At 45.6% G+C, this 239190-nt stretch overlaps 3 protein-coding genes across 11 annotated transcripts; 1 reads left to right on the forward strand and 2 right to left on the reverse strand.

The window, feature by feature from the left end:
* Positions 1–2750: 2750 nt before the first annotated feature.
* On the forward strand, positions 2751–168662 carry POMGNT2 (protein O-linked mannose N-acetylglucosaminyltransferase 2 (beta 1,4-)). Of its 9 annotated transcripts, none has more exons than XR_003998846.1 (5): positions 2751–3002; positions 21666–21748; positions 83583–83719; positions 166711–166827; positions 168625–168662. XR_003998846.1 is itself a non-coding variant. In XM_030551040.1 (3 exons), exon 3 carries the CDS (start codon positions 67037–67039, stop codon positions 68771–68773), a length of 1737 nt encoding a protein of 578 aa, XP_030406900.1. In that variant the 5' UTR covers positions 2751–3002; positions 21666–21748; positions 66945–67036; the 3' UTR covers positions 68774–70540. The 9 variants fall into 9 exon arrangements, 4 of the variants coding, with proteins under 4 accessions (XP_030406900.1, XP_030406901.1, XP_030406903.1 ...); XR_003998847.1 differs by lacking the exons at positions 166711–166827; positions 168625–168662 and adding exons at positions 126543–127417; positions 127525–129133; XR_003998849.1 differs by lacking the exon at positions 21666–21748.
* Positions 135261–153949, reverse strand: GASK1A (golgi associated kinase 1A). The gene is made up of 4 exons (XM_030551039.1): positions 152423–153949; positions 137837–137959; positions 136649–136752; positions 135261–135662 (listed from the first exon to the last, which is right to left on the reverse strand). Exons 1-4 carry the CDS (start codon positions 153947–153949, stop codon positions 135452–135454), a joined length of 1965 nt encoding a protein of 654 aa, XP_030406899.1. The 3' UTR covers positions 135261–135451.
* A 58095-nt stretch (positions 168663–226757) lies between the features above and the next one.
* On the reverse strand, positions 226758–231217 carry RPL14 (ribosomal protein L14). The gene is made up of 6 exons (XM_030551046.1): positions 231127–231217; positions 230192–230293; positions 229101–229195; positions 228123–228222; positions 227603–227656; positions 226758–226859 (listed from the first exon to the last, which is right to left on the reverse strand). The coding sequence occupies exons 1-6, from the start codon at positions 231127–231129 to the stop codon at positions 226797–226799; spliced, it is 417 nt and encodes a 138-aa protein (XP_030406906.1). The 5' UTR covers positions 231130–231217; the 3' UTR covers positions 226758–226796.
* Between the last annotated feature and the right edge of the window lie 7973 nt (positions 231218–239190).

The raw sequence follows: 239190 nt of genomic DNA on the forward strand, positions 1-239190 counted from the left end.
CATCGGCCTGTCCCTCCATCTTCTCCCATGCCCCTGTGGTTCTTCACAAACATACAACCCAGTCATGGTGGGAGACCGCTGCACTGGGTCACTTCTGCTGCTTCCCAGGACCGCTACTCCAATGTCCTGAGGGGAGGGGGAATCTGCCTGCTTCCTGTAGTATCCCTGATTGGTGGCTTTTCTGAGGAGGTGGGAAGGTGGGGAATACAGCAAAGCAAAGGGTATTTCCCCAGGCAGGGATGAAATTCAGGAGAGGTGAGGAGCTTCTGGCTTCACAGGGAGACTAGCTTTAGCCTCCAGGACCAACCAAACTCATGTAACTCCCCAAGAAATCCTGAGAGTTGGCAACATTGGCATGAGAAGCATCCTCAGCTTCCAGTGACTTCTTTTTAAAATAGCAAGATGTACTGGTGAAAGTGAAAGATGTGATGGTGCTTTTGTTTATGCTTAAAATGCAGCCTCTAATCTTCTTTATGTTACACTGTGGGTTCTTGAAATTGGTGAATCTCCTGAGCCTTGTGCTTAGCTTTAGGAAATCTGCAGAAGTCAGGGCCCATCTGCGCAGCTCTCAGCTGAATGGCTTTTGCAGGGAAATGAGAGCTGGCACTTCCCACTTCTAAGCCCCTTCATTCCAGATCCTCTCTTTTTACTTCCACCTACTTTAAAAATGTAATTGGCCCTTAAGCAGTGCCAGTTACAACTAGTAGTGGTTTCATATTTAAGCAAACAAATGAATGCTAATTTTTGTTTGGTAGGAAGGCAGTGAACCCAAAGAACATTAATCCCTGCTGCATGTTGCTTCTATCTAATCTATCTGTGTAAGTGCTTCTATCCTTGTTTTCCATGTCCTGAAGGGTAACCCTGCATTTTGAAGCACTTGGAGGAGAGGAAGGTGATCAGGAACAGTGAACATGGATTCACCAAGGGCAAGTCACGCCTGACCAATCTGATTGCCTTCTATGATGAAATAACTGGCTCTGTGGGATATGGGGAAAGTGGTGGATGTGATATACCTTGACTTTAGCAAAGCTTTTGATATGGACTCCCACAGTATTCTTGCCAGCAGGTTAAAGAAGTATGGATTGGATGAATGGACTATAAGGTGGATGGAAAGCTGGCTAGAACGTCAGGTTCAATGGGTAGTGATCAATGGCTTGATGTCTAGTTGGCAGCCGGTATTAAGCAGAGTGCCCTGGGGTGGGTCCTGGGGCGAGTTTCGTTCAATATCTTCATTAATAATCTGGATGATGGGATGTATCGCAACCTCAGCAAGTTCACAGATGACACTAAGCTGGGGGGAAAGGTAGATAGGGTCCAGAGTAACCTAGACAAATTGGAGGGTTGGGCCAAAAGAAATCTGATGAGGTTCAACAAGGACAAGTGCAGAGTCCAGCACTTAGGATGGAAGAATCCCATGCACTGCTATAGGCTGGGGACTGAGTGGCTAAGTGGCAGTTCTGCAGAAAAGGGCCTGGGGATTACAGTGGACGAGAAGCTAGACAGTGTGCCCTTCTTGCCAAGAGGGCTAACGGCACATAGGGCTCCATTACTAGGAGCATTGCCAGCAGATCAATGGAAGTGATTATTCCCCTCTGTTCGGCAATGGTGAGGCCACATCCGGAGTACTGCATCCAGTTTTGGGCCCCGCACTGCAAGAAGGATGTGGACAGATTGGAGAGAGTCCAGAGAAGGGCAACAAAAATGATTAGGGGGCTGGGGCCCATGACCTATGAGGAGAGGTTGAGGGAACTGGGCTTATTTAGTCTGCAGAAGAGAAAGGGGGGATTTGATAGCAGCCTCAGCTACCTGAAGAGGGGTTCCAAAGAGGATGGAGCTAGGCTGCTCTCGGTGGTGGTAGATGACAGAACAAGGTCTCAAATTGCAGTGAAGGTTTTCTAGGTTGGATATTAGGAAAAACTATTTCACTAGGAGGATGGTGAAGCACTGGAATGGTTACCTAGGGAGGTGGTGGAATCTCCATCCTTGGAGGTTTTTAAGGTCCTGCTTGACAAAGGCCTGGCTGGGATGATTTAGTTGGTGTTGGTCCTACTTTGAGCAGAGGGTTGGACTAGATGACCTCCTGAGGTCTCTTCCAACCCTAATCGTCTATGATTCTATGATTTTAGATTCAGACAATAAGCAGGTAAGTCCAAAGTAAGGTTACAGGACCAATCTCATTTCTGTTGTTCGCATATCTGTTGTGTGAGTCATAAGAAATTATGGTTCATCCATTTAAAAAGAAGAATATTCCCTAGTGGAATGACTATGTGGAAGCCCATATGACATGACTAACAAAACAATTGTTAGAAAGACAAGGTGAGTAAGGTAATATCTTTTATTGGACTAACTTCTGTGGGTGAAAGAGACAAGCTTTTGAGCTCATAGAGAGCTCTTCTTCAGGATCTGGGCCCGATCTTCTCCATACCCTGAGCTCTGTGTAAGCACCAAAGCTTCTCTCTCTCACCCACAGAAGTTGATCCAATAAAATATATTACCTCACTTATCTTGTCTCTTTAACAACCTGGCCCCAACACTGAATAAAATAACCACACCGCATTTAAAGAAACAGAAGATTATTCCTCCTCCTCTTCTCCCTACTCCCCTACACACAGAGACGCTTCCAGGAGAACCAAAAGTAAAGTAGGACTATATTACAAAACTACCATCCCCACAATGCACTTTGGCAGTTCAGGGGCTGGTAGAAAGAAAGTGACCATGCAGGCACTGAGCATGAGCAAGTGGCTGTCTGAGAGCAGTGCTGGGCGCTCAGGGACTGGACGTAAAGAAGAGTGCAAGTGGCGGGGTGGACGCGCTTTCCGCTGCCCTTTTGCAAACACTTTGCGAGAGCCGCTGCCCGGGCCTGAGGCGCTGGTGCTCGCTGCTGCGCGCGCCAGGGGGGTGAAGTTGTGAGGTTCCGCGGTGGGCGGAGACAGAACGCGGAGCCTCTGCTGAAGCGACGGCAGGAGGAGGAGGCGCCCGGGCAGTGGCTGCGGCGGCTGCAGGTGAGGAGTTCGGCGTGAGACCCGGCCAGCGCGGCGGAGCGGTGCAGGGCATAGCTCAACGGGCGGCGCTTGGTTCAGACCTCAGCTTGGTTTCGCGGGAGTGCAGAGGCCCCGCCGTTCTCTCGTGTGCGGACACTGAGGGCTTGTCTACATCAGAAAGTTGCAGCGCTGGTGAGGGAGTTACAGCGCTGCAACTTTGAGAGTGTCCACATCTGCAGGGCATCACCAGCGCTGCAACTCCCTCTTTGCAGCGCTGGCCGTACTCCCGTTTTGTCTCGGGTGTAGAGGATCCAGCGCTGGTGATCCAGCGCTGGTAATGCAATGTAGACACTCACCAGCGCTTTTCTTGACCTCCGTGGAAGGAGGAAGCCTCTGGTAATCAAGCTGGTTTCCTTTCCCGGTTTGCCCTCTCGGTCCCGGAGCCAGCCAGCAAACCGCAGGGAAGGAGACCTGCTTGCTCGGGGTTCCGGGACCGAGAGAGCAAACCGGGAACGCCGCGGTTTGCTCTCTCGGTCCCGGAGCCAGCCAGCAAACCGCGGGGAAGGAGACCTGCTTGCTCGGGGTTCCGGGACCGAGAGAGCAAACCGGGAACGCCGCGGTTTGCTCTCTCGGTCCCGGAGCCAGCCAGCAAACCGCGGGGAAGGAGACCTGCTTGCTCGGGGTTCCGGGACCGAGAGAGCAAACCGGGAAAGGAAACCAGCTTCGCCGCGGTTTGCTCTCTCGGTCCCGGAACCCCCCTTGAAGCCGCCCAACAGCGCTGCAGTGTGGCCACATCTAACACCACTTGCAGCGCTGGTTGCTGTAAGTGTGGCCACTCTGCAGCGCTGGCCCTATACAGCTGTACTAATACAGCTGTAACAACCAGCGCTGCAAAATTTTAGATGTAGACATGGCCTGAGGCATGCTCTGTGTGCTGAGCAGGGACTGTGAAACCAGCCGGGATCTCAAATATCGGCTCGGTTTGGCAGGTCGGGCTCCGCATGTCGTTTCTTGCAACTGCAAGGAGCTTCCGAAGTATAGGCTGAGTCTATAATTTGAGAGGAAAAATAGAAATTCGAAAGGGAAGAGGAACTGGAAACTTTGTGGGATATAGAGATTAGGCATGGGTGATTTGTCCCCATCTGTACATTGGGAATAATGATCCTAGTCGTCTTTTAGATTTCAAAGTGCTTTACAAAGAAGCTAAGTGCTATTTAAGAGTTAGGTGTTGTTATTCCTTTCTCATCACTGTCACGTCTGTCTGTCACTGTCACAACTTAGCGCCTTCCCTCTTGAAAGCACTTTAAGATGCAGGGCCGGCTTTAGGCCAATTCCACCAATTCCCCTGGATCGGGCCCCATGCCCAGTGAGAATCTCTTCTCTGGCTAGAGGCACCTTTTTAATTTTTACTCACCTGGCAGTGCTCCCAGTCTTCAGCAACTCTTCGGTGGTGGGTCCTTCGCTTGCTCTGGGTCTTCGGCAGCGGGTCCTTCAGTACCGTCAAAGACCTGGAGCGAGTGAAGGAGCCGCTGCCAAAGTGCTACCGAAGACTCGGAGCACCGCCTGGTGAGTACAAGCCCTATGTGGTTTTTTACATTCTTTTTTTTTTATATATATAGTCATCCCTGCTGAGGCCCCGTCGAAACTGTTTGAATTGGGCCCCACACTTCCTAAAGCCGGCCCTGTTAAGACGGGGGTAATTGTCAGAATTGGAGCACTGCTCCTGAACTGTCCATGAGGCAGGAGAAGTTGATTACATTATGATACCAAACCATTGCTTAGCTCCCCATTGCAATTTTCATGTCCTAAACATTTAAAGCCCTTGCCCCTCTAGGGTGCCATGCCTGTAAGCTGATCCACATGGACAGCTCTCTGTGTCTGTTCACAGACCTATTAACTTTGAGACTTTTTTTAAAAATCTGGAGGGCAGGGGAAGAAAGCCAGCACTGAACAGAGCAAATCCCGGACCTTGAACCATTAGTACCTCCATAAACCTTTCTCCTTTGACTCCTTGGATGAAAGGTTGACATTGAAGGTTGTTAGTAAAGCTGGTTGGGAATATTTCAGTGAAACGTGCCCCCCTTGAAATGGGTCACTTTCAATGAAGTGTTTATTTGGAAAGTTTTCAGGTCTTGGATGGAATTCCTAGGGTGTGGGTAAGAGATCTGATTAGCCAACAGCATTAGGGTTACAGCACGCACAGGGGATGTGGAAGGCTCCAAGTTCAAGTCCCTGTTCTGCCTGATTCCCATATCCCAGCAAGTGCCCTAACCACTAGGCTGGGGAGTCACTCTCTCTTTATAGGCACTGAGGCAGAAAGAGATGGACTCTGTAGAGTGTTGATTAGGGAAGTTGCCTGGGAATTCAGAGACCCAGGTTGAAGTCCCTACTCTATCTGAATTGGAGTTAAGCACCTAGGTGCTTTTGAAAATCCCATTAGGTGCCTATCGGTGTCTTTAAGTGTAAATATCTTTGTAAATCAGGCCCTCCATGGATATGGAGACTGAATTATCCCATCACTTTAATGGGGTGGCTTTCCATATAACAGGTGATGTGTAAGGACTAAATATTATGGTGAAGTTCATATTGCTGCTGCTACTTCTGTACTTATTTGATAATCCTGGAGAATCAAATCCAGGATTTATCTGTCTGGTACCTTACATGAACACTAAATTCACTACCTTCTTCCCCCCCTCCCCTTCAGTTAACACACACTACTCCACCCATATTTACATTGTTCTATTAATATATAATGGCTGCCATTTAAAAGAAAGCATTTGCCAAAAGACACAATAACAAATGCGTATCTAGTTTCATACACTGGTGCACATAACTGCAGTATCTGAGCATCTGATAATTGCAAGGGATAATGGTGGTATATTAAATACCACAATGGGATTACTACTGACAATGCAATGTACGGTAGTTGGCATTTATCTATTAGTAAAGGGCTAGGAGAGAACATTTAGATATATGCTCTAACTTCTAAGATTTCAGGATGCTATTTTACTTTTCTACCCGATCTTGGTATGTTTGAAAATTAGGGTTTCAGCCTGTGCCCATTGAAGTCACTGGTAAAGCTCCCATTGACTTCAGTGGTGCAAGTGCAATCCCCCACAACCAACATACTGGCAACTAACTTCAGAGACTGGAGAGCTAAAAGCATGAGCTGCTACAGTTGCGCTGTAGAGTCAAAGCTCTCTTGTGGGGACTGAAATAGCTCAGTTTCTCTGTGTATCAAGCACTGTGGAGGACCTATAACATGCACTCACCAATGGGTTACACAAGATTAGCTCCAAACTGTAAATACTTAAGTACATGCCTAGGCCGGTGTGAGTAGTGCCGTGGACTTCAATGGAGCTACTCATATGCTTCAAGTTAAACACATTGTTTGCAGGATTTTGCAGTATCCTCCCCATCATTTTCATTGTGGCATACAAAAAATATTGCTACGGTATCTCAGAAACCAACCTTATCATTTATTGCTGCAAAAGCAAATTCGATGGCTTTATGCCTTCAGGGTGGCAGTTCTACTTGGATCCCCCAGTGCTTGCTTTAATTAGCCATCATTGGGGCCAGAGTTCAACCTCCAACACTTGTAAAGTATGCCATGGACATACAATCTAGTTTCCTGTTTAATGTTTCGGGACTAATTATCTACAGCCATTCTCTGTTAAATAACAGTACTAAATGAGTTGGGTAACTAAAGCGAAGTGTTTTTTTTCCAGTTAAATTGTCTGAGCTGTCAGCTCACTTTGACCTTGAGTTTCTTGCGATTGTACCCCTCACCCCCGCTGCAATTTGCAGCTCCCACCAATATGAAACTATTGTTGTTTTTAAGCTTTCTGAAATACAATTATGCTGGTTGGTGTAGCCAGGACATACATTTGTTCTCAGTGGCAGCAAACTAGACTCAGAGTTTTCACAAATATTAATAACAAAGTTATGCCCTAGTCACACCAGCCAACCTAAGTGTTTGCAGAAACTGCTTTTAAAACCTATGGTGCAGATCCTCAGCTTCTGTAAAATGTTGTAGCTCCGTTGACTTCAATGGCCATGTCTAAAATGGTTTCCTAACATGAGGCATGTGAGTGTTTTTTGGAGCCTAAATCTATTTCAAAATCAGATGCTACAGGTGAGCTGAACTTTCCTAGAAAATGTAAAAATGGCTCATCAGAAAGAGTGGATGCCACTGAGAGTGAATAAACACCAGAATCTTGAAATCAGTGTGGATGAGCTTACACCTAGAGTTTTCAAAGTCAGTTACTGGATGGTGCACCAATCCTGTGCCAGACTGGCTTAACTTTCGTAATTACTCTCTGAGTAGTACTCAATAGCACAGTTCACTGCCTCAGACATCAGGGTCTGTTCTGTCATGTTTTGGGAGGATTTCTTTAATAGTTTCTCTATCAAAGCTGTTTAAATGAACCATTCTACTGTCATAGTGATACCTGCTGGTGCTTTTCTAGCTCAGGATCTTTTTGACTATACTACAGACATACTGGGCAGAAATGATGTGTAACAAAGAGAGGCCACAAAATAACCATCAGAATCTTGTCTAAGCCCCGATCCCACAAAGACATAAACACATGCTTAACTTTTAGCATGAGTAATTCTGCTGAGTTCAGTGGCACTACTCACTTGCATTAAGCATGTGTGTGTTTTGCAGGGTCAGGGCCTTATGGTGATATTGTGAAATGAAAAGTGGAAGGTATAACTCTGTTTTTGCATCGGTCTATTGTAGGAATCTCATTCGTAGCTACTGTTACATAACAAAAGGTGCGATATCACTTACAGACAACAGGTAGGCTAATAATACATTTTTGTCCTAATTATTAGTTCAATAGATTTTAACAGTTTAGGTTGAACTCTTAGTTATTTGAAGAATTTCTTGTATTTATATGCTCTTTCTACAGGGAAAAAGAGCAGTGCAAGGTTTCCCATTCTGCCTCATTAATGAGACTTAGTTTTAAATTTGACTCAGGATTTAATTTTGGGGCCAAACTAAGATTTTCTAACTTGAAAGTTCTAGATGAATGTTGCCACGTTTTTATTTTTAAAATTCCAGTGACAACAGTTACTCTTAAACATGTTAACATTTATCTGTATTGTTTGAAACCCTGTAAATGCAACACAAAGCATCCCAAAGTGAAACGGACTTCATTGATTTGTTTTGTAAAAGAAATTGAAGCAATGAAGAGAGAAAAAACTAATAAGAAATTTGGATTTAAAAATTCTTTCACTTTTAATCATCAAAGGTACAGAATTCTATCTGTTTACAATACATCATTGTTAAGTTGACAGCATCCCTTTAATATGCATCTTCTGTGATCTGGAGGGACTGCTGGATATTTTAGCCTCTGGCCAAATTCTCCCTGATCTACACTAGATGAAGGCCATGTCTACACTTACAGTTTTGCAGCGCTGGTAGTTACAGCTGTGTTCGTACAGCTGTGTAGGGCCAGCGCTGCAGTGTGGCCACACTGACAGCTACCAGCGCTGCAGTGTGGCCACATTTGCAGCACTTTCACCGCTGTTGGGAGTGGTGCATTGTGGCCAGCTATCCCAGCATTCAAGTGGCTGCAACATGCTTTTCAAAAGAGGGGGGTGGGGTGGAATGTGACAGAGAGCGTGGAGGAGACAGACAGAATGGATTTTTGGAGTTGACACTGTTCTCAGCTCCCTGCCTTGCAAGTTCTAAGGACTGGAAGATACACAGTGCCGACCTTCAATCATTTAAAAAGTTCTAACTCCCTTCCCCCACTCCTCTCTCATTCACTAAATGCAAATTATGTACTGCTAAATACCTGTCAGATAAGCAGATAAGCAGCTGCTCAACACGGACTCCCCCCTTCCCCTCTGCCATGTGAGCGTGCTGTTTCTCTCTTCAAGCAAACAGCTGTGAACATTCCAAAGTAATTCCCCTGCCTGCCTCCACTTGCTCAGCAAACAGGAGCTGTGTTTGTTTTTTAAATAAGCAATTTGGCTGAACTCCGAGCTCTCCCTTTCTTCCGGTTTGTTGTGGACAGGAATTCTGGGATACCTCCTTATACCCCGGAGGTCAATAAAAGTGCTGGTGGGCATCCACACTTGCTGACCAGCGCTGGATCACCAGCGTTGGAATTCCTACACCCGAGGCTCGACCGGGTGTACAGCCAGCGCTGCAACCAGGGAGTTTGCTTAGGATGTGGCCACATTTGCAGCACTTGCAGCGCTGTTGGGAGTGGTGCATTGTGGGCAGCTATCCCACAGAGCACCTCGTCCCATTTTGGCGCTGTGGCTTGTGGGAAGGGGAAGGAAGTGTGCGGGTCTTTCCGCTTCCTGTTCCAACACCCCGTGGTGCTTTGCTACTCATTCCGAGCATTTTGCCGGCATTGTGAGTCTGCAGCGCGATTTCTGAAATTTCTGTTACATATGGAGCCTGAGCTGCTGAGGACCTTGTTGATGAATGTTGCCAGCACATCACGCATGGCAGTGGAGCTATTCCTTCAGCTGCAAAGTGACAGTGAGGAGTCAGACGATGATATTGAAACGCCTGACGCTCAAGACACTCAATTGCTTGTGGCAGTAACAGACGTGCTCAGCACCGTGGAAAGGCGCCTTTGGGCTCGGGAAACCAGCACTGAGTGGTGGGATCACATCGTCCTGCAAGCCTGGGATGACGAGCAGTGGCTGCAGAACTTTCGGATGAGAAAAGCCACTTTCATGTCACTGTGTGCTGAGCTCGCCCCTACCCTGTGGCGCAGGGACACGAGATTGAGAGCTGCCCTGCCAGTGGAGAAGCGGGTGGCTATTGCAATTTGGAAGCTGGCAATTCCAGACAGCTACCGATTGGTGGCAAACCAGTTTGGAGTGGGAAAGTCCACCGTTGGAATGGTGGTGATGCAAGTTTGCACAGCCATTAATCGCACCCTGCTAAGAAGAACTGTGACTCTGGGGAACGTGCAGGACATTGTGGAAGGCTTTGCACAAATGGGTTTCCCTAACTGTGGAGGGGCAATAGATGGGACGCATATTCCTATTGTGTCACCACCCCACCTGGCATCAGAGTACGTTAATCGCAAGGTGTATTTCTCCGTGGTTCTGCAAGCGCTTGTGGATCACAATGGGCGTTTCACTGACATTTACTCAGGATGGCCTGGAAAGGTGCACGATGCACGCATCTTTCGGAACAATGCCCTGTTCAGGAAGCTGAGGGCCGGGACTTTTTTCCCAGACCGCAAGATCACAGTAGGGGACGTCGAAATGCCCACTGTGATCCTTGGAGACCCCGCTTATCCCTTAATGCCTTGGCTCATGAAACCGTATGCAGGGAAGCTTGACAGGAGCAAGGACCGGTTCAACTGCAGGCTGAGCCGGTGCAGAATGACTGTGGAGTGTGCTTTTGGCCGTTTGAAAGGCCGCTGGAGGTGTCTTTATGGGAAGCTAGATTTGGGGGAAAGCAGCATCTCCGCTATTATATCCGCATGCTGTACCCTCCATAATATTTGCGAAGGGAAGGGTGAAAGATTCAGTGAGGAATGGACCTCCGAGGTTCGACGCCTAGAGGATGAATTTGCACAGCTGGAGAGCAGGGCTACTAGAGAGGCCCGGGAAAGGGCTTCAAGGATTAGGGATGCCTTAAGGGAGCAATTTGATGCTGAGAGCCAACAGTAATGTTTGGTGCCTTTGCTGTGCTCCTTTCTACCTTGAGGTACAATATTTACCACTTCCTGCAATAATAAAACGTATTGTAAAAGCCATAAAATCCTTTATTCGAAGTACAGTACATAAAAGGCCAGAGGGGTTAGGGTGGTGGACTGTACATTCAGTGGTTTGAATATGTCCTGTTTGGATTGGTGTTCAATGTCTGCTGCACTTCAGGATTACTATGCTGCAGGGTAATGGGAGTGGAGTGCACAGGGTAAGAATTGTAGTTATCAGGGCTGGTAGGTGATCGCACAGGTGTTGGGGACAGCTAGGGGTAATAAGAAACTGGCTGCTGGAGAAAGGTGTTTTGTGCAAATACTGGGGAACAAGACAGAGAGCTTTGGGAGGGATGTGGGTTACCACGGTACAGATCTGCCTGCATGGCTACGAGAGACTTGAAAGAGTCAGTTTGGCGAGCCAGGAGGCTTATCATGTGCTTTGAGGTTTTTTTGGTAGCCAATTCCTTTCTCCTGCTTTGTGTTTGCCTCCACTCATACATTTTCTCCCTCCATTCCTGCATCTTCCTACTTTCTCTGTTGTAGTGATTCATAACTGCTTTGATCAACTCCTCTTTTGATTTTCGTGGATTTTTTCTCAAGTTCTGCAACCGATGTGAGGCTGGTGATCCGGCTGCATTAGTCAAGGTCACTAAAAAAAACATAGATAGAAACATGTAATACACAGAGGCTACATTGTTTATTATCACACAGTGAAGGAGTTTGTAGACTTTTTGTAGCATCATTCCCACATGCCTAACATAACACTGAGAGGCCAGGGAAGCGAAGGCATGGCAAGCAATGGGGTGAGTGTTTCTGCCCCGACTTCACCTGGGAGGGGGAACTGACTGATGGCTCACTGGGGTTTATCTGCACTGGGGAGAGGAGGTAGCTGGTGGCCTGCACAGGGGACAGTAGGGAACATGAAGGTGGCGAGCTGCTGGTGGGGGGGGGCAGTCCGCGGAACTGCCGGCCTGCTGGAAAGGGGGGTGGGGAGACCGGAACGCACCGCGGGGCTGGCTACCTGTTGGAAGGGGGTGGGGAGACCGGAACGCACCGTGGGGCTGGGGGGGGACCGCGAACCTGGCGCCCTACACTCAAGTATCCCTAAATTCTCAGCAGGGTTTCCTACTGCCAGATATATCACTGCTGCGTGTTACCTGGGAAGAGAGGGAGGGTCTTCTACAGCAATGTGGATTCCCTCTGGCCCCTATGCAGCTTGCCTGTGTGCAGCCATGGTCCCCCCACCCCTCGCTGCACAGTGGATCGGACGAGTTAGCCTGACCGGGACAAGGACCACGGTGGCTCTTCCGATAAACTTGAGAAAGCACATTGCCCACACTCTGGCTGCAACTTTTCAAGAGATTACTGAGGCAGATTACAGAGACATGATAGAGCAAATCAATGGGGTATTCCACGTTTAGGCATGCATGCAGGCAGCCATAACCCAAACCCTCCTCTCCCAAAACATAAAAATCTGCTTACCCCGAGCACACTCCGCAGCTTCTTCCTCACCAGCAACTTCCAGCTGTTGCGACTGGCTAGCCTCCTCCTGGCTTGAGAAGAGCTCCTGGCTGCATGCCTCCTGGGACTCCAGGGTGTCTCCCTCCACCACAGTAGCCTGACTCTCGGCTTCCTCTACACCCTCCCCCACTTCTCCCTGCTCTGAACTCTCCATCATGCTTCTAGGATTGGCAGTGGGGTCACACCCAAGTATGGCATCCAGCTCCTTGTAAAAATGGCAGGTTGTGGGGGCAGCTCCTGAGCGGCGATTTCCCTCATGGGCTTTGCAGTAAGCACTGCGCAGCTCCTTAATTATTACCCTGCACTGCAATGCGTCCCGTTCATGGCCCCTTCTCAGCAAGGACTGTGATATCTGCCCATAGATATCATAATTTCTCCGGCTGGAGCGCAGCTGTGCTTGCACAGCTTCCTCACCCCAAACACTGATGAGGTCCTGCAGCTCGGAACTGTTCCATGCTGGGGCTCGTCTGGGGCGTGGAGGCATGGTCGCTGATTGATTGATTGATTGATTGCACTCCACACCTGCCTGAGCAAACAGGAAGGGGATTTTTAAAATTCCTGGGGCATTTAAAGGTGGGGTCAGCTGAGCCCAGGGCAGTGGAGTGTGCCTGATTACCAGAGAGGCTTCTAAGATATGCTGGGATACCTCCTTATACCCCGGAGGTCAATAAAAGCGCTGGTGGGCTTCCACACTTGCTGACCAGCGCTGGATCATCAGTGCTGGAATCCCTACACCCGAGGCTCGACCGGGTGTACAGCCAGCGCTGCAACCAGGGCGTTGCAGCGCAGGCCATGGTTTGCAAGTGTGGCCACATCCTAAGTTGCAGCGCTGTAACCCCCTCACCAGCGCTGCAACTCTCTAGTGTAGCCATGGCCTGAGAGTGGTAGCTGGATTCTGTTCCTTCCTTCACACCATCAGCAGAATTGTTTGTGAAGGTCAGTTTCACCTGTGTGCAGGCATGGAAGGCAATAGGGTTACATTAATCTTGCTGTCGATGCGAGATTTTGGCACTGCTCAGACTATGATTTTTGGCACAGTTTTTTTTTTTAATTTATTTATTTATTTTTAAAAATAAATTTCACAGCAGAGATGCAGGGGAAAGAAAACAGTAAGTCACAGACAGTTGGGGGCAGGGGTTTCACAGTGAGATCACGCCGCTTTATGCCGGGCTGGGCCCAGCTCCTCACTCTGGGAAATACACCTGGCACACATGGTCGCATGGTCGCAGTGCCACTGAGGTTTGGTGAGTCTGCCCCCCAGTTCCATCTATGAAAGGTTGGATGGGCCATACCTAAGTGGCACTGCAACCGTATATGCCAGGTTGTAATGCCTGGAGTAGGGTGCCAGGACCAGCCTCACGGGAGAAGAGCTGCTACTGCCGGTTGAGTGCATGGTGGATTCATCATGGACTTTATTCAGATACGAGTGCGTGATTACCATGAACACCATAACGTTGGTGCCAAAATTGTAGCCTGAGTCATAGCCAATGTAGCTTTGACATGTTTTAGAAGCCTGCATTGCTGTTGACACAATAGTGTTGCAGTTCTTCTGAATTGCTGTGGGAGCCTGCTGGTGACATTCATATGGAAAATAGTGGCAGCTTTAATACATGCATGTATATGAACATATCCAGAGCTGCAGAGCTACCTCTGTTGAACCTGACATCTCAGGCCTGAACACTGCAATGAGTTGTGTGTGGGTGGCCCTAGCACATGTATGGATCCCCACTGATAGGCCCTGATGGGACTCCATGTGGTTGCAGGAGTCTAACTGCAGAGAGATGGCTGTAGAGCTGTGGTCAGGAGTAGTAAAATCTGTGGCTGGGTTGGATAAAGCTAACATTCCACTGTTGCTAGCATCTGTTCAATAGTGTGGCAATTTTCTTAACCTAATATCCTTTTTTTGGGATAGCAGGAGGAAATACACATAGTCGCTAATAAGAACCGAATATGTTGGTGGGGAAGGAGCAGGGGTTAGCATGAGTCTCTCTTATTCTGTCATGGAATCAGGTAAAGAGGAAAACAAAGCGATTCTGATTTAATTTTTTTTCCTCTGCAAAAATTTTGAAGATGGATGGACACCACCCAGTGACCTCTGGCAGAATTTGCAGATGTCACTTTCACTTTTTGATTTATTGTTTGTCAGGCTACATTGTATGTTCAAATAATTTTTTTCATTTGTAACAGCTTCTGACAGCTATGAACTGATCCTAATCTGACATCGGGGCAGTCAGCTTTAAAAACATACTTGTATTTACAGGATTTTATTTATAGTGCCTGAAATTGAGTGCTCGAAGTTGCGTTTTTCTTGTTTAAGATGGTGAGCAGGTGTGTTGTTTTTGTAGGTAGAATTGCTAAAATTTAAGAATAAGGATGCTCTTGTGGTTAAGGAACTGGAGTGGTGCTTAGAAGACCTGGGTTCAATTCTGGCTCTGTCACAAACTTACTTTTTTACCTGGGGCAAGTCACTTAATATTTCTGTGCCTTAGTTCTCCATTTCAAAAATGATTATAATAATATTCCCTTTGTCTACTTAGATTGTAAAGCTGGCAAAAAAAGACCTTGCAGAAAGGGGGCCTCAAGTAGCTACTATAATACCGATTCTAAAAAATAGTAGTAATACTAATTAATAAAACAGGATTATATGTACCAAAGTGATTGGCACCTTAGATATTCTTCTTGCTAGCTTAATAACCAAATAATTAAAGCCAGTTTTGTAGCTATGCAGAAATGTATAGTACAATTCTTAATGCATTCACAAAGCTAAGGCTGTGCTTTGTAAACCTGAAGAAGAGAAACATGCTGCAGACAAGTTAATTTTTTTAGCTGGACATTTTCTGTGCAATAAATTGAAGTTTTATGTGGCAATTATGCCACAATAACTAGATACATTCCAAAACCTATTACTGTTCTTTCTTTTATTGATGAGGTCAACAAGGAAGTAATTGTATTTAAACGTTAATGCTTTTTGCTTTATATAATTCTTGGTAGAGAGTATAATAAGCTTTGTGTGTTGAGGTGGCGGGTGGGGTGTGAGGTGGGGGTATAAATAGAGATGGGCAAATTCAGATCCAGGCTCAAGTCCAGATTTTAAACTCTTTCATGCCTGAACCTCTAACATTTGGTTGTGCAGATCAAAATTGGGCCTGTTGCTTCACAGAATCATAGAATATCAGGGTTGGAAGGGACCTCAGGAGGTCATCTAGTCCAACCCCCTGCTCAAAGCAGAACCAATTCCCAACTAAATCATTGCAGCCAGGGCTTTGTCAAGCCTGACCTTAAAAACCTCTAAGGAAGGAGATTCCACCACCTCCCTAGGTAACCCATTCCAGTGCTTCACCACTCTCCTAGTGAAAAAGATTTTCCTAATATCCAATCTAAACCTCCCCCACTGCAACTTGAAACCATTACTCCTTGTTCTGACATCTGCTACCACTGAGAACAGTCTAGATCCATCCTCTTTGAAATCCCCTTTCAGGTAGTTGAAAGCAGCTATCAAATCCCCCCTCATTCTTCTCTTCTGCAGACTAAACAATCCCAGTTCCCTCAGCCTCTCCTCGTAAGTCATGTTTTCCAGCCCCCTAATCATTTTTGTTGCCCTCCGCTGGACTCTTTCCAATTTTTCCACATCGTTCTTGTAGTGTTGGTCCCAAAACTGGACACAGTACTCCAGATGAGGCCTCACCAATGTCGAATAGAGGAGAATGATCACATCCCTCGATCTGCTGGCAGTGCCCCTACTTATACAGCCCAAAATGCTGTTAGCCTTCTTGGCAACAAGAGCACACTGTTAACTCATCCAGCTTCTTGTCCACTGTAACCCCTTAGTTCTTTTCTGCAGAACTGCTGCCTAGCCGTTCGGTCTCTAGTCTGTAGCAGTGCATGGGATTCTTCCATCATAAGGGCAGGACTCTGCACTTGTCCTTGTTGAACCTCATCAGGTTTCTTTTGGCCCAATCCTCTAATTTGTCTAGGTCCCTCTGTATCCTATACCTACCCTCCACCGTATCTACCATCTGCAAACTTGCTGAGAGTGCAGTCCACACCATCCTCATTAATGAAGATATTGAACAAAACCGGTCCCGGGACTGACCCTTGGGGCACTCCGCTTGATACTAGCTGCCAACTAGACGTGGAGCCATTGATTGCTACCTGTTGAACCCGACGATCTAGCCTTCTTTCTGTCCACCTTGTAGTCCATTCATCCAGCCCATACTTCTTTAACTTGCTGGTAAGAGTACTGTGGGAGACCGTATCAAAAGCTTTGCTAAAGTCAAGGAATAAACGCATCCACTGCTTTCCCCTCATCCATAGACCCAGTTATCTCCTCATAGAAAGCAATTAGGTTAGTCAGGCATGACTTGCTGTTGGTGAATCCATGCTGACTTTTCCTGATCACTTTCCTCTCCTCTAAGTGCTTCAGAATTGATTCCTTGAGGACCTGCTCCATGATTTTTCCAGGGACTAGGGTGAGGCTGACTGGGCTTGTAGTTCCCCAGATCCTCCTCTTTCCCCTTTTTAAAGATGGGCACTACATTAGCCTTTTCCAGTCACCCGGGACCTCCCCCGATCGCCATGAGTTTTCAAAGATAATGGCCAATGGCTCTGCAATCACAGAGCCACAGTAGGATCTGCTTGTTAGATCTTAAACTGTTTTTATGATGCTGGAGGCAGGAGGGCCAAAATCTGACTTGTAATGCAAAGTTGGTAACAGCCTTAATTATGAACTCACTACTATCACTCTAGAATGTATCATGCAAAAGATAAAATTTGAGTTATAGATGCTCTTTATTCGTATTAAAGAAGCTATTGTTTATATTCTGGTGATTTCAGATGATACAAATTTACTTTGTGAATGATTGTGAACTGCCTGCATATTTTGGAAGCAAACTGTTCCTTTCTTAGGTGAATGAGGAAATCTTCTCTGTGGTTCCTAGGGTATTGGATACCGTCAGAGTCAAGATATTAGACTTGTTGGATCATTGTTCTAAGGAAAATACGCAGTCACATACTTCCCTCTGCCCCCAAACTCCTGTCAGCCGTGATGGCAGAGATGAAATGACTCCACAGCAAGGTCCTTGCTGGTCCCAAAGACTGGGGAAACCCTTCTGTGTGGGGAATGTGCTGTTGAGGCTCTGTGGATGCAAAGGGAGGTTCCCAGAGGCAGCCACTGTTTTGGGGACTGCACCTATAGAAATCTATAGGGGTTATGGGTGTAAAATAATGGTGTGGGAGGGCTGAGGTCCATTCAGGTATAGGGATGGGCTCCAGGACCATACTACCATTGAGGCTGGGGAAGGCAAGAACCATCATAAAAGCACAAGGTCTCTTGGTGGATGGCGTTGGCTTGTGCTGGACTGAGAACGTGACCCCTTTTCCTGTTTTGGTTGGGTGCAAAAATTAGCACCTTCAGCAAATGATTTGAAGGAAGTTCTATGAATGCGACTGACGTTGCAGTCTATATAATTTTATAAAAATATGCTAATGAGTGAATATAATGTAACTGGAATATGCTTCATGCAAAAGGTCTCTTGTAAGGTATCATTACAAAGCTTATAATCTACTGAGTGATCATCCTCTTGTATCTGAAACTAGAAATATGAAATATGACTGAGGACCTATTGTAATTATGCCAAGTGTAGGCCATTAATTATGGTTTGGAATCTTGATAACTCCCATTAACCAGGACCATTGTCTGCAGATAGGTGTGTTTTACCTGTAAGTCTTCCTGGATACGTGTGTGCTGGCAAGTGGGCAATGAAGTCTTGCAGTGGCATGTGATCATGTCACCTGAACTGGAATCCATCTTTAACCTGGTGTCTTTCCATTGAGAAGGAGGGCATGGAAACCCAGAGAGGGACAAAGGATTCCCGCCTTATGCAAAAGATATATAAAGGGGTGGAACAGAACAAAGGGGAGAGAGGAACCATCATGAAGAATCCCCTATCTGCCACCTGAACTGGAACAAGAGCTGTACCAGGGGAAATAATTGTGCCCAGGCCTGGAAAGGGTCCAGTCTGAGGAAAAAATTTACTGAAGCATCTCTGAGGGTGACATTATCTGTATTCAGTTTGATTAGACATAGATTTGCGCGTTTTATTTTATTTTGCTTGGTAATTTACTTTGTTCTGTCTGTTACTACTTGGAACCACTTAAATCCTACTTTCTGTATTTAATAAAATCACTTTTTACTTATTAATTAACTCAGAGTGTGTATTAATACCTGGGGGAGCAAACAACTGTGCATATCTCTCTATCAGTGTTATAGAGGGCGAACAAGTTATGAGATTACTCTGTATAAGCTTTATACAGGATAAAATGGATTTATTTGGGTTTAGACCCCATTGGGAGTTGGGCATGAGTGTTAAAAACAGGAACATTTCTGTTAGCTGCTTTCAGGTAAACCTGCAGCTTTGGGGAAAGTACACCACTACCCCGATATAATGCAAATTCAGATATAACACGGTAAAACAGCACTCTGGGGTGGGGGGACTGCGCGCTCCGGCGACTCAAAGCAAGTTCAATATAACATGGTTTCACCTATAATGCAGTAAAATTTTTTGGCTTCCAAGGACAACGTTATATGGCGTAAAGGTGTAATTCAGACCCTGGGTCTGTGTTGGAGCAAACGGGAGTGTCTGGCTCAGCAAGACAGGGTGCTGGGACCCTGAGCTGGCAGGGATAGAAGTAGTCTTGCCACATCAGGTGGCAGCTCCCAGGGGGTTTCTGTGATCCAACCCGTCACAGCGACCTTGCCATGTTTCCTGTCTGCTACCTATGTATTTTCCCTGGAGGGAGGTTGTTAGCTTTCAGTTCATGTAGATCAATAAATTAAACCTTGCCAGAATTAGCGACCTGGGGCAAGATCACATATTGCCTGTCCAGGCACAGGAGGAGATGCTATTTGGGAGGTATAGAATCCCATAGGAAGAATGCCAGCAAAGGAATGAGATAAAGATGCAGTCGACTATAATGCCATCTGTGAAGGGCAGGTTCTGGCATGAGCTCTCCACATGCAGCTGCCTGTTAGGTGGAGTCTGCATCTGTTGCAGCCGAGATGTTTTTAAACCCTAATCAGGGCCATCCTTAGCCATAGGCAGAACAGGCAGCTGCTTGGGGCACCAGTAGGTCTGGGGGCACTGCTCTGCTAGGAGCCCGGACAGGTGGGAAGCAGTGGAACATGTAAGAGCAGGGCTGCTGGGTCCTAGGGAGAGTGAATGCAGCACAGTCTGAGGGAGGGGATTGGCTGCTGGGGTCTTTGGGAAGGGGTGGGGGAAGGAACTCACCTGTAGGGTGACCAGATGTCCCGATTTTATAGGAACAGTTCTGATTTTTGGGTCTTTTTCTTATACAGACTTCTATTCCCTCCCACTCCCATCCTGATTTTTCACATTTGCTGTCTGGTCACCCCAGGTGGGGGTAATTGGTACTATATAAGACACAGCCCCAAATATGAGGACTGGCCCTATAAAATCAGGACATCTGGATCTGGTCACCCTAGCTGAGGAGGGCGTCTCTCTCTCCCCTCTCCCCATCTCATCCGGGGGGAGCTGCACAGGGCAGGATAAGCTGCTGTGGCTCCATGGGTTCCCTGTCCCTGAGATCAGATGCTGTGCTAACTTCACCATGGTCTGTTGGGCTGGCGGTGGTGCCCATTGGCGAGTGATCGGACCTGAGGGTTTGCTGCTGCTGTTGCAACTCTGCACCCCAAGAGGTGGATTTTGGGGTCCTGCAGTTTTCCACTTATCTCCTCCTCTACTGCAGCTGTTGAACCAGCAGGCTGGGGAGTGAGCCAAGCATGAAAGCAGTCCTGCAGTTGCCATTTAGATTGTCATTTAACAAATTTGTTGGCCAAAAATGCTTGCTAACAATCCTGAATTCAATTTCAATATTTTTTTTAAAAAATCAATATCTTAGCCAAAAACAGAAAATTAAGTTGTGGACAATTATTTGTGACAAGTTTGGTATGAGGAAGGGAGTGGGCCATTTTTCATCAGAGAAACAAAAAATGTTGACTGACTTTCCTCTAGCCCTGTTACTGCCAAATAGAGCCCTCCAACAACTGTAATATGCTCATCTCCTTACTAATGTATAGAGCAGGGGTCGGCAACCCGGCACATGTGCCAAAGGTGGCACGCAAGCTGATTTTTGATGGCATGCAGCGGTGAGCTGAGCGGCTCAGCCTCCCACTGCTCTGGGATTCTGGCTGCTGCCCCATTGCCACCCGAGGTCCCGGCCACCGGCCCCATTCAGCACCCACTGCTGGCCTGTGGACCCCTAAGGAACCCCAGGCTGGGAGTGGGCTGAGCAGACCGGAAGCTGATACCCTGGCTGAGCCAATCAACCCGCTGTCGGCCTGGGGTTCCATTCACTCAGCTGGTAGGTGGGCTGAGCAGGACTAAATTCAACGAAATAGGAACACAAGAGCAACTAATGACAAAGTGCAAGAACCTAGAGCAGTGCTCCCCAACCTTTTTCGTCTGGCGATCACCAGATGAAGGACTGTGGCAGTGGACAAGCATCTGCCGAAATGCTGGCAAAATTCGGCGGCATTTCAGCGGTGACATCTCTGAATGACGCTGCTTATCGGCAGCAAGTGGCGTCATCCAGAGGTGTCGCTGCTGAAATGCCGAATTTTGGTGGCATTTTGGCGGATGCTCATCTGCCGGCCAGTATGCAGGTGCACTGGGAGGCCCCTGTGAGCACCATGGCACCCTCGGGCACTGTGTTGGGGACCCCTGACCTAGAGAGCCTCCTGAAGCACAGTGATCGTTTTGATTTAAATGGACTTGAACTGTATGAAGAATTGAGTTGTTGCCACATGTAAAATCGATGATGGACATTGTACAGTTTACTCATACTGGCAAACTTGTTGACATATATCCTAATGTGTACATTGCCACTCGTATTCTACTGACAATTCCTGTAACAGCAGCATCAGGAGAAGGGAGTTTCTCAAAACTAAAGCTCATTAAAAACTATCTCCGCTCTACAGTGAGTCAGGAACACTTGATTGGTCTTGCTATTGTGCAATCAAACAAGACATCACTTTGTCTTTGTCATACAATGACATTATTACTGATTTTGCAGCCCAAAAAGCCAGAAGGATTGCTTTTAATTAAAAACAAATCCTTGTTTCAATACTTCTTCATATAAATTTGCAATAAAATGTTGACAAATTAAAAAAATATTATTTGCATCATTCTGTCAAATCAGAATTTTTTCTACAGTGCTGCTTCTTTAGTGCTAGTCCATCAGCATTACAGTGTGCTTCATTAAGTTAAACTGGTTTTAATAACGTGCATGTGGCAAGTTTTCCAATAGTGTAAGCTTATGTTTGTGTTGCTAAGAGCAAGACAGGCACAGGGGCACCAGTTTAATAATCCCACCTAGGGCACCATAAATCCTAAGGACAGCCCTGACCCTAATGGTAGAGAGTGATCACTACCATGACACGTTCCCTTCTTTATTATAGGTAGTGGCATGTGCTGGAGGGATCTGCAGTGTGATTGACATTCCATGGTGCTTCCTCTTTATTTTCTTCACACAGGAGAAGAGGTGAGTGGGTGGAGGTTACCTGAGATGTCTGGTTGGAGGAAGAACATGATTTATTAGTGTTCCTTTGGCGGAATGGATAAACAGCATATACTATTTAGACATTTGAAAAATAGGGTACTGTTGTATTTTAAAGGCCACAAGCAATCAACTCTGTTGGCATAAAATCTTGGCACATTGATACCTACATCAAGTTTATAATGTGTGTCCTATTTATAGTGCATTTACTATATAGCCAGCTTGTCTAGTACAGATTTAGTAAGATAATGTGTATAAATAGTATTGACATCTAACGGACAGGTATAAAGTTAATGTAGGATTTAACTCTGGATAATATGCGTTCTGTAGACCTACTGGATCAAATTTATGGAATCACGTGGATTTAATCTGGTCTGTTTTTTCTATATCACATTTAATAATGACTACTCATTTCACAGAATATCTATAACTTGCATTAGTACAGTATTTCTAAGTGGTGTGGTGTGTGTATGTGTGTTTGTTTTATTACGTGCATCTTCCCATTTCTGTTCCCCAGAATTGATAATGGTATTCTGCAACTAGACAGTCCAAAAAAAAAAAGTGGATGCTGATTCCTTCAGTCTTGATTCTGTGAAACCTACTTCTTGATTTCTCCACAGTGTAGCAGGAAAGGGGGCTAGCATGGCAGTGCTATACTTCATCACATTGAGGATGAAAAATTGTGTGTCCTAGACAGTTTACAGACATGTAAAAACACAAGTTTATGTCCTGAAGAATTTACAGTCTAAAGCACTGATCCAACAAAGCATTTAAACACAAGTGTAGTCCCATTGACATTGAATGGGACAACTCACATACACCTCTATCCTGCTATAACGTGACCTGCTATAACACGGGTTCACATATAGCACAGTAGCAGCGGGGCTCCGGCGGCGCTTTAAAGAGTCTGGGGCACCGGCTGCTGCGGGGAGCCCTGAGCCCTTTAAATCACCGCTGGAGTCCTGCTGCTGCTACCCCAGGGCTGTGCAGTGGGGCTCGGGCGGCGCTTTAAAGGGTCCGGGGCTTTGGCTGCTGCGGGGAGCCCCGGTCCCTTTAAATCACCGTCGGAGCCCTGCCGCTGCTACCCCGGGGCTGTGGCAGCGGGGTTTGCCGGCTATTTAAAGGGCCTGGGACTCCTCACAGCGGCTGGAGCCTGGAGCTCTTTAAATCACCGCTGGAGCCCTCCCACCCCTACTCCAATATAATGGGGTTTCAGCTATAACGTGGTAGGGATTTTTGGCTCCCTGCTACCGTGTTATAACAGGGTAGAGGTGTATGTAGAATTAAGCACATGTGTAAGTGCTTGCTGGATCAGGGCCTGAGTGGTCAAAGGGAAGATAAGAGGCATGCAAACTGATACTTTTGCAACAGGCTAGAATAGCATCTGCAGAGTGAAGGGGAGTAAGGATCAGCAGCTAGTCTGCTTACCTGCTAGCTTAACCCGCAGGCAGTCTAACAAGCACAGCTGGGCCCCATTTGAGCTCCGTCATTGGCTGAGGGGATTAGCAGATCTGCTCTTAAGATCAGCAGCAGGCTACTGGCTGCTCAAAGCATTTGTCCACATCTGCGCTAGTTCCTGCACCTGCTTGTTTCCAGCCATGCTTGTCTTGGTCCTCGTCCCGGTCCCAGTCCCACTCCTGCCGTGCCTCACTCCAGGTGACCCTGTTCCAAACCTCCACTCTGATTCCTACCTTTGGTTCCAGGATCTGGTGTCTGACTCTGGTCTGACCCTTGACTCTGACTCCAGCTGTGACTCTTGGTTCTGGCACCTGGCTACTGACTCCTGCTCTGCCCAGTAGGCCTGACCATCCACGTCCCAGTCCCTAACAGTTTAAGCAGCCTGCCAAAAGGAACTCATCAGGAGAAAAGGGGCCCCATTCTCTGCTGTCGGAAATAGTATGCCCTGTACAGAACTTGCAGGGTCACGTTGCTGCCCTACAGCTCCAACCCTGAAACAAAGATTCCACTGCCAGATAAATTCAGCGGTGACCATGGCAAATTTTGTGGACTCCTACATCAGGGTCGACTTGCGTTCCTTTTGCAACCACAAGCATTCCTCACTAGCCAAGCCCAACTAGGACTTACTATCATCTTGCTGACTTGGAAGGCCCTGGTCAGGGCTCCCTGATGGAGAAGTCTAGCCCGCTTCTGGGCCTGTTTGAAAACTTGGTACAACTCTGGCGGTAATCTCTGATGACCTGAATTGCACATGCACAGCAAAGGCTGTGCTTGAAGCATCATGTCTGGGGCATGATTATCTGTTGCCAAATTCGCTGCAGAATTTTGACACCTGGTAGTGGACACTTAGTGGAAGGAGGTTGCGCAGCATTATGACTTCTGGCTTGGCCTCAGTGAAGCAATCAAAGAGTAGCTGGTGCAGGTGGTGTCCCCACTTGGCCTGGCTGGTCTAACTGAGCTGTGTATTAAGATCGATAACTGTCTGTCAGAGTGCTGCCGAGAGTGAAACATAGCCTCCTGTGCGTTGCCATTTTCCCAGACCCCAGCTCACCAACTGCTGGCTTTGCCCCCCAGGCTGAGCCCATGTAAATCAGCCCTGGCTTTCTGATGCTGAAAGAAAATGATGCCTGTGTTGTGGAGAACCTGGACACTTTGCATCAGGCCATCTTGCAAAGGCTTGACCTGCGTCCCGGCTGGGAAAACATCAAGTACCAGGCCCATTAGAGGAGACTGAGCTGGGTTGGTATTCTCCTTCTCCTAACTGCAGTATCCAGTTTTGATATTTGTATGCTGGTACTCTGGCGTTGGTTAACCAGAACCCAACACATCTCTGACTTTCCCTCCAACTTCTATACCCCACCATGTATGACTGTATGATTGTATGACTCTCTCAGCATTGTTTTTATCATCATAGTTTCAGTGACTTGTGTTTTTTTAAATATGTGAGACCCCAGATAATGTTTGTTTCATTTATCATCACAATTGTCCTGCAAATTGAGTTTTTTTGAAGATAATACTGTCAGATGGATTTTCTGGGAAGTCTACACTTGCTAGGAAGAATTTCTGGGGAAACCACAATTGTCAGATACATTTTCTGGCAAGGCCCATGCTTGACGGATGTTGCTGGGGAAAAGACTTGCTGTTACATTGCACGTACAGATTGCCTGTTTGAATGCATATATTATATGGATTTTGTTGAATCGCACATGGCATAGCAGAGTAAGGGACGGATGTTTCTCAGGGATCTGAATACAGAAATGGTGAAACCATTTGTTCAGGAAAGGAACATTGCAGTCTTGCTTTGGCTTCTAGGGAAGCAGCATTTTGTGTGCTCAGTATTAACAAATGGGGAAGATATTTCATCTATACCAGAGAACGAGACAGAAAAACACACCAAAATGGTACAAAGCGTGAACACTTTGTATGTTCTGAACATATCATCTGTTTGCTCCATTTGTTCAAAGTAGTGGGCCATTTTAGTGTGTTTGTGCCTTTTTATATTGTTCATAGTTTTAGAGTTCACTTGCTAGTTACTTCAGCCACATCAAGACTAGGAATTTGGTGTCAAGAACTTTCTGGTGGCTGAGCCTGTGCACCTCTGTCAAAAAAAAAAATACAAGATCTTGGAAACTGTGCCCAAACCACAAGCCCATGTTCAACACCATTCTGTCTTCTCCAGCCACTGCTTGTCTCATCTCAGCAATGGGTCACATGTCCATGGACTTCACTGTGGAACTGCCTCACTGTCAGGGGCACACAACAATTTTAGTGGTGGTTGATCTTTTCATTAAGATGGCACACCTTGTCCTGTGCTGCACCATCATTACTGCCCCAGAAATGGCTTGCCTTTTCCTAGAGAACGTTTTTCTTTGTCATAGATTGCTAACACGTGTCATGTCAGACCAGGGCTTTCAGGTTGTCTTCCATTTCTGATGGGAGTTTCTAAGGCTTTTGGGCATAGAATCCCTCATCTCATCTGCATATCATCTGTACACCAGTGGGCATGTGGAACAAGTCACCCAGATCCTTGAGCAGTTCCTTAGTTCAAAAGGCAGTGATGACCAGAAAACTGGGTTTCCCTGCTTCCCTCTGCAGAACTTGTGTATAATAATACTGCACGCGTCTCCAACCTACAAAGCCCCTTCTTTGCCAACTAGGAGTTTCATTCTCAGTTTCACTCTCACATCCCTGAGAAGTCTCTAGTACAGCTGACATCTGCTAAGGAGGCTTACAAGCACCCTGGTGACCAGCGCCACCAGGCCACCCCCAACCTTGTCATAAAGGATGAAGTTTGGCTGTCCACTCAGAATCTTAGGTCAGCGTGCCTGTCAGCTAAGTTAGACCACCAATATCTCTGTCCATTTCAGATTCTGGAATGGGTCAGTCCAATAGCATTCAGATTCCAGTTCCCTGGGTTCCTCAGGATTTAACCAGTGTTCCATGTCTCCCTCCAGAAGCCTTATGCCAAGAATCCTTTTCCACAGGGCCGGTGCAAGGATATTTTGCGCCCTAGGCGAAAATTCCATCTTGCGCCCCTCCCTCCTCCCCCAAAATCACATACATTATACACAACACACGGTCACAGAGTAACGTTATAATTTAGAATTTATGTTTCTGCGCTTTAAGTTTAGCAAATTTAGAAACAAGTTCCTCCAAGTCAATGTTGTGAGCAATGTCATGTTCTATTGACAAGGTAGATAGCCCAACAATTCTTTGTTGCAACATTGATGTTCGCATATATGTTTTTATCAACTTGAGCTTCGAGAAGCTTTGCTCACCACTGGCCACAGAAACTGGGAGAGTCAAGAGGATGCGAAGAGTCAAGAGTGTTAAGGACACTATCTGTCAGCTTATTTTCCCATATGAAGTTCAGTACATCTTGGGGTGATGAACTCCTTTGGATTCGTCTTGCAATAGCTTGCAATTCACTGCACAAGTCAAAGGCATCAATATCCTTGGATTCACCATGTTGCAAAGCTTTCTCCAGATTCAAGCAATGTTCCATAATTTGCTTTGGTGTTTTATTTTGCAAACTCTAAACATCATATATGAAGCCAAATACTGAACTAATTTGCTGCATCAATGTGAATCTTTCTTCAACCGAATGTATTGCTGTGTCAATGACTGCAAAGTAAAAGTTCACTTTGAATTTTTCTTTCGGATCATAAATAGGTTCGTCATCTGCTTCATATGTGAACTGCTTCCTCTTCTTTCTAATACGGATTGGATCTGGTTCAAAAAGTGCCAGTACATCCAACTCCTCTGCAAGTTCACCTGCATCTACCAATGTTTTCTCAAAGGCTGCGTCACTTCTGCGGCCCACAAGAAACTTCTCGGTTTCTCCAAGTTGATTAATGGCATCACATATATCAAATTCTTTTGCCTGAAGTTGTTTGTTAGTTATGTTGATCTCAAACAGTATGTCATACCACAAAACAAGAGAAACAAGAAACTTGAAACTAGAAATGGCTTTTGTAAGAGCCTTTGCATCAACTTGTGATGTATTGCCAGATCATCCTGTCAGAGTATTGTCTTCATAGATGTCTACCAGAGCATCACAGATGTCACCAATGAAAGCAGGATGGAGAAGCTCCCCATGCAGAAGACCTAAGACATGATGGCTGGATACATAAACAGACACCTGTCCCTCACAGGCAACTACCTCATAACATGCCAATTTTGCTCAGGACAGAATATCATAGAGGAATACTATGCATTCAGTGGTCTCTACACTGGCCAAGCAACAGCATGACAACTAACCTAACCAGTCCATCCAACTTTTTTGACTGCTTCTTGGGCACTGGTGAGGGGTAGCTGTGCCAGACTGAGCCCGGTGATGGGTGCACTACAAATCTACAAACTGAGGCAAGGTGCTGGGCCTAGAGTCCTGCTGAGACTGCTGTCCTGCACCAAGTGGAGCACAGCCTCCATGAGGAGAGAACTCAAACAAATATCACGCTTCTTCTGCATGATTCCCCCAAGCACTTCTTCAGGCAGCTGCTATGGGGGTCACTCACAGGCTTAGGCCTGCCTGTTGCAGGCAAAACACAGCAGCAGGGCTTAAAACTCAGACAGGGCCGCCCAGAGGACTCAGGGGGCCTTGGGCAAAGCAAAATGGGGGCCCCTTCCATAAAACATTTGCAATACTATAGTAACATGTATTAGGAAATGTAAAAAATAACTAGTGAAATACATTCAAAAATTAATTTGTAATAATTTGAAAATAAACTAAATACATTATTTAAAAACATTAAAAGCTGTAATGGTCTGTATACATTTGCAATTACATAATGGGCAGTTGCTGGGTGATTGTGATAGTTGGTACCAATGGGCTGTCGTTGCCTAGGGGTGGTGCTGTTGTTGCCCACGGCTGGGTGGGGAGCTGGGCTCTGGGTTCAGAGGTGCCCAGCTCACAGGGGCTGGGCTCAGGGATGTGGGGAGATAGGGTCAGGGTGGTGTCCAGCTCAGAGGGGCTGGGCTCAGAGCTGGGGGTCAGGGCTGTTGGGGGGATGGGGTTGGGGGGTTTCCAGCTCAGAGGGACTGGGCTCGGAGCTGGGGGTCACGGCTGTGGGGGGGATGGGGTCGAGGGGGTTTCCAGCTCAGAGGGACTGGGCTCGGAGCTGGGGGTCACGGCTGTGGGGGGGATGGGGTCGAGGGGGTTTCCAGCTCAGAGGGACTGGGCTCGGAGCTAGGGGTGGGATGAGGTCGAGGGGGTTTCCAGCTCAGAAGGACTAGGCTCGGAGCTGGGGGTCAGGGCTGTGGGGGGGATGGGGCCAGGGGGTGCCTGGGGGCACTGGGGAAGCTCAGCTCTGCAGGCTGCTGTTCTCTCCAGCTGTCCAGGCACAAGGGGAGCAGGAGCAGGGACCAGCTAAGGACCAAGGGGGCAGGAGCACAGGCACCTGAGGCTGACCCATGGGGAGGCACTTGCTTACCTTGCCCAATGCATGAGCGCTAGGGTCCTCTTTTTTCCTCCGCTCCACCAGACCACTGCTGAGGCTCTTTTCTTCTCCGTGCCCCTCGCTGGGGCTGACGTGGAGGCTGAGCCAGGGGGTAGCTGTGGCTTTCCTCCAGAAGCGAAGCCCTGGTGTTGCGCCGCTGTCGCAGGGCCCCTGCCACGTGCCCTAAGCAGAGCTGCTGCAGCTCTGCCCAGCCGCTGATGCCCCCGCTGGGCAACGAGAAAAATTGCATAGGCTGGAGCCCCTGCTCTGGGAGGGAGAGGGATTCTGAGCCTCTGCCTGCAGCTCAGGGATTCCCCTGGGTCAGCGCAGCCGCCGTCAGCTCACACCTCTGTGCTGCCGTGCCGGTGCCCTGACCCTGGGGGGCGCCCTGGGCTGCCGGGCTGCAGCAGCGGCTCCCTGACCCTGGGGGCGCCCTGGGCTGCCGGGCTGCCACCCTGACCCTGGGGGCGCCCTGGGCTGCCGGGCTGCCACCCTGACCCTGGGGGCACCCTGGGCTGCCACGGCTGCGTCCTGACCCCGGAGGCCGCCCCGGGCTGCCGCGGCGGCGCGCTGATCCCGGGGGCGCCCTGGGCTGCCGGGCTGCCGCAGCGGCACACTGATCCCGGGGGCGCCCTGGGCTGCCGGGCTGCCGCAGCGGCGCGCTGATCCTGGGGGCGCCCTGGGCTGCCGGGCTGCTGCAGCGGCTCCCTGACCCGGGGGGCGCCCTAGGCTGTCGGGCTGCCAGTGGCTCCCTGACCCCGGGGGGGCGCCCTAGGCTGTCGGGCTGCCAGTGGCTCCCTGACCCCGGGGGCGCGCTGGGCTGCCAGGCTGCTGCGCCGGCGCCCTGACCCCGGAGGGCGCCCTGGGCTGCCGGGCTGCCACCCTGACCCTGGGGGCACCCTGGGCTGCCGCAGCTGCGTCCTGACCCGGGGGGCCCCCTGGGCTGCCGGGCTGCCGCGGCGGCGCACTGATCCCGGGGGTGCCCTGGGCTGCGGGGCTGCTGCAGCGGCTCCCTGACGGGGGCGCCCCGGGCTGCTGGGCTGCCGCGGCGGCGTGCTGACCCGGGGTCGCCCTGGGCTGCCGGCGGCAGGCAGCTGCTGCCGCGGGCAGCTCAGACTGCCTCTCCAGCAGCAGCGGCTGCTGCAACCATTTAAAAATTTTTTGGAGGGCGCCGCTTTTTGGCGCCCTCAAATCTTGGCGCCCTAGGCAACCGCCTTGTTCGCCTAAATGGTTGCATTGGCCCTGCTTTTCCAGCCCCATCCACCATGTCATCCTTTCCTGTCACTGCCAGGGATCAGGAAGAATATTTATTTCAGCAAATCGTTGGTTCCCAATGTGTTAGAGGAAAACCCCAGTACTTAGTGGCCTGAGAGGGTAATGGTCCGGACAAACTATCCTGGGAACCAGTGGAAAATGTTCATGCCCCGGACCTGCTGCACAAGTTTCTCTAAACCTATTCTGACAAGTCCAGTCCTAGGGCCTCTGGGAGGTGCTCTGGGAGGAGGTGCCTCTGCTTGTGAGTAATCCATCTTGACAAAACAGTAGAGCAGTCTTGGGCATCTTCTTTCTCTGGGTCTTGAGTCTTGATAGTTTTTCAGTTGCTGGACTCTGGACTCCTTTTTTATCTTGCATTTCCCTGCTGTGTTTTTTTTTGCTTTTTGAAATTGCGTGGCATATTTGCATATTTTGTCTGAGACAGTGTATTCTTTGCTTTCTGATTCTAATACTCAGTGACTAGTTACCTTTCATTGTAATCGGGTTGGTGTGAAGTTGTACTTGTTTCCATTTGATGTAGACTTGCATCCTAATTTAGAGAAAAATGTCAGTGCATGAAGAGAGAGACTCTTTCAGATTGTGGAAGGTAGACTGTGATCTCGTGGTGTAAATCAGAAGAAATTCAACTGAAATGAATGTGATTACATTTTTGTACAATTGGGGGAATAGGAGAATCTGGTCCACCATCAAGCCCTATATTTCTATATTTTTCAGCTACTGTATCAATCTCCTATCTCAAATTTATGCAATTTGTTTCTTTTCTCTGGCTCTTTCTTTCTGTTTTTGGATATTGCAAGTTCACCTTTCCTTCACACATTCGGTATTTTGGTGTGGGTTGTACTTCTCTCTTGCTTTCTTCTCTTTTCCTGTGCTTCCCTTTCTCAACCACTTTATTTCAGTCTCATCTCATCCCTTTTTATGCCTGAAATCCCCATTGGTCCTCAGAGTAGAAAATAAAGCTGACAATCTGTCTCAGCCACAAGGTCTTTTTTTTTTTGTTTGTTTTTTTAAAGAAAAACTGTTTACAAGAGGGAAAGTAAAGTGTTCTGAAATTTTTACTCTTCCTTTTTAAAGAGTCTCCCTGTTCACCAGCTAGTAGCTGAAATGTTTTTGCCAACTTTATTTTTTGCCCTGTTTGTGGCTTTGATTACTCTTTGACTCACACACATTCAGAACTTTGCTTGTACCACCACGAAACTGTGTGTAATCTTGATTTCATAACCAATTGATGTTCTTGGTTCTGTCATACAATATTTTGGCTCATTCTTCCAAAACACACTTGGGCCATGGCTACACTGGAGAGTTGCAGCGCTGGTGAGAGGGTTACAGCGCTGCAACTCAGGATGTGGCCACACTTGCAAAGCACGGCCAGCGCTGCAACTCCCTGGTTGCAGCGCTGGCTGTACACCCGGTCGTGCCTCGGGTGTAGCGATTCCAGTGCTGGTGATCCAGCGCTGGTCAGCAAGTGTGGACCCCACCAGCGCTTTTATTGGCCTCCGGGATATAAGGAGGTATCCCACCATACCTTTTAAGCCTCTCTGGTAATCCTGCACACTCCACTGCCCTGGGCTCAGCTGACCCCACCAGCAGGTCGCCAGCACTGCGGTGCGTTCCGGTCTCCGCCCCCCCCCCAGCAGGTCGCCAGCACCATGGTGCGTTCCGGTCTCCCCCCCGCCAGCAGGTAGCCAGCACCGCGGTGCGTTCCGGTCCCCCCCCCCCCCCCGCCAGCAGGTCGCCAGCACCGCGGTGCGCTCTGGTCTCCCCCCGCCAGCAGGTAGCCAGCACCGTGGTGCGTTCCGGTCTCCCCCCCCCCCAGCAGGCCGGCAGTTCCGAGGACTGCTCCCCACCCCAGCAGGTCGCCAGCTTCATGTTCCCTACTGTCCCCTGTGCAGGCCACCAGCTACCTCCTCTATCCAGTGCAGATAAACCCCAATGAGCCATCAGTCAGTTCCCCCTCCCAGGTGAAGTCGGGGCAGAAACACTCACCCCATTGCTCGCCATGCCTTCGCTTCCCTGGCCTCTCTGTGTTATGTTAGGTATGTGGGAAGGATGCTACAAAAAGTCTAAAAACTCCTTTACTGTGTGATAATAAACAATGTAGCCTCTGTGTATTACATGTTTCTATCTATGTTTTTTTTAGTGACCTTGACTAATGCAGCCGGATCACCGGCCTCACGTTGCTTGCAGAACTTGAGAAAAAATCTGCGAAAATCAAAAGAAGAATTGATCAAAGCAGTTATGAATCACTACAACAGAGAAAGTAGGAAGACGCAGGAATGGAGAGAGAAAATGTATGAGTGGAGGCAAACACAAAGCAGGAGAAAGGAATTGGCTATCAAAAAAACCTCAAAGCACATGATAAGCCTCCTGGCTCGCCAAACTGACTCTTTCGAGTCTCTCGTAGCCATGCAGACAGATCTGTACCATGGTAACCCACACCCCTCCCAACGCTCTCTTTCTTGTTCCCCATTATTTGCACAAAACACCTTTCTCCAGCAGCCAGTTTCTTATTACCCCCAGCTGCCCCCAACACCAGTACGATCACCTACCAGCCCTGATAACTACAATTCTTACCCTGTGCACTCCACCCCCATTACTCTGCAGCATAGTAATCCTGAAGTGCAGCAGACATTGAACAGCAATCCAAACAGGACATATTTAAACCTCTGAATGTACAGTCCACACCCTAACCCCCCTGGCCTTTTATGTACTGTACTTTGAATAAAGGATTTTATGGCTTTTACAATACGTTTTATTATTGCAGGAAGTGGTAAATATTGTACCCCAAGGTAGAAAGGAGCACAGCAAAGGCACCAAACATTACTGTTGGCTCTTAGCATCAAATTGCTCCCTTAAGGCATCCCTAGTCCTTGAAGCCCTTTCCCGGGCCTCTCTAGTAGCCCTGCTCTCTGGCTGTGCAAATTCATCCTTTTGGCATCGAACCTCGGAGGTCCATTCCTCACTGAATCTTTCACCCTTCCCTTCACGAATATTATGGAGGGTACAGCACGCGGATATAACAGCGGAGATGCTGCTTTCCCCCAAATCTAGCTTCCCATAAAGACACCTCCAGCGGGCTTTCAAACGGCCAAAAGCACACTCCACAGTCATTCTGCACCGGCTCAGCCTGTAGTTGAACTGGTCCTTGCTCCTGTCAAGCTTCCCTGTATACGGTTTCATGTGCCAAGGCATTAAGGGGTAAGCGGGGTCTCCAAGGATCACAGTGGGCATTTCGACGTCCCCTACTGTGATCTTGCGGTCTGGGAAAAAAGTCCCGGCCCTCAGCTTCCTGAACAGGGCACTGTTCAGAAAGATGCGTGCATCATGCACCTTTCTGGGCCATCCTGAGTAAATGTCAGTGAAACGCCCACGGTGATCCACAAGCGCTTGCCGAACCACGGAGCAATACCCCTTGCGATTAACGTACTCTGATGCCAGGTGGGGTGGTGACAGAATAGGAATATGCGTCCCATCTATTGCCCCTCCACAGTTAGGGAAACCCATTTGTGCAAAGCCATCCACAATATCCTGCACGTTCCCCAGAGTCACGGTTCTTCTTAGCAGGGTGCGATTAATGCTTGTGCAAACTTGCATCAGCACCATTCCAATAGTGGACTTTCCCACTCCAAACTGGTTCGCCACCGATCGGTAGCTGTCTGGAGTTGCCAGCTTCCAGATTGCAATAGCCACCCGCTTCTCCACTGGCAGGACAGCTCTCAATCTCGTGTCCCTGCACCGCAGGGTAGGGGCGAGCTCAGCACACAGTGCCATGAAAGTGGCTTTTCTCATCCAAAAGTTCTGCAGCCACTGCTCGTCATCCCAGACTTCCATGACGATGTGATCCCACCACTCAGTGCTGGTTTCCAGAGCCCAAAAGCGGCATTGTTTGGTGCTGAGCATTTCCGTGAAAGCCAAGAGCAATATCGTGTCTTACGCGTCAGGCGACTCGCAATCATCGTCGGACTCCTCATCCCTTTGGAGCTTAAGGAATAGCTCAACTGCCAAACGTGATGTGCTGGCGACACTCGTCAGCAAAGTCCTCAGCAGTTTGGGCTCCATTTCCCACAGAAATCGCGCTGCACAGAAACGGTTGGGAGAGTCACAATGGCGCCAAACGTGGACGGAGAAACAGGGACTGCTGGGGTGCAAAGCGATGCATCATGAGGTGTTAGGACAGGAATCAGATGACCTACACCCTTCCGTCCCCTTCCTACAACCCACGGCGCCAAAATGGGACAAGGTGCTCTGTGGGATAGCTGCCCATAATGCACCACTCCCAACAGCGCTGCAAATGCTGCAAATGTGGCCACACTGCAGTGCTGGTAGCTGTCTGTGGCCACACTCCAGCACTTTCCTTACACAGCTGTACGAAGACAGCTGTAACTCCCAGCGCTGCAGACCTCCAAGTGTAGCCAAGGCCTCAGTGTTGACTGTGAGGAGGAGTTCAGCGCTCAGTGACTATCTATATCTCTTTTTAAAATTTCACATGACACAGCCAAGGGCTGGGGGAGAGGAAGACACTTACTTACAGTTCTGCAGAGCTGGTAGTTACAGCTGTGTTCGTACAGCTGTGTAGGGCCAGCGCTGCAGTGTGGCCACACTGACAGCTACCAGCGCTGCAGTGTGGCCACATTTGCAGCACTTGCAGCGCTGTTGGGAATGGTGCATTGTGGGCAGCTATCCCACAGAGCACCTCGTCCCATTTTGGCGCTGTGTCTTGTGGGAAGGGGAAGGAAGTGTGCGGGTCTTTCCGCTTCCTGTTCCAACGCCCCGTGGTGCTTTGCTGCACATTCCGAGCAGTTTGGCAGCATTGTGAGTCTGCAGCGCGATCTCTGAGATTTCTGTTACAAATGGAGCCTGAGCTGCTGAGGACCTTGCTGATGAATGTTGCCAGCACATCACGCAAGGCAGTGGAGCTATTCCTTCAGCTGCAAAGTGACAGTGAGGAGTCAGACGATGATATTGAAACACCTGACGCTCAAGACACTCAATTGCTTGTGGCAGTAACAGATGTGCTCAGCACCGTGGAACGGCGCCTTTGGGCTCAGGAAACCCGCACTGAGTGGTGGGATCACATCGTCCTGCAAGTCTGGGATGACGAGCAGTGGCTGCAGAACTTTCGGATAAGAAAAGCCACTTTCATGGCACTGTGTGCTGAGCTCGCCCCTATCCTGCGGTGCAGGGACACGAGATTGAGAGCTGCCCTGCCAGTGGAGAAGCGGGTGGCTATTGCAATCTGGAAGCTGGCAACTCCAGACAGCTACCGATCGGTGGTGAACCAGTTTGGAGTGGGAAAGTCCACTGTTGGAATGGTGCTGATGCAAGTTTGCACAAGCATTAATCGCACCCTGCTAAGAAGAACCGTGACTCTGGGGAACGTGCAGGATATTGTGGATGGCTTTGCACAAATGGGTTTCCCTAACTGTGGAGGGGCAATAGATGGGACGCATATTCCTATTCTGTCACCACCCCACCTGGCATCAGAGTACGTTAATCGCAAGGGGTATTTCTCCGTGGTTCGGCAAGCGCTTATGGATCACCGTGGGCGTTTCACTGACATTTACTCAGGATGGCCCGGAAAGGTGCATGATGCACGCATCTTTCGGAACAGTGCCCTGTTCAGGAAGCTGAGGGCCGGGACTTTTTTCCCAGACCGCAAGATCACAGTAGGGCATGTCGAAATGCCCACTGTGATCCTTGGAGACCCCGCTTACCCCTTAATGCCTTGGCTCATGAAACCGTATACAAGGAAGCTTGACAAGAGCAAGAAATGGTTCAATTACAGGCTGAGCCGGTGCTGAATGACTGTGGAGTGGGCTTTTGGCCATTTTAAAGGGTGCTAGCGATCTCTGTATGGGAAGCTAGACTTGGGGGAAAGCAGCATCCCTGTGGTTATATCCACATGCTGTACCCTCCATAATATTTGTGAAGGGAAGGGTGAAACATTCAGTCAGGCATGGACCTCTGAGGTTCAATGCCTGGAGGCTGAATTTGCACAGCCAGAGAGCAGAGCTACTAGAGAGGCCCAGCACAGGGCTTCAAGGATCAGAGATGCTTTGAGGGAGGAATTTGAGTCTGAAAGCCAACAGTAATGTTTGGTGCCTTGCATGGATGGGAGTGAAGTGCAGTGGTTACAATGTTAGTAGGAATCTGTTTTTCCTAAGCTGATTTGCAGTGCCTGTTTCTTTCCTGTTCTAAGGTATCTTTGACTTTCTGCAATAATCAAGACTGTTTTCAAAGCCAAAGAATTCATTTATTGAAAAGAATATAACTTTATTGACAGACATACAACATTTAGGGAACCTAAAAGGGCGGGGGGGGGGGAGAACTGTACAGTCACAGGTTTGAATATGTCATGTCTGGAGTGCTGTGCAATGACTGCTGCACTTCAGGATGCCTGTACTGCATGGTGATGGGGGCTGAGTGCAGAGGGTAAGGGTCGTAGTTCTCAGGGCTGGTTGGTGAACGTACAGATGTTGGAGGCAGCTGGTGGAGGTAAGAACCTGGATGCTGGGGAAGTGGGTTTGGAGCTGATATTGGAGCACAAGGGAAAGAGCTTTGGGACGGGGGGTGGGGCGGTGCGGTGCGGTAGTGCTCTGCCTGCATGGCTACGAGGCCTGGATAGAGTCCGCTTGGCGCGCCAGGATGCTTATCAGCTGCTTTGTGCTTTTCTTCCTGGCCGCTGCATTTCTCTGGCGGATCCTGCTTTCCCTTCCCCTCCAGTCCTGCAGTTTTTGATTCTCTCTAGCAGAGTGATCCATAACTGTTTGCAGCAGGTCGTCTTTTCTTTTTTGCGGCTTCTTCCGCAGGTTTTTCAGTCTTTGAGCTGCTGTTAACATTTTCCACAGGAGTTAATCCTGGAAGATATTTCGCTGCTGCGGGGAACCTGGGAAGAGCGGGAGGGTCTTCTACAGCAATGCGGATTTTGCCCTGGTCCCTATGCAGCTTGCCTGTGCGCAGCAATGGTCCCCCCACCCCTCACGGCACAGTGGCGCGGACGCGTTAGCCTGACTGGGACAAGGACCACAGTGGCTCTCCCTATAAACTTGTGCAAGCGCATTGCCCACGCTCTGGCTGAAACTTTTGAAGAGATTACCGAGGCCGATTACCGCGACGTGATAGACCACATCAATGGGCTATTCCACATCTAGGCATGCATGCATGCAGCCCTAATCCTCCCTCCTCTCCTGAAACTTTTCCATCCTGAAAATACAAGCCACTTACCGGGAACCTGCTCCTCTGCTTGTCCTTCACCAAGTACCGGCTGCTGTGACTGGCTGCCTTCCTCCTGGCTTGAGAAGAGCTCCTGGCTGCATGCCTCCTGGGACTCCGGGGTGTCTCCCCCAACCCCAGCACCCTCACTCTCAGTTTCCTCCTCCCCCATCTCCTCTGCCTGCACCTCCCCCCCTGCTCTGAAGTGTCCATCATGGTCCTCGGACTGGTGGTGGGGTCACCCCCAAGTATTGCGTCCAGCTCTTTGTAAAAATGGCAGGTCGTGGGGGCAGCGCCGGAGCAGCGGTTTCCCTCACGGGCTTTGCAATAGGCACTCCGCAGCTCCTTCACTTTAATCCTGCACTGCACCGCGTTCCGGTCATGGCCCCTTTCCAGCATGGCCCTTGATATCTGCCCATAGGTATCGTAATTCCTACGGCTGGAGTGCAGCTGGGACTGCACAGCTTCCTCCCCTCAAACACTGATGAGGTCCAGCAATTCGCCATTGCTCCATGCTAGGGCTCATTTGGCGCGTGGAGGCATGGTCACCTGGAAAGATTCACTGATTGCACTCCACACCTGGCTGAGCAAACAGGAAGGGGATTTTTAAAATTCCTGGGGCATTTGAAGGGCGGGTCACCTGAGGCCAGGGCAGTAGAGTTTGAACTGATGAGCAGAGTGGCTGAGCAGGCATTCTGGGATACCTCCGAATACCTCTGGAGGCCAGTAACAACGCTTTTGGTGGCCACACTGGCGGAGCAGTGCTGCATCACCAGCACTGCAGTTGTTATTCCCTAGGCAGAGGAGGAGTACAGCCAGCACTGCATCCAGGGAGATACAGCGCTGTATGTGCCTTGCAAGTGTGGACGGTGAGTAAGTTGCAGCGCTGTAAAGCCGCCACCAGCGCTGCAACTTTCCATTGTAACCAAGGCCTTGAGTGCCTCCTCTTTAGTTGTTAGATGTCTTTAAAGAGTGAAAGGGGCTGGGGGGCATTTTGATGTTAAATAAGGGTTGCTTGGTTCTTTGCATGAAATCAGCATCCATGGAAATAGAGATTAAAGACTGGAGGGAAAAAAGTTCTTTGAAGAAAAAATCATTTTTATTATTTTTAGAGGAGAAAATTTTTGTTGGTTCAAGTTTTTTTTTCTCTCAGCAAATCTCGTGGCCCAAGCGTGTGTGTGCCCCCCCCCCCCGCCAAGCCTGGAACGCTTCCTCCTACCCACCCATGAGGCTCAGGTTGCTGGAACCCTACCCCACCCCGCAAGAGGCTATTGCTGTTTTGCTGCAACTCTGCTTGCCAGCACCCCGCTCCCATGTGAGCCCTTCTCCCCCCCACAAGAGGCTGGCATCTCCACTCGCCCCTCCTGACAAATTCCTCCACACCACACCCCCTTTCTTTTGACAGAAGTGGGCATTTGTTCTGTTTGCTCTTGCCAACTGATCCAGTTGGCAAGAACAAATGGGACCAATGCCCACTTTTGACAAAAAAGTTGCGACAGGGCTTAATAAAAGGACTGTCCCAACCAAAACGGGATATATGGTCACCGTATTCATAGAGGATATTTTTGAGGGTTACTCCTGCGCACCATATTTTAAAATTCTGCAAATGTTATTTGTCAGATAAATGTGGAAGCTCCAGCATGGCATTGGGGAGCACTGGCTACTGGCTGCACAGAGGTGGGAGATCACTGTGCAGCTCCCCTCCCCCCCACCTCCCTGGGACATGGACTCAACAGTGTGGCTGCCCCCAAGCCTGACACAGTGCAAGGGCTGGGCCTGCCCCAGAAACACCCCGGGGCCCTGCCCCTCTGCGCCAGGTATACCAGGTTTTGGTAGGCAGGCTCAGTAAGGCAGGATCCAAGTCTGGGGGGGCTCAGTGTGGGAGGATCCAGGTGTGGGTTGAGAGGGTTCCGTGTGGGGCAGTCTGGGTGTGGGAGGCTCAGTGGGGAATCCGGATGTGGATGCACAGGGGCTTGTTAGGGGGTTCTAGGTGCAACAATAATGGGACTCTCCGGGGTGGGGGGGTCCAAGTGAAGGTGGTTGGAGCTTGGGGGGGGGCGGTTGGGGGAGTCCAGATGCCAGGTGATAGGGCTCAGTGGGGTGGTGATCCAGGTGCAGCTGGTTGGGGCTCAGTAGGGTGTGGGTGGCTCGTCAGGGTGGTCCAGCTGCAGGAGGAGTGGGGCTCGCCGCGGGGGTTTCTGGGTGCGGGGGGACCTGAGGCTCAGCGTGAAGGTCTGGTATGAGGGGATCTGGATGCACATGGGTTGGGTTGATAGGGGAGCAGCTCCCTGTACAACTGAGGAGTGATAGGCGCAGGAAGTGTGGGGAGGGGAGAGTTTGTAGAGCTTCCTACAGCCGGGAAAGAAATCTGTGGGTGGGTCTGACCCAGCCCTGGGTGCCATGCAGGGGAAGAGGAAGTCCCGTCCTCCCCAGCCCAGCCGGGACTAGCAGCTGAGCCCGGCGCAGGGTAGGAGCCACCAGCCAGGTCTTCCCCAGTCCTGCCCCCTGTCCCACCATGAGTTACCTCTCTACTGGATGCCTTAGGCACCTGAAACATACTGCTAGGGAGGGTTGCATGACTGCTGTTGTGGCCTCCCTTTGCTTCCCCGTCAGAGAGTCATTTTTTATTCTGCGCATGCACAGTGGTGCAGAATTTCCCCAGAAGTAAAGAGTGGAGCTTCACTACACTGATCCATCACATATATAACCTAAAGCAGCCCCTAGGCTGCTGTAACTGAGACCAGGGCCATGCTGACACAGGATCAGGGAACTGTAACTGGCTCCCTGATTGCATCCTCCCCAGCCGTTGTATTGAGAGGAGCTTGGGCACAGGAGCAGGGAGCCAATGATCGTTTTTCATAAGGATATATCTAGTTTTGCTTCTTCCTCACCTGGTCATATACTCTGACATCATAATCCTTTACTGATATTTTTTTTAAAAGGCCCCCTTGTGAAGTGGCTTACTCCCAGAGATTAGTTTCCCGGATAGTACTAGAGAGCTCTAGGGCCTGCTTGCCCTCCCTCTTAATAACTTTCCACACTGTAAAATCTTTATGTTTGGGGTGTTTTTGAGATAGGTCTTATCACATTAAAACAGCAATTTAAATATTTTAGAGCTGATTCTGCAACCTGTACACTGAATAACACTTACTTATGTGAAAACCCCCTTAACTTTGATGGGACGGTAGATAGGAGTATGTTCTACTTAGCATAAGGGCTGTAGAATTGGGCACTTAGGCCCTGATTTATTTAAGCCCTTAAACCCATGTTTTGTTTTAAACTATCGATTTTCCTCTGGGTTTTGTACTGCTGCCCATCACTTGTAACATTGGATCACCTTCTGTGTAGAACGGCAATTGCAGAGTCTGTCATGGACTCCTTGGGGTCTCTAGCTCTTCTGTTTTGGGGCTCTAGAAAGCTCTGCTTGGTTTTGGAGGAAGGGGGTTCTTTGTCTCTGAGAGGGAGAAGTTGATGCTATGAATGACTTTCTGGTTATGGTGAAAAAGCTTTATCCAAAGGAAGGCTTGCAGCATTTCCTAAAGGTCTCAGTCTCAGGATTCCAATCTCAGTTTCATTTTAACCTCAAACCATTCTACAGAACAGTCACAGATGAGGCTTTCCATGAACAGGAAAATGTTGGCTATGGATCCTTGCCACTCTGTGTGTTTGCTGGTTGCTCCTGTCAGATCTCTGCTTTGACACTTATCCTTAAGCCCACCCCTGCAATGTCTGTGTGATATGCACTGGGTGATGTCCCAGATGACAGTAAGAAGACTGCCTAAAGGCACATGGTGGAATAGCCCTCCTGCCTGATACACCTGTCTCTGGGTAAGTATATTGATAGTAGCCATCATGGCCAATTAAAAACTGACTGCAAACTGGTTGTCAATTGCAGTGACAACAAGTAGGAGTTCAAAGTCTGTGCAGATTGAAAAATAAGCAGGAATGTCATGGCTTAAAAAACTGGGCACTAAACTACAATGGCTATTTTAGATTTCTCCAGCACTCACCCAAGGGTCTCCATACCATCAGTCCCAGGTCTCTTCTGAAGCTGGGTCTTCCACAGAACAGTCTGTGTCACTGATTTCATTCTGCAGCATTTCCAATGCAGGGAGATGTCCACTTTGAAAAATATATTAACTTGTTTATTTGAGGTAAATCAGATTCGGCCCAGAAATCTTGCTGTTGTGACTGGCAGTATTTTCTCCTGCATCTTTCACAGTGGGAGGGAGGGAGACAAGGGAGAACCAAAACCTAAATAAAATAAAAGCTGCACTAGGATCAATTTTCCTCATAATTTCCTTTTGTGCCCTGCTGAGACGTTGGAAAGGAACACCTGGGAAAAAGATCTGAACCTACAGCACATGCTTTCAACGCATCTCCACATAACTGCCATTCATTACAGAGAGACACTGGCTGTCGTTCCTGAGTGGTTAGGCAGTCATTTTTTCAGCACTAATACTGTTGAGTGAAAGCCTTCATATTGTAGAAGAATGAGAATTCTTTGTTTTTTAATTCTTTCAGTCCTGATGATGCTGGTCCCTTTTTAATGGTTTGTTCTTGTCCCTGCTCCTTGCATCTGGCTTTTTTTGTTCTTCTGAGGCAATTACTCATGTTCATGCAGAGAGCTGAGAATTAATAGGAAATGAAGGTTGCAACTGTTCTCCCCACCGTCTATCCGGTACAGCACATATGTGAGGCTACATCATACTTTGGGTCCCAGGATAGTAACAATCCTCCATATACAAATATAGTTCTGTGCCATGATGTCTACAAGTAAATCTGGAGAGCAAGTTGCAGCGAAGACCCATGCCTGCCAATAATGGGGGGGCAGAGTGAGGGCAGCCAGCTTCAGCGGTATTACTGAGCATGCTCAGTTCACGCCCAGCAGCAAATCTGGGGAGGAGAGGAGTGTGTGACCCCGCATGCTTTCCTGCCCCGCCCCTCCGCCATCCCATGTCACCTCTGGCAAGTTGTTTTATATATTTTATTTCTTTACACTTTTATAAAAGGCGCCAGTTAATCATCTTGCAGTGCGCAAAACTTAAGAGCCATCTTTTCCTTTCTTAATTACAAAATTTGGCACGAGGGCTAACAAAGTTGAGCCGCTATTCAGGAAGGCACTTGAACACCTACTTAACTTTGGACATGTGCCTAAGTGCCAGTGACATCAGTGGGAGTTAAGCACATATTTAGTACTTAAAGTTAAGCACGTGCTTAAGTGCTTTCCTGAATCAGGGCCTTAGTGATGGGGTTTTTATTTCTCATATGGGCACCCAGATACAGTACAGTGATAATGGGCATAGTATATTCTGTATTGCTAGGCGTTTCAGTATAGCCTGTATCACTTTGTAAAATACATCTGCTTTATTCTGTGCCTGACCTCTAACTTGTGCGATTTATTCTTTGTAGACACGTTCTCTGTTAATAATATGTGCCTTCTGAGAGAGGTGCATGGAGAAGTCCTCCATTTGTGGCTGCTAAACCCCCTGTGTGGAAAGAGGGTGGATTACCACCACAATCCCACCCTCCAGAACGCTTCAGAGGGCACACCGTGGTGCTTAGGGCCTGCCAAGGAAAGGCTAAAGTTTGGGTGGGCCAGGGCAGGATGGGGCTGGCTAGGGAAGACACACATTGTTTCCTTCTTAACCCCATGGAATTTGTCCAGCTGGTGTCTGTGCCCCAAGGGCACCTAGGGTAAAGTAAGGTCATAGGGGTCGCTAGTGTACCTCCATTGGATAAGAGGAATCGGGGGTAGGGGATAGCGCTGGGATCCAGAGCTTTAGTGGAGGTACAGAGTCTGAGCACAGATGAGCTTGGCCTCCTGTGAATCCCTACGATCTGCCAAGTTGGGGTATGGATTTTCCACAGGGAACAACCCCATCCCCCTCCTGCCAGGATGATGCAGGGGAATTTCCTCATGGAGTTTCCCTTGTAAAAGGTCCCCTCCCACAGCTCTTACTGCATGCTGGGACAGTGTGGGCCATACACTTATTGATTTAGTTTTTTAAATGCTGTCTTTTCTCTAAGATCACAAGCATTCTGTTTCTGTCCTTGAAGAATTTCCTTTTTTAATTTGGTGCATTTATTTTAACTTTGCCCAGGCTAGAAATTCTGTATGTGTCACAGGAGCCAACTCTGCTGCATCCCACTCCGAGTGGAACGCTCTGATCATTCTGCAAGGCTTTGATAATGGGTCAGCCATCTGACACATGAAGCTGTTGTATTTAAATGAAATACATTGTAGGGCTCACTTGCCTCTGCATTTAGCAACATGGTTATTCTAGTAGGACTGTGTCCTGTGCATTGACAAATTAACTCTGGAGCGGTTGGGATGTACGCTATGACACCTACAATAATACTAACAATGTTCTGACATCAGTTTAATCTGCTTAAGGTAATATTTGCCCATGGCTTTGTGAGTTTCTTTTGTGCTCTGATCCACAGCCTCTAATTACAAATTTGAATAAATAAAGCAAGAAACCTTTAAAAATGTTTTCCCTGGTTGCTTTGCCTTGATGAAATAAGCATAGGTCTGATCGCCATTCCTTGCAATTTTCTGGCTGTCAAGGGTGTAAAAGGGTTCTTGCTGGCTATTGAACTGTAATTCTTGCATATGACACCTAGTGCATTCAGAATGGCATTGTGCAAGTAATTCAGTGTATTCATCACACTTCTCACCATTGTGTGGATCAGTTCACATTGAAGTTGAGAAATATGATTCATATTGCTTTCTTCTCTTCCCCTGTCAATGGCAGCAGGAGCCCTCAGAGCAATGTTTGAAACCGAAAATGCCTGGCCTGCAGCCATGTGCTGGTGTTGCTCTGCTGGGCCCTCTGATGCCTCTGTAATCAGATAAGAGCCAAGGTAGGAATTGTTCTTTTCCACATGGTACATCAGACCACAGCAGTTATGTGCTGAGCAGAGTATTTTAAAGAAATGTCTGAAACGGTTCCTATAGCCTAGTTGGTCCTTCAACCCAAGCCCTGAGTTAATTCTTTTTAACTGTACAGATATTTTGTGGCCAAACATAAGGGCTCAAATTCTCTGCTGCTTTCCACCTTGCATAATGGACCTGTGCAAAATGAGCATAATGCCACCAAACCAGAGTAGTAGTGTATTACACTTATGCTGCACAGGTGTCAATGGTCACACAAGGGTCAAGGCTGTCGGACCCAGACTTTTTTTAAATGTACTAATACCATATGGATGGCAGGTTATGGTGACTTAATCTCTATAAGAGATTGGCTAGCAGAGAGAGCAGTTAGTAATATATGGCCAGGAGCCCCTTTCCAGTTCATAAAGGAATTAAAACACATCTCGGCTACAGTACAGTACAGTCTTTGCTTTTACATGGCTTGAAATGACAATGTCTGTTGTGATGCTGTGCTAGTCACCTGCAAGTATTTTTCATGGAGTGACTTAACAGAAGCATACACCTGGGTTGCTTGGAAATACTACTTTTGATTGGGCTTTCCATACGTTGCTGCTGCCATGACTGCCTCCGCCTGAAAGCTTCTTCCACACTTTCAAATGTTTGAAGTACTAGGACTTTGTTTTGTTTAGGGGAAGCGGAAAACATGTAGTCTCTGAACATAATGGAAAACAGAAGCTTAGTGAGAAGCCAGATGCTACAAACAATCCAGTTATAATCTTGCTGGGAAACAGAGGCATGTTATAATTTGTGCTAAGACTATTATGGTCCCCTTATAAGAGAATGCATAAGCCAGTGAAGACAGTAGAATGCTCCCCATTCCACCTCAAATATTCACATGGTTTTTTTTTTCTTGCTTGAACTGCCTCATTTCATGATCCTATGCTAGATTTCATTTTTGCACTTGCTGAGTTATCCTTTCCATAGGTGTCATTAGGGAGATATATATATTTTAATATCCTGAGAATGACTCTTAATGAGGCTTTAACTTTTCCAAAACCACCTCCAGCTAGTGCAGGCTTCTTCTGTATTACTTCCCTGGTGATGCTGTAGGGATCTCATTTCCCTCCCCTGTTGCAGATGTTTTGGGGCATGTGCTGGAGGAGAGTTTGTGTTTCTTGGCATCTTCCAGGTTGGAACAAGCGATTAGTCCTCCTTGTCACTTCCGTCTTCGGCACATTTAAAATGTACTCTCTTATACTCTGTCTGCTGGCTCCGGCATCTCGGTTGGTCCATGGGGCCAAATTCAGCCTTGATGTATGCAGCGACTTCATGAGAATTACCTGGGAGAATTCCTTTGTTCCTGAGTGTTGCTTGGTGGATAAGGCATCAGTCTTGGAGATAGGGGTTCTGGTCCTGGTCCTGGCTTGGTGTGGCCTGGGCAGGTTTATTTCACTTCTCTGTGCTTCAGTTTCCTTATCTGCAAAATGGGAGCATGTTCTTTTTGTGATGTCATACAAATGGAGGCCTAACATTGCAACTGATGTCTCAGAATTGACCAAGTGAACCTTTTTCTATCCCCGTGTGTCTCAGTTATGTCCACTTCCTTTACTGCCCTGCCAGTTTTTATTACCGTTAGCAGTGCATGGCCTATGCAGCTATGGAAGAGGGAGCTGAATCCTGTCCTGTCTTGTGTGTTAGCCAAATAGTATGTTAAATACTTGCTGCAAAATTGTTACTACCGGTGATGAAATGTGGACCAGAATGAACACAGCCTGACTTTCTGATCCCAGGTTCAGTTAGAAGCATGAGTGCAAAAACCATCTCTCAACTTGTAAAATGAGCAAATGTGATTTGGAAACTACTGAGAGAATAAATGTGAAACCCTTCTGTGTCACTCGTTTCACCATGGCCACAATCTTGCAATATATTGTAGGTAAGTGGACTGCTGCTTCTGTATGGAGCCCCACTGAAATCTGGGGACTCTTTTTCGGTGCAGCAGTCCTTCTGCATGCAACTAATGGTAGGACCAGAGCCAGTGTCACACTTCAGTAAAGTCAATGCAACTCCAAGCAGGGTGAGGAGAGAGATTTAAAATGTGAAAAATTCAGATGGCTAGTATACGCCTCCTCAGCGGATATATTATGGGGGGAGGGATAGCTCAGTGGTTTGAGCATTGGCCTGCTAAACCCCAGGGTTGTGAGTTCAGTCCTTGAGGGGGCCACTTAGGGATCTGGGGCAAAAATCAGTACTTGGTCCTGCTAGTGAAGGCAGGGGACTGGACTCAATGAACTTTCAAGGTCCCTTCCAGTTCTAGGAGATTGGTGTATCTCCAATTATTACATTACTGTGTAATATAGATAGAGAACACAAAGCATGTGCATATTTACATGGGTGTGTGTGTATGTAGGCAACTGTGTGTGTTTGTGTGAATAAACATATCAGTCTAAAATAAATATGTATAATATAAGTATTTATATTTTAGCTGTTTTAGCCAGTGTACTCCCTTACCATGCACTTGTTTGAGGGCCATTTGGAGAAGATGCTCAAAGTGGAATTTTTCATTTGAAGTGTCTTGGGAGAAAATACTATTCCCCCATCAAAATACTTTCCTCTTTGGAATCCAGTTTGTGGTTGAAAGCCCAGCCGTGTTGAAGTCAATGGGAGTTTTCCTGTTAACTTCTATGAAACTAGGTTTTCATCCTAGATGTCCGGAGCCCTGGTTTCAGTACACCAAGTACCATTGTTGCCCTGTCTGAAACCTGACATTTGTCAACAAGACAAGGAAGCTTCTAGAGAGAAATGGTGGGTAAGGTAATATATTTTATTGGACCAACTTCTGTTGGTGAGAGAGACAAGCTTTGGAGCTTACATCGAACTCTTATTGGTCCAATAAAATATATTACCTCACCCACCTTGTCTCTCTAATATCCAGGGACCAATACGGCTTCAACAAAACTGCATACAATGAAGCTTCTAGTAGTTTGACATGTTTTTTTTTGTGTGCTCCCTTTTTAAATGGAGAATTGCTTTTCATTTTAAAACACTGCAGGAAGAACAATTTCTTCTGGAGTGTTCTTCTAGGTCTTTAAATAATAAATGTTATAATTGGGAGTGACGCAGGTTCTCCTGCAATATCTATGTACAAGGCAAAGATTCCATAAACAACACTGTTTCCTTGCTGCTTACCCTCCCTTGGCCTAAAAGAAGGCTATTCAAACCTCTCCTCCAGTCTGTTTATGTGGTAGCACTTTTGGGGGATTCCAAGACGTTCATTGTTTTCTTTACATGGTGCTGTGTTTAAAGGTTGAAACTTTACTATGTGAATTAAATATTTATTGATCTCTTAATGAGGTTTGACTAGCATTCTCCTGGCTCAGGGCCGGTGTTCAGTGGGCAGCTTATTTGACTGCAGTCTGGGGCTGCAACAGTTTGTGTTTTGTATCACACTAGTAACAGATAAATACTGTAGTTACTATTACAGGGGCTTTATAATTAAATTTTATGTTTAAGTAAGTTATCAAGGCTCCGATCCTGGGGGGACCTCCTGTGTCCATGCGGAGCCCCATTCGCTTCAGTGGGACTCTACCAATATGTTTACATAGCTGCTGGGAGGTGTGAGTGCTAGTGCAGACAGACTTGCGCTAGCTCAGCTCAAGCTAGTGCACTAAAAAGAGCAGAGTGGACATTGCAGCACAAGGAATGGCTTGGGGTAGCTGCCCGAGCCCAAGCTAGGGTTGCCAGTTCTGGTTGGCTGTTTCATGGAGGTTTCACTCCATGACATAACCTTTCATTAGAGATTAATCTTTAATTCCTGGAGACTCCAGGACAATCCTGGAGGGTTAGCAACCCTAGTCCAAGCCCACCCAACCCTCTTGGTCCAAGCTTTGGTGGCTAGCCTGAGCTGCTGCCAGTGCTGCAGTGTCCACACTGCTGTTTTTAGCTCACTAGCTTGAGCTGAGATAGTATGAGTCTGTTTATCCCTGCCGGGAATCATACCTCCCCATTGCAGTGCATATGTACCCTACAGTGCAAGGATCTGTCTACACGCAGCTCATGGCAGGGTGAGGGTCACACTGTCATACTGTTTCTGGCTCCAATCCCATGAAGTCCTTTAGCTTGTGCTCCATTTTAAGCGTATGAGTTTACTTCAGTGGGACTGTGTGCTTAAAATTAAGCTTATGCTGAAGTGCTTTACTGGATCAGGGTTCTTGTTGTAAACCTTTAACCTTGGGGTTACATCTTAAAGGGACATTGAGTTTGACAAATGCCAAAATTCCGTTAAATTGTGGGTTATTTTCCCCTGTGTTGGGAGGACATTGAAAATCTAGATACTATCGTAAGATTTACGTATTTTTTTGGAGGCACAACAATCTTGATGGTTCTCCTATGAGTGAGTGTTTTTGCTGTGCATGCACCTTATAGTAGATGCATTACTTTACAATGTGCCATGTGAACCAACTTCCTCTTGACATGATAAGCCACACCTCTTTAAATCCCTAGAAACACCTCCATTGTTATAAAGGGATGTTCTTATTGGTAAATAAAGACCAGTTTGTTTTTCCAAACAAAGTCAATTATCATAGAAAGCAAACATTAGCTAAGATGAAGGGCCTAGTGGTGCAGTCTTTGGAAACCAAAGTTCCCACTGAAATAATTAAGGGGCTGATCTGAAAATCTCTAAAGTCAGTGAAAAGACTCCCATTGACTTCAGTGGGATTTAGATTGGGCCTTGAAAGTCTTGTGAGTGCAAGGACTGTAGAACTGTGGGTCATGTTGACTCCAATAGCGGCAGGCCTGAGATAGACATAGATGTATAGCTGTTTCCATGTGTAGTTAAAACTCTGAAGCTCAGTATGGGCAGACTAAAAGCTCCTATCCTGACCCACAACACACTGCCCTACTTCCCCTGAGCCCTGCATTGCCAGCGTACAGTGAGGTGAGTTAAAGACAGAAGGATGACTCTGTGCAGTCTCTCTCTGTTGTGTTTGCAAGATCCTTTTTGCTTGTTCTGTATGAGAATGTTAAAGCAGAAAAGCAGTGCTCTAGAGCAGCGCATCAGAAGCCATATGTTTTAATCCTGTGCTTCTCTAATGCAAATAACATTACTTTCGGGTCATCTTTTCATCAGACTTACTTTGAAGGTCTTGCTTTGTTAAGATCCTTTGTCAGTTTTACAGAATGCTTAGGTTGGTTGGTGTGTTGTTTTTTTCCCCCTTGCATATTTGGTTTTTATTTGTCTTTTTAATATTACAAAAATTCACTCTCAACCCCCCTAAATTAGAAACAAACTCGGGTCTTAATCCTGCAGATACTTTCACATGTAACTTTACAAATACGAGTAGTCTTTTTAAGTTCAGTTGAACTGTGTAGTAGTATTATGCACACACATAAGAGTTTACAGGATCAAGATCCAAATCAGTACATGTGGTGCTCCTGGAGACAATTATGCTAGAATTGGCCAAATAGCTAATAGATCCAACTGGTATAAATCCAAAGTGTGAAATTACAGTATGACCCAGTGTATATGTAGCATAAATCCATTTAGCTTTCTCCCTAATGATTTATAGTATGAATCAAAAAAGAGACGCTAGCTTGACTGCTCTGGGCTCTTCCTACACTTTTCAAAAAGGGCTCCAGGTAGCATACCGCTACCATTCATAACTGAGAGTTTTTCAAACCGAATGTCCCTTACACAAAATGTGAATAATTAAGGTATGTGGATGGGGCTTTGTACTTTCTCCTTTGAACAGCTAGGATAATTGTTGCCAGGAGCAAGAGAAACCCTGCATCTTGTCAGAGGGCAACCATTTTTATTGTGTTTGTGTGTGTGTGAGAGATTTACTACTGGGACTTTACTATTGGGAGTAATCTCAGTCATTCCATTGGTTGCTGTGAGACTACTCTAAGGCCATGGCTACACTTACAGTTTTGTAGCGCTGGTAGTTACAGCTGTGTTTGTACAGCTGTGTAGGGCCAGTGCTACAGTGTGGCCACACTGACAGCTACCAGCGCTGCAGTGTGGCCACATTTGCAGCACTTGCAGCGCTGTTGGGAGTGGTGCATTGTGGGCAGCTATCCCACAGAGCACCTCATCCCACTTTGGCGCTGTGGCTTGTGGGAAGGGGAAGGAAGTGTGCGGGTCTTTCTGCTTCCTGTTCCAACGCCCCTTGGTTCTTTGCTGCACATTCCGAGCAGTTTGGCGGCATTGTGAGTCTGCAGCGCGATTTCTGAGATTTCTGTTACAAATGGAGCCTGAGCTGCTGAGGACCTTGCTGATGAATGTTGCCAGCACATCACACATGGTAGTGGAGCTATTCCTTCAGCTGCAAAGTGACAGTGAGGAGTCAGACGATGATATTGAAACGCCTGACGCTCAAGACACTCAATTGCTTGTGGCAGTAACAGACGTGCTCAGCACCGTGGAACGGCGCCTTTGGGCTCGGGAAACAAGCACTGAGTGGTGGGATCACATCGTCCTGCAAGTCTGGGATGACGAGCAGTGGCTGCAGAACTTTCGGATGAGAAAAGCCACTTTCATGGCACTGTGTGCTGAGCTCGCCCCTACCCTGCGGTGCAGGGACACGAGATTGAGAGCTGCCCTGCCAGTGGAGAAGCGGGTGGCTATTGCAATCTGGAAGCTAGCAACTCCAGACAGCTACCGATCGGTGGCGAACCAGTTTGGACTGGGAAAGTCCACCGTTGGAATGGTGGTGATGCAAGTTTGCACAGCCATTAATCGCACCCTGCTAAGAAGAACTGTGAGTCTGGGGAACGTGCAGGACATTGTGGATGGCTTTGCAGAAATGGGCTTCCCTAACTGTGGAGGGGCAATAGATGGGACGCATATTCCTATTCTGTCACCACCCCACCTGGCATCAGAGTACGTTAATCGCAAAGGGTATTTCTCCGTGGTTCTGCAAGCGCTTGTGGATCACCGTGGGCGTTTCACTGACATTTACTCAGGATGGCCTGGAAAGGTGCACGATGCACGCATCTTTCGGAACAGTGCCCTGTTCAGGAGGCTGAGGGCCGGGACTTTTTTCCCAGACCGCAAGATCACAGTAGGGGACGTCGAAATGCCCACTGTGATCCTTGGAGACCCCGCTTACCCCTTAATGCCATGGCTCATGAAACCGTATACAGGGAAGCTTGACAGGAGCAAGGACCAGTTCAACTACAGGCTGAGCCGGTGCAGAATGACTGTGGAGTGTGCTTTTGGCCGTTTGAAAGCCCGCTGGAGGTGTCTTTATGGGAAGCTAGATTTGGGGGAAAGCAGCATCTCCGCTATTATATCCGCGTGCTGTACCCTCCATAATATTTGTGAAGGGAAGGGTGAAAGATTCAGTGAGGAATGGACCTCCGAGGTTCGACGTCTAGAGGATGAATTTGCACAGCCAGAGAGCAGGGCTACTAGAGAGGCCCAGGAAAGGGCTTCAAGGATTAGGGATGCCTTAAGGGAGCAATCTGATGCTAAGAGCCAACAGTAATGTTTGGTGCCTTTGCTGTGCTCCTTTCTATCTTGAGGTACAATATTTACCACTTCCTGCAATAATAAAACGTATTGTAAAAGCCATAAAATCCTTTATTCAAAGTACAGTACATAAAAGGCCAGGGGGGTTAGGGTGGTGGACTGTACATTCAGAGGTTTGAATATGTCCTGTTTGGATTACTGTTCAATGTCTGCTGCACTTCAGGATTACTATGCTGCAGGGTAATGGGGGTGGAGTGCACAGGGTAAGAATTGTAGTTATCAGGGCTGGTAGGTGATCGTACAGGTGTTGGAGGCAGCTGAGGGTAATAAGAAACTGGCTGCTGGAGAAAGGTGTTTTGTGCAAATACTGGGGAACAAGAAAGAGAGCTTTGGGAGGGGTGTGGGTTACCGCGGTACAGATCTGCCTGCATGGCTACGAGAGACTCGAAAGAGTCAGTTTGGCGAGCCAGGAGGCTTATCATGTGCTTTGAGGTTTTTTTGGTAGCCAATTCCTTTCTCCTGCTTTGTGTTTGCCTCCACTCATACATTTTCTCTCTCCATTCCTGCGTCTTCCTACTTTCTCTGTTGTTGTGAATCATAACTGCTTTGATCAATTCTTCTTTTGATTTTCGCGGATTTTTTCTCAAGTTCTGCAAGCGACGTGAGGCCGGTGATCCGGCTGCATTAGTCAAGGTCACTAAAAAAAACATAGATAGAAACATGTAATACACAGAGGCTACATTGTTTATTATCACACAGTGAAGGAGTTTTTAGACTTTTTGTAGCATCCTTCCCACATACCTAACATAACACAGAGAGGCCAGGGAAGCGAAGGCATGGCGAGCAATGGGGTGAGTGTTTCTGCCCCGACTGCACCTGGGAGGGGGAATTGACCGATGGGTCACTGGGGTTTATCTGCACTGGGTAGAGGAGGTAGATGGTGTCCTGCACAGGGGACAGTAGTGAACAGGAAGGGGGTGAGCTGTTGGCGGGGGGGGGCGGTCTGCATAACTGTCGGCCTGCTGGTGAGGGGGGGGGGAAACGCACAACTGTGCTGGCTGCCTGCTGGGAAGGGGGGGGGGAAAGACCAGTGGGCATCGCGGGGCTGGCTGCCTGCTGGGAAGGGGGGGAAGACCGGAGGGCACCGTGGGGCTGGCTGCCTGCTGGGAAGGGGGGGAGAGACTGGAGGGCACCGCGGGGCTGGCTACGTGCTGGGCAGGGGGGGGGAAGACCGGAGCACACTGCGGGGCTGGCTACGTGCTGGGAACGGGGGGGGGAGACTGGAGCGTACCGCGGGGCTGGCTACGTGCTGGGAACGGGGGGGGGGAAAGACTGGAGCGCAGCGCGGGGCTGGCTGCCTGCTGGGAAGGGGGGGGGAAGACCGGAGGGCACCGCGGGGCTGGCTGCCTGCTGGGAAGCGGGGGGAAAGAGACCGGAGCGCACCGCGGGGCTGGCTGCCTGCTGGGAAGGAGGGGGAGAGACTGGAGCACACCGCGGGGCTGGCTACGTGCTGGAAGGGTGTGGGGAGACCGGAACACACTGCGGGGTTGGGGGGGGACCGCGAACCTGGCGCCCTGCACTCAAGTATCCCTAAATTCTCAACAGGGTTTCCTACTGCCAGATATATCACTGCTGCGTGTTACCTGGGAAGAGAGGGAGGGTCTTCTACAGCAATGCGGATTCCGCCCTGGCCCCTATGCCGCTTGCCTGTGTGCAGCCATGGTCCCCCCACCCCTCGCTGCACAGTGGATCGGACGAGTTAGCCTGACCGGGACAAGGACCACGGTGGCTCTCCCGATAAACTTGAGAAAGCAAATTGCGCACGCTCTGGCTGCTACTTTTCAAGAGATTACCGAGGCAGATTACAGAGACGTGATAGAGCAAATCAATGGGCTATTCCACATTTAGGCATGCATGCAGGCAACCATAACCCAAACCCTCCTCTCCCAAAACATAAAAATCTGCTTACCCCGAGCACACTCCGCAGCTTCTTCCTCACCAGCAACTTCCAGCTGCTGCGACTGGCTAGCCTCCTCCTGGCTTGAGAAGAGCTCCTGGCTGCATGCCTCCTGGGACTCCGGGGTGTCTCCCTCCATGCCAGTAGCCTCACTGTCGGCTTCCTCTACACCCTCCCCCACTTCTCCCTGCTCTGAACTCTCCATCGTGGTCCTCGGATTGGCAGTGGGGTCACACCCAAGTATGGCATCCAGCTCCTTGTAAAAACGGCAGGTTGTGGGGGCAGCTCCTGAGCGGCGATTTCTCTCACGGGCTTTGCAGTAAGCACTCCTCAACTCTTTTATTTTGACCATGCACTGCAACGCGTCCCGTTCATGGCCCCTTCTCAGCAAGGACTGCAATATCTGCCCATAGGTATCATAATTTCTCCTTCTGGAGCGCAGCTGTGCTTGCACAGCTTCCTCACCCCAAACACTGATGAGGTCCTGCAGCTCGGAATTGTTCCATGCTGGGGCTTGTTTGGGGCGTGGAGGCATGGTCGCTGATTGATTGAATGATTGATTGCACTCCACACCTGGCTGAGCAAACAGGAAGGGGATTTTTAAAATTCCCGGGGCATTTAAAGGTGGGGTCAGCTGAGCCCAGGGCAGTGGAGTGTGAATGATTACCAGAGAAGCTTCTAAGGTATGCTGGGATACCTCCTTATACCCCGGAGGTCAATAAAAGCGCTGGTGGGCGTCCACACTTGCTGACCAGCGCTGGATCACCAGCGCTGGAATCCCTACACCCGAGGCTCGACCGGGTGTACAGCCAGCGCTGCAACCAGGGAGTTGCAGCGCTGGCCGTGCTTTGCAAGTGTGGCCACATCCTAAATTGCAGCGCTGTAACCCCCTCACCAGCACTGCAACTCTCTAGTGTAGCCATGGCCTAAGTCATAAGCATTTTGTTCAGTGGTGTTTGCAGAATTGGGCTCTTGGGCCTGGATCTGAATTCAGGATCAAGGACTTGACAAATGAAAACTGAGCACAAATCTTCTAAACTAGTCTGCTGAACTCAGCAAGTGGGGAAGTGAGTTCTGCAGGCGGATGCTAGGAAAATCACTCTGAACTTGCAACCACCTAGTGGACTGAGAAGCAATTGCTCCGATCTAACTTGGATCTAGTTCAGTGTTTTCATATTAAATACAGTTAAATTTTGTGACTTTCGTTTCCACAAAAACTGTTTTCACAGTAAGAAATAGTTTGTTTAAAAACACGATCCCTTATATTGTGAAGGTGTATGCTTGTAGCATATTCTATACTGAGCCATTCACTGGCCGTCATAGCTAGCAAAGCTTTTACAAGTTGCTGAAGGAATTGCGAAAAGGCATTTACAGTAGCTGTCTCCTTTTCTGGTGATTGGCATTCTTTCTGCCCTCCCTCCTCACCCCCTCCCCCCGCTTTTGTTTCTTTGTGTGGAGCCTTTATTTATTTATTTATGAACCTAAAAGCAAGCTCTGTTTAAAAAAAACAACCAGAAAAACAGCTTTCTGTCTGTCTCCTAGTCATGCTCAGCTGTGTAAAACAGCACCATTGTATTTGTTTCACTGTGGCTGCCTTTGGGGAATTTGCAGGAATACTGCAGCAAATCATCCTGCATGCAGGGCTGACCTCTGGGAGGCTAACAAATTGAGGTGAGCCAGCTGGAGTGATAGGACACTGCTGATAGAGCATGCTCAGAGTCAGAGCTAGGGGAAAAAGATAGCTCAGTCTGCAGATGATGCACTGGTTACTGCTCTGGTAGATATTTTTTTGGGGAGGGGGAGATTGGAGAAAGGGTTTCCCTGCAAGAAATAGATTTAAGATTTTTCTTTTTCTTGTGAAAGAGGGAGGCAGTGGGTAACGTTTCCTTTTATATAGCAGATCAGGTATGCATGCATGTGCTGAAATCCTAATCTGTTAGGGATAGTTTTTTTCCAAGGATTAAGGAGGTTGCAGATGCTCTGAATTAATGTACTGCTGTGGTGAGTGTTAATTGTAATCATTCTCTGTTAGCTGTCGAGCTCACATTCGGCTCTGACTTCAATTTTGGAGGTTGCTCTGTTTGCCCACCTTTTTATAGTGCACTTCTTGGGGTTTTTAATGTGTGTATCAGACCACTGTTCCAATTAATTTGTCTGAATGTTTCCTCCATGATTGGGTGAGTGATCAGTATTTAATTTATAATCCCAGCCTTCACGCATTTTTTTTGTTTGAGTATTTTGGAACAAATGATTTGCAGGGAGGAAATCCTGTTTCGGATATAGACTGAATTCTAGGGCTTCTTAAAAAAAATTCTCCACTGGACGGTTTTAGTGTCTCTACAGAACATGTCACTGTATATAGCCTGTCAGCCTAGGAGGCTTTTTAATGTTCTTATTGGCTATGCTGGGCTGCTAACATTTTAGGCTTCTGCTTAGAATTTCTAGCACGTAAAAACGGTTCCAGAAACCATGCTAAATGGGAAACCTGAATTGCTCAAACTAATGGTTATAAAGACAGTTTTGCACTATCCCTTTACATTTCTATCCAGACAGTACCCAAGCTGTTTCTTTTATGAGGAGGAGGAAGAATATAGAAACAAATGGCTACTAAAACCCAGAGTCACTGAGATTCATATTGCTTGAGTGCATTTTGGGATCAACACTTTCTGGATATTCATATTACTTTTGCAGGATTGATAAATTCTTTTTTTTTTCCCCTTGGAGTTATTTTTTAACTTGTCTATCAGATCTCTTATTAGTGGTTTTCCTGATATGCATTTTTATTGTTAATAAAATACTTGTTGCTTACAAAAAAATAAATGGGAAAGATTCTGCAGCTTTTTTCTGATTGATTAGCATCATTGGCTCCAATATAGTCTGATTCATGTGAGAGGAGCCATTGATTTCAGTGGGATTACTCATGTGAGTAAAGGTTAACAGGTGTGAACTCTTGTTTATTAACAGTTTCCTTCACCTCTCCTCCATCGACTTAGATTGTTTTGGGTTGGTGAGTCTTCAAGTGCTTCGGCTCTCAGGCATGTACGCAGAGAGGCATTGTCAACTCTTCTGACAGTAGTTTTATTTAAAGCTCCAGCTGCTGAAGTCATGTGGTTACATGACCATCTCAGATTTTTGTTATTAGTCAAAGTTTCCAGCCTTTCTGGTTGTGGAGAAAAGCTTTAAAATGGGACCCCTAAAAGCTCGTAAACCAGAACACAAATAAAAAGACTCAATTATTAAAAATTTCTTAATTTTTAAGTCCATCTCCTGATATTTTTTTTTCAGACTCTGACTCTTTCAATATTTGGGGTTGGCAATACTGTATTTTTGACCCTTTTAGAGGTCAGACATTTTGATAAATGAGAACAGTATGAATAAAGGTTATTTCAATGGAATACAGTAGCTTGAAAGTTGCTGTCCAGCTCTGAATGACTATGAAAGAAATTGATTAATGAGGGAAATTTTTTCCAAAGGCACAACTGTAGTTAGATGCATGGGCCAATGGGCATTAGGCACCTAACTGCTATATGTGCCTTTGAAAAAAATCTTTCCCCCTTGTAACATACTTTATTTTCCTTTTCATAGCGAAGCTATATTTGAAATGGAGAGCATTTAACAAAAGGAAATGTTATATGGAGAACCTATCTTCTTGTTTGCCGACCTATAGAGCAAGGTTTTTGATTTAGGTGAAGCCTTAGAATAAAAATAAACTTGTTTTGTTGATGACTGTCAGTTGATACTGAGGTTTCAAAAAAAAATTTAAACATTTTTGATATTATACTTTTCTGTTATTGCCCTATATTTAAAATCCTATTTGAGAATTGTTGTTCTGTTTTATATATTTCTCTTCTAAGGCAGACTTGATTAATGGTATTTGCTACTTCAACTACATGGCTTAATCTCTTCATGATTTTGTAGTTATTCTACAAAACTGCTTTTTTCTTTTTAAAAAATCAGCACATCTGTAGTTTCCTGCTTTTTAGTAAAAAATTTACTTACAAAATATATCAATTACTTAATATACAGCAGTTTCATTGGATGACTCAATGGTTTATGAACATTACTTATTTAAATCACGTTATGATCAATTATGTACAGTTCATAGGAAGATGAAACTGAGGCGCAGAGAGTTTGTGACTTGTGCATAGTCACACAGGAAGTCAGTGTCAGGGCTAGGAATAAAACAAATAACTCTCTTGACTCTGTCCTGTTTTCTCACCAGCCCTTCCAGATATTTCCCTTGTGACGATAAAAGAAGCAGGAATTTACAGCTTTGTCTGTGTGTGTAGAAAAATATCTTCTACTGGAGAAGGGAGAGGGACAAGAAGGCTTGTGAAGTCTACTAGGGACTTTGTTATGCAGATTGAAAGTACCTGGGAAGTACTTAGGCTATGTCTACAATACGCAGCTTTTAACGACACAGCTGTGCTGCTATAGCCATGCTGTTAAAAGGCACACAGTGTAGTTGCTGTTTGTCGGCGGGAGAGAGCTCTCCCGCTGACAAAAAACGTCCACCTCCAATGAGCAGTGGTAGCTTTGTCTGCAGGAGAGCACACCTGCTGACAAAGCGCTGTTCGCAATGGCATTGTCGTCAGCAAAACTTCTGTTGTTTGGGCGGTATGGAGAGGTGGGAGGTTGTTGCGGATTTTTTTGTTTTTTACACCCCAGAATGACAAAAGTTTTGCTGATGAAAGTCCAGTGTAGACAAAGCTTGAGATACCACAGTGATGAGACCTATCAAAGATCCTTGGATGCAAACAGTAAGTTGCCTTTACTTGTATCCAGGAGAAAATCACTCTTAGAAACTTCATTCCCTCTTGATAAAGATCATTTTCCTAATCAGTTTCTCAGAAAGATAATCCTGTTTTTCTGTAGATCCTGTAAGAGTGGTTTGGTGAGGGGTGGGCGTACTGCATTTTTTTATGTTAATTCTGAGATTTTTTTCTTCTTCCAACTTCCTTCCTAGATTATAATAAAAAGGGAAATATTTAAAAATACACAGTCAGTTATATTATCAATTTTCAACTAATGTGGCTGAGGACCTGTGAGAGGGCAATTTAATTTTCTGTTAAGCTTTAGGTGTTGAGGACGATGATAACACTTCTGCAGTGTTTCACTAAGTATCACTATTCCCACTGTTAACAGTTGCATAACTGGGGCTCCTGACTCCCAGTCCTGTGCCTTGTCACTGGACTATATTGCCCTCCTTCCATAAATTTCTGGCAGGCCAGAGGGAAAAAGTCTTCCCCTCTTGTCTGGTGGTAGGGATGGAGTGGTATCCATACAGGCCCAGGTCTTACAGACTCGTGCTTTTGCTTCATTCCGTCCGTGTGAGCAGCCACACTGAAAGCAAACAGTTCTTGGGACCCTCTTCTGGCTTTGAAGTCTCAGTGCTGCCTTTTCCTTCTGTTGAACTTAAAGAGCTGGACATAGAGCTCCCTCTCCACATGCAAACTAGTGGTTACTGACCATTTTACGTGCCGTAAAACATATCTTAAAATTCCCAGTTTCCAAATTAAGACCCATCTGCAAACAGGTATGCACATGACTGACTTCACTGATGGGAGTAGGCCTGAGGCCTTGATCTTGCAAAGGGACCCACTCAAGTGAAACCTTATTTCATCTCATTTATCTCATTCACAGTAATAGAACTGTGTGCAAGTGGGTCCCTTTACAGAAGAATGTCTCAGGGTCCTGATCCTGTCCACCCTCTGTGTGTGGAGTTCCTACTCAGTGTCTGCATTGGGAATGTTCATGTGGAGTGGAGGGCTTGTAACAAAATCTAATCCTGAGTCTGATTCCCAATTCCCTCCTACTCCACCTGTCATAAACAGATAGTTAAGGGTTAATGCCTCTTTTACCTGTAAAGGGTTAAGAAGCTCAGTAAACCTGGCTGACACCTGACCAGAGGACCAATAAGGGGACAAGATACTTTCAAATCTTGGTGGAGGGAAGTGTTTTGTTTGTGCTCTTTGTTTTGGGTGTTGTTCGCTCTTGAGACTAAGAGGGACCAGATGTCAATCCAGGCTCTCTAAATCTTTCTGAATCAGTCTCTCATGTTTCAAACTTGTAAGTAATAGCCAGGCCAGGCTTGTTAGTCTTATTTTTGTTTTTTCAACTTGTAAATGTTCTTTTTTGCTGAGAGGATTTTACCTCTGTTTGCTGTAACTTTGAACCTAAGGCTAGAGGGGGTTCCTCTGGGCTTTATGAATCTGATTACCCTGTAAAGTATTTTCCATCCTGATTTTACAGAGATGATTTTTACCTTTCTTTCTTTAATTAAAAGCTTTCTTTTTAAGAATCTGATTGATTTTTCCTTGTTTTAAGAGCCAAGGGGATTTTATCTGGACTCACTGGGAATTGGTGGCGGAAAGGAGGGAGGGAATGGTTAAATTCTCCTTGTGTTAAGATCCAAAGGGTTTGATCGGTGTTCACCAGGAACTTGGTGAAAAAGCCTCTCAAGGCTGCTCAGGGAGGGGAAGGTTTTGGGGGGACAGGAAGTGATCCAGACACTGAAATTTCTGGATGGTGGCAGTGTTACCAGATCTAAGCTAGTAATTAAGCTTAGACGTGTCCATGCAAGTCCCCACATCTGTACCCTAAAGTTCAGAGTGGGGGAGGAACCTTGACACCACCAAATAAACCCTCAAAGAAAAGGGAGAGTCATGTACCGCAGAAACAATCCAACATCAGGTTTTACAAAACTCAATAGCAATGTAGATGTTTGTTTCCCAAACTTTCAAGTGAATTTTTTTTTTAAATCACCAGCATCCACTGCAAACCTAGAATCTATTCTCACTACACACTACCCATCCCTCTGGGGCATAGGTGGGAGTTGATCACAATTTAAAAATATCAACTTTTAAATAACTCCAGATCATCTTCTTTGGTCTAACTATACAGGATCCCTCATTTCTTTCCTACCATCCCAATCTCCATCAGACATTTTTTCTTTCCTCTATTCCACTTGTACATGAGGTCCTGAGAAAAATCTTCTGTCTTCTTCTTTTGCCTCTGTCTGTGCCACACTCCTCAGCCAAGCCTCCTGTCTCTTCCCTTGATTTTCCCAGTCTGAGGATGGTTGGAGGGCAAGACTGCTACCTCCTCCACTTGGCACTACAGTTTCCTGGCCACTTGGGACACTGTCTGTTCCCCCTCATTTCCTCTTCACCTTGCTCTGCAGTGAGTTGTCAGGAGGAGAAGTCAGGAGTTTGGGAAAAGGTGTCTCGGATGCCATGGTCAGAGCCTGACTAGCTATTGGCAGTGCCTCTTGCTACAGTTCCATCCCTGCTGGTAGGCAAGGTGAAGAACTTTATTCTCTCCTGGTGGCCTGCTAGGGTCATGGAAAGGGAGGCTGGGTAGCTGGGAAAAAAAGGTCCAGATTGCAATGGGAGTTAAGCACCTAAATACCTTAGAGGATCTGGGCTAAAGAGGAAGATATGTTTCTCTGCATTGTTTGCAATCCAAACATTGGAGCATTCTGCTAATGTCTGAGAACCAGAGTGACTGACTTGCAAATTATATTGATACTGTTGAATCTACTTTTTTTTTAATTGTCTAAGCTGAGTGAAATGCAAGAAATAATAATAATAAAAACATAGCAGAAAAAAACCTGCTCTTTAAAATTCTTTCAGTTGAAATAACCTGTGGATGTTATGAATAAGATCTTCTTAAAAATATATTAATTTTGAAAAGCATGTTCCCCTTTAATAACTAGTTTTAGCTGCCTCTCTTATTGAAGCAGACATCAAAGTGTTCCTGAACAAGGCAGCACCCACTGTAAGCAGGCAGGCTTCACACATGAATATATGGTGTTCTGAAATAAGCACCAATTAACAGAGAAAAACTTAGTTACTGTATCAAATCTTACACAATGGTAATGAAAATCCTGCAAGATACTCTAATTGCAGTGTAGACATACCCAAGCATCTGCTTCTGGCCTGTGTCATGTAACTCAGGCTGGTGGGGCTTGGGCTATGCGGTTGGGGTGGAAATGTTCCCGCTCAGGCTGGAACCTGGCTCCGGGACTCTGTGATGAGGGAGGGTCCCAGAGCCTAGATTCCAGCTTGAGCCCGAATGCCCACACCATAATTAAACAGCCCCATAGCCTGAGCCCTGCATTCCCAAGTCATCTGACACTGGCCAGACATAGGTGTTTAATTGCAGTGTAGACAGAGCCTCTGAGTCTATGAAATGTGCTCTTTCTGAGCATACATGAACTGCTGAAGGGTTTACCTGCTTATCAGTTATAAATATTAACTAAAAAGTGATAGTTGAACTATGTTTGAGGATAGGGAGCCATGAACACTAGTTAGCCTAATTGCTAGAGGATGGAAAGGGGAAGCTGCTGGCAGCCCACCTTCCCTTAGGTGCCTCCTCATTGGCCATTTTAATTAAAATTAAAGCAACCAAAGACAAACTGCTGCTTCCTCAAGACTGTGCTTTTCTTCTTACAGTCTCTGTCCACCCCTCTTTCCTATTGGAAACTAGAGAGGCCCCTCCAATTTCCTAATCCTCTGGTGCTGAGTGTGCTGTGTGTCTCGGCTCCATGCCTCAGAGCTTTTTTTCTGCAAATCTGTCTTCTCCCACTTCCTTTGCACCCAGACCTTGCCATCTCAGCCATCACACTGCCAGGTGTCAGCTGCCGCCAGCCATCGTCAAGCTTCCTGCCAGGGCAGTCTGGTGGTTGTGATTCTCTCTCTTTCACTCCTCTCCACTAACCTTTCTGTGTCAGGAATCCTCAAGGGAACCTCCTTTGGGGCACCATAGCCCTTTGAGCTTGGCAGCAAGAAGGTTCCATGTGCTTTTTACAAGCGTTCCTTCTGGCGAGGCTCCAATCTGTGTGCTGTCGTTCCTTCCAGTGCTGCCGAATGAGAGTTCTCGAACATTTCAAGGGACTGTACAAACGTTGATCAATCCTCGCAGGTTCCTTGGTGACTGAGACACACATTTCTGTACAGCAGGGATTCTCGAACAGCGGGTCACGACCCCTCAGAGTGTCATGAGGTGGTTACGTAGGGGTTGTGAGCACGGCCATGCGTGGGGGCTGTCAGCCCTGAGACCCAGTTAAATTAAAATGACCCCCTCCCCATTTTTAATTTATAAGGGGAGGGGTCACACTTAGAGGCTTGGTGTGAAAGGGGTTGCCAATAGAAAAAGTTTAAGAACCACTGCTATAGATTGAGGGCATGGCACTGAAAGATGTCATGGTGGGTGGGCTTGTAGGGAAAGCAGTTCTGAACCACTGTGCTCCCATTTTCCCCTCAAGGTTGAAGAGCTGTTTGAAGAACTGAGGGGGTGAGTGGCATTGAACAATCTGTCTGGCCTGCCTATATAGCGCATTTCACTTGCAAAGCGTTTGCAGATATTAAACTTTCCTCCCAACACACCTTTGATGGAGAGATGCAGAATAACTCTCATGCCGCAGGAAGGGATGTGGAGGCGGAGAGGTTAAGTAACTAAAGTTATTTCCATGGTGAAGGTCTCTCTTACTTGGAAGCTTTTAATAGTTTCAAAATTATATACTTCCCCATGGCAGCTATCCACATCAGAAAACCCCCATGGCAACTGAGAGAAGCTGAGAAACCAGTGGATTTGGAGACTGGCCGGCTGGTCCTCTTTCCCATGGATGTGGTTCGTCCTGACTGTGCAGCTCTAAATGTAGCCATATCCTGAGTAGAGGCACATAAGTGAAACAGCATGGGGCAGCTTGCACTGCCACTGTTTGTGTTGTACCTTTTTGTTAATGAGCAAAAAACTTCAGCCCTTAGGGCTGTCCATCCAGCATCTCCCCTAGCGATGTGTTCATTGTATGTGTAAGAGAAAAGAAAATGAAAGGTACAGTCCTGCAGAAAATGAGTAAACATTCCAGAAAAATCCTAAAACTGCAGAATCCACAATTCAGTTGTGCCAGTGACTTTTCTCTTTCCTCCCTAAATCCTGCGCCTGCCTAGTTTTTCTTTGTTCACCTCCACCAAAAGCAGCCTTCAGCCAAACAGCTTGAACCAGGATTTGTGCATCTCTAGCAACTGGGAACAAGTATGATGATGGATTCCTTCAGCAATGCTGGCTTTTAACATCCATCCCTGAAACTTGGATGGTTAAAGAAAACACACTTGCCTCAGCTTAGTGCAAAGAAGTGAAAGATTTGCTGTAGGGAGGGGAGGAAGGAAATCAGTTTACAGAGGATGTTAAAAAGCGGAATTATTTACTACAGTAATTGTACAGACACTAATGCAACAATGTGTAAAATGACAGATGTTAACCTGTGTATTTGTGAGAGAGATCCATCGGGACCACTTTTCAGAAATAAAGTTAGAAACCAATCGAAACTAGTTCTTATGCTGTCCCTTGAGGGCTGGTAGGATAAAGAAATATTAGAATAGACTTTCTCTAAGGACTGCGTGGCTCTCAGAGTCCTTTGGTGAGAGACACAACCTTCCACCTCGGGGTTTCCAGTTGAGATCTGGATGAGTTTAGGAGTGTTTGAAGATTGTTACCTCAGGTGACTCTCTTTCACATTTTTTTCATGTTAGAGTAAAATAAGTTAAAGGCCTGATTTATTTGTCAGAGATGCAGAGCGCTAGCAGCTCCTGTTGACTTCAGGAGAAGTTTTGGACACTTAGTGGTTCTGAAAAACAGATGTTAAGTTTTGTGCTGCCCTCGGATTGACCCTTATTTTAAGCATTTTAATTTCTTCAGAGCTAAAGGCTTTCTTCCAGATCTGCTATTTATATACTGAGCAGTATGCTTTGAAGGAGGTCACTTGGACTCTATCTTCTTCTTTGTTTGATTGGTATTGCTACTTAAAACAATTTCCATCATGTACTGGACTTACAGCTAAAAAGACAGGTTGTTTACGCAGTGTAATACTATTGCTAGATTATTTACAAGAATGGCAAAGTAGAAAAAAAGAAAAGTGAAACATGCTTTGGAAACAATATACCCAGCACTGAAGTAGAAATGTTGATCAACAAAATAAATTTAGATTGACCTGCAAGTGTAAGATCTTAGCCCTTGGATTATTCCCTCTCCCTAAAACTCAGTGGCCTTTTCTACATTTACAGGGCAGCACCAGTGCAGCTACACCAATTGATGGCTATTAATGGTGGAGCCTGGGCTGTTCCGAGCATAAACAAGGCCTTGGTCAAAGTTTCAACGGTGCTACCATTGGTGACTCATGAAATCAAACGTATCTTTCTTTGCCTTTTGCTATCTGGCACTTACTGAGCTAGATACTCATTCAGTCTACTTGCCGGAGGAGATGGACTTTGTTTCTGTTCCCAACAAAGGCTGATACCAAACTGAAACTGCAGTTTGGATCCCCAAAGATCACCTCTACAATCTGCCTCCTTAACAATGAGCTTAGACTACCTATAACTTCCAAATTCCTCTGTGTGTGTGTGTGTGTGTGTGTGTGTGTGTGTACACGTGTATGTAAAAACATATATATACAAAGTCTGCCTATTACATTATTCTGAGTATGCTGTCAACCTGCCATGCAATTCTTTCCACAGTTCAACAGTGTAGAAATAACAACGCCAATGTACGTCTGACTTAGAATGCAAAGGGATCAATACTAATTTATTGGACTTACCTAAGCATGTGTGAGTTTAAACTTACAGCAAAAATCAGTTTAAACTACTCCCTACAAATAAAATTAGAAACGGTTTGGTCAGACATAGACCAATCAGAAATTGTCCTTCCAATAATTCCCCCTGAGTCTTGGCTACAATTTATTTGCAATCTGATTAACAATGAATTTGAGACATACTGAAAATTGGAGCACAGGAATGCTGCATATGAATTGGTGCATAAATTGAAGTCCTGAAGAATATAACGTAATTGATGCGCAAACATAAACCAATAGCAAACCTAAATGAAAGGAGGCTGGTGCCCTCTCACATGGAAATTGCCAAGACCTCTGCCATTGGAAAAAGGGAACACTGAGTCCCTGCACCAGCACATAGAGATGAATCTAGGGTCAGATTTTCAAAAGTGTGCCGATTTCAATGGGAACAGAGCAAGGCTAATGCTGAATGCCTTTGAAAACGTCACACTTGGAGGTGGGGAATGCCTGGAATGTGTTTCTTTTAGACATATCAAAGGTTACCTGTATTGGGAGAGTCAGCTGCACCCTTGCTGGATGAGGGTGTGTTCATTTTAGTATAGCTGTGACCCCTCAAACAAAGAGCCAAACTCTCTCCTGTGCAGATATTTAGGAGTAGGCAACTCAGACCCATCGATCCTCGGCTTCAACCAAGAAACACAGTATAATTTGAAAGTGTGGAGCCCCATCCCTCCTCCTGGGCTGGCTGAGCTCTGGGCCAGTGTTATGCTGTCATGAGGTAAAGCAGCCTCAAGGATGCACTAAATTACTCTGGCTGTCAATAGTCCCAATCCCCAGCACACTTCCTATGACAGAAGCTGGGAGGGGAATGGAGTAGGAACCACTCCTCTGTGTTGCTGGAGGATCCCCTGGCAATTGACTTGTGGTTGGGTACATTACTGTTTGACTGCTCTGTGTTGGTGGCCTGGCACAATGTGGGCACAGCATAGCTGAAGATCCAGGCCTTTGTTTCCATGCACTCTGTTTCCTGTTTGTTTGGATGAAGTTGGCCCACGCTGTTGTTTACTAATGGATCCAAGAGCCGTGTGACTCTCCACAGGTTCTTTGCATCCACACATCCACCTGCTAACCCCTCTCTTCCAATATCAACATGATTCTTGCATCAGCGGCTGATGTTGCACCTTCCTTCCCACCCCTTTCATGCTGTGAAGTAGCAATCATGTAGGAGAGGTAACCGATAATGATGTGTGAGGCAACATTAAAGTCTGGCCAGATAGCCACATGGGACCATACTTTGGAGAGAGGAGCCAGCTTCATCCACCCCGACCTGTGAGAGCTCAAGCAATGAGAAGCACTGCTGTAGTCGCTTCTCATGGGGTTGTGGAGTCTGCTGTGATGCACCCCCTCCACCTAAAAAACCTTTCAAAAAGGGCCCAAGTGACTTGCCCAAGACCACAGAGGAAGGCCATGGCAAGACAGAGAACTGAACCCAAGTCTCTCAGGCTCTAAACACTGGGCCATTTGTCCTCTCTGCTGATCTCTCCTATTGTAAATAGTTTGAGAAAGTTAGGTTTGAAGCATATTCCTAGTGAAAATAATTGCATAGATTGCCTAATATACATGCACAAAATTAATCTTGACGTTTATTTTACTTAAATAGTAGAGATTAAAAGTAGAGGGGAAGCTGCTTTTCATAGCTTCTCCCAATATTTTTTTCACCCCTTTGAGTTCAGTTTTGGACAGTATCTTACCTTCATCTCTCTCCCATTTCCTGTGTGTGTGTGTATGTGTATGTATGGGGGGGGGGGAAATACTGAGAAATCAAACCTCTTTTGTTTTGTTTTTGGAATACTTAAAATATAATTTATAGTGGGGATGTAAAAATGAGATTCCAATGGCTTCTTTCTTGTTTTGTTTTCTACAGGGCTTTGCTTTCACCATGTCAAAGAGGATTAATGATGTCATCTCTTTCCATTGTGTTCCCCACCTGTCGTCTTGGTAGGGTCTAGCTACAGAATGAACATAGCAGCGGTGTTTAATGCCCTGCTAGTGTCTGCCCTTGCAGCTGTGCTGTGGAAATACATCAAGCTGCGAGAGCACGTCTTCGTGGTTGAAGAAGAGCTGGCCCTCACTCGCCAGTCCCAGGAACTCTCTCAGGTCCAGATTGACTACCATGCGGCTCTTCAGGCCCTGGTGGAGGACGGTACCAGGATGGTGTGCACAGGCAGGATGCACACGGATCGCATCTGCCGCTTTGAGTCCCTCTGTTACTCCACTGAGGCAGAGGAATTTGTCTTCTTTCACAGCAACGCGTCAGTTATGCTTCCCAACCTTGGCTCCAGGAGATTCCAGCCTGCCTTGCTTGATCTCTCCTCGGTGGAGGACCACAACACCCAATATTTCAACTTTGTGGAACTGCCAGTTGCTGCATTGAAATTCATGCCAAAGCCGGTCTTTGTGCCTGATGTGGCGCTCATCGCCAACCGATTCAACCCGGACAACTTGATGCACGTCTTCCATGACGACCTCCTCCCGATCTTCTACACCATGCAGCAGTTCCCAGACTTGGATCTGGAGTCACGACTCTTCTTCATGGAGGGGTGGAGTGAAGGCCTGCACTTCGATCTTTACAAGTTACTGAGTAACAAACAGCCACTCCTCAGAGAGCAGCTTAAAACCTTGGGCAGGCTCCTTTGTTTTACCAAATCTTACGTAGGGCTGTCCAAAATCACCACATGGTACCAATATGGATTTGTTCAGCCACAAGGACCAAAGGCGAACATCTTGGTTTCTGGCAATGAGATCAGGCATTTCTCCAAGTTCATGATGGAGAAGCTGAATGTCAGCTTGGAAGAAAGTGCCAGTGAGGAGTATATTGTAGTATTCAGTCGAACAATCAACAGACTAATCCTAAATGAGGCAGAACTAATCTTGGCGCTTGCCCAGGAGTTTCAGATGAAAACCATTACAGTCTCCATAGAGGACCATTCGTTTTCTCACATTGTACGTCTGATCAGCAATGCATCCATGCTAGTCAGCATGCATGGAGCCCAATTAGTGATGTCTCTCTTCCTGCCAAGAGGGGCCACTGTCGTGGAGCTCTTTCCTTATGCGATCAACCCCGAACACTATACCCCGTACAAAACACTGTCAGCGCTCCCTGGCATGGATCTCCAGTACATTTCCTGGCAGAATACTGATCAGGAAAACACTGTAACCTTTCCTGACAGGCCATGGGACCAGGGAGGAATTGCTCACTTAGACAAGGCAGAGCAAGAACGCATAATGAAGAGCAAGGAGGTTCCACGCCACCTCTGCTGTCGGAACCCGGAATGGCTTTTCCGTGTCTATCAGGATACAAGAGTCGACATCCCTTCCCTTATCCAAGTGATCAGGCAAATGGTGAAATTAAAGCCTGGACCCAAGAAGCAGAAGTGGACTAGTGGTCTGTACCCTGGCAAGGTTAGGGATGCTAAGTGTCAAGCCTCTGTCCAAGGTACTAGTGAAGCGAAGCTCTCTGTGTCTTGGCAGATCCCCTGGAACCTTAAGTACCTGAAGGTCAGGGAGGTGAAATATGAAGTGTGGATACAGGAGCAAGGTGAAAACACTTACATGCCTTATATTTTGTCACACCAGAATCACACCTTTTCAGAAAACATTAAGCCATTCACGATATATCTGGTGTGGATCCGCTGCATCTTCAACAAAAATCTCCTTGGACCTTTTGCAGATGTGCTCTTGTGTAGTACGTAACCCACTCTCTCTCTCTCATGTGTCGAGTCCTTCCTTGCACCCCACCCCATCAGTGGTTTTAAAAACCTGTTGTCCTGTAGTTTTTTTTAGAGGGCTGAAGAGGACCAGACCATGCCAATTCCTAAGTGCCCATTTTATTGTATTTAATGTGTGAATTCTCTAGGTGGCATTTATTTCCATTTGGTGTAAGAGCTCTCTGTTCCTGAAAGTAACCTCCAGAAATGAAATTACAAGCTGAATACCTGTAATTTGAAAAGCAGAATGGAAGTGAATCATGTGTAATTTGCTAGTGATTTGAATCTTTCTGTCGTGCAGTGAGTATTTAAGTGCAACGTTAAACTACAATTATATGGCTAGGTGGACAATTGTCATCGTCTTTCCCCATTATAACTTATTTTTAAAAGCTGTATCTGTAACTCAAGTACAGGATTTGGTACAAGAGTATTCATTAAATTATTGTAAACCCCTTCAAGAGTTCTTTCCTCTTCGTATCTGTCAAAATGATAGTTTTGTAAGAATTATCCAAGTTCATGGTGAAATGTATGTGTGGGTAGCGCTTTCTCTCTCTTTTTCTCTCTTTTTCCTTCCCTCCATATTTTGGCTGGGAGGAATAAGACTGCAGCATCAATTCTGTTTAAAAATCAGGTTTTACTCTACCCCAGTAGCAACACAAAAAACTGTTAAAAGGGAGAAGCAACAGACGGAAGATGAAAAGGGATGCAGTGGGTAAAACAGCTGAGCGTGGGTGGGTAGTGCAAGCAGTAATTATTATGTTTTAAGGTCTGTTTGCATTTTGTAAGCTGTAGACTAGTCTACAGTTCTGTAGGATGGGTGGGGAATGGCGGAGGGAGGGTGATGGGGACAGTTTACTCCAATTTAACAATTTACATAAACCTTTTGTTTTCTGAAGTACAGTATAACCTTGTTCACAACAGCCACCAAGGGACTAATAATTCTATGGACACTTTAACTGGTGGTTGCTTAACTCTGATTAATAGGTGAGCTCTCTTATGGGAACAGAGATTTTTAGTGGCTGTTAGTAGACAAGACTACAGTTAACAAGTAATCACTAGCACGTGTCACTCTATTATACCGAAGAGAAATTGTGTGCTATGGGCCAAATTCTGATATTGGTTACTCCGAAGTCCAGAAGAACTCCACTGAAGTCAGTGGCAAGGGCATCAGAACCTTTTGTAGAGGAGGGAGGGGGACAAGGGCAAAGTGGATTCCAATGTTCCTGCCCCCTCCCGCCCCCGCTTCTGGTGCTGGTGGTCAGTGGCATTATTAAAGATTTACACTGTGGATCAATGTGATCAGGATCTGGTGCTGTGGTTTTATCCTCTTAATTTGATGGATTTCTGGGACTCTAAAAAGGGTCAGATAAGGCTCTATCCTGCAATCATCTAAATGAGTATTTCCAGGATTGGGCCCTTAATTATGTTGCTTTTGAGAGAGAGGTCTGTCTGACTGGGCTGTATTTATGAAGTAAAACCATGTAGGGTCAGAACTCTGGGTGCCTAAATTAGCCTGCTGCAGAGAAATCAAGGGGATTTGGTCTATGCTGTACTTCATATCTTATTGGGTACGGTACTTGAAGAATTTAATTCATAACTAAGGTTAAAGAAACTGGGAAGTGCTCCTTTACACAGCTGCCTGTGCAGAACTGGAGTGGAATGGATTGAGGTCCATTAATGGGATACCACCTGAGAAATGAGAAGTCTCCAGGCAAGATTGTGATATGATATGAAGTGCTAAAAATGTGATGACTAAAAGGAGGGCTGGAAAATAAATAAAATGATGTACAAAGTAGGCCTTGAGGCTGGTACGTATTCTGTGAATGCATTTCCATTAAGTTTGGTTTTGTTTTCAAGCATGGTTTGGAGTTTATTTATGATGAAGTCACATTTTCTTCACAAATGATGAATGATGGATGAATGATGATGATATAGTTGAAAGGGGACTGTTGATATTTCTATCATCCTGTGTCTTCCTAGGACTAGATGAACTACTTGATGAGTAAGGTACTACTCATTGTAATGGTGGCTGTTTCTGGTCCCTAGATCTGCAAGGTCTCCATCTGAAATGGGCCTTCAAAGCGCTGAACCTTGAATTTCTTCTTACAAGTATTGAGAAAAAAAATCTCTTTGGATATTAAGTTCTACGTGTTCTGATAACAAACTCTGCTGATGTGACACATGTACGTGTGTGTGTGTGTTGCTCAGGTGCCGTTTTTTTAACATTCATTTTTAGAATGCTATTTTGCCAGCCCTTTACCCATAATGTGGACTAACCCTTTTTATTTCATTAGTTTTCTATTGTAGCTAACTTCCTAATGTTTGCAAATTGGTTACAGCACATTAACTTATTGTCTTGCCATATCCACAGTGGCATCGTAACGTCTCTAAACATAGTTGTTGTTTTTTTGTTTTTTTTACAGACAATTAACAGCTTACAGTAGATATGGATTTACATTTTTTGAACCATTACATTCTGTTGACTTAACACTTATACAAATGTAAGGTGATGAATTGTGCTAGCACCTTTTTCAAGAAGAAGATCATAGATGTTGGGTTTAGTTTGCGAGTCCGGGGATGGTAGCCTGTGATACACAGGAGGTCAGACTCAGTGATGGTCCTTTCTGGCCTTGAACTTGATTCTGTGCTTTGCAAAAAATGTGTATGTTCAGGTGTTACTTCCCCCACCAGTGTGTTGCATATTTGTGTAAGATAGTAATGAAAACAAAGGGTAAACATTTTTTTCCTCATTACTGAAGTGTAAAAGAAGGGAAGCTAAACTACAGACATCTTGATTGTAACTGTAGAGATCTCACTAACCCTCACCCCAATACAAGAATGTCTGCAATAGGGCTTCACTACCCCATCCTGAGCTCACCTTGTGTCTACCAGGTAGCAGTGAATCCATTCAATGTCAAGGCCCAGACCCTGCCCATAGCTGTTGCGATTCAGCAAAGCTCTATTGACTGCAATGGTACTATGCTGATTTATGCCAGCTGAAGATCTGGCCTGGCGTTTGAGCCTTCTCTCTGTAGTTGATTTATTTATTTATTTATTTATTTTGTATTTCCACCAAAACTGTGAGGTTCCACTCCATTTTCTCTTTTGTCGCCCACAATCCATCTGTTTTACTTCCCATTGTCCTTGACGGCTTATGACACAGCCTCCGTCTTTCAGGTTGAAGAGAACTTGACGGAGCTTGATTCTGTCAATGCTGCTCCTTAATTAAGCCAAACAGGTTGCTTTGCATTTAATAGCAATGCCTTGTAATGAATTTGTATGCTCCAGACAGTTACTGCTAATGTATTTCTAACATTCATAGGTGTTTTTGTTCCAAAACATAGGGTTCTACCAATTAAGCTAAAGGGAAGCGCCTTTCAAAAAGTAGTAGTAGCAGGAGTAAGTCCCTAGTGGGCTGCCGCTACATTGCAACATCGCTCCCTCATGCACACAAAACAAGTACAGTGTAGCCTCTGTGGCACTCTCAAGCCCTGTCTATACTTACTGTGGTAAGTCAACCTAAATTACACTAGTTTAGTTATGTGGCTAACATAACTGAAGTTGACGTAGCTTAGGTCAACTTACTACAGCGTCTGCACTGAGCTATGTCAACAGGAGACACTCTCCTGCTGACTTACCTTACTCTTCTTGGAGAGCTGGAGTACCAGTGTTGACGGAAGAGCGCTCTGCCGGTAAGTGTAGACACTGCTGTCCTGGAGCATGAGAAATGGAAGGCGTTTAAATCCTGGATGCTCTCTTGAGCGTACTGCTTTCAAGCCAGTTTAGAAAATGCCGTTAGGTAAGTGCCTAATTGTCTAGGACAAGGGTTCTCAAACTTCATTGCACCATAACCCCCTTCTGACAACAAAAATTGCTACACAATCCCAGGAGAGGGGGACTGAAGCCTGAGCCCACCCGAGTTTCACTGCCCCAGGCTGGGAGGGGCCAAAGCTTAAGCCCAAGAACATCAGCCCCAGGTGGGAGGCCTGTAACCTGAGCCCTGCCATCCAAGGCTGAAGCCTTTGGGCTTCGGCCTCAGCCCTGGGCAGTGCAGCTCGGGCTTCAGCCCCAGACCCAGCAAGTGTAATGCCAGCCCTGGTGACCCCATTAAAATGGGATTGTGACCCACTTTGGGGTTCTGACCCACAGTTTGAGAACCCCTGGTCTACAATATGAAGAAGAAATATTCTTATTTTAATTGGTGTAAATGCTAGGGCCACAGGACCCCCTTATCTTCCAGTCTCCCAGGAAGAATTGCGTGGAGGAAAAACGGAATGGAATATTTATCAGATTGCATATGAAAAGGGATTGAACTGCCAATATTGTTGTTTATGGATGGGATTTTCAAAAACACATAAGTGACTTAGGTGAGGTCCCAGTGATTTTTTTTTCTTTTAGTGGTGCTTATGTTCCCCAGTTATTTGTATGTTTTTGAAAATTCCACCCTGTAATGAAATGTCCTGCCTTTTCTGTAATCTGACCTGAAGCATGTTTCCTGGGAAGCGTTTGTTACCCAAGCGTTCTTGTTACCTAGTTACAAGAATTTATACATGATTGGAGATGGAGACCTGTGAATGAAGCATATTCAGCAGGCCCCTTCCATAAAGAAGAGCAGTGTGGTCATCTTTTGCTCAATGTGCTTGGAAAAACAGTTGCTGTAGTGGTGAGTTCTCTGAAGAATCTGAGAGGAATTGAAGCAGTTGCACAAGGTAAAGAATAAAAAAAAAAAAAATCAGAGATGCTGTCTCAAGACGAGCCAGAATTGTTTATGATGGGAGGGACTAGTCCCAGGGCAACTTGACTGGATGCTTTTGGGGCGATTGGCAGCTGGAACCTGTGTTTTTTGAGGAAATTACTAGAGTTCTTATTAGTATGACACTGACTAACAGCAGCTTTCCAGGGACCTGGTATATTGGAAAGTATTAACATTTAAAGTTTAATATTTCTGTATTGTTTGATTGTCTTTATAGAATGAAATCATTTGAGCTGTTCTTAATCCTACTGCGTGGTTAGTTGTATTCATTGAATGGCTTTTGAAATCCTTGCTCTGTGTAAGAGACAAGTAGGCTATCGTGTAGAGTTTAAGTGATTTAAAGTTATGTGACTTGGATTGCTCCCACAGCGGCATACGGGATGAAGATAGACCGTTAGGCTATAAATCAAGACCTGTGATATTGGTCTTGGGTGAATGATACTTTTATATTGATGAAATTCGGATTTCACTGAGAGGCTGAAGCTCATATTCTCTGCTGAAGGCAAGCCTGCTGAACCATTTGGACGGATGCTGTGCTGGGGGAGTGAGTTGGTGGCAGTTACTACTGATATTTAGTTATGCCAGCGACTAGCTGTATTGCACTGCCAATAAAACTCTATTGTAGCTTGCCTCAGCACCATTAGTTGTCAAGCTGAAAATACAGAAGGGTAAATCTAATCTGATCAGGCCTGCATCTTCCATCAAATATGAGTTGCTATATCTGTAGCAGATTTATTGTGCTCTTTTTTTATATTGGGCCTACTAACCTATTCACTCTTTTGGCTTCTCTATTTAGCTACCGCACATATATCTTTAAAAAAGTAATGCTGGATAGTAACCCCTTGGTAAAACTAGACTTATGGACTAGCAGTCGGTGGCAAATTTTATGTCTCAAAATGACTAGAGCTTGTCAAAACACTAGAAAAATAATTGTGGTGATATCCAGGTTTTCATTTTGCAGGGTTAAAATAGACCCATATTTTTCTTTCAAAGTTGATTTTTGATTTTTCTTTTCATTTGTTTTTCCTTTATTTTTTCCCAGTCACTTTTGGATTTTGAAAATGACTGGGAGCAGAGGGGAAAAAGGGAAAAGAAGCAAACACTCAAAAAAAATGAAAACATATATTTGAAACATTCCCACTAATGTTGAAAATGAACAATTTTTCATTTTTAACAAAAGCCATTTTTAAATGAGATTTGTCATTCAAAAAATGTTGACTTGCTCTAGAAACGAGCTTTGATCACTTAATTCTCCACATTTCTGCAGGTAATATGTGACTAGGAAGGGGTGTGTGTGTGTGTGTGTGTGTGTGTGTGTGTGTGTGTGTGTGTGTACACATACCCTTTTGAAGTATGTACATTGGGGTGACCTGGACTCCAGTAGCTGTTAGTCCCTACAAAATACCATATATCTGCATGTAAACTGACAGGCCAGAATTTCAGGCCTACTTTTTGGAAGTTGTTTTATTCATGGATTGGAGGGGGCCCTGAATAGGGGCACACACTAGCAAGAGCTTTTTAAGGGTGCCTTACAATCAAATAGGAGAAATAAATGCCACTGGCGCTATGGAGCAGCTAGTCTGGTCAGAGTTGCAAACCCAAGCCAGACCAAAAGTGTAAACATGGAGGCAATGTCCCCACCCAATAGTCAGGGCCATCCTAAGAGGCACCTTTCCTCACCAAGTAATTTCAAGCAAAAGCCTGACTAGCCAAATGGAATTTGCAGTGTTTCCAAAGTTAAACTGGGGCGTTGGCCGCACAGCTGGTAGCCAAATGGGGAGTGGTTAATTTTTTTTTTTTAATTTCATGTCAAAATTTTGACTAGCTCTATTTGTTGGATCAAAAGGGAAAGCAAATTCCAGACTGGGAATCTCTCCCCTGAAAAGGCCATGCTGCTTGCCCAGCCACTGAAAATCTGGGCGCTGTAAATGTGATGTGTGGGGAGTTTGCGTAAGCTGGCATGTGAGTTAACAACATGGTGACCATACTGGTATTAAAAAGCAGAGCTCCCCAGTCATGGCACAAAGCTGCTGCAATAGCAGGGTCCTTCTGCACCCTGGAGAACATCCATCAGACTGTTATTGTGGGAAGAAATTAATGGAGATAACACCTAGATTTAAAAAAAATAGTTAAAAGGTAAATTTTTATTGCAAGATTAAGCACAGGTTGATCAGCATGACTCTAGCAGTTACTGGGTTAAAGTATCTATGATGTTACTGAATTGAGACAGAACATCTCACTTCAGTAGGAAAGATTCAAGTTCACATTTTTTTGATACTTCTATTTGCATATTCTGACACTTTAAAATGCTCTTATTACAGTGTTACCACACACACCCAATGAATGTCAACTACACAAGTACTGCAAAAATGAATGAAGAGGAACTGTTTTAAGGATCTCCAAAGCAGCAACTGACTAGATGAGAAGAATTGAAAGGGACCTTATGTCAGTAGCTAATTGGCATAGCTGAGGTACATGCACTCTCCACAGCATGCCCACTCCCTATACCAAGGTGGGAATGCAGTGACTGCATGCAGGAGCTAGCTCCATCACCTACAGCAGCTTTATGCTAGCAGGGAACTCACTTGCACAAGCAGAATGATGCAAAAAGCCAGAACAGACTGGAGAATCCTGCTCTGTCACTCTGGAGGCAATGATATCTGGTTGGAACTGAGTCCTTCGAGTTGGAAGCCCAGGTTCTGTCCCTGACTCTCGCACTCCCTGACTCTTGTGATCTTGAACAAACCACTAAGGCATACATTTTCAAAAGTTTTCACCAATTTTTTTGTTGACACCCAATTTGAGTCACAGCCTGATTTTTGGAGATGCTCAAAACTCCCAACTTCAGTTGATGTCATCTGAAACAGCTGGTGCTCCGCATCCTTGAAAATTGGGCCGTGGAGTCTCAAGCTGGGTAAGCAAATATAGGAGACACTTCTTTTAAAAAAAAGAAAAGAAAAGTGTGTGTGTGGGTATATATATAATGTGGCCCAAACCTGCTTGCTGTGTTTCATGAGTATACCACTGTGCCTGAGAACAGTCCTATTGACTTCACTTGGGATCGGCAGGGTCAGGGCCTGAGAGCTTAACCTATCTGCCTGAATTTATCCCACCTGTGAAATGGGGAGAATGGCCCATTCCCAGCTTTTTAAAGCCTTTTGATATCTTCAGATGAGAGACTCTAGATAAGCACAATTATTTAATTTATAACAAACAACATGAGGATTTTGAAGGTTTTTTTAAATTAATGTTAACACTCAGCTGTTCAGCTATATAAATAGCAGGTTTTATTTCTAAAATATTTTTGCTTCTGGTAGGTTTGTGCATTGTGAGATTTTGTAAGTTTATGAGATAAAAGAACATTTAATTTTTCCCTGGTGAATTTAGGGTAGAAGCACTCTTGGAAATACTTTCAATGTAATGACTGATAATCCATCTGGGATGTGGGTGGTATGAAAAGCATTGCCAGCTCTGTGTGTATCAGGCATCATTGTGTCAGTGAGATAAATCCCTTCCTCCAGAATGTCTTGTAATGGACTTTGGGCTAGATTCTCAGCAGGGGCAAATTAGTATGGCTCCAATCAAGTCAATTAATCTATGCAAATTTATACCAGCCGAGCATCTGGCCCTGTGTCTTTACCATCTCCAGTTGTCTCCAGCAGAAGTGGTTACTACTAAATTAATTATTGCACATTCAATAGCCAGATAAATTGAGTAATCTGTTTTCTGTCATTTTTAAATTTGTTGCTTTTCAATATAATTGAATAGATAACTGGAAGTGTTGGATTTGCCTTCTCTTTAACATTCATTATTGTATCCCTTCCTCTTTTTCTCCTTGCTGAAGGACATGTCTCTCATATGGAAGGCTTCCTCTGCCTCTGATCATTTGTCGCCTGTCTCTAAACCCCCTGTTTCTGCTGTATCATTTTAGAGCTAGGGTGATGAGAACGGTACTCCAGATGAGGGCATTCCATTGACTCCAATGTGATATCGTCAGTTTGTTTCCTGTCCTATCCCATATGCTTCCAAACATTTGTACGCTTTTTTTCAATTGCTGCCTCGGAGCCAGACACTTTCACTGTGCTTTCCACAATGGGCTTCATCCTGAGTTTATGGCTAATTTAGCAAAGCATCTGAGTGGTTCAGATTATCCAGATATATTGCTTGCCATGGGTGTTGCTTTGCACATGCTGTTGAATTTCATCTGAAGTCCCACATAGCCTTCTGTAGGCTTGTCTAAACTGCACTGGTGTAAATGTATATATATATGTATGTCACTGTGTGTGTGTGTGTGTGTGTGTACACACACGTACCCTTTTACCCCGATATAACACAAATTCAGATATAATGCGGTAAAGCAGTGCTCCAGTGGGGTGCGGGGAGGCTGTGCGCTCCAGCGGATCAAAGCAAGTTTGATATAATATGGTTTCACCTATAACGCGGTAAGATTTTTTGGCTCCCGAGGACAGCAGGGCCGGCGCTTCCATTTAGGCGACCGGGCACCAGGATTTGGGAGGGCGGCAGACTGCTCCGGTGGACCTGCCGCAGGCGTCCCTGCGGAGGGTCCGCTGGTCCTGCGGCTCCGGTGGAGCATCTGCAGGCATGCCTGTGGCAGGTCTACCGGAGCCGCGGGACCAGCGGACCCTCCACAGGGACGCCTGCGGCAGGTCTACCAGAGCGGCGGGACCAGTGGACCGTCCGCAGGGACGCCTGCGGCAGGTCCACCGGAGGCGCGGGACTGGCGAGCCGGCCCTGCGCCAAGGGCACCAAAAACCCTGGTGCCGCTCCTGGAGGACAGTGTCATATCGGGGTAGAGGTGTATAAATAAAAACACAAACACACACACACAACTGGTTTTAATATAAATATTTTAAACAAAACTGGTCCTATCAGGGAAACATTGAGGGAAGCCTTATTAACCTTTAGCCATGCTGAAATTTGACCATTTCTTTTCTTTGTTTCCTTAATAGCTGCTAGTGCAGGATTTGGCAAAGCCTTTTTGAAAATCTAAATAAATTTATATCCAATTTTTCTCCCTTGTCTACTATATAGGTATCCTATTCAAAGAGTATCAGTAGATTAGAAAGGCATGATTTTCCTTACAGAATCTGTGCTGGGTTGTCTCTGTTGTATAATGGTCATCTGGAATAAACTCTTGCCTGTGCCCCAAACAACTGTCTCCAACTGTAGCTTTCTCAAAATATTGCTTTTCATGGATGGTCATGTAGTTAGGCCTAGTGTGCACTGTGGTTTTGCTTTCTTTCAGCTGTTGGGTCATTGGTGCACAGTATTTTTTCATCTGAGGTGTTACCACATACCCACGCAGAGTGGATATTGGATTAGTAGAATGTGTGAGCATTTTCAGGCTGAGATGGTGCTGTAAAAGGAAGCCTTGCTCCTTGCTGAGTGACAGCATCACTTAGCTGCAAGTTCGTCAAGTGGAAAGAGTTCCCCATATCTTACACTGCCTCACAAGAGCATTGTAACAAGATAGGATATATCTATTACCTTAGAAAATGAATGCTTCTGTGAGAAGTCATTTGCAAAGGGTACCCAGGAGGGTTTCTCCATGTCTTGGGTTCAACAGTACATTTGCCTGTTCGCAAGCATTCTGTTTTAGGTAATACCCTGGCTCAGTCATCAATCTGCAATAGACATAAGGCAGGGGATAGCAAGTCAGATGAAATATGCAACAGCTACTTGAAATTAGCAGAGAACATTTAAAGCAGTCAGTCTGCAGACGACTTGGATTGACGGAAGGTAATTATGTGGCTGTTGTAACCACCACAGGATCTGGGGCTCAGCCGCAGGAGTTGGTGCAGTGCACAGAATCCACCAGTGCGTACAGCAGGATCGGAGAAGGGGGATCTGATGGGACCTGCTCCTATCTGATGGTGGCAGCAGATCCTGGGACGGGGTTATTGATAGTGTGCCCTCTCCCTCTATTTTTACAGATTGCACTAGAATTTGGCACACATGTTGCTGCAGAGAACTGAGGGCCTTGATAGGAGGAATATTCATGGCACTTTCATGATTAATTAGTTTCTACTGCTCCTTAAGTAACAATAAAACCCGTCAGTTCCTCATTTATTTTTATAAGTAGCGATTCACACAACAGCTCAAGTCTAATTCAGTTGTTGATATGGACATTTTAACCCAAAGTGCTTTCTAAAATGTTGAATGAAAACCAAAGAGAATTTTTGTTTGGATTTCAACATTCCCCCAACTCCGCCACTTATGTGGTCAGATTCTGCCTCTTTTGCTCTTGCTCAGTAATTCCTTACATCACAATAGTCCCCTGGATTTCCATGGGGCTATTCATGAAGTAAGGTGCTTCTCAGTGGGGGTAAGGGTGGCAGCAGCTGACCCAGAGTGGTTTTGAGCTGGGGTTTTGATTCAGGCCCTTCTCTAAAGGAAATCTTTCCTCTCATACTGTGTTCTATGTTTTGTACTGGTGCCTGGCACAGTGGGTTCCTGGTCTATGACTGGGGTCCCTAGACACCACCACAATACAATCACTCTTTCTGATTTTGTTACATGAACATTTTATTACAACACTACTTTCCATGCGCTGCAGTGGAACAGCCTTTTCCCATTTTACTGTTGCTAATGTGCCCATCACCACAGTAATATTAAGAACTCTGATCCCTGAAAGGGAGCATGTGCAGAGCAATCCCCAAAATGATGGTGCTTTATATAAGTGCCGAGCAGTCATGCTGAGTGGATTGGCACAGGCAATGTATCTTTGACGCCTTCATATTCATCTTCTGGTTAGAGACATACCTGCTCCTTGCTTGATAAAGCTTTTAATATTAGATTTTATTTTCCTCGCCAAGATTTTAGATTTATGGCTCAAAGAAAGACCTTCTGTCATTACACTGCAAGCACTTTACAAGATGTCCTAGTGCTGTGCATGTCTTGTTAGTGACAATGTGTGACAGATCTGGATTAGAAAATAGTGGATGAGGCTGCTGTTAAAACTGCCTAGCAGAGTAGGGGGATTGGCAGACTTCCCGCAAAAGCTTAATGAAATGTCTGTTTTTTATGGGATTCTTAGTGAAAGGGGAATGGGAAAGAAGAGGGGCAGATGGAATGTTGCCATCTGGGATATGTTACCATAATGTGTTGTAGTCTTTTTTTGGATCACAGACTAATACAACATTGTGAATTCAATCCCACCATTTGAACTGGCACACAGGAAGCTTGCATTTTTAAGATTTGCCATTTGTAGAGGCAATCTTCCTGATCTGCCCTCTCTTCAGTATTAAAGGATTTATTCTACCTACTAACTTACCTTTTTATTGGCTCCTTTAAAGAATCCACTTGCTCTTTTGCTTTTAAAGGAAGGCAATTTTGGATGGGCTCTGTAGGAGAGACATATGCCCCGAAAAACATACTCATTTCTGATTTAAATCAAGGAGCCTCTGACAGCGTTGCTTGCTAGTTTGAGTTTTGCTTTGTACGTCCTTATGCAAGAATGGTGCAGTGAGACTGGGTGCATCTGCCACACTAGCGATGCAAGAGGAAATAGTCTTATTATGACAAAGAAGGCCTGCGTCTCGTGCATCTATATTTTACAGATAACTTTTACTATCTATTTTCTTTTGATATTGAAAATAAGTATTGGTTTAATATTCCCCCCTCTCCTGAGGCCTACGTTCTTTTTTGTTTTGGTGGGAGATGGAGGGGGAAGATGCTTTGTCTACCAACCATGCAAGATTGGTTTATCCAAACAGAATGCTCTGCTGTGTATAATTTAAAAGCATGTTATGTCCATAGTAGATTAGACTCTTCAGACAAAAGGAGGAAAAATGAAATATTCATTCCCTCTGGGGCACCTGGCATTGGCCACTGTCAGTAGACAGATACTGGGCTAGATGGACCTTTGGTCTGACCCGGTATGGCCGTTCTTATGTTCTTAAATACAAAACAAATCTGGTCTCATCGTTTTGATCCACTTCATCTGTCTTATACATCTTAGGCTGGCAGCAGATGGTGCAGTATGACTGCTGGCCATCGTTGTCTGCCATTTATGTCCAGGCGCCCCGACCAACCTCACTGAGGCCAGCCAGGAGCAAACACATCTGCCTGGGCACCCCCGACCGACCTCACCGAGGTCGGCTAAAAGAGTACCCAGGAGATGACGACGGCTACCAGTCGTAATGCACCGTCTGCTGCCAAAAGGCAATAAGCTGCTGCTGTATAGCACTGCAGTACCATGCCTGCCAGCAGCACCCAGGAGATGTACGGTGACTGTTAGCTGAACGGGCTCCATGCTTGTCGTGGTATGTCGTCTGCACGGGTAACCCAGGAAAAAAGGTGAGAAACAATTTAAACAATTTATTGCCGTTGCTTTCATGGGGAGGAGGGCGGGGGGTGATGACATTTACCCAGAACCACCCACGACAATGTTTTTGCCCCATCGGGCATTGGGAGTTCAACCCAGAATTCCAATGGGCGGCAGAGACTGTGGGAACTGTGAGATAGCTACCCACAGTGCAATGCTCCAAAAGTCGACACTAGCTTTGGTACTGTGGATGCACACCACTGTCTTAATGGTCTTAAGTGGGGACACACACAATTGACTGTATAAAATTGATTTCTAAAAATCAACTTTATAAATTCAACCTAATTTCGTAGTGTAGACATACCCTGAATGTAAGTGTTCCTGTGAGGCTCTGCCGCTCTTGAGTCCTGCATCGCTTGCAAATCCAGCTACGTGCTTAACAACTCTAGCTGTCTGTGTGGGGCCAGCAGCAGAACAAGTGCCAGTTCATTGCTTGACTCACCCCTTAATTTGTTAGGTCAGCCCTGAGTGAACAATCACTGGACATAAACTAAAACAATTCCAGTTGTTTTTTCCAGCTAGCATATAAATGGTAACCTTTTGAGCAGAAATGAAGTGATAGGTTAAGTCCTAAAGAGGGGCGGTTATTCAATTTTCAGGAAACACAGTAATGGGCTTTAATTTAACATTCTTTGGGCCAGATAAGGTCCCCAGGAATATCCTCAACATTATGTGGTCAACAGTTTCAGAAGCAGCTGATAGATCTAAAAGATTCAACACTGTCAATTGGTGGTCTGATTTTTTCTGTTCTGATCTGGCAGCACTTTTATACTCACTATGCATTGTTGTAAATGACCATATAAGGTGCAGAGCAACAGAGAATCAAGCTTTGAACTTCATCCATCATCAGAAAAACCACCAGCTGCAAGGAGTGTAATTTGTGTGCCATATCCAGGCTTAGAACTAGACTCACTGGGGTCATTGAAATAGTGCCAGAAGCTTATGGAGCTTTTCTATCTCAACAGTTTTCTTTTCTCTCCCCACGATCTCCCAAACCATTTTAGAGAGAAAGAGAGAGAGGTTTATAATCAGGGCCCCATGTATTCTGTGACTCCAAAACTGTAGAATTTGCCATGGAATCCACCCTTCCTACAGAAACTAGGCTTTCACTTAATTTTTTTACCTAGAATTTGTGGTTGCAGAAAGGCATGCATACCAAGTATAGATCGATGCACCACTATCTTCCTGCATCTGCAGAAATGATCTGGGAGACATAAACTGCCCTGTACATCTGAATAGGTTGTTAACACTTAAACCTAAAGATGAACAATTTAAATGGCAGCCATTATATTACTAGTCACTTTAGCAGAAGCATCCAGCTACTGTGCCTCCCCCACAATTCCAGACTGGCTCCCAAATACTAAAAACTCAAAATGTCTCCTGTGGCATGTTGCCAATTCTTATTGATTTTATTTAGAGTTTTTGCGGGGGGGGGGGGGTTAGAGCTCCTGTTGTTGGAATCAAGAGATTGCAAGAGGGGCTCAGCATTCAGTTTTTTAAAAAAAAAGAGATGGGGGACCTGGGGAAATGTCTAGTCCTCATGGTAGAAGAGATAAGCTTGAAAATATCCCCAAGGCTCACAGACCAGAAGGCAAAGAAAAAGGTTCTAAAATTTATTGGTTTTGTTTAGTTTTGAAGCTTAAAAATCGTGAGATTTTAAAAAACCAAAACAACACATGACTTTTTTTTTTTCAGGCCTGACACCTGATGGGTGGGGTTGGCAGTATTGGAATGTGGCGCTGAGAAGAATAGCGGCAAGTGGGATCTGGCAGACTTCACACCTACAGGATTCAAAAAGGCATCGCATTGGAAAACAGGATCTGGTTCAAGAGGTGAATATAGCTGGACTGCTTGGTAACAGTGACCATAATATAATTAAACTTAATATCCCTGTGAGAGGAAAACCACCACAGTGGCCGAACACTGTAGCACTTAATTTCAGAAAGAGGAACTACACAAAAACGTGAAGGTTAGTTAAACAGAAATTAAAGGGTACAGTGCTAAATGTGAAATCTCTGCAAGCTGCATGAAAACTTTTTAAAGACACCATAACAGAGGCTCAACTTAAATGTATCCCCCAAATTTAAAAGCATAATAAGAGAACCAAAAAAGAGCCATCATGGCTAAACAACAAAGTAAAAGAAGCAGTGAGACGCAAAAAGGCATCCTTTAAAAAGTGGAAGTTAAATCCTAGTGAGGAAAATAGAAAGGAGCATAAACTCTGGCAAATGAAGTGTAAAAATACAATTAGGAAGGCAAAAAAGAATTTAAGGAACAGTTAGCCAAAGACTCAAAAAGTAATAGCAATTTTTTTTTAAGTACATCAGAAGCAGGAAGCCTGCTAAACAACCAGTAGGGCCACTGGATTGAGGTGCTAAAGAAGCACTCAAAGACGATAAGACCATTGCTGAGGAACTAAATGAATTATTTGCATCAGTCTTCACGGCTGAGGATGTGAGGGAGATTCCCAAACCTGAGCCATTCTTTTTAGGTGGCAGATCTGAGGAACTGTCCCAGATTGAGGTATCATTAGAGGAGATTTTGGAACAAATGGATAAACAGCAATAAGTCACCAGGACCAGATGGTATTCACCCAAGAGTTCTGAAGGAACTCAAATGTGAAATTGCAGAACTACTAACTGTAGTCTGTAACCTATCATTTAAATCCGCTTCTGTACCAGATGACTGGAGGATAGCTAATGTGATGCCAATTTTTAAAAAGGGATCCAGAGGTGATTCCCGACAATTACAGGCCTGTAAGCCTGACTTCAGTACTGGGCAAACTGGTTAAAACTATAATAAAGAACAGCATTGCCAGACATATAGATGAACATAATTTATTGAGGAAGAGTCAACATGGTTTTAGTAAAGGGAAATCATGCCTCATCAATCTACTAGAATTCTTTGAGGGGATCAACAAGCATGTGGACCATGGGGATCCAGTGGATAGAGTGTACTTAGATTTTCAGAAAGCCTTTGACAAGGTCCCTCACTAAAGGCTCTTAAGCAAAGTAAGCTGCCATGGGATAAGAGGGAAAGTGTTCTCATGGATTGGTAACTGGTTAAAAGATAGGAAACAAAAGGTCAGTTTTCAGAATGGAGAGAAGTAAACAGTGGTGTCCCCCAGGGGTCAGTTCTTGGACGAGTCCTATTCAATATATTCATAAATGATCTGGAAAAAGGGGTAGAGAGTGAGGTGGCAAAATTTGCAGGTGATACAAAATTACTGAGTTAAGACCCAGGCAGACTGTGAAGAGTTACAAAAGGATCTCTCAAAACTGGGTGAGTGGGTAACAAAATGGCAGATGAAATTTCATGTTGATAAATGCAAAGTAATGCACATTGGAAAACATAATCCCAACTATACATATAAAATGATAAATTAGCTGTTACCACTCAAGAAAGAGATCTTGGAGTCACTGTGGATAGTTCTCTGAAAACATCCACTCAATGTGCAGCGGCAGTCAAAAAAGTGAACAGAATGCTGGGAATAATTAAGAAAGGGATAGATAATAGGACAGAAAATATCAAGTTGCAACTATATAAATCCATGGTATGCCCACATCTTGAATCCTGTGGTCGCCCCATCTCAAAAAAGATATATTGGAATTGGAAAAGGTTCAGAAAAGGGCAACAAAAATGATTAGGGGTATGGAACAGCTTCCATATGAGGAGAGATTAATAAGACTGGGACTTTTCATCTTGGAAAAGAGACGAGTAAAGGAAAATGATTGAGGTCTATAAAATCATGACTGGTATAGAGAAAGTAAATAAGGAAGTGTTGTTTACTACTTCTCATAACACAAGAACTAACACACACAAATGAAATTAATAGGCAGCAGATTTAAAACAAATAAAAGGAAGCATTTCTTCACACAACACACAGTCAACCTGTGGAACTTCTTGCCAGAGGATGTTGTGAAGGCCAAGACCATAACAGAGTTCAAAAAAAGGCTAAAAAGAATTTGAGGAACAGTTAGCCAAAAACTCAAAAAGTAATAGCAATTTTTTTTAAGTACATCAGAAGCAGGAAGCCTGCTAAATAATGGCTATTAGCCAGGATGAACAGGAATGGTGTCGCTCGCCTGTTTGACAGAAGCTGGGAATGAGCAACAGGGGAAGGACCACTTGGTGATTACCTGTTCTGTTCATTCCCTCCGGGGCACCTGGCACTGGCCACTGTTGGAAGACAGGATACTGGGTTAGATGAACCTGTGGTCTGACCCAGTAGGGCCGTTCTTATGTTCTTAACTGTAACATTCTAAATACGGACTGAGGGCAAAATCCTGGCTCCAATGGACTTGATGGCAGTTTAACCATTGACTTTAGTGGAGCCAGGATTTTACCCTGAGATTGTAAAAGGAACAGAAAAAGCTATATTGATAAAGAAAGGAATTAGAATAATGTGGGTCATGTTGTGCACCGGTTTATCTTGAGGGAGCCAAGAGCTGATCTTGCAGCTTAACCCAGAATCATTAAGACTTCCTGATAAGCCTGTATCTGTCAACCGGGGGTGTTCAGACCTGGCGTATTCCGACTTATTGTATCTTACTGGTGAACTCTGGAATGGGTCTTGATTAACTTTAATTTGAAGCTTCTTCTCAATTATTAAAATTCTAGTTCGTTGTAGATTGCCTAGTGACTTTTTATTATTCAAAGATATATGAGCACTACTATCAAATCTGAAACTTAGGTTTCCATATAAAATAATTTTTTCCAGTCTTGCTTCATGTATTCACCTTGAATAACAAAATAAGAGGGGTGATACTTAATATATTCTCAAGGATTACCAAGAGACAGTACTAACTCTGGTCTGCTTAAATGAGCTAATCTTACTGTAGTCAGTCAAAGCTAGGAGACGAGCAGATGGTAGTTACTTGGAGGAGTGATTTGGGATCATTAATCTTCAAATTCTGCTTTACAGGGCAGTTTGAACTTTGCTAGTTTGTGCTGCCCTGTATGATGCTGGGACTCAGAAGGACAAAAGTGGCTTTGGTGCATCCATTCTATCTATGCCATTGTTCCAGATGCAGTCTGGGCAGAGCTTGAAGTCATTTGGAAGGCTGGAGCTGGGAAGGGAGCAGATGAGGCATGGTTTAGAGTCTGGTTATTTTTTTTTATCAGGTATTCCTTATGTGGGATGTCTTCCATTGTCTGTTCAAGTCCCTAGGCTCTCTAATCCCTGAAGCATAAGCTATTTTCTACATGGTTAACTCTGCAGATAAGAGCCATGTGACAGCTCTAGCTGGTCCCAAGCCATAGTAATTAATGCCAAGTCTTCCCATTTCTGTCTAGGTTTCAGACTCATGTGTAGGCTTTTGCCAGCATTAATCGTCTTGCTCACTGGAACTGTCAGGCTATGGGAGCAGTACCAACTAGCAAGTAGTCTTACCTTCTAAATTGGAGGGGTTGAGGAAAGGCTGAGTTAATGGAGGAATAAAGGCTAGTTGTCTTTGGCAGGCTAGATGGGGAAAGGGATTTTGGAGAGTGCAGGTACAAAGTAGCATCCCTTTAAAATATTGTGAGTCCTCTAGTGGCACTCACTAAGTTCTGCTTTAGAAGCCATCAGAAACCAGCGAGAGCAGCGGTATGTCTGTAAGTAGGCCTTGCATGTTAATGCATAATTAGTAAACATGGTCATTTTGGGCCCAGCAGTATCCATGTGGTTTCTTCATGTTTTGGTTGTGTAATGAGCCAAAGACACATCAGAGCACAAAACGTTCTATCTGAATAGTTCAAGGATGGAGTTGACTTAATTCCAAATATATGATAAACTGGGCCAAAGGAAAATCAGATTCATCATGCATGCCTGATGACATGTACAGCATCCCTACTGCAGGGCAAAATGACACAAATTATCCTTACTGAACAAAGTGCACAGCCTTCTTCGAACTGTATTTTGGTTCCAAGTTGTTTAACAGTGGTTAGAAGCACTGTACATTATGAACCCTATTTGATACAAGACCAAAGCTTGACTAGAATGACTGAGACAAGATTTGGATATGGTGACGTGCTGCAAGGAATATAGCTTACCTAGTGTGCAAAATTTACTGCAAAGACAGTAGTAGATATGAATTTAAGAATCTTAGGCTATGCCTAAACTATAAGCTAGGGGTGTGATTCCCCTGCTCACATACATATAGTCACACTGCCTCTCATCACGCTAGAGTGAGTACAAACAGCAGTGTAGCCACAATAGCAGCTAAGCTGTATAAACCCACCGGTTTCAGGCAGGTTTGCGCTCCACACAGCTAAGCCAGGCATCCTCTGCCACTACCCCGTGTTACACCGCTAAACTGCTATTTATACTTGCACCAGCTAAGAAGAGCTAGTGCCAGTGTGTATGCACGAGCAGGGGAATCACACCTCTAGCTCGTAGTGTAGACATAGCCTGAGTGTGGTGCAGCAAATACAAATATTTGTGGCTTTACAGCCTTCACTGAATGGTGGGTTGGGAAAGTGAACAGGTTTAGAAAGCTGCAAGTAATAACTAGTGTGTCTGTTGAGAGTAATTCATTCTTTCTCTTAGCCCTTGCTCCCCATCAGGTTAGCCTAGCATTTGAGGACCTCGTACTGTGCCCTCCTCCCAAAAAGAGAAGCTGTAGAGCAGTGAGTCTCAAACTTTTTTACTGGCGACCCTTTCACATCTCAAGCCCCCTGATAAATTAAACACACTGTTTAATATATTAAACACCATTATAAATGCTGGATATAAATGCGAGCAGAGTTTGGGGTGGAAGTTGACAGCTCGCAACCCCCCATGTAATGACCTCGTGACCCCCTGAGGGGTCCTGACCCCCAGTTTGAGAACCCCTGCTGCAGAGCCTTCTGCCACCGCTGATGTTATTGCATAGAAACTGTGCATGTCCCTGAGGGCAGAATGCTTCATAGTTTGTCCGCCACCAGTGTTTTGACACTTCCTTTCTCTTTGCACTTGAGAGAACAGGTTCTCTGGCAGTTGTATTAAATCTCTAGCTCAACCTTTCATCACATCAAAATGGGGAGATGAGTGGTGAGAGAAGGCAAAATATTGTGGCTTGTGTACAGCATTCAAAATTTACAAGCCACATTGCTTGGCATATGTGAAACATAGGGGAAATAGGGCAGGTTGCTACTTCCGCAATTACAATAGCATTTAGTCTGCTCCCCACTGTACCTGGTAGAGCTGATGCACCTGTCATTAATTCCAATTTGGGAAAGAGAGACACCTAGCGCAAGAGTCTAGGAAGCTACCCACACCCCACCCCTTTTTGCCGCTTGGAGGGGACATTTTTACTGTAGCTGAAAAATTCAAACATCTTTTCTTCTGCCAACTGACTTATAAAGGCAGGAACACGTTACGCCATATCTCAGCTAAAGTCAGATGTGGGATTTTGCAGCTTCCGCTTACTATTTTGGAAATGCACTGTCAAAATTTTGAGTGCAAGTAGCCATCTGCTACAAGAGCCATGATGGAGTAATTCTCCTGACTCTTGAGAAATGTTCTGTTTTTATATACCATGTGTCATGGTACAATTCCCCCCTCTGAACCTTAGCGTCCAAAAGATGGGGTACCAGCATGAATTCCTCTAAGCTCAATTACCAGCTTAGAACCTGTAGCGCTGCCACTAACCAGGAATTCCAGTGCCTGGTACACTCTGGTCCCCACAAAACCTTGCCTGGGGACCCCCAAAACCCAGACCCTCTGGATCTTAACACAAGGAAAGTAAACCCTTTCCCCTACCGTTGCCTCTCCCAGGCTTCCCCTGGAAGATCACTGTGATTCAAAACTCCTTGAATCTTTAAACAGAGAGGACAATTCACCTTCCTCCCTCCTTCTCTTTCCCCCTCCCAGACTCTTCCTGAGAGAGAAAGTAATCCTGACACAGAGAGAAATTAGCCTCTCTCTCCCCCTTCCCTCCTTTCTCCCCACCAATTCCCTGGTGAATCCAGACCCAGTCCCCTGGGGTCTCACCAGAATAAAAAAAACAATTAGGTTCTTAAACAAGAAAAGCTTTTAATTAAAGAAAGAAAAAAACAGTAAAAATTATCTTTGTAAATTTAAAATGGAATAGGTACAAGGTCTTTCAGCTACAGACACTGGGAATACCCTCCCAGTCTAAGTATACACGTACAAATTAAAATCTTTTCAGCAAAATGCCAATTTGAACTCCTTCCAACCAAATACACATTTGCAAATAAAGAAAACAAACATAAGCCTAACTTGCTTTATCTACCTAGTACTCACTAGTCTGAACTTATAAGAGCCTGTGTTGGAGAGAAACCTGGTTGCACATCTCATCCCTCTGAGCCCCCAGAGTTAACAACAACCAAAACTAACAGCACAGCACAAAAACTTCCCTCCCTCAAGATTTGAAAGTATCCTGTCCTCTGATTGGTCCTCTGGTCAGGTAACAGCCAGGCTTACTGAACTTGTTAACCCTTTACAGTCAAAGAGATATAAAGTACTTCTGTGCTATTAACTTTTCTTATCTGTTTATGACACGCCCCCCAAATCGCTGACAGTGTGGAAGTACACTGGCAGTGATTTCTCCCTAGAACTATAAAATAAACAGAGCAATAAACACATGCATCCTTACATATGCCACTAATTAAGTAAAACTACAAGATTTTTCACATTGTAAGGACAATTTTTAACCAGTTGATTTTAGGGAACTTTCACAGGAGAGTGCATCAACTTCTTGATCTGTTGCTACTGCAGACCTTTCCCGGTTGTGGAGAGGGTCACTTCTCCCACGCCACCGTTACTTTTCCCTTTATCGTAGACACCATCTGGCCACTCAGCATCATCTCCTCCCTGGGCTGTAAACTGACAAACCTGTAAGTCTCTGGAATAAAAGGGCTTGAGAGAATTAACGTGGTACACTCGGGGCTTTAGGGAGGAATTGGGAAATGCTATGAGGTAGTTAACAGCTCCTAGGCGCTCTTGGACCGTGAATGGCCCTTCCCATGATGCTTCCATTTTATGGGCCTGTTGCGCCTTTAAGACCATAATCTGGTCTCCTACCTTGAAGGAACGCTCTCTGGTATGTCTATCATACCAGGCCTTTTGCTCTTCCTGAGCATCCTTTAGGTTCTCTTTAGCAAGGGCTAAAGAGTGTCGGAGGGTGCTTTGTAGGTTGCTTACAAAGTCCAGAATATTAGTCCCTGGAGAAGGCGTAAACCCCTCCCATTGCTGCTTCACCAACTGTAATGGCCCCTTAACCTCGTGGCCATACACAAGCTCAAACGGTGAGAACCCTAAACTGGGATTTGGTGCAGTCCTGTAAATAAAGAGCAACTACTGCAACACTAGATCCCAGTCATTGGAATGTTCATTCACAAATTTACGTATCACGGCCCCCAAAGTTCCATTAAACCTTTCCACCAGGCCATTGGTTTGATGGTGGTACGGGGTGGCAACTAAGTGATTCATCCCATGAGTTTCCCACAGTTCTTTCATGGTCCCTGTCAGGAAATTAGTTCCTGAATCCGTAAGGATATCGGAGGGCCAACCTACCCTGGCAAAAATGTCTGTTAGGGCCCGGCACACAGTTTTAGCCCTAGTGTTGCCTAGAGCTACTGCTTCTGGCCATCGGGTAGCAAAGTCTACGAAAGTCAATATGTACTGCTTTCCTCTGGGTGTCTTTTTTGAGAAAGGACCCAGAATATCCACAGCTACTTGCTGAAATGGGACCTCTATTATGGGGAGTGGCTGGAGAGGGGCCTTGGCCTGGTCTTGGGGCTTTCCCACTTTTTGGCACACCTCACAAGACCGGACATACTTGGCAACATCCTTGCCCATCCCCTCCCAGTGGAAGGACTTCCCCAACCTGTCTTTGGTTCTGTTCACCCCAGCATGGCCACTGGGATGATCATGGGCCAAGCTTAAGAGCTTCCTTCGGTACTTAGTTGGAACCACCAACTGTTTTTGTGGATGCCAGTCTTCCCGGTGTCCACCAGAAAGAGTCTCCTTATATAAAAGCCCTTGTTCTATAACAAACCAGGATTGGTTAGAAGAGCTGAGAGGCGGTGGGGTGCTCCGTGCCGCCGCCCAAGCTTTCTGAAGGCTGTCATCTGCTTCCTGCTCAGTCTGGAACTGTTTCCTGGAGGCTGTAGACACCAGTTCTTCCTTAGATTGTGGACTTGGGCTTGGTCCTTCGGGAAGTGATGTAGGTGATGAGGTTGTTTTCGTGGCTGGTGAACCGCTCTCCGCTGGTGCACCAGGTGGTATTTCAGGCTCTGGCTGAGCCTCTTGGGTATGGTTGTCTGCTGTTTCTGCCAGTTCAGACTCACTGGCGCCCTCTGGCATTGGGGTTGAAGATGCGTTTGCAAGCGCTGGCATCAGTGCTGGCAATGGTTCTGGTGCTGGTTGCGTTTCCAGGTCCGGGTCTGGGACTGGAAGTACTGTGGCTGTTGCAGTCATTGGCAGGGGATCCGGGTCCACTACCTCTGTCTGAGTCTCTGCTAACACAGACGGGGCCCCTGTGGATGGCTCAGGAACAGGGATGGGTCTGGAAGCTTGCCTGGCTTGGCTGCATGTAACCATTCCCACCCTCTTGGCCCACTTTACCTGGTTGGCCAAGTCTTCCCCTAGTAGCATGGGGATGTGATAATTGTCGTAGACTGCAAATGTCCACATTCCTGACCAGCCTTTGTACTGGACAGGCAGTTTAGCTGTAGGCAAGTTTACCTCTTGGGACATGAAGGGAAAAATTGTCACTTGAGCCTTTGGGTTGATGAATTTGGGGTCCACCAAGGATTGGTGGATAGCTGACACTTGTGCCCCCGTGTCTCTCCACGCGATAACCTTCTTTCCGCCCACTCTCAAAATTTCCCTTCGCTCCAAGGGTATTTGAGAGGCATCTGGGCCTGGGGATCTTTGGAGTGATGGAGATATAATGAACTGCACTCGGTTGGGGTTCTTGGGGCAGTTGGCCTTTATATGTCCCAGTTCATTACACTTGAAGCATCGCCCAGCTGACTGGTCACTGGGCCGAGGTGGGTTACTGGAGATTGGTGAGGTGAGAGAATAGGGTGTCGGCGGCTTTCCTTGGGTTGTAGGTGGGGTCCTGTGTTGCCCTCGGTGATAGGGTTTATTGTCGGTGCACCCTAGGGTAGTCGCTCCCCTTGACAGTAGCTTTTTTCTTTTCTGCCACTTCCATCCATTTGGCTCCAATCTCCCCCACTTAAGTTACCATTTTGGGCTTCCCATCTAGGATGTACCTTTCTATTTCTTCAGGAACACCATCCAAGAACTGCTCCATTTGTATCAGGAGGTGCAGCTCGTCCAGATTGTTAACCTTTGTTCCTGATATCCAGGCTTCATAATTCTTTGCAATGTGGTAGGCATGTCGGGGGAATGACACATCTGGTTTCCATTTTAGGGCTCTGAACCGCCGATGGGCATGTTCAGGTGTTATCCCCATTCTGTATCTGGCCTTGGTTTGAAAAAGTTTATAATGGTTCATTTTCTCCTTAGGCATGTCAGGGACTCTAACCCCGACGGCAAAGTTCGTTGTCTGACCGCGAGAGAGGCAGGCAACACCAGCAAGGTCCAATCAAAAGCTCTTTATTGACAAGTGCACGCCTCAATAGAGAGCAGCTCATCTCCCGAGAGAACCAGCCTGCTCTTTACATCTTAGTATAAGCCTATATAGACAGTTCTGTCGCGTCATAAATTATTCACTGGAGCAACCCACCCCCTTCTTCTAACAACTAGAAACTAGACACCTTTAGTATACATGCATGCCTAAAGTTAAAAATGTAGGGGAGTTAAAAAAACAAAGAACAAAACCAGGGAGTGAAAACAAGGAGGCTGGGAAACTAGGGCTCTTATCAGTTCTTCGAAGGAGCTGCCCGAACACAGCACATCTGGTACTATGCCAAGAATGCAGCTTCTCTCTTATCTTACTTTTTCCCAGCGCTTGTGAGACATGTTGCGGCTTCTCAGTGTTTTCCACTCAGGGATTACCCACAAACCTCTGTTAGCCTGACTTTGGTCAGGTTGGCATACCTGGTTTTGTCTGCTATATCTTTATTCAGGCCTAACAGGCATTTCAGCCGCCACCTCTGCTAAGGGTCCACTGAGCAGTGGCCTCAATTCTACTATGTACTGGTCTTCAGAGATGCTGTACCCAAGGCAGGCTCTTTCAAAATTTTCTAAGAAGGCCTCAGTGTCATCACCTGCCTTGTAGGTGGGAAATTTCTTATGCTGCGGAACAATTATTGGCGAAGGGTTGTTAGGATTGGCTGGGTTCTGTTGCTTAGCCTTTTCTAATTCCAGGGCCTGCCGGTGGGTTTCCCTCAGGAATTCCAACTCTCTCCTGTGGGCAACCTCCTTTTCTCTTTCTCTTAGCTCCATCTCTTTTTGTTTTATTTCTAGTTCTTGTATTTTTTTTTCCATTTCTCATTGGTGGGCTACCTGTTTGATCTGTTCTTCTGTATCCAGTTTTGCCTTGGAAGTCATGGTTCCTGTTTTCTTGTGTTGGGGTGCCTCTGCTGGTTTACTGTCTGAATTACTGTTCCTCTGCTGCCTGCTCTGTTGCTAAGCAACGGAGTCTTTCTAACAAGCTTTCCGAATAAAACTAGAACAAAAGGAAACCTTTCATTTGCAAATGTGTTTTGCTGGTGTATGGTGACTCACAACTGGAGTCTCTTTGTTTAACAAAGATCCTTGTTAAACTCTAATGCCTCTGCCTTCAGGCAGTCTCTCTGCACAACCAGAAAGGAGAAAAGGAAAACAATTTTTGGCTGTTTATTTATTTTTAAAAACCCTCTCTCTTGCTTACAAACAGCTAGCAGAGAGAAAAGAGAGAGAAAAAATCCTACTGGCTTTTGCTTCTAAACCCAAACCTCTCAGTCTGCCTGCAGATAGCTAGCAGGGAGAGAAATAAAAACCTCACTGGCTTTTGAATTCTATCTTATCTATCTATCTATCTATCTATCCCATATGCTGCACACCATGTCATGGTACAATTCCCCACTCTGAACCTTAGCGTCCAAAAGATGGGGTACCAGCATGAATTCCTCTAAGCTCAATTACCAGCCTAGAACCCGTAGTGCTGCCACCAACCAGGAATTCCAGTGCCTGGTACACTCTGGTCCCCACAAAACCTTGCCCGGGGACCCCCAAACCCAGACCCTCTGGATCTTAACACAAGGAAAGTAAACCCTTTCCCTCACCGTTGCCTCTCCCAGGCTTCCCCTCCCTGGGTTACCCTGGAAGATCACTGTAAATCAAAACTCCTTGAATCTTTAAACAGAGAGGACAATTCACCTTACTCCCTCCTTCTCTTTCTCCCTCCCAGACTCTTCCTGAAAGAGAAAGTAATCCTGACACAGAGAGAAATTAGCCTCTCTCTCCCCCTTCCCTCCTTTCTCCCCACCAATTCCCTGGTGAATCCAGACCCAGTTCCCTGGGGTCTCACCAGAATAAAAAAAAACAATTAGGTTCTTAAACAAGAAAAGCTTTTAATTAAAGAAAGAAAAAACAGTAAACATTATCTTTGTAAATTTAAAATGGAATAGGTACAGGGTCTTTCAGCTATAGACACTGGGAATACCCTCCCAGTCTAAGTATACAAGTACAAATTAAAATCTTTTCAGCAAAATGCCAATTTGAACTCCTTTCAGCCAAATGCACCTTTGAACTCCTTCCAACCAAATACACATTTGCAAATAAAGAAAACAAACATAAGCCTAACTCGCTTTATCTACCTAGTACTCACTAGTCTGAACTTATAAGAGCCTGTGTTGGAGAGATTGGAGAGAAACCTGGTTGCACATCTCATCCCTCTGAGGCCCCCAGAGTGAACAACAACCAAAACTAACAGCACAGCACAAAAACTTCCCTCCCTCAAGATTTGAAAGTATCCTGTCCTCTGATTGGTCCTCTGGTCGGGTGACAGCCAGGCTTACTGAACTTGTTAACCCTTTACAGTCAAAGAGATATAAAGTACTTCTGTGCTATTAACTTTTCTTATCTGTTTGACACCATGTAAATGTATTCAAAGAAGAAACACTTGGAAACTTCCCCCATCTGCTAGTCTGAAAAGGTTCTACAGTAAGTAGCAAAGGATATCTGCCAAAGGGCTACGATGTGTGCACATTTTGTTTATATGCAATTTATAAATGACTATGGAATACAAATCCATGTCTAGCATGTAGAGCAAGGATTGGCAACCTTTGGCCACGCGGCCCGTTAAGGAAATCCGCTGGCGAGCCGGGACGGTTTGTTTACCTGCAGCGCCCGCAGGTTTGGCTGATTGCAGCTCCCACTGGCCACGGTTCGCTGTTCCAGGCCAATGGAGGCTGCGGGAAGCCGCGGCCCGCACATCCCTCTGCCCATGCCTCTTCCCACAGCCCCCATTGGCTTGGAACGGCGAACCGCGGTCAGTGGGAGCTGTGATCGGCCGAAACTGCAGATGCTGCAGGTAAACAAACTGGCCCGGCCCGCCAGCAGATTTCCCTGCCGGGCCGCGTGGCTAAAGGTTGCTGATCCTTGATGTAGAGGGAGCTTTTCCAGACATGAGCAACAGCTGGACTTAAAAACTGTTTTACTTTACTACTATTGATAATAGGCCCAATTTTCAACTCTAGGCTCTTTAGCGGGATATGCAAATCCAACATCTGCCACAAAATATTGGCTATTTGCATACTTAATTGCCAATTTGAGCATCAAAATGGATGTAGTCTTAAGATGCTCACATTTAAAAATAAGGTTCAGTGTGTGAATTTAAATTATCCTTTGAGACTGTATTGCAAGTTTTTGTGGTGGTGAGGCATGTATGTGAGTATTTTATTAGCTGCACTATTACCTTTGAAAACCTTTGAAAAACACTGACTGTTCTCAGTAAAATACAAGATGTATCAGCACTGTGTTCGTTATCACTTCCCAATATGAGATTACAGTGAAGGTTTAATCACAAGCTAAGGGTTATCACTAGAGTTGAATACTGCAAAAACGTTTGCCAATGTTAAATTCAGACAAAAAAACTAAATTTAGGTAGCAAAAATCTTGTATATAAGAATGTTCCTAGAAGGTGTTTCAGATACTTGTGCAATTGTGTATAAATACCAGAAGTGCTTGCATGGCCACCTTCATCATCCATATGAATACTTCACAGGCTGAAATACATTCACATAAATTTGTCCAATAATTTTGAATAAACAAATTAGTAAAAAATCAAGATCTTTGCATGGATAATTCACAGATAGAAATAAGTTGTTTTCTGGAAATAGTTCACCCTGCTCTTGTTAGTACAAGTGTCTGCTGAAAGCAGTGTGTAAATTGTATCCACTGTGAAATACATAATATATTCATATCTAGAGAGACCAAAAAGAGAGTGGACGTTAGAGCTGTTTTAAAGGAGAGAGGTTCCAGAGATGCAAAGAATTAAGAACTAAAAAAAGACCCAGTAGGGATTTCTTTAAAAACCTACATTTTTCTCTCTGGTTGATTGTTTTAAATTTTATTTGATATAAGGGAAAAAACATTTTCTACACAGATCCGCAGCCAGGCAATTAATCCCAACTAGAGGCAGAATGTGCAGCCCAGAAATATATTTTCCTACCTGTCAAACCTCCCTCTTCATGTGTAGAAGTGTTGTTTCTGCCCTTCTCACATCAGGTAGTAGATGTAATTTGTGTCTCCGGGGATCTATGATTTTTATTTGTCAGCTATATTTAATTATTAAATTCTCATTCTTTGTAGCTGGAGAATGAAGGGAAAAACAGACATATAAAACTTAAATGCTTTTTAAAAAAATATTGCCGAACAAATTCATCCCTGGTGTAACTCTGTTGGCTTGACTGAAGTTACAGCTGGGATGAATTTGGCCCATGCTTGTCTCTCCTAGAATCAATGTGTGTTTTTAAAGAGAAACTGGGATTATAGCTGTAATGCATAATCTCTCTCCAATTCTGTTTTAGCGAATCCAGCTAGTTCAAGGAGGACAGTCCTCATAATTTTTAAAGTGAGAGCTAACTTTTTTGACCCCTGGCTCCCCTCAGAAACAATTTGTCATCTTATAACTTTAACCAAGAAGTGGAAGCCCTGTAGTGGGCAAATTGATACTTGTGCCCTCTCCAACCTTAAATGACAAGTTTGTTGGCAGTGTAGTTGTAGCCGTGTCGTTCCCAGTATATTAGGAGACAAGGTAGATTATGTAATGTCTTTTATTGGCCCAACTTCTGTTGGTGAGAGAGACAAGCCTTTGAGCTCGAAAGCTTCTCTCTCACCAACAGAAGTTGGGCCAATAAAAGATATTACCTCACCCATCTTGTCTCTGTTTGTTGGCACAAAGCATACCAGTACTTCAGCTAGCCTTGCACTGGTTATTATTAGACTCTGGTGGCCACAGGATCAGTTTCATAGTCATGAAGTGATTCCAGGTGATCTCTAGTTCCAGTCACACGAATTCAATGCACGGCGCACACTCTGGATCTTGTGGAGTGGAGTGGAGATTGAGAGATCATGACCTGACCACTATCTCTTGCAGTTTCAGGGCAGCGCATGCTTTGTTCCCATCACAGTAATGGATCTGTCTGATTGTATATAATAAAATTCCAGAATTGGCAGTCTGTGGGCCACTCTGAAACCTAGAATGTCTGCAGAGTCAGCGTGAAGTGATGGAAATAGCTACAGGCATGGTCGATGGCTCTCTTTGTTCAGAATGTCACCATCATTGGGATTCAGAGTCTGTTACCATTCAATTTTTAAGTTCTCAGCCATTTTGATTTTATGAATTACACCTATATGGTTTATAGCCACAGTAAGACATGTATCTCTGCCACTGTAATATCAGATGTAACTCATCCAATCACCAACCTTACTCTACAGTTAATTTGCATGCAACAATTTCATTGTTTGTATGAGGAAGATGCACAGATGGTGGATCATCTAACTGCCATAGTTCTTCAAAACTACCCACACAATTAGCACACACAATAACCCCCAGACACACATTGTGAATTTTTCAGCTACCTTGTGGGAAAGAGCGATCTGACTTGGTCTGGCTTGACTTTTTCTGTAGAAGCAGATCAGTGTCTGAGGTATATAAATGTGCAGTCTGCTCTGCATGTGTTTTGGCGAGCATTGCTCATTGAGGTGCCAGGTGTGTTTAAGGGAACTGTGGGTGGTGATTGGTGAATTGGACCTTTATCCATACTGGCTGATAAAATCTTTCCATTTCATTAGGGAAATCTATTGAGGAGATTGTCACAAAGTTGGTCTGGAATCCTCTCATTTCCCTGATTCTTTTCAGTCTGCTTTTGGTCTGGGAATGGATATAGCCTGCATTGATCTCTTTAGTAAATGTTCCTTTGGCAATGGACAAAGGCTAGCAGTCCCATGACTGTGCTATTACATATGTCAGCAGCCTTTGATTCATTGACTAACGTTGGTGTGTAGTCCCTGGCAGGGCTAGCTGGTGTTGTGCTTTGTTTTAGTGGGCAGTAGTAGGTGATTGTCCATCTGCCTCAAGGATTGCCTGTGTGGGATACCACAAGTATCTCTTCTATCACGCACACATACCTCTCATTCAACAAATCTACATATCTGCCAGGAGATACAAGTGAGTTGGTTTGGGCTGTAATGCCACCAGTATGTTAATAACTCTTGCTCTGTTGTTCCATGTGACTAAATCTGGATGATGTGGTTATTGGGCTCGGCCAGACACTAGGGAAGTCCAAGTTCTCTGACTTTGAGAGTAAGGGACAAGGCTCACTTGCTAGGCCTTTTTGGAGAACCTGAGTTGAGTAGAAAGGAGGTTGCTGTTTTATGGGGTGATTTTATGATGATGAGGTTAATTGTCACTGTTTTCTGTGACATTTCTGGGATTATTATTGCATTGATGTGCCTAGAGAGTTGTCAACTGTATTAGAATCAAATCAGTATGTTTAGTCATATATTCAGTAATTCCTCAATTATCTAAAGTTATATCTACACTAGGGGGATTGTACCAGTAGAACCCCATAGAATAGACACAATCTAAGCTGATGGAAAGGGGTTTTCCCTCAGTGTAAGAAAACCACCTCCCTGAACATTGGTAGATAGGCCAGTGGAAGCATTCTTCCATTGACCTAGTTGTGTCTACGTTGGAGGTTAGGTTGGCCTAGCTACATCAGTCAGCAATGTTGATTTTTCACACCTTCGACCAACATAACTATATCAATTGTAAGTGTAGACCGTGGCCATCTCTGATCTCCACATCTGGGAGCAAACTTTTGTATCTTTTGCTGTCTAAAGTCTATGTCTATGCTTCAACTAGAATCAAGTTGGGGAGCCAGTTGAAACACAGTTACCAGCCGTTTCTTAGCCAGGAACCTTCACTGTGTGCTTGTAACTAAGTTAGAAGACTGGACAAACGGGTTGTAACCATGTTGCAGCAGGGTGATGGTTATGTAAATGGGGTCCATGAGTAGTCTGTGGACACCCTGAATTTGTAGTTCTTTGAGTGCTTGCTCATGTCCATTCCATATTAGGTGTGTGTGCTCGCCGCATGCACTGGTGCCGGAAGTTTTTCATCAGCAGTATCCATAGGGGACCAGCTATGGTGCTCTCTGGAATGGCACCTGCATGATGTGGTGTATACGGGGTGCCACCAGCCCCCCTCGCCCTCAGTTTCTTCTTGCTGGCAGTGACAGTGCTGAAACGTCTGCTGCTTCAGTTAGCGTTGATTCCTCCTCTGTTCCTGCAAACTTTGAAAACCTGTAAAATAGTTATACATAGTTAGTAGTTTTCTTAGTTACCCTAGTAGTAGTCTCAAACTCTTCATTAGTCCCAAATGGAACCCAGCCGGGGGTCGGGGCATGCCCTGGTCCCCAGGCTTTAAGCCCTGCAATTGCTGCAAATGGCCTATGCCCATCAGCGATCCACATACAAGCTGCCTAAGGTGCTTAGGCAAGGGGCACATAAGTGACAAGTCTGTATCTGCAACTCCTTTAAACCTAGGATGAAGGAGAAGTGTGATATCTGTCTGAAAGTGCTCCTAATGGAGTCTGTTCTCACTCCGGCACTGGAGCAGGGGTCCTACTCTGCACTGCGCACCGTGGCCTCCTTGTACAGTGCTCCCCTGGGGCTGTCCACGAGCCAGCACCGGTCTCCCTCCACGGTTCCAGTCAAGAAGCCGAAAAAGACTGCGAGGAGAAGATCTCCTACCTCCCGCAAGGGAAAGGAGAGGGAAGGGCACGAGCCAACACCTGTGTCAGGCAGCTCAACGTCCCCTTTCAGGAAGTCGGGCCCCAGCTCAATTTAAGCAGTGCAGCCCATCCCATGCCTTGCCTGCGACTCCGGATAGCAGTGCAGGCCCTGGCCAGCTTCAGGTGCCGTCAACGCCCAAAGCGCTTCAAGCAGCTCAGGAGATCCTGACATTCCCAGTGCCGCCCACATCGGCTCCAACGGTACCCCAGTCTCAGGGAAAATCTGCGCTGGGACCTATGCATGTGTCCCCACCTCAGCGGTACCGTTCCCCGTTGAGAGGGATGTCCTGCAGAACTGATAAATGAAATTGTTTTCAATTGTTCACTTCATTAATGTAACTTCTGTTCACCATTCACTACACTTGCCTATACTGTAACTTCTGTTCCATATTGTAATTCAAACCCCATTTTAAAACACTCACTCCATTTTGTAAAAGCTTCCTCCAACCTTCATTTTTGCAAACCATGCTGTAATCTTATTAGTTTAGTTTAGATATGTGAATGAGGTATGTATGAATGATGGAATCAACCTCCAGCCCCAGCCTGTCCTGATGAGATAAAGTTCAAATACCAACGGCTGAAGACCTAGACAACAGCCCTAAACAAAGTAAGAAGCATCCACCCTAAAAAGAAAAGGACAACAGAACAACAGAAGGAAGATCAAAGCCAGGTCCAAGGCTGAAAGTCACGCCTGCAATTGATGGGTGATCAATCTAAACCCAGAGGCAGCGTGACACAGCAAGACCTACAGACTTTGAATCCAAACTAAAAGCCTATAAAAAAGAAGGGTGAGATGAGAGTCTGGGTAACATTCTGCTGCCAACATGGAAGAACATCAGTGCCTGCCCAGCAGAGATCCAGCTGAGCCTTGTGCCCAGCTTTCCTGGCCAGTTAGCTGCCACAAGCTACGAACCCAAGCTGCAAAATCAAGCCATGAACTTAAGCTATCTTCAGGACTGGTAACTATGCAGCAGCTGCAGAACACCTGATAAATGTGTGTGTGTGTGTGTGTGTGTGTGTGTGTGTAGGTATTAGGTATAATGTGAATGTGTGTGTGTGTGTGTGTGTGTGTGTAGGTATTAGGTATAATGTGAATGTGTGTGTGTGTGTATAGGTAATAGGTATAATATGTGTGTATAAGAATTAAGATATTAGTTATTAGTACTGGTAACTATGCAGCAGCTGCAGAACACCTGATGAATGTGGGTGTGTGTGTGTGTGTGTGTGTGTATAGGTATTAGGTATAATGTGTGTGTATAAGAATTAAGATATTAGTTATTAGTCATAAATTGTTATCATAATAAATGTGGCATCTTTGTCTTGTCCCCTTTAATAAGATCCTGCTGGTTTTTACTAGTCTAATATAATTGGTATAACATTTTGGCGGAGAATAGCGAAAGGGGGATTATTGGTATTTTTGCCTCACTTATTGTAAACCAATCTGTGTGCACACAACTGGCTTTACAGAGCATGGTTCTATTCTTGGTTAACCAAAACCTGCTGGCCCCCGTGTGGGTAGCAGGAAAATAAAGAGCTCTTAAAATTGTTAACAAAACCTGCTGGCCTCCGAAGAGGTAGTAGAAAACTTAAAATTGTTAACAAAACCTGCTGGCCTCCGCGTAGGTAGCAGAAAACATAAAATTGTTAACAAAACCTGCTGGCCTCCGCGTAGGTAGCAGGAAAAGAAAGAAAAATCAGGGGCAGCAAGAGGGTCCCAGGGGCCAGCAGTGCTGCTTGCTGAACAAAATTTAAAATGTTTAAGAAAAGGCAAGGGAAAACAGTCTCAGAGGAAGGAATGGAGTCAAAAGTAGCTTCTACCTCACCTTTTATTAAAGAGATAATGCCTTCTAAACAAATCCTGCAGAGATATGGGCACAGTCCTTAGACTGAACAAGCCCTTGCAGATATCTGCACCATTTTGGATCTAGAGGATAGCTCGGCCCAATATATCCTCATATGTAAACCCCAAATGCAACAAAAAGAGACGCTGCAGGGATCTGGCTGCTGTGGGAGGCTTGTAATGACAGCTACCTCCACCTAATAGCCTGTAAAAAGAAAAAAGGGAAAAAAAAAAAAGGAACATTTGAGACCCCAGAAGGGGCAGACTTTTGGGACCCCTCTGGAGAGTGGGAAGGGGGATATTCAGGTAGATTCCTCCTCCCAGGGCCAAAATGCCATTGCAACAGTAACAACAGTGCCTGCTTCTGCCTCAGACCTCCAGGCCATGGCAAAGTGGCTGGAAATTTTAAAATGGAAAAAAAAAAATCTAAAGTCACAAAGAAATAAACCACCTAATTAGCATTTGTGCAGCCCCAAGTACCAAACACACTGTGGCAAAGACTGAACAGGATCTGCCATGTGGGAGCACTGTGCTAATTTGTTTCTAAGCTTCTATTTTTCAGGCTCTAAACCAGAACATCAGAAGAGCTGGTACCAGCTGAAGAGTCATAAAATACCATGGTTATAGTGTCGCGACAAAGTCTGTGTTGCATGTTCTGAGTTGCAAGTTCTGTGTCTGTCTCTAGTGCTGTGTGTTCAGTGTTCTGTGCTGCATGTTCTGTGTCTGTCTCTAGTGGTGTCCTGTGCTAGCATTGGGTCCAAAAAAAAAAAAAAAAAAGAAAAGAAATACTACACTAGACAGGACAAATGTCTTTTCCTCTCTCTACTTCCCCCAAGTCCATCCAACTTAGCAATCACCACTTGTGTCCAAAAAACTTTGGTCCCCAGTGCATCAGGTTTATTTTTTGTTAGGTTCTCTAATAATCATTTTGCTGTTAATTTTTGTTATTGATACATTTGTATTGTTAGTTACATTTGCTTATATTGTTAATTCCACACTTTCCTCTATGCACTCTGGTTCTACTCCCCCAAGCCCTAAAGGGTAGTTCTTGGGCCCCCATAACCTGTAAGACCTTGGCCCATAATTGTAAGGCCCCATCTTTCAGGTCCCCAGAAACCTCTTGAAAACAACTGTTAAAAATAGGGGATTCTGCAACATTTTAGCAACAAAATGTTAGTTTAAGTCCAAATCAGCTTAACCTTGCGTAACAACTGTGGTCCTCCTACAAAATCTTATTTGTTGTGTGTGCTTAAGGAGGTCCTGAACTCAGTAACTTTTATTGTTTAATGGCTATTGCAGCATCAAACTTGGTCCGCATTTTATTTGTCAATGTACCCAATGATTGTAATGGTTTTATTGTATTCCCAATTATTATAACTCCTAACTATTATGTTGGTTCTGCCTTAAAACAATTACATAAAGTGTGACCCATTCAGTGCCCCTGGATTGAAGGGTCAAAAGGGGGACAATGTAGAACTGATAAATGAAATTGTTTTCAATTGTTCACTTTATTAATGTAACTTCTGTTCACCATTCACTACACTTGCCTATACTGTAACTTCTGTTCTATATTGTAATTCAAACCCCATTTTAAAACACTCACTCCATTTTGTAAAAGCTTCCTCCAACCTTCATTTTTGCAAACCATGCTGTAATCTTATTAGTTTAGTTTAGATGTGTGAATGAGGTATGTATGAATGATGGAATCAACCTCCAGCCCCAGCCTGTCCTGATGAGATAAAGTTCAAATACCAACGGCTGAAGACCTAGACAACAGCCCTAAACAAAGTAAGAAGCATCCACCCTAAAAAGAAAAGGACAACAGAACAACAGAAGGAAGATCAAAGCCAGGTCCAAGGCTGAAAGTCACGCCTGCAATTGATGGGTGATCAGTCTAAACCCAGAGGCAGCGTGACACAGCAAGACCTACAGACTTTGAATCCAAACTAAAAGCCTATAAAAAAGAAGGGTGAGATGAGAGACTGGGTAACATTCTGCTGCCAACATGGAAGAACATCGGTGCCTGCCCAACAGAGATCCAGCTAAACCTTGTGCCCAGCTTTCCTGGCCAGTTAGCTGCCACAAGCTACGAACCCAAGCTGCAAAATCAAGCCATGAACTTAAGCTATCTTCAGGACTGGTAACTATGCAGCAGCTGCAGAAAACCTGATGAATGTGGGTGTATGTGTGTGTGAATGTGTGTATGTGTGTGTGTATAGGTATTAGGTATAATGTGTGTGTGTGTATAGGTAATAGGTATAATGTGTGTGTATAAGAATTAAGATATTAGTTATTAGTACTGGTAACTATGCAGCAGCTGCAGAACACCTGATGAATGTGGGTGTATGTGTGTGTGAATGTGTGTATGTGTGTGTGTATAGGTATTAGGTATAATATGTGTGTGTGTGTGTGTATAGGTAATAGGTATAATGTGTGTGTATAAGAATTAAGATATTAGTTATTAGTACTGGTAACTATGCAGCAGCTGCAGAACACCTGATGAATGTGGGTGTATGTGTGTGTGAATGTGTGTATGTGTGTGTGTATAGGTATTAGGTATAATGTGTGTGTGTGTGTGTGTATAGGTAATAGGTATAATGTGTGTGTATAAGAATTAAGATATTAGTTATTAGTACTGGTAACTATGCAGCAGCTGCAGAACACCTGATGAATGTGGGTGTGTGTGTGTGAATGTGTGTCCGTGTGTGTGTGTATAGGTATTAGGTATAATGTGAATGTGTGTGTGTGTATAGGTATTAGGTATAATGTGTGTGTATAAGAATTAAGATATTAGTTATTAGTCATAAATTGTTATCATAATAAATGTGGTATCTTTGTCTTGTCCCCTTTAATAAGATCCTGCTGGTTTTTACTGGTCTAATATAATTGGTATAACAGTCCCACCAGTGTTTGCCCATCCACAGCCCATCTCCAAAAGGAAGGTCGCCCTACTCAGAACAATGCTCCCAGCAACTGGTTCGTAGTAGCTCCTGGTCCTGTTCGATGTCCCAGTACTGGTCAAGTAGTGTGAGGCGTGGGTTGCTGGTATCTGACTTACATTGTCTGCCATGGCAGGCTCCAAATGCGGCCCCAGCAGCAATAGCTGGGGATAGTCTTTTTCAAGTCCAGAGAACCCCTGGAAAATATTGTTACCATTCCCCAGGCAATTCTTACCTCGCTGCAATGGTTGGCTGACTGCAGGACAGCCCTGGAGTGGGTTCCATTCAACAACCCCCCTCACTCCATCGAGTTGCTGTCGGACACCTCAGACCTTGGCTGGGATGTGCATCTCAGCGACCTCCAGACACAGGGGATGTGGTCCCTGGAGGAGGCGAAGTTGCACATAAACATCAAAGAGCTCCAAGCAGTCTGACTGGCGTGTGGAGTCTTCCTGCCCAACCTGTCGCAAGGTAGAATAAGTCCTGATGGACAACACAGCCTCGATGTTCTACATCAACAGCAAGGGGGAGCACGCTCATCGGCCCTCTGTCAGGAGGCTCTCCTTTTATGGGACTTCTGCATCAGCTACAAAATCCACCTGGATGCTTGTCACCTTCCTGGTGTCAAGAATATGCTGGCAGACCAGCTCAGCAGGGACTTCTCCTCTCACCATGAGTGGTCGCTCCGTCCAGAGGTAGCCTGCATAATCTTCCAAAGGTGGCGAACTCCCCAAGTGGACCTGTTTGCTACCAGACAGAACAGGAAATACCACGGTTTTACTCTTGGCAAGGCCTGAGCAAGGGCTCCCTCTCTGATGCCATCCTCCTGTCATGGTCAGGGAGCCTGATGTATACGTTCCCTCCGATTCCACTCATTGGCAGAGTTCTGGCAATGATAGAGAGAGAAAATGCAGGTTGTTATGATCGCCCTAGTGTGGCCCCTGCACGCTCATGAACTTGTCAGTGGCCCCTCTCTGGTCCCTGCCCAACCGACCAGACCTGCTGTCTCGGGACCATGGTTGGCTCCTACACCCCAATCTCGAGTTCCTCCACCTCTCAGCATGGATGCTGCATGGCTGAACCCAGAAGAGTGTGCCTATTCCGAAGGAGTCCAATAGGTCCTCCTGGGGAGTAGGAAGCCCTCAACCAGACTGATTTACTTGGCCAAGTGGATGAGATTTTCCCGCTGGGCGTCTAAAGCGTGGCATCTCTACCTCGCGTTCTTCCATACAGGCTGTACTGGACTACCTGCTCCATTTAAGGAACCAAGCCTTGGCACATTCTTCTATTGGAACGCATCTAGCGGCCACCTCTGCTTTTCACCCACCAATCCAAGGACAGACTGTGTTTTCTCATGACATGATGGTCAGATTCTTGACAGGTCTCGAGAGACTCTTCCAGCAGGTACAGGCTCCTGTCCCACAGTGGGATCTTAACTTGGTCTTCTTTAGGCTCACCGGCCCTCCCCTTGACCTGCTGGGTTCCTGCTCCCTTTCCCACCTGCCATTCCTGCTGGCAGCGACGTTGGCGAGATGAGTCTCTGAAATTAAAGCCTTGACCTCAGAACCTCTGTACACAGTCTCCTACAAAGATAAGGTTAGGTTGCAGCCCCACCCAGTCTTCCTGCCAAAGGTGGTCTCCACCTTCCATATGAACTAGGACATCTTCCTCACGGAGTTTTCTCCCAAATCACACAAGACCAGTGAGGAGAGGCGTCTTCATGCCCTGACCGTCTGGAGGGTCTTGGCTTTTTACTTAGAATGTACCAAGCCTTTCCGAAAATTGACTCAACTCTTCATCGCTACAGCAGATAGGATGAAGGGTCACCCGGTGTCCTCACAGAGGATTTCCAATTGGATCACCTCATGCATAAGGACCTGTTACGACCTGGCAAGGGTTCTGCCGCCACCGATTGTCAGAGCCCACCTGACGAGAGCGCAGGTGTCTTCAGCGGCCTTCCTGTTGCACATCACTATCCAGGACATCTGTAGAGCTACAATGTGGTCATCTGTTCACACATCCACAGCTCATAACACCATCACTCAGCACGCCAGAGACAACACTGGGTTCGGCAGAGCTGTGTTGCAATCTACACGTCCATGAACTCCTACTCACCTGCAGGGGTACTGCTTTGGAGTCACCTAATATGGAATGGACATGAGCAAGCACTCGAAGAAGAAAAGACAATTACTTTTTCTGTAACTGGTGTTCTTCGAGATGTTACTCGTGTCCGTTCCACAGCCCGCCCTCCTTTCCTGCTGTCAGAGTTTTTGGCAAGAAGGAACTGAGGATGGGGGAGCCAGCGGTGCCGGTTATACGGCACCATGTGAGTGCCACTCCAGAGGGCACCAGAGCCGGTCCCCTACAGATACTTCTGAGGGAAAAGCTACTGGTGCATGTGGTGAGAGCACACACCTAATCAAGGCTGCCCAGAGGGTTCAGGGGGCCTGGGGCAAAGCAGGGGAGCTGCGGCGCTTGCACTCACCCGGCGGCAGTCCGGGTCTTTGGTGGCATTTTGGCAGCGGGGGACCCTTCAGTCACTCCGCGGACCCTTCAGTCGCTCCGCGTCTTCGGCAGCACTGAAGGGCTCCCTGCCACTGAAATGCTGCCGAAGACCCAGTCTGCCACCGGGCCAGGGCTTGCGGGGCCCCTACGGGGCCTGAGACAAATTGCCCCACTTGCCACCCCCCTCTGGGCAGCCCTGCACCTAATATGGAATGAGCATGAGCAAAACATCTCGAAGAACATCAGTTATGGAAAAGGTAACTCTTTTACTTTTCAGCCACACTTCTCATGCAGCTAGTGACTCTAATTGGCATTCACCGTTTTTAGAGTGAACTCCATACCAATTCACCATGAGTTAATGTTAATAGTTGCTGACAACTATAACTGTAAAATGTCCAATTTTTTTTTTGGCATACATCAGTTTCATGGTCACTATGTTCTTTCACAGATTAAAAAAAAACGTTAAGGTATGTTAAGGTTTTAATTTTAAATATGCATGTCTACTGATAAGATGAACTGTCAGGGATATTGGGGGCAATAATTTGCCACATTCTGATGGGGTAGGCAGAAAAATCTTTGTTTTCAGTTATCTAATTGTTAGTTTTAAATTTGCCACAGCATCTCAGAGAGCTTAAATTAATTAAAACCATGCAGTTTGTGGGTCCCATGAAAAAGCAATATATTGTGCTCCCCCTGTTGGCTGTATAGCATATACTTCTTTGTTAACACATGATTTTTGAATACACCGTTTTGATACACTTCTGCTCAAAAGCTCCACATCACCCATCTTGTATCAGTCTTCGGGCTATCTTCAGACTTGGACAGGGATCTCACCACAAATGTATTCTGAGGAACTCTTCCATGACTTCCACTGGTGTATATTTTAGAAACGAGTCTTAGGAGGAGGGAAACTTTTAAAAAAAGCGATTCTCTATTAAATAAGTTCTGTTACAAACCATATTCTCTTTGTGCCCTCTACCCCGTCTAGTTAATTTAAGTCTGGCCCAGCTACAAATATTACTGCACAGCAGAGGTGTGAGAATAGAGATATCGTGCAAAATTGACTTTTTTTCTCTTTCTCTTTACAACAGAGGAGGAAACACTGTAGGTGCTGTGTTTGCTTCTGCAAAAGGTGAAAAGATGTTAACATCTTTGTTTTTAAAGTAAAATTTCTGAAATGTAAAATTGTCACCGTATTTTTTAAGTAATGAAATGGATTGAAGTGTTTTACAATTCAAATCCTTCAGTGATTTCTCCTCCGCTGCCCCTCCAAATGCAAATTCTCTGCCTGGCATGTTGTTTTTCTCTATGGCTGGAATTTGGAATGTGATAAGCTGTCAGGATTCTGCATGTATTTGGGGACCTGTATGTGTTTGTGCTAAGATCCCTTTAGGCCCTGTTATGATGATCAACATAAGAAAATAAATTGCTTTTTGCTAAAGCAGTAAGGAATCAGAATCAGCTGTAGCCCAGCTATCATGAGCAATTCTGTATGACAGATTGCTATACGTACCACATGATGGAGGGTAAAGACTGTGGGGAAGAAACTGATTTTTGTTTTCAAACTTCCAGCCTGTGTATGCTTTTGCCTGCACGTGCATGTTATGCAGATCAAAACTTTGGGCATACAAAATTGCGATCAGTTTTAGAGGCCTCGTTATAAGTCCCTTTTGAAGATGAAGCCCATCAAGTCCTTAGTTAAGGTAGCAGTTTGCCTTTGGGTAGATGTAGCTATCAACATTGTCACCGATGATGCACTCTTCTTCTTGGGGAAAATCTTTATACTATTTTAGCATGATGTAATTGTATTGTTTTAATAGAGGTGAGCAGCCTGTAAGCAACCAACAGGTTATTTTATTATAATCATTCATCCCTTATTTAGAAATAGGCAGATTTTCAGCCTCCCAGCAACATTGGTAGCGGAGTTACTGAAGTCCTCAAATCTTGATTTAAAGACTTCAAGTTACAGAAAATCCACCATTTACTCTAGTTCAGACCAGAAAGAGACATGTACCCCATGCTGCATAGGAAGATGAACACCCTCCCACTCTCCTCCCGCCAGAATCTCTGCCAGGGGGTAAATTCCTTCCTGAACCCAAATATGATGATCAGTTAGACCATGAGCATGTGGGTGAGCCCCACCAGCCAGACTCCTGGGAAAGAATTCTCTGTAGTAATTCAGAGCCCTCCCTATCTAGTGTCCCATCACTGGCCATTGGAGATATTTGCTGCTAGTAGTCAAAAATCAGTTACATGCCATTGTAGGCAATATCATCATACCATCCCCTCCATAAACTTATCAAGCTCGGTCTTGAAGCCAGTTAGGGTTTTTTGCCCCCAATGCTCCCCCGGGAAGGCTGTTCCAGAGCTTCACTCCTCTGATGGTTAGAAACCTTCATCTAATTTCAGGCATAAACTTGTTGATGGCCAGTTCATATCCATTTGTTTTTGTGCCAATGTTGGTGCTTAACCGCTCTCTCCCTGGTATTTATCCCTCTAATATATTTATAGAGAGCAATCATATCTCCCCTCAGCTTTCATTTTGTTGGTCTAAATAAGCCCAGCTCCTTAAGTCTTCTCTTGTAAGGTAGGTTCTTCATTCCTCAGATCATTCTGGTAGCCCTTCTTTGCACTTGTTTCAGTTTGAATTCATCTAACTTAAACATGGAGATCGGAATTGCACACAGATGAGGTCTGACCAGTTCCTGGTACAATGTTGTTAATGCTTCCGTATGTCTACTGAAAATACCTCCCTAATGAATCCTAGGATTGCAGTAGTCTATTTTACAGCTGCATCTCATTGGCAGCTATAGTCTGTGATTGATGAATACATCCGGGTCTTTCTCCTCCTCTGTCGCTTCCAATTGGTAAGTCCCCAGCTTTGCACGTGCCTGCTGCCTCACTAAAACCCTGGCCGTCACCTGGGTAGCACACTTCAGGCTTTCCTCCTGCCTGTCAGCATGCTGCTGTTCCAGTCTTTTGTCCCTCTTCTTCTGGTACTGGACATGCTCATCTGTCCTCTTGAGAACATTAACTATAACTAAGGCTAAGATTTTTGTCACAGATATTTTCAGTATAAGTCACGGATAGGTCATGGGCAAAACTGAAAAATTCATGGAAGCCGTGATCTGTCCCTAACTTTTACTAAAAATATCCCTGACAAAATGGGGATCTGCAGGTCCCAACACTACTTCAAGCGGGGCAGCTGCAGGGACTAGGAGCTGCCTATAGCAGGTGGGGGCTACAAGTTACCACTGCCACCTGCAGCTCCAGGTGTCCCCCGCTGTCTCTGGGGGCTGGGAGCTCAGGGGTTCCCTGCCACCCATGGGGGCCAGGAGCTAGGGTTTCTCCACAGCAGCCTGGAGCTTCCTGACACCCTGGCGGCTGGGAGCTCAGGGATTCCCTGCCACTCCTGGTGACCCGGAACTCGGGGGTTCCACCGCAGCGCTGCCTCCGGCAGCAGAGTGCTGGAGGTTCCCTGCCACTGCCTGCCAGGAGCTGGGGGGGTTCTCTGGCAGCAGGAAGTTGTTGGGGCTGCCAGAGGTGGTGGGGGTACCCCACAGCTTCCTGCCCCAGTGGCCAGTGGGGGACCCTACAGCTTCCAACCACTGCAGGTTGCAGTCACGGCGACTGCTGGAAGTCACATATACTGCTATATTCTTCACTAAACGATGAGCTATGTTATCTTCAGCTAGTTCTGGCTCGCGCCATATTTCAACACTATCTAGAGAACTGTATCTGAATTCTAACCCCAGAGTTGATGTAATGCAAGGATAGCGGGGAGGAGGGGTACAGAAAACCCATCACCCTAGATACTGCCTTGCTACTTACAACAAAGTGCATAACAGAAAAAACAAACACATTTAGGTAGGGAGGTGATAGTGTTACAGGCATAAAAATATAGCAAATAGCAATACAAATACCTTGTGATGAATGAGACTAAAGGAAATGTGTGAAAACTGTGACTGGTCCTGGAGCAGAAAGTGTCCCTCCCCCCGCAACAAAAAACAAAACCCTCAGGCTGAGAGGGTTAAAAAAAATTCTGCTTTGCTTTTCCTGCTTTCTTTCCTGTGTAATCAGATGCTTAGATCTTACTAAGCTACTGTGACAGAAAAATACATGGTTTTGTGCTGTGCATATCTTCCTGCGTTCATTGAACTGTGATGCATCATAAAATGTCCATGATCTGCTGAAGCAGAGACAACTTGCATTCACATTATTTGTTACATAGGGTTTCCTGTTTACTTCTAAGCAAAAACACAATGCAACTGACTCTAATATCGTCACCTAATGAACTCTAAGCACTGGTCTATTATTTTATCCTTACTGATTTTCAGCTTCTAATCCCTCCTAAATATATCAGCCATCTGTTCCCTGCTGTCCTCTCTTTATTTCCACAAAAGCCACTGAAAAGGTAAAGATCTGTATGAAAATCCTTGCAGGCTCTGTTGCAGTACACAATGCAATGTAATGAAATGAGGCTGTAGACAGATACTGTGGTAATCAATGGCAATTGTAGCCTTATCTGTAGTTTTAAGTTACTCTTGATTGATTGCCCACCCCAAGTTGTGAGGATCTATGCTATAATGGTCTGGGTAGGTTCAGCCCTCAGATAACCTCTCAGTGGTAGTCTTATTAGGATGACGATCCTGTGGTGCACAAACATGGACACCACAGTTGTATTTGTTTGGTTTGGCTACTATATTCTACAATATAGAAGAGAATTGAAAGATAATGCCATATAACCAATGTTTGTGTTACTTACACAATTGCCTGCAAAGATTGCGACACGCAGTAGGTGGTCGTCAGCACATTGGTCACACCTTTCCCTACTAAGAATTATCCTTTGTAGTTGTGTTGACGGCATCTAAGTGCCTGAGGCCAAGCAACGGCGGGGGGGTCCGTCGCCCCGTGTGCCGCGCCAATAAACACACCAGGGTGGAGAAGCAAACAAAGTTTATTTGAGATCTCAAAGCTGTGCAAGGAGATGAACGCCTCAAATCATGCACACCTGACACAAGCAGTTTCCTCCTTTTATATCCCAGTTGCTTTCTGAGAATTTCTTTTTTTCTTGCTGACTAGCTGATCTCTCACTCCCCCCTCCTTTCCCATCCAGCTGCAGTATCTTTTCTCATTCAATCTTTTGTCTTCCCCCTTCCTCCCCCCTCTCCGCTGCTGAGACATGTATACTGTATCTTAAAATGGCCTTGAGCATGCTTTAGCCTAGCTTCAATGTATTACAGCAGAGAACTGGCTGTTACAACCAAAAACTAACTGCTAACACTATATTTTTGCAGCTATTAGTACATTAGGTTACACTAGGTTACACAAAGTGTTTAACATGGAGGAACATTGGTTCATTGAGACCTGAGCAGGAGGGCTTCATTGGCACTCATGATCTTCCACCCTCCCAAGTTACCTAGGGTTATGCCTAGTGTCACCAACAGTTGGTTATGCTGACGGCTCCTTGATTTCATTCAAATTTATACGTGTGTCACCCTCATTTCCTTATCTAAGCTTGTGCACCCCATGTCTTAGGGAGTTCACGCTGTTAATTTGTTATTTACTTCTTTATCATTATTCTTTGTCAATTAGTTGTATGGTATTTTTGTAGTATTCCTGGAGTTCATGTACAAGTGTCAGTTAAACTTATTTAAATTTATCCTAAAATACCAATAACCTTTACTTTGCAGTTTCATATTTCCTATTAGCTAATTTTCTTATGACTGGCTTAATCTTGTGATTTGCTGTCACCTACCTGTCAGTTCCTCATGTCAAGCTAAACCTAGGCCTTCTTTAGCTATACTAAGCAAACTACCTTTTAGGCCTTGGGCCTGTTGGTTCTCTACTTGCATTACAGCATTAATCAATCTTACCTGTGGATATATGTGAAAGGCTACATATGAAGCTGGAGACCTTCAGCACCAAAGCTCCAGTTCAGCCAGCTATTTAAGCATGTGCCTCACTTTAATTAAGTACATCCCCAGAGGTTTATTCATACGGGTAAAGTGAGGCATGTGCTCAAGTGTCTTGGTGAATTGGGCCCGGAAGGACAGTTATCTAATCACACAAGCTCAAGCAGGGCTTCAGCCATGAGAAACTGTCTGTTAGAGGCTGTCATAACTGCCATCTACATCTAGGTAAAAACTACAGTCCCTTGTCCCCACTAGGATTTCAGATTGATATTTCTCTCTCACTGTAAAAACATACAGTACCTTTTATTGTCAGTGAAAACATAGCCTCGGTCTCTGAGGACAATGAGAAGGAGACATGATCACACGTGCTAAGCTACACTTTTACTGCAGTATTTTCTTCTTAACACCTCTATTCATATAGTGTGTCTTGCTTTTGGTACTGTGTCCTTCCACATTGTTTTTTATAGTCCCTTCAAATGAACATAAAGCAGCAGAGCTTTCTGACCTTCTAATCCTGTGTTTTATTGAAACAGAAAATTGAACAAATGTTGTCTTACTAATCAGATCAAAAGACTTGCATCAAGTTCAGTTCAATTAAAAAATAAAACTCACAGTGGGAGACAACCTCTCTTGGGAATTTAAGTGGGAGGTAAGCAGTGCATACACCTTGTACATCTCCTCTGCACAGGGATGAATTTTATTCAGTGGCCTGTCTTCACTACAATATTAGGTCATTTTAATACACGTCCTTGAGGATTCATTAGCTAACACCATGTTAAACTCAATTTAGCAGGCAGCACAGCCCTCAGGTTTAAATGGTCATGGGCAAACACCACTGGAACGATACGGTTAGTTACCTGATGTTAAATATGACTTCCCCTGCCTGTCTGTAAAGTCATATGTAACATTGTGTTGGTTAACATGACTGCTCATGGTCATGTTCTAACATGACCTAATTTTCTAGTGAAGAGTAGCCCTGTGGGAAGAAGATCCACCTCACCTTCTGCAACAGGAGAAAGCAAGGCCAGTTATGAGGTCTGTGCATATGGCAGAGACCTGCTGTCTTCAGAGTGTGAATGGGCCTTCCGTGGCCTTCTGCCAACTATCTCTGCTATAGCACAGCCTGGAGCTACAATCACATAAGGCAACTTATTATTTGCAATTTCTTATTCTGAAGCTGTTGGATTTGTAGAGTCAATTATTTAGGCCCAGCTGGAGGTAATAACTAATGTTTCTCTTTAAGACCAAAAAATGCAATATATATAGTCTCTTTCAGCTGCTGTGAACTCAACTCCTTGAAGCCTGTAAATTTGTTTGCTCGGAAACATTCACGTTTTATTAGATTTTAACATAAATGATAGTGCTGATAATTCACTGTGGAAGATTTTTGGAAAGCTGTTTCCAAAGGATTAAAACAAAGGCAAAGCTTCTATGCAAGCAAGATGGAATTGTGCCTTTACTACTTTTTCAGCAAGTCAAGCTGAGAAAAGTGATGGCTCACCCATTCCCATTCTTGAGTCAGCAGAAGAGAAAAGCAGCCCTCAGTATGAGTGGGGCTGTGTACCCCTGGCTGAGTGCTGGAACAGAAAGAAGGCTCAAACAGCCTGCCTAAAAATGGCTCCAGAAACAGCAGCTCTAACTATAATAAAAATAGCAACTCATCTGTCCACTGGTGCTAATAGATTTCTTCCAGAAAAATCCATCTTTGAGCTCATATTGAAATTTACTTATGTTAGATTAGAGGTTCTCTTTCCGTAGTGATTCCTGGTTGTAAGGACTATGCAGTACACTGTGTACATACATCTGTCCTCTTTTCCGCCATCATTCCAGAGTCAGATCGGATTAGCTCACCTGCTGGTGTTCTTATAGGCGAAGACTTCCTGAATAACTGGTGTTAGCTTTTTCATTTCATGCCCAGAGTTCTGAGACTAGCATGAGCTGGGAAAAGCACCCTGGAATATGATGTTCAAATCAGTTCATAAAGACTTCCAGTTGGGGTTTACAATTCCTAGAGTCAATAGAGCAAAAACACCAGGTTCTTTTCTAGAGCTTGTTCTATGAACAAACCTTCTTGGCGTTCTGACATTCCTCCAGGTCAGGTTTTGTGTGTTTTTGTCTCAGCAGCACCAGGGGAGAATTAGTATCTTTGGGCACATGCCCCAGCCATGGATAAAGAGAGGGCAGAATACAAATTTGGAATTCTTGCTTTGTGATGACACCACCCTACAGTTCCTGTCTGTTTCAAAATATCAGCATTCCAGATGTGCGTGTGCAGACAAAGGTTGTTTTTTGTCATGAGTCTATGTGCCTGGCCAGAATTACAGAGGACCATTTCTAAATCAAGTTTCTCTTATCAGATCTGTATATAGTATCCCAGCTGCAAGATTCTTCACTATGTGAGTGAATATCCCATCAATATCAATAAGTGTTACATGCATGTAGAGAAGAGCAGGTTAATGGAGTTGCCATCTGCCAGGAATATGTCACCTTCAGCTTTTGTACTTATGTTGACTCTAATAGTTAATTAAAACAGAGGAGCCAGTAACTAGTTTTACAGCAGGTCAGGAAGAGAAAATCATGATCTGATTATGTACATAAACGCCTCGGGACTTGGGCCACTCCTTTTAATCTGAGATCTTTAAGATTCAGCCAGGGTTGTCAATTGCAATTGAACACCTGCATAAATATAGTGACACTTTTAAATAAAAGCTGTGGCATTGCATCCATTATATTAATCCTCTAACAATGCAATGAAAACTCCCTCTCTAGTAAAATTTGGCCAAAAATATTAAAAGAAAAGAAGTGCAAAAAGCAGGATGGGAATTTGGAATTCCACTGTTTTCATTTTGAGTTTATAATGCAGCTGTCAACATTCTTTCGAAGAAAGCTTCAAATGAGAAAGATTGTATCGAAGGATGTAATACACAGTTACATGTTTTTCCAGAAAATTATTTTGTGCAAAATAAGAAAAAGTAAGCTGGGAACTGCAGCAACCCTCCTGTTTCCAAATGATCATCAGGTTCAATGCACCAAGCAGCCCTGGCACTACCACTGTGGATTAAGACATGACCAAATGGACTGAAAATCTGAGCCCTGACTCTGAAGATCTCCCTGCAGGATATATTTTCATTAGGGCTGTCAAACTAATAAAAAAAAAGCCACAATTAGTAGCAGTTTTAATCACACTGTGAATAATAGAATACCATTTATTTAAATATTTTGGATGTTTTCTTTATTTTAAAATAAATTGATTTAAATTACAACACAGACTATAGTGTACAGTGCTCATTTTATTTTTTATTACAGATATTTATACTAGTATTTTTCAATTCACTTCATACAAGTACTGTAATGCAATCTCTTATCTTAAAAGTGCAGTTTATGAATATAGACTTTTTTTTTACATAACTGCACTCAAAAAAATAAAACAATGTAAAACTTTGGAGCCTGCAAATCCACTCAATTCTACTTTTTGTGCAGCCAATCACTAAGACAAACAAGTTTGTTTACATTTACGAGAGAGAATGCTGCCTGCTTCTTATTTACAAGTTCATCCGAAAGAGAGAACAGGTGTTCGCATGGCACTGTTGTAGCTGGCATTGCAAAGTATTTACATGCCAGACATGCTAAACATTCGTATGGCCCTTCGTGCTTAGACCACAATTCCAGAGGACATGTCTTGCAAGTTTCAGCTACTAGCCTGCTTGCAAAAATGCAGATAGAGGAAACCTGATCAAGCCATGGTCATAAAAAGACCAGTAGTCCTTTGTGTAAACAGAAAGTAAATAGGATTTTCTCATTTTTGCAGACCTTCACTTGGGGATCTGGTGTGCACTGGGGAAACAGCTTTACAGGGATGGCTGTCTACAACTATCAGGCACAAGGTGCTGCAGAAGCAACTGTCACAACCACGGCTCCAAAATAAAATGGAGTCTCTTTGCGAGAGCAGATTAGAAATAAGAGAAAAGAGGGGAAGAAGAAGCAGAGGTCAGCAGAATAAGCATTGCTCAGAATGCTGGATGTTATGTCATTTGCAAGTGATGGCCATACACAGCCCCTTTCATCCAGAGGGATCCCAAAGTACTGTACAATGAATGTGCAGTCCTCATTCTGGCGAAGCTCCTGTCCATCTGAATTACTGCCTCGAACACTGAAAGGCAGCCATCTCTGGGGTGGGAGTTTAGCAGCTCCCAGTACCACTGTATAAGGGTTAAGGTCAGGAAATAAAGAAAAATACTTTTCAGATGAAATGCAGGAGTTATTTGTAGCTAAGGGCTTGTCTACATCAGAAAGTTGCAGCGCTGGTGAGGGAGTTACAGCGCTGCAACTTTGAGAGTGTCCACATCTGCAGGGCATCACCAGCGCTGCAACTCCCTCTTTGCAGCGCTGGCCGTACTCCCGTTTTGTCTCGGGTGTAGAGGATCCAGCGCTGGTGATCCAGCGCTGGTAATGCAATGTAGACACTCACCAGCGCTTTTCTTGACCTCCGTGGAAGGAGGAAGCCTCTGGTAATCAAGCTGGTTTCCTTTCCCGGTTTGCCCTCTCGGTCCCGGAGCCAGCCAGCAAACCGCAGGGAAGGAGACCTGCTTGCTCGGGGTTCCGGGACCGAGAGAGCAAACCGGGAACGCCGCGGTTTGCTCTCTCGGTCCCGGAGCCAGCCAGCAAACCGCGGGGAAGGAGACCTGCTTGCTCGGGGTTCCGGGACCGAGAGAGCAAACCGGGAACGCCGCGGTTTGCTCTCTCGGTCCCGGAGCCGGCCAGCAAACCGCGGGGAAGGAGACCTGCTTGCTCGGGGTTCCGGGACCGAGAGAGCAAACCGGGAAAGGAAACCAGCTTCGCCGCGGTTTGCTCTCTCGGTCCCGGAACCCCGAGCAAGCAGGTCTCCTTCCCCGCGGTTTGCTGGCCGGCTCCGGGACCGAGAGAGCAAACCGCGGCGTTCCCGGTTTGCTCTCTCGGTCCCGGAACCCCGAGCAAGCAGGTCTCCTTCCCCGCGGTTTGCTGGCTGGCTCCGGGACCGAGAGAGCAAACCGCGGCGTTCCCGGTTTGCTCTCTCGGTCCCGGAACCCCGAGCAAGCAGGTCTCCTTCCCTGCGGTTTGCTGGCTGGCTCCGGGACCGAGAGAGCAAACCGCGGCGTTCCCGGTTTGCTCTCTCGGTCCCGGAACCCCGAGCAAGCAGGTCTCCTTCCCTGCGGTTTGCTGGCTGGCTCCGGGACCGAGAGAGCAAACCGCGGCGAAGCTGGTTTCCTTTCCCGGTTTGCTCTCTCGGTCCCGGAACCCCCCTTGAAGCCGCCCAACAGCGCTGCAGTGTGGCCACATCTAACACCACTTGCAGCGCTGGTTGCTGTAAGTGTGGCCACTCTGCAGCGCTGGCCCTATACAGCTGTACTAATACAGCTGTAACAACCAGCGCTGCAAAATTTTAGATGTAGACATGGCCAATATAGATTGTAATGATCTAAATTGGAATTTTGCCAGGATAAGAGGTGGGGACAAAATGCAAGCAGCAAACAGTGAAAGGTTAACCCTTTGGAAACTACATACCCCCTTCTAGCCATTTTTCTGGGTGATGGAGTGGACAATGCCTCGCTGCCAATTAATAGAGAGTAATAATTGCATTAGGGTAATAATTCAGAGCGGAGATATTGGGTGTGGCCAGGTTGGCGAAAACATTGTTCCCTGTGATAAATAACATGCAGGTTCAGAACTTGTGACACACAGAGAGAGAGATTGTTTGGTCGCAGGCTAAAAAAAGTAGAGAGGGAAATCTGTGGTCAACATGGCTCTGTTAAAAAGGCTTGCCAGACTCCTGTGTGCATTATGATTCTTCATAAACATCTCCTCTGCATTGTGAACAGCGTCATCTTAATAACACTCTGATGGCTTGGCTGCTAAGGCTTGCTGTCTCGTAGAGAAGAGGTGTGCATGGAATACAGATGGTGCACAGTGACTAGCAGTGCTCTTTCACTATTGAATATAGAAGAGGGGAGAAGAGATGAGCACTAAGAAATACCAATATCTTCTCCCTCTTCTTTATTCCGACCCTGTTCTCTCTGGCCGATTTGAGCACTTTGTCCTGATTTGCCCCAATGTAATAAACCTACTGAAATGGCAGCAGGGCCACTTTCTTCCTAGTTGTCACCTGTCAGCCTGCCCTGTGATATTAGCAGTAGGCTATTGTGGTGCTACATTTCCCTTTCTCCCAGGGCAACCACTGGCCTAATGACTTCTGGGAGTTCCATTGCAGTGCATATGCTGACACAGTGAGGCTTTGAGATTACCAGTGCTGTCAGAGAGCACATTATTAACACCCCAGCTGGCTAAAGGAGACAATGTATTGGTGCAACCCACAGGCTGAGCAACCCCCACTGAGCTTTGTCAGCTTTGAGGTGCCTTGGGCAATTATCGTGTACAAAGAGATGTAGAGCTTGCTGCTTAGATTTGTTTGTTGGAGGACTTTTAGTTGTGCAATCAGGGCTGACGAGAGGCAGGGGGAAGCCAGTACAAATTACTGGGGTCTGGCAGTCTGGAAGGGGGCCTGGGGCCCGGCTTCATCAGCCCTGTTTAGCTGGTCTGCCCTTGCTGGGGGGGCCTGAAAAAATTTTTTCACTGGGACCCAAGCCCACTCAGTGGCCCTGTGTGCGATGCATGCACACAGGCACTTAGCACTCAGGTGAGCTGGGTGGGATGGAAGGTGAAAACCACAGCTTCCCATGGATGCTGCTGAACTGGATGTTAATAATAATTAATTATGTAATTTAATAATCATTAGCTAATGCCAAGATGGGGGTTGTGCCATTTACAGGGTATATTGCTGCTTTGTTGGTCTAAGTCAGATCAGCTCGCTCTAGATTTGGACCTTGTCCTCCAAGTCTGTGGGTGGTGCACAGCAGGGAATACAATGCTGGTGCACGCCAGGGCAAGTGTGATCGGAGGCTACTTGTGAGTGTAATAAGGGGAAGTGGGCGTCATAGCCCTCTGCAGAGAGCAAATCAGAAGTGAGGTGGTGTGTACGCTACGGACCTTACCATAGCACAGCTGTACCACTGCAGCTGTGCTGCTGTAAGGGCTCCTGTGTAGCCGCTCTATGCTGGTGGGAGAGAGCTCTCCGGTGGACATAATTAAACCACCCCCAATGAGCAGCGGTCGCTATGTCAGTGAGAGGAGCTCTCCCAGCAACGTAGCGCTGTGCACAACGGCACTTATGCCAGCTAAAAGTATGTTGCTGGGAGGTGGGGGCGATTTCACACCCTTGAGGGGCATATGTCGGCAAAACTTAAGTGGCAGTGTAGACATGGGCTAACTTGGTGGCCACACAGCAGCACTCTCACTAATGCAGGATCAGGATTCCCTGCACTCTTTACATTCTTCCCCACCAGAGACCTTTAGTGTAGAGTAACCCATAGAGCAGTGGTTCCCAAATGGAGGTTCGTGAACCCCTGGGGGTTCACAAAATGTTACAAGGGGTTCTCGGGGGGAAAAATTCCCTAATGGCGGACCGAGGTGTCCCTAGGGACCCCGGGCAGCATGGGGCCAGCAGCCTGGAGCGTTGGGGATTTCCAAGAGCTAAGCAGATCAAAGCAAGCATATCTATCACACTGAGGAGATTTAAACTTTGAGACTCCTTATATGAAATAGAAAAGGAGGTGGATATCTTTTTTCTGTTTTTAAAATGAAATAGGCAGCTAGTGTTGTTTTTAAAAATTATTATGAAGAACAAGTTTAACCTTTGTTATAACATGCATTGTTAACCTGGACTGCTCAAGACCTGAATGCTTGTGTAGGAGGAACTCTTTGAGTTGGCTTCTTAAATACCTTCCTGCTGTTTCACATCCAATACTGCTTGATGAAACATAGGAACCAGAGGTGCCCCCCACCCCCTGCGTGTCCCTCTTCTTTTTTTCCAGTGGCCCCTGTGGTCCCCCTCACTTTTCCGGCAGTGCCTCCCCTGGCTGTGGGGTGCACAGAAGCTTTGACCTGCACCTCTTTTTTCTACTGGGGCCTCTGATAGGAGCCTTGTCTTATAACAGACTTATTCAAAGTGATGCAAGCTACGAAAGTGAGATCTTGGAAGAGTGTTGCTGTTTTCATGATGTAATAAAAATACTGTAGTGATAAATAAAAATGAAGAAATAGCATGTAATAAGCATGTCACAAAAACAAATGTTATATTTCCAAGATCACTGCTTTGATAATTTATGCTGAGGTAAGGGAGAAAATCTTTGGAAAAATTCATTTTTAGGAGGGGGTTCACAAGACCTGACATTTTAGTGAAAGAAGATCACAGGTTGTTTAAGTTTGGGAACCACTGCCCTTGAGTTCAACAGATAGAAAGAGGAAACCATTCTCTGCTGTCCCCTGCAGGGAGTGAAAGGCTGAGCCAGCATAACTTGAGAAAGGGCTGATCAACTACACAAAGAGGGGAATGGCTGAGTAAAATACGTGGGAAAGAAAGAGAGAGTTGTTAATACAGGATTATTGTCTACATTGCAAAGGTCTCTGAGTTGAGTTAGATTCATTCAATCAAAGTATACTTTAGGTGGCTCTCTGGAGCCCTCCATCAGAGCAGAGGTGGGATCACAGCTTCTGGAAGTGTGAATCTGTATGTTTTAATGCTAATTTAATTTAAAAGGCGCTATCATTTCAAAGTAGCATGCTAGATGGAAGGCCTCAGATGCCAGCATTCACTATGGTTACACCTGAACAGCACCTTTTAAATTTCAGCATTCATTATTTTGCAACAGCGAATGAGCAAACTTTTTGTGATGTCTTTGAGCCAGCTTGTTTCACTCACTCTGTAGCTTGTGGCTCCGGCGTTGGCAGATTAGAGGGCTGAGGGTTGTTCTCAAGTCTATTGACTCATAAGAATTTTAGTGCCATCTACTGTAAATATTCTTCAAAAGTCCTGTCTGAGTCTCTTCAGTATCACTCGACTGCTAGTGTGGGGAGGTGGAGGGGGAAATGCATTGAGAGAATCTGACTGGGCTCATTTATTTTTTAAAATGTTTCACAGATGATAAACTGTTATGCTTGTCTGACTTACAAACATTTTTATAGTAGCTGCCAGTGCCAATTTGAGGGTTGAAACCTACTGAAAAACAGCCTCAGTGACTCTTTATGATACTAAGAGATAATAAGCAATAATAATTATTAGTTGTCACAGTAGTGCCTAGAGACCCCATTGTGCAAGGCATGATACAAACACATAACAAAAGATGGTCCCTGCCCTAAAAAGCTTAAAATCTACATGGAGGAGATGTGGATGGTCAGTCCTGGAGTCTCCAGAGTTTATTCATAGATCAAGTACTGCACACGCAATGTAAGTACCTGCTCTTTCTTACTGCCTGGCCAATGTATCTCAGGCCATGTCTACATCTAAAATTTTGCAGCGCTGGTTGTTACAGCTGTATTAGTACAGCTGTATAGGGCCAGCGCTGCAGAGTGGCCACACTTACAGCAACCAGCGCTGCAAGTGGTGTTAGATGTGGCCACATTGCAGCGCTGTTGGGCGGCTTCAAGGGGGGTTCCGGGAACGAGAGAGCAAACCGGGGAAGGAGACCAGCTTCGCCGCGGTTTGCTCTCGCGTTCCCGGAGCCACCCAGCAAACCGCAGGGAAGGAGACCTGCTTGCTCGGGGTTCCGGGAACCAGAGAGCAAACCGGGGAAGGAGACCAGCTTCGCCGCGGTTTGCTCTCGCGTTCCCGGAGCCACCCAGCAAACCGCAGGGAAGGAGACCTGCTTGCTCGGGGTTCCGGGACCGAGAGAGCAAACCGGGGAAGGAGACCAGCTTCGCCGCGGTTTGCTCTCGCGTTCCCGGAGCCACCCAGCAAACCGCAGGGAAGGAGACCTGCTTGCTCGGGGTTCCGGGACCGAGAGAGCAAACCGGGGAAGGAGACAAGCTTCGCCGCGGTTTGCTCTCGCGTTCCCGGAGCCACCCAGCAAACCGCAGGGAAGGAGACCTGCTTGCTCGGGGTTCCGGGAACGAGAGAGCAAACCGGGGAAGGAGACCAGCTTCGCCGCGGTTTGCTCTCGCGTTCCCGGAGCCACCCAGCAAACCGCAGAGAAGGAGACCTGCTTGCTCGGGGTTCCGGGAACGAGAGAGCAAACCGGGAAAGGAGACCAGCTTGATTACCAGAGGCTTCCTCCTTCCACGGAGGTCAAGAAAAGCGCTGGTAAGTGTTTACATTGGATTACCAGCGCTGGATCACCAGCGCTGGATCCTCTACACCCGAGACAAAACGGGAGTACGGCCAGCGCTGCAAACAGGGAGTTGCAGCGCTGGTGATGCCCTGCAGATGTGTACACCTTCAAAGTTGCAGCGCTGTAACTCCCTCACCAGCGCTGCAACTTTCTGATGTAGACAAGCCCTCAGTTTTATCCTAAGGGTCATCTAGACTGTGAAATGGCAGTTCAGTCTCTGAGGCCAGGTCTATACTGGTTAGGCTTTACTGGTATATACCAGCAGAACGCTGCTAGTGTGGCTGCAGCTTCTACTGGCGAAGCTCTGCTTTTACCAGTACACCTTTTTTGCATACCCTACACACAGTCACCCGAGCGAAACAAGCTGTCCTGGTGACAGCGCAGATTTACTGATAAAACTGCCTCTGTAGGAGGTGATTGCTAGCACAGCTGTATCTGTCACAAATCACACCTCATCACACCCCTGACCAAAATAGCTATGCCAGCAAAAATGTACAGTGTAGACCTGGCCTGAATGTCATGCAGAGTCAAACAAGACTCCTGTCCATTTGAACGGGAGGCTTGCCTAAGTGAAGACTGCTGGATCAGCTCTCCCCCGTCTTTAACTCACTCAGGTTTACCTGTGTACTGGGAGGTTTAGGGTCAGAGCTTCGTGTTATATGTCATACAAATTAATCTGTACTTTTATCTATGTGCTGCTGTCAGCAGGGTGAGCTAAAGAGCTGAGAACCTTAATTCTACTTAAATCTTTAACCTTGTGTTGCCTTTTAAAGTCACAATTCAATTCAGCATAGGATTGTATTTAATTAACTGAAGGCATTCCCTCTTGGAATGAATAGCAGAGTTGTTGGCAGCCAAACTGGTGCCGGTGTTGTTTAACTTTTGACTGACAGACTTCAACTGCTTGGTATAAAGGTGAAGTTACTGCACTGCTGTTTCAACAGTGAGAGTCCCAGTTCCAACACACACTGGTATGTAGATTGCCAAATATCTGCTTAACATCAGAGGTGGTGCTAGCCCGTTGGGGGTCCTAAGCAGGAATAATTTTTTGAAACTTCTTCCCCCAACACATAATAAAAATCGAAGAGGGGGCCCCTTTGAGCTGCTCGGGGCCCTAAGCAATCTGCTTATGCCTAGCGCTGGCTCTGATAGTGAGGAAATCATTCTGTAGCTGGTGTATCTTTCCATACAATAGGCCTTTAGGATTTGGCTTCAATGGACTTTGGAGCTGGGTTTTGATGCATTAATGGAAATATGTCAGTTTCTCACATACCCGTCCCTATCTGCACTAAACGCTTTCTGACAGCGTCGAACCATGACAGCATCAAACCACATCAGCATTAGGCTGGGCTGAGGATAATTCCAGAATGCTTATGGCCTTTGTCCCATTTGTATTTAAGGTAAAACAGGCTCCTAGCAACAGAGCTCCTTCATGCCTGAACCCTCTCCTGCCCTGTCCTAAAGAATTCCAAATAAATTTCTAAACAGTACTTTGCCAGATGACACATTACTCACCTTAGACCTAAATTTACCTCCAGCCCACACCTCTGGGAACTGACAGGTTGAGAAACACATTCCCAAGTCATTTGAAAAGATATTCTTGATTTCCGAATATCAGCTTAGTGTCAGAGGCTCTTGTCGCTCAATGGAAGCGACTCACTTCCATTGAGCAGGAGGGGAGATTACCTTCAGGCACACAAGGATAACTATTTAATCCTATACTGGCGTGATGAAGAAGGCTGAGCCATGTTAAAACTGGCTGCGGAGCAGGGGCGGTAAGATTTTAATCTCTCGGTGAGTGCTCTGCTAGACAAGATACACAATGAAATATTCAAGACAGATGCATACCATATGTTTTCAATGTGCCATGTTTGGTGTCTTTCTTAATGTCTTTGCATCTGTACCTGACGGGGAGCTGATTTGGAGCTTCAATTTCTGAACCTCCGCATAATTTTTGTAGCATATTTTGAACACCTTCTGCCATGTATGTGAAATTTCATTTTCCATTATGGCTGCAAAGTGTCAGTCTAGCTTTGTGATTCTTCTCTCTGTATAATAATTGCTTCCTTTCTTTGTAGGAATGATGTGGCATCAGCAGCCCATGGAGGGGAGATTTTTCTTAGGAGGCTGTCTTTAATTAGCAAAACAGATTAGTGCTTCAGCGACTTTCACTGGGGACAAACGGAATTCTCTCTAGATGTGGGATGCTCCCTTTGCAGCAATCGGAACTCAAAAGCTGCTACTTGTATATTTTGGAAGCAGGAAAACAGAAGACTGGTGACTGCTATAGTTATGTTTACCAAAAGTTATTGACAGGCGCAAGATTCAGATACGAAATTTGAATGCCCTGGCCTAAGCTTTTGGATCTGAGAGGCGCCAGCAGTGGGTATGGATTCTGAACCCACCTAAATTTGGGAAAATATTTGGGTCCAAGTTTTGATTTAAGCACATCCATAGCTGCTGCAGTATTGTATTGCTACCAGCATCCATCCCCCTTCTCTGTGACACTGGCCCTGAACTGTTTGCTTGGGTGACTCGTATAAATCTACATTTTAACTGGGAAGCAAATGACACTGAGGGGGAAGAGTGCATGCGTGTGTAAAGTTCAGCTCTCTGGATTAATCTGCTAGGGAGTTGCTGCACTAACAGCTTGAAATTTGCCTGGGTAATAATATAACTTTTAAGGTGTTCTGGCAAGCCTAGAAAATAATCTCCCTGTTGAACTAATGCCACCTGGTGGAGACAACTGGAGACTAAGATTTATAGCTGCTTTTAAACCAGTGTTTCTCAAACTTCCTTAACCCAAGCTCCTCTTCTACGTATGAAAACATCATGTAGTTGTGCCATTGCCTAGTTCTGTGCTGTGGAGAGTTTGAATTTTCCTCCTGACCCTCAGATGGTTATCCACTTGTGCCGTGGATCTACTAGTCCAGGCTGTTTTGTCTTAGCTACGGTAAATATACAGATTCTGTTCTCATTCATCTATGGGGCTAATCTTTTTAAAAATGTACTAAGCTATTTACTGCAGTAAATTCTTTTCACTCTGGTTCTGCCCCTTAGAGTTTACAGCCATTGTAGATGCTTCTGCTTAAGGAAGTACCGATCCTGAGAGAATTACTTCAAGGAAAGCTGTTGCTGAACCCAGACTGGCTAACACTGGGATGTCCATCTCAAGAGGAGGTAGAATTCAGAAGCACTGATTCCAAGCATGAAATTAAAATAGCCATTCTCCAGTATCCCTCTCCACCAGCTGCCACTCAGAAATTCGGGTTATAACAGCCTCAGGAAGCCAGGGCAGGCCACAAATAGTATAGGTCTCAGGGCCCTGTCGTTATCCAGGTTTGATAGAGATAGGTTATAGAAATATTTAGTTTATTTATATCTATCTGATGAGAAATGTTTTGCATTTTGCCTAGAGAAACCTGGGCTCGGGAAGGCAAGTCCAGTGAGAGAAATCTCTAACTTTTTATTTCCCAAATATAGGTAGATCTGTCCCATCAGTGCCTGTATGCTCTTGAAAAATTACCTTTCAGTTTCTTTTATCGTCCTTTGTGTACAGCATGCCGGCTCTGCTTAGCATCTGAGCAAAGAAAGAGCTATCGTGTGCTTCAGACAGTTCATAGCTGGGATGAAAGTGGGAACTCAATCCAAACCCTCTTGAGAGGAAGAGGGGTTTTTCCTTCGGTATTGTACAATGTGAGAATGATCCTGTTGTTCAGATTTTCTTTGCTTTTCCTTTTAGAGGGAAGGGTGGGTATCCTACGGGGGAGGAGGCCCTTCTCCCTCCTCAGTTCTAGGGATGATTATTACTTTTTATATGGTAGCACCTAGAAGCCCTCCCCCAGGATCAGGTCCCCATAGTGCTAGGCACTCTACAAACACACAGGAGAAGGACTCTGCTTCAAAGAGCTCTGTGGAACAATGTGCAGGGATCTCTTGGCGCCGATGGACCATCATGAGCATCACGAGCAAAGTCCATGCTTGATCTTAATTATTGTTCTCATCACCTACTGGTGAAAATGTTAATGAAGAATGTTAGTTGATTGTAGAAGTTGTGACAGCCGAGCCCTCTAGCAGGGTAACTGAAACCTGAGCGCAGAACAGGTTTCAATTGCAAGCTGAGCAAACAGCTGCATGGGAGAGAGCATGACCTCAAAGGGCTGCAGGCAGAGCCCCTTCTAGGATTGCAAGGAGGGAGTTGATTCACAATTTCCTTTCCTGTGTTTGCTTTATTTGACAGACAATTATCATTCCAGAGGTAATTGCTGGAAGAGCCCTATGGGACTCCTAAATCTCTAATGCTGAAGGTTTTTCAAGTGAATAAAAAAGACACAGTGAAGTTTTATTTATTTTACTTTATTTTGCCATAGTGCCCAGGATCTCCAGATCTAGCTCAGGGTCCTGTTATGCTTGGTTCTGCACGAACACAAAGACAAGGTACCTGCCCTAAAGAACTTGCAATCTAAGCGGTTCTGAACTGGTAAAAAATAATGTTATCACAGCAATTCTCAACCAGGGATCTGGGGAAGGAGGGGGCTGCGAGCACATTTCATGGGGTCCACCAAGCAGGGCTGGCATAGACTTACTGAGGCCCAGGGAAGAAAGCTGAAGCCTGGGGCCCTGAGCCCTGGCATCTGAGGCTGAAGCTGAAGCCTGAGCAACTTACTTTTGTGGAGCCCCCTGTGGCATGGGGCATCAGGCAATTGCCCTGCTTGCCACCCACTAATGCCAGCCCTGGCTTTTATATGCAGAAAAACAGTTGTTGTGGCAGAGGTGGGGCATGAGAACCCCTGAGCTAACAGACTTTAATGAGTGGGTTAAAAAATAAAATGTCCCAATGGTGGGGGAGGGAGAGAAGGGGACCCTTGGCATGTGCATAGCTTCCCCAGCGGGACTTGGAGGAAATGTTCTCTTCTAGATGACAGCTGATATGCAAATGTAGAAGTGATCCAAGTCTGCAACTGGTTCCCACTATAATGCCAAAACATCTTGGCTAAGATCTTGAAATGTAGTTAGAGATTCTGGGTGCCTAACTGAGATACATTAAAGAGATCTGATTTTTCCAAGAGTGCTGAGCACCCACCCTCTGAAAACCAGGCTTCTTTAAGGTATCTCAAGTTGGGCACCCAAAAATTGAGGCACTGGAATCACTTAGTCCCTTTTGAAAACCTTGGTCCTTGTGGTCAAAGGATGTTAGAGCATGTTAGGTTGGTGGAAGCCTGAGTCACATATTGGGCACAGTATTTGATGGGTGCTCCCTCAGAAGGTCAACACAAGGATATTGCAGTTCAGCACCACCTGTAGTTAAACTGACTATAATCTCCTTTTAAAAGAACTGTTTATTGTTACACAAACTGTAAATCCATTCTGCATATTGAAGTCTTCATATTTTGCATGCGTGTGTGTGTGCACAAAAAGGTTATCTAATAAACTGTTTCTTAAGCTCCAACAACTCTGCTACTTATATAATAAATTCGGTGATCTTCCTGTTACTGATCATTAATCTGCTTCATCTCCTGACAATTTTATACCCTTTTGATAAACTGTTTGTCTAACCATTTGAAAGAAACAATGTCAGAAACTCTACTTGAGACATTCTCCAAACTAATGAGGAAAATCCATCACAGGGAGAGTTTCTCTCTTTCTTCATTGGATATAAATAAAATGTCAAACTAATTTACCTTCATAAATCTTAAAAGTTATTGTCACAATAATATTCTCATCTCATCCTTTCTTTTTCAGCATAAATATTTAAACAAGTATCAAAGAACATCAATCAAATTACCTTCTAAAAACTGGATTATTTTGATATCTGGTGATTTAGTGATAAATGTGGATTCATCTGCTAGATTTTGCAGTTCCCAGGGTAGGTATCTGTGCATTCCTGCTCAGGGCATGGGAATGCTTTATGGGCTCATACTGATCCACTACTGACACACAGGCACATATCAACACACAAAAGGCTAAACGTGAGGAGTGATAAACACATTTATTCTTATCCAAACTGCACCATCAAACCTCTTGAGGTTCACAAGTCATTAGTAATGTTTGACTTCTTACTTGCATAACTGTTCTCTTGGTTGCTGCTGCCCGTGGGATATAATTTACCAAGGGCCATCTCACACCATTTGTTTTTAAGCAGTTCTCTACGTTGGTTCCAGTGAGGAGCTCTGCTCTTACTTCTAGGTACGTGGCTATGAATCCATTACTAAAAGTAATGCTTGTTTCATTTAAAGGGGGGAAGCCACTGGCTTACACACAGAGAAGAATTCCAAAATGCATTTTATGAAAGCGCTCAATTTTTATTTCCTGCATTTGGATAGGTGGACAGTGAATTTCTTTGATTACAAGGGGCAGGGTCATGAGTGATTTAGTGAGAAAGATATAAGCCCTGATCCTGCAGTAAGCTGTCTGTGGAACATTAATGTGGCTTCATGCAGGGAACTGCCCATGTGTAGGTTACAGAAAGGTGTGGGCTTAAAACATCTGAGAGAAAATTCTAGGCTTAAAGACTTTCAGGGACATGTCTTTACAGATTTCACGGTTTAGATTGTTAGATTCTATTTGAATGAAAAAAATCAGACTCTAAAGGCAATTATTATAGTTAACTTATTCATTTTTGTTTAGCTTATTTGAGCTAACAGAACTTTTCTGATTAACCAAGTACTGTGGGCTGCTAAATTTCCATCTGTAGAAAGGACAGCAGATAAGCAGAATTCTATCTATCTATCTATCTATCTATCTATCTATCTATCTATCTACTGTTGGCAATTTGTGTGGTTTTAAAATGACTAAAGCTATGATATAGACTGATCCTGTGCCCTATTGAAGGCAATGCAGTACAGTCAATTGGGCGGCACAGGGGTGGATTGGGCCCTTAGCTGACCTGCAGTAGAAAACCATCACTTTAACAACAATTCTGTCTCCGTTTTTCTCCTCTGATTCTTTATTACTAGGAACATTTGTATGAAAATAGGATCTTTCCTGCTGTTCCTGAGGGCTGTTCCCCATCCTAAGTTATCATAAAATTATTTCCATGGCAATCAATTGTGGCTGAAGAAAGGCAGACACATTTGTTGTGAGAGTTTTTAAAGTCTGTAGTGTGTGTCATTTCCCTTTAACTCCTAAGAAGACAGGCAATGAAATGCTGTGCTACAACGGGAGCTACACAGATAATCATGTGGTGTGTGCATCAAGGAGCTGGGTTAAACCATATGATTCAAAAGTACAGTATCCTGAGTAATAAAATAAACACCTGGCAACACTTGATGAACCTGAGTTGGGTACTCATTTAGTCTTTGATTTAAAGCCCACTATTTTTAAGGTTTCTTCCTACATGACATTGCAAAGGCTGCGGCAAATGGTATTTCTAGCCTCAGATTTCCCACCAGTTTCTGTATCAAATGCATTTGGATAAACCTCCAGACTGCTGGATGATGATCAGAACTGCGGTTGTGATCCCTTTCATCCCTGTGATCCTAGTTGTGTTCCCTAGCCTCTGTTTGCCAGAAGCTGGGAATGGGTGATAGCGGATGGATCACTTGATGATTTTATCTGTTCTGTTCCTTCCCTCTGGGGCACCTGGCATTGGCCACTGTCAGAAGACAGGATACTGGGCTGGATGGACCTTTGGTCTGACCCAGTATGGTCGTTCTTATGTGTCTTTTTAAAACCACAGCCTACAGTAGGGAGGGATGCAAAGGCGCACTACGCCAGCAATAGCTCCAGAAACATTGTGCCTCCAGACACTCTGCAGAGCTCACTTGGCAGCTGGCTCAACTCCCCTTTGCTAGGGTGCAGCCGACTGGTGAAGGGGAGAGGCCACCTAGCCCTATACATAGGGCCCTACCAAACTCATGGTCCATTTTGGTCAATTTCAGTCACAAGATTTTTAAAATCATAATTTCATGATTTCAGCTATTTAAATCTGAAATTTCATGGTGGTGTAATTGTAGGGAGCCTGACCCAAAAGGGAGTTGGTTGGGGTTGTGGTATGGTGCGGGCTTCAGAGCTGGGTGCCTGGCTAACAGCCACTACTTTCTGGCCACCCAGCTCTGAAGGCAGCGTAGAAGTAAGGGTGGCAATACTGCAACCCCCCTAAAATAACCTTGTGACCCCCCTACAACTCCGTTTTGGGTCAGGACCCCCAATTTGAGAAATGCTGGTCTCCCCCAGGAAATCTGTATAGTAGAGGGGTAAAAGTGCACAAAAGACCAGATTTCATGGAGGGAGACCATATTTCACAGTCTGTGATGCATTTTTCATGGCCGTGAATTTGGTAGGGGCCTAGCTATATGGTTTTCACTATCATTGTCAGTTCTAGAGTTGCCCTGGTGTTTCCAGTCCCAAAATGCAGCTATCAAGAGGGTGACAATTCCTGCTCAGTGGCACAATAGCAGAGGTGGGACGAAGCCTCCTTGAAATCTCTTTCCTGCCCATCCTTCTCGCACACCCACATAGGGTTCAGTCTAGTCCAGCTCTATAGCTCCTCCTCTTTACTTGCCTGTCTCATCATATCCACAGGGATGTCATTGGCTTCTTGCCAGACCAAAGCTGTGTTTGAGTTATGTGAGCATAGAAAAGTCCCCCGAAGCATCAGATTGTATTGTCTTTTTGCACACATGGAGGCTATAAATGCCCAGTGAAATTTGGTTAAAGAAGGATGCACTCCTGAGACGAGACTTTGTCAGGCTAGAGTGGATTTTTATGATGAAGTTATAAAACCCTAAAATTGGGTTAATGGGAAACCTGACACATCCTTAACTGAAACAGAGTGAAGGACCCTGCCTCCCGGCCCTGCACCGCCCTGATCCCATCTTCAGCCTCAGCATAGCTTGCACCCAGCCAGGTGTCCGGCTGCTGGCCCCCACTGCAGCTCTGCTTCCACCCCCGCGCCCACGTCGGCCGTTGGCCACAGCTCCGTCCTCAGCACCAGACTCACTCCCAGCCTCTCATCCCTTTCTGCATTCTCCCCCACTTCCCCAAGCTGCAGCCCCACTCCTAGCCCTGGCTCCGAAGAACATTGGGGGGCATGGACAGGGAAGGGGGGGGCATGACCCTCGAAAGTTTGGGGACCATTGATTTAAGCTGACCTCCTGCACATCACAGGCCACAGAACCTCACCCACCCACTCCTGTAGTAGGCCCATAACCTCTGACTGAGTTACTGAAATCCTCAAATCTTGACGTAAAGATGCCATGTTACAGAGAATCCCCATTTACTCTAGCTTAAACCAGCATGTGACCCTGTGCCTCACATTGCAGAGGAAAGCAAAAACTCCCCAGGGTCTCTGCCAATGTGACGTGGGGGAATATACCTTCCTGACCCCAAATATGGCGATCAGTTAGCTCCTGAGTTTGTGGGTGAGATCCGCCAGCCAGACACCTGGGAAAGACTTCTGTATAATAACTGAAAGCCCTCCCCAGCTAGTGTCCATTCAGAACACACAGATGTGTACTAATCAGTAGCAAATCTTAGGATTGTTTTTGGGTTTTTTTTTCTCATTTATTACACATACAGAAGTGACATCTACCAAGTTTAACCACCCAACAGAAAGAAAGACACACACACACACACGAAAAATGCAAAAAACTGCATGTTATGCCATGTTAAATTTGAACAGATAAAAACCACATGAAGTCAGGAAATGCAAAGTTTTTGGTTCTAAAAGCAACATTAACTCAACTCCATTGTCCAACATATGTGTTTTGTGGTATTGTTTGACATTAACTTAAATATATCAGCCAGAAAAAACAAGAATGGAACACATCACAGATGGCCAAATGACTGTTGCTGTTAGGACTTTAACTTTTGCAGTACATTTTGTGGATTTAATTATGTAATATTATTGTTCTTCTTCTTATTTATTTATTCATATAACTCTCTAGCTGTGCATGGCATTTCACAGAACAAGCAATGACTTATCCTGTGCTCATAAGGGTTTACAATCGGCAAACACTTACTGCTGAGCGTAGGGCTTACTATTATGAGGCATCCCTGCGATGTCATTGATTTCTTTTGGACTCCGCATGGGCACAGCAGTCCAACTGTGCAGCTCAGTCCCAGAAGCTGATAACCCATGGGGAGGATGGGGAAGGAGTGGGAGAAAGATGAAAGCAATGGAGTAATCCTGCGCTTATTGAAATCAATGATAAAGCGCCCATTGACTTCAGTGGGGCAGGATTTCACACATTAAAATGATGTGGTCACTCTGGAGGCCAATGTAGTGTCTTGGCGGTTACTATTTTTTTTATAGTAATAGCAATTGTTTTGACTTGATGAACATGGCACTAACATAACTTGTATCATTTAATCTTTCTCTTAAAAAGAAATGAAAGAAAAGGAAATTGCTTGTGCAATCAGATGGGTGTTTTTTAAATGATCCCCTTTAGATTTTGAAGCTCACACCTCCCTGAAGCTCACATGCTATTTCATTATTTATATGATTCACTTTGGAGGTGCCACCCTTTTTTCTTATGTCAAACCAAATTGGTCATATTGACTATTTCTGAAGCAGTTAAGGCTTAATCAAAAGCCTACTGAAGTCAATGAAAAGACTCCCATTGACTTCTATGAACTTCGGTCAGTCTCTCAAACTGTTCAGTTAATATTTTGCATGTTGGCCTTAGAATTTTGCCATTAACACTCAAGATAAGATTTTTCAAAGGAACCTCAAGGAGTTAGGTGCCTAAAATCTCAATGAGATTCAACTCCTTTGAAAATGCAAGTTGGAGTCAGTGCTCAATAAATACTTGATTAATGCATTTTCCCAGCCTGTGTGTAATGTGTCAGAAATTTTCTTTCCCCCATCTGTCTCTTCCTCGGATCTATTCTGCTTCTTCAGCATGTGCTGCTGAATTTGATTCTCAAGAACCAAGCACTCAAGATCAGCTTCTGATCATAAAAGCTTTAGAGGACTGAAGTATATCCATGGTTGCAACCTTGCACTTTATGTCAGGCGAGTGTGTCGCTCTTGTAGGGGCATGTTTTAAAATGATGAATCCTTAAAGACTGTCAAATTGTGTTCCTGAATGTACTGCAGTAGGATCTGTCCTCTTCTGTTAATGACTTGAAGCAAGGGTCTAAGGCCTTGGTATCCACCCTGGCTTTCCCAGAATTCCTGATCCATGTACAGTGACTTCAGAAGCATGTTCTGTAAACATCCCGATTTGAGCACAGTCACAGCTGTCTCAGGAAAACTGATGAAGACAATCAGAAGAAGGAAAGAAAAGGAGTTGGAAGGATAAAATCAAAGAACTAAGGGGTTAGGGCAAGAGAATAGTGTTTGCTCCATATCTATCCCCGGAAGTAGTCAGAGTTCTGTTCTGTTCATATTTTATGCAAAGCAGAGATTTTTTTTGGTGCTAACTATTTTTCTTGGATGCAGAGATGTAGAAAGCTATAACAGCTTAATAAGCAAAGAGTGAGAGAGCTGTCCCTTGCCCAAAACATTTGAATCTGGGTTTTCAACCCTTCAGTGTTCATGCAGGGAAAATAATATGCTTTATGTTTCTGAGACAGTCATTAGCCGCCCCCAGAGTGAGAGATAAATATTCACCTCAGTGTGAAATATGTGCACATAGGGCCTGATTCTGATCTCACTCTAATTTTATACCACTGTAACTCCATTAATTTCAGTAGAGCCACTCATGATTTACACGGGTGCATGTTAGCTCGGACTGAGGCCTCATATTTGTGTTTCTGATATCTGCATGTAGGACCTTATCCAAACCCATTGAAGTCAATGGGAGCCTTTCCACTATCTTGAAGGGGACCTGGCTCAGCCCCCATATTGAGACTTGAGCGAAAAGGCAGTACAAGAAACTAAGATATACAAACGTGGGATTGCACATCTTTCAGCAGTGGTGTATGTGGAACAAACATTTTTAGCATCGTCTTGGGGGGGTGGGGCAGGGGTCTAGATATCAGTGAGGTATATGTGAATGTAAAGGACTCAGTCTTTCTATTGGATGTGAGCCCTAAGAATCACTATCTAGAAGAAAACTTCCCAAACACAGGCAAGCCCCATCCAGTCCAATTTATTCTCACCAGAGACACATCTGTTTTTGTTAAAGAATCTTAACTGTTCTGCCTTATATATTCTGAAAGGAAGGGAATGTTCTGGTGGCATGGGCTGTGACCCTCTGGTACCGTTAGCTAGAATCGCTTCTGTTGCCCTTCTTACCCATCTATGCCTTCCAGTAGCCTGAAGTTGAGTTTTGCTTCCGGATGGTAAGGTCTGCCTGCATTGTCAATGAACACCAGGCGAGAAGGCTCACTTCCCCGGATCTGGAGGGAAAAAAGCAAGAAGTTCACATTTTGGGGGTTCTTTGAGCTGACGTTTTGGGAGGAAGGGTTATTTGTATGCAAAAAGTGTTTTTTGAATATTTAGGGTTGGCAGCAATGATAGTCCATAGCAAAGGTGGAACCGGGGACCACGTATTAACTCTTAGAGACAAGCTTCTTGTCTGCAGCCAGGCCAGTGCGACTATGTGCTGTCGTTTACCCTTTACCAAAACCACAATTTAACCCAAAAGTCTTAAGTTGCTGAGCACATGTACTAGCTACACCAAATAAAATGCAGAGGGTCACCATGGCCAGGTCCCTAAAGTTAAATTCATCTTGTCCCCAACGATTAAATTGGTCTGTAGTAGATTTCTAAGATGAAAGTCAGATTGTCATTATCTAACATTACTGAGCAATCTCAATGTCATACTTCATTCTTAACTTCCTATTTTATTTATTCTCATCCAGGAACAATATTTGTAATCAGCACGCTATTTGATTTCGTGGTGAGAAGACATGTAGATTGAATTTCATTTGTTTAATATTCTGGCAGAATAAAATGTGCGTGTTGTTGAAAGAATACAGCCACTGTATGACTGCTATGCCATACTGAAATTTTACTTGAGAAGTGTGTACGCAGCCAGAAGGAGATCATGTCATTCTGTTTTTTTAAGTGCTGCAACTTTAAATGGAGAGAGATCTCCCTGCCTCATGCTGTCACACCCTGCATTTCATTTCAGATGCAGAATGTTACAAAGAGAATCACACACTGTGCTTGCTTCTCACTCACTCTCAGGACCAGATTCAGATACACTTGCACTTACTATGCTTTTACTTACGCTGAGCAGCAAATTACTCCACCAGTTGTCCCATTGACTTAGTTATACATATAAGAATCTAACCTGCAGACATTCTTTATTTTCTCTTACCCTGAAATAAAAGTTATCTAGACATATTTTGCTCTTTGTGGTGGGGGTAAAAACATAACAAGAGTCAATAACAGATAACCAGTCTGGCCTGTTAAAAAAAAGATAGAGGTTAGAAACTGAAAGGATGGAGGCAAACATAATGTTTGGCGATATCATACCAGGATATGGACTAGGACCAGTTCTGCAGGATTCCTACATCTGTCATGAAGCATTTCCTCCATGCAGGGTTCTGCAGGGTCTGGCTGAAATCCACAGCAGTAACGGTCCAGGCGGTCATGAACCTGTGGGTGACATTTGAAGTATTTAGAGGCTTCAGGAATTTCAGGATGGTGATGTTAAGTTGTAGTTTAACAGGGAACTTTTCATGCCTGGAAAAAAAAAGCTTGGTAAACTTTAGAGAAAAATCCAGATTATTCTTTAATGAAAGAGCTGTTTATATAAAAAATTGGTGAGTGTTCAGAGAACCATTAAAAAATGTAGCTGCTTTTCTAAACCATTTTGGTTTGGGAAGTGGACTGCTAAGCTCCCAATAACAGGCTTTCCTGCAAGATTTCAGACTTCCTGCTTGCAGTATTTCAATACTCGATGTTTGCATGGACTGAACAGATTCTGTTTCTATCTGAAACCAAGAGGAGATGCATATAAAAATTAAGGCAAAACAAAAAAAATAAGTTAACTGAATTTTTTTGAACCTCAGAAAGGGATTTTCTGAGGCAAATTCAAATGCTGGATGAAGGTTTAGGTTGGTTCCTGTTTTATATGAACCATTTCATCCTTCCCTAATAATATTCGAAACAATTCTTGATAGAAATGCGACGAATGAACAAGGGAGCGTGGGAAATTGTTCTATGTTTGCTTGGCCCGTTAGTGCATTCTTAACACCTGCATAGTGCGGGAATTGTCCTGCGTGCAGTTTGCAGATCAAGGTGGATACTCCACGTGGGGCGCTGTAACTTGCTTTAGCTGCATCTGTGTTTAGCAATTCATGGGCACTTTTGAACCTGCTCCTCCTCACTCATGACAGCCCAATCAATGAAATGCTGATGCCGTCCCTGAAGCCCTGCCCTGGAGCCTTTACTGGAGTGTGCGTTATACAATCTGGGTTGCAGAAACAACTCTCCTCTTGTGGCTCCTTAAACTAAAATATAGACATTAGATTAACAGCTTTGAATTTAGCCTGATATAGGGATGAAGCTATTTAACTTTGGGTTTATTCACCTGGTTTTCAGTAGTGAATGCCCCAATGTTAGAACCACCACTGCTAGGAAGGAGCCACCTCTGGCAGCAACTGGGTCAAATCCTCCCCTGAGTATATGGTTTGGCACAGGGAAGAAGGAATCATTTCATAGGTTGTTATGGGGTCACTACGTTAGCCCATTGCCCTCCTGCTTATGCTTGCCCCATAGAGGCAATGGCTGGTAGAGCCCCCTCATGGCAGACTGGCTGGTCTAAACCGCTCCCCCCACAACCTGCTCCATTTACTAAACCCAGGCAGAAGGTGTTGGGCTGCACGACACCTAGGTATGCATAGACTTTCTACATGAACATGGGCTCCTGCATTTGTCCCTACCCCACTCCTGAAGAGTGGAACCACCTCACTTGTGCTGCACGCATGACACCCCATATCCTTGGAGGAAGAAATAGGATTTGACTCTCCTTCAAGATTAATGTTATTACTATCAAGTGAAACCCAGAAGCCATAACCCCTTTCTAATTTTTCATGTCCCAATCTGTTAGCTTTGTTACAATAAGCTATTGGCTTTTATGCTGCTTTGTACAAGGCAGATGGTCTGCTGTCTCGGTTATATAATAATCACTCCAGAGGTGTGCAAAAGTGCCATGGCTTATACAGGAGACTGACTCACTGCCTCCTCCGAACAAGGCCTGGCCAGAGCACAGCAGCATAAATCAGCTCCTGCAAACACATCACACTTTCCTGAAACAGGACCAGTGCTGCTGACGCAGGCAGCATTTCCAGAGTACGTAGTGAAACTGACCGATTTCGCATGAGGTTGCCAAGGAATCTGGTTCAAACCAGAGACGTGAATCTATAGCCTGGTTTTGGATTATGAACCTGTAACTCAGGTCACGTTTGCTGAGGTTCATGAACCTTTCGGTCAGGCTGGGCCAAATTTCAAGTGAACCTGAGCTGAGTTTCAGGTGCCAAGCGGGGATTTATGATTTTCAGTGGAAATCATGTGATACTAGGTAATTACCAGTTTCAACTTAACAACTACCAGAAATGTTAGCTGAATTGTGTTTTGTCTGAACCCCAGACTCAAATCAAAGCACAGAGGAATAAAGTGATATAAGGACTGCACAGTTTGATTTGTGTGACCATTATATTCCTAGCCCTCTTCGATCCCAAATTAATTAATTTGATCCCATGCTAGTATTTCTTAACACAGGCCCATCAGCTGATGTTTAATGAGGCACTCCAGGCAGTATTTCTCCTTCAGGGAAACCCTAGAGCTGAAGTATTTTCTGAAACGAAATGCATTTGAACTCAGGAAAATGTCACACTTATTCCATGCACATCCTATGTCTAGGTGCCTGAAAGTGCAGCACTCTGATTTCTCCCACCTTTTATGTCATTTTCCATCACAGAAGAATTAATAGTCTGTGCAGAACATAAAGAAAATCTCAGCTGATTTACAGAGAGAGTCAATGTGCTTGTGCACTAGACAGAAGTTTGACTTGACATACTCACTGGGAGACTATGAACAAAATCATAAGTTGTCATGCATAGGAGGAGACATTGGCCACATTTTCAAAGGTAACTGCATTCTAATTTGGCTGTGTACTTATGTCTGCAAATGCAGTGTTGCAAACTGGGAAATTGCACATAAGAATGGGTAATAACATCATGTGACTTCCACCACTCTTGGGGGGAAGATGGCAGCCAACAGCATGCATGCCAGGGAGACAGAGGGTCAGTTTGGATAGTGAGCATCATGGAAATACTCTTATGAAAAGAGGCCTGGGATACTTAATGTTCATGCAGTTCAGACGAGACCTAGATTTTGCAGGTGTCATCTGAAAAACTCCCACAAAATATGTTACATCAGATGCCTATGTCCTGCCTATATCCTGCCTCAGGAGGGAACAGCCCTTTTAGTAACTACACAAGTTACACAAGTAGTCAACTGAGTCTGCTCAGGTGTCTAGAAACAGTCAAGTCACACTGGGCATTCTCAGAGGCTTGAGACATGCATTAATATCATCCACTCATGGTTCTATTACAGTGGTTCTCAAACTTCATTGCACCACGACCCCCTTCTGACAACAAAAATTGCTACACAATCCCACGTGTGGCTGAAGCTGTAGCCTGAGCCCCGCCGGCCTCGGGGCAGGGGGGGAGCGGAAGCCCTCAGGCTTCAGCTTCAGCCCTGGGTTGCAGAGCTCAGGCTTCAACTTCAGCCCCAGGGCCCAATGTGTCTAATACAGGCCCTGCCAACCTCATTAAAAAGGGGTCATGGCCTGCAGTTTGAGAACTGTTCTATTACTCAGCCCCATCCTATTATATTTAAAGATTTAATTAAGATATTAAAAAAAAAGTGAACAGTACAGAGTTTAAGCACAGAAGTTTCTGGTTATCAGGGAATAACATACAGATTATCAAGGGTGCAAAATTTGGTTTAAGATCAGGTGGCATAAGGAATACATAATCTGTAATATCCCCAATTGGGGGTAAAAGGTTAATGGGTCGAAGTACAGACATTGAGATATGAGGGTATGAAGTTCATAAAGTGGCTATGTTCGGGTGTGGAGTATAATGAGTGGATATGATGATGAGGATGGATTGACCCTCATTTGGTGAGATTTAATGTTCAGGGATTTTATAGTTCCAGTTCATATGATCCAACAGAAAAAGTGTCTTAGTCCCTTTCTTGTAGTCGAAGAACAATGTCATTCTGGCTCACGCCTCCTGGTAATGTCGGTGGCCAGTGATGTGCTCAGTGTAGATGTCCCTGGACCATCAGATGGTGTCTGAGACCATGAGGCGCCGACCGATCCCGCAGGTCCGCAGCACACGCTCATTGCAGGGGTCCCAGGGTCCCAGGGCTCCAACAATCAGGGCATCCATTTGCACCTCGTAGCCCTTTGCTCTCAGGGTGTCAGCCCAGGGGTGGAGGGTAATAATTTTCCAGCTTATGAGCTTGGGCTTCGTGAAATGCCGGGATCCTGTTCTCAAAGGAGACCATGACATCGACGAGGATGATATTTTTCTTGGTCTCGTCGGTGATGATGATGTCAGGTCATAGCTGGCTGTTGGTACTGGAGATGGTGCAGTTCACAGAGATCTCCCCCAGGTGTGGTGCGATGGCTTTCACCAGGCGGTTCTGGATAGTGTTGTGGCGCAGCTGCCAGGCTCTGGAGTGGGGTTTGCAGCTGCACAGGACGTGAGGCAGGGTCTCGTTGGAGTAACTGCACTTCCTGCAACGCTTGTCTCGGTTCCTGAGGCGGACGGCTCCACTGAAAGGGACCCAGTTTAGCCGGGCACAGTGGATGAACCGCCAGTTGGCGAAGCGGGTGAAGCCGCCCCCAGCGAGGAAGTGGTTGCTGGCATCCCACTTGCTGGTCAACTCAAAGGCTTTATCCTGGTCCGGTTTATGATTCAGGGTTTCCACATACAGTGAGTGGATGGCGGACTTCAGAGTCCTCTCCAGCAAGCCCCTGGCACTCGGGGTTATGATGGTGTTGTTGTTGGACCTGATCTGCGGCACCTGGACTCCCAGCTCCTGGCACTCCTCACACCACTCCCAGCGGCAGCCAATGTGCTTCCCCAGGCGACGCATGGCATTTTGAGTGCAGGACCACAGTGAAGCAATGTTGCGCCCATCCTGTCCGAATTCCCCATCCAGAGAGCCACTCAGGAAGGTGGAGATGTCTTGGTTACAGGGGGCTCTGCTGATCCGCTTCTCTGTTGCATCATGCAGGGTGTTCACCATGCTGTTCCTTACCGTGGCGTCAGGACATGTCAGCAGGCAGAACGCGTGGGTGATTGTCGCGACATCGCACAGGTCACTTATGCAGGGGACATTGGCACCACTGTGTCTGTGAGCGATGTAGACCAGCTCGTTGCTGGCTCTCTGGGGAAGGAAGAGCTACTTCTTCACCAGCTGCTGGATGATCTTGTCTTCCCTGTTGAGGGGCACCTTCGCCACTGCAGATCCCCTTAGGGTGAACTAGATCCATGGGATCAGGAAGGTGTTCAGGGCATTTATCTTCTGCCAGCAGGGAGGTATCAATCTTGGCAGTGTCTTGCAAGATCTCCTGGATGGTGTCCTCAGGTGTCTGCCGGACATGGAAACCCATCGGCATGCCAAGGTGCTGGTACACCTGCCCCTCTGCCAGGAATGACGGGCTCACCCTGGGTCTGGAACTCTGTTGCCAGCACCGAGTCTCTTTTGCTGCTGTCAATGTGCAGAGTTGAGCATTTCTTCGCATTAAAGCGGAGCCCCATCCAGTCAGTAGCTCAGCTGGTGGCGTCTAGCATACCTTGGAGGCTCTCTGGGTTGTCCACAGTCAGGACCAGGTCATCCACATAGGCCAGAATGCTGATTTTCTTGCGGTGCAGGTCGAAGCCGTTTGGGCTGCTAGAGATGGCTCAGATGAGCGGTTCTATGGCCAGGTTGAAAATGATGGGGCTAAGGGGGCATCCTTGTTTCACGCCGCAGCGGATGGGGATGGTGTCCGTCTCTCTGTCCATGGTGCTGATGGTGGTGGTGCAGTCCTTGTAGAGGTCCCAGAGGATCTGGATAAAGGTTTCTGGCATCCCGAACTCTCCCAGGGTGGCAAAGATATGATGATGGGGTATGGACCCAAAGGTGTTGGTCAGGTCAAGCCAGGCTACGGCGCACTGCCTCTTGGACCTCCTGGCCTCCTGAATGGCCATCTGAAGGAGGAAGTTGTGCTCGTAGCATCCCGGGCAGGACATGAAACCCTTCTGCACTGAGCTGACAGCGCCCCTGCACACTGACCAGTCCATGATTCTTGCCGCGAGGCAGCTGGCATACAGCTTTTAGATGGTGGAGCAGAGGCAGATGGCCCTCCAGTTGCTGGGGTCGTCTCGTTCACCTTTTTAGTGGATGAGCACAGTCATGGACTTTTTCCAGGAGCGGGGAAGGTGGTGGAACTGCTTGTATTTGTTGAAGATGGCAGCAAGCACCAAGCAGCTGGGGTCTCGCTTCTTCAGCAGGTGGTAGCGGATGCCATCTTTTCCAGGGGCAGTGTTTTTGGTCCTCGTCAGCCTCGTCTGCACCTCCTGGGGGGGAAATCTCACTCCAGGTCCTCTGTGAGGGCGATCTGGGGTAGCGGGAGAAGGCACTCTGGGCGTCGCAAGCTGGTCTGGGCCTCATGATCAAACACATCCTTGAAGAAGGAGTAGAGCCTCTCGGGCTGGATGGCACAGTGGGAGGAGGTCCCGTCAAGGATCTCCCTCATGGCTTTTGCCTGGTTCGTCCTGTATAGTTTCTGAATACGGGATGCAGCCACTGGATTGTAGCGACAGCCGACATCCCCTCTCCTACTTTCTCTGGCAGTGTTGTTATGGCTCGGCACAGGGAATCTGCAAGTGGCCCATGAAGCCTCCTGGGGTTCCCTCCTTCTGGCTGTAATTTCTGCAGATAGTTCTGTGGTCAGTCTGTCCGTCAGAGTGTCAAAGTTCTCGAAGTCCTCAGCCTTTGCCAGCTTGTCCATCCAGGCGGATTGCCATGGCGTGGCGACCGTCGCTTGCGGCCATCGCTCCTCCTGCTGCGTTGTCTCCACAGGTTTGGGTGCTGTGGGGACAGTCTGCGGCCTTGTTGTCCCTCAGACTGGGGGGCGGTCTTCAGGTGGTTTTGGGGGAGGGGGTCCTGATATGGTGGGGAGGGCAGCTGTTGGTGTCTCCGAGGCAGCACTGGATCTTCCAGTGCTGGACTTTGGAGGGGCACGGTCGTGTTTGGAAGCACTGGGGATGGTTCTGGTTCTTCTGTGGGCGGTATCCAGCTGGGGGGTCCTCAGTGGGGCATGGGTTTTTGGCAGTCAGAGGCTCGCTGGGTAATCTTGGAGGAGGTGTTGGATCTCGCGGGGGCGGGGTCCAGCCGTGGGATCTGGCGGCTGTGGGAGGCTCCTCCGCTGGCTGGGTCTCGCCGTGCGGCCTGAGGGGTGGTGCTAGTTGCTCCTATGGCAGGGCGGCATGAGGTTACCTGTGGGGGAGCGCTGCCCCGTCTCATATCCGCGTTGTGCTGGATGGTTTCTATGAGGTCGCTAAGGCATCTGGTGAGGTTGCTGACTTGCGAGGTGGCGGTGATCCCCACCTGGCAAGTCAGCAACCTGTTCTATTACATCATTTTATTAGCATACTCAGACCCATCCTACTATATAATACCTTCCTTTCTATCCCCGCTCCTCCTTTGCTGAAGGCTGACCCCAGCCCACATTGTGTTTTCCTTAAAAAAAACCTCCTTTGTTTGGTACTCATGGTAACTGTTGTGTGCCCATCTGGATATGAATGTATTGCCTCTGTTCCACCCACTAGAATGTGGGAGGCTGTACCTTTTAGCATGTTGCTAGGAGACTGTTTTTAGGAAACCAAGGAATAAATGTATATAGAATAACAGAAGTTATAAGGTACAGGCTGAGTCTGACATCTGACTTAAGCCTCTCTCCAGGAACTGGTTTGGCTAATTGTCCCTGGCTGACGACGTGCACAGTGCAGCGTTGACACACTTTCTCTCGACTGACATCTGCTCCCCTAGACAGTCTGTGTCTTTATTTATGTATAGGCAGAGCTAAGGTATGACCATATTCCACCTAGGCTTTACCTATACAGCTTATTACATCTTGTACATTTCTGTAATAGAAACAGACACACACCATCCATCTAATGATCTCAAATGCTTTCTAAGCATTAATGATTTCAGCCTCTCAACCACCCTATGAAGGAGGTAAGTATCATTATACCACTTGTACAGGTGAGGAAGCTGAAGCAGAGAATTTCAGTGACTTAGCCAAGACACCAGAGACTGTTTAGAGCAGTACCAGGAATAGAATTCAGATCTACCAACTCAAAGGTCTATGATTTAGGGATGAGACTGTGCATTATATCTGGGGTTTGCAAGGGTTCATCCAGCCTGGAAGATTTACCATGTTATAACACTTTGCAGGCTTCATACCAAAAGAACAAAGCACAATCTGGAAAAATTCATGCCCCGGCAAAGACTCAGAAAAAGTTTAAATAAGTTTCAACCCTTCCAAAATGGTGGCAAGTAACTCTCCATGAGCAGTATATGTAGCTTATGACAGTATAGCCAAAAGTACCATTATGGCCATCGTATAGTGTGACTTCCTGCATAACATATCATAACCTTCACTCTGATTCTTGCACTGAGTGGAATGAAGAAAGGTGGGGAGTGGGAACCATGGTGTGAGCAGGGGGAGAGGGGGATGTGAGCAGGATCAGGATGGGGGAGGGTGGGATGGAGAGAAGCAGAGGGAGACAAGGGCAGGCTGGGGGCACAAGGACAGACGAGTCTATAGCCACTACAGCACACACACCTTTATTCTAGCATTTCCTAACTTTGGACGGCTTAGCTATGAAACCTGAATAATGTTCTTTTAATGTAGTTGTTTTTTTGGATGAACTCAACATTTATATTGTGGGAATGCCTAGAAGCTGCCCAGTTCAGGGCCCCAGTCATGATAGGTGTTGTACAAACATATATGGTAGATGACCATCCTTGCCCCAAAGAGCTTGCTATTTAGAAGAAAAGACCCAAAAGGCAAATGATGAAAACAAGTGGGTTGTGGTGGGGAGTGGGAGGGAGATGGGGTAACAGCAATAACAGGGTGGGTGCAATTCTTAGCCAGTCAGGAGCAGTGATCACAGCTCTCCACCTACCTAGCAATCAGCTGATTATAGTTTGCTATCTGTATTACAGAAGAGGTGAACTGTCTCTGCATTTGGACACATAAAGGGCAGCTTGGAAGAAATAACAAAAGAGCATGTCAGAGACATGCTAATAATGGCTGGCACTTGACTCAGTCCCCACCTTCGTCTGACAGACCTGGCATTTGTTGACTTTGAGGATATTCTGAACCCCTTACCTATTTTCTACTTTTGTTGAAGGATGGTGTGTTGAGGGATGAGAGAGGCTCAGATCGAGGCTGGTTATTCTAGAGGTTATTTTATTTTCCCAGACAAGTGCTATATTTTCTCTGGGTTGATGTGTGTGGGCAATTCCTTGTGTGGCTGATTCTTATTTACACTGAGGCTCCTTAACACTGTTCTGGCAAAGTGAAGGGGCCTTAATGAGGGCTCACATTATATATGCATGCACTTTCCAGCCCCTTTACACTGCCAGAGAGGGACAAAGGGGCCTCAGTGTCAATGAGAATCAGACCCCATATATAAAATTTTGGACAAAACGTGGCCAGTTTCTTTCCTGTGACGTCGTCTACATTTTACATGAAAGGTTGCAATGTAAGGTTCAGACATCTCTACCCGCCATGGAGACTTAAATCATGTGGAACTGGGTCATTTGGGCCTAATTCTACCTCCACTGAAGTTAATGGGAGTTTTGCTATTGACATCAAAAGGGACTAGGATTTGGATTAATTTAACCTATTGTATTTTGATGGATTCCTGCCATGTTTACCATACGATCAGTGTTGCCAGTTGAGGCAGGAAAGTGTAGACAAAGGCAGTATTATTGAGCCAAATGAAGAGAGAGATGATATGTGAAGTGATCAGCCAACTCAAAGCTAAAAGTCACTACCTAAGAGATGAATGCTGCAGACATTGCCAAACTGGGAGATAACTGAAACAGAGGTGTTCTAATCCTGCTTTCTAGCAGCAGTGCTCAGCGAGTGAACAGCAGTGTTCACAATACACTGTGTGCTCTCTTCTGGTAATTTTTCTTGGCAGTAAACTTTTTGCCTGTGGAGAGAGGTTCACAGAGGTTCACAGAGAATCATGTTAGTGAGCTACAGTATGAAAAATAGGCGGAGTCTCTGTGAGGTGTTTGTAAAGGATTTTGATCAGTGCAGCTGGCCTTTGGGAGCCAATGTGAAATAACTGTATATTAGAGAGGCTGCAAATAATAGAGGCACTGCCTTACGGGAAAGACCCATAGAACATAATACAGAATGATAATCCTTGCATGGAATTTTTGGATCATCCTATAGAATCCACTACTGAATTCTATTCCTGCTCCAAAATTCTACAGAATGGTTCAGGATTCAAAGGATTTCATTCTCTATTAAATCCTATAAGGTTTTGAGTAATTTCTGAAGAACTTTGTTACATTTCTATAATATCCTTCTGGCTTCATCCTTATTTAGCTTTATAGGACTTTTCCATTAGTGATGATCTCTTTGGAGCTATTGAGAAACTCTGTGGTTTGTTTTTGTCATTTGGTCTGCTTGCACCTTACGTAAAAGTCTCCCTCAAACATCATCCTTTCCATTTAGGGCCCAATCTTCACATTGAATCCAATGAGATTTTTGCTATGGGGCCCAATTTTCCCACAGGAGGCTGGATCAGGCCCTTGAAGTGTTCTGAGTGGCAGGGCAAGGAAGTAGAAAAGGGAAAAAACTTGTCCCGAATCTTCCTCTTCCTGGTATTTTTGAGTCACTGTCTGGTTTCTGTCTGGTATGCCCATGGCCCACTGTAGTCTCCCCATCACTGCTCTGGTTGAATCTGAGATCTACCATATCTCTTCGAAGGAGGAGAGGCAGTAGCTGTTCACATGGTGCCTTGGCAATCAGTCCACAAAGGGGCATTGGTGTTCTCCAGTAAGAGAGTTACTTTCCTAAGCCTCCTGGCCCAGAGATAAATTGCTACTCTGGAGTTGTGGAAAATTATGAATCAAAGAGCAAAGAAGGAATCTATTCTGGACAGCTTTTTCCTGGGGGGAAGGGGGCACCAATAACATTCACTGTCAGGGCCTGACATCACACAAGCGTATGCTCATGGCTGGAGATGGGAAGTGGTGGTATTGGAATGAGGGGGCAGAGAATGAAAAAAACTAAAAATGTATAGGTCCATAGGACCTATACACAGCTGGCGTAAATCAATGTATCTCCACTGACTTCTATGGTGATTTACACCCGCTGAGGATTTGACCATATGGTTTTTAAATAAAAACACCAAGGGTGAAGTCCTGGTCCCATTGAAGTCAAGAGAATTTTCCCACTGATTTCATTAGGGCCAGGATTTCACCCCATAATGCCACCATCTCAAACCCGGATGTGTTTATTAGTAAGTTCTAAAGTAACAGTCCCACACAAAAAAGCCGATCCCAGAATTTCCATTTCTGCTCTTTAAACACTTATTTTATTTCCTGCTAGATTCATTTTAAATATGAATGCTAATAGTTTTAATGTAAAATATTCCAGTCATGACTGGATTTGTTAAATCTAGCCATGATTGACCCCTTCTGCGAGCCATACTTTGAGGTTATAAAGATTAATGGTTAAGCTCTGCCAAGAAAAAAAAAAGGTAATGGAAACACATATTTTAGCAGAGATTTTTTAAAACCTTTCAGATAGTTTTTTTCCCCCAATGCTTGTCCCTACAGTGCTAAGTAATACCCCTGAGGTGTATAAATAAGACTCCATCTCCCATATAAACCATCTCTTCTTCCTCTCAGTTGCCCCTAATAACTCAAATTCTCTGTTCAGAGACACTGTAATAATCCCCCATAGCAGCAGGTTCTGATTTTCCAGATGGAAGATTAAGCACTCTTAATCCACACACAGAAGAGAAGGAAAATCTCCATGATGGGGAAAGGATCCTGGTTAGAGAAAAAAAAGCTGATTTTCAGCAACAAAAAGACACCAGGAACAAAAGAGTCTGGATAACATGAGACTGACATAAGATTCTTTTAAATGAGCATGACCTCACACCAGTGTGAATCAGGAGTAACTCCACCCAAACTGGTGGGGTTACACCAGGATAAAACTAGAATAAGTGAGATCAGGATCAGGTCTGATGTGTCTGAAGCTTGCCTGTGTATCCATGTTCCCCTTCAAGTCCAAAGGGCTTTGCATGCACAAACTATACAAAAGCACAACTTTACACTGAGCTTCCAAACTGCACAGTACATTGAGAAGTGATAAAGCAGCTTTCTCCCCCTTCCACACACATTGATTATTAAATATATTTACTGAAGATTGACAGCTACGCCAAGACTGATTTGTGAAAGTAAAGACATTTTTGTTTAAATGTGCGTTGTAAATGACAAAAAAGGCCTTTTTGTGCTTCTCTCTCTGATACAGAAAGCAGGTTGGAAGGGCTTTTGGTGTTTGAAAATGTGCTTGGGTTATATTTGGTTGGTTGAGGTGGGGAGGTTCAAATTAGAAAATCAGGTCCTGTCTAGGCTTGAAGACACTACAAGTACTAATGAAACGGTGACATCAGGAGGTTAATGAGGACCAAAAGCTCACAGAGTAGGACACTACTGTACATAATAGCAAATGTACAGCTTTGCCAGGACAGTATGGGGTTAATGTTAGAGAGGGACAAGTGTGTATTTTGTAATTAAAAGTTGCTGTTTCTACTAGGCTGCTTTTACCCACTGGTAAGCCAAAGAGTTCTTGACACCTTCTTTTCTAGGAAACCTAATCCTCTGCCCATAACCCTATGCCAACGTTTTTGAGGAAGCCTGGTATACTTCAGGCATCACTGTTTGACTTGGTTGGCGTAATGCTAACCAGGAAATGAGTGGCAAAGACCCAGCAAAACTAGATGAAGCTCCTTGCTTTGCTGCACAATTCTCTACTTGAAGAGTAGTTCATTCTGCAAACAGACTGAGTCTGGTGGTTTAGGAAGTTTGCCACACTTGATCCAGCGACTATGACACTGAAGGTTTGTTCGGAATGGAAAGCTACTGTGTACTGTTTCAGTCTTTTCCAGTGTCAAGTCCCAGACACTCCGAAACCTGAAAAATTCAAACAAATGATAGTGACAGCTTCCCTGGTATAGTGGCAGCAATCCAGCATATCCCTGCTAAAGGCAGAATTCCCTTGGTTTGGTGTCAGTTTCAGGCTTCTGACTGAATCAGTCATCTGTGAGACAATCCTTGTACAGAGGTCTACTGATTGATGATCCAGGCTTCCTGTTCTTTATCTGCGGTTTGAGAATTCAAATAAGATTAGATGATCATGACAAACTGAAAAGTTAATGAAAACATGAATGAGTTCAGACTGCAGGCATTCGGTGGTCCTGCTAGGAATACAGGGTTGTCCTGAGGATGAGTGGAGTCTCATGGTAACAAAGCTTACAGACGGTGAGCTATACTTATGGTGTAAGTCACCACAGCACCTTTTATGTCAATGAATCTACACTGATTTATTCCAGCAAGAGATCTGGCATCAGTATCCAGCCAGCCTCCTTTCCCCCTCCCCCACCTTTGCTCTTCAAGGCTCAATCAGGCAATCTTTCCTCGGGTAAGTAATGCCATTCAGTCCACAGGATGATTATCTGAGCCCTGTGTCACAGGTTGATTATCAAACGGTGTTGTGAACTCCACTAATCTGATTCATAATGACTCACAGCCATGGGGTAGTGGTACAGTGCTCAGCACATGGTGATGACCTCATAAACCTACTTTAACTCAGGGTACAAAATCATCCTAATTAGATGATGCCACTTGAATATGAAAGGACTATTTAAAAAAAACTTCCACTTTTGCACATTTGTCCGGGATCCATTTTAACCACAAATCTGCATGGAAAAAAACACTGTTTCCTACTTTGAAAACAAACAAAGTCAGTGAGTTTTTATTTCAGATGTTAATTTGGGTTCGGAAACCAAACAATCTGGGCCTAAATTCTGCTTTCTCTTTCACCCTTCCATTTGCTTTCACTGCGCCGTGACGAGTTCTGTTCAGCGAGGTGTCTGAAGACGGACTGCATGAGCTTGGATGGAGACACACACCTTTGCCTAGGCTACTTTGACTATTCTGGAAGCCAGGCATCCTTGCGTTTTAATCCTGGCTCGATCACTGATATGCTATGTGACCTGGGGCAAGTCATTTGGCTTTGTGCCTTAGATTCTCCATTCATAAAATCGGAATAATAATGCTTACCTGTCTGCCGTCCAGCAGTTTGTGAGGGTAATTAGTACTTCTAAAGCATTTTGACTATGGAAAGTCTTTTACTAATGCCACGTATAATTATAGAGACACGGTGGGTGAGGTTGAGACTGATGAGAGAGACAAGCATTTGAGCTACACAGAGCTCTTCTTCAGGTGTGGGAAACAAAGTCAGAGTGTCACTGCGAAATACAAAGTGGAACAGATTGTTTAGCACGTTTTAACTACTTACGCTTAATAATCTGTTCCACCTTGTATGAAGCAGTGGCCCTTTGAGTAAGTTTCTCAGACCTGAAGAACTCTGCATAAGCTTGAAAGCTTGACTCTCTCATCAGTGGAAGCTGGTCTAATAAAATATATTACCTCACTCACTTTGGTTTTCTAATATCCTGGGACCAACACTTCCACAACAAACACCGCATACACATATAATTATGAGAGTAATAAGGTGTACTTCTGCTGGCTTTGTTTGACTCTTTTTTTTTTTTTTTGGACACTCCGGAGTTGGAGACCTTCCCAGATTTCCCCTCTCCCTAACTTTGTGAAACAAGACTTTCACTGAAACAAGACTTATAGCTATGCCCAACACACACACACACACACACACACACACACAAAAGAGAAGAAAAAGAAAGACAGGGATTGGTTCACCACCAAGCATACCTGTAGGAGAAAATCAAAGAGCGCCAGTTTGGCCCACTCTGTGTGCAGGACGCTCAAACATGGAGCTATTCCAAGGGCTGCCCTGGAATCTGCCATGCCACACCGCTGCTGCAGCAGAGACTGGTACTGTAGCCATCCCAGTGCAAAAGAGTTCTGGTCATTGTTGGCATCATCTAGGTGCTGGATATCTGGCACCCACCATATGATGGGCCTCGCTGCACCATTGGTGTATTTGTAGGGCAGCAGGGGACTGTCGAATTTGCGGGCCACTGCAGGCAGACTCCTATTCAGCCCCAACACTCTGTCCAAGTGGAAAGCTAGCACCTCATAGAGGTCACTGGGCCGCTTTATTAATCCACAGAGCCCATCAGAACAGTCTCGTTTAGCGTCAGATAGGGAAGTGTCTTGGCTGACCAAAAGACTGACTCTCAGTATTTGTCCATGGGCAGGAATTCTGGTTTTGGTCACCACTTCGCTATTTGCCAGCCATTTCATCTTCTGCACATCGTCTGCAGTAAACCAAGGTGGGATCTTCTCACCAAACCTCAGGTGGCCCTCCCATTTGGCAGAAAGGGCATCTTCTGGAGTTTTCATACACCATTCAGATGTCTGTAACTGCGTGGCCACACTCACCCAGAAATGAGCTCCTGCCTCTCCAGGCCCCTGGGAGTAACTGCCTGTCCCTCTCTGCGTGCCTGCTGTACCTTTGAAGGGCAGCCTGCTATCTACTTCTGAGATAAAGGCTTCAATTGAATCTGAATGTTGCGGCTCAGCACCAGCTGCCTGCACATCTGGTTTGCGTTGGTCCTGTGCCACAGTTGGCTGGCTTGTAAAAGAGTTCTTAAGAAGTAAAACAAACTCCGGCTTTCCTTCCTGAAAACCCCTTTTATTGCTGAGTGAAGGAGAAAAGAAAGGGGCCTCCTCCATTTGTGGTTTCATATCTGCCTTTTTCCCTGTCAGCTTATAGAAATGAACATTGTTCTCTGTATTCTTTAGAGAAAAATGAGTATTAAGCTCCCTTTTCTTCTCACCACTGGTCCTGTGGGGAATGTTTTCATGCTGTAATTTACTGCTGGCTTCAGAGCTTTTCACAACGTTATGTTTCCTAATCTCTCCTTTGTGCTTTCTCTTTGCTTTCAGCAGTGTGTGGTTTTGTCGGCGCAGGCTGCTTAGCTGGTTCTTTGGCTTGCAGGCAGAGTGGGGATAGTGTGAGGATTGCCTTTCCTGATCGGTGCCAGGGGGAGTGGGTTCCCATTCTCTGTGATCAAAACTCCTGGCCTGCCGGGGGACAGAGGCAGTGGTGTTTGTCCACAGACGCCTGGGCTGGATGACTTTCCCATGTGGCTCAGCCAGTGCCAAGAACTGGAAATCGGACTCAGTTGGAAGCAGCAGAGGAAAACTAGTAAATGCCACCACAGAGAAGGCAAGCAAGAAGCAGAATCCAGCCACAGGTGGTCTCTTCAGCATCATTCTTCTCCGTGATCTCTGAGCCTGTGGAGTCAGAAAGGACAGCCTTATTGCCTGCATCACGGGGGATAGCTAGAGCTAGGGCAGAAAGCTGTCTTCATGAAATGTATTGGCCTGCAAGGAGTTGGGTTGACCAATGCAAATGGTATCTGTAGATCATATTGTGTTAGCACTCGCTAAGGCTCCAGTTCAGCTCCCACTAATGCCAGTAGAAAACCCCCAATGACATCAATGGGAACAGAACTGGGCTGTGATGTAACTCCATGGGCTTCACCAAGGCTGAATTTGGCCTGAAGAGTAGAAGAAAATGAAAAAAGCAGAGATTTTAATTAAAAAGGCAGTTGTGCAGCATCCTGGCCATTGCAAAACACGCCTCACTGAATAACCAGCAGACTGATAATGTCTTATTATTGGGGACAGTGGAAGAGCAGGAGAGGTTAAAGGACCATCTGGATTATCAGTATATAAGGAATGTTCCTCAGTGGTGGATTTGCTAATATTGCAGGACTTTGATCTGTATTTACCATATCTCTCTATATCTCTGCCTTGTCTCTGTCTCATTCTAGTTTTGTATAGATTCATACATCCCAAGGCCAGAAGGGACCACGGTGACCACCTAGTTTGACCTCATGTGTAACACAGACCATAGAATTGCCCCCAAAATAATGCCTAGAGCAGATCTTTTTGTGAAACATCCAATCTTGATTTAAAAATTGTCAGAGCTGGAGAATGACCCTTTGTAAGTTGTTCCAATGGTTAATTACTCTCACAATTAAAAACTGGACACCTTATTTCCAGTCTGAATTTGCCTACTTCAACTTTCAGCCACTGAAAGTTTTACCTTTCTCTACTAGATTGAAGAGCCCGTTATTAAATATTTATTCTTCATGTAGATACTTATAGACTGTAATCAAGTTACCCCTTCACCTTGTCTTTGTTATGCTAAGTAGACTGAACTCCTGGAGTCTATCACTCCAAGGCAGGTTTTCTAATCCCTTAATCATTCATGTGGCTCTTCTCTTCTCCCTCTCCAATTTTTCAACATCCTTCTTGAATCGTGGTCACCAGAACTAGACACAGTATTCCAGCAACAGTCGCAGCAGTGCCAAATACAGTGGTAAAATAACCTCTCTACTTCTACTCAAGATCCCCCTGTTTATGCATCCAACAATTGCATTAGCCCCTTTGGCCACAGCATTGCACTGGGAGCTCAAGTTCAGCTGGTTGTCCACCATGATGCTCAAATCTTTTTCAAAGTCCCTGTTTCCCAGGATCTAGCCCCTCATCCTACAAGTATGGCCAGCAGTCTTTGTCCCTAGATATATACATTTACATTTAGCCATATTAAAATGCATTGTTTGCTTGTGTCCAGTTTACCAAGAAATCCAAACCGCTGTGTATCAGTGACCTGTCCTCTTCATTATTTATCCCTCTCCAACTTTTGTGTCATCCGCAAACTTTCAATGATGATTTTATGTTTACTGCCAGGTCATCAGTAAAAATGTTAAATAGTGTAGGGCCATGAACCACTCCCTGTGGGAGCCCACTAGCAACACATCTATTTAACGATAATAACCCATTTACAATTACATTCTGAGACCTGTCAATCAGCCAGCTTTTAATCCATATAATGTGTGCCCTGTTAATTTTATATCTTTCTAGTTTTTTCATCAAAATTTCATGGTGCCCCATGTTCCAGTGCCCACCCTATGTTCTGCTAAGTTGGCTCACCTTCTTCTCCCTGTTACAGCCTTCTCCCACAAGAAGCCTCACACCTTTATTGTTTATGCTGTCTATCACACCTGAACATCCTCTCTGGCCTCTGTCCCTCATAACCTCACCCGCTTCCTTCAAACACCACCTCAAACTACTCTTCTGAGCCTTCCTTTGCTCATCTCCACTCTCATCCTCTCTCCTCAAATTTTAGCATCATTAAATAAATGTAAAATAAATCTGTGTTTGAAAACCTGAATAAAAAGGAATGAATAGGATGGGTATGTAACAAAGAGCATGCCACATTTTTACTTGCCTATGGCATCCTTTAAATAATAAGCAATGGGTGGTGAATTTAAAACCGTTATGTACTGTTAGCCCATAATACTTCTATTATGATTAGTAATATGTTGACACTTAGGAGCCCAGTTGATGACCCGGAGCCCATTGCACTAGGCACTGTACGAACGCAGTACAAACAGACTCAATAAATTGTAAACCGCCTAAATATGTTTGTGTCGGGATAGCAGAAAGTTAACTCAAGCAATTGAACAATTCTACTACTTACTCTCTAGGCAGATTTCTACTGCATTTAACTTTGAGTCTTTTGTGCTGTACCCAGATATTCCCTTCCCCTTACTGAGCAAAGTATCACATCTCCTCAAACTGGTTTCCCTCTGTGAGCTGTGCAGAAAGTTGGCTATAGCAAGTAAGTCCTCAGTGACCTGTGTTTTTTATTCAGCCACGGATTCCTTCAGCCCCCTCCTTAGCAAGCTGGCCCCCCTCTGCTCATCATACCCATACAGTAAATCAGAAGGAAAGCTCACACCCACCAATTTACTTGACAGTGTCTCTCCCTGAGTGCTCTATTCAGTCCTACAGTTTCCCAGATGAAGGGGCAGCATAGCAGGAACCAAACTGTGACTCAGTCACAATTCAGTCTCTGCTTCCCCCTTGCTCCATAAGAGGAGTAAGCTATGGCAGTCCATTTCCTGGAGCAGCTGGGCTGACCACCAGGACGTGTATGAGAGGGGGAGTAGGAGACCCCGGGAGGCTGCTGTTGTGACTCCAGCACCGATAGCCAACACAATAGCGTAAGGGGGTATCTCACACCCCATGCTCGCCTGCATGGATGCAGATCGGGGCCCGTGACAGAGCCCGAAGTTTTGCCAAGCCAACTTCCTATTGTATTTTACTTTTGGCGCAATGGAAATGGACTTACCTGCCAACTGTGTATTGAGGAAGTGACACTAATAACTGTATAGACTCACTCACCGATGGGTTTTGTAAGGTAATGTGTGACAGTTGTAACCCCCTCCTTTGGGACAATGCAACCCAACATCACAATGCAATGCAGAACTGCTGCAGTCCCGATGGGAGGGGGGTTATGTGGAGCAGGAGAGCTCCGCCTGATGTCTCTAAGGCCTGGTCCACACTACGCTGTTAAACCGATTTTAACAGCGTTAAATCGATTTAACGCTGCACCCGTCCACACTACACTGCTCTTTATATCGATTTAAAGGGCTCTTTAAATCGATTTCTGTACTCCTACAAAACGAGAGGAGTAACACTAAAATCGATATTACTATATCGATTTAGGGTTAGTGTGGACACAAATCGACGTTATTGGCCTCATTATTTTACAGTAGCTACCCACAGTGCACCGCTCCAGAAATCGACGCTAGCCTCGGACCACGGACGCACACCACCGAATTAATGTGCCTAGTGTGGACACGCACAATCGACTTTATAATATCTGTTTTATAAAATCGGTTTAAGCTAATTCAAATTTATCCTGTAGTGTAGACATACCCTAAGAACAGGGTCTCCGTCTGCTTAGCAGGTCTGAGCATGTTCCTGTAGCAGGTTTACACTTATCAGAGCTTCATTGTGTTTCTGTATATGCCTGGTTTGGTGAGCAATGCACTCAGCTCCCACTTCCATGTGTTCTTTCAAAAGGTCTAGTTCTGTCACAGCTGGCGGGTTTGCAGCTTTGGGGCCTCCTTCGGCACAAGAAGAATTGCTAAGATTAAAAAATGCTTGCAGTGTGATTTATGTCAAGTGGCTCCTGACAGGCATCCTAAATAAGAATCCAGTCAGAGCAGAAGCTGACCTGTTACAGATTTTCAGGCATTTGTTTAGCCGTATAACTGAAACAAAGGAGAAAAACATTACCGTGGAGGCATTTTTCAAGGTAAATGTGTAGTATTAAAAGCTTAGGCAACAAAAATGAATGATCATTCAAATGAATTTTATTCACCTCACCCTTTTGGTTGAGTCAGTCACAGATGAAATATAAATTCTTTCATTACTTAGTGCTTGTTTACATCTGGCCCTGGTTTCTAGAGACTGTTTTTGGCCCATGTGAAGGGTGATGTTCGCCCAGTTCCCACATCACATTTGACACTAAGGCTCTGTCTGCATTGTGGGCTAGGGCTGTGATTACCCTGTTCAAGTCACATATGCGGGGTAGCTCTCATCGAAGTAGCACGAGTATGAATAGCAGTGTAGCCATGGTAGCACTGATTCCAACAGCAGGGACACAGCTGAGCCATGCAAAGCACATGCCCACTGGTTCCATGAGGGTTTGTGCTCAGCATGGCTCAGACATGCCTCCACTGCCTCTACCTGTGCTACTGTGGCTATGCTACTATTTATACCACAGCTAGCTCGATGGGAATATGTGTACACAAGCAGGGGTGTCACATCCCCAGCTTGTAGTGTAGGCATAGCCTAATAGTAAAAGGGTCCCCTAACTGGCAATCCCAGCCAACAGACCAAGGGCCGAATGGGCATGGAGAATGATCTACCTTCTTTTCCCTAGAGGTAGTTCCCCTATGGGAGGCAGGGCAGCATGGGGAGTTGCATTGCCTCTGTCTGTGCTGTTCCTAGTCTGTGAATAGAGGGCGCCCCACTCCAGGGCTGGAAATCTGGCACAAAATTCACTTAGAAAAGTGGAGACCAATATAAAAAGGATTGAAGACATCATTACCATTAGTCAGTGTTTATAATTGTGCAGTAGATGGATTCTTATATTTTAAAAAAATGGTAAAACAGGTGGTGCCTTGTGTGCCCAGGTTGCAGACATCTGTCTGTCAGTGACCCGGAGAATAAGCTCAGACTGAGGAATGTTAGGTTGGTGGAGGTCCAAGAAAGAACTGAATCAGAAACTGAGAAATTATTCTTATTTTGGCATGATGAGGAAAGCGGTAGAAAGGGCTCCTCTGACTTTCCCTGTGCAATGGAGTGTGATTTGTTGCATTCCACCAGTCAATACTTCTCACTGTTATCCTCTGGCATGGGGTGAAATCCTGCCTCCTCCTCTTCCTCCTCCCCCATCCCGCCTTCAAGCCTGTGAGAGTTTTGCCAGTGACTTTGATGGGGACAGGTTATTCAACAAAAAAGTGACCCTTTTCAGAATAATAGCCCCGTTTCATTTCAATGCCATGCATGTATCTAAGGCCCCGATCAGGCAAACATATATGCACATACTTAACTTTACTGCTGTGAGCAGTCCCATTGATCTCAGTGAGACCATCATTCACAAGAGTAGAGTTAAGCATGCATACATGCCAGCAAGGCTGCACCGAGATCAGTGGTACTGCATTTTGTGCGGCTCCCTTTTGCCACATTATAGATCAACATTAAGACACCCACGCACCACACTCCCCAATACACACACATCGTTCACCCCAAGTTTAACAACAAAGCAGCTGATGATTCTCTGTTCTAATAAGGAAATAACTTATTTCCTTCTGTTGCTGGTGGCATCACCAGGGGAAAATAAGTAAAATAGCTAATGTGTCTTTAAAAGTCAGTTTAATCTGGGATCTCACACTAAAAATTTATAATTTTTATGGTTATTGAATGGTATTACTATGGGGGCAGAATTAAGGATGTCTGGATGCCCTGAATGCCTATGAATTCCTCACTTTATCATGGTTAGATTTCTTTTAAGTGTAACCTTAACTCTGAATTTCCTGGGTGAGTAATGTTTGGCTTAGTGATATTACAACATCCATGTAATGATTTTTATCCTTATCTTACTGATACATACTCTCAACCTTAACACCCTCTTAATATAGATGGGACGATCTCCTGTACATCTTGTTAAATGATAAATACACAGCAGCTGTATGCAGCAGCCTCTCAACTTCTCTGCTTCTAGTTGCCAATTTCTTGTTGTCATTGTGGAAAACATGCCTCCTGTGGTATCAACAGGTGTAGCCAGGGCAATTAATTGATTCATCCAGCCACCTTAACCCCTTCAGGCCTTCTGTGGGGTGGACAACCCATCACAAGTTCCCACTTGCTGAAAACCTGGGCGGTTCCATATAAATTGGTGTGGCTATCGGTAGAAACTCTATATTCCTACTCCTCAATCCACATAAACATGCTTTAGGTTGAGGAAAAGCACCGACTTCCAGTTCTCATGGAACTGGATCCTCATTATGTTTATGACTATTTAGATGAATAAGCACTGGAGGAAATCAGGAAATGGAACAGGGTAAGTAAGCAGAATTCTGGTTTCAGATTTCTGCACATGTATACACAGTAAGCGGTACATTTACATAGAATGCCTGTTGTGTTTGTGGTGAGTAGAGATGCCTGAATACCCTGGGTATGAACACTCTCAAGCGGTGAGGAAGTTTGGATCTGGATCCAAATTTTGTCGATAGCTAATATCTCTGTTACAGGCTTAACTCACAACCAATGTGTGAGCACCCTCAGACCATGAGAAACTGGAGCTGTGCCTCGCTGTTGCCTCTTAAGGTTTGTCCATCGCTAGTTTGTGTTTGAATACTGTTATATATATATAGTTATGCAGCATATACTGCAGGAGCTAGGCAAACAGGAATTTTGCCTAGCATAACTTTCTTGTAAATTCAGTTCTGAAGGAAGGTACATTCGTCTTGGCCCTGGGGGCAATGGTATTCAGATTGCAATCTGAAGCCATGGGGAGGGATTCTCCTTCCACTTTGGCTATTGCACAGAGGGTATAAAAAGTCTGTAAGCTGGCTGGGAGAATTCTTTGGACACTGGCACAGTATAGGACTGCTGAAGCTGACCTGCGTAGGCCCCCTCACAAACTCCAGCCTTGGGGTGTGTCAGGCCAGAGCCAAGGCAGGAAGGGGTGTGTTGGGAGCAGGAGAGCCTACACTGTTACAGAGATTCTCACCTTCATACAGGGTCGGCTCTAACTCCCCCCCCCCAAGCAAAAAAGAGGAGCGCATCCCCGCTGTACCCCTCCCCCGCAAGCGCTGCGCTGTCGAACCCCCCCCAGTGCCATCAAAACCCCCGCCCCGAGAGCTATGCTGCCCAAAGCCCCGCCCCCAAGCACTACCCCCTGAAGCCCCCGTCCCCTCAAAGTGCTACGCCGCACCAAGCCCCCACTCCCCCGAGCACTGCGCTGCGCCCCCGCCCTCCCTCCAAGCGCTGCGCTGCCCCGCACCAAGCCTCCGGCCCCCCGAGCACTGCGCCATGCCCCCGCCCCCCCTGAGCACCGCGCCAGCCCTCACCCTCCCCCCCCAGCACCAAGCCCCGCCCGCCCCGAGCGCCGCGCTGCCGAAGCATGAAAAAAACCCTCTGGTGCTGCCCCGACGAACCAAAAAAAAACCCCAAACAAACAAAAATCCAAGTGCCGCCCTGCCTCAAGGTGCCGCCCCAAGCACGTGCTTGGTCGGCTGGTGCCTGGAGCCGGTCCTGCCTTCACAGAACTGAACAGCCCCGAGATGGGAGGGAGGGACGGCCGGCAGTGCTGCGAAGTAGAGCTGCTCCTATATGCCCTGCTCTATTTAGGGGGCTGCACCCCGGTCTGAACTTTGCTGTACTGGAGCTGCAGCACGGAATCTCATCCTTTGTGTTTACACAGTCAGAGTGTGTCCCGGGCATTAACTGAAGCACTTCTATATGACTTACGGGGTGACAAGAGTATCACCAGATTTTTACTGTGTTAAAACAGTTATCAGGCACTTCTCAGATGATAAAAAGTTGATATTCTGAGGAACAGAATTAGCACTGTAACAATCATTTTACATTTCCTTATTGTTGCCTAGTAGATATGTGAATATATAGCTACAAATAAAATGAAAGATGCCCCTTTCCACCAAGCAAACTGAAAGTCATATCCAGGAGCACATCTCACTTGGCCATTTCTCATGAGTTGAGTCTCACCCATCGCATTCCTACAATGCACTGTTTCTGTTCGCCTCCTAACCTAAAGGCTGCAGAGTTGGCAGGGCTCTCTGCCTAAGCCTACACTACAAGCTGTCTTATGAAAAGCCAAGATGCAGCCAGGGACAGCAACAGTCCCCACAGGGAATGCTGGAGTTCGCTGTATTGCCACGTGTCAGTTATTATGAAGGTATGCACACATGAAAAGCATTTACTGTTGTTTTATTTCACAATATGGTTTTCACTTCTGTGAGTCTGAAAGACACTAACACTTACTTTTCTCCTCTGCCTTAAATCCTTCTTTACAGGGTCTTAAATTCTTTTCCATTCTTTCTTTTCCCCAGCAGACGACCTCTTCCAAATTAGCCCTCTGCTGAATGGGACTATACCCTTAGGGCTGGTCTACACACAATTTACAGGAATAGTCTATACCATCAGAAGTCCTTTTATACCACTTCAGCTGCATTCAAACTAGAGGGTTGCACTGCTTTAATTGTATTAATTTTAAACTAATATAGTTCAAGTAGTACAAAAACTATGTCAACGAGTCCCCTAAGAGGAGAGGAACAGAGATTGGCACGAGGTGTTGATTAAACCATTGGCATTTCCACATTTGAAATATATTTCACAGTTCAGTTTGACTTGGCATGATTTTGATAGAGCTTCTTAGTGGTGCATTGTTTGTTTGGGATATGCAAGAGAAAGACTGGGAATTGATCTGTCTTGTATGTAGGAGGAATTTAAGGCTGATTTACTATATTTGGAGCTTTATCAACAGCAGGGAATTGTGTCTGGAGGGAGACTACTAACTTTTGTTTTATACCTCTTTCTCTACAAAGACTTAGATCTTTTTTCTTTGTAGCCGTGTTTTCTAGGCTCATAAGAGACTGGTAAAAATTGTAAGTTGGAGATGGGAATTTTGTTAGCAGAAGCTATGCACATTTCTCCCCATTGCTTAGCTTATGCAGCTCAGCCTTGGCCTGAAATAACCCCTTTTATTACAGCACTGGGCCTCCTTTATGTATGCTAGCTGTAGGTTTGTCTCATGCTGTTGTGCACAGAAATAGTCACTGGGGACTAAGCTGAGACCATGGTCTCATTTGCATTGGACCTGAACTTTCCTGGTATGAAAGGTTGGTACATTTTATAACTTTCTGTCTCCACTTATCACCATATTTCTCCCTCCTACAGAAATTTCCAAAAGAGAGTTAAGCAAACCCCGCTGAAATTCGTTTGAAAACCTCAACCTATAGGTCCTGGGAACGGTTCAGAAGTGAATTCCAAAATATAATAATAGTCTAAAACACCCCTTGAAATCCATTGAGTACTCACATGAACTGCAGAAATTCTTACAGTTCTACAAAGCCATCATTATGTGGAAATCATGTAAAATAAAACCATATTACTTTGTGTGAAAGAAACCACAGCTGTTAGCTAAACCATATCCATGTGACATACGGAACAGAACTCAAAACTCACTCTTCCAAACATAAACTCTTTCAAACAGGGGATCAATGAGAATTTCTGGTGTTGTTACTAGGAGTAGGGCTAACAATTGGAGCTGGGTGAAACTTTTTTTAATGAAACCTAAAACCAGAAGCAACTCCTTTGGTGTCATGTTTCACTGCAAAGCTGGAACCCTGGTCCATGTTCAGCAAATCTTTTGGCAAACCAAGGTCTACATTTCAAATGAACCTGAGTTAGTGTATGGTTTTGAATGGAGATCATGCAAAACTCAATGGGTCTGCATGAGGACTGCAAAAAACCAGACAAAACACAACAAACGAATCTCGGGGTGCAGGGGGTGGGCGAGTGAGAACATATAGAAAACAACATTTTTTAAATGTTTGCACAGACCCCTGTGACTCAAAACCAGTGTGAATAAATAGCCTTTTTGTAGGCTAGCCACTATACAGCTGGGTACTCAGAGACACTTAAGGCATCTTTGGTTCCAATGAATAGAGGGATGCAATGTACATACAAGCCTGTAGGTAGCATGGCAGTGATTCCAACGCTCTTTAAGCAGGCAGCACTATGAACTGTTCCTAGGGCAGCCATTGAAATCCAGACATTTGAAACAGTCTAATATGTTTAGATGTGTTGTTACAGTAAAATAGAGCCTGACCCAATTTGCCTGGGAAAAGTTAGACAGTTTGAAACAATTGCTATCCTGGAAACAAAATCAACTTTAAAACAAATATGCTTTCGCATGCCCAGCCAAACTTGTCAGATAAATCTGATATTGAAGCCAAGGATCAGCACTCCAGGCAAAGAAATGATATAAGGCCAAATTATTAAGCTTGGGACAAAGAATTCTTACTGTGATGTGACACGGCATAAAATGGATAGAAAATGGGGTTTGGTTGTATTCTGTCTTTGGAACTATTTATTTTGGAAACACAATCCTATCCACGCAAACATAACAGCATGGTAGAGCCAGAGTAGAGATAGGAAATGGTTTATATGAAAAAAAGCTTGCAATCGGAGCTAATAAGCTAAAGGCACTGGAGCCAGCAGCTGGCTCTGCTTCTAGGTGTTCATGTGGCAAAGAGCTGAAATGTTCACATAGAGCTATGTTAAAAGTACTCTCCATTTAGGAAAGCACTCATTTCTGAATTGCAGCCACTTCTGGGGTGGAATAAGGCTGCCATTCTGCACTCGTAACTCCCCAAACTGGACTTTGTTAAGGGTCCTGGGGCTAACATAACCCTACTCGTATGAAAAGTGATGTGGGGGCGTGTCATAAACAGATAGTAGGAGTTGATAGAACAGAAGTACTTTATATCTCTTTTGCTTGTAAAGGGTTAACAAAATCAGTGAGCCTGGCTGTCACCTGACCAGAGGACCAATCAGGGGACAGGATACTTTCAAATCTTGAGGGAGGGAAGTTTTTGTGCTGTGCTGTTAGAATTTGGTTGTTGTTCACTCTGGGGGCTCAGAGGGACCAGATGTGCAACCAGGTTTCTCTCCAATCTCTCCGATACAGGCTCTTATAAGTTCAGACTAGTGAGTACTAGGTGATAAGGCGAGTTCGGCTTATGTTTGTTTTCTTTATTTGCAAATGTGTATTTGGCTGGAAGGAGTTCAAATTTATATTTTGCTGAAAGGATTTTAATTTGTACTTGAATACTTAGGCTGGGAGGGTATTCCCAGTGTCTATAGCTGAAAGACCCTGTAACATATTCCATTTTAAATTTACAAAAATAATTTTTACTGTTTTTTCTTTCTTTAATTAAAAGCTTTTCTTGTTTAAGAACCTGATTGGTTTTTTTTTATTCTGGTGAGACCCCAGGGGACTGGGTCTGGATCCACCAGGAAATTGGTGGGAAGAAAGGAGGGAAGGGGGAGAGAAAGAGAGAAAATTAACCTGTGTTAGGATTGCTTTCTCTCTCAGGGAGAGTCTGGGAGGGGGAGAGAGAAGAAGGGGGAAGGCGGATTTTCCTCTCTGTTTTAAAATTCAAGGAGTTTGAATCACAGTGATCTTCCAGGGTAACCCAGGGAGGGGAAGCCTGGAAGAGGCAACGGTGAGGGAAAGGGTTTACTTTCCTGGTGTTATGATCCAGAGGGTCTGGGTCTTGGGGGTCCCTGGGCAAGGTTTTGGGGGGACCGGAGTGTACCACACACTGGAATTCCTGGTTGGTGGCAGCGCTACAAGTACTAAGCTGGTAATTAAGCTTAGAGGAATTCATGCTGGTACCCCATCTTTTGGACGCTAAGGTTCAGAGTGGGGAATTATACCATGACAGGGCGTCACTGAACATAAGTGCTGAGGCCCTCAGTTTTATGTCATACCCAAAGGACAGCACATCACACTTTCATGCTATCCTAGGGAATGGGAACAGTGCTCACCTCCAGGAGCTATAGAATCACCACCACCACTTCCAGCAGCACCATGAGCTTTTCATGACATCTCCATTCCAAGAACTAGGCAGACTTCCCGCTGCTGACAAGGATTAGGGAGAGCTCAGTTGGAGTGATTAAACCTTAGAGCTCTTACTTAATTGCTTCTCTCAGGGGTGCAATAAGAGGGCCCAGACCATCCTCCTCACTCCCCTCCCCCTTGGCCTACATGTCCAGGGTTTGAACCACCCAGAGCCACGCTCCATAAGAAGCCTGCAGAGAACATCCCCTTTCTCTTCAGCAACCCCCAGTTACTTCCCCAGGTGGGTGGCTGGTGTGCGCGGGATCTACCTCAGCCCAGCATGAAGCCAAAAAGCCAGCCCAACCTGTTGAGCTTCCTCCGTGGCTGCGAGGGTGGCTGAGTCCACAGCATAGAGCTGCTGAAGCAATACAGGTCACTGATCCCGCTTGGGACCACCCGGCCCAAAGTGTGGCCTCTGGTCTGGGTGAGGTGGGAGGAGGCCAGGGCTACGGGGTCTTGAGGAGATGATGTTCCTTAAAAGGGGAAGACCCCATGCCTGTGTGCAATGGAGGAAAGTTCCATCTGTGCCCCTGCGGATGGGGGGTGCCTCTAAGGTGCCATTGAGCTCACCCATCATGTGCTTGGTTCCAGGGAGATAACCCTCCGGACACCGAAAAAAAATCAGCACCTCTTGGTCTCTCTACTTAGGCAAATTTTGGTCATGCTCCTGGCTTCTCGTATAGAAATATCATTTAGTTCAGCAAAAGGTACATGAGAAGCCTGGTTCTTCACTCATTTCCATCAGTCTGATGTAAATGTAGTTCCATTGACTTCAGTCTGATTTCCATCAGTGCAAGTGAGAGGCGAATCAGGCCTACTCTTTAGAAAGAGCCATGCAATTATCAATGAATGATTATTTCCACATACAAACCCATACACAAAGTGGGGCAGAGAGGCCTCCAGGACCCGGCAGGACCTTATGCTATTGGTCCTTCAATCAGAATCCTTCTGGGTTCCCATCTGTAAGTCGTTTACTCAGAGAACAAAGATGAAAAGTAGTGTACTTTTTCAGGAAAGAAGGGAGGAGGCCCAGATCCAAGGCTGCCTTGATGCTATGCCCAAGCCCCACTTTTACAATCACACATGGAAATGATTTGGAACAACGGGAAAATAAAAAAGCCTTTTGAAGGTAAGACCCATCTGTTTTTCTGCTCCACAAATCAGGCTGAATAGAAACAGCTGATTCTTGGTTTTAATGCAGTCCTAGTGTCCAAGTTCTATCTCATAACGCTCCTGCTAGTACACAGAGAAACAGCAACACACACAGCAAACCTGATCCTGTAAGCTGAGTGTGATCAACTCCTAAAGGGAATAGAGACACTCAGCACCCTGCAAAGAGAGGCTCAGCACTTTGCAGGATTGGGCGTACTATATGCATTCCAGAAATTCCTGTCCACCTCTGACTGCAACAACAGGCCCTCAGTCTGAAGGGAACAGGACAAGGAGACAGTTTTAGTGTCTCTCCAGGTGCTTTCTACTAGGAAAAGCAGATGTTGCTTGGTTCCTTTCAGAACCTTCTGAAAAACTTAAACATAAAAATGAAAACACCTGCATTTCTCAGCTCCTTTTGAGCTCCAAACTCAGTTTTTTAAAGTTGCCAGGAACAGGAACAACAACTGCATATGAAAAGAGTTCCTAGACCACACGCAGACCCATTTATCTTTGGGGGTCGTACAGCACTCATCACCTTCATATCTGAAACTTGTTGCAAGCGGGTAAAGTTCCCGTGACCTGAAGGGAGTTGCCTGTGCTCATACCAGATCTGAATATGGGCTATTATTTTTGTTTGAAGTACTAGTTGGGAGGGGGGAGGGGAAAATAAAGGAAAGCAAAGTTGCACCAACTGAGGATCTGGTCCAATAAATCAGCATAGCTCTATTTATTACAATGTAGTGACACCAGTTTACATCAGTTGAGGACTACCTATTGTATGAAAATAAGGGCATTGCTACACATATAGCGGCTCAGTGGCGCAGCTGCAGCATATCTGGTTGAAGACATGAGAGCTCTCCTGTTGACACAAGAAAACCACCTCTGCGGGCGACAGTAGCTATGTTGATGGGAGAAGCTCTCCCACCAACATACAGCTGTGCAAATGAGCGCTTATGTTGGTGTAACTTAGGTCACTCAGGGGGGTGGTTTATTTACAGCCCAGAGCAACATAAGTTCTGCGGACATAAACTGGAGCGCAGACAGAGACAGAGCCTAAGAAGTAAAATGCTTATGACTCACTCATTCCAGAGATGAATCTCTGCCCTGTCCTTTCCAAGAGGAATATGTCTCAGGGGAAGCCATTCCAGAGCTAAGTGCTTTGGAAACTAGAACGTAACGTCCTAGATTACTGACAGCTTCTTGACTGAATTGCCTAAGACTTGGTATTAAAGATCTATATTGTGATGTGAGCACAGTCCGGAGCAAGGAACAATGCATACACTGCCAGAGCCCAGAAGTAGCCCCAGGAGGCAGTATGACTCAAATACACCTCTGTGCTCTGTTCACAGTTCCTGCCCTGCTTCTCTCTTGCTCCAGTGGGGCAGTAATTTTCTGCAGGCCTATACCCACAGCAAATTCGAGCACACACTATGCTGGCTCAGGTGCCCTGGCCATTGGGACAGCAGGGAGGGCAGATGTCATAAACAGATAGTTAAGGGTTAATGTCTCTTTTACCTGTAAAGGGTTAACAAACAGGGACCCAAACACCTGACCAGAGGACCAATCAGGAAACAAGATACTTTCAAATCTGGGTGGAGGGAAGCCTTTGTTTGTGGGTTTTGGGTTTGTGCGTTGTTCTCTCTGGGTCCTGGACGGGACTAGAGGTGCAACCAGGTTTCTGCCAATCTCCCTGCTACAGTCTCTTATCTATTCAGAATAGTGAGTAAGTAAAAAGGCGGTTATAGTCTTTTAACTTGTTTTTCTTTATTTGCAGATTTGTACTTGCTGGAAGTATCTTAAATTGTGTTTCTGCTGGAGAAAGCTTCTTTCTATTGTCTATAAGCTATACAAACCCTGTATATTTACCATCTTGATTACAGAGACAATTTTTATGTTTTTCTTTCTTTATTAAAGTTTTCCTCTTTTTTTTTTTTTAATCTAATTGATTTTTTTGGTTATCTTTTGTAATACTCCAGGGAAGGGAGTCTGCACTCACCAGGAAATTGGTAGGAGAAAGGAAAGGGAGGAGGGAAGGAAAAACCTGCTCTCTGCGTTTATCTCTGTATCTCTCTCCGGAGAAGAAGGGAGGGGGAAGGTAACATTCCTCTCGGGGTGGTGATTCAAGGAGTTGAATCACAGTGGTCTCCTAGTGTACCCAGGGCAGGAAAGAGCTGGGAGGAAGAAAGAAGGGGGAAGGGAAATGGTTTATTCCCCTTTGTTGTGAGACTCAAGGAATCTGGGTCTTGGGGGTCCCCAGGAAAGGGTTTGGGGGAACCAGGCCCTGGAATTCCTGATTGGTGGCAGCATTACAGAATCTAAGCTGGTAATTAAGCTTAGAGGACTTCAGGCTAGTACCCATATCCTGGATGCTAAGGTCCAGAGTTGGGAATTATACTGGCAGTAATTTTCTGCAGGCCTATACCCACAGCACATTAGAACACACTATGCTGGCTCAGGTGCCCTGGCCATTGGGACAGCAGGGAGGGCAGAGCCAAAGCTCTGCCTAGGACCCCCTATCTGGAGCAGGTGGGTGAGAAATGGCCACACAGCACATATTTACTCCCATGCATTGAGACCCAAGGATTGGGTGTCTGCACAGGAGCTTGCAAGTTCTTACTCCCCTATCACAATCTAATCCTTACTAAACTAAGGCTTGGTATTAAGATTCTGATCCCCTCACTCCTGTGGGGTAGCATCTTACTCCACAGACAGTCTCACTGATTTCAGTGGGACTCCTTGTAGTGTAAGGTGCTGCCCAGTGTGAGTACGAGTGTTAGCATCTGGCCCAAACCCCTTACTCAGTCTGTTGAGCAGTTACTCACATGAGTTGTCCCGTGGTACTGACACTGTGAATAGCAGCACACTAGTGGGAGTGAGGGCTTCACAGTCTGGCCCTGTGATCGCAGAAACATCGGTGCAATATTACTGCTGCCCATGCAGTTACTCCTGAGCTATGCTTGTCTAAGTGGGATCAGAATCAGTCCTTAAATCTCAGCTTCCCCACGTGTACTCCTTCAGGTCCCTCCTTAAAACACGCTTCTTCCATGAAACCAGCCATGAACTATTCACCTCCTCAGAGAAAAGACACCCACAAAAACTTGGAACTAACAGGTTTGATGCACGCCAAACTCCGGCACTAATTTATTTCTTTTAATTGTCTCCTTCCCCTGTTCTTTGGGCTCGTCTGTTTATAGTGTTGTCTCTGCAGCAGGGACATGGCCATCTTATGAGTCACTAAAGCAGCCCTGCATCCCTGTTGTATCATTGGCACAGGTGGGCTGAGAATCTGGCTCAGTGCATTTCTTGTCATGCACAGTATTGTAGTTACTTGATTAGTGTTACCAGCCTCGGTCAAGTATAAAAATGCTGTATGTGAAGAGCATAGACAACAAAATCCATGTATCATATGTGTGGCTTTAAAAAGATCTAGCCACGCCATACTTGGTTATTCTCTAAACAGCCTTAGTACTGTCTGAAAAGTTGCATTTCATCTTGGGTAGTAGACCAGCTAGACACAGAAATCCAGAGGGAGCCAGATGGACATAGACTGGAGCCATTTTTTCTCCCTTGAGTTGGTTTACCGACCAAACAGACAGAGCATTGTTCGCTTCCAAAAACCACTTTGTCTTTTATGTCAGCAAGTGCTGGTTTGGGCACTGCACATTCTGGCTTTATTTCACTCCTGCTCTAGGCTCAGAATCATGCGCTGGGAATCAAAACAAGAGTTCTCCCAGTTTCCCTTTCCCAGCTTTAACCGGGGAGTCAAGTTTTCCCTTCCACCTCAACAACAACAGACTGGAAGAAAGTACATTCTTTATGAGAGAGACAAGGTGGGTGAGGTAGTATCTTTTACTGGACCAACTTCTGTTGGTGAGAGAGACAAGTTTTCAAGCTTCTCAGAGCTCTTCTTCAGGTACTCAGAGTGTCACAGCCAAATACACGGTGGAAACGATTGTTTCATTATACTCTTTATGTTATTTCTGGCAGCTGAATATTCCATACTTAACAGGGGATGATAATGATAAATGTAACGCTACAGGAAGAGTGTTGTATTTACAACCTCAATGTAAGTAGTTTTCCAAAGACACTTGCTTCAGGTCCATGCTATAAAACTACTCCAGTTTATGCTATGGCTTCAATTCAGTCTGAAATGAAAACCAAACATACAGCTCTGCTTTGCCAGTTTGACAAACTGGTAGGTACAGTGTGTCCTTCTTGGAAATTAAGTTCAGCTCTCAGCAGGCATGCTAACAACAAAACCAATAAAAGATGTGAATTGTATTGGTTTTTCAAAAGAGGCTTTTATAACCATAAGCCAACACTATGAATTCTCGCTGATCAAATGCAAATATGATAGAACGCGGCTCACACAAAGCATCTTGAAGAGCTGTGGATGCAGTTTGATCACTAGGGTTGCATTTTTTCAAGTGTGGCTCAGAATGTTTATCTTTGAAATTTTACTCCTCGGGGGCTTGAACTTTGACAGAATTCAAAATAAAAAAGAAGTATGTTTTCAATTTCTCTTTTAAAACCAAATTTAACAACTTGGCATTGTTGGTAGTTCAAGAGAGAGAACTCCACAGCTCTGAAGTACAACAAGCAAAAGCCCTAACCAAAAAACATTTCCATGGAAATAAGTGTACAGTTTCCTCCCTGCTCAGAGGACTCCAGTTCGGATGAAGCCCACTGGGTAAACAGATTAGGAGTATAATTCAAATCATAGTGAAAAAACACCCATGCAAAAAGCTCTAGGCAATCTGACAATTAATTTGCCTCACAAAAACACAATAGTGACCACCCAGCAGCATTAAAAATAAATCCTTATGGATAATACCAACTTAGCTCACCAGTAGCATTAGTCAATCATTGATGTTAACAAAGTAACTCAGGTAGCCCATAAAGCAAAACAGCTGAAAAGCTCACTTCCACCTCGTACCATTCTGGGAACATACCCTTAACTTTCCCCAAAGCCTTTTCCAATAAATAGCATTTGCCGCATGGCCAGAAGCCCATCTAGTATTTAAATAACAAAACAAATGTAAAAAAATTAATACAAAATTGTGAAACGAACATGCCGTTTGTAGCCATTGTATTGTTCGCTCTGCTTGTATGTTCTATGCCTTTTCCCTACCCTTTTAATTGTGTTGTCTATTTAGACTGTAAACAATTCAGGGCAGGGACTGTCTCTTATTCTAGGTTTGTACAGGGCCTAGAAAAATGGGCCCCGTCTTCTCAGAAGACTCCCGGGCACAATGGTAATAAATTATAAATGATAACATGGCAGAGTTAATGTTGTGGAAAGAACATACCTCAGCCCAGATCTAGAGCTGTGGCTAAGGAGACCTTAATGCAGCTCAGGAGGACCCATCTTTCTGTTCCCCCAATCCTGGCACTGGGCTGATACCTGAAATACGTTAGAGCAACATCAGGGCTGCTCACAGAGTATATCTTCAAGGAAACACACCCATATTAGCTCTGACCAAGCTAGCATGTTAAAATGTAGTTGTGGAGGTGCAAGGGGCTAACTGCCCCAAGTACACACCTAGCATCTCCAGCAGGATCATATTGGTTACAGCTCCCCTGCGCTGCCTCAACTACCTTTCTATTTTTAGCAGGTTAGCACTGATTGACATAGTGCAGGTATGTCTCCATGAGCTGGGAGTTACACCTTCCAGCTCCAGTGCAGATATCCTGTTAGTTCCAATAGCTGCTGACAGCCCCCAGGGACCATTCCACCAGCTGGGGCATCAGCTGACCTAAGGAAGCCCTGACCATGTTGATTTCTCTCAGCTACACCTCTCATGCTAGGAGCCAAAGTGGGAGTGGGGGTGGGGGGGGGGTGACATGGGACCCACTATAGCAGCTCTACATGACCTGAGGATCCCCAAATGGTGAGGAAATCCTCCAGGGCCTAGGTAAACCAGTTTTAGGGCTGCTTTGCACCAGCAGAGTGCCATTAGACTGCCCTGACACAGGGCAGGATCCAGACTCTCACCTTTTGTCTTTCCTGAATTTTTCCCATACAGCCATAATGTGGCATGTGAATGTCTTTTTCTTTATTTATTTATTTGTTCATTCAGTCATTTTTGCACTAAATTTCCTAGCTTTGTCCCAAGAGAGAGGAATAGAAGAAATGAAGGAGAATACACCATGATGCTCAGTAACAATGGTAACCGGTGTCTATTCAGCATCACAGCGAAGCTTACACTGGCCTAACTCAGAGTCAACAATCAGCAGCTATTACTATGCATTGAAAATCTCATCCTCTTGGAAAAATGCACATCTGCTCAGTGCATCTCTTTAGCAATGGGGACCCTCAAATTTAGTGGTATTTTCTGCTAACACGATGAAGTGTTTAGCTCTTTAGGGCAGAGACTGTCTCTTTACTGCATGCCTAAGGCCCAGATCCTTGAACAGTGCTCTAAGGCGCAGGGATGGGGAAACTGAGATTTGCTACACACAACAAAATGCCCTTTTTTCAAACCTAATGCAATAGCTTTCAGACAAATTCTCTGAGCATGTGTACTGGTGGAAATCATTGGCAGAGTCCATCTTCTGTGAGCCAAGTACTCAGTGTCCTCCTATATCATTCCGCTTTAAAAAGATGGATGACTTGCACAGAGGGAATGTAGTACATCTGGCTATTAAATTAAGACTGCCAGAGTCAAAGGTAGCCCTGCTTGTTTTATGAAGTATTGAATAATACCTTGTTGTCTAGAGTCTGAGTCAGCTTTCACAGGTTCATAGCTTCCAAGGCCAGACGAGACCATTGTGAGCATCTAGTCTGACCACATCTGTAACACAGGCCATAGAACTTCCCCAGAATAATTCCTAAAATACATCTTTTTTACCCTGTATGTAGATTCAGAGATTTTAAGATTAGATGCGAAACTAGACAACATACCCAGTTTCCATTTGTCATGTCCTAGTGAATCATATTTGACAAAAAAAGAAGATAACCATGCAGCTTTTGAACTATATATTAATATTCTCATTTAGTAGGGAATGCTATAGTTAAGGTTCCAAGAAGTTTTTTAATTAATTCTAACTCCTTCTTTTTAGGTGTTACAAATTATCCCCCCAAAACCTCCTTTACTGGAATTATCCATGGGTATACCCCACTCAAAGGTGATTTTTTTTCATTGCTGATGAAAGCTCAAAATACCTTTCAGCTATTTTTGTGATATGTAAAAACAGCTATTCCTCTGATCCTGCAAACACTTAAGCTTGTGTCTGTACATGTGAGGAATCTCACTGAACTCAACAGGGCTACTCAGATGTGTACATTTACTCCCACATGTAAGTGTTTGTAGGACTGAAGCCTTATTCAGGAAGTTTCTGCTTTGAGACATCACTGCAGAATATTCCCAAATCATAGAATCATAGATTATCAGAGTTGGAAGGGACCTCAGAAGGTCATCTAGTCCAACCCCCTGCTCAAAACAGGACCAATTCCCAACTAAATCATCCCAGCCACGGCTTTGTCAAGCCTTACCTTAAAAACCTCTAAGGAAGGAGATTCCACCACCTCCCTAGGTAACCCGTTCCAGTGCTTCACCGCCCTCCTAGTGAAAAAGATTTTCCTAATATCCAGCCTGAACCTCCCCCACTGCAACTTTAGATTATTACTCCTTGTTCTGTCATCTGGTGCCACTGAGAACAGTCTAGATTCATCCTCTTTGAAACCCCCTTTCAGGTAGTTGAAAGCAGCTATCAAATCCCCCCTCAGTATTCTCTTCTGCAGACTAAACGATCCCAGTTCCCTTAGCCTCTCCTAATGAGTCATGTGCTCCAGACCTCCAATCATTTTTGCTGCCCTCCACTGGACTCTTTCCAATTTTTCCACATCCTTCTTGTAGTGTGGGTCCAAAAACTGAATACAGTACTCCAGATGAAGCCTCACTAATGTTGAATAGAAGAGAATGATCACGTCCCTTGATCTGCTGGCAATGCCCCTACTTATACAGCCCAAAATGCCATTAGCCTTCTTGGCAACAAGGGCACACTGTTGACTCATATCCAGCTTCTTGTCCACTGTAACTGCTAGGTCCTTTTCTGCAGAACTGCTACCTAGACATTCGGTCCCTAGTCCGTAGCAGTGCATGGGATTCTTCTGTCCTAAGTGCAGGACTCTGCACTTGTCCTTGTTGAACCTCATCAGATTTCTTTTGGCCCAATCCTCTAATTTGTCTAGGTCCCTCTGTATTCTATCCCTACCCTCCAGCATATCTACCACTCCTCCCAGTTTAGCGTCATCTGCAAACTTGCTGAGGGTGTAGTCCACACCATCCTCTAGATCATTAATGAAGATATTGAACAAAACCAGTCCTGGGACTGACCCTTGGGGCACTCCACTTGATACCAGCTGCCAACTAGACATGTAGCTATTGGTCACTACCTGTTGAGCCCTACGATGTAGCCAGCTTTCTATCCACCTTATAATCCATTCATCCAGCTCATACTTCTTTAACTTGCTGGCAAGTATAGTGTGGGAGACCATAACAAAAGCTTTGCTAAAGTCAAGGTGTAACATGTCCACTACTTTTCCCTCATCCACAGAGCCAGTCATCTCCTCATAGAAGGCAATTAGGTTAGTCAGGCATGACTTGTCCTTGGTGAATCCATGCTGACTGTTCCTGATCACTTTCCTCTCCTCTAAGTGCTTCAGAATTGATTCCTTGAGGAATATATTATTATGATTATTATTTGTAGTGTAGTAGCACCTAGGTGGACCAGGACCCTATTGTGCAAAGCACTGTACAGCTTTTTACTACAGATACATATTGAACACAATCCTCCTCCATCTTTGTTAGAAAGCGACCCCTACCGAGCAACTGATTTTGGTTGGCCACTTGAATAGTCACTTTAGACATGTTTCAGTGTATGAATTATTTGCTAAGCACAAGAAGCTCGGTGGTGCATGTGATATGGACATAGACTTTGCTCCCAAAAGTTTGTAAAATACAGTCACGGTAAAGACAGAATGCCCTAAGAAGCCCAGATGAGGAAGTAACTTGGTATGTAGCCCCATGCTTTATCCCCGCCCCTACAAAGAGAACTTAAGAATGGCTGAACTCTGAAAACTGGCTTGTGATGTTCTTTAATGACTATGACCAATGCAAGCTGGAAAATAGCAAAGTCAAATGGCCCAGCCTACAACTTTCAAATGTTCATCAGTTTGGTTGTTAATTTCAATCCATTTGCAAGGGTCTCATCTCAGGGAGATGGGGTTATCCCACTACTAGTTCTAACAGACAAGGCTTGTTAGGCAAGTTGGTCTTAAATTACTATTTGTTAAGCAATATTTTAACTACAACATAAAAAAATGTTGATATTTGTTGCATAATATATTAATATTGCAGTTAAAAGGCTGGTGTTGAGGTACCTCTATCAACTTCTAAAATAATTCTCCCTTCTCTCCCCAGCCTCCACTTAAACCCTTTCACTCTTTACAATGACTTCTCGAGAGCCTGAAACTGAACTCTGATGCCCTTACTCATGTGCTGAGCTGCTGGCACTGTTTTTTGGGGGGGATTATTTTACTTATTTAATTTTAGAAAATGTCACTGAGACTCCAATTCAGCAAAACACTTCGGTGTGTGCTTGAAGTTAAGTTTATGCTAACATCCCATTGACTTCACTAGGACTTAGGCACGTGCTCAGAATTAAGCATGTGCTGATATGCTTTTTCTGAACTGGGGCCTGTGAGGGGGTGTACCTGCCCCTTCAAGGCCCCCTGCTGGAGGACCTGTGATCCTACCATATCCTGCCCCAAGAAAGGAGCAGTGAAGGTTGGGTCCTCTAGCATTGCCTAGAAAGGCAGCATAGAAACAGCCAATCAGAGCCCAGCAGGATCAGCTAAAAGGAGCTGCTGGGGCTCAGTTCTTGGCTGGGAGCAGAGAAGGGAAGAACCGGAAGATGGGTTCTGTGGCATGTGCATTCAGTGAGGAGGAAGAGGATCTGAGAACTTCAGCCCTGATATAATGGTGAAGAGAAAGGGGCTATATGGGAGAAGGCCCTTTTGGCTTAGATAGTCCTTCTTTTTAAGCAAGAGCAAACAGGACAAATGCCCACTTCTGTGAGAAAAGGGGTGTGCAGGAAGGGGGAGGGGGTAGGGCTATGCCAGCCCCATGCAGAAAGGGAGGCTGGGCTCAAGTGGGGGGCAGACAGGGTTCAAGCAAGCAGCAACAGTACCACCAGCCTCATCTGGGAGGCAGGCAGGGCTTGGGTGAGCAGCGATGCCAGCCCCAGGCTTGTGTGGGGAGAAGGGCTGGGTGAGCAGCTTGGGTCCATTCCCAGGGAGGGGTTTTGGGGGGCCTTGGGTGAGCGGCTCAGGCCAGCCCTGTAGTGGCTGGGGGGGCTTGAGCCAGCCCTGCACAGTGCTCTGTTTTTCTTTTGGGAAATATGGTCACCCTACCCAGGGAATAGCAGCAACTAATTAAAGGAAAGAGTTGTGGCTGCTGTTTATAGGGTACCTGGGTTGGGACCTGGAGCAGTGGGTAGGCCTGCATTCCCACATTGTGAAAGTGGCCTAAGCCCCAAGAAGGGGACAAGGCTCTTTTGGGAAGCCTGAGTGAGAGATGGGATTTAAAGGGCCTAGAAACAGGGCTGAAGACCCTGATAAGGGCTGACAGTTCGTTGAACCCTCTGCTATCCTGGGAAGGGCTTGTCCATTTGACTGTGAGACTTGACTAGAGGGTTGAGCTGCTGAAGATCTCCCTACCAAGGCTGGCAACCTACAGGGGGCTCCAGGAGCAGGAAGAAGAGTGCAGTACCACACCCAGCTGCTAGGAGGCTCTCAAGAGGTGAGTGCCCCCATCCCTACCCTTCCCCCATCACTGGGCCTGAAGTATTTTATTTGTGGGGGGGGGAGAGAAATAAACACATACAAAAAATGACATAGACCTTACAAAATGGTATAAGAAAGAGGAGAAAGGAGCAGCAAATTCTGCGCCTTCTTATCTTGACAGGGTCCTGGTTACTATTAATCTACTATGTCATTGATTTCACATCAGGGTTCTGCTCACCCTGGGTTTTCTGTTTCTGAAGACAGGGAGTCACATTTCTCATGCTCATCGTCACCTCACAGTCACAGGTCCGTCTGCATATTTCCTATGATGTCCCTCCCATACCAGGTACATCATTGCTGAGTTATGGGCTGTATACCGTATGGCACATTCCTTTACTAAGAAGAAAGTTTAAAACAAATCTTCTGCCAAAATCCTAATTTTCCAATGTTAAAAAACTGTTTTATGTCAGCAAGAAAATTCCAGCAATTGTACATAATAACAGGGTTGCCATTGCATTGACTCAAGTATCAGAGGGGTAGCCGTGTTAGTCTGGATCTGTAAAAGCAGCAAAGAGTCCTATGGCACCTTATAGACTAGCAGACTTATTGTAGCATGAGCTTCCGATGAAATGGGTATTCACCCACGAAAGCTCATGCTCCAATACATCTGTTAGTCTATAAGGTGCCACAGGACTCTTTGCTGCTATTGCATTGACTGGTTCTAATTACATTATAAACCAAACAAGTACACCTCAAATGGTTTATGTCATCCAAATTCCATAACAGAATTTCATTATAGGCTTAATATGAACAAATAGTTCATAAGCATGCCAGAGGCTGAAATACACTCTCATTAAACATCAGTTGAATAATTTTGAATGACAAAATTCGTAGATTGACATCTGCTTGCTGATTTCCTAAAAGAAAAAGGGTTAATTGCCTAACAGATGGCGCACCAGGAATAGTTTGTCCTGCTCTGTTCAAGTTGTTTGCATGATTGCTCACCACTCTATGCATTTCTCAAACAAAGCACTGCCTCAACATGGTAGGCATTTTCCTCCCATTGTAGGCCGGTTCAGCAGTCCCTCCCAGTTAAGAAGCTGTTTAATTCCATTGAAGTCGATGGAACTTAAGAATGTGCTTATATTGAGCATGGGAATTGGGACCATAGATCAGTAGAAATCTAAAGAGAAGACACCTTTTTCTCCCAAAGGGTAGCAATTTGGCTATTTATAAACTGCAGCAGGTTGAAGAAACATTCAGTCAGTGACATGAGTAGCTCTATTGTTTCTGTAAAGTCATAAAACACGGTGGGCCAGATCCAAAGTTCATTGAAGTCTGTGTCTTTCCTCTGAGTTCAGTAGACTATGGCTCAGGCCTTCTAGGCCTTCAGATACCATGGTGATGAGCAGAGATACCTAGATATGTTTGCTTGAAAACATCACTTAGGCTGTATTTTAATTATGGAATTGTATAGGGAAACAGATAATGAGAGCATAAATATTAGTCATAAGAGTTCTGTTCAGCTCAAATGCTATAGGTTGCTCCTAGCTAGTGATACTAGAGTGGCCCAACCAGTTAATTTTGTGACTTTGGCTTAGGAAAATAAAGATCTCATAATATTCCCTAACTCTCCTCACCCCTGCTATATAAATCTTTCAGCTTGTAGGGAGTTCATACTGATGCACTTTTCATTCAGATGCTATGTATACTGCAACTTAAACACAGATTTAATCCTGGAAGTCAATATAAATCACTTACAAAAATAAACTGTCTCCTGCACTCCATCCTTTGACATTAATAGCTTTAAGATGCCCTCTCGCACTCTTTCCCAAATGCAGGGTTAGGATCTTTACATGGGCTCTGGAGAATAGCTTTGCTGTCTATTTCACAGAGAGATTATTTTAGGTAAAATGTTACAGCAAATGCTTCATGCAAACAACACTAGGAAGCACTGAATTCACAGGCTATATGGAAAGTAGCAGGATAAGATGCTCTGAAATCTAGGAGTCCTGATTCTAGTGCAGCAGCAGCAGGCTGCAATGCAGAAAAACCCAGGATAAGAAGCCATCTCAGGAATCTTCTCCTTCCTGGGCCCGTACAAGCGAGGTTTGTTTGATAGGTGATGTGCGTGTTTATGTGCAACACAGTTGTCTCCTAGATGGGCTCAGCTATGTGCTTATGTCATCCTCTAGTGACTGGCCTTCAAAGAAGCTATAAGCCATACTACTACTGACAGTGGCAACTAGTGGAGGGTCTCCTTGAGAGCAAAGGGCACAGGCTGCTGATTTTGGATAAGAATGTGCAGGGTTCTATTCCCTGTGCAGTTTAGCAGATGACTATGATGTCTCCGTGCATGTGGCTGTATGGATTCATGACAGGTGACACTTGAGAGCAGTAGTGGAGTTGGATGGGGACAATTTGACTCAGCCAGCAATTTGAGCAACCCAGGCTGACCCATTTGCAGAGGTTGTATCTCCTGGCAGTTTATTTGTGGGTTGCATTCTTCTAAGGGCATAGTAAGCCAACATCTTCTGTTCCAGGATCACATGTGTAATCAGAGTTCCTGGAAGCAGTGGGCTTTCCTTTTCAGTAACCCACCTGGGTTGGGATTTCCCCAGAAACACCAATAGCCGGTCATGAATTGAAACAAATGGGGTGTGAGATCCATGCTTCAGCAGATGATAGTTTTTCCTGTTGAGGGATTTTCAGATGGATATTTAAATCTTGAAGCCTGTCAGTTCCTTAACCAGTGTAAAAGAGCGATCAGATCACATGCCAGGCAGAGGCAGTATTAGCTATTCATTCACATTTGTAAGGTGCCCAATCAATGCTCTACACCAGGGGTCGGCAACCTCTGGCACGCAGCTCGCCAGGGTAAACACCCTGGCAAGCCAGGCCAGTTTGTTTACCTGCCGCATCAGTAGGTTGGGCTGATTGCAGCTCCCACTGGCCGCAGTTCACTGTCCCAGGCCCAATGGGGTGGCGGGAAGCTGCGAATTGCGGCGGCATTTCGGCAGATGCTCTACCACCATCGCGGTCCTTTGTCTGACACCCGCCAGATGAAAAAGGTTGGGGGCCACCGGTCTAGCTGTTCTCAAACTTCAGCAACCTGAGAACCGCCATTTTGATTTCAAAAATTTTGCAGGCCCTCAAGACCCCAACACAGCCCCAAGGCCCCACCCCACCTCTTCCCACCCCGCTCCACCCCTGCCCCTCCTCTTCCCCGCCTCTTTCTGCCCCCTCCCCCAGGTCCCATAACCTGGACACAAACAATTTAGGGCTTTGCAGACCAAGTCAGCACTTCACACTTGTTAGGCATCAACTCATCTAAACATCCCTGAAAGGGTAACTACCAAACTAAAACCATCATCCTGGTGGAAGGAAGGGGATATTCTTGTTCCTCCAGCTCTCACCCCCCATAACCAGCCCAGCCTGGCTGTTCCAGTTGCCCCATAGCCCTTTATGAAAGGCAGAATCTGGAAACTCCTAAAAACAAAGTTTAGAAAAATAGCAGTAGTGTGTGCCTGCCTGGGGACTGTTTTCCTAGACAAGCGTCTTCCAATACTGCAGTGGGGCATGTGACACCTGCATATGTCAGTCCAACTTGTCACTCCAGTGACAGTTACATCCATTATCATTCAGGTTCTCTGCTCTGTTTCTGCTCTGCAGGTCTCTGAATGGTCTTGTTATTCCCCCCACCACTTCCCTGCCTGCCCATTGTGCTTACCTCTAGATGTTTTCAGATCAGCCTTTACATTTGTATGGACGAGGAAGGAATAACAGGCCCCCTCCCCCAAAGAAACATGCTCCTTTTCTTTGTGTAGTATCTGTGTCTCATGCTTTCATTTACATTCAATAATATTCCCCATGTTTGTGATGAATTACATTGAAGGTGCCTGAGGGGAAGAGGAATATTCAGTAGCTCACCAGATTTTGTTTCTAATTCTTCTCAACCTGCCACTAAATGTCTGTTTTTCTTTTGTGAGGATAGGCAGACTTTTCCCACTATACAGGAATCAAGAATCTGTTTCCCTGTTGGTACATTTCAAAGCAAAAGATGGTACCATCCTGACTGATGGGCAGGAACAACTTGACCAATGGACTGAGCATTACAAAGAACTCTACTCAAAGGATGCCATTATCTGTGACACCTCCTTAGCTGCCATTCCCCAGCTTCCAACGATGCAGGAGCTGGAACAAACACTGACTATCGAAGGTGTAGAGAAAGCTATCAAAGAGATTGCATCGGAAAGTAGCAGGCAATTATCAGATCCCTCTGGAGCTCCGAAAGGCAGGGGGGAGAAAGCCTGTGAGAAACATCCACACGCTTCTCTGCACCTGCTGAGAAGAAAGCCACATACCCAGGTCTGAAAAATGCAAACATAATTACTTCATACAAAAATAAAGAGGACAGAGCAGACTGCAACAACTACCCCAGGATAGCTCTGCTCAGCATGGTGGGCAAGGTGCTTGCAAAGGTCCTGCTGAAAAGACTCCAAGTCCTTGCTGAGAGTTTATCCTGAGAGCCAGTGTGGGTTCAGAGCAGGACAGTCTGACTTGTCTATGACCTTCACAGTATGCTTGTTCCAAGAAAAAAGCTGTGAACAACAGGCACCTCTCTATGTATTTGCTGACCTACAAAAGGCCTTTGACATGATTAGCAGGAATGGTATACACAAGATCCTGTCACAAATTGGCTGTCCACAAAAAGTGCTCTCCCTATTTAAGGAGTTCCATGAGGGAATGAAGGCAACTATCCAGTATGAAAATGAAACATTGTCTGAGTTTATTTTAAGGGTGTGTCCTTCTGTCTACTGACTTTGGCATCTTCTTTATTCTTCTTCAGTACGCTCTTGGAAATGACAATCTGACACACTAATTGAATCAAGGACGGACGGCAGCTTGTTCAACATCAGACAATTTCAGAGCAAAAGGCATGTCACCCAGCCACTATTGGGATCTGCTCTTTGCAGATGACGCTGCATTCATCTCTAACTCACCTGATGAACTGCAGATCATGATGAGTAAGTTCGCTGTTTGGCATGGTCATCAGTAGCAAGAAAACAGTTGTCATGTCACAGGGCACCAACATCCCATCTAAAATCTATGTCAGTAACGGAACTCTGGACAACGTGGGTCACTTCTTGCTATCTTGGCTCAGTTTTAACCAGCTCAGTGAGACTTGATAGAGAACTTCATGCAAGAATCAGCAGAGCCTGTCACCTTTGGCAAACTTACCTCACGTGTCTGGAACAAGCTGCTAACCCTGAACACAAAAGTGTCCATTTATCAGGCTTGTGTCTTCAATACCCTCCTTTATGACTGTGACAGCTGGGTCAGGTATTACAAGCAGAAGTGGAGATTGAACAGCTTCCACCTTTGCTGTCCCTTGGAGTCACTTGGGACCCATGGATCACTAACAACAAGATCCTTGAGAGAACCAGCCTACCATCTATGCAGACCATAATGGACGCTCGCAGGCTTCACTGGCTAGGATACATGGAGCGTATGCCTAAAGATTGTCTGTAGAAGGCTGTGCTTTATGGCCAACTCAAGAATTACCTGCAGTGCAGAGGAAGGCCATAGCTCTGATACAGCAACAAGGTCAAGCAAGATCTCAAGAAATTCAGCATTCCCACTGACAGCTGGGAGAAGTCTGGAGAAGCTGGGTCAAGGCAGGTGCCGTCATTGTGGAGAACCATCAGAGAGCCCAGGCTGAGGCCCAAAAGTGAGCCAGAAAGCAGAGTGTGCTCCAACCTCCATCTACCAAGTGGATCTGGTGCCACTGTGGTAAAGTCTGCCACTTGTGCATTGGGTTCTTGTCCCACACCACTGTCAAGCACTATTGATTGACTGACTTTGTTGTGTTTCCTTTCATGTTTCAAGATCTCAAATGGCCACATGACACATTTCCAAGTACAATAGGTGGCATCTCCTCAGTTTTTCCTCAAAAAAACAATCACTGCAGAGGGAACAAAGCCAGGATCCCCAGACCTGGTGAACTAACAGTTTAAGTGGACCTTGGATCCACTCTGGAAAGGTTCCCTTTCTCTCAGCATCTCCCACCCTGAACAGACACTCCCTCTTATACCTTTGTCTTCATCCCACTAAATCTTTGCTCTACATCCTGAGAGAGGCATCCAACTGACAGCCATCAGCTGTGTGTTGCATTGCTGCCTGCTACTCTGACTGTGTGACACAGAGCAAAGCTTCAAAGTAGCAGAAGATCACTGCCTGCACTTTTTGCAAAGCACTTTGGGGTAGACAGAGTGTGAGGGGCACTCCATAAGACCATATCCTGTTTTATATTTTTCCATCGTGATGGGATTACCAGCCTCTGCTATGAATGCCTGAAAAGCTGCTAAGTATCATTTAAGATTTTTGGCACCCAATCCAATGAGGCAGTAGTTGTATTTATTTTTTCTGTGGGGTGCTTTTTTTGTGTGCGTATTTTCAGTTTTAGTTTTTAACCACCAGACTAATAGAAAAAATGTAGAGCAATCATTCAGGATCCAAGAGGGCTTGCAGTACACTCATTGTGACAGAATTCTTGCCTATTGAGGACAGTGTCAGGTTCCCGCAAAGGCAGTTTGGCAAAGATCTCTTCAGTCTCTTCTTCATGGACAACAAGGAAGTACATTCATAGAATTCCCAGGCACCCCAGATGAAAAGGGAGGGAATTAATACAGAAGGCCCTGCATCACAGATGACTTTATTGAAAGCAGACAGAATTGTTTCTACATGGATTTCAGAAAGGTATCCTCCTCCTCAGTTTAAATCACTCCACCAGCCCTCAAAAAAAAAAAAAAGGAAAAAAAATGCCCACTGCTTGGATTTAACTGCCTCCTGAGTCACTGGTGAATTCATAACCAATTACATGGAGAGCCACACAGAGCCGATACTGCAGCACACCTTTCCCATATGAATCCCAGTGGTCAAATGAACCTAGTAAACTCAGAAAGAGCACTGGTGTGGCCCTACTCTGAAGGCCCTTGTTCATAAGGGTAAGAAAAATAACTGCAAACTGGGATTATTTAACCTAGGAAGGAGAGGCGGGGCAGGGTACCAGACTGGTCACACAATTGGTTTGAACTGTCATGGTGGATCCTATGTTCTTATGACCCTGATGAAGCTCACCTTACCATAGCTTCTAAACTGAAATACCAGTAAATGCTTTTTGTGCTGAAAATGGAGGCCAATTTCTATCCCAGCCTCCTGTGGCAGTAATCCCCCACCCCAACAGGCAGCAAAAGGGTTTAGGATATACCCTGAGGTTCCTTAGAACATGTAACCACAGCCTCCAAACCCAGCAGTTCTGGAGCTCTAGGAGAAAGTCGGCATCAATTCAGTGTTCCTGTTCCTTCACAGTGCTGGATTGGCCCCTCACTTTACCCACAGTCATACTGCACCTGTGCAAACCCCCCTCTCCCAAACCTTCCAGCCCCCTGCCATTCACATGAGTGAAGAACACGCAGCAGACCCTTTATCTTTTAGAACCAGGCTCCACTTTTATTAGTCTCAGCCTCAGTTAGGGTGAGTGTCCCCTGGAGCTTCCTACTCCACAATGCTCCCAAATGACTACTCATCAGTGGAGGAGCCATAAATGTGAAAGAAGCTGAGGTCCCAGGAGCATGGTTTCTGCCTGCAAGTCCGTTGTCAGCTCTGACCACCCCCTCATGCAGTTTCCAGCCTACCCATTCCAGAACCCTGCCTTGTCTCAGCAATGTGGCTGGTTGCGTGTCATGGCAAAAAATAGGGGAAAGCATCACTGGGGGGGAAGGCGAGGGGAGTTAATAAAAAGGCAAAGTCAAGGCTCACGGGATTATAATTACTATTATAATTAGCTGTGTGAGAGGTCAAACACCCTTTATTATGATGATCCATACCTAATAGTGTGTAAAAAAACAAAAACAAATAACAGTGCCACACCTATAAAGTACCGTGCAAATTCCTGGGGGAGGCTTGCTTGGTACTGAGTGGTGCAGCAGGACAAAACCAATGCTATTTGACTGAAAACAGAAACTAGAAGTGTTGGTTGTCATGGAGGTCCTGGCTGAAATACACAGCCAGCTTAGTACCCAGTGCTGCTAACACTTACACATAGGGATGACTCTAGTTGTGTGAATCGTCCCATTGAAGTCAGTGAAACTCCCCAGGGGGCCTGCTCTCACCTAACTATACATGAGACTCTGATACAAAAGGAGACAGGTTCCAAAGGTCCAGTGTGCCACTCTCTTAATGTGACTGGGAGGGAGCAGAAGGACATAGGCAAAGGGGCACAGAAGGGGAAGTCTCATTGAAGTCAATGAGACTACTCACATGAGTAAAGTTACTCACTTTTGTAAGGGATGGCAGGATCTGGGCCTCCATCATGAATGATCCAGATGGGAAAATTCTGCATGGTAACACCCACCACCAGCACCTCTGAGATTACAGGGAAGGAGTGGAAACAGACTGATCCAAATTCCTCATGGTGGGGGCGCGGGTTGCTATTTGCTGGCCCTTCCCATGATGCTTCCATCTTATGGGCCTGTTGCGCCTTCAAGACCATAACCTGGTCTCCTACCTTGAAGGAACGTTCTCTGGCATGTCTGTCATACCAGGCCTTTTGCTCTTCTTGAGCATCCTTTAGGTTCTCTCTAGCAAGGGCTAAAGCGTGTCGGAGGGTGCTTTGTAGGTTGCTTACAAAGTCCAGAATGTTAGTTCCTGGAGAAGGCGTAAACCCCTCCCATTGCTGCTTCACCAACTGTAATGGCCCCTTAACCTCGTGACCATACACAAGTTCAAATGGTGAAAACCCTAAACTGGGATGTGGTACAGCCCTGTAGGCAAACAGCAACTGCTGCAACACTAGGTCCCAATTATTGGAGAATTCGTTGATGAATTTTCGTATCATGGCCCCCAAAGTTCCATTGAACCTTTCCACCAGGCCATTGGTTTGATGGTGGTACGGGGTGGCAACCAAGTGATTCACCCCATGAGTTTCCCACTGTTTTTCCATGGTCCCTGCCAGGAAATTAGACCCTGAATCTGTAAGGATGTCAGAGGGCCAACCTACCCTGGCAAAGATGTCTGTTAGGGCCAGGCACACAGTGTTAGCCCTGGTGTTGCCTAGAGCGACTGCTTCTGGCCATCGGGTAGCAAAGTCCACTAAAGTCAGTACGTACTGCTTTCCTCTGGGCGTCTTTTTTGGGAAAGGGCCCAGAATATTCACAGCTACTCGCTGAAATGGGACCTCAATTATGGGGAGTGGCTGGAGAGGGGCCTTGACCTGGTCTTGAGGCTTTCCCACTCTTTGGCATACCTCACAAGACCGGACATACTTGGCAACATCCTTGCCCATCCCCTCCCAGTGGAAGGACTTCCCCAACCGGTCCTTGGTTCTGTTCACCCCAGCATGGCCACTGGGATGATCATGGGCTAAGCTTAAGAGCTTCCCCCGGTACTTAGTTGGAACCACCAACTGTTTTTGCGGCTGCCATTCTTCCCGGTGTCCACCAGAAAGAATTTCCTTGTATAAAAGTCCTTGGTCTATAACAAACCGGGATCGATTAGAAGAGCTGAGAGGCGGTGGGGTGCTCCGTGCCGCCGCCCACGCTTTCTGAAGGCTGTCATCCGCTTCCTGCTCAGCCTGGAACTGTTCCCTTGAGGCTGGGGTCACCAGTTCTTCCTCAGACTGTGGACTTGGGCTTGGTCCCTCTGGAAGCGATGTAGGTGATGGGGTTGTTTCCGTTGCTGGTGAACCGCTCTCCGCTGGTGCACCTGAGGGTATTTCAGGCTCTGGCTGAGCCTTTTGGGTATGGCTGTCTTGTGCTTCTGCCAGTTCTGGCTCGCTGGCGCCCTCTGGCGTTGAGTTTGAAGATGTGGTTGCACTTGCTGGTGCTGGTTGCTGTTCCAGTTCCGGGCCTGGGACTGGAGATGCTGTGGCTGTTTGAGTGGTAGGCATGGAATCCGGGTCCACTACCTCTGTCTGGGTCTCTGGTAACACAGATGGGGCCTCTGTGGACGGCTCAGGAACAGGAATGGGTCTGGAAGCTTGCCTGGTTTGGCTACGTGTAACCATTCCCACTCTCTTGGCCCGCCTCACCTGGTTGGCCAAGTCTTCCCCCAGTAGCATGGGGATAGGATAATTGTCATAGACTGCAAAAGTCCACATTCCTGACCAGCCTTTGTACTGGACAGGCAGTTGAGCTGTAGGCAAGTCTACAGCTTGTGACATGAAGGGGTAAATTGTAACTTTGGCCTTTGGGTTGATGAATTTGGGGTCAACGAAGGATTGGTGGATAGCTGACACTTGTGCCCCCATGTCTCTCCACGCAGTAACCTTCTTTCCGCCCACTCTCAAATTTTCCCTTCGCTTCAAGGGTATTTGAGAGGCATCCGGGCCTGGGGATCTTTGGTGTGATGGTGGTGTAATGAATTGCACTCGCATGGTGTTCTTTGGACAGTTGGCCTTGATATGTCCCAGTTCATTACACTTAAAGCATCTTCCATCTGATGGGTCACTGGGCCGAGGTGAGTTACTGGAGACTGGTGAGGTGGAAGGGTAGGGTGTCTGTGGCTTTACTTGGGTGGTATGTGGGGTCTTTGGCTGTCCTCGGTTGTAGGGTTTATGGTCTGTGTGCCCCCTGGGGTAATCGTTTCCCTTGACAGTAGCTTTCTTGCTTTCTGCCAGTTCCATCCATTTGGCTCCAATCTCCCCCGCCTCAGCGAGATCTTTGGGTTTTCCATCTTGTATGTACCGTGTGATGTCTTCAGGAACACCATCCAAGAACTGCTCCATTTGTATGAGGAGGTGCAGTTCTTCCAAGGTTTGAACGTTGTTTCCTGTTATCCAGGCCTCATAGTTTTTTGCAAGGTAGTAGGCATGTTTGGGAAATGACACCTCTGGTTTCCACTTTTGTGTTCTGAAGCGCCGACGGGCATGATCTGGGGTTATCCCCATTCTGTATCTGGCCTTGGTTTGAAAAAGTTTATAGTCATTCATTTGCTGCTTAGGCATTTCAGCTGCCACCTCTGCTAAAGGTCCACTGAGCTGTGACCTCAATTCTACCATGTACTGGTCTTCGGGGATGTTGTACCCAAGACAGGCTCTTTCAAAATTTTCCAAGAAGGCCTCGGTGTCATCACCTGCCTTGTAGGTGGGAAATTTCCTGTGCTGTGGAGCAATAATTGGCGCCGGGTTGTTAGGGTTGGCTGGCACATGCAGCCCAGCTTTTGCCAAGTCCAGTTCATGTTTTCTCTGTTTTTCCTTCTCTTCATTTTCTTTTTGTTGTTTTTCCATTTCTTTTTGTTGTTTTTCCATTTCTTTTTGTTGTTTTTCCATGTCTCGGCGGTGGGCCGCCTCTTCTTCTTCTTGCTTCCTTCTGTGGGCCAACTCTTCTTCTGCTTGCTTCCTTCGGTGGGCCACCTCTTCTTCTTCTAGTTTTCTTTTGTGTGCTGCCTCTTTGGCTGCCTGTTCTCTTTCGTAGGCTGCCTGTTCTCTTTGGTAGGCTGCCTCTCTGATCTGTTCTTCTCTTTCTTTCATCTCCAGTTGTCGCCTGTGTTCAGCTTCTTTGAATTGCTCTTCGGCCTCAATTTTTGCCTTAGAAGTCATGATTCCTGTTTTCTTGTGTTGGGGTGCCCTCCGGTGTTTATCTTCTGAACTGCAGGTTCTCTGTTGCCTCCTGAAGTCTGCCTAGCAACAGTGCCTTTAGCTAATCTTCAATGTTAAGTAAACCTGAAAACCCGCTTTATTTGCATGTATATAGTGCTGGCATGACTCTCAATGGGAGTGCTATTGTGTGACAAAAGACTCTTAATAGCACCTTAATGGTTTCTTGCTTAAGATGCAAGCTACAAACTGCCAGAGAGAGCAGAAAAAAAAATTCTCTCTGGTTCCCTTTTAAAACCAACTGTTTCTCTCTGCTAAAAGCCCTTAGCAGAGAAAAGAAAAATATAATATTCCTACTGGCTTCTGGATTCTGTCTATATCCCAACCGCTGCTACTCATGTCATAACCTTAGTCCCAGATTTGGACCTTAGCGTCCAAAATATGGGGGTTAGCATGAAAACCTCCAAGCTTAGCTACCAGCTTGGACCTGGTACTTGCTGCCACCACCCAAAAAATTAGAGTATTTTGGGGCACTCTGGTCCCCCTGAAAAGCCTTCCCTGGGGACCCCAAGACCCAAATCCCTTGAGTCTCACAACAAAGGGAAATAATCCTTTTTCCCTTCCCCCCTCCAGGTGCTCCTGGAGAGATACACAGACACAAGCTCTGTGAATCCAAACAGAGTGACTCCCCCTCTCCGTTCCCAGTCCTGGAAACAAAAAGCACTTTCCTCTTCACCCAGAGGAAATGCAAAATCAGGCTAGCAAATCCAACACACACAGATTTCCCCCTGATTTCTTCCTCCCACCAATTCCCTGGTGAGTACAGATTCAATTTCCCTGAAATTTCCCAGAAAAGAAAACTCCAACAGGTCTCAAAAAGAAAGCTTTATATAAAAAGAAAGAAGAAATACATACAAATGGTCTCTCTGTATTAAGGTGACAAAATACAGGGTCAATTGCTTAAAAGAATATTGAATAAACAGCCTTATTCAATAAGAATACAAATCAAAGCACTCCAGCACTTATATTCATGCAAATACCAAAGAAAAGAAACCATATAACTTACTATCTGATCTCTTTGTCCATACACTTAGAAACAGAAGATTAGAAAACAGAAACTACTTCTCCAAAGCTCAGAGAAAGCAGGCAGCCGGAAAAAGACTCAGACACAAACTTCCCTCCACCCAAAGTTGAAAAAATCCGGTTTCCTGATTGGTCCTCTGGTCAGGTGCTTCAGGTGAAAGAGACATTAACCCTTAGCTATCTGTTTATGACAGCTTTATATTAAAAAATAACAACCGTCTAGACTAATGCATAAGACAGGACTGTACTGCCACTGGAGAAATCCTGTTGTTAGGGAAAAGCAGGTTGCCTTTTTTTTTTTCCATTTCAGGTTCCAAAACACAACCCTTAACTGATAAAATAAACAGTTGCGGGTGTATCTGAATATATCACCTGGACAGATCAGTGATATCTGTTCCCACATTGTGCATGAGGCTCCTCTCTTTGGCACACAGCATTTCCAGGGCTGACAATCCTGAACATCTCACTAGTTGAAAAAATGAGAAATCAGTACCCAATCCTGGCTTGTTACCATGCAGAACTTTCCCATCTGGCTCATTCATGATGGCGGGCCTGGTCCTGCCATCCCTCACACAAATGAGTAACTTTACTCATGTGATTTGTCATGGCTAAAAGTGGGACTACTCATATGCCCAAGAGTTTGCAGAATCAGACCTTGAGCATCACCTATTGGGTGCTGAAGATAATAGAACCGGTCAGATTCACAGCTGCGTTTTCTACTACCCAAAAACATTCAGCGACACAGATGATACCACAGCAGTTCCATGCAGCTGCACCATGAACTGTATGGGTTTATTCAGTATGTGCACTTGTCAATACACAACTGGGCAATACTGCACGTTTTTTGAAGACCTATTGTTCTATCACCTTAAAAACACAAAACTCTGCATTCTTGATCTCCAAAAGACTCTTGCATAGCTATTGATTATATTATTCTCTACTCACTGGCTAGCTAGTGCCAGGGTTTTTGAGGCACTCTTACCATCAGCACCATCCTGTGATGCTCTTAAGCTAGTTGGAAATAAATGGTGTTGACTGGCAGAACAGGAACGAAGGGTTTGATTTATAATAGTTTCCAAATCCATGCAGTGGACAGGGAGTCTAAGACTTCGGCAATTAACATGTTCTATCACGTGTGCTGGGCATCTCCACAAGTAGCAGGTTTTACAGGAACCACACATACCTTGACACTTCGCTTTTAACATGAAACCCAATGGGGGGGGGAGAGAAAAGAAACCTGGATTCATTCCACATCAGGCTCACATGTTTGTACTAGTGGGTGACAAAATATTTGCCACAAATCTGAGCTTTTTGATTGTGCAAGTTTAAACCAGTCTGGTTTTCAGGAGATCCTCATGTTAAAACAGGACCATTTGTAGAAAAGTTGGGTTTATTGTGTGACATTTCTCAGTTTTGCACTTTTTATGCAGCCAAATTACCCTTTTTTGTCAAACTATAATGAAAATGGTGTGTCCTGGTTGTGAAAACAGACAAAACACAATGATAGACCATGCCACCACAGGAATTCTGTATTTTAACATGGCTCTAAGTTTGCCCCATCCTTTCAATTAGGCACATCAGATTGGGAGAAAGAAAAAGAGGATCATGAGGGGTTCTGACTGGAAGTCTGGAGAGGGAAAAGCCAGCAAACTAGCTGATTGAGTGACCTTAGGAGTTTCATTTTAGATTTCTTTTCCCACTCCTTTCATCAGTTTGTACAGACTGATGATAATGGTAGCAGAGTTCCACTATTCGCTATCCAGGCTCATTATCCGCCCGCTTTGAGTCTGTGTAGCCAACAATTATTCAGTTCATTATTTATTACTATGTCACTAGAGATTGCATAGTTTATTTCTTTATACACTTTTTTTTTTAAACCCTCTCTGCTCAAATGTTCCCTGTTTCACCTAGCTGACCAGCAGAGCAAACTGGCACAAGCATGCTTCTGAATAACCAGACAGACCAGACTAGCATTATCCACTGACCTCTGGGGAATTGTATTTCAAAGTCTCTTGGCAGTTTCTTGATTGCCCAGTCATAATATTATAAAGAATGAATCTAGACAACACTTATTTAATGGGCAGATGAGCTTCTTGTTTGCCTGCCTGTGCACCAAACCATCTGAACAGGTCTAAGCCCAATTTTCTCAGTACCATCTTGGACAATGAAATGACTGCCAGGTTGATTCTATGACTATCCTGAATGGCTAATGGTTCTTAACAGCCCAAACACCTTTTTACACCACGAGCTTTGCAGTAAAGCATGTAAATCATACCATATCTTTGCAATGCAGGCAGAGGGGCTCTTCCTCTTCTCCCTTAGCCACCTTCTATGTTCATCTCCTGCAGAAGACACTGCACACTGTAGTCTTGTCCTTTTCAGAAACTAAACCCTGTGGTCCTTAGGCGTAGTCCACTTGTAGGGCTTTTGCACTGGGTTTGCAAGAGAAACTACTAAAAAAAAAACAACCAAAAAAAAAAAAACAACAACAACAAACCCTTCAGCTACTAATCAATGTCTCTCCCCATTTTATCTCCTTTTTTAATTACAATCAGATGTTGTCATTCCAGGGTGCCTATCCCAAACAATATGCACGGCTCAGCTGGGGCTCTTTGCAATTTCAGCCTCCTGCTCATTATTCCAAAGGGTGTTTAGTTTTCATAAATCCTTGCTGGTAAGTTGTCATCAAACTTTACAGAAGGGTCCAGTGTGTGCTATTTTTCCTTGCTGGAACTGTTCTTAGCCTTGTGCTGGACGGGTGCACGAGTGTGAAGAGTATAATCTGGTACTATGGGCCCAAATGCACTTCAGCAGCTAGTGCATATCCACAGTGTACAACTGGCAAACTTCAACTGCTAGTTTTAAAGTGTGTAGCAGCCCTGCAGCCCAGACCCACCTCCCTGTGGGGAGGGGAGAAGAGAAGCGTGTGGGGGGAATGCCAGTTAATTTGAAGAGGCTCTTTTCACAATAAAAGCCCTGCCTACTTTCTTAAACATTGAGGGCTGCATTTAGCCACAAAACACAGGTAAAGAAAAGCTAAAAGAAATGAGCTACCCTGGCCTTCTGTGGCCAGACCATAGGAAACACATTGCGGGACTGTATTTATCCTGGATGATCAATAGCAGACTAGTGAAAGCAAATGGTCACTAACTGCAGAGATGCTTGAGAAGAAATCCTTTGCTTTTTATACTATTATTTTTGCTTTCCATTATGACATAACAAAGAGCTGTGTCATATAGTGCCATATCTGCTCAAGCACACTAGGACATTGGGACAAAACTTCTTATACAATCTGATAATAAATTATCAAAAAAAATAATGCTTTGGCCTGGCTACCATAGCGACTTTCATCAGCTCAGGAGCTCAAAGCATTTGATAAACAGTATTTCACTGAGGCCTAGATTCTGCCTCTCTTCCGGAGGGGTAGCTCACCTCACACCCTCTCCAAGGCAGTGCCTGCGCCATATTGGAGGCATTTGCAGGGGTAAACAGCATTTTTTCCCTCAGCCAATTGAAATACCCCTGGCAGCCATATAACTATCAGTGGGCCAACAACTAGTGCTAGTTAGCCCTGTAGGGTAACCCCCAACAGAGTCCCAGTCATTATAGGCTCTGTTGACCGAGGACCAGTGTGGATGCAATGTGCTGGCCCAAAGCGTGGGCTGTGTCAGCTGGAGCAGTTCTTCTCTCTGCTAACTCATTCAGACAGCAAACCTCCTGAGTTCACCAGGTGAGACTGCCCTTTCTGCACTTCAGTATCTCCCTTCCCCCAGAACTCCCACAGTATTTCCCTGCTCTCCAAAAGTGCCCCATCCTCACAGGCTCACACCCTAAACCCCCACCCTGGTGCCCATTATTCCCTCCCATCACCATCCCCAGAAATACCGCTCCCACTCCAGCTCCACAGGTCCTTAGCTGTACTCCCGGACAAAACACTCAATCTCTGCCTCCTTCCCTCCAGCTATAGCCCTCTATAGTATCCCCTCCCCCAGCCACATCCCTCCCCCAGCCCTACAATTGCCCAGCAATGCCCTGGCAGTAGCTCTGATCTGCAACTGAGCAAATGACCAGCCGGGGCAGGAGCAGCAGGAAGGGAGCTGGTGACTGCTGCATTCCTCACCACTCCTGTCTACCAGCACTCCTACCCGTCAAGCTAGGAAGGAGCAGAAGGAGAAGGGAGCTGGTAGTTGAAGGGCCATGAGAAGAACAGCTCCCAGCTCCCTTCCTTCTGCTGCAACCCAACCCCATGAATCACAGATGGTTCATGGAGAGATGACTCCACCACAGTTTGGAGGCTGATATTAGGAAAAACTTTCACTAGGAGGGTGGTGAAGCACTGGAGTTACCTAGGGAGGTGATGGACTCTCCTTCCTTAGAGGTTTTTAAGGTCCGGCTTGACAAAGTCCTGGCTGGGATGATTTAGTTGGGAATTGGTCCTGCTTTGAGCAGGGGGTTGGACTAGATGACCTCCTGAGGTCTATTCCAACCCTGATATTCTATGATTCTATGAATCTCATACCAGTAAACCACCTCTGAGTCCTCAGAGCAGGACTGGTGAACCAGCAGTGATCTATCTGTCGGCTTCAGCATGGGGGTATTAATGGAGGTGGAGGAGCCTGAGGGCATGACCCGAGGGAAGGGGAATACTGTTGCGGGGGAGGGGGAGGAGGTGGGAGGAATATTGTGGAAAGCAGAGTGCAGTCCAGAGTTAGATTATGGAGGGAGGAGTTTGGGGGCTGGCACGGAGGGTATTTCCAAGAGGGAACCCACTGAACTATGAATGCTCCCTTTGGGGACTGCAGCATTGCCAGTTCCATCAGTGGGCCCCCTGTTGTACTCGGAAGTGAAATTCACCAATGTGCAGAGAAACAGGGCCAGGCTCTCAACACTGTTTAAACTCTGCACAGTGGGGAAGAAGGGCCAGCAGACCCAGTGGTCACGCAAGGGTGCCCCCCACACCGCCCCGTTCCCTGTGGGAAGGGTGTCCGGGCCAGCCCTGCATCTCAAGTGAGAAGGCTGCAATGGATACAGTGGCTCAGCACCCCATGCCTCTGGCACAAAGGTGCTACACATAAATTCCAAACTCTTGGGCTTTATGAAGAAGGAGTGGATTTTGCTGCCCAGCAATGAGTCTGTCTCCTATATGGTTGCACTGAGGGAAGGAGGCACCATGGCCTCTCCCCACCCTTTATGTATCCACATAGGGCAGCCATACTTTGGCCTTTTTATGCTGTGTTGGAATATGACTGTATGTTTGGTGCCTCAGACCTCAGTACCTTCACAGGCACCTTATTTTTATTCCATACTACTATCCCAGTGAGCAACCTGTGAAATAGACAAGATCAAGACACATTATTATTTACGTATATTATGGTAGCATCTGAAGACCCCAATTGAGATTGTGTGCAGAGCCAGTCATGAATTTTTTGCTTAAACTTTTTTTTTAACCAAAAGATGCTGATGTGTCAGAACCAAACTTGTTTATGAAATAGTATCAGGTTCAATTACACTCACAAATTGAAACATTTTTGGTTTTAAAAAAAGTTTTGAAAATGTTGAATGGGAAAATTTTGGGGGTATTTTTTAGTCAAAATGACTTTTTGTTTTGAAATGTTAATGAATTTTCACAGATAAACTGGTGGAGGTAGGTTGAAATCAAAATGAACCGTTTTGATTGACCTGAACCAAAAGCCATTTTTGGTTTGCGACATTTGTTTGACATTTTTAATTTAATGTCTCAATTTGGGATGGAAAATTTGGAATATCAAAAATCTCTCATGGGATGAGAAAGTGGTTTCCCACCCAGCCCTATGTGTGTGTGAGGCAGCAGGGGAACCAAAAAGAAACAGAGGTGAAATGACATGGCCAAGGTTACACAATGGGTGAGTGGCAGAGCCACAGCCAGGGTTAAAATCTAGGTTCCCTGAGCCCTAGTCTAGTGCCCGGTTCACTGACCACACTGCCTCATTGGCATGTCTTGTAAAGCTGCACAAAGAGTTAGACAATTGTAAGTAAAGGTCACAATATAATGCTTCTGTCTCACTGCACTTAGTCCTTCCAGGCCTATGGATTTTTAATTCCTTCCTGGCCTCTTGTTTATATATGTATAGATATATCGGCTCCTAACATCCCTCATTGCTATTCAAACGCCAAATAATAGCTAGGACATGAGGTGAATTAAAGGTCAGACACAGAAGAAATGAGTCTGACTTGTGCTCACGCAGCATGATTTATATCCCACACCTTAGCATAAGCCAGCTAGCGAAGTAAATCAGCTAAACCAAATACTGAGCCCTACCAGCTGGTCTCTGAGAACACTCCAGCTCACCTTTTGCCTCTTGGTTTCATTACTGATATGGTAGGAGTTTTATTTTTTACTCGCTCATCACATCATTTTCATTAATTAAATGTTTGAGATGCTTTCGTGGCAATGAGAGCCCCGTATTGCTTGTAATGATGCTTGCCTACACTGCTATCTAGTGGTAAAAGTGTATATTGATATACCCCATTTGTTAAGGCGTTAAAGGGCTGGAACAGCTTCCATTTAAGACAATAGGAATTTTTCCACTTACCTCAGTAGGAGCAGGACTGCGATCTAATTAATTAAACCTTACAACATTCCTGAGGTACAAGTAAATATTTTGATCCCCGCCACGATGTGCTCATTCCCTTAACATTCAGTGGGTTTCCATGCGCTTGCATGTTCAAAAAACTGCATTTGCATGTGCAAAAAGACAACTGTGCATACAAATGCTGAAGTGATCGAACCAGCCTCTAAAACCTACTCATATGGGATCCTTAGCTGGTGTACAGCAGTTCAGGAACAATTTTTATAGTGGGGCTGCTGAGAGCCATTGAACCAAACTGTAAACCTTGGATATAATGGAAACCACTTCAAGCCAGAGGGGATAGGGGAAGGGAGAGCAGCAGCATCCCAGTACCCCTAGTTCTAGCACCTATGCGGGTGTAACTCAGAGTGGCTTCACTGACCAGTGGCATTGCACTGGTTTACACTAGCTTAGGATCTATTCCACAACTTTTATGCACACCTATTTGCATGGGTGGATGGTTTCATATCTGTGTGTCCAAATGAGAGGGTTTGCATGTACAAACACATAAAACTGGATGTGCAAATCAAAGGCTGCCTTAAAAATTGTCCCTAAAAGATAAACAGAGTTTAGTGGCGAGGAGCAGGGTTTATCCTCAATGTAAAGTGAATACAGGAACTGTTTCACCTGCTAATAGCAACTCCACTGTTGCTGGGTAGTGGAGAATTAACCTGTTGGTCAGACTCAAAAGATGTATTTGTAACATATTTCAAAGCGATATCTTACCAATAACCTGTATGATGGTGAAGAAAACAGCTGGAACTATCCCCTTCTAGCACAGCAGTATGAGGCTACCGAGAAAGAATGGTGGGCTGAACACAAGCATATTCTGCCCCCGTTCTATAGCTAGCCATTAACGGATGCCTGCTATGGGGTATTTGTGCAGTCAGCCCTAGGAAGCAGCACCAGTAGTGCTGGAAGAGCTGCATTTAGACCATTCGGGGCGGGGGGGGTGTTAAAATGAAAGTGTTGGCAACAGGTTAGATCTGGTGGCCAGAACAGGGCTGGTGCAACCATTTAGGTGACCTAGGCGGTCACCTAGGGCACTGGCATTTGGGGGGGGCGCCATTTTCTTCAGCAGCGACCACAGCGGCCGGATCTTCAGCTGCCCCAGTAGCCACTAGCATTTGGGCGAAGGGAGCTGGGCAGGGAAGCGTGGGGAGGGCCGCCTGCAGCAAGTAAGGGAGGGGGAGAGTGGCATGCAGGGGAACTCCCCACCCCAGCTCACCCCTGCCCTGCCTCCTCCCCCTAAGCTGATTGGCACCACAGGCCTGGGAGGCAGGAGAAATGAAGCAGTGACGGCGTGCTCAGGGAGGAGGCGAGGCAGGGGTGAGCTGCTTCACTTCTCCCGCCTCCCAGGCTTGTGGCACCAATCAGCTTAGGTGCTGCAAGCCTGGGAGGCAGGAGAAGTGAAGCGGCCATGGCGTGCTCGGGGTGTTTGTGCTTGTGCACGGAGCAGGGGTGAGCTGGCGGGGGTGCCTCATGACGGAGGGTGGGGGATGGGGAGCTGCTGCAAGGGGGGGGTGCCTCAGGGCAGGGGAGGGAGCTGCCGCGGGGGGGCACCTCATGGCGGAGGAGGAGAGCTGCCACGGCCGGGGGGGAGCACCTCAGGGTGGGGGCGCAGGGGTGGGGAGGGCGCAAGGTGGAAGTTTCGCCTATGACGCGAAACATCCTTGCACCGGCCCTGGGCCAGACATCAATATCCACATTGAAAAGTGGGCTAAAGGAGGTACAGTCTGTCAACAGGCACGGCAGGCACAAAGAGGGCATCACGCCCCCCCCCCCAGGAGTGGCCAAGCTTCCAATGATAGTGCATACACATGGCATTCATGGGATCTTTCCTAGGTCACATGGCCCTTGTTGTGATCAGTGACTGTTCAGAATGGCTGGCAGTAGGGTGGATGCTATCTACAGCAGCACATAGTAGGGTAATATCACACTTTGCTTTTTTCTTATTTTTAGCTCTCACCCTTCAAGTAAGAAAATAGCTTAATATTCACTAACATTGTACATGACCTTCAAATGGCTGAGGGCCCCCAGGTTACTAGATGAATTATCCCTTTCAATTGAATTGCCCCTGCAAACATTTTCACATGCTGACAGCTGTAGAAAGGGTCCAGCAGGGGCAGAGGGTAGGGGGGAGAGGAAAAAAGCCCGAACCAGGGATTTGCCGAAACCTAAATTACTCCAGATGTCTGTCTTATCTCCCTATAGTTTATCTACCTGAGAGCTAATAAAGAACAAATATTGGCCCTGATACTCCACTACTTTACCCCTTGTGTAGTCATTGACACCTGTGCAACATGGGCATATGAAGTTACCAAAGCAGGATAGTGCTATTTCACACCAACTTTGCACTCTCTATCAAGAGAAGTAAAACCATGCACAACATGCAAGACAGTAGAAAATCAGGCCCATGGAGTACAGTGCTTAGACACTACTCGGAGGGAGGGAGGGAGGAATGAATGGATAGCAGGGGCACAACCATAATTTCCTAATGAGTGGACCCAGAGTTCTCCCTCAACTGCCCTGCACCCAGCCTCTAGCTCTCTCCCCTTGTACTCAGCCCCACACACTCCTCCCCCTACTGTCCCAGCACCCAGACCCACACTTTCCACCCTGCACCCAGCTCCACACCCACTGCCCCTCTCCCAGCTCTCCCTTCTGCACCCAGCTGAACGATCTCTCTGCCCCACATCCAGCCCCCAGCTCTTACCCAGATAGGTGGTCAGACTGGAGAGCACCTCCCCCACCAAGGTCCACGCAGTTCTGGGAGCCCCAGACCCCATCTTGCTTCTGCAGCTCCATTTCCCCAGGAAGCACCAAAAGCCTGGATCCAATCCTCCCGCCATCCCAGAGGGACCAGGCTTTCCTAGTGCCCCCTGCTCTACTTCTTCCCAGGGCCTGGGGGTGCCCAGCGCCCTTGGGTGCTGGCAACACTGCAAAGGTGGGAGGAGCAAGCAGGTGCATGAGGTCACAACACCACTCAGACTTGGCCCAGCTGTCCCTCTGACAAACTTCCAGCTCCAGTCAGGGGACCCGGGGGTGGGTCTGGGCACTTGGGAAACCCCTGCCCCTCACCATGCCCTAGATAGATAGGTCACTTTTGGGTACCAAAGCCCTGGCTTTTGGGTACCACGGCATCTATACTGAGAGCAGGCAGCTCCACACACTTCTTATCTCGGCGTGGAGGGAGGCAAAAAGAAGTGTATTTGTCTGCAGTGTTATTTTAGCTGAGCTACATCTGTTTGCTTCACCATTCATTTCTTCTTGGACTCATTTCCTTTCCTTTTTCTTCTGAAATGTTTCTATTTATATGCAATTTCCTGTTACAATGATTCTGGCTGGGAGAACGGGGTTATTCGGTGGGGAGGATTGGCATTGTGAATTGTGATTGACATGCCAGGTGATCCATCTCGTCTTTCTGGCTTCCCTCTGCATGCAAATAACCATTTACAATGCATGCCTGACATTTGAAGAATTTGCTGTCAGCACGAGGCACGGACCACTGCTGGAAGCAGGATGGCAGACTTGAGGGATCATTGGGCTGAACTTGTCTGGCAAACCTGATGGTCTGTGCTCCTAATAACAGTCTGTTCCAGTATTTTGAAAGCTTGTGTTGTTTGTGTGGAAGGTTGGACTTGGGTCTGCAGCATAAAAATCAGATAAAATTCAGTGATACAGGAGAATAAAGATTTCTGCAAAGGTGCTACCCAGGGAGGCTCAGAGATTGGGGTCTATGCTGATATATAGGCGCCTGTCGTCCAGCAGCAGCTGGCAGAGCTGCAGATGCAGCACAGTCTAAGACTTTCATTGGAACTTCATCAGAAACTTGATGATAGAACGACTTTCCTTAACCTTGGCCACCCCATGCTCCTTCAGAGAGACGAATTGGCAGATTTGTTCAGACCCAGACCCAGGATGGGAGAACTCTGTTTAATCACAGACTCTAAAGTGAGGAAGGAAGGCATCATACTTCGGTAGTTTATTCACTAGCTTCGCTTGGTGAGTGTATTCACAGGCCATAATTCCATGCATCCATGCTAGTCAGGCCGATTCGTGGTCTGAAATGTTGCAGTTCTGCCCCACATCCACGCAGCTGCAGTTGCTCTGCTCCCACATGAACCTATCCCACAATTCCTAGCACAATTTCCAGCAGGAACAGCTTGTGGGGAACGCCAACAGTGCCTAGAGCATTGTGGGACTGTGGTGACAGAACTATTGAAACCGTTGTTATGCTGTGATGACTCCGTTTACACTACCACTAGAACAATGCTTAACTGTCATTGAGAATTCAACCAGAATCTCCACAGGTTTGGAAATGAATGATGCTGTGTGGAGCAGCCAATCTTCTGCTCTAACCACTGATGTAGCCACCACATTCTGTAACCCCTGAAGTTCACACAGAGGGACTTCTGTAAGATATGGATGGAGAAGGAAGGATTATGCTGCTTGGGCTTCCCTACTCTGCCTGTGAGAGCCTCTCATCCCTTCTGGACAAAAGAGTAACAAGTGGGCGGAATGCAATAGCCCATAGTTATCAAGCCAATTACACAAGGGCTCAGTGCCCATCTCCATTCTTACTTGGTATCATTTCACCATGCCTTTGCACGGTTGTGAATGACTACACAATGTGCCAGGCAACAGAGAATCAGGGCCAAATGAAACTTGCGCTCCTAAGTCACTTAGCAGCTTTTGAAACTCCCACCACTAATGCCAACAGGTCCTATCCTACTCCCACACTCCTGCGGGAACAAGAACAGGCCCCAACTCTTACACAATAGCTTGAAAATGTTATCAGGAACTCCACCTGGAAGCATGTGAACATCAAAGCCTTTGAATTGAAAATTAGGAGGGTAGATATGCATGTTGAGAATGTAGCCAGATACATTCACTTTACAAACCTGAGATGTTCAGAAGTTGTTGCATTGGATATATGTCATAAATCTGCTAGCAGCTCGGAGTACGTGCTGGGTGGATGGAGGGCAAGTCATGTAGAAAACAGTCATTTCCTGACACATACACCCCTCCTCCATTCTTGTTCTGGATACAGTAAATCAGGTTTCTTGACACCTGCAGACCAGCTATCATAGAACTAATTTCTGCTTTCCTCGAGGTAGATTGACTTTGCAGGGATAGTCTCATCTCACACTCACTCTTGAGTGATACGAAAGGGTCGAAGCTATTTCCATGTGCCTAGGCACGCAGAAATGGCACTGTCAGACTAACAGCTTGGAACTGTTAGCAGCTGCTGCTGCTGGCTTCGCAGCAGTGGTTTCACTATTCACTGTGAGCTACATTTGCCTTTAGACACAGCTCTGAGAGAGAGGGGTGGTGCATGAGCTGCAGTCTCCCAGGAGGCACTCTGCCACAGAGAGAGCCCTCTGAGGTGCCATATTCCTCACTCGCTTTCCTTTGGTATGGAGGAAAAATTAGTTATAACAACCCTTGGAAATGGAGCAGTTTACATCACCGCCTTGCATCTAACCAGCAAGCAGGGGAGCTTTCCTTTGCGCCTTTACTAACCTGAGACCCAGGTCACATAACAAGTCTGTGGCAGAGTCAGGAACTAGACCGCAAATATCCTGGGCCTGACTCCCCATTGCCCTGCCCCCTGTGAAGTTGTTAAAAACCAGTGCAAAGAAGGTGTACAATGCTATTTTACACACCCTTTGCACTGATGTAAATGTCTAAACAAGATGTAGGTCAACAGAGAATCAGGCCTCCTGAATCTCACACCTAGGCCCCTGTCATAAACAGATAGTTAAGGGTTAATGTCTCGTTTACCTGTAAAGGGTTAACAAACAGGGACCCAGACACCTGACCAGAGGACGAACCAGGAAACAAGATACTTTCAAATCTGGGTGGAGGGAAGCCTTTGTTTGTGGGGTTTGGGTTTGTGCGTTGTTCTCTCGGGGTCCTGGACGAGACTAGAGGTGCAACCAGGTTTCTGCCAATCTCCCTGCTACAGTCTCTTATCTATTCAGAATAGTTAGTAAGTAAAAAGGCGGTTATAGTCTTTTAACTTGTTTTTCTTATTTGCAGATGTGTACTTGCTGGAAGTAGCTTAAATTGTGTTTCTGCTGGAGAAAGCTTCTTTCTATTGTCTATAAGCTAAAAAACCCTGTATATTTACCATCTTGATTACAGAGACAAATTTTTATGTTTTTTCCTTCTTTATTAAAGTTTTCCTCTTTTTTCTAAAATCTAATTGATTTTTTTCGTTATCTTTTGTAAGACTCCAGGGAAGGGAGTCTGCACTCACCAGGGAATTGGTGGGAGAAAGGAAAGGGAGGAGGGAAGAAAAACCTGCTCTCTGTGTTTATCTCTGTATCTCTCTCCGGGGAAGAAGGGAGGGGGAATGGGTGATTCAAGGAGTTGAATCGTGGTGGTCTCCTAGTGTACCCAGGGCAGGAAAGAGCTGGGAGGAAGAAAAGCGAGAGGGAAGGGAAATGGTTCATTCCCCTTTGTTGTGAGACTCAAGGAATCTGGGTCTTGGGGGTCCCCAGGGAAAGGTTTGGGGAGACCAGAGTTTATCAGGTACTCAGAATCCTGATTGGTGGCAGCCTATCAGATCTAAGCTGGTAATTAAGCTTAGGGGAATTCATGCTAGTACCCATATTTTGGACGCTAAGGTCCAGATTTGGGAATTATACTATGACAGCCCCACTTCCAGGAGAGCCAGCATAGCCATACTGGCAAATTTCTCCTAGGATAGACACAGCTTATATCAGAAAAAAAAACCAACACTTTTGCAAATATAGCTTATACCAGTTTCCTGAACAAAACAGGCTAGCCTGGCAAAGGGACTTTTATGCCAGTGTTTCTGTACTACAGCTTTTGCTGGTATAGCAATATCACCAAAAAATCACTCGTATCCCACGTGGCTATCCTGGAAAAACATCTAGTGTAGACCCAACCCCAGTCTGTCTCGTGCCACAGGCTCATCCCTCCTCTCTGGCACTCAACCTCGCCATAAAGGAAAAGCTATAAAGAAAAGGTAGAAATATATTGTTGATTTTTTCAAACTACACTTTGTTGGTCTGTTTCTTTCACTGTGAAGTTGAATTGGTTAATTGCCTTGGGTAGCTAAGGCAGTTAATGGGTGGCATAGACTTCAAAGAAACCTACAGAGAACAGAGAGTCATTTTTGCTTCTAGGAGAAGAAAAATTGAATTATTCTTTTTCATTTGGAAATACGTGAGGGTATAATGAGTTTGGGGGCCTACAAATGCAGTTTCCCACATCCACCAAGGTAATTATAAGCTTGAATGGATTTTTGAGGCCTGAACCCTACCCACATAAATCACTGCCTATCAGCCACTGCTTACAAATTAGCTGCTTAGAAATTCTTAGAATTTCTCATTTTTGTTAGTTATCTATGACATCTGTCTGTAATGGTCCTAGACTCCTTATTAAATCGTAACTTTTGATGCTGTATGAAAAGCCTCGCTACAACAGCCTTTCTTAGCAGGAAAGAAGGCAAAATAAAGAGAGAAAGATGGAAGGAGTGGAAGAAGCAACACAGTGTTAGAGCTGGGTCTCATTTGCAAATTTAGTTCTGGATTCCAAACAGCCCAGTGTTTTGGCGTGTTCAGTTTCAGAGTTTGATCCATTAGCAAAATTGAGATCTGGATCTTGGTTCAGATTCTGACAACCTCCCCCACATTCCCGCCACCACTACAGTTTAGGGCAACCCCCCTCAGTTGTCCAACAACCTCTCAGACTTTCAGCTCTCCAGCTATTCCCTTTCTTGGGGTACGTCTACACTACAGGGTAATTTCAAATTAACATAAACCGGTTTTATGAAACAGATATTATAAAGTCGATTGCACGCGGCCACACTAGGCACATTACTTCGGCAGTGTGCGTCCATGGTCCAAGGCTAGCATCGATTTCCGGAGCGCTGCACTGTGGGTAGCTATTCCATAGCTATCCATAGTTCCCGCAGTCTCCCCTGCCCCTTGGAATTCTGGGTTGAGATCCCAGTGCCTGATGGGGCAAAAAACATTGTCGCGGGTGGTTCTGGGTACAGCCTCACCCCTCCCTTCCTGAAAGCAGCAGACAACCATTTCGTGCCTTTTTTCCTGGGTGAACTGAAAGCAAACGCCATAGCACAGCAAGCATGGACCCTGCTCAGATCAATAGCGCAATCGTGGACGTTGTAAACACCTTGCGCATTCTCGTGCAGTCTATGATGAACCATGAACTGCAAAGGCAGGCGAGGAGGAGGCAGCTACTGCAGCGCGGCGACGAAAGTGATGAGGACATGGACACTGATTTCTCCCTAACCGCGGGCCCCTGCGCTTTGGAGCTCCTACTGGTAATAGGGGAGGTTCTACCCATTGAACGCCAATTTTGGGCCCAGGAAACAAGCACAGACTGGTGGGACCGCATAGTTTTGCAGGAGTGGGACGATTCACAGTGGCTGCAAAGCTTTCGCACGCGTAAGAGCACTTTCTTTGAACTTTGTGACTTGCTTTCCCCTGCCCTGAAACGCCAGAATACCAAGATGAGAGCAGCCCTCACAGTGGAGAAGCGAGTGGCAATAGCCCTCTGGAAGCTTGCAATGCCAGACAGCTACCGTTCAGTCGGGAATCAATTTAGAGTGGGAAAATCTACTGTGGGGGCTGCTGTGTTGCAAGTAGCCAAAGCAATCATTAAGCTGCTGCTACGAAAGGTTGTGACTCTGGGAAATGTGCAGGTCATAGTGGATGGCTTTGCTGCAATGGGATTCCCTAACTGTGGTGGGGCGATAGATGGAACCCATATCCCTATCTTGGCACCGGAACACCAGGGCACCCAGTACATAAACCGGAAGGGGTACTTTTCAATGGTGCTGCAAGCACTGGTGGATCACAAGGGATGTTTCACCAACATCCATGTGGGATGGCGAGGAAGGGTTCATGACGCTCGCGTCTTCAGAAGCACTGTTCCGTTTAAACGGCTGCAGTAAGGGACTTACTTCCCGGACCAGAAAATAACAGTTGGGGATGTTGAAATGCCTGTCGTTATCCTGGGTGACCCAGCCTACCCCTTGATGCCATGGCTCATGAAGCCATACACAGGCAGCCTGGACAGTGGTCAGGAGCTGTTCAACTACAGGCTGAGCAAGTGCAGGATGGTGGTAGAATGTGCATTTGGCCGTTTAAAAGCCCACTGGCGCACATTACTCACTCGCTCAGACCTCAGCCAAACCAATGTCCCCTTTGTTATTGCTGCTTGCTGTGTGCTCCACAATCTCTGTGAAAGTAAGGGGGAGACCTTTATGGTGGGGTGGGAGGCTGAGGCAAATCACCTGGCCGCTGATTACGCGCAGCCAGACACCAGGGCGATTAGAAGAGCTCACCAGGAAGCGGTGTGCATCAGAGAAGCCTTGGAAACCAGTTTCATCACGGGCCAGGATACAGTGTGACTGCTGCGTTTGTTTCCCCTTCATGAACCTCCCCCCACTTTATTGACTCCTCCTGTAAGCAACCTACCCTTCCCCTTCGATTACAGCTTGCCTAAGGAAATAAAGTCACTATCGTTTAAAAAGCATGTATTCTTTATTAAAAGTCATTCCCTGTAAGCAACCAACCCTACCCCTTCGTTTAAAAAGCATGTAATTATAAAAAGAGGAAGTAAATTAACAAGGTATCCCGAGTGGTTTGGGAGGAGGATAGGAGGGAAAGAAAAGGCCATTAAGCACATTTCAATGTAATGACAGCCTTTTGGTTGGACTGTCCACGGGGGTGGAGTGGGCTGGTGCACAAAGCCTTCCCCCACGCGTTCTTACACGTCTGGGTGAGGAAGTCATGGAACATGGTGAGTACTGAGGGTGGTTAAACATGGGCTGCAGCGGCACTCTGTGACCCCGCTGCTCCTCTTGAAGATCCACCAGACATCGGAGGACGTCAGTTTGATCACGCAGCAGCTCCAGCGTTGCATCCCGCCACCGCTGATCTTCCTGCCTACACCTCTCATCTCGAGCGTCTCTCCTATCCTCACGTTCGTCCCTCCTGTCCTCACATTGGTCCCTCCTGTCCTCACGTTCACTGGCATCTTTCCTGTACTTTGCTACCACGTCCTTCCACTCCCTCAGATGAGCTCTTTCATTGCGGGTTACTTCCATGATTTCTGAGAACATTTCATCTCGTGTCCTCTTCTTCCTCCGCCTTATCTGAGCTAGCCTTCGGGATGGAGTAGGGAGGCTTGAAACATGTGCAGCTGCATGAGGGGGGGGAATAGAGAGAGAAGGATTTAAAAAGATACATTTTACAGAACAATGCTTATACTCTTTCACAGTGAACAACACTATTCACCTTACATAGCACATGTGATTTCACTACAAGGTCGCATTTGGAAACTTTTAATATTGAGTGCCTGCGGCTCTGGTGTTACAGATCTCACAGAAGCAGGTCCGGGCATCACAATTCAGCTTGCATGCGGTCATGGTAAGGCACAGCTTCTCCAGCCTTCATAAACACAGGTCCCTTTGCTGCTTCCTTCCTGTTAACAAGGAGCAGCAGACGCCAACCCCTCCCCTCCCCAATCCAATTCTCTAGAATTGCTTTACCCCTCCCCCCACCGCATGGCTGGTATCATGGAAGATTACTGCTAATCACCCCCAGGGCCGGTGCAACCATTTAGGCGAACTAGGCGGTTGCCTAGGGCGCCGAGATTTTGGGGCGCCAAAAAGCGCCCCCAATTTTTTTTTTAAATGGTTGACCGGCAGCTGCTGCTGGGACAAGAGGGAGTATGAGCTGCCGGCAGCAGCTGGCAGCCTAGGGTGTCCCCTGGGTCAGGGCGCCGCCGCGGCAGCCGGCAGCCCAGGGTGTCCCCTGGGTCAGCGTGCACCGCCGCGGCAGCCAGCAGGCCAGGGTCCCCCAGGTCAGGGCACCGCCGCGGCAGCCGGCAGCCCAGAGTGTCCCCCGGGTCAGTGCACCGCCGCGGCAGCTGGCAGGCCAGGGGATCCCCTAGTCCAGGGAAACCCCGGGCTGCCAGCTGCTGCGGAGGCGCACTGACCTGGTCCCTGGGTCAGCGTGCACCGCCGCAGCAGCTGGCAGGCCAGGGGCCCCCCGGGTCAGGGCGCCGCCGAGGCAGCCGGCAGCCCAGGGGGTCCCCCAGGTCAGTGCGCCGCCGCGGCAGCCGGCAGCTCAGGGTGTCCCCCGGGTCAGGGCACCGCCGCGGCAGCCGGCAGCCCAGGGGATCCCCTTCGTCAGTGCGCCGCTGCAACTGCCCAGAGGTTCAGGCTGCCGGTGGCGCGCTGAGCAGAGGCTCAGAAATCAGAATCCCTCTCCCTCCCAGAGCAGGGACTCCAGCCTATGCAATTTTTCTCATGGGGAGGGGGGCGGCAGCTGGGCAGAGCTGCGCAGCTATGCTTAGTGCACGTGGTAGGAGCCCTGCAACGGCGCGACACAAGGGCTTCTGGAGGAAAGCTGCAGCTGCCCCCTGGCTCAGCCTCCACATCAGCCCCAGCGAGGGGCAGGAGTAGAAAAGAGCCTCAGAGGTGGTCTGGTGAAGTGGAGGAAGAAAGAAGACCCTGACGCTCATGTGCTGGGCAAGGTAAGCAAGTGCTTCCCCACAGCTGGGCCTCAGGCGCCTGTGCTCCTGCCCCCTTGGTCCTTGGCTGGTCCCTGCTCCTGCTCCCCTTGTATGTGGGTGACTCGAGAGAACAGCAGCCTGCAGAGCTGAGCTGCCCCAGTGCCCCCAGGCTCCCCCCTTGACCCCATCCCCCCCACAGCCCTGACCCCCAGCTCCGAGCCCAGCCCCTCTGAGCTGGACACCACCCTGACCCTATCTCCCCACATCCCTGAGCCCAGCCCCTGTGAGCTGGGCACCCCTGAACCCAGAGCCCAGCTTCCCGCCCAGCCCTGGGCAACAGCAGCACCACCCCTAGGCAGCGACAGCCCATTGGTACCAACCATCACAATCACCCATCATCTGCCCATTATGTAATTGCAAATGTATACAGACCATTACAGCTTTTAATGTTTTTAAATAATGTATTTAGTGTATTTTCAAATTATTACAAGTTAATTTTTGAATGTATTTCACTAGTTATTTTTTACATTTCCTAATACATGTTACTATAGTATTGCAAATGTTTTATGGAAGGGGCCCCCAATTTTGCTTTGCCCAAGGCTCCCTGAGTCCTCTGGGCGGCCCTGTCTGAGTTTTAAGCCCTGCTGCTGTGTTTTGCCTGCAACAGGCAGGCCTAAGCCTGTGAGTGACCCCCATAGCACTGCCTGAAGAAGTGCTTGGGGGAATCATGCAGAAGGAGCGTGATATTTGTTTGAGTTCTCTCCTCATGGAGGCTGTGCTCCACTTGGTGCAGGACAGCAGTCTCAGCAGGACTCTAGGCCCAGCACCTTGCCTCAGTTTGTGGACTTGTACTACACCCATCACCGGGCTCAGTCTGGCACCGTTACCCCTCACCAGTGCCCAAGAAGCAGTCAATAAAGTTGGATGGACCGGTTAAGTTAGTTGTTGTACTGTTGCTTGGCCAGTGTAGAGACCACTGAATGCATAATATTCCTCTGTGATGTTCTGTCCTGAGCACAATTGGCATGTTATGAGGTAGTGCCTGTGAGGGACAGGTGTCTGTTTATGTCATCCAGCCATCATGTCTTAGGTCTTCTGCGGGGGAGCTTTTCCATCCTGCTTTCATTGGATCAAAGTCAAAGATTATTTTCATAGGGAAGTTAGTAGGCATTTAGAGCAGATGAACATACCACCACAGAGAGCACTTGGCAACCATTTGAGAGTGTGTGACCTATTTAGTTAGAAAATGGAATTTTTCATTCAAATTGAGTTTGTACCATTTGATGTTTTTAATCATTTGGAGGAGCATGGCTAGTTAGGCAGAATGGGTTCTGCAGCACTCCCAGTCAGATTTTGATATGAAGGAAAGACGTATACGTGACTAAAAAAGGTGTATTTCTGATTACAATCAACATTGCTTAATTTTAAGGGAAAGTCATCTCGATCTCTTCATCAATATTTACGTCAAACAGTTGATGAAATTCAAATAGTTAATTATAGTAAGTGACATGTATTCTCTATCCTTTACTTTTAATAGTGAACAAGAAAAAGGACTGATAGGAATAAAATTTCATTTTTTTTCGTTTACAGTTGATGCAGCCTCATGGCAGATAAAAAAAAAAAGGTCTGGGGCACAATTTCGTGACCGTGTATTGTGTATAATGTATGTGATTTTTGGGGGGGGAGGGCGCAAGATGGAAGTTTCACCTAGGGCGCAAAATATCCTTGCACCGGCCCTGATCACCCCTCTTTCTCTCCTCCCCCCCACCACGTGGCTGGTAGCTGGGAAGATTCCTGCTGGTCAAACACTAAAAAGCTCAGCGCTATCCTTCCTCACCTCCCCCATCTCTCTGTCCCCTTACTTAAATTCCTTAATTTCAACCAGGTTACCATGAACGATATCACTCTGCTGAGGATAACAGAGCGAGATAAAGAACGGATGTTTCTTGAATGCCAGCAATCACTGGGACCATACGCATCTAGGCTTTGTCATGCAATGATACCCGATTGCTTGCTACATGCATGGCGTGGTAAAGTGTCCTACCATGGTGGACGGAACAAGGCTGCCTTGCCCAGAAACCTTCTGCAAAGGCTTTTGGAATACCTCCAGGAGCGCTTCATGGAGATGTCCCTGGAGGATTTCCGCTCCATCCCCAAACATGTTAACAAACTTTTCCAGTAACTTTACTGGCTGCGAATGTATCCAAAGCCCTCATGGCAAATCAATCATTAAAAAACGCTTGCTTTTAAACCATGTTTTATATTTACAAAGGTACACTCACCAGAGGTCCCTTCCATGGCTTCACTGTCTGGGCTAGTGGTTTGGGAGGGCTGGGAGGGTAATTCCGTCTGGGTCACAAAAAGCTCCTGGCTGTTGGGGAGAATGGAGTGCTGTGTGCTCTCTGCAAGCTCATCCTCCTCTTCCTCCTCCTCATCTTCCCCCCCCCCCCCCGCTGAATCCTCATCCATGGTTGAGATTATAACCCCCACCTCGGAATCCACGGACAAGGGAGGGGTAGTGGTGGCGCAGCCCCCTAAAATTGCATGCAGCTCAGCGTAGAAGCGGCATGTTTTTGGCCCTGACCCTGATCTTCCCTTTGCTGCTTTCGTTTTCTGGTAGGCTTGTCTGAGCTCCTTCACTTTCACTCTGCACTGCACTGAGTCCCTGCTGTGGCCTCTCTCCATCATGGTCTTGGAAATTTTTTCAAAAGTTTTTTCATTTCGTCTTTTGGAACGCAGTTCTGTTAGCACTGAATCCTCTCCACATATAGCGATCCAGTACCTCTCATGCGGTCCATTGCTGGTGCTCTTTTTCTATTCTCAGGAGACTGCATTGTTACCTGTGCTGATGAGCTCTGCGTGGTCACCTGTGCTGATGAGAGCTCCACGCTGGCCAAATAGGAAATGCAATCCAAAAGTTCGCGGGGCTTTTCCTGTATACCTGGCCAGTGCATTAGAGTTCAGATTCCTGTCCAGAGCGGCCAGTGGTGCACTGTGGGATACCGCCTGGAGGCCAATAACTTCGATTTGTGGCCACACTAACCCTAAATCGATATGTTAATATCGATTTTAGCATTACTCCTCTCGTTGGGGAGGAGTACAGAAATCAATTTAAAGAGCCCTTTAAATCAATATAAAGTGCATTGTAGTGTGGACGGGTACAGCGTTAAATCGATTTAATGCTGTTAAAATCAGTTTAACTGCATAGTGTGGACCAGGCCTTGGGTGGAGACTTGTGTCTCTCTCTACCTTCCTGACTGCACAGTTTCCCACCTTAACTGTGTGGTTCCCAGTAGAGACAGGTTGCCCAAGCACAACTGTTTGATAGAGTGCTTGTCAACAGTTATAAGCACCGCACAGTTCTTTCAGTGCAAGATTATTTTATTCTTAAAGTAAAAAGCACTACAGAAAAATTATATTAAAAACTATAAAAGAACCTACATGCATACTAATAAGCTTATTAAAGTTCACCCCAACTCTAACATGGGCTCAGTCTGTCCCTTCCACTAGCCCTTCTGAACCTTAGTCTGTGAGCCTCCCAGCAACTCCGCATGCCCCGCTCTGTCTGTCCCCTCCATATGTACCTACTGACTTGGCCTCCAGGCAGGGCACTGTGAGGAATGCAGCTTCTGCTCTCTCCCTATTGGCTGTTATGGCTGGTGAGTGGCTGCCTTCTGTTCTGGTTCCACAACATTCCCTGGTGGGTGAAAGGCATAACTGTAGCACTTCCCCAGCAGAATATATTTTCTGTGGAGAAAAAAAATCTGGGGGGCACATGAATTCTGCATGTGCACAGTAGCACAGAATTCCCCCAGGAGTAGTGATTACAAGTTTTTCAAAGCTCCAGCTACAGGGCTTTCCTTGCAGTTACAAGTTCATCACAGCTTTAGCTTAGAACAAGCACACAATCTTATGGGGCCTCAGTTGCCCCATGTCCTTTCAACCCTTTCCAGGGTGAACCAGGAATTCTGTCCACCTGCTGGATCAGGAAGAAGGCCCTGAATCAGTTTAAAACCAGGCTGTTTATCTAAAAATCCTTACTGTGCTGTTCCCTGAAGAATCTAGTTTGAACTAGTGTATGTACATCTCTCCAGGGGATGGCTTCAAAGGGGCAGATAACAGAGAAAGTATGTTTGCATCCCCCTCCTACTAGAGATGGTATGTACAATGCCACAATAACACATATACAATTGCATTTTTAAAACAGTGTACCCCAAAGGTATTAACCCTAATTCAGTAAGGTTTATCTTAATTATATAGTTTGTTCAGGATTTTACAGGATATAGTCAGTCTTTCACAAAAATTGAGCTCTGGAGTTGGATTCAAATTCTGACCAACCCCCACCACCACCCAAGTTCTTTGTAGTTTTTCATGGCAGACAGGACCTGAATTTCTAATGTAAAAAACAGAGGAGAAAAAACTTGATTTTGCTGTGCATGTGGCAGATTTTTCTCCAGTTTTCCTTATGCATCATAAACAAACCATATTTTTATTTTTGCCTTTATGCATCACTTTTAACAATTATTAAATTTCCATAAACATGCTGAAGAACTTATCCCAGTTGAGATGAATGGTGTAAATTCACATTTCCCCTGATGCTATTGTTTCAGTCAGTCAGCTATGGACTCTAGACAAAGCAGCAGGGTAGGGGGAGGACTCACATCCTGAAGGGTATCTTTACACATTGAGGGGCTAGAATACTTTTTTAAATGAAACCTAAGATTCTGGAGAATACAGCAACATCTGCGGGAAGGCCATAAATCCTCAGCATTTGCAGCTTTTACAGATCCCACCAGTTTCCGTTGTCCCCTGGTTATTATTATGACTCAAACACAAACATACAGAGAAAGGGACAAAACAGAGCTATTAAGCCTTTCAGGAATACCTACTCATTCCTATAGCTCAAATCTAGAGTATATACTGTACTGCTTTTCTGACCACAAAATAGTCTTTGCTGGGTGCAAGCTGTGACAATTTCAATGAGTATGATTTTTTAAATGATAAGATTTTAAATATCTATCTCAATCACAATGCAAAATTTTCCTCCTATGAGTGGGCTACTTTAGAACACTTTAAAGTTCACCTAAAAATGATTCTCGCTCATCCAGGCCCTCTGTGTGTGATGTTTTCTGCCATATTGGGAAACCAGTTTTGAAATGGTTGCCTCTTGTAAGATTTTGTAGGCAGCACAATCAAGATATATAACTCTCTGTACCCTTCCCCATGCTACCCCTCTGTGCCAGGAATGTCCTTTCCACACCAGTGCATCAAGCTACTTTTCTAAGTCCTCAGACCCTTATTAGTCACTTATTTCACAATGTCCACAAAAAGTGACCAGAATATGAGCTGCTATTCCTCTAGGTTTATTCCTCTAGTGCATCCTGTCTTCGCCACTTCTGACATTTAGGTTGTGCTTTCTCTGGGGCAGGAGTACAGCACTAAGCACAGGACTTACATAATAAATACAATAATCATCAGCGTCACTTTGTTAACATTGTTCTTCGGCACCATATTCGTGTCCCCATCTTTTGGGTAGAAACTGTTTTTACAAACCATTTTTCTAACACAGCAAAAGACATAGAGCGGGATTTTTCAGAGGTGCTCTATATTCGCCCATCTCTGCTCCCATTCAAGTCAAAGTGACTTTAATGGCCAGTGCTGAGTGCTTTTGAAAATCTCACCTATGGCCTCAGAGTAAGACTCAGGGAATCTGGTTTTGTTCCAGGGATGTATTTTCTATGTTTTTCTTATGCAGAGTCATCATAAGGGGTGAAAATCACCCCTATGCAGAGAGCTTAAACACAATTCAAGTCCTAATTTAGCCCTATTTCAAGTGTGCATGGCACAGGTCAAGTTCAACTACATTTGAGCTCATTGCAAACATTACTGTATGCTGGCATTCCAGGCTATACTTCAGCTTGACATTGATGGTCTCATTGCTAGAGAGTATTTGTCAAAGGCTTTTAGGGCCTGAGGGCCACAACACTTAACCCAGATAAGGCAACTGCTATGAGAAAAAGTTTTTGACAGCATGAGCTCTCACCTCCCCAAGGCACTGACTGAGGATATTAACTTGCCCAAGTGAGAGTCCTAAATCTTTCACCCTCTCTTTTGTTCACAACTGCCTGATCCATTTGTGTAGTAATTGTGGGCCAGTTCATACACCCATGTGGGAATACCGTCAGTAAATCTTCTCATGCTTCTTTGGGAAAAGGGAGGGAAGGTTCCATTCTCCCTCTGCCCCCCGCCCCCTAGACAAAAGCAAGGTCTGTCCCACAGAGGCATCCATCGGTAGGCCTTCTCCCTTCACACATAGGTGATGGAAGCAGGGGTTCTGAGGGAGCTGCCGCACTCTCTGGCTTGAAGCTGTTTCCCTCCTATACAAGGTTTACAGTTTGGTTCAGTGTCTCTCAGCACCCTCACAATACAAATTGTTCCAGCACTCCTGCCTCCACAGCAGCACTGGCCCTGCTCTCTGAAAGCCTTGCTCCATTAGAGTCACATGCCAGGGGCGCCCTTTAAAAAGCAAGGGGTTCCTCATGACAGGAGAGTGGAAATGTAATAAAATCTCTGGCTTCTCATGTCCTGCGGAGCAGGGCACATACAAATGTTCAGCTGCGGAAGCCAATGGACTCTGACAGCCATCTCCTCAGCAGGCATCAATCAGAGTAGTTCCACTGAAGTCAGTGGCTCTGTGCTAGTTTGCACCAGCTGAGCGTATGACCCTGAATGAGGCAAAATGCTTTCTCTTATTCGATGTGCACTTTAGACCAGGGTTCTCAAACTGAATTTACCTAAGGGCCAGTGCCAGTCCTCAAATCCTCCCAGCGGGCCAATATCACTCATGCTGCCCAGAACCCACCCCCCAAAAAACTCTGCCCCCCCCACTTGCCTAAGGCTCTGGGATGGAGTGTGGGTGGGGGAGGAGGTCTGGGGCAGGAGATTGGGGTGCAGGCTCTGGAAGGGAGTTTTGGTGCAGAAGGGATGACAGGTTGGGCTCTGGGAGGGAGTTTGGGTGGGGGAGGGAGTGTGGGGGTGCAGGCTCTGGAATGGAGTTTGGGGGCTGGGGTGTGTGTGTGGGGAGGGATTGCAAGCTCTGAGAGGGAGTTTGGGGGCTGGGGGGGTGGGGATTGAGTGCAGGCTCTGGGAGGGAGTTTGGGGGCAGGAGGGGGTGTGTGGGAAAGTGACACACACATATAAACAATATTATTATACTTGGCAAATTATAACATTTTTGCAGACACCTTACATGGCATATCTGGCACAACTCATTACAATTTTTAGGGGAGGGATAGCTCAGTGGTTTGAGCATTGGCTTCCTAAACCCAGGATTATGAGTTCAATCCTTGAGGGGGCCAGTTTGGAATTGTTCCTGCTTTGAGCAGGGGGTTAGACTAGATGATCTCCTGAGATTCCTTCCAACCCTGATACTCTATGATTCTAATATTGGTATTCATAATATCCTGAAGTGTCTCCCAGATTCCATACAGCTGGCACAGTGGTTTTCATTGGCTTCATGCCCTGCCTCTCTAGAAGGTGAGAGTGACCTGTTGGTCTCAAAGGCCTTTTAAATTTCAGAGACACCGTGCTGCCACTAAATGCTTGTGTGTGTACTAGAAGGTGTGAGTGGTGGAAAGTTCACTTCTGATGCAGTAGCCCCGCTGACAAGTAAGCACCAGGCAAGAACACACTTTCCATGCATCTCAGCAAGTCTCCAGCTCCAATCAGTGGGATTGTACATAACCAAGGAAAAATAAACACCCTTTAATAACATTTTAACTACACAAGGGAGAAACAAACAAAGTGATCTGTTTCTTTTAGAAATCCTGGTCTGGAAGGCGGCCATTAGCATAAGCTAAGGTTTTGGCCTCAGAGCTGCTATATTTTACATGTTAGCACTAGGAAAATGAGGGCAAAAAACCTCCCTGTCAGCACTATGGCAGGACAGAAAAAAATATAGGCACTAACACAACTGTACAGCGGTACTTAATTCCAAAGATCTGATCCAGTCTAGGAAAAAATCTTACGAACATATAGACTCATGAATACCCCCTCACAACTCAGCTGTTATAGGAATGAGGAGTGGTGTCTCGGGGTTACAGGGGTGAATTGTGACGCAGAGGAGAGCTGTGTGAATAACTGATTTGTCAGTTCACTGCCAGTTCCAAGAATATCAGGAAAAAAAAGTCAGTTTGTGTCAAACCAAAACCAAAATTTTCAGCTTAAGAAAAAAATTCGTTTCAGCTCAAACAAAATGTGTCATTTGGGCTGATGTTTAATAAAAGCAAATGAAATACAGGGGTTCTCAAACTGAGAGTCAGCACCCCCGCAGTGGGTCGCAAGATTATTACATGGGGGGGGGGTCACGAGCTGCCAGCCTCCACCCCAAACCCTGCTTTGCATCCAGCATTTTTAATGGTGTTAAATATATTAAAAAGTGTTTTTAATGTATAAGGGGGGGTTACACTCAGAGGCTTGCAATGTGAAAGGGGTCACCAGCACAAAAGTTTGAGAACTAGTGGGCTAGAATCACAAAAGTGGAGGAGGATGTGGTGATGGGGGTGGTCAGAGGGCACACACCTAGGATGTGGGATAAATAATTATATGGTCACTGGAGCAGGAACTGGAACCCGGGTGTCTGCCTCTTACAGGAGTGTCCTAACAAGCAAGCAATAGCACAAGCTCATGCTCTCTCTCTGGCCTAATGACTATTCAAGTATGTATTACAAAGTGGAATAGCTTCAGCAGGCGAGACTGAGAATGCCCCACCCCCAGAATATCCTGTAGCCTGGTGGTCAGGACACCGTACTACAATGCAGAGACCTGTATTCAAGTCCCTTCCCCAGAATGGTGAGTCAAACCTGGGTCTCCCACAGCCCAAGGGAGTCTGCTAACAGCTGGACTATTGAATTGGGGGAGGGGCACCACTAGCACCATTTTTTGAATTCCGTTGTGAATATAGCCCAAGAAATCAAAATATTTCATTTTGATGGTTCCAATTTTTTCTTTTTTTTTGTTTCAACCCAAACAATTAGAAGTCAACATAAGTCACAAAATGTTGCAATCGACCCAAATCTGCATTTTTTTCCCTGTGAAATAGTTTCGGCTGAAAAATTTTGTCCAGCTCTACTCCTGAGTGCCAATCCTGGCTTTTCCAATAACTTGCTTCCAGGCCATTTAAGCTCTTTCTGCTTCCCTGGCCTCTTCTGTGAAATAATGTTTTCTCACCACAACCTCACAGGTGTCATGTCAGTAAAACACTGTCAGAGCCTCGCTGCAAGGCGCTACGCAAGTGCAGTGTTATTATTAGTTCAGTACTTGCCAGCAGTTCTAAAATGCTGCTGTTGCGGAGATGGTGAAATCTAGCAAAATCCGGTGCCGAGAACTCTTGTGATCGCTCAGTCATTCCTATATTTGGATCTGGGTTCCCAAAGCTACAAACTATTAGTCCTCTGACAAGAAACTTTAAACTGCATGATTAAAAGATAGCAGGAGTGTTATCAACAAAGGAAGATGGGCTGACTGAGAAAGCTAACTGATGCTTTGTCAGGGGTCTCGTGGGTTCCTGACAGTCAGGAGTTTAGCAGGTTCTTTCACTAACTTTTCACAATTGACCTCCAATCTGATGCGTGGCCCAAATGATTTCAGTTTGCTGGCTGCCTCCTCCAAGACTGTCCCTTCCCTAAACTTTTTCTGAAAATCTCCCACCATTGCTAGAGCTCTGAGAAGCTGCCCTGATGCTAGCAATGGTGGGAGCTCTATCATAGTCCACTCACCGGCACTGTTACTCATAGACTCATAGACTCATAGGTCAGAAGGGACCAATCTGATCATCTAGTCTGACCTCCTGCACAAGGCAGGCCACAGAACCCCACCCATCCAATTTTATAACAACCCCTATCCCAGGACCGAGTTATTGAAATCCTCAAAATTGGTTTGAAGACCTCAAGCTGCAGAGAAACCACCAGCAAGCGACCCGTGCCCCACGCTGCAGGGGAAAAACATTACCACCACATTGCCTAAATCTGAGCAAGCCTAGGTGGCAGAGAGGTAAAAGTGTCAGTGGCTGGTCTACACTAGCACTCCCACCATTGCTAGCAGCAGGGGAGAGTCCCAAAGCTAAAGTAACGGTGGGAGATTTCCAGAAAAAAGCTCAATCCAGAGAAGGCCCTAGGCCCAGATCCCCAAAGATATTTAGGTACCTAATTCTGTAGATGCTATTTACCACACCTGACATGCACTGCTGATGCGGAATGGCTACTGCGGCTCAGGGATAGCAGCAGAACACTTTGGCATCCTCTGACATAAAGCCTTACTGGAGCCCAGTCTTGCAAAGTACTTAGCTCCTCGCATGATCAAGCCCTCATGGTACAATCTGGCACAATTATCACTCCCAGCTCAGAAAGAGCCCCGGCTGAAGTGGCAGATTTTCTGCAAAATGGGGTTGAGATGCATCGGGGAAGCTGAACTAAGGAAACTGAAAGGTGAGCTGCAGAGTTTAATGAAAGGTTTGTGCTCCTTATCGTGAATAAAGGAGGCCTGAAAGGGATTTTAGTCTGAAGTTGTTTTTCCTGGATTGTTGCTGTTGTTGTTTTAACCTTAGAACTGTCAAATCTGGTCTTCCCTGATTTTTCTGGAGAACTCCTTAGCAGGGCCGGCTCCAGGCACCAGCTTATTAAGCAGGTGCTTGGGGCGGCAACTCCGGAGCGTGGCGGCACTTTTAGGTATTCAGTGGCAATTCAGCGGGGGGGGTCCCTCACTCCCGCTCGGAGTGAAGGACCTCCCACTGAATTGCCGCAGATTGCGATCGCGGCTTGGTTTTTTGTTTTTTTTTTGGCTGCTTGGGGCGGCAAAACCCCTGGAGCCGGCCCTGTTCCTTAGAGGTCTCAGACAAGAACTGTAAGCTTTTTCAGCCCTTAATTCAACTGTCTAACAAAAGCATATCCACTCCCAACCGCTTCTCAGGCATTTGAATTACATTTTTAAAATGTTTTTAACATTCTTCTAAAAATGATTTCCCCTTTCTATCAATCTGATATCACTTACTTCATTTTGCTGATGTCCTAAACCCACCAATTCTCTAGTCATCCACAGAGTTTTCCAGCATAAGCTAATACCCGAATTTATAATGTAAGAGACAAGCAGGAAAAATAAAAAAACCTAAAAAAAATTTGAGGGTTCCTTTGTCTCCCTCCTCTCCCAGAAACACAACCAAGAATCTAGTTTTCCCTTCCTTCCAAGGTTACCTTTGAACCACACCTCACTGCAAAATGACTGATTGTAACCTCTTCTATTATTCACTGACTTTCACAAGCATGTGACTTATCAAACATTTTTTTAAATGTCTTGGCTGACAATGTGCTATGAGAAGTAGTTTGTATTCAGATGCTGCAGTATCCCAACTGTATGCCTTAAGGTAAGCCTCCTACTGTCATCTCAGAGATCATATCTTTTTATATTATTTAAATATAAACAATATTGCTTTTTCAAAGCATCTAACATTTTCATCTAAGCTGCATTTCCCCCTGAGACCCTGAACACCCGTGCCTTTATCAATAACATGGAGCAGCAGAACCCCTTCTGGCCCTATCCTGCTCTCAAAGAGAAGCCTGAAGCTCATGTCTAGACAATCGCTTATCTCTACTAGCTGTGATGGCAACAATCAATAGCTCAGCTCCTCTCCACAGCAATAGTAAGCAATTAAAGCTCAAAAATAGTAACTAGATAAAACCACAAAAAATACTTTCATACCGCAAGGCCATTGGGGAACTGTCTAATAGAATCTTCTATATGAAAACTAGGTCACTGTGTCCTACGAAGAAGGAATTTACTCCATGCTGCGTATAAAAGCATAATTCTGAAGTTGGTAATTAGCACAAAGGGCTAATTTCAGATAAAAGAGCATTACAGAGCCACTTCCGCCTGCAAGCAATGCTTTGAAAGCTTTGTTAAAAAACAGTTACGAAGACTTGGCCAGGGGGATTGTGGCTGTTACAGTATCTGCATTGCCAGGCTGGCACCTGAATCCTGAAACTGGACATGAAGCAAGTGATTCACTAAATGATCGAGTTTTTACCAGTGTCTCTCTCTAGCAATAGCAGAATGTTAGGGTTCAACCATGTGGGGAACAAGTGGAGCAAAGCTACGACTGACATCAATATGAAGTTACAGTTGTCAAGGCTTCTTCGGTCTCCAACGATTAATCCTTTTTCGTGCGCATGCGTGTGTGTGTAAGGAAGATAAGAAATATTACAGAAGGACTGCCAAATAATCAATGCATTTAGAACCTATATACCCATATATTTGTGCTGTGATAAAATACTGCTGTAAATGCAAATATTCTAGAGTAGCCAGGAATGCAATACAGAATCAAGTAAAAGCAGTAGTTTAAGTTCAGAGGTACGAAGATCCCAATGCAAGCCCCAAATGTCTGAGCAAGAGATGATGTAGTGCAAATATTCAGACTCAAGCCCAGCCCAATGCCAAGAGTAGAGGAGCTGGTTGGGAAATTTTCAGCAAAATGGCTTTTGGTCAAAACTGAAACTTTTTGCAGGAAAGGACGGGTTTCAATGAAACCTTCCAGATTTCTCATGTCCAGGCCAGAGTTTTTGATCAGAGAAAGACAGCTTGACTCACCACAGAATATTCAATATCCCAGTACTTAGGGCACTCAGCTGGGAGATCCAGGTTCAAATCCCTCCTACAAGATCGCTTGAGTGAGACTGACTCTATAGGCTGGTGGTCATAGCACTCTGCTAGGATGTGTAAACCCAAGTTCAAGTCCTTATTCCAAATCTCCCACAACTCAGGTGAATCCTCTAACCGCCAAGCTAGTCTCTCTCTCCCATACATACTTTTTGCAAAAAATAACAAAAGGTCTTGATTTTGCTCCAATGAGATCAGGAAAGTGTGATGTAGTCTCAAAAATTTTCACGGGACAGGAAAACCATTTCCCTTCCAGCTGCAGTCAAGAGCCCTACTATTTTGAAAATAGTATCAACAGAAACCAAAAGGACAAAGGAACAGGAATTGTAACCTAAGGACCCATAATCAGAGCCAACACCACCGCCCACCTTATTCTGCTTATTTAATAGCTGTCTCCAGGAAATATTCTTGCTTGCAAGTTCTACTCAGCTCACATGCTAATTGAGCTGGGAACAGCAGTTAGGCCTTTTCATCTGCTAAAGGAGAACAGAGGAAATCTCAGGGATGGCCATACAATAAGAAAAAATTACAGAAACACACAGGTCTTAAAATATTGACCAGCACGTACTAGCTAGAGGTAGACAAGAAAAACAAGGGTGGGCTGGGAGCTTCATCAGCAAAGTGCAGGGCCAATGTCCTTGTGAGAAGCCTTTTCTATTTCTACACACTGCTGAGATGAGGGAAGGTGATAAGATTTCTACCAGGTCCCTGGATTCTCTTTGGGAGCACTATAATTCATATCAACCTCCCGCAGCATCCTGTCCTAGAAGAGCTGTCCGTGGAGCCTTCTTTAGATGAGGTTACTAAGGCCATTAAGCAGCTGTCTGCTGGCAAGTCTCCAGAACCTGGCAGCATTCCACCTGAAGTGTACAAATGTGGAGATGTCCATCTAGTCAGGAAATTCACCAGCCTTTTCAAGACTACATGGGAACAGAGTACCATTCCCCAGGAGTATAAGGATGCTTTCATAGTCCATCTGTCCAAAGGCGAAGCATATCTAGCTGTGACAACCATTGCAGAATCTCACTGCTGTGTTTAGCAGGGAAGATCCTTGCACAGTTTCCCCTCATCAGGCTTATCTCCCACCAAGTGGACTTGGGGTATCCAGGTCCCAGCGAGGCTTTCGTGCTGGCTGTGGCATCATAGACATGATTTTTGCAGCCCAACAAACTCAAAAGAAGGCTTGTGAACAGAACAAGGACCTGCATGTGGCATTTGTTGACCTGACCCAGGTCTTTGACACAGTGAATTGTGGGGGCCTATGGAAACTGCTTTATAAATTTGGTTGCTGAAAGAAGATTGCTATTATCCGCTTGTTTCACAATGTCATGGTGGCCAGGGTGATAGCGTGCAGTGACTCAACAGAAGCCTTCCCTGCCACCCATGGCACCAAACAAGGATGCAAGATGACTCCAGTGCTCTTTACCACTTATGATGTGCTGCAAACAAGAGCCTGGCTGAAAGGCTCTTGTTTGCAGCACATCATAAGACCAGTGCTTCAAACTCTCTCTTCAACAACTATCATACTTGCAAAACATGACTCCTGGAGGAGGGGGGTGGTTCCTGGGGGAGGGGAGTGGAATGCAGACAGGGGTTAGGGGGCCAAGGCTGGGGCCACAGCTGGGGGATGGATCTGGGGCCAGGAACGGAGCCTCAGCCAGAGGACAAGGCTGGGGGCAGGACTGAGGTCAGAAACGGAGCCTGGGCTGGGGACTAAGGCTGGGGTGGGGCCAGAGCAGAGTTGGGGATGGAGTGGTGCTCCTTCCCCACACCCCATGGGGGCTGGCCCTGGCCCCACCACACAGACCCAAATGTTCCTCTATGTGCCCCACAGTTTGAGCAGCCACTTATTGTGTTTTTTTTCCCCTCCCAGAAGCAGGGCCCCTCACCAGAGCAAGCTTTCAGTTCACCCTGAGTGACTGAATTTTTCAAGGCCTGAACACACACTGTCTTTCCATACAGAGAAAAAGTGTTGTTAATACACAGGTAATCATGAAACTAAAGGATTCTTTTGACAACATTCTGGCAACCATAAGAGTAAAGCTGGAGTCAGTTGTGATGTCACTGGACTCTGAGAAATATTTGTATGCTTTATAGTGTGCATACATTGTATTTTATGTATTTTAGATTCAAGATTTTAAGAAGCAGAATGTTATCAAAACCACACTGTTCCTCCATGCAGAGACTTCCTGCGGGTTTATTTCACTGAAAATTACATTTACTACCCAAACACAGAGGAAAAATGGATTTTTGCTGAAGTTTCATTTAAATATAATTGTGCCTGAGGTAGAAGACTACAGCAGTAGTAATTCATTTAGTCCCACTGTACACTAGATTTAGACAAGTGCAACTGGCAGATGTTAAGAATGAACTCAGGCTAGATTTTAGTGTAATCTAGAAACAAAAGACTTGAGGGTCCCATTTTCACCCCCTTCACTATTCATTCCTGCAGATTTATTTTAGGACTTCACTGTTAGCAGTAGTTACAGAGGTAGCCCAAAATGCCTGCAGACACTAGTGCATCCTGGGAGTTGTTTCTCTTTCAGAGGCCATGTTAACTTGTTTTGTGAAAATATATGACAGTAGTCTGACAGCCTTACCGGGTAATTTCAAGTCCTCCTCCTTCTCAGTTTCTTTCAACCCAACTCTCTCCACTAAACAAGAAACTGCTTCCTTATTTGCCTTGCAAACTACCTTCTATTTTGCAACAAAAGTGAAATATACATCATTTGAGAATATGCTCGCAAATTAGTTTATTTCATGGAAACAAAAGATTGTTTTTCATGGAATATTTTGCAAATCGAATCCAGCATATTTGCCTACATCAGATCTTGATGAAAGACTAGATGCTATCAGACTGCAATACCTGTTAATTAGTTAAACAGCACCATCTTGTGGCAGGTTCTAGAAACTAAATTCTGTTTGTATTTTCAGATTACTGCATATGTGTTGAATTTTTGTAACTGCATTTATCACTGTAGGAATAGGCAGATTAAAAGAAACCTTCCGAACAGCTTCAGCTGTCATATTCATGCATGAGCAGTGCTTTGAAATTGAAAGCATTTTAGTGTTTATACATTGTTAAGAGTTTATATCCTGTCATTTAGCTTTAAACAGCAGAGTAGAAATTAAACAAGCTACAAAACGTTATTTCCATTCCCTCCAAATGTTCAATAGTGCAGCCAACACACCAGCATGACAGAATTTGTGTTTCACAGAAAGGCAGGTTGTTGCTACAAAAACAGCAGTAGCTACTGAAAGCATCAAAAGTGGTAAAACATCAATTTTTCTATTAGTGACAAACACTGCTTGAAGTGCAAATGCTAGTAGTACTTAGCACTGCACAAAGGCTGGTACAACTACTGTACAAAAATGGATAAGGTTTGAGCCTGGGCTTCACTTTATTTTCTATTAGCTATGAATGAAAATGAAGGCTGGATTCTTGATTCCCCTGCTGCCAACTCATTGAAGACACCGTCAACAGCAAAGGTATTATGAGTCTAAGGGTATGTTCACACGGTCAAAAGAGACTCATGGCAGAGAGCCTCAGGCTCATGGGAATTGCAGTATAGGGGTAAAAATAGCAGCGTAGTCATTGGGGCTCCAGCATCAGCCCAAACATTTACTATTTATAACCCCACAGCACAATCCCAAATCAGTTAACTTGGGCTCAGACTCGCTGCTGCAGTTTTGGGGGGTCTTTTGGGTTTTGCAAGTTTAGGTGTACACTAAGTACCTTATCTAAGGTTCTTTATGGCCCCCATTACCATATTGCCTCTCAATCTTTAATGTATCAATCCTCAACATTCCTGGAAGGTAGGAAAGTGCTCTATCACCATTTTACAGCTATGAAATTGAGGCTCAGAGACTCAGGGCTGGTATACACTTAAAAATTAGTTAAACCTAGCTAGGTCACTCAGGGCTATGAAAAATTTCACATCCTGTGCAACAGTTAAGTTGACCTAACCCTTAATGTAAAGGCAGCTAGTTGACAGAATTATTCTGTCCACCTAACTACTGCCTCTCCGAGAGGTAGATGAAACTATGTAGATGGAAAAACCCCTTCCATGGACATAGGAAGCATCTACACTATGCCACTACAGTACCATAGTTGTGATGCCACAGTGGGCCTTAGTGAAGGTACCCATGAAGTCTGATGGGACAAGAAATTGAATCTGGGTCTCAAGTTCCAGGCTAGTACTCTACCCACTTGGACCACCCTTTCTCCCACTGCCACAGCACTTTTGCCACAGTAGAGTTCGCAGCAGGTATTTCCACATTAGAATCAGTCTTTGGAAAATACTGATGGCTGTTTCTATTAAAATACCAGTGAAGAGCTAATAGGAAAAAATTAAACCAATGCTGTGAATTGAAGACTTGTACTGGAACGTAGGGCTGCATTTTGCACAATCACTGAACAAATTCTACGGGTTGGGATTTGGGTATATGCTAATTGTTACACATGTCCTGGATAGTTACAGAATAGCTAATAACCTGGGAGACAGTTCTTTCAATTATGCCTCTGCAGCTGTCAATCTTTCCCACTGATGACCTAGTAAGCTCTGATAAACTGAAACCGTTGCAGTAGACTGAACAGATGCCTTCAGTACGCATTTCAATTACCATTAAAATGGACCACACACAAAAATCATTTACCTGATTTTTTTTTTAAATTATAACATTACAGGTAAAAGTCAATTATTCAATATATAGGCAACTTCATTCCCCCCTGAACAGTCCTTAGTTTTTCTTGTTTGTACATGCTTTTTCTACATCAATCGGAGAGAAAAAATTAAGATTAAAAAAATAGTCCTGTAAAACAAATAGCCTAATGAACAATTGTAATAACAGAAAATACATTTAACATTAAGTGACTAGATTTTAAGTTAGTGTCTCTTTAAATAGTTTCCAGAAGTGTTTACCTAGCAACATAACTTTATTCAGTATAAAATTCTGTCCACACAGGACAAGTGTTTATCTTGTCACTAGACATTCCCAGAATTCTGAAGTATTTGAGGCCAGAGCTACACCTTTTAGGAGAGCAGTGGAAGTAAATTTTGAAGTATGACATATTTTAGAATAGAATTTAATCATGAATATTTCTTATTTGTCTGAGCCTTTAAAAAGAATGCAAAAACAACATTAGCACTTAACACAGGTTTTAAATTCTGCAGGGCAGGGACTGGCTCTTGCTTCATACAGAGACACTATTCGCACTTTGACCGATGCCCTGGATTTCTACAGAAAGATAGTTCTCTACTCCAATAATCCTGTGTTTCAAGTATGATTTTTTGTAAAGTAGCTTCATCAATGCTAATTTTTTTCCATAGTAAATTACTATAAAATATATTTGAGGATTTTAATGGCTATTTACTATTAACTTGGGTATGCAACATTATAGGTACTGTAGTCCAGAACACATGAAAAGCAAGCAGTAATTTCTCATTGCTAGTTTAGGGCCTGCTCTCATGATGTGTTAAGTACCGCCAAGTGATAGCAATTTAAATTGCTCAGGCAGTTACTTATTTTTGCGCAAGACCCTAAGTGACATATATACATTACCTTAATATTTGTAAATATTACACACAAAGACACACTAAGTGTATATTAAACTGGAACTTTATTTGATTCCTGACAGTTTATGCTTTTTTGGAAGCTTGCTTCTGGAGCTTCTTTAATTCATGCTTGATGATCCTGTTCCTCTGTAATAAATTAAAGAAATTATTTTGTAACATTAAGTCTAATAAGAGCAGCAAATGAACACAGTCTATAGACATCTGTGCTAACTCATGACTTTCTGGGTTTTCAAATTCTCTCCTTTTTAGCATAAACACTTTGTTCAGCAGATGTAGGTTTTACTGAAATTGCAGAAAGATATCACGTGCACTATATATATTGTGGTGTGATATATTTCAGACACTTTGATGGCCTGAGTGACAAAAGACTGCTGTCAGACTGGTAGCCTAGTCGTAGTGCTCTGCTACAAGTCTGGGAGAGACCCCTAGTCAGTTTATTTTTTCATAGGTTGGCAGCATTGCTATTAAAGCAATGTGTGGCCCTGAGAAGGAGGAGGAAAGTAGTGTTTCATATTGTCAACAGCAATCCCTCACAAAGGATCAATGAACTTTGGAGACGACTTCAATTTTCACCTGCAGAGATGTCTGGTACATAGCCTTGAAGACTACCTTGGAGTTAAAAGAGAGAAATATAGACTGAACTTGAATTAAGTGTTTAAAAAGAAAAATAGTGATGAACAAGCATCGGCTAACTCACAGGGCAAATTTATATTGCTCCTCTAGTTTTCTGCAAGTCTGAGTCCAAAAAGAACAGAAAAATTAGTATAAGGAATTATGTATTTGAATCTGATTCAGAATAAAGAGCTAGATTTGCTTTTAAAACACCACAAATCAACTATCCAAAGATAGCTGTACATTTAACCACTTACCATTTTCTTTGCCTTCATGGCCTTGTAGCGATCAAAGTCTGTCATCTTGGCTTTCTGTCAAAGAAAATCTGCACTTCAGTTAAAAGTTAAACACTGAAGATTTTAGTTAACGGTAATTCCCTAAACAGCTAAACGTAATTTTGCAAAAAAATAAATGTTTTGTGCTTTTCAGCTAGACAACTCAAAAGAAATTTGCAAACCACCACTAAAAATGAATTTACAAATCAATGTACATGCCATTTATCTCCATAGCTGGGAAGGGTCTGATGATGCAGAGAACAAACAAAAAACATTTTGTAGACATGGCAAAACAGAAAAATTGATGATTAAATTTAGTGGTAAAACCATTTGGTTCTCAGTAACACAACGTATGTTACAACTTGACAACCCATGTTCTCTGCCCTTAAGTCTTACTCTGCAACATTAATCTCAATTTTGCTACTAGATTATATCTGAAAACTTTAGTAACATGCTAAGTGCAGTGTTGAGTATTTTATATCACACTGCAGATCAAACATACCTTTTCTCTGGCTTCAATCTTCTTTGCCCACCTTGTACCTGCCCATTTTTCGTTAATATTTTCTTTCTCCCAGGCAACTCGCACATGCTTCTGACGAGCACTGCATTTAAACAATTGATCAATCTCATACATTAACATTATTTGCATTATCATCATACACAAATCAACTGCTTCCGTGCTTCTCCAGCTTTCAATTTTAAATTAGTGAAGTAAAATCCCAAATAGACCGGTTACATCTTTCGTACACGTCAAAGGTGTTAAACACATAGCAAATGTAATCAAAGTCCTCTAAAAGTATACTAAAACTTCTTTCTTATGTTGGCAGTTAGGATTGAAGGGAGGGGCAATCTAGAAAGATACACTGGGATACTATTCTCCTGGCATTCATCTAAAATGGTTAGTAAAAAACAGAAGTTATGAGTTCAAAGTTATGGAAACTTTATCAGCATAGTAGGTCTCATAGTAGTACCCAGTAGTGATTGTGGCTTAGTGATTTTATATATCACAGAGGTTGGAGAGAAAAGACTTGGAATTCAATCCACCTACAAATAGGGTACATAGTTTTTCAAATAAAGAACACATTAAATACTTCACTTTGAATATGTAGCCATTGTCTATTGTTTAGGAGACAATGCATGAAGTTATGCATTACTGTGATTCATTTATAACTTTTCCTTGTAGTATCTGCGAATTGTCAATCATACTGTCAATACTCATAGCAATGGATCCACTAGATTTAACCATGATCATATGGTCTGCTATGTCTTAACAGCACACACATCATTAAATCGCTTAGTACATTATGAAAGAGATGATTAGTTCCGAAACTTAAGACTTTCGGGATAACTTAAGAAAATACCTATACATCCATGTGATCTTTTCTAAAATTTAGAAACAAAATTCCACGAAATCACAGAAAACGTAAATTAGCTTCACGTTAAGTCAAGTTTAAACAGCCCAAAAGGAAAGACAACTCACCTGTGTGGGAATTTGAGTACAAAATCTGTTAGCTGCATGCACTTGAAGGGCATAGCCTGCCTTCTTACACCACTGCAGGGGCCATCAACTAGCGCCTAGAACAAGAGAGATTGAATGGGTTCACTAACATTTTTCCAATATACAGACTACAGAAAGTTACTTCCAAATAAATTGTGACTCATCAACATGAAGTGTTACAGACTGGAGGAGAGCACTAGGCATTTGGAACACTGGAGAACCTAAGAGTGGACTACACTACCCAAACTCTATGGCAAGATCAACTGGCATTTATTTAAAGCATTGTTTCCCAAACACAGAAGGCCAAAGGAAAGAGTTGGGACTGAGAAACTTTCATGCTCTCAGATGCATCCCCTTTCCCTCATCCACACATGTTCTCACACTGCCTGGGTACTGGCCACTGGTCCGGTGGGACTCTGCATTTTAATTTAATTTTAAATGAAGCTTCATAAACATTTTAAAAACCGTATTCACTTTACATACAACAACAGTTTAGTTATATATTATAGACTTATATAAAGAGACCTTCAAAAAATGTTAACATGTATTACTGGCATGCGAAACCTTAAATTAGAGTGAATAAATGAAGACTCGCCACAGCACTTCTGAAAGGTTGCCAACCCTTGGTCTATAATATATAACTAAACTGTTGTTGTATGTAAAGTAAATAAGGTTTTTAAAATGTTTAAGAAGCTTCATTTAAAATTAAATTAAAGTGCAGAGTCCCACCGGACCAATGGCCAGTACCCAGGCAGTGTGAGTGCCACTGAAAATCAGCTTGTGTGCCGCCTTTGGCATAGATACCATAGGTTGCCTACCCCTGCATTAGAGGACATTCCTTCTTATCCTTACTATTGATCCCGAGAGGGGAAACAAAGAGTTTCCATACAAAGATTAATTGTAAAGCCTGCAACGCACATGAGTATTTGTATTCCATTTTCCTTAACTTTGTAACCCCTTGGAAAAACTGACATATGGAAATCTGAAGTATTTTAATATTGTACAAAAAATACTTTTAAAATAGAGAATGAAAGAACTGGGGAGAGGAAAAGACTACAGGTCTCTGAACTTACCCTGTTCTGGTCAATAACATCCACAATTGCCACCAGCTTGCCAGCATGTGGCCCAAAGGAGATATAGGCAACTCGGCCAATCTCAACATAGCGTTTGAACACCTGAAATGAATGATTTACTGAAATTGAGAGTCTGAATACAAGTAGTATAACCTAAACCAGGAATTGCTATCTACAAAACCTTCAATTGCAGGGGCCATTTTGCCCCATGGCCTGGGATAGGAGATCTAGCACTTTCAGACCAGTTTCAGTTTAGATTTCAGAATCTGCAGCTATTCCTTCTTGTCTTGTGTTTCTACTGTGCATCCCGTTTGAAAATCCTTCTTGTCATAGGGGGCCCCTACAGCAGAAGGGGAAACCAGTGGACAAAGTCGCCCACAATTTCACTTGAATTTTGGTCAGGAGTCAATGGTACTCCGAGCAAACTGCATCCCCCATTCCCCTCCCCTGTTAGGGAGGGAATAGATATTATCCCTAGCGACGGGAAGCAAGCACTGGTCTGCGCGGGGGTGGGACCAGCTCGGCGGCAGGCACCACAGGAAGGGTCGGGGGGGAATACTCCCCTCAGAGCTCACGGCTGGGTGTGGGGGCGGGGGTAATCTGGCTATAAGCTCAGTGCTGGCGGTGCCGGTCCAAGGTGGCGCGGGAGACGCACGCTCCCTCCCCGCGTTACCCGGGGGGGGGTATGCAAAATCTGGCAACGGCCGCCCGATGGGCCCCGCCAATGGACCGGAGCGTTGGGCTCCCCGGGTGGGAGGCGGGCGCAGGCAGCAGTGAAGACGCGGCCGAACCCCGCGCCGCAGATCACGATCCCGGAGCGGCGTGGCCCCCACCCCGCCCTGGGGTCCCCAGGCCCGGCCCCGCTCCGGTCATTGGGAGGAGGCGGCTCAGCACCGCACGGGCTGGTGGCAGAGGCCGCGGCCGCACGCACTCACCATGATGGCCGCCTGCGAGCGGAAAGGAGCGAAAGGCTTCCGCTGCGCCCGGAAGCCGCTTCCGATCCCCTACTGCGCATGCACCCGCGCTGGAGAAGGCGGGCGCAAGCTCGCGCTCCAGATGCGCATGCTCCTGCGACGGGAGATGAAAGGAAGGGGGAGAGTTGCCTTCAAAGTGCGCATGCGCGCAAGGCAGTCCTGGTTCGTGTCGAAGGGAATCGTTTCCGCCTCATCTCCACTAGGCATGCGTGCCAAACGGTCGAGGTGGGCGGGTCAAGATTTTTACCTCATCTTTTGTACGCATGCGTGACAAGCATGCCGGGCATAGAAGGGGTGAGAATGTGGCCTTGCCAATGCGCATGCGTAGTTTCGGGAGCGTCTCTCTCTGCTAGTGTAATGCGCATGCGTGAGAGGACGTGGCTTGGAAGCTGTGTGCGTGTGTCATGTGGTCGAGGGGAAGGAGAGCGCGTGGGTCTGGGCAGGTCTGCGCGGGAGTTCGCAGAGGGGTGTGCACAGAGGTGGTGCAGCGCATGCATGCCCTGTACCAAAGCGGCTTCAGGAAGTGCGGGGCCCAATTAGAACACTTTCGGTGGGGCCTTGGCAGGGGTGACTTAAAAAAAAAGTTTTAAAAAAAGTCTTTCATTTATTCCATGTATTATTTACTTTCCATAACTATATAAATAGTAAAATTCTATATAATGTACAGTGTATCATATATGCTGTTGATTTATTATTGATCGCCGTTTCACATGTGTGGGTCTCCGCCACACCCTGAGGATGTGCACATGTGTGGGTCCCAGCTGCTCCCTGCTGACCTCATTGAAGCAGGTGTGCACCTTACTACCGTGGGAACTGCAGGGCAGCACTGGACATGGGGCTGGTTGGAGGCAGGGCAGGGGCTGACTGGAGGTAGGGTCTGGCTGCAGGCAGGGCAAGGGGTGCGGGGCTGGCTTCAGGCAGGGCTGCAGGGGAATGCAGCAGGGGTTGGCAGGGCTGGAGGCAGGTGTGTGGGACTGGCTGGCTTCAGGCAGTGGGGTGCAGCAGGGGTTGGCTGGAGACAAGGCAGTGCAGGGCGGGTGGGGTGTGGGGGGGGCTGGCTGGCTTTGGGTAGGGCTGCAGGGGTGTGTGGTAGGGATTGGCTGGAGACAGGGCAGGGGGTTTGGCAGGGGCTGGCTGTGGGCAGGGGGTGTAGAGCTGGTTGCAGGCGGGGAAGGCGGGGCTGGTGCAGGCAGGGCAGGGGGTGCAGCAGAGGCAGCTGGAGCCCTGGCCCTTTAAATAGCCCCCAAGACCCCCGGTATCCCAGGGCTCTGGGGGCTATTTAAAGGGCCCAGGGCTCCCCTGCTTCTACCTGACCCCAGACCTTTTAACTAGCCGGGGGAGCCCTGGGGAATGCATGGGGGTGGCGGGGCTCCGGCGGCTATTTAAAGGACCAGGGTTTCAGAGGCAGCTGGAGCCCTGGCCCTTTAAATAGCCCCCGGAGTACCCTGCTACCCCAGGGCTCTGGGGGCTATTTAAAGGGCCTGGAGCTCCAGCCGGGGGCACAGGGCTTGCCGCACTCCAGCCGGAGCTCCAGCTGGGGCCAAGCGGCTTACCGTGCTCCGACCGGAGCTCTAGCCAGGAGAGCGGGGCCGCGGAGCTTGCCATGCTCCGGCATAGCTCCAGCCGGGGCTGCGGGGCTTGCCGCGCTCTGGCCAGAGCTCCAGCTGGGAGAGCGGGGCTGTGGGGCAGCCGCGCTCCCGCCAGCGCTTTGGTCAGGGGAGCGGGGCCATGAAAGACCCCGGAGCAGACCGCAGCCGGAGTAAGTAAAAAACATTTAAAAGCGCCTGAGGCGTGGGGCCCAATTCCCGGGAATCCAGCGAATCGGCCTAAAGCCAGCCCTACCCTGTAGTGATGGTGTATGATACAGCCTGTACCAGCCCATGCATTTGCTGCACACGGGTAATGCATGTTTTAAATGCTGTTGGCTTCTGTGGGGTTTTTCCCTTTGCAATGTGAGAGGATAATTGATCTTATTAGTCCTCCGTTAAACAAGTGTCTTTGCTTTCATTCACCAGTTATCTCAGCATGGAGTCAGCCCTGCCGAGAAACTGTTTTTCTGGTGCTTAAAAGAGAAAAGATTCCAAGCCAGATCCAGAGTAGAAACAGAAGTTACCCAAAATCACAACCTCCTTTCTGATCCAGTAAATGTGTACACGTGCTCAGCTCTGTGAATGATAAGAATAACGATGACCAAGGTACTCCCAACATTTAGCTCACAATGCATCAGTAATGATGTTTGCCTTCCTTTCTGTAATTCCAGAAAGGTCTCTGGACCAAGATACTATTTGTGAAGTTACATGTGGAAGGAAGGCTGAGGAAAGCCACAGTGGAGAAGTATTGAATCTTTCTATTGTAAAACAAAGTTTTTATAGAGGAGCAGCCATTCCTCAAGCCAAACAAAGACTGAGAGGTGAGGACATTCTACAGGGCTTCCAGAGGAATAATGACATTGGCCATCTAAATCGTGCAAACTTGGCTGAGAATCAGAAGAAGGACATCCTAGCAACTCGGAAGTTGCTACCTTCAAATTTCAGTTTCCTAAAACACTAATGTCGTTGTAGTGTGCAGCTCTTATAAGAGTATAGATTTGCACATTACGCCAAACATCTGGATGGAGTGTTCTGTGACTGTTCTTTAAACAGCAAGGAAGCAGTCTTGATTTCCATTCCTTTGAAAGACTGGTCAAATGGCAAGAAAATACTTGAGAAACATAGCAAATCCAACATGTTCTTGCTATAGTGAAGTCAGATGAATTTGTTTCATTTAAGCACAGGAAGTGTACAGACTGCAATCAGCATGCTCTGAAACAAATAGTTAAAATTACCATCTTTTATGGAAGACAGAACCTTTTAATGAGGGGACAGGCAATAAACACTAAGATTGTACATGTGATTTCATGTTATCTCACAGGATTGGACTCTAATTTGAAAGAGCAGCTTAGTTATAGACCCTGTAGTACAGTGGACATATCAGAACAAACGCAAAATGAGCTCATAAAGTTAATAGGAGTCCATATACGGAGAAAGATTATAGAGAGAGTAAAAGTAGAACCATTTTTCAGTTTAATTGCTGAAGCAGCTAGTGCTTGTCCAGCAAAAGAAAACATTTCACTGGCTGTACGTTACATCCACTCAGGGCCATCCCTAGCTATTTGGGTGCCCTATGCAGCCCCCCCATGGGCTCAGCCGTGTCACTGGGAGAAGGTGGTTTGGGGGAAGGGATCCCCTCCCCCACTCACCGGCAGCGGCGGGAAGCGGAGTAGCCCAGCCCCAGACCGTTCTACTCCGCCAGCTCCCAGCTCTGCTTCCCACCGCTGGTGAGAGCCAGGGGCGGTCCTTTCCCCAACCCAAGCGACACGGCTGGGGCCACGTCTCTCCGCTTCCCGCCACCGGTGAGTGTGGGGGGCGATCCTTTCCCCGCACTCACCGGTGGCCAGAAGCGGAGTGCCACGGCTGGGAGCTGGCGGAGTAGAGTGGGCTGAGGCCTGGTTCCCACTGCTGCCGGTGAGTGCAGGTTCACTGGGGGAAGAGGTGGAATGGGGGCGGGCCGGGGGCAGAGGAGGGGGGAAGGGTGAGAGGCAGGGCAGAGGGAGTTGACCAGGGCCCCACAGCCCTCTAGGGACTGCCCTGCCGCTTGCAGGGGGGGCTGGCCAAGGGATAGGGCTGGTCTCTGGGGCTGGGGCTGCCGCATATGCAGCACGCAGCTGCCTAGGGCACCATGAAATTTGGGGCAATTTGAAATGAGTGACAGGCAAATAGAACTCCATGAAGACTTCATTGATTTTATAGAAGTCTTTGATACAACACAAAGCTGTACAGAGCCTCTTGAGGGTTACAGAAGGAACTGCTTGAGGGGCCACAGCTGTAACATGGTGAGCAATGTAAGTGGTCAGAAAGCAAGAATTTGTGAAATTCTTCCACCAGCCATGTATTCAGCCTGCAAGATGCACACACTGAACACAGCAATTGTTCACTCTTGTGCAGTGCAACAAGTGACTAACTTCTTTGACACTTACTCAGAAATCATAACCATGCTGAAAGCTGTTGTAAAATATCCTAGCTTTATGATAACATTGGGGCCACAGACCTTAGAGAATATGACAGGAAGAATATATTCATTCCATTCCTGGATCATGTAGTTTCAGCGCATCAGAAGCAAGTGATAGACTGCTCTTCACGTTTTTCTTGCTCAGTTCCTTGTGCCAGATAAACTGCATGTATTAGAGAATAAATATGGCTCTGTATGATGCATACAAAGTGGACCTTTCTATCCTTGATAATTTTAAAGCAGAACTACAAAGATGGCATGAAAAATGGATAGACAGTCCAAGGGATGAACAGCCAAACAGCATTCTCAGTACTCTCCTAGAGTTGACCCCAGCATCCTATCCTGATCTCAACATTGCTCTCTCTCTCTCTGTTTGGCCACCATGCCAATCAGTGTTGCTTTGGAAAACATATAAGGGTATTGCAGACAGTCAAGATATGGCTACAAAGCTCTTTATGTGAAAGTCAACTCACAGGGCTGGCTTTAATGTATATATATCAAAATATCGATAGTGATGTGGTTCAGATTTTGGAAGATTTTTACTTATCTAAACATTAGCAAAACCATTTTGCTAATGAGAGGAGTATTCTGAGTATGACACAGAGAACAAGGGCTTTGTGAAACCCTTGATTTTCTGTCCTTGTAAGTGGTGTAATGAAATAATTCAAATGTGTCTGATATATAATTTTTGTGGTGTTTTATATGGTTTTGATTTAGAAGATGTTTTAAAAAGTAAATGAGTGCTTTATTGTTCAGTGTGAGTGTTATAGGCTAGCACCCAAGGAACAGTTCACAAAGGGTCGGTGAGCATTTCACTCCCTCACGTTCTTTTGAAAACCCTACCCAAAATTCATAGTATTGTTTTTTGTAAACAGGTGTAAGGTCACATCAACAATTCTGGATTTCTTCCATTCTGTAATGGACTGATAATAATGATCAGCTTTTTTCATCTATTGCTCATTAGGTACTTGACAAATCAGAAGATAAGGCAGGGATGGGCAAACTACCGCCCAGGGGCATATCTGGCCCTCCAGACGTTTTAATCCAGCCCTCGAGCTGCCACTGGGGAGCGGGGCCTAGGGCTTGCCCCACTCCGCGCGGCTCCCAGAAGCAGTGGCATATCCCCCCTCTGGTTCCTATGCATAGAAGCGGCCAAGGGGCTCCGCACACACGCTAGTGCCATCACCGCAGCTCCCATTGGTCGGGAACTGCAGCCACTGGGAGCTGCAGGCATGCGGCGCCTGCGGCCAGGGCAGCGCGCGGAGCAGTCTGGCCACGCCTCCACATAGGAGCCAGGTAGGGGACAAGCCACTGCTTCTGGGAGCTGCTTGAGGTAAGTGCCACCTGGAGCCTGCACCCCTGACCTCCTGCTGCACCCCAACCCCCTGCGCCAGCCCTGATCCCCCTCCCGCCTTCCAAATCCCTCAGTCCCAGTCCAAAGCACCCTCTTGCACCCCCAACCCCTAATCCCTAGCCCCACCCCTAGCCAGAGCCCTCACCCTCCCACACACCCCAGCCCCCGCCCAGAGCGCTCTCCCGCACCCTGAACTCCTCATTTCTGGCCCCACCCCAGAGCCCCCACCTCCAGCCGGAGCTCTCACCCCCTCCCATACCCTAACTCCAAATTTCATGAGCATTTGTGGCCCACCATACAATTTCCATACTCAGATGTGACCCTTAGGCCAAAAAGTTTGCCCACTCCTGAGATAAGGAGAATGTAGGAGTTTTCCTACGACTTTCACCTTTAGATCAGAGATGCTCAAACTTGACAGCACCAGTGGGTGTCTTCACAACTTGGTAGGAACTTGAGGGCTGCATCTAATTTGCATAAATGTAAGTTCCACACATCTGTATTTACATCTTCCTTGACAGAGGAATACAGTGCTTACTATTGAATTCATGAATTGCTAACACGCAGAGGAATACCAAACTTGGGTTATGGCCTGTTAAAATTCAGTATTTGAAATGGGATTTAACTCTTTATCAAAGACACGAGATATGAGTAGCCACTTAGGTGACCCATATTATAGGGGTACAGTTTATAGCCATTGAAGCAGTATCAGCAGGGGCCTTTGACTATACTATACATACTATTATTGTGCCATTACAATAATGGGATGCCATTGACGAAGGCCTTGGATTTGTGGATGTAAAGCACAGAAAGGGTTAATTATTCCATTATTAATATTTTTGAAAAATTAGCCTTACCTCAGTCGTGTGTAAACTTAGCTGAGAAGGTGGCCATACGTGTTAACTTTCCCTCCTGTTACTTCCCAAAAGAAAAAAATATTCAAAAGTACCGATGAAGTAAGCATGGGTGGCCAGGGCCTGCGCTTCCATTTAGGTGACCTAGGCGGTCGCCTAGGGCACCAGGATTGGGGGGGGGCGGCATTTTGCCATCCTCGGCAGCAATAAGGCGGCGGGGGGTCCTTCCGCTCTCCATGTCTTCGGCAGCAATTCTGCGGCGGGTCCTTCACTCACTCCAGGACCCCCCGCTGAAGTGCCCCGAAGACCGGAAGCGCGGAAGAACCCCCCCACCGCAGAATTGCCACCAACGACCGGGGGTGCGGAAGGACCCTCGCCTAGGGTGCCAAAAACCCTGGCGCTGCTCCTGTGAGTTCCACCCATTAACATCACAGATGATGATGGGACCATGTTACTAGATGTCATCATAGGCCATTTCCCAACTGGGGAATTTTCAGCATGACTTTCAGGTTAAATTTTGTTGCTGATTTTACCCTCTTCCCCAAATTCTTTAAAAATTAGAGATAGAAGAATCATGGTTCATTCCCCTACTGTCTGTCTGTGATAGGGCACCCCTCCTAGATGCTACATGGGGAACACAAGCAAGTTCAATTATCCCCCATCTTAGCGTGTGTTGCAGGGCATCTTTCTTATGGTCCAGTGCTCAACCCTCTGGCCAAGGCCTCTGAAGTCTCAGCCCCTCTTGGGGTGCCAGGCAAAACAACAAGACAGTCTGTAGTCAGTGAATGGGGTCAAATAGAAGAAAAGAAAGCTGTCTGTAGCTCCCTCCAGGGTATGGACCTCTCTTATTTTAGAGGGGCCCTTGGACAAGTATCACTAGCCACTGGGGTTCCAGTGTAAAGTATCAGGCTTCTTTCCCCTTCTGCTCATTCTCCTCTGCAGGCTGTCAGCCCTCTCTTCAGGGCTGGAATAGATCAGCAGTCTGCTCCCTTCCCAGGGTTGCCCAAGTCTGGGTTCCCTTCCCTTCAACTCCTCCTCCAATCCTGGCATGATTTGCAGGCACAGAGGAGTGGGGCCATTCCAGCCCACAGCAGCTCATTAGCCCCGTCACACCTATCAGTGTAGGGTTATTCTCTGTATTGCATGCTAGCGCTTTGTCCTGTCTAGTTCTAGGCACTTTTCAACTTCAAGAATGAATTTGCAATGAGTTGAAATTACTTGCATTGACATCTCCATTTCATTTCTCATGTTTCTCCTATGCAGCTAGTTTTTAAATCCTTCTCCCTGACAGAGGTGTTGCTTTCTGTGAAACAGTCTTTTTGTCTCAGGCAGCAATATTTCTACTCTCTCTTTCTCTGGTCAGCATGCTTGTAGGTTGGAAATGTATTGGTTTTATTTTTTCCTCTTTGGCATGTACATTTGGAGTCAAAAGGTGAACCTGAAACAAAGCCCTAGGTGTAAATGTACCTGAACTTTCAGAGGGCTTGGAATCTGATTCAAAATATAACCATTCTTAAAAAATGAAAGTTGTATCCAAACCACAACTCTGACCCCTCTCAAAATATGTGAATTCAAAGTGGGTCTCTAATGCTGAATTTTGTGATATGGGGGATGATTTTCAAAAATACAAATGGCAGGCACATAACTTGCACAGAAAGTCAATAGGAGTTGAGGCTTAATAACCATTTGTGCCTTTGAAAATCACTGGGCTTATCTCTGCTGATCAGTTTTTAACCACTTGAGGAATATCTCCTGAAGACCTGGCACTGAGAA

This window comes from Gopherus evgoodei, chromosome 2 (genome assembly GCF_007399415.2).
Source record: "Gopherus evgoodei ecotype Sinaloan lineage chromosome 2, rGopEvg1_v1.p, whole genome shotgun sequence".
Classification (NCBI taxonomy): domain Eukaryota; kingdom Metazoa; phylum Chordata; order Testudines; family Testudinidae; genus Gopherus; species Gopherus evgoodei.

Excerpts from the sequence above, each read along its gene's own strand:
- RPL14 (XM_030551046.1), bottom strand. Across the intron at positions 228,223-229,100 it reads GTACTCAAATTCCCACACAG|TGCTCGTCAGAAGCATGTGC; the intron begins GTGAGTTGTCTT and ends GTTTAAATGCAG. Across the intron at positions 226,860-227,602 it reads CCATGAAGGCAAAGAAAATG|AGGAACAGGATCATCAAGCA; the intron begins GTAAGTGGTTAA and ends AATTTATTACAG.
- POMGNT2 (XM_030551040.1), top strand. The coding sequence starts at position 67,037 with ATGAACATAGCAGCGGTGTTTAATGCCCTGCTAGTGTCTGCCCTTGCA.
- GASK1A (XM_030551039.1), bottom strand. The coding sequence starts at position 153,949 with ATGCAGGCAATAAGGCTGTCCTTTCTGACTCCACAGGCTCAGAGATCA. Across the intron at positions 136,753-137,836 it reads TGGTCCTAGTCCATATCCTG|ATCCGGGGAAGTGAGCCTTC; the intron begins GTATGATATCGC and ends TTTTCCCTCCAG. Across the intron at positions 135,663-136,648 it reads CTACTGGAAGGCATAGATGG|TTTTCCTGAGACAGCTGTGA; the intron begins GTAAGAAGGGCA and ends TGTCTTCATCAG.